Raw genomic sequence first — 288,358 nt, 5'->3', positions numbered from 1 at the left:
TTCACACATCCAGTTCACGAACTTTTTCTGCATATATTGATTGAAGATGTATTGTACTGTAACTGTATTGTAAAATTTGAATAAATGTTTTTTTAATGATGATGATGATGATGATGATGATGATGATGATGATGATGATAAATGAACTGAAGCCTCTGTTGGCCCACACCACAGCTGTTCATCAACTGATCTCACATTCCATTGCAACAGGACCATATGCCCTGCTAAATTGTTTATCGGATTGACAATGAAACCTTCCTCCCTTTGCCATCAACCCATAAATCCAATGACACTGAACAGCAACAAGGAAGTGATCTGGCTCAAGAACAAAAAACAAAAAAAAAAGGAAGAAAGCAGGAGGGACTCAGACCAGGTTAACAAAAAGGTACTTCCAACTGATGACCAAACTAGTATAAAAGCAGCAATTAAAATACAGAAGTATCCCAATCACAAAGAAAGAGTGATTCCGGGACTAATATTAACAGAAACGGGGGTTTATGGAAGAGAGACGCTGACCACCTCATCCACTGTCCTGGCTTATGTTCCCTAAGAAGAGATGATCAAGGAGGATGCTCACCTTTGAAATAAACCAGGCACCCTTGAGCAGCCCAGTCGATCAGAAGCCATGCCTGGGGACTTCATTCGCCCATTTTTACTGTTCAGGCCATAGGTGCCAAGTATAAAGGGCACTGGGGGCCTGGGCACCCTCTAAAAAAAAATAACATGATTAACGTGATGTCACAATGCCACATTATGTTGCAGGTGCCATTGGGCGCCCATAACCTGGGGCCCAAGTTGGTGCCCCTGTTTCAGGCATTCCAGTGACATCACCTTACAGCCCACAAATGGGAGAGCATTTAACGTTGTCTGTTGTTACACCTGTTGCTAAAATATGTTCAACTGTGATTTCATACTGGTTTTAAACTGTGCCACTTAGAGAACAATTATTATGAGAAATCCGTTAAACAGAGGACATAATTAAATAAGGCATGTAAAATTTTGTGCCACTCCTACCATGCACAGAAAATAGAGAGGGTATCTATGTACACCTAAGGAAGTTTCCCTCCCTCTGTTCAAGAAAACGTTGCTTTTGGTTTGTTCCTCCAATAGTTAGCTGGGAGGGGAGCTAACCTAAAGTAACCTGAAAATATCCTTTTTGTTCATCAACTGAAACTTGAAATAATTCACTTTAGCCAGCTAATTAAGCAATTAATTTAATAAAGTGGAACAGTTAATGAGCTAAAAACAGCAATCTTGAATCAGCCAGCACTATGAAACTATGAATTAAAGTGTCATTAGGTAACACACACACACACACACACACACACACACACACACACACACACACACGAGGCAGGAATTTTAAACAATGTGATTTTGGCCTGGTGGTGGTACCTGACATAAAGATGTTTCCTTCCATTTCCTGGCATGGGTGGAAGTGATGGGCACAAACAGGAGCTAATGAAGGATTGTGTTCAAAAAAGTCATTACTGCCTTGTACAGGCAAGGGAAATAACAGGCATCAGCTGAAAGCAACGTTTACAGGGATGCTTTGAAGACGGTTGGAATAGCATCCAGCTCTACAATTCTATGATTCTATGCTTTAGCTGAGCCTGTTTCTTACTCTAGCTTCTGCCAAATTCAACTCACTTTTGGTCCCACAGCTAGGGAGGGCATATCTGGCCCATTGGCAGAGGAAGAGGAGTGCGGGGGGAGCGCACCGCCCCCGGCAGCATGATCCTGGTAGGGTGCCATCGCAGCTGTCCCCCCGCCCACACTGGGCACCACGCCCCTGAGGGCAGAACACCACACCCCCAGGACACGCTCCACGCCCCTGCAGGCAGTGTGCCCCGCCCCAGGATGTATGCCAGGCCCGCCCCCACCTGCTCTCCGCCCCCCGGTGTCAGAATATGAAGCTCCGCCACTGATCTGGCCATTGCAGTTTCTCTCTGCTTCTCATTTTTCCAATCTTAAACGCAGTTCTCCACATTTCCATATCATGTTGCAAATTTAAACAACAGCAAAAATCCTCATGAAATTTCTTCAACATTTTAGTGCACATTTCTCCTAATATACACATTCAGTCTCGCTGTCTTAATTTTTCTGGGACAAGATCTGTTCCTCTTAAACTGAGGAATAACATTCGCATTTCAGTCAGAGAAGAATTTTGCTTTAAGTTTATTCATGTAAGCCAGTTAGAAAGATGTTCTGGTTTCACTGATCTTCCAAATCTCTGCTCGTATCTTGGTGTGTCCTAGTAGAAAAATATATAGAAAGCCACGTTTTCATTTTCACAGAACTGTTCTTCCTTCCGTGACAGTATTTAAATTTAATAATGCAGCAAAACAGAGCCCATAACTCAGGGCTTAAATAATAGCTTGAAAATGGCTTCCCTTAACACTACAGGCAGAGTGAAATATGTGGAGGTATAATCAAATCGTGCTCACTGATCCTACTGGTGTAATAGCTAGGACAGCAAAAGGATAGCGCTCCAATCTTTTTATATTGTTCTTGCTATTTTTACTTTAAACACACACACATTTTAAACTGTGTCAGTCACAGAACAAACTTCATTTATCTAGATGCCCCTAAAAAGAAAGACAGGGGGATCTTTAAACTGCTGGGTGATTAATGTAGTGCAAGTGGTGTCTATTCCCCCCCCCCTTTCTGTTTCAGACTGCTTTTGCTGTTTTGTTTTGAAGCATGTAGTATTTATTGATTTAGCAGTATTAACCTGATCCTATGTACGTATACTTAAGTGTTCTATATGGGACGTCCCCCTAAGTGTGGACAGGTTTGTCAACTTTGCTAATGCAATCCTGATTCACAATCATTGGGTTGTGTTCAACTAAGCCATGCTCAGAGTAGACCCGTTGAAATTGATGGAGATCACAAACTTAAGTCTACTGATTTTTATCGGGTCTGTTCTGATTATGACTTGTTGGATATAGCCTATTATTTTAGAAGAGAATGCTGTCATTGTGGATGCTATTTCAGAGCCAGCTGATGAGGATCATAATGTTTTATTGCTACATTAGCATAAAAGACACAAAATGATAAACATGCAAAACAGGGAAATTCTTCCTGAAAAGGCGAGGCATCACCAGTGAGGACATAAAACTTTTCCAGCCAAGGTTTCAAATGACCAGCCTAACCCGGCTACTTGTTATACCTGTTAGGAAGCAGACTTTTCACAGGTAGCCCTGGTGAATGGAGGAACTGCAGGTGAAAATGGGTTCTATGATATGTAGCACCACATGACAACTAGCCAATCATATGGTATGCTTGTGAAACATGGACCACTTATAAACACCATCTCCAACTCCTTGGAAAATTTCATCAACGGTGTCTCCGAAAAATTCTACATATCACTAGGGAAGACAGGTGAACTAATGCCCGTGTACTGGAAGAAGCAAAGATCACCAATGTTGAAGCAATGATTCTTCAACATCAACTTCGTTGGACTGGTCATGTTGTTTGGGTGCCTGATTATCGTCTTCCAAAGCAACTACTCTATTCCAAACTTAAAAATGGAAAGGCAAATCTTTAAAAATGTAGTATAAACACCCACAATTGGGAAACACTGGCCTGCGAGCGCTCCAATTGGAGAACAGCCTTTACCAAAGGTGTCATGAGCTTTGAAGACACTCAAACTCAGGACGCAAGGGAGAAACATGCTAAGAGGAGGGCATGCTTGACAAATCCACACCGTGATCAACTCCCACCCAGAAACCAATTTCCCCACGTAGAAGGATGTGTGGATCCAGAATTGGCCTCCACAGTCACTTACGGACTCATTGTTAAAACCATGTTTATGGAAGACGATCTTACTCAGCTACGAGTGATCGCCAAAGAAGAAGAAGAAAAAGACATCCATGTTAGAGAGAGAGAGAGAGAGAGAGAGAGAGATGCATGTTTCTTATCTGCATTCATGAGTGTGTGCACATGTCTGACTTCTCTGCTTCTTGTGTTTCTCTGCCATGCTTGTATGAAAGGCTACGTAACAGTTCTGGGTTAGGTGAGGAATACACCCATAAAATAATTAGATATTCCCATATAAGATTTAACTCTGTGGCCTGGTTCATTTTCCAGGATATTACCCTACAGGATATCAACTCAGGAAGTATGCAGAGTTCTCACTGCGGAAAGTTGGGGGGCACTTGCTGTTGTCCAGGAGGATTCTTCCTATGTTCTCTATAGCTAGTGGTATTATTATTATTATTATTATTATTATTATTATTATTATTATTACCCCATCAATCTGGCTGGGTTTCCCCAGCCACTCTGGGTGGCTTACAGCACTATTATTTTTGAATAGTGCTCATCCTGAAAGGACAAATCCTATCCCAACCTACTAAAACACTTGATGTTTTTATTAAACATCAAGCGTTTTAGTAGGTTGGGATAGGATTTGTCCTTTTCAGAATGAGCACTATTCAAAAATAATGTTTTATTCTTTCCGGTGTTTGTTTTAAACTTTTGTATTTAAACCTTTTTACTGCAAATTGTAAGTCACCTTTAGACATTTTACATCGCCGGCGACAGATAAATTTAATAAACAATAACTACGTTTACAGGTATGGACTCTGTTGAACAAGGCACAGTTTGGCATGCAGTCCAAATAGCATGTTGTTTCTGTTGTTGTGACAGAGCAGTTGGTGTGACAGTCACCGCGCCTCGTTCTTATTAGCTAGTACATTGATCTTGATGGTACATCCATTAACATTAACTGGGCAGGGAACAGCCCTGCGAAATGTTAACAGGATGACATTTCAGCTCTTGCTCAGCTCCTCAAGGCCTCAAGAAACTAAGTGAATCTTAATGCAGAGCAAATAAAATGATAGTTTTAAATCTCATGAGTGGGTGTGCATGTGGTGATATGAATGATTCCTGTTCGCTGCAGTGATCTGTCTTATCTGTCTCTAGAGGGGAAATGGGGGAAATTACAGCACGTATTGTGTTTCTAAACTGAGGTATGATTTATCTCCACTATATATTTATCAGGGAGACCCTGTGGTTTGGGTTGGGGTTTATTTTTTTTCCTTTTCCCAGGCAGTCATGTATCATTAACTAAAGGATTCACCTCATAGTTTTGAATGAACGGCCACTAATGTTTCCTTGTGAAGTCCTTCCCGTCTATCTGCTTAATAAATCATCCAGACACGTTCTCCATCATGGGCAGCACTCAGAACTGTGGGCAGAGCCAAAGAGCCTTAGTCTCTTGGCATACACAAGTTGAGAATTCAGGGCCTTTTTTCAGCCGGAACTTGCCGGAACTGAGTTCTGGCACATCTCAGGTAGATACCGTTGCCATTATAAGAGAACAAGGGAGTTCATGGTGAGTTCTGGCACCTCTTTTTCTAGAGAAATAGCACTGGTTGAGGCAATAAAGTTATACTATATTTAAGGACCATGGGCTGGCAGAGCACATGCCCCAGTCCAAATCCTTGCATCTCCAGGAAGGACTCCATTTTGAAAACCCAGAGAGCCACTGTGAGGCAGTGTAGATAGCACTGAGACGGATACGAAATAGTGGAATTATGATATTCACATCCTGGGTGAGATAGGCATTCAAGGCTGGGTTTCTCTATGGGGACACACTGGGCTGTGTCGCCCAGTACCCAACGTACTCCTAAGCTACAGTCTCACCCATCTAATTTGTACCATACTAATTTGTATCTAATTTGTAATTTGAGCCAGTGTGGTGTAGTGGTTAAGAGTGGTGGACTCGTAATCTGGTGAACTGGGTTCGCGTCTCCGTTCCTCCACATGTAGCTGCTGGGTGACCTTGGGCTAGTCACACTTCTTTGAAGTCTCTCAGCCCCACTCACCTCACAGAGTATAAACTCACTCCTGAGCAGAATGAAACAGGGATGCATTAATAACACAGCCATTCTGATAAAGCACATTGTTGAAATTATTTATAAGGCTTTGCTTCTGTTTCCCAAGCTACTGATAGCTGAGCAACATTTATTTCCCGTGTTAAGATAGGAGGCTTGCTTCATTCTCACACTGGGGAAGATTTATTTTTAATGGGTGTAAAGATAAAAACTACCTGCATTCCATGGAACTCGTGGGTCTGTGTTGAGGCACTATGCTGGGTGTGGCTCCTGTGTAGCAGAAGACAAGTCCAGTGAACAATGAATCACAGAACCGATAAAGGGTAATCTGCTGTTTGTGTGTCATGCTGATGATGGGTGGGACCAGAGTGTGACCATCTCCACTTCATTCTTTCATCTACCCCATGGGTAGGCAAACTAAGGCCTGGGGGCTGGATCCGGCCCAATCACCTTCTAAATCCGGCACACGGACGGTCCAGGAATCAGTGTGTTTTTACATGAGTAGAATGTGTCCTTTTATTTAAAATGCATCTCTGGGTTATTTGTGGGGAATAGGAATTTATTCATCCCCCCCCCCAAAAAAAATATAGTCCGGCCCACCACAAGGTCTGAGGGACAGTGGACCGGCCCCCTGCTGAAAAAGTTTGCTGATCCCTGACTACCCCATCACCTATCTATTATCTATCTATCATCTATCTATCTATCTATCTATCTATCTATCTATCTATCTATCTATCATCTATCTATCTATCATCTATCTATCTATCTATCTATCTATCTATCTATCTATCATCATCTATCTATCACCTATCTATCTATCATCTATCTATCTATCTATCTATCTATATCTATCTATCATCTATCTATCTATATCTATCTATCTATCATCTATCTCTATCATCTATCTATCTATCTATCTATCTATCTATCTATCTATCATCTATCTATCTATCATCTATCTATCTATCTATCTATCTATCTATCATCTATCTATCTGTCTATCTATCATCTATCTATCTATCATCTATCTATCATCTATCTATCTATCTATCTAATCTATCTATCATCTATCTATCTATCTATCATCTATCTATCATCTATCTATCTATCTATCTATCTATCTATCTATCTATCTATATCTATCATCTATCTATCTATCATCTATCTATCATCTATCTATCTATCTATCTATCTATCTATCTATCTATCTAGCTAGCTATCATCTATCTATATCTATCTATCTATCTATCTATCTATCTATCTATCTATCTATCTATCTATCATCTATCATCTATCTATCTATCTATCTATCATCTATCTATCTATCTATCTATCATCTATCTATCTATCTATCTATCTATCTATCATCTATCTATCTATCTATCTATCTATCATCTATCATCTATCATCTATCTATCTATCATCATCCCCCCTCTCCCTCTCCCTCTCTCATGCTGAACAAATTATAAGATTTCTTTCTCTTCTATCATTCTCGGTGGCTTTCCCTTTGCTTCTCTCCCCCTCCCCCAAATTAGCTTAGCTTGATCTCTAAGTCATGGCTTCCACTCTCCATGGTGCTCTTCAATCTTTTCTAACTTTTCAGTCTTGTTCCTCTTTTCATATGGGATCAACAGCTTACTGTCCTGTCTCTCCAGAAGCATAAATACAGTCCTCTCAAAACCGTTAGCAATTTTTTTATATATTAAAAAAGCAATTAATAAATATGTGTGGGCACCCCAGTTGACTTCGGGGCCACTGTGCACAAAACATTTCCATCTTGCATTAGCATCTTGGTGAATCCGGAGTGACAGTGGGCACGCTGTTAAAAATAATTATTATAATTAATGTTTTGTTTGATAGGAAAATTTGTGTGCACTTTTCACACGGTGCAACCCTGCACTTAGCTGCTGTAAAGTTAATATGCCTGAATTGCTTACTCTTCCAACATGGACGAAGTAAGGGGGCAATTGCTCTGTGACTCTTGCCTGGAGGGGAGGAAGAACGAAGAACAAAACTGAAGCTGCGCCATTGAACTTGAAGAAGAGGATTAAAATGAAAGCTGGCATTACAGGCTTTCGCTAAGACTGCGAAGAAACATGAAGCAAGTGCAGCTATCTTTTGTGTATGGTACAATTAGCTTAAGACATCACCTGATAACAATAGGATGGTTTGGGAGGAAATTAGATGCTAAGAGAAAAAACACACCATCATTACTCTTCAGAGGAAGTAGGAGCATTATCCCCCCCCAAAAAAGGGGCGGGCTTATCCAGTTCAGTGCTGTCTATATTGGCCAGCAACAGCAACCTGACACCTTTTGAATGAAAAGCATATGCATCCCTAAGGTATGCCCATCCTCAATGGATAGAATGAATTCTATTCATTCATCTTACTAAAGTAGATGTCTGCTAGGATGGTGTAGGATTGTTAGTATAAGGAGGAATGCCCCATTGGGTGTTGGGGGCAGTGCATTAGGCCTTAGCCCTAGCTCAGAGAGTCAGATACTGCACCACACGTCACTTACTCCAGCTTAACCTTCAACCCTGGCTTGCACCGCTGCAGGACCTTTGCTTGCTATTCCCTAGAGGGGCTCCAGCAGTCGGGCTGGAAGGTGGCAAATTGGATAGCAGGTGTGTTCTCCAACCACTGATCCTCAGTCCAAGCCTAGCCATTCCCAAGTATTTGCTGTAAGCAATACATTTGTGGCTTCTCTCCCCCCGCAAACCTAGTCTCCCAGTTGTCCTACTCCCAAGGGAAAAGCTCCTTTCTTCTTCTTCTTCTTCTTCTTCTTCTTCTTCTTCTTCTTCTTCTTCTTCTTCTTCAGAATTGGTAGGGCCTCCTATTGCTGACTCCAAGGAAAGGGAAGGTGTCATCTCCATAGTTGGCAGGTGTGCTTCATGTAACCATTTTGTATGTGCTACCCATGTAGTTGTGATGCACATGGGCTGCTCAGGTAGCATGCACCCCTGTTGCAATGTGTGGGAGATTTGCAGTTGTTACCAGTAACAGACTCATGACATTTGCACTGCTATATTTGTGCAACGTTACAATGTATGTATGCCACTGGCTCAATATGTTTCTATATTTTGAAGAAATGGTGGGATCAGTTAGACACCGCATGCTATTTGTGTAACTTTTTGTGTCATGGGGTATTGTCGATCCTGATGACTTAAATGTACATAGGAACCAGATTCCGTTCTGATAACTGTTGGAGATGCAATGAGGCTGAGGGTATGTTCTTTCATATGTGGTGGACCTGTATACGGTAAAAGAGTATTGGGAAATAATTTATAATGAATTGAAAAAAAATGTTTAAAAGTACTTTCCCAAAAAACCCAGAGTCCTTTTCGTTGGGGATAATTCAGATGGAAATTCGCAGGTGTCAAAAAAGGTTATTTATGTATGCCACTACTGCAGCCCATGTTTTGTTAGCCCACAAATGGAAAACGAGCGAGGTCCCGACTAAAGAAGAATGGCAACTTAAACTGATGGAATATGTTCAGCTTGCAGACCTAACATATAGAATAAGAGAACAAGAAGAACATGTAAACAAGTGTAAACAAGTTTTGATGGGTGTATTAATGGAATACTGAAATGTTTAATTTATGTAAAATATGCAGGGATTTATGATATGCAAATTGAACCATGGAAAGAGAAGAAGGGAAGTCATTGTCAGTTTAAGGTTGTTTAATGAATATTTTAAATTGTAAAATAGAAAACTTAATAAAAATTATACATAAAAAGTACATAGGAACCTGCCTTATACTGAGGCAAACCGTTGCTTTGTCTAGCTCAGTCTTCTGAACTGATTGCCAGAGGCTCTTCATGGTTCCCAATAAGGGTCTCTCCCAGTCCTACTTGCAGAAGCTGAGGAATGAATCTGGGGCAGATCCTGTACCACGGAGCAATCCACTTAAGCTATGAGCCTTCCAAAACTATATCCTTTTTCAAGAAAGAGAAAAGTCTCAATAAAGGCAGGATTATTATTATTTAACTTGCAAGTGTTCTCATGTTTAATAACTTCCACCATATGTGTTTTCTTCTGTAGGGAATATTATATCAGATTGGTACAGTCAATTTTTCTGTCACCAGAATATTTGAAAGCAAGTTGTTCAAGATCGCATGGAACCATCCCAGTTTCCAACTCATGCACATTTCGATACTGACTTGCCAAAATCTGTGCGTTCCTTCTGTTGGGGCCCCATGCCAGTTCAACTCTACTATGTAAATAGCATGCTTATTTATCTGAACTTTCAGCTTCTCTGGAGCGACTGATGCTCTTTCAAAATATTTAAACTCTAATCACACTGAAATCTGCCAACATTTTTATATAATCAGGCTGGGTGGGAGATGTAGGGACAGACCTCTCTAATAGGGTTTGAAACATTTTCATAAGGCCTTCTCCCTGGCAGAAACTACACATTGTGCCAATTTCCCATTGAGGAGTCTGAGACTGGAAGTCCCAGTCTTATCCCTGGAAGGCAAACGTATTAAACTGGAGCCTGTAAAATATTTGCCTTGCCTTGTTCTCCTCTGATCTGCCCCAAATGTAAGTTTATGGATACTTGGAACATGGGGGAGAAGGAGGGTCCTCCTTGACTTCCTAATCACCATTTCATTTCCCCCAGTATAAAACTCCATGTGCATTATCCCCTTTCACACAATTAAATATTGACCAGTTTTGAACTTCAGGCTTGCAAGGGAGGAAACTGCCATCTTGGGACCACCAAAAGATGTCAAGGGACAGCCATAGCTCAGACACTTTATATCTAAAGTGTCCATCCCTAGCATTTCTAGGTAGGGTTTAGGAATGTCCTCTGGTCTGAAATCCTGGAAAGCCACTCTCAGCCAATACTGAGCTAGGGGGACAAATGCTCTGCTGACTTGGTATAAGGCAATTTCCTGTACTCCTAGATCAGAGACAGCCCATGTGGTACCCAGATATTGTTGGACTCCCACCATCCTTGACCACTGGCCATTCTGGCTGGGGCTGATGGTCCTTGGAGTCCAATAGTACAGTGGTACCTCGGACTAAGTACTCAATTCCTTCCGGAGGTCCGTTCTTAACCTGAAACTGTTCTTAGCCTGAAGCACCACTTTAGCTAATGGGGCCTCCTGCTGCCACCACACCGCTGGAGCACGATTTCTGTTCTCGTCCTGAAGCAAGGTTATTAACCTGAGGTACTATTTCTGGGTTAGCAGAGTCTGTAACCTGAAGCGTGTGTAACCTGAAGCGTATGTAACCCGAGGTACCACTGTACCTGGAAAGCTAAAGTTCCCTGTCCGTAGAATATATGCTTCCTCAAGGCCCTTCTTGCTGAAAACAACCAAGTACTAGGGTTGCAGATGTGAAGGGTGTTCATGCCTTTTTTAGTGGTTGTATTATTATTTATTTTTCATGACATTCATATCCCATCACCTGCTAAACAGCAGCCTATTAAGGGAGAAGGGAGAGTGATTGCACCTGCAGCTGATCAGCCTTCAAGGACTCAAAGGAGAAAGCACTGATGAGAACAAGCTGGCTGCAGCCTTCTTAGGCAGAGCGTCCAGCAGCAGTCAGATGCTGGAAACAACGCTTGTAGTTCCCGGCCCTACCTGACTGCATCCTGCTCACTTGACCCTTGACGCCATGATCATTGGGTTCCCTAAGCCTTGGACCATCTGACAAATGCAGGTGGCTGTTTGCCCAGCCCTAGGACTGGATCTGACTTCAGATGCTGACTCTGCCTCCAGACAAGTACAGCTCAGAAACTCTTCTGCTTGGCTAGTCCCCATGCCACTGAGCTCTGCATGTTGTTGCTCAGCAACAAGACTACAACACCATATTTCCTCCAAGGATCTCAAGGTGTCATATGTGGTTCTCCCCTATTTCATCTTTACAGCAACCCTGTGATGTAGGTTAGGCTGAGAGATCCCAGGGCGGTTCACAATGGGTAGCTCACCCATTGTGAACCGCCCTGGGATCTTCGGATGAAATGCTGTATACAAATTCAATGAATGAATGAATGACATTTCCCAGCGAGGTTCATGGCAAAATGAAGAATTCAGCCTAAGTCTTCCTAGTCCATTCACACAACGTTGGGAGTTGGCATCATCATGTTCCTGGGGTTATATATATATTGGTGCAAAAGCTAGTCAGCCTGCTACTGTATCTGTATGATAAAACTCCCAAAAAACCAACCCTCTCCCTAGCCTAGGTTGAGAATTGCCTTGGTTCTGTTACAGTAGTCCTGTTAATCTCAACTTTTATTGTGAAAAAGAGAGGAAATGGGATCCCCGGAAACTACTTAATCCTTTGCAATTAAACCAGTTGGTGAATAGGCAGAAAGTGACAAAAAATAGCTTTCAAAGGGAACAGAGCAGGCTAAGTAATTGATTGTTTTAAGTTGTATTTCTTGCAGCCTAATATTGGATTTTCTTTCTGTCTTTAGAGAGGGCAAGAGTACACAAGTAAAGGAATGAGGTCATTCCACTCAATTCCAAGCTGTCTTTGTTCTTATTTAACTGGGATGACTGGTGTCAGGTGCCTTTTTGCCCTGGGTGCCATTTCAATTTAAAATGGAGAAGTTTTAAGACATGGTTCTTAGAGGGGTGGGGGTGTCTTTCCTTTAGAACAAGCATAGAAACACCACTGTGCCAGGAGATGTGTGACTACTTGGCGGTCGATGTCTGATTCCAGCTATCTAGTTGGAAGCTGAAGTTGCAGAACTTTGTCGCTTGTATCTTCTGGGCTCAAGAAGAGGTGAGCTACACAACCAGGAGATCTGGGGAATGGATTTTACAATAATGTGAACCCAATAACACCCACCAATACTAACATTCCAGTAATAATCTGCACTATCAAAGATATACAAGCTGGTATAGCGCACAGGACTAGCCAGGAAACAAAACAACAAAACCAGGAAGAAAGACTCACCTTTTGCTGTGGTTAGGTCTTGTAATTATAGGTATTGTAAAGGGACGCGGGTGGCGCTGTGGGTTAAAGCCTCAGCGCCTAGGACTTGCCGATCGAAAGGTCGGTGGTTCGAATCCCCGCGGCGGGGTGCGCTCCCGTTGCTCGGTCCCAGCGCCTGCCAACCTAGCAGTTCGAAAGCACCCCTGGGTGCAAGTAGATAAATAGGGACCGCTTACTAGCGGGAAGGTAAACGGCATCTGTGCTGCGCTGGCTCGCCAGATGCAGCTTGTCACGCTGGCCACGTGACCCGGAAGTGTCTGCGGACAGCGCTGGCCCCCGGCCTATAGAGTGAGATGGGCGCACAACCCTAGAGTCTGGCAAGACTGGCCCGTACGGGCAGGGGTACCTTTACCTTTTAATAATAATGCTGCCAGAGTAAACATGGAGTCAGAATTGCCGTCTTGGTCTGCTGCAGGTTCTGATGGATATGCCAAGATTTTTATGAGGCCTGTTCTTGCTAGTGAGTAGGTGTTTTAGGTTAAGAGGCTGTCTTTAACAAGCAGAAGCCTACAACCCAAGGGCCTTTCAATTAGAAGTACGTTCAGATGTGTAGTCCCATTCTGGCAGTAGCATACGCTCCAAGTGTCCCTATTTTCCAGGGACAGTCCCGGAATTGTGAAAGCCATCCTGGCTACTGATTTGATCCTGGAATGTCCTTATTTTCTCCTTTAGTGCTACCGCTGCTGAGCTTGCAGAGGAGGATGAGCTGCTATTTGTCCTGAGCGATGGCGGCAGCAGCAGTGGTGTCTGTGAGGGAGCATACCATGGCCTCTCCATGGCTGCCACTGCTGGCTTCCTCCCTTGTAACCAAACAAACCCCTGTGTTGCAAAGAGAACGGCAGTAATGTCTAGGCAACACGACCATGTACATATGCAATAGACAATCTTGTATAGAATTCCTTAAACCATAACAAGTCCAAAATGAAATCTTTAGTCTCAAAGTCTCTGAAAATCTTTAAATGAAGCGAGGTACCAGACTTTGTACGATGAAAGACAAGCTGTGAATCTTCGTGTATTCAGCAAATATTATGTCCAACACTAAACAGTGATTCCAGACTACTGTTTCGTAGATCAGTGGATCAGTGACTATATTATTACATGAGCACTGTTCCACAGCATTTGATATTTTCATTTACATACATTCATTCAAAATAAGATGGGTTTATGAAGCAATTCTATATCTTCCCACCATGCTGACAAAGAATTCTACGAAACAGTAGTCAATATCCGGATTTTCAGAGACTTTGAGACTAAAGATTTCATTTTGGACTTGTTATGGTTTGAAGGAATTCTATAAAAGTTTGTCTATTGCGCATGTACATGGTCATCGTGTTGCCTAGACATTGCTGGCTTCCTCCCTTAGGCAGCCCAAAGTGGCTGCGGGAGAAGAGGAGAGAAGGCTGATGATCAGCCTAGTGTGACACAAGGAGTCTTGATTATATACACAATCGTACCTTGGATCCCGAATGCCTTGCGACTCAAAATGTTATTAATGCATCCCTGTTTCATTCTGCTCAGGAGTGAGTTTATACCTGTCCCATGAAAGGTTATTCACTCTGGCATTTATCTAAGCATCTACCAACATTGCTAACAACTCAAGAATGAATGATCTGCAGAGCTGAAATATCATGTCTCACATATCAGGGAAAACAAAACTATTTGCCATGGGTAAAAATTGTGCAATTGGTTCACAAATACAATGTCTGTAAGGTTAATGCTTCCTGCTGCAGTTTTCCCTGGCAAATATTATGTTCAAGAAGTTCAGGCAGCTGCCTACCAGCAGAGCATTGAAAGTACATAATAAAAGGGGTTTAGCATCCAGCGGGTGGCGCTGTGGGTAAAAGCCTCAGCGCCTAGGACTTGCCGATCGAAAGGTCGGCGGTTCGAATCCCCGCGGCAGGGTGCGCTCCCGTCGCTCGGTCCCAGCGCCTGCCAACCTAGCAGTTTGAAAGCACCCCCGGGTGCAAGTAGATAAATAGGGACCGCTTACTAGCGGGAAGGTAAACGGCGTTCCGTGTGCTGCGCTGTCTCGCCAGATGCAGCTTGTCACACTGGCCACGTGACCCAGAAGTGTCTGCAGACAGCGCTGGCTCCCGGCCTCTAGAGTGAGATGAGCGCACAACCCTAGAGTCTGGCAAGACTGGCCCGTACGGGCATGGGTACCTTTACCTTTACCTTTTTTAGCATCCGTCTGTACAGCCAGTCAAATAGGACTCTCCCAAGTGCACTTGAAAAATCCTTCAAAATTCTTTCCACACTGTTGACAACTTTTGTCTTCTAGTCTAGCAAGATTTACAGTAATAGATCTTACCAGAAGGACCTCTTGGGAGCTTCTCAACACATTCACCCCATGACGTTTGGTACCCACCATGAACATTTGTTTAGCCATTTATCTCATGATAACCACTTCAAAAAATCTTTTGCAGTCTGGCATGTTTGCTTCCACCAGGCAATAGCCTTTCGCAAACTTTGGGTCATTGGCAGATCACATTTTAAATCACTATTTCCCCAGTGATCAGAAAATCAGGAGAACTGTCAAAATGGACAGTCATTCCACTTTGAGGTTCTGGAGAAGGGTCAGCAAGCATTTTCAGCAGGGGGCCGGTCCACTGTCCCTCAGACCTTGTGGGGGGCCGGACTATATTTGGGGGGGGGTGTGAACAAATTCCTATGCCCCACAAATAACCCAGAGATGCATTTTAAATAAAAGCACACATTCTACTCATGTAAAAACACCAGGCAGGCCCCACAAATAACCCAGAGATACATTTTAAATAAAAGGAAACATTCTACTCATGTAAAAACACGCTGATTCCCGGACTGTTCGTGGGCCGGATTTAGAAGGTGATTGGGCCAGATCCGCCACCCAGGCCTTAGTTTGTCTACCCATGTTCTGGAGAATTGCCGAGCAGAGCATTTTAAGAAATCATGTAAGAAATTGTTTGAAAGAAGGCACATTCTCAATGAGAAACCACCATAGCCACAGTGACGATACTGAAATGATTTTAATATTGTGTTTCGCCTTACCAGGCTGGCTTGCAGTCAGCTATGCCCAATGGGGGGAAATGCTATCTAGCCCAATAGTTGTGTATGTAGGAGAAGGATACAAAGGCATAGTTGGTCCATAAGAGAGAGTTGCCACTCTCAGATAGATCCATTTGGGTGGATGCATAGAATTCAAGATGGCAAGTTCGGTTGCACAGAAACCAGATCTACAACACAATTTAGCTGACTTACATTTAAACCGATTTACAGTGCAATGGATGTCAATAGTATTACTCATTATTTTCATATCCTGGCATTTAAAAAACCCCCAACAACTTCTGCTTTAGTCAGAGTACTGAAGTCATTATTGGGTCATGGCATTAGGGCCACATTCATAGAATAGAATCATAGAATCATAGAGTTGGAATAGACCACAAGGGCCATCTAGTCCAACCCCCTGCCAAGCAGGAAACACCATCAGAGCACTCCTGACATATGGTTGTCAAGCCTCTGCTTAAAGACCTCCAAAGAAGGAGACTCCACCACACTCCTTGGCAGCAAATTCCACTGTCGAACAGCTCTTACTGTCAGGAAGAATCTTCTTTCTTGTAGTTTGGATCCATTGCTCCGTGTCCGCTTCTCTGGAGCAGCAGAAAACAACCTTTCTCCCTCCTCTATATGACATCCTTTTATATATTTGAACATGGCTATCATATCACCCATTAACCTCCTCTTCTCCAGGCTAAACATGCCCAGCTCCCTTAGCCGTTCCTCATAAGGCATCGTTTCCAGGCCTTTGACCATTTTGGTTGCCCTCCTCTGGACACGTTCCAGTTTGTCAGTGTCCATTCATAACATATATTTAAAGCGCTGTGATCCCACTTTAAACAGCCATAGATCCCCCAAAGAATCTTGGGAACTATAGTCTGTTAAGGGTGCTGGGCATTGTTAGGAGGCCCCTACCTCCACACAGAGCTATGATTCCCAAAGTTCCCTGTGATTTATGATTAAAGCACTCTTGGAATTGCAGCTCTGTGAGGAATATGGGCCTCCTTACAACTCTCACAGAGGCGGTTTTAGGGTAGGACAACTGGTTTGCGCCGGGGGCAGGGGAGCACTCGGACACAGCACTTTAAAGTGTAGACCTATGCCTTGAAGGCTCAGGGCAAAAGATAAGTGTGGGTAAGCCTTACCGAAAATATTTAGTGGCATGCAAGAGCAGCGACAAATGGTGGAAGAAATGGTGTAGACAGAAAACAACTGCCTAATCCTTAGGCTTGGAAGCAGAGAATGCTATTGCTCTCACGTCTTAGCAGAGGGAAAGGTGTAGATTTCAATAAGTCAGCAGTGAGGAGACTTGTTTCTGAAAGATTAAAGTAGTATTTCAGGGCTACAGAGATTGGAAAAAAAACTGGCTTGAGCAGAAAGTTGTCTTAATGACAGATTACCTAATTGGGCAAAACCTCATTACGTTCCCGGACTTTATTTAGGCTGCACCTTTACAGATTAGAGAATGAACCCACTTGTCAATTCATGGGCATGGCACAATGCCCTGGAAAATGGAAACAGGCAGCCTGAGAAGTAAAATAAGACGTTGCATTCATTTGGGGATCTTTATTTTTAATGTTCTGTTTAATATACTTGGAGTGGGAAGTATAATGGAGCAATTATCCCAATACATTACAAGCAGCCTATTGTCTCTAGAACTGTGGGCAAAAGCTATAGGTATGTGGATCATTGTCTGCTCTGGTGGCTTCAGAGCCAGTGTGGTGTAGTGGTTAAGAGTGGTGGACTCATAATCTGGGGAACCGGGTTCGCTTCCCCGCTCCTCCACATGCAGCTGCTGGGTGACCTTGAGCTAGTCACACTTCTTTGAAGTCTCTCAGCCCCACTCACCTCACAGAGTGTTTGTTGTGGGGGAGGAAGGGAAAGGAGAATGTTAGCCGCTTTGAGACTCCTTAGGGTAGTGATATAAAGCGGGATATCAAATCCAAACTCTTCTTCTTCAGCCCTGGCCCACCTATGAGGCAAGGTGAGGTGACCACCTCAGGTGGCAGGATCTACTGGGGCAGAGCATATTTCTGGAACAATCTGCCCACCATATTGACACAAGATACCTACAGCACTGATGGGCATTCTGGGCTGGTGCTCTCGCACCTCCTGAAATTATCTATCAGCCAGAATTCCAATATTTTCTTAAACTTTTCAGCCAAAATCTAGAAATCTGCTGCATCTCTGCCTTTATAATGTAGCTATGTTTCTCATCTGCTCCAGGCAAGACTCTGGTGGGATTCCAGCAAGAGCACAATAAAATACGTTGCAATGCACTCTATAAAATGAGATTGAATCGATACATCCTAAAGTCTCATCCCCAATGTAAATGCCTGGTCACTCAGGCAGCAAAACATGCTTCTTTCTACAGACATTGCAATGATCAGGGGCAAAGTCCCCTCCAGGTAAGTGTCTTGTTTTCTTCCACAGAATCAAAAGGTCACATGTCTCTATATACATCTGAAACCTATTTGTGTCTTCAGGAGCAAGCCTTCAGAAAGAATGGATGACTGGGGAAATTAAACCAAAGATCAGGGGAACCTTTTTTCCGCTACAACCTTGACTCTATTCCTGCTGAAGGAAAGGCTGCTTGCAAACTGGGAAAGCTGGCTCAGAAGTTAATACAATTGCCAAATTATCAACAGCACATGTAAGGCCTTGGAGTTTAATATTAGGATGAGGAGGGAAGGTTTGGCAATCACTCAGGGGTGTGTCTTGCAGCGACCACACGATTTCTGGTTTGGACTTCAACTCAACACTTCAGAAAACAAGCTATCTTGGTCCCAAGAACTCTGTAGGCTGCTCACTTTGGCTTGGGATCTATCCAAGTCCATTTTGTCCTCCTAGTTTCACTAATGGGAAATAATAAAAAATAACCCTGGCTATAATTTCTCCACCCACAAAAAATAAATAAAAATAAAATGGATGAAGCCTGCCAAATTGCAGGCAAGTAAGTCTAGGACTGTTTGTGCTTGGCACCTTTAGCGTATTATTATTATTGGTTAAATTTATATCTCCAACCTCCTTCCCAAAGGAGGAAATAATTCACCTTCCTTCCCAGGGCAGCCATCTGATCCCCTCCTAAAAGCTCATTTGAAGGTAGAGGCCCTCCTGAACAATGAAGATGGGTTTTAGGTAGCTGCTGAGGGAGGGGGGCACCTGAATTCCTCCCCAGTAATGCCTAACACCCCAGCCCACATTGGTCAGAAGTATCTACCAGAGCCTCTGAAAAGGCTTTCCAGGGAGTGACTGCATGGGCAAGAGAGGTCACTAAATTTTCAAACTGTGAATTTCTCTAAGTATACAGTACTACCTTGGGTTACAGACGCTTTAGGTTACAGACACTACAGGTTACAGACTCTGCTAACCCATAAACAATACCTTGGGTTAAGAACCTTGCTTCAGTATGAGAACAGAAATCGTGCTGCAGCAGCATGGTGGCAGTGGGAGGCCCCATTAGATAAAGTGGTACCTCAGGTTAAGAACAGTTTCAGGTTAAGAACAGACCTCCAGAACAAATTAAGTTCTTAACCCGAGGTACCACTGTAAATCTAAGTACACACAAAAATTAATGGAGAGGGGGGATAAAATGGCTAAAGTAGACTGCATTAATTTATGTACATACAGTCATACCTTGGATCCCAAATGACTTGGTACTTTGACATTTTGGCTCCCAAATGCTGCAAACCCAGAAATGAGTGTTCCGGTTTGCGAATGTTCTTTGGAACCCAAATGTCCGACACACTTCTTGCAGCTAATCAGAAGCCGCACTTCGGTTTCTGAACATTTTGGAAGTCGAACGGACTTCCGGAATGGATTCCGTTCGACTTCCAAGCTACGACTGTATACAGATAGGGCTTCATCCAGCCCAAAGCTAAGCTCTTTTAAGTTCTATCAAAGTAAATGGGGGGAAACCAAATGCATACCTAACGCTCACACTGAAAATATGCTGAGCTTTGGTCGAATCATGGCCACAGTTTCTGAGCTTGACAAAATAAATGGTGTACCTCTGGAGAAGGAGGAAGCCACACAGTAAATTAATTATGTGTGAGAAATGTTAAATGCACCATACCTTGAGCAAAGACAGAAACATTTGTGTAGTTCAAGGAAGGATTTACTAACTCATCAGTTACTCAGTGGAAAAGGATTAATTGGTTTTCATTTTCTCCTACATATTATCAGCCTTTTTTGTTTTCCTCCTGGCTGTTCTGCACTCAAGTACCAATTTTCCCAGTTTTTGCAGCATTTGTTATGTGTCCTACCCATCAAAGATACATTTCTCAACTTCAAAATTGCAACATCACTCCACGAGCAAACTCCCAGCTAATTATTGCCGCTGCTGAACAACAGAGTCAACGACAACATATAATTGCTTCTTGTCCTTCAGAGAGGGTAAGTGGGATGAAACATTTTGCCTTGAGGCTATTTTGAATACTCATAAGGATTTGGTTGTTACCTTAACATTTCAGATGGTAATTTACTGGAGATTATATCAAGAAACTAAATTATTAGCATTATTTGGGGATGAATGATCTCAAGAAACTAAATTATTGTTATATAGGGGTGAGTGATCTCAAGAAATTAGATTGTTATTATTAATGTTTCTGCCTTTCTCCTGGAACTAGAACCCAAGGTGGCTCACAAAAATGAAAAGAAAATACACATAGCTAAAAACAGGTGGTTTTTCAGGGGGAACTCACAGGAACTCAGTTCTGGCACCTCTCAGGTGGGTATCATTGCCATTCTAAGAAGATATTCATGGTGAGTTCTGGCACCTCTTTTTCTATTAAAATAGCACTGTCTAAAAACATCTAAAAGGTGGTGTTTGTGATTGTTATACAGTTGTACTTCAGCTCCCAAACGTCTTGGGAGTTGAATGTTCTGCCTCCCAAACAATCGAAAACCAGAAGTGAGTATTCCGGTTTTTGAACGTTCTTTTGGAAGCCGAACGTCCGACGGGGCTTCCAAGGCTTCCAAGGCTTCCAATTGGCTGCAGGAGCCAACACGGATAGCCAACACAGCCCTTCCAGATGTGGTTGGAGTTCAACTCCCATCATGCATTGGTCCTGATGATGATGAGAGCACCAAAACATTCGGAGGGCACAGTGTTGGCTGTTCCTGTTCTAACACTACATAGCCAAGGGATGGGAGAAAGAATTTCTTTCTCCAGGCTGAACAGAGAGTGCTCCAACCCAAGTAAGATCCAAAATGGGCAGCAGCAACTTGGTAGAGCACCCTCCCAACATTTGCCAAGACCAGAATGATACTTAACAAGTGTAGCCCCTCACTTTCTTGGGGGAAGAATTGTTTTAAACTGCCCTGGGCAGTGCAGTCCACCTTTGATTTAGACCCAGGATAAGAATTTCTTGCTTGCCATATTGAAATAATTAACAAAGAAGCTGACTTTAAAGCAATTCATTTTTGCCTGAAAAGCAAGGGTCCTTTTATCACTTTAGGCATGATTTTAGCTGATTCTGAAAGGTTTAACGGGAACTGATGACTGCATGTCAGAATGAAACTAGGTTATTAACTATCTTCTCTGAATAAACAGATCTGTCTGGTCTCATCTAACTTCTGCTCTATCTGCGTTACTTCTTAATTTCATATAGCATTTCTCCCTTCCTTCATTTCCACCCCCCTTGAATATTTCATTTTATGCTTTCTCTGCTCCAGCGAAGCAGTAAAAACGTTAAGTCAGGAGATAAAAGCAGCCACACTAAATTCACGCGCGCTTTCTAAGTAACAAGGAAATTTACCCTCGCTTTTCCTTTTAACTGATAATATTAACACAATGTTATTTTCCACTGTACAAAGCCTCTTTGGTGAGGGGCTGGACTACGAAAGATAGCAGATGGTAGGTCAAGCTCTTCATCTGGATTACGAGAGGGAAAGAGGTGGCAAACTAGCGAAGCAGAAATACCTGGTAATTAACTCCCTACAAAGCTTCTTTCAAAACGGCAGCCATTTCAAAGTGAGCCAAAGTTCCTCAGGGTGGCAACATGCTGATTTTGACTGGCTCAAAAACTGGGGAGAGAAAGAAGAAGAAAAATAGTTGCCTCCAAACTGGGGATAGGTGCAAATATTCAAAAGAGAGTTGGAAATGTGAGGGCCCTCATGAACCTCACCTATCATCATCATCATCATCATCATCATCATTTTATTTATATGCTGCCATTTTATAGTTAAAACCAGTGTGCTTTTTTCAGCCAAAGTACCCTGGAGCAGAGTTTTGACACCTCTTAGGTGAGTGCCATTGTGAGCCTGTGCTCCCTCGCCTGCTTCATGCTTTTATGTACTTCTGAGAAGCCCAAAATGAACATTTCTTTTTTTATAATATTTTTTATAAATTTTAAGATATAAATTATAAAATGTACCACAAAGCTTATCACTTATACAATCTTTTTGGACTTCCATCAGCACCTCTGATGATCCACCGTTTTAACCCTTCTTATGCATTTCTTAATTTTATATTGCTTTTACATCTCTTAACAAATCATCCTCCCCCTTATCCATTTTTACAATACTTTTAATAATACTCCTCACAAAACTTCTTGCAACCCTACAAACGTTGTCTGTTCTTCACAATTACTTTTCAAATAGTCCATAAATTTACTCCAGTCTTCCATGAATTTCTGGTCTCGCCGGTTTCGAATCCTTCCTGTTAGTTTATCTAATTCTGCATAGTCCATTAACTTCATCCTCCATTCTTCAATCGACAGTAACTCTTCTTGCTTCCATTTTTGGGCCAATAATATTCTTGCTGCTGTTATTGCATATAAAATGAACATTTCAAGTCAAAAAGGAAGCTAGCCAGCATGTGCACATCTATACCTTTTTCTTCTTTTTTTTTAGATCTATGATTCTACCTAGCTCCTAACCGCTCCTAGCTGCAATTGGTCAAGCTACTAAGTGGGGCCAATTCATATTTCCTTTTCTTCAATCCATCTCTTGTGGAGCAGTGGCGGGTTTTAAGCTTTCTAGCCAGGCTTCTACTCATCTGTGCAAGGGCCCTTCAGAGATGCCCTAGGCATCCACTTGAATCTAAGAGAACAAGGGAGACAGGATCTGTATGGGAAATCTAGCCGGAAGCTATTTATATTTAGAGGAATTAGTGATGTGACATGGTTATCCTTCCTGCCCCCTGTGCCTTCCTTTTCCCTATCTTTTGTTAAGCTCTTTGATGGCTGAGGACGGCATTCAATGCCCTAATTGTGGAAGGAAGTGATAGTGTTCCGTACCTTCACCTTCTTTCATATTAGACATTGTTTTGGGGAACGTGAGGCATTGGGAGAGGTGGCTAACGGATAACTTGCACGTAGCCAGTCAAGCAAGCTATGCAGGCTAACAGGCTATCTATCTATAAATCAGATGGTGTTGGGCAGAGTCTAAGAAGCTCGTGCACGGACTGATGGCCATGGAGCCGTGCAAACTGAGCAAGTCACTTCGCCAGTTCTTGAGGGCTTCCAAGTGGCAGATTGAGGTGCTTGCTTGGTATTTATATATTGCTTGCTGTTTAGAATAAAATCTTTAATCTTCTCACTCACTTGTGTTCTGTATCACTTCTGAATCTCATTGAAAAGACCCACCTTGCATTTGACAGGAGCACATTTATTTGACCTGCACAAGAACCAAATCAGCTAGGGAGACAGCTTGCTGTAGTTTTTAGCACCTCTGCGGGCAGTGGTTGTGGCTGTTGTCAAACCTGCATCTGTTCAAGGTGTTAGGATCATCCTACTCTCGTGTAGGACCCTGGCAGAGACGCATGCCCGACTGGCATGTTCTCTCCCTCCTGGTCGATCGTTCGGGAGCTTCAAAAGCTTTCTTCTGCCCGAACATCACAGCAGTTCGCGTAGCAGACCTCAGCAACTCAGCATTTTGGCTAATCTACTTTATTTACATATAAAACACTCGTAGCATTCTGACTTAGCTCCTTCCTCTTTCTCATCAGACAGCAAAGAGAGAGAACAAAGGACAAGAGTCCCACTTCACGGAACACAGTAACACAAACATCCTGTCTCCGTCACTTCCCACTCTGTGGAATGAAAACATACACCGTCATGTGATAGAGAAAAATCCCATGACTGCAGACACAGGGAATGAATCTTCAACATGACTCTCCCAGCCACTTACTGTAACAACCTCAGGGTGAGTTCCAGCACCTAATTTTCTTGAAAAAAGCACTGGTTAAAACCATGCTCAAGCCAGCTTATGACATGAAAAGATTTACATAATCATGAACATAAGAAAAGTAGTCATTCAGAATAAATGGAACACATCAAAAAGTAAAGGTAAAGGTACCCCTGACTGTTAGGTCCAGTCACGGATGACTCTGGGGTTGCGGCGCTCATCTCGCTTTATTGGCCAAGGGAGCCGATGTACAGCTTCCGGGTCATGTGGCCAGCAAGACTAAGCCACTTCTGGCGAAGCAGAGCAGTGCACGGAAATGCCGTTTACCTTCCTGCCGGAGCGGTACTATTTATTTACTTGCACTTTGACGTGCTTTCGAACTGCTAGGTTGGCAGGAGCTGGGACTGAACAACGGGAGCTCACCCGTCGCGGGAATTCTAACTGCCAACCGTCTGATCGGCAAGCCCTAGGCTCTGTGGTTTAGACCACAGTGCCACCCGTGTCCCCACATCAAAAAGTACACAACCAAATTGAACAATCTCCACCTCATAATATCTAAAAACAAAGATACGAAAAATTAAAAACAACAGCACTTCCTTCTCCAGTTTTTCACCAACTGTAAGTCATATAGATGAAAAATTACTGTTTTTTTACCCCAGCCATAGATTGCTAACACATTTTACTAAGGAGGATAAACAGATGATAATAGTTTAACAATGAACCCGTAGTTATATTGAGTACTAAATTATTTGTCCTAAAATACTTCAGCTGGCTCTTTATTCTTGTCATTTCTTAGCCGTTCTGTGGCACAGCCATTAACGACCTACAATTAATTTAAAGGTGCTTCCGGATGACAACACAAAGGCTATTCTTATTTTATTCATCCCTCAGCTAAGACTATACTAGCACTAGCCAGATTCAGTGCTAATTATATAACACATAGTTCTCAAACAATGGATAATCTGCTCTAGAAGAGATAATTTCTTGGGGGAAACTTCACCATGCCCCTTTGCCCTTAATTCTGCTGCTGCTGCTGAAATGTAAATTGGCACTCTTTTCTATATAAAGAGTGCCCTCTGCAGCCATTGTTGTGGCTCCAGGGCAAGGCAAAGCACCTAGCTTCATTCCATTCTGTCTCCCATTGGTACCAAAGCAGATTTGCCTGAAAGACAGCTTTTGAGAGGCTTCCTTTTTTTTGTCTTCCCATGACTGTGACCAAGAGAAAAAGGGTTCAACTCCCCCATCCACATCCCAAGGCTTCTCTATGACTGTTAGGATGAAAAGGGGAACCACCTTAGAGGAGCAGTGGAATAAATGAAATATTCCATTTAGGAGTCAGGAGAGCTCTTGTGCACTTATGGTAAGTAAAGACTATCCCATTCTCTTCAATACCCAGGAGTTGAAGGGCATTTCTATACATGGAACACAAAATTAAAAGGCAGGAGGCCGTCACAACCTCCTGATCAGTACGACCCCAGGATCATACACATTTCTGCAAACCGCCATTCATTTAATTTCTGCAAAGTTTCATCAGTATGGAAATAAATCACTTTTTGCACAGACTGTTTCTCAACACGATTACAGTTGTACATGAGAGTGGGACTTGGCTCTTTGCTGGGATTCCGAAATACCACTACAGATTCAAAGTCATTAATAATTATAGCTGCATTACTCAACTTGTACAAAGAAAAAAAAATTAAACTCTCAGAGGTCTGCTGCTATGTAGAATTGTGGTTGCTTAACCTTCTGAAATCTCACTGGTTTGTGGAGCTAGACTAGCCTGCTGCGTCAAACCCATCAGAGCAATGTGATCCTCAACACAGTTTAAATTAATCAGTTCAAGGCATGCCCAATGCATGCTGGTGAAATTTAAGGGATGGCAGAAGCATTAATCCATTCACTTGGGGCTTGCCCACACTTCTGCTTGTCCCATGTCTAGAAAGCACGGATCTGAATGGTTTTCCCAGGGAAAACCTGCTCTTCAGCTTTAAATCAGAACAATCAGCAATTCATGGGAAACCTGAATTGCCATTTGCTCCTACTGAGCACTAAAGAGCAATTTTCCCCAGGGGGAAAGCAATGAGACAAGTGGAAGTGTGGCTCATAAGCCCTTAGTCTGAAACAGTACCAGATGAAACAACACATCAACTATGCCAAATGTGCCCAAACTGAGAAAATCTCTGTGGCTGTAGTCGCACCCTTTTAGGTATCGTTGTGTTCCTCTCCAGTGTTTCCCAAACTTGGGTCTCCAGCTGTTTTTGGACTACAGATCCCATCACCCCTAGCTAATAAGATGAGCTTTTATTCCTCTCTTAGGGCTAATTTTACAAATGATGCTACTGCTGTGGTGTCAAAGGGTGGGGAAGCTATTGTCCTCTAGATGTTGTTGGTCAACAGCAACAACAGAGTTTGTGTTCCCCTTAACAAAGTCATGAATCCTGTGCCAGTGTCCTGGACTGGTCAGATCAGGAGGAAGGAGCCTGAAGAACTTGAGTCCGCTGATTCTGGGGAAGGTGCCAGCAAGTTAGGACTGGCTTCATTAGACCCATCAAAAGCCTTGGAGGTGGTGGAGGAAGAGACCATGTGTCCCAAGGGTAGGGGGGTAGATCTTGGGGAGGGACCAAATGAGCTGCTGGGGAGGAGTCTAACTCCTGTGTCTTCTGACATTCCCAGTTCAGCCCCTCCTGTGTCTTGAACTGGTTTTGGGTGGCTCTGACAACAGGACTGGCTGTGAGATCAGAGGCCATATTGCTTGTCACTCTCCATTCTCTTCTGTTGCTGGCCAAGGTTTTAGAAAGGGCATTCATGTACAGTGGTACCTTGGGTTATATACGCTTCAGGTTACAGACTCCGCTAACCCAGAAATAGTACCTCGGGTTAAGAACTTTGCTTCAGGATGAGAACAGAAATCGTGGTCTGGCAGCGCGGTGGCATCAGGAGGCCCCATTAGCTACAGTGGTGCTTCAGGTTAAGAACAGTTTCAGGTTAAGAACAGACCTCCAGAACGAATTAAGTTCTTAACCTGAGGTACCACTGTATTGCCTTCGACGAGTGTACAGTCTGCAGGGCTGCACACAAACAGCCAATCCATACAAGGTGTGCACTCTTTCCCACAAATATTTATACACATAGGAGCCAACTCCTAGGGGCTGTGGTCACCTTGTCTTCCCCAATAAAATATTTGAGGCCCTCCCTCCAATTAACAGGCATTGCCATTCAAATGGTGTGCATGTGCCACATTTTTTGATTGATTATGTGGGGCGGAGCTTACCTGCTCCCCAATATTTTATTCAAGTTGGCACCCCTCCTTATACATGTGTGCAGATAGCTGATTCTATTGTTCAGTGTAACATATCAACAAAACAAGCCTAGACGCTTCCTTGTGATTTAAAAGTGGACAATTTTCAGGCTTTTTTTTTTTTTTTACACTCCCATTTTTTTATTCCATTTGATTAATAGCACAGCAAACCTGAACTGGAAACAAAGCCATAAAAAGTCCTATCTGTGGTAATGAAGCTACAAATCCTTAGCCCAGAACCTGGTTGGATGAATGCTGTTTTGCTGGTGAAAACAGGAAGGCTTAGCAGGCCACATCTCCAAGAGAGTGGCGGCTAATGAAGCACTGAGGAAAATGCTTCACCCTGTGCATTGCAGGAGAACTGAGATAAGAGCCATCAATGTTGCGTGACTCTGAGCTATAATTTTTAGGTGAACTTTGAGCACTTCTCTCTTTCTCTTGCATAACAAACACACACATCTGGCATGCGGTCTCTAATAATTAATTCCCACCGTGTCCACCACACGACATTCTGCCTTCCTTTGATGTCCAAGAAAGGTGATCAAATGGGAAGAAAAGCTTCCATTTCCTCATGCTATTCTATTCATGATTCTCTTCCCTTCTGTGTTGATGATCTAGTGCTATGTGTATGTGTTTGTTTGTTTGTTTGTTTGTTTGTTTGTTTGTTTGTGCATGAATGTGTGTGTGCCTATACACAGAGAGAGATTGTCACTGGATTTTTATTCCAGCAAGAAACAGTCACAAAACAAATCTCTCTTTTTCTGTCTGTCCCTCTCTCCTCCCCCAAGATAGACAACTTCACATGTTTGTTGTTGTTGTTTAGTCATTTAGTCGTGTCCGACTCTCCGTGACCCCATGGACCAGAGCACGCCAGGCACTCCTGTCTTCCACTGCCTCCCGCAGTTTGGTCAAATTCATGCTGGTAGCTTCGAGAACACTGTCCAACCATCTCGTCCTCGGTTGTCCCTTTCTCCTTGTGCCCTCAATCTTTCCCAACATCAGGGTCTTTTCCAGGGAGTCTTCTCTTCTCATGAGGTTGCCAAAATATTGGAGCCTCAGCTTCAGGATATGTCCTTCCAGTGAGCACTCAGGGCTGATTTCCTTAAGAATGGATAGGTTTGATCTTCTTGCAGTCCATGGGACTCTCAAGAGTCTCCTCCAGCACCATAATTCAAAAGCATCAATTCTTCGGTGACCAGCCTTCTTTATGGTCCAGCTCTCACTTCCATACATCACTACTGGGAAAACCATCGCTTTAACTATACGGACCTTACATGTTTACCATTATTAAAATAGCCATCCACAACAAGAAGTGGATCCAGGTGTGAATAGACTTTCCCATTTGGAAAGGGTGTCTGATGAGCATTACAATGTGAGTCGAGATACACCTGCATCCCTAGTGGGAAAGCGCATGGTAAGATGGGTGTCATGGTGTGGATCATAAGGACTCTGTCCAGCAAAAAGAAAAAGAAGCAGGAAACACACCATTCCAAAAATAAAAATAAAAACCAGTCTTTGGAATACTGTTACTCTGTATATATAAAGCAGCCTAGAGCTCTGTTGATTTCATTATTATTATTTTTTAAAAGAATTTTATTTATGGGGGAAGCTGGCTTAGAGTTCAGCCTGAACAAATGTATGAACCAGTTGTGGACTTGAAGCTTTTTCCTTTGGGGCTGGTGAGAAGCAAAGATATTTCACTTTTGAGCAGTATCTGATGTGTAATACACAAAATTGTAGTTAGTACACACTACAAAAAAACTCCAGAAACCAGGTATTCTCTCATTTATGTGTTGTTGTTTTTAAATAGATATAAATGAAGTGAAAGAATATGGAATCATTGCAAATGGAAACCACAGAACAACTATGCAGTGCATTCAACAAAATCATTGTGTGTTTTGTTAAGGCAGACAGAGGTTTTCAATGAAGGTTTGGCACAATACAAGCTTTTATAGCACCTGCAACTTGTATCTTGAAATGAGCAGGTGGAAAAGCTGTCACCTAAGTCATACCTGACTTTGTTTTCCTCCCATTATTTGTTCAACAAATTTAGCTTTGACTATTTTCTTTGCAAGGTTTTCTAAAAATGTGTTGTTTTAGCTGCCCTTTAAAACAACAACAGCAAAAAATCCAGTACATTGTTAATTTTGGGAACAGGTGTCATATGGATTCAGTATTTCTGAATTTCTTTTTCCGTTTTGGAGTAGAAAGTAGAAACCATGATACTTCAAAGAAATAACCTTCAGTTTCTCTCTCTGTCTCTTTCTCTCCCTCCCTCCACACACAGAGAGAATTCTTTGGGATCTGCAACATCTTTATTTAAAATATTAATATAAAATGTCACTGTTGTTTACATGGTTTTGGCAATAAAGTGTAATACAATACAGAAACACCCCCCTCAAAACAACAACAACAACGCAGCAAGCTTGGGGGGGGGGTCCCTGTTTTTACCAAGGAACCTCCTAGTGCCAGCACCAACATGGGGCAAGAGGAATGCAAAAACCCTGCACTTGGCTGGCCAACCATGACTGACTCACTTTACCCCATTAGAGCACTGGCTATGGGAAAAGGAGGTGCACTGGTGCCAACTCCAGGGGCCCTGGGAGTATGGGCACCCACAAATTTTTCATAGTTTGTGTCCGTCCTCCTCTGCCCCCTGCCTTACCTCTGACTCTCCAGAATTGCAATGACAACTAGGCCAGGGGCTCTGCCTACCCCACAGGGCCTCTGATGGGGCCTGCTGTGGACATACTTCCGGGATGCATTTGTGGCGGGCCCTAACAGAGGCCCCACTGTGGAGGCAAAGGCCCTGGTCCAGTTGCTGCCATGGCAGCAAAGAGGGCAGGGGGCGGAGGCCGAGCAATGCATGCGCACACGCAACATGACTGAACGTCATGCCTTCATGTCACGTTGGGCACCCACCGTCTGGGGCCCAAATCAGCACCTCTGAGGAGGTGAGCTCATTGTTGTGCTGGTTGGAAGGGGCTCTCATGTTCAGAGGGCACATGCTGCTGAAAACTGGTTGATGGGAAACAACAGGGAGGGACGGGTTGTTGCTTTCATGCCCTGTGAGAGGGCTTCCTGGAGATACTTGACTGGCCAATGTTGAGAGTCAGATTCAAGACCAAGTGGGCCTTCGGTTGATTCAGCAGGGGTCTGCTAATGTCCTAAAGACAAGCCTGTTTTACTCTTGTTCTTATACAGTGGTACCTCGGGTTTAGAACTTAATTCGTTCTGGAGGTCCGTTCTTAACCTGAAACTGTTCTTAACCTGAAGCACCACTTTAGCTAATGGGGCCTCCTGCTGCCGCCACGCCACCACCGACAATTTGTGTTCTCATCCTGAAGCACTATTTCTGGGTTAGCAGAGTCTGTAACCTGAAGCGTCTCTTAACCTGAAGCATCTGTAACCTGAGGTACCACTGTATTTATATGTTTAAGCCAGATATATAATCTGGCAACTCCATTATGAATGCTTCGTTACACAACTTTTCAAATGAAAACGATGTTTTTCAGGATAGTAAATTGGTCTCAGGTCGTAAGATGTCACTTGAACGTGGCCGAGTGGTACCATTTCTTTTCAGGAACACACACAAGATTATACAGGGGAATGAAGTTTGCTAACTCTGAAATGTCACCTTCAGGATTAGATTGCTGCTCATTGTTGAGATCTTTTTATGATTATGCACTATAGCTGACAATGGTTTTAAATTAGAGGTTGGGTTTGATTGAAACGAGCTAATTCGCTTCATAAATGCAGATTGCTGGAAAGAAATGGCTTTCTTCAGGTCCAAAAATGCATTTTAGTCTACCTTAATTAGGAGAATATGTAAAGTAAGCATAGAGAAAATCGCTTTCAATCTGCCATAAAACTTAACGCCACTAGTTTACAGGATTACTCTTAAAAACAAGAAACGGACCATTAAAGTCTATGATACATTGTTCAGCACATGAATATATTGTGTGTCTAATGCAAGTCTTCCAGGAAGTTGCTTTAGAGTGAGGCGTTCACTTTCAAATTAGGAACGGCCTCATTTTCAAGTTTTGTGGCCTGCCCTCCTTACCACGGATGCAGAGTAGACAAACAGAAGACTGCAAGCCTAACCCAGTTATCATAGAGGAAATGGAGCATTCAGGTGAATAAAAGGCAGATTAGGCCTATTGAAACATTCATTGCAAGCTTCACACAGCAAGCGTTTATCACTGCTGATGTTAATTATTATTTTTTTAAAAAAATGCTTAAACATTTCAACACACAAAGAAATAAGATTTAAAAATACAGTCTCTTAATCAAGCAGCCCTCTTCAACCACAACACAAATCAACACAGTAATTTTACTAGCAGGATTTTGTCTGAATACTGTATTCTATTCCAGAAGGTCAAGATTAAATTCCAGTTGCCTGTAAACAAACTTCTCTTCTCTGAATTCATTAAATAAGTAGCTTTTAGTAATGTGTTTTATCCTCTTCTAGCCGATCTTCACTAGGCAAAATATCTGATTTCCATTTAGAAGCTATTTCAACCCTGGCTTTTAGCAATAAATTAAACATATTTTCTTTTCTTCTCTCACTAGAATGATTTAATTCATTTAATGGAAGTCCTTGACCTAGTATCTCTTTTACATCATTCCAGAAGCAAACATTTATAGGACAATCCTACCAAGTATGCTAATAATTTTTATGTCCATATTTTCAGTAATTTGGTTTCTATATAAGCATAGCCTTCTCAATTTAATTCACACCATAACATCTATATATCATATTAAATATATATTAATTTAAATTAGTTGTTGTAGGGTTTTTAATTTCTTGAAATAACTGTCTACTTCCACAGATATATTGGCATAATAATTGACTGATCTGTGTGCATTTGCTAGGAGGAGGGAAGTCTTTTTCTCTCTGTTTTCCCTTTGCTGGGGAAAGTAGTAAAATATTGACCATGGCGAAGTCCTACACACTTATTCAAGTAGGGTGCTTGCAGTTCATAGATTACAGTGGGAACTCAATTTGCATGCCACACAAGTGTGCTTTCACATTGCAGTAAATTCACACACCCCTCAATTGCCCCAATTAAATCGGGACATCTCATTTTTGGGCACAGTGCTCTCATAATGACACCCCAAAATGCACAAGATTGCAGAGCCCTAAAATGCACATTTGGGGGGGGGGCATGCTGTCAGTTGAAACTTTTCCCATGACGGCAATTGGGAGCTGAAGACAAAATTTATTTTAGAATTATCCTCAATATTATTATTGTTGAGCACTGACAGTCCATTTTTTGTGCTTCGTAGGTTCATAGAGTTGGAAGGGACCCCACCCCGGGTCATCTAGTCCAAGCCCCTGAAATGCAGGACTCTCAACTAAAACATCCATGACAGGTGGCCATCTAACCTCTGCTTAAAACCCTCCAAGGAAGGAGAGCTCAGGAGTGCTCTGATGGTGTTTCCTGCTTGGCAGGGGGTTGGACTCAATGGCCCTTGTGGTCTATTCCAACTCTATGATTCTATTCTATGATTCATCATGTTCCGTTCTACTGTTGAACATCTCCTACTGCCAGAAAGTTCTTCCTGATGTTTAGTCTGAATCTCCTTTCTTGTAATAGCTTCTGTGGAAATTTGATCACTTTCAATCAGTGCTTTTATATATACAGTGGTATCCCGGGTTACATACACTTCAGGTTACATACGCTTCTGTTTACAGACTCCGCTAACCCAGAAATAGTACCTCGGGTTAAGAACTTTGCTTCAGGATAAGAACAGAAATCGGGCTCCGGTGGCGCGGCGGCAGCAGGAGGCCCCATTAGCTAAAGTGGTGCTTCAGGTTAAGAATAGTTTCAGGTTAAGAACGGACCTCCGGAACGAATTAAGTTCTTAATTTGTACCACTGTATATATAAAATGTTTAGGGGTACTCTCATTTTGACTCAAGAAAATCACCATTTTATAGTTCAAATCGGGGGAAATAAATACAGTAAATGGACAAAAGTACAAAGAACATGCATTGCCTCGTATTACGCAGCTGACAGCTCACAGTAACTTCCACACCGGCATGAGGTTGTGTGCACTAACATCTTCCTGAATTTCATCAGTAAAGCACCAGACATCTACTTTCCACACTGCTTCACACATTAAACGCTCACTTCCATCTGAGACTCAGTAAACACCGGGAAAGGAAAGGAAGCCACCATCAGGGGTAGCAACGGAACTGACGATTCACCGTGCTAGAGAAGAAACTTCTTTCTTTTTTCTTTAGTTTCCTCTCCTGTTAGTTTCACAAAATGTTTAGGGGTATGCATTCCCCTGCATCCCCCCCCCCCCAGAAAAAAGCACTGCTTTCAGTATAGAATGGGCTGAGAGAGTGACTATATTGGGACTGGATGCTGGGAGCAAGCCGAACAGGGGGGTGTGCAAACTGTGTTATCTTTTATATTAATCCCTTAAAAAAAAAAAAAACCACACACATAACTAATGCAGGAAAAAAGTATTAATACAATCGTGCTGTTGTTTTAAAAAGTATGCCACGAAACAAAAAAGTTTTGTATGGCTTCTGAAATCTTTTTATGAATGCAGCTTAAAAACAGAAAATGGGCATTTTGCTTAACAGGCTGCGGGTTCTCACAGGCAGGTCACTTAATCAGGTGCACACAGTATAGAAAGCACCACCCCTACAGCCAAACATTAAACTATTACAGGAGGCTCAATCTTAATGGGCTCCCCCTCTTAATTGTTCTTTAAAACACCTCAGATCATTTAAAACCAACTTTGAATTGTACAGTCTGAACAATCGGTTTCCTTTATTGATAGGTTTCCTGCCTTGGGATTGAATTAATAAGACACAGATACCAGCCACAGCATGTGAGGCAGCTATCTGCAAGGGCATACGTCTGGGAGAGGGAACAGAGCGGGAAAGGACTAAATCTCTGATCTGAAGTGGATGGCAATGTCCCTTGAAGTGGTTGGCAAGACACTAGCTTTTATTCAAGGAAGGTTCTCCAACACGTGTCCTCACACGTTCCCTTCTCACGCGTGATGCTTGAAGGACCTGCAATTCAGAGAGTGCTGCAGCCCAGTAAATCATGTCAAATGCATGTGCAGCAACATGTATTAGTTGGTTTGGACACTTTCTGAAATCATATCTTTTTGCCCAGACTTTCTCTGCCACATGAGACTGAATCATAGAAATGTGGAGTTGTGGTAATAGGGTCCAACCCCCCACAACCACAGCTAAATCAAAAACTGAAACCTGTTATTTCTGAATTCCTGTATTGGATTTGATATATGTTTAATTGCTGTTTCTTTATGGTTCTTCATCTTGAAAGCTGACTTGGGTCAGGTGTCCCTTCAAAGAGAGGACTGTCCTTTGTTAAGTAGCTATATGATTTGAATACTGAATATTCCAGACTCACACTTCCTTTCCTGAGTCATCTGTCACACCCAGTGCTTTTTTCCTATGGGGATGCAGGGGCACACATACTCCTAAACATTTTGTGAATCTAAGTTTGGTCTCATTGAGGGGCATTATTTCAGTATGAGTAGGATAATGGGAGTACAGTCGTATCTTGGTTGCCGAACACCTTGGAACTCATACGTTTCAGCTCCCAAATGATCGTAAACCGGAATTGAGTGTTCCAGTTTTTGAACGATTTTTGGAAGCTGAACGTCTGGTGTGGCTTCTGTGGCTTCTCATTGGCTGCAGGATACTCCTGCAGTCAATCGGAAGCCACGTCTTGGTTTTCAAACACTCAAACAGACTCCCAGAATGCATTCTGTTCAAGAACCAAGGTATGACTGTGCCGCTAAACATTTTTATTTTATTTTTTTAGAAAAAAGGCACTGGTCACACCAACTATTTTTCGAAAGATTATACACCCACAAACTACAAATGTAAATAAAAATACCAAAATATATTGAGTTTTTAAAACTGGGAACACTGGGGGAATAACACCTGTCAGACAAACTATCATCTTGTTTCTTTGTCATGATTTGCTACTATCTTCTTTTGTCATCACCTTTTAAAACTATGGTCACAGTCGCAGCATACATTGAAAGCACAGAGCTATAACTCCCAGCACCCTTAATCTACATTTCCCATGATTCTTTCAGCATGAGGGCCAGGAACTTGTAAATGCCAGGATCCCAGAAACAGCAAGCAGGATTTAAAAGTGACACCTTGTGAAGTTAAGCAGCTCATGTACTGAGTGCTGCCTATTGCACAATGCCAAATATTGAACTCTATCAGGAGCTTCTGCCATGTCAACAGTAAATCTTGAATTCTGTTCATCTTCTGTATATGCAACCCCGATAGCAGATAGTAATGAAACGTAACAAAGCCAGAAATGAACATGCAGCTAAATTGCACAAGTACAAATAATGTAAGGCCATAGCGAATCTTATCCCAGAAGATCCGTTCATGACAATTAAATGGAAAAGAAGCGAGAACGAAGCCTGCGTTGTCTGCATGACTGAAATAAGAGATGAGGGAGTCTGTGGCTGAGCAGCATTTATCTTCTGCCCATCTTGAATTATAACAAACTAATAATGTCAAGCCTAGTCTGCACAGATTGATTTGTAACTCGGAGGTGTGGGAGAAGGGCTGGGAAGATGTGCTTAAACTCTTGCCGCTCAGTTTAAGAAGAAAGTCTGCTTTCTCCTATTCTGCAGAAGAGGGGGAATAAAACAATGCCAGGTTCATAGATGCACATACAGTGGTACCTCGGGTTACATACGCTTCAGGTTACAGACACTTCAGGTTACAGACTCCGCTAACCCAGAAATAGTACCTCGAGTTAAGGACTTTGCTTCAGGATGAGAACAGAAATTGTGCCCCTGCAGTGCAGCAGCAGCAAGAGGCCCGCCCCATTAGCTAAAGTGGTACCTCAGGTTAAGAACAGTTTCAGGTTAAGAACGGACCTCCAGAACAAATTAAGTACTTAACCCGAGGTACCACTGTATATATATATATATATATATATAAAACAGTGGCTATCTTAGAGGCGGAATGATAAATAATTGTGTTAACCATGGCTAAGGCAATGGGATGTCTGTAAACAGCTCTTCTAAGATGTTTTGCTAAGAGAGATCTGCAAAATCATTTCATCCCTTTTTTCCAGGGCGTGCCTCCATGACCATGAACCTGAGCACGTGCAGAAACAGTTTTAGATCTGGCTAGTGGACACAGCTACAAATGCATAGACCTCCAATGGTCCAGCTTTGGTCATGAACAATGGAAGGGCTTGGCTCACCACCACCGTGGTTGGAGCCCCAGAATCCATAGACTCTCCCTCCCCTCCTTATTCCACACATCAGGCCCACAATGGAGGCAGGCAGATAGCGGTGCCTGAGTGAATGGGCAGGAATGTATTTGTTATGTGTGTGTGTAAATATGTATGCCAAACATTGATGAGTATCAGCTAGTATTTAGTTAAAGCAGAGTCCCTTGTTTGCCAAAGACTCCTTTTCCTGGAAAGAGGTGAAGAGGAAACAACAATACAGTGGTACTTCGGGTTAAGTACTTAATTCGTTCTGGAGGGCTGTTCTTAACCTGAAACTGTTCTTAACCTGAGGTACCACTTTAGCTAATGAGGCCTCCTGCTGCCGCTGCCACTGCACAATTTCTGTTCTCATTCTGAAGCAAAGTTCTTAACCCAAGGTACTATGCTGTAAACCTTCCTGTGACCTTCGGCCAAAGGATGGTATATAAATTTAATAATTAATAAATTTAAATTAATAAACAGGCCACACCTCCACCCCAGGCCACGCCCCTCACGAGCCTGCCTCCACAAACTCCTTGAATGCCTTCACCTGGGTGGCATGTGACCTTGAACTGCAGCCATGACTCTTGCTTGCCTGAGAGATGTGTAAGGGTGAAGGAACCTGCTGCTTGCGTGTGATTTCCTGATTTCCTCACAACTGGCTTAATTATCAAAAAGCACCTGAAAGCTAGGAATTAGGTAGTGATTTCCTCACCACTGGCTTAATTATCAAACGGCACCTGAAAGCTAGGAATTAGGTAGGTTAAAGTGTAAGCAGTGGCTCTATGGTCCTGTTCGGAGCAATCCTATAATTCTAGATGTCTTCACTCCTACAAGACATGCTTCACGGTGAAAGTAGTTTATGTATGTAGTTTATATTGCATTTTATAAGACATCTGGTTTTTTGGGTAGTGGAGTGGAGGGGTGGGGGAGTTTGCTTTTTAACACTGCTGTGGTGGAGAGTTTAACTCCTGCCAACAATGCCAGCATAATTGTTTTCCAATTGATTAAAACTAACTGTTCAGAAGATTCCATTCATTTCCCTGCCCCATTTTTTACTGTGTAATCCTCGGCTATAGATGTTAAGTTTCATCAGCCAGATGGTGCATTGAAAAAACAGAACAGAACACGCTACAACACTACAAGTTACGGAGCCAAAATAAAAATAAAAATAAATTACAGGAAGTTTATACACCACTGCAGAAAGGTATGTAGTTGCCGTTAGGATAATAAAGGCCGCTTTTGTTTTATCTTCTTTTTCACAATGAAGGTTCTTATAGAATTACAAGACATTTGGCAGGCAGTGAAAAGGACCATTTTTTTCCTGTCACGTCAGCAGTTCTAGGACTTTGGTTTCAACTCAATATGCCTCTTAAGGAGGTGCATGTAGGGACCATTCTGAACATCTAAAAACCAGATTAGCAATTAGAGCTACTGTAAGGCAAATCACAGCTGTATTCATTTAAAATCTGGCGCTTTCTGAGAACATTTTTGAAGCGGTTAAAAATAAATCCTAGTATGGATTGCAATGCACTGTACTCTGGCATGGATATCTATTTCCCACAGACACACAATGTAAATACAGAAAACGGCACTGGGTACAGAAATCTACATCCTGACCATTTCGACTTTCATTTCTTTTGGGGGGGGGGACCCGTTTAGTCTCTAAGGTTACACACAGAGAAAGGTTTGAAAGGTGTGTGGTCACTGCCTTGTAAAATCTCAGATGATTGGAAGGTGGCCATTTGCTCTTTCCATTCAGTGACTGGAACCAAGGTGTACGTTGCTGGCTTTGTAAAACGGGGGAGGTAAGATGTTTAGCAGGAAGAACCACAATGGCTTGGTTTTCAGATGAAACAAAAGAAAAAGATTCGTATGTATTGGAATGTATATGTGATTTTTTTTTGAAAATTTAATAAAATATAATTGGAAAAAAAGAAAAGAAAGAAAAGCCTCAACTGTGGACTCAGCAATACAGCCACAAACATAACGTTTTATTTTTATTTTTTTGAATTTTATTTATTAAAGTTCTTACGTTACATCGGTAAACATTAGCATATTACATCACAAGGCTTATTATACTATAATTTTCAACATGTATAGTACCTCAGGTTAAGTACTTAATTCGTTCCGAAAGTCCATACTTAACCTGAAACTGTTCTTAACCTGAAGCACCACTTTAGCTAATGGGGCCTCCTGCTGCCACCACACCGCCGGAACACAATTTCTGTTCTCATCCTGAAGCAAAGTTCTTAACCTGAAGCACTATTTCTGGGTTAGCAGAGTCTGTAACTTGAAGCATATGTAACCTGAAGCGTATGTAACCCGAGGTACCACTGTACAAAGTTTATATACTAAAAGGGAAAAAACATAACGTTTTAAGTGTGTTTTAAGTGCCTTATACAAAAGTGACACTAGATGGCGATGGTAAGCTAATGGGAAATTCCATATTAATCTTTTTTAAAAAAATTAAACAAAGCATTTTCACAGCGTTTTATTTTACATATATATATGTCTAGATTCAGCCTGTTACTGCAGAAAACCTCAAGGGAACTTAACTTCCAATACTGCTTGTCAGTTCCTGTGGTACACGACACCATGTTTAGGAGCGGTGCTTCCCCTTTCATTTTACACAACTCTCCCTTCTTCAGAAATACACAATCAATCCCTTTAAAGAAAGAAAGAAAGAAAGCTGCCTTGGATGGCTGCAGCCTCGCCAAATCCCTCACCGCTTCCCAGAACAGAGCTGCCATCCTAAAAACAGCAAAAGCATTAGCTGACAGGAACTTGACACTGATTAGCACCAGCACTGGGGCGGCGGCGGGAACATGACACACACAGCAGCTTTCAGAAAGAGAAATATATTTCGAAAAATAATAAATATTGAGAACTTTGCTCAAGCTATCCATCCACAGTGATGCACAGCTACAGACTTCCCATGACAGAGGTTGGCACAGAAAGCCTCTCAAGGGACACACACCTGGGAACATGCTGATGCCTGAGCGCTGACAACTGTCAGTCTCTATTTCTCCTGTGTTTGATCACTGACTGGGACCCACCATTGCGCAGGCCCCACACTCCCGGCTGCACTCGCTTGCATTTCTCATGCCGCACACCCTCAGCGGCCTAGATAAAAGTGTAAATAGTACACCAGAGCTGGAGGCAAGCAGGGAAGACACTAATCACTTCTGAAACGTCTAATTTCTCTGACAGTCATAGCCTGTTTCATGTGGGGGAACATGCAGTGACAATTCTAAAGGGGTGGCGTTGCTGAGGAGAAACCTGTCCACACATCATCCATCTCTCTCACACAAACACAGAAACACACACACTTACCTTTCTTATACAGTGGACGCTCAGGTTGCGAATGTGATCCATTCAGGATGCATGTCTGCGCACGCACGGGTTGCGTTTCGGCACTTCTGCACATGCGCAAAGCGCAATTTAGTGCTTCTGCGCATGTGCGACCGCCGAAACCCAGAAGTAACCCGTTCCGGTACTTAGGGTTTCGGCAGTCCGCAACCCGAAAAAACGCAACCTGAAGCATCTGTAACCCGAGGTATGACTGTAATCCCATAACTTTTCATGTGCTTAAGCAACATATCAAAGGACAGGCCTTGTCCAAGGTATTCCAGAAAGCATCACAAAACTAAGGCTTTTTATCAGCCGGAACTGAGTCCCGGCGCTTCTCGGTTGGGCACCATTGCCATTCTAAGAGAACAAGGGAGGCGTTCATGGTGAGATCCTGCACCTATTTCCCTAGAAAAATAGCACGGCACAAACCCCTGTGCTTCAGTTGAGATCCTCCTTTGTCAGACATTTAAAAAGATCAGGTATTCAGAACTGATGAGGCGCTGGTAATGTGGCAAGTGAGTGGGAAGAGACAGACAGACAAAATGAGATCCCAATATTGCCTTCTAAGAATGTAACACAGAAAGCAAGCAGGGGAGAAAATGTATTCTCGTTGTGGCTTGAAAATAAAACAAAACTCGGCTCCGGAAGACAAGATAAAGTTTCATTTGTCACTCTAAAGTGCTCGTGCATAATGGAAGGCAATATTATTAAATGGAGGCTAGGCCTAGCTCCTTACATACATTTAGGAATCTGGGCTTGAATGGGCAGAACTAGAAGTGAGTGAGTGAGTGAGTGAGTGAGTGAGTGAGTGAGTGAGTGAGATTTCAGACAGACAGATAGACACACATGCAACACACACACATATGTAAGAGTGAGTGAACATGTGAAAAAAAGCACCATTAACATTCCTCCCACTGGGAAAAAGAGCCAGCCCAATTATAAGGCTGGGTGAAGTGGTTGCCTGGGCAATTGTTGTTGATGGTCATGAAATGGTCACCAATTGTTACTTGTTTCCTAGGAAGGAAGAGAGAGAGACTCCTCAGGTGCCAAAATGACACATTGGCTGAGTTGGGTGTGCCATTTTGCTACCTAGGCAAGACAAGGAGCAAGACACTGTCTTGTTTTAATCTCCTCTCTCACCTGGGGCATTCAGCATAGCATCTAAATCAGCTCAGCTTTAAGGGTTTGGTGGGACTTAGGATGGACTGTGGAATGTGTGGGGAGCAGGGAGGGTGGGAAACTTGTCCAGATATTGTTGGACTTCCAACTCCCAGCAGCTCCAGCCATCATGGTCAATGATCAGTGGTGATGGAAGCTGTAGCCCACAAGTTCACAATCCTTGCCATAGAGGACTGGTCTTCAGCTGGGAGGTCAGCACCCAGTACAGTGGTACCTTGGGTTACATACGCTTCAGGTTACAGACTCTGCTAACCCAGAAATAGTACCTCGGGTTAAGAACTTTGCTTCAGGATGAGAACAGAAATCGTGTTCTGGCGGTGCGGAGGCAGCAGGAGGCCCCATTAGCTAAAGTGGTGCTTCAGTTTCAGGTTAAGTACGGACTTCCAGAACGAATTAAGTACTTAACCCGAGGTACCTCTGTACCAGGTCTTAGCCAGATCCAAGATAGATCTGCTACCATTCAAATATAAGAAATGGGTCTCCAAATATATGTTTGTGCTCAGTTTGTGACTGCACAGCAAACATTTCAACTTGCTTCCAAGAGAAACCGATTTGACTGCCCTGCGCATTCACTGTACTCCTCCCCAATGTCAGGAGCCAGGGAGACAATCCATTTTGAACCAAGCATTGGGAGGCCTAGTGGGCTCTGTCCACAGAAGTTTTATTTAAAGGGGTCTTTGTTGTTGTTATTGTTCCTCCAGCAGCAGTTGCAACTGCCGAGAGATTTTAAAACTCCCGAACCCACCTGAAAAGTTGCCTTTCCCCGCTAATTGCATTTTTACCGCCAGCTAGTGATCTGTTAATCGGAACTGAGAACAAAACAGATGGGGGCTGCAAAACTCTTGTCACCATGGAAACCAATTGCAGGTGTGTGGCCCAAGGAATAATAAAGCCTGGTTTGTGGTGCGTATACATGTTTAAAGAGGACGGTGTGAAACAAATCTTATTGAGGGCGGAAAGCACTCCTGGCACAGAACGGTTGTTCTAAATGTGCTGTTCCGGGATGTATCAAATGGGCACAGGAAAGGACATAAAAAGGTCTGTGGCAAATTGGTGGTGGAGCGGGGGGGTGGGGGGTGGAGGAGTCTTGAGGGAACTGGAAATAGGTGGGGGAAACCTTGTTTTGTCACAAGAAGGAACATCTTAATGCAACCATTCTGCACCCTTAATGTTAATAATGATTAGGGGTATGGATTTGATTCAGATTTGGATTAAGATTCAGAGAGATACGGGCCTCTTCTCAAGCAAAGTTTGAGAAGCCTGTACCCAGTCGGGACACCTCAGAGCTTTGGAGATCCCATAGACCTCAGATTTGTTGTCTCATTAAAATGGGCACATTTCCCCAAGCCCCAGATACTCCATATAAGTGCAGGAGGAAACAGAGGTGGGAGAAAAGGCAGCATAGTTATTTGATTGACTGCTTTGGCTTCCAACCATGGATAGCTGTTCTAATGTGGTTTTGTATGTATTTTTGAGCAAAGCTTTTTTTTTTTTTTTTTGCTCAAAAGAAGAAGAATTAATGATTTCTCCAGTTCTTGCCGTCGGTGTTGCCTATACAGAAAAGCCATTCGTAAAAACCATAATAGTTGTGAGTGAATGTCTACATGCAACCAATAAGCTAGGAATGCAAGCTCCTTTCACAAATTCCCTCCACCCCATAGGGAAAAATGCATAGAATGTTCCTGGTGTCTTCATTCCACTCTTTCGTCACCCCCGAAGGATTTGTCCCCAGATCTCCTACAGAGGGATCTGAAGTCTGAAAAGGGACACCCACGTTGTTATGTGCATCGGTGCTCTACAGAATTGGGAGCCATGTGTTATTGGAGAGATCATCTATGCACACAGAGAGGGCCTCCTCAGACCTTCAATTCTCTGCATGATGAAATAGGTCCAAGAAGGCCTGCAATGGAGGCTATGTGTGACTCATCCAGTTTGGGTAATCTGCAGGTTGAGCCATTGCATTGTTGAAAAACATAGAGCAAAATAGTAATTTTTTCTGAATCCAGCCACCCATTATTTCAATAGAATGTATTAGCAAGTATGTATACTAAAGACTTTAGGGAAGCGGGTGGCATTGTGGGTTAAACCACAGAGCCTAGGACTTGCCGATCAGAAGGTCAGCAGTTCGAATTCCTGCTATGGGGTGAGCTCCCATTGCTCGGTCCCAGCTCCTGCCAACCTAGCAGTTCGAAAGCACGTCAAAGTACAAGTAGATAAATAGGTACCACTCCGGCGGGAAGGTAAACGGCGTTTCCGTGCACTGCTCTGGTTTGCCAGAAGTGGCTTAGTCATGCTGGCCACATGACCCGGAAGCTGTACACCGGCTCCCAGGACCAGTAGAGCGAGATGAGCGCCGCAACCCCAGCGTCGTCTGCGACTGGACCTAATGGTCAGGGGTCCCGTTACCTTTATACTAAAGACTGAAGCTGTTGATATGCTATTAATATTCTGATCATTGATAACATATTGGAGATTCAGTGAATTCAGATAACATATTGGAGATTTAATAAACACAGTAAAATCATTAAAGTCGATTAGTTGTGGTTTTTTTTTTTAACTGACCAGCAAGGGGGTTGAAGATGTCACATTCTTTGTGATGTTAATTGTGGTTGTTCATGTTGCTGTTTCCAAATTCTTTCTTCATGGTTTGGACTCAACCAGCCGCACAACAATTTCTGCATGAAAAAGGGCTTGGTTAAGTTTACCCCCAAAAAGGGTGCTAAAACAAGACAATCCAATAAAACATATTGTTGTGTCTGTTTTTCTCTAAAAATGTTCACCCTGCAAGGTTGTCTGTCAGATACAGTTTTCCTGGGTATGAAGTCTTTTGGCTCATTCATAGCAAGCAGATTTTAACCAGGGAGCTTGTTAAGTCAGCACAGCAGGACTGCATTCTTGCACAATCTTACACAGTCAGTCGCTTCATGAATTTTCTTTATTTTTTAAAATTGATTTTAAAACTGCATAGAAACAGCAATACTGGGCAATGCATGCTGTCTATATAAAATAGTGTGGCACATACTTGTTATTTGCTACGATTCTGTATTAAATAAGGGGGGGGGAGCATTATTTTGGAAGTTAATTATGGGCAATTCTTCATCTCAGATATGATTTAAAAGGATGCAGTTGACTATATTGGAATAATTTAATTGTCCAGATTTAATTTTCATTATCTGCTTCTTCAAGCACACGTCTCCAACCTGCATAGTGTGCTCTGGACCTAAGAGGTTGATTTGCAGAATCTTGAAAAGATGTCTTGCAGAGAGCACATGCATCACAGTACATCTGCAGCCTAGAATGGGGGCAAGATCAGATCCAAAGAGACAGATTTCCCAAAGATAACACCTGCGTCTCCAGCAACTTTGACGGCGTACACATTCTCCATGGTTAACGTGAAGGGTGACCTGGCTATGAGCAGCACATCACAACAATTTCTGTGATAACACTGAAGAACTCATAAAATATTTGTTTTATTTTGCCTGCAGAGTTGGAAGCAGCCACAGTGGGAAGTGTTGAGACATTTGCAAATTCAGGGTCCAAAAAACCCCCTAAGGATATTCCAAGTTAAAGCACCTGCTTATCTTCCATGTCATATAATCAGCCCCACAGTCTCTCTTATTGTGCTTTGCTTACAACAGAATCCCCATGCAGCCCACACTTTCCCCCCTTGGTCCTACAGACCTGATCTTCATTTTCAGCAGGGTGGGGACAATGCAAAGTTTTGAATCAGGAAGGAAGGAGGAGAGTTTTTGGAGGACAAGTTGGTGCAGTTTGCTTTGGAGGGGACCAATACTGTTTTTTCAAACACTACAATTATATGTTTGGGTGCCTGAATGTGCCTCTAAGCTCAGGGTGTTCCTTTGTAAATTTAAAATGGCATATACCAAAGAAAAAGAAAAGAGGGAGGAGGAGGAGGAGGAGGAGGAGGAGGAGGAGGAGGAGGAGGAGGAGAAGGGCTAACATGTGGCCAAAATTCTCAAGCCCCAGCAAAATATTTCAGTCCCCACTGAGTTCCTGATCAGAGATGCTTAGAGCAGTGTTTCCCAACCTTGTGCCTCCAGATGTTTTTGGCCTACAACTCCCATCATCCCTGACTAGCAAGACCAGTGGCAAGGGATGATGGGAATTGTAGGCCAAAAACAGCTGGAGGCACAAGGTTGGGAAACACTGGCTTAGAGTTCTGTTTCTCTGTGATCTGTCCTTGGTCCTGAAATCTTAACTCTATCTCCAATGCTCTCAATCCCTAACCTCTGGCTGATCTGCTCAGATGCACCCCGGATTCCCATATTACATTAACAATGTTTAATGGCATTGGAGATCTTTGCAAATTGCCTTTTAGGATGCTTTGATTTACATTTTAAACTGCAGGTTTTTTATTGTTTCACCTTCTGTTTTAACTATTTGCTGGCATTTCTGTTTTTATTGTAAGCTGCTTTCTTGGGCTCCATGATCACTGCAGATGGTAACAGCAGTCACAAAATTAAAAGATGCCTGCTTCTTGGGAGAAAAGCAATGACAAACCTAGACAGCATCTTAAAAAGCAGAGACATCACCTTGCCAACAAAGGTCCATATAGTTAAAGCTATGGTTTTCCCAGTAGTGATGTATGGAAGTGAGAGCTGGACCATAAAGAAGGCTGATCACCGAAGAATTGATGCTTTTGAATTATGGTGCTGGAGGAGACTCTTGAGAGTTCCATGGACTGCAAGAAGATCAAACCTATCCATTCTTAAAGAAATCAGCCCTGAGTGCTCACTGGAAGGACAGATCCTGAAGGCTCCAATACTTTGGCCACCTCATGAGAAGAGAAGACTGCCTGGAAAAGACGCTGGTGTTGGGCAAGATTGAGGGCACAAGGAGAAGGGGACGACAGAGCATGAGATGGTTGGACAGTGTTCTCGAAGCTATGAACATGAGTTTGACCAAACTGCGGGAGGCAGTGGAAGACAGGAGTGCCTGACGTGCTCTGGTCCATGGGGTCATGAAGAGTCGGACACGACTAAACAACTAAACAACAACAGCCTAGAGACTATATTGAAAAGGGCAGGACAAAGGCAAAGCTTACAGATCAAAGGCAAAGGAATTGACAGGCTGGATGCTTTGAAATGGACTTTAAAGTGGAAGTATTATGCGTCTGACAGCACTGAGGTTTGAAAGGAAAGGCAAGTTTTCTAACTAATTTATTTTAGAGTGTGGAAACAATTTGGGAACCTCCTCCCCTGGTGGACTCTAAAGTTTAAGACCCAGCCTAGGGGTGGCAGGGGAAAAGAATGTCCTTTGCTGATACAATTTATAAAACAGATACATAGAGGCAATTTTGGACTACATAACTAAGTAACTGTATCTTGTGCCCTGAGAGGTGATACGTGTGGCAACTTTGGAAGGGCTCTGCCAGTGGGAAAAATTTTAAGGACTATTGGAAAGTTATTTAGCTGCAGGAGCGTTAATGGCGACTATAACTTTTTTCCTTTCTGAACTTCAACTGTACTCCCTCCAACTATACTCCCTCTAGTGGAGACTGGGATTTATAATTCCTTGGGAACTAACTTTGTTTTGTCTCTCCGCTGCTGTTATCTACACTGAGGCCTGTCCTTCCCTTGGAACTTTTGACAGTTTGACCTTGACTCATAGACAGGTGGGGAATGAGTGGCCAACCGTCAACAAGATCTAAAACGAAAGCAACAAAAGGCCAGCTGGTGCAAACAACCCTGACCTCTCAGTCACGTAGATCATCAGTTCCTGCTATACTGAAGGGAATTGAACTTCCAACAGTAGCTGAACTAAAAGGAACTGAGCCTTCAGCAACAGCTGAATTTAAGGGAGCTGAACAACCAGCAACTGAGGATATGGCTGCAGGTGGATCTGATGTACTTCTGAAGGAGATGTTACAACAATTTGCAATTTTAAATAAGAAGGTTGATGACCAAACAGCAAAAATTGACTTAGCCACATCCTCTATTACAAAGCTATCTGAACAAGTGGCTCAGCATTCACAAACAATTGGCAACCTAAAAGACGCTACGTCTGAGAACCGGAAACTGGCCGAAGCTGCGAACGAAAAAGCTGACCAAGCAATTCAAAAAGTGGATGAACTGAAAGGAGAGGTAAGGCCACTACACAAGCACATCAGTGACCAGCAGGCCTACCTGTCTATGGTGGAGTTGAGAAACAGGGAAAATAATTTAAGATTACGCTCTATCCCAGAGATTGAAAAAGAAGACTTGACTGGCTTTCTGACAGCAGAATTCTCCAAATTTTGGGGAATAAAGGAAGACGAAGATTTTAAAATAACAACGGCATTTAGACTGGGAAGTGTTACCAGAAAGGACAGACCCAGAGATTGCTTGATCATTTTAAAGACTAAACAGGAGAGAGACAAAATACTTGACCTTCATTTTAAGAAATCACTTGAGATCCAGGATAGAAGAGCGGAAATTTATAAGGATATACCAAAACAACTACTGGATCTCAGGGCCATCTACACTGACCTAGCAAGACTCTTGAGAGGCAACGGAATACCTTACAGGTGGGAGTTCCCACAAGGCTTATCATTTAAATACAAAGGAAAGAAGGTTAGAATTAAGTCAAAAGAGGACAACCAGAAGTTCCTGCACGACAACGGAGAAGATCTTCAGAAGGGAATAGCAGTTCCTTGGCCTCTGCCACAGCCTGGATTGGAACCAACACCATCCCCCTCGGATCCGGACAAAAAGGAGGACACCCCATAAAGAGCAACAACAGATAGATACAGGATGTCTCTGCAGCTGTACAGTTGGAACATTAATGGTGCAAATTCCCCGGAAAAACGAAAAAGGATCTTTCATATTTTGAAAAAGGAAAATCTAGATATAATCTGCTTGCAAGAAACGCATGTGACTAGGCTCCATAGGAAAGTACTAATTAACAAAAGACTAGGCCAAGAATTTATTTCATCAGACAAAGTAAAAAAGAGGGGCCTGGTGATCTACGCAAAGGAGAACCTAGCACCGAAATTTTTGTTTAAAGATGAGCAAGGGAGAATTTTGGCAATCGAAATACAATCTCAAGGAGAAAAAGTTTTGATATTAGGAATTTATGCACCAAATGAGGGGAAAGCTGAATTTTACAAGAAGCTACATGAGACACTACTGGACTATCTGGACTACTCGAACATCATTATGATGGGAGATATGAATGGGGTGGTTTCCACTTTGATGGATAAGTCACAAAATCAAACAACTAAGGACGGCAGACTACCGAAAACCTTTTTTGAACTGACTGACAATATGGATTTGATTGACATTTGGCGGACAAGGAACCCCCTAGGTAGAGAGGGAACATTCTTTTCTGAGGCCCACTCATCATGGACGAGAATCGACCAAATTTGGACAACTAGAGGGCTGGCACCGAAGACTACAAGAGTGGAGATCTGCCCAAAGACTTGCTCCGACCACAACGCCCTGAAAGTGGAATTAAGACTTACTTCAGCCGGTTCCTTCAGATGGAAAATGAATGACACCCTCTTTAGAGATCAAGAGATCGTAAAGAGGGCCCAAAAAACTTTAAAGGATTATTTTGAAATCAACTTGAATACTTCAGTGGAGAAAAGAACAATCTGGGACGCCAGTAAAGCTGTAATGAGGGGGTTTCTGATACAACAAAACTCAATTAAGAAAAAACTCTGGAATGGGAAAAAGGATAAAATATTGGAGAAGATAAGAGATGGAGAGAAAAGGTTGAGATCTAAACCAAAATCCAAAGAGATCTTGCGTGAAATTAAATTCCATCAGGCACAATATTTGAAGTTGATAAATCAAGAAGTGGAATGGAAAATTAAACAAATGAGACAAAGATCCTTTGAGTCAGCAAACAAATGTGGGAAACTGCTGGCATGGCAGTTGAAAAAAAGACAGAAACTTAATTACGTTACCAATCTAGAGGTGGAAGGGAAAAATATCCAGAAACCAGGTGAAATTAGAAAGTGTTTCCAGAAATACTTCAAAAAGTTGTATACACAAGGGCCTGAGGAAGTGTCTGAGATGGAACGATTTTTGAAACTCAATGGCTTACCAGAACTGTCTCAGGAGAAGAGATCAATCTTGGATTGCAAAATAACACAACAGGAAATGGAGGATGCCATTCAGAATATGCAGTTGGGCAAATCTCCAGGCCCAGATGGGCTTACCTCCAAATACTATAAGACATTAAAAGACTATTTGATTCTACCACTAATGGAGGTTTGCAATCAGATTATGGGGGGAGGAAGGGCACCGGAAACGTGGAAAGAAGCTTTCATCACATTGATACCCAAAGTGGAAACTGAAAAGACTCAACTTAGGAATTACCGTCCCATCTCACTCCTAAATGTGGATTATAAAATATTTGCAGACATTTTGGCAAGTAGACTGAAAAAGGTGTTAAATGAAGTAATTCATAAGGACCAAGCAGGCTTTCTTCCTGGCAGGCATTTGTTTGACAATACTCGGAATATTATCGATATTCTGGAACTTTTACAAACAAATATTAACACTAAAGCAGTGTTAATCTTTATTGATGCCGAGAAGGCCTTTGACAATATTTCTTGGAAATTTATGAAGAAAAACTTGGAAGGGATGGGAGTGGGACGAGGGTTTGAAAATGGTATAGAAGCAATTTATTCAGAACAAAAAGCTAAGTTGATAGTGAACAATGTGGTGACAGAGGAGTTTTATATTGAAAAAGGAACACGCCAGGGGTGCCCCTTATCCCCCCTATTATTTATATCAGTCCTGGAGGTTTTGCTGAACATGATCAGGAGGGACCGGCAAATACAGGGGATTACGGTCGGAGTGAAACAATATAAACTGAAAGCATTTGCAGATGACTTAGTAATAACATTACAGGAGCCAGAATCTAGTACAAAAAGAGTTCTGGAACTGATACAAGAATTTGGTCGGGTGGCAGGATTTAAGTTGAACAAACAAAAAACCAAAGTTTTGGGGAAAAACTTGACGCCTTTAGAAATAGAGGGGTTTCAGAAGGAAACAGAGTTAACTGTGGTTAAGAAAGTGAAATACCTGGGGGTAAACTTGACGCCTAGAAATTTGAATTTGTTTAAGGACAATTATGAGAAATGCTGGTCAGAAGTTAAGAAAGATTTGGAAACTTGGTCGAGACTGAAGCTTTCCTTGCTGGGCCGAATTGCTGCTGTCAAGATGAATGTTTTGCCAAAAATGTTGTTTTTATTTCAAACCTTGCAGGTCGTGGACAGAGTGGAATGTTTTGGAAAGTGGCAGAGGGATATCTCAAAGTTTGTCTGGCAGGGCAAAAAGCCCCGAATAAAGTTCAAAATACTAACTGATGCAAAAGAAAGAGGGGGGTTTGCCCTGCCAGACTTAAGGTTATACTATGAGGCGGCAGCCTTCTGCTGGTTGAAAGATTGGATTCTATTAGAGAATACAGATGTCCTAGACCTGGAAGGTTTTAACAACTCGTTAGGATGGCATGCTTATCTGTGGTACGGCAAGGCAAAAACACATGGAATGTTCAAAAACCATATTGTCAGGAAAGCAATTTTTATGGTCTGGCAGAAATACAAAGACTTACTTGAAAGTAAGACTCCGAGGTGGTTATCACCAGTGGAGGCTAAGGCGTGGAAAAAACCCAATATGGAGACCGGCTGGCCGAAATATTGGGAACTAATAGAAAAAGTAGGTGACAATTGGAGGTTGCGGAGCTTTGAAAATTTAAAAGATAAGGTGCGAGATTGGTTTCATTATGCCCAAATTAACGAGGTGGTTAAGTTGGACAAAAAAACAGGATTCCAGGTGGAAAAATCGAAACTTGAGACAGAATTGTTAGAACCAAAGACCAAGGTTTTATCGAGAATGTATAACTTGCTGCTTAAGTGGAACACCCAGGATGAGACAGTTAAATCAGCCATGATAAAGTGGGCTCAGGACATTGGTTACAATATCATGTTTGAAGACTGGGAAAGGTTATGGACCACCGGTATGAAATTTACGGCATGTAATGCCTTGAAAGAAAACATTATGAAAATGGTATACAGGTGGTACATGACCCCAGTCAAGCTTGCTAAGATATACCATTTGTCTGATAATAAATGTTGGAAGTGCAAAGAGGCTGAAGGAACATTCTTTCACCTTTGGTGGACTTGCCCAAGAGTGAAGGCCTTCTGGGAAATGATCTACAATGAGTTAAAAAAGGTGTTTAAGTACACCTTCCCTAAAAAACCGGAGGCCTTCCTCCTGGGTATTGTCGGCCAAAAGGTTTTAAAGAAGGATAGAACGTTTTTTATGTATGCTACCACTGCAGCAAGAATTTTGATCGCCAAACACTGGAAGACTCAAGATTTACCCACGCTGGAAGAGTGGCAAATGCAACTGATTGACTATATGGAATTGGCCGAAATGACTGCCAGAATCCGAGACCTGGGAGAAGAAGCAATGGAGGAGGACTGGAAAAAATTTAAGAATTACTTGCAAAAATTTTATAAGTTATATGAACTATAAAATGATGCATAATTTGAAATGCTAGCCCCAGCAATGAGAATGCAACATTTACGGAATTGGATAACATTATTGAAAGAATCAATGTTTAAATGTTAAAAATGATAATATATTCTGTTTTTAGAGTAAATGGACAACAAGGGATTTAAACTTAAACTGCAATTGAAAGTATAAAAGAAACACACGAAACAAGGTTATAATTTGCTGATAAATTTATTGTTAAGAATGCATTGTGCGGGAGATGCGGGGAAGCTCGATAGAAATAAGTTGTTGAAAGGTTATGATTCTTTGTATTTGCTTTTTGTTTTTTTTTCTTTCTTTTGTTTTTTTCTGCCTATGTCTGAAAAAATGCAATAAAAATTATTTAAAAAAAAAAAAAAAATGAAAAGGGCAGGACAGATACACCAACAGTATATAAATATGGCAGTCTTTCTATTATTTTGACTTGACTGGTATATTTCATGCTCCTATGTTGGGTAGCATTGGGTAGCAGCTTCTTGTGGGCTTCAGCTTCAAACAGGAGACTTGCTGAGTAAAACTGGGAAGGCATTTAAAATTTACTCTCCCATTTCCTCCTCAGTCTATCAACATTTCAAGGCATTTGCATCTAAACAGGCTTAATTCTATTACAGTAAAAAAAAGCTATCATGTGCTAATGATCATTTACCTAAGAGCAATGCATTTGAGAAGCATAGATTCACTGACTTGGCAACATGAGAACCAGCCAATGATTACATGTCCAGATAGCAGTTCCCCATGCTCTTGAATTGGCACTTGCACACCAAAACAGTTTTATAATAATAAATAATAATACATTTTGTTTATACCCCGCCCTCCCCAGTCAGAACCAGGCTCAGGGCAGCTAACACCAGTAAAATTACAGTAAAAACATAATAGGGAAACAAAACCAATTTAAAATACAGGTTAAAATGCAATTTAAAATGCAGCCTCGTTTTAAAAGTAGCCCATAGATCAAAACCATAAGGGGAGGGAAACATAAGGGTCAGACTGAGTCCAAACCAAAGACCAGGTGGAACAGCTCTGTCTTGCAGGTCCTGCAGAAATATGTCAAGTCCCGCAGGGCCCTAGTTTCTTGTGACAGAGCATTCCATCAAGTCAGGGCCAGTAGTGAAAAGGCCCTGGCCCTAGTTTATGGGCTTCCACTCGCATTACAACAACAACAAAAAGCATGTAACAGAGAACCAGCTCCACAGCACACTACTGGATTCAAACAGCATTCGGTGAAGACCTTCACTTTCAAAAACAGGAACACTGTCTTTAAATAAGAATATAAATTTATTGGCAGAACTGTTTAGCCAAGGGTGCAGCAAGCAAAAAACCAGGCAATTACTTCCTACAGGGATTATAGGGGACTCTGTGTCTGGTTGTAGTTGTGGAATCCTTATCGTCTTGAGCTGCAGGCTGAAAGATGGGGACAGAACAGCAACTACATTTGAAAAAGGGCTGTTGAACTGCAAACTTTGGTTCACATAACTGCAATCTGAAGTGGGGAGGGGAGAAAAAATTATGCACTTGAAGAAGCAGTACTGTACATATTATAGCTGCTCTAACACCAACCCCATGCCTCTGGGATTGCCTTGAGCGTTTTTAAAATGGGGAAAAATCAATCATGTTTTAAATTACATTTCTGCACATTATTTGAGCCAAGCTGTAACTCTGGAAAAGGAGTTTGAAGAAATGTACACACATTGCCAACAACAATAATAATAATACAAAATAATGTTTATATGTATGATTGGAGCAATGCAGAACAGTTTCTCCTATGGACTCAGATACAAAGACCTTGTGTTCTAAAAACAGCCCCAATGCTTGCAATAAAAGCACCCTGGAAGAGCTCCTTTGGACTGAAAATTATACGCATCATGCAGATTAATAGATATGCAATAAGTTACATAACATGTAGCAATAATTATATTGCAGAAATAATAATAAAAAACTCTCCAAACAATAAACAAGATGTCCTATGAGTCTACAAAGGATCCTTTCCTCGTACAGAAATATGCATTAAGATGAATGCAATTTCTAATTACCAGATTTGCATTTAGATAAATTGCTCATATATCACAGAGAGGGGGAAACGTATTCAAGCCGGTTGAGTAATGATTAGTACTTAAAGAGCACCAAATAATATTGTAAAACATCCAAGGTTAAGGAAGAGCAGAAGGCAAAACATTACATTTACAGCATATTACCAGAGGGAGTTGCTCCCCAGGAGTTTGTGCTCCAATAGCCTCTTGACCTTTTGAGAGGTTCTCAAAAGGAGGTTCCTTCTCATTCCTGCTGTGTTCGACTCTACGGATATTACGCACCCTGTATTCTTTGATGACAAGGTCAAATCCACTCCTGCAGAGACTCAGGTGATTACATTTACTAGAATAGTCCTTAGAATTTGTTCGGCTTGATTTTGATACAGAGGATTGACACAAACCACAAGACCATGTTGAACAATGACTGGAGAAACTCGAAATTTCATTGAATGCTTCAATGAAGCACAGAGACAGGAAGCTTGACTGTATTGATCTTTCTCTCCCACCTTGTACCTTGTCTCTTATTGAGACGAATTTCTGTCACATTAGGAGGTAACTGGTGACCGAGACTACTGGCCTTTCCAGTTCCCCAAAGAACTCTTTCTTAGTCCTTGCCCCCATCATTGCTGCTGAGCCCCAGTCCTTGCTACCTCGCTTCTTCATGTCCCAGGTTACTGTCAGCAATAAAAAAATATTGTTTTGATACCCTCAACTTCCATGCGATGTATTTTGCTTCCAAAGAACCCCATCGTTTATTCAGTTCACAATTTTACATGTGTGCTTGTGCACATGTGCTTGGAACAGTAACTTGCCTGCAATAACCCAATGATCAGAAAAGCCGCATTAATTGAAGTGTTTCAGTTCCAAGAACCACCTTTTATTCTGAAGAATATATTGGCTTTTAAAGCAACATTTTTTGCAGAAGGGCCTCTTGACTTTTAAAGCCGGCAGTTCGGAATCGACACGAATTACAGTCTTACCTTTTCTTTCCTCTTGCCAAGTACTCTGCAGATGGCACAATTGTATTCATTACAATCCCTCTCAGGTTTCATTCCCCGGTTCGTAGTCTCTCATTTATTCAACGTTCTTGCATTTATTTCTTTGCAGTGCTGCAGCTGTACTTTTAAACAGTATACATCTGTTCCACCCATAGCGACAAATAACATAGGTGCACAAGAGAGAGATAAAAAAGTCCACAAAGTGTGGTTTAAAGACCTTCATACACTTGCCCCCTCACTGTGGTTTGTAAACAGCTCCAAGGCTATTCAAAGTATCAAAGCTGCATATGGAATTGGGCTGTTGCCTTGGGAAGAGGGACACACCTGTGCCATTACAAAAGCACCAGAACCATACAGAATGCAGTTTGACCATTTTAGCTGCTAGCTAGCTAGTAGGAAGGGACGCGGGTGGCGCTATGGGTTAAACCACAGAGCCTAGGACTTGCCAATCAGAAGGTCGGTGGTTCGAATCCCCACGACGGGGTGAGCTCGCGTTGCTCGGTCCCTGCTCCTGCCAACCTAGCAGTTCGAAAGCATGTCAAAGTACAACTAGATAAATAGGTACCACTCTGGCGGGAAACGGCATTTCCGTGCGCTGCTCTAGTTCGCCAGAAGTGGCTCAGTCATGCTGGCCACATGACCCGGAAGCTGTATGCCGCCTCCCTCGGCCAATAAAGCAAGATGACCCCAGAGTCGTTCACGACTGGACCTAACGGTCAGGGGTCCCTTTACCTTTACCTAGCTAGTGAGATGGAATCCTTGAGATTCCAAGTGTCTTCTGTGTGGATGAATAGTGCATAGTCAGAATGCATGCTGGCATGATCTCTGGACATTTGAATGATAATGTCTGGAGCCCTTTGGATTCTGAATGCTATTGTTAGGAGTACTTTGTGGTGACTGAAATGCCTTTAGGGTGGCATCTGGTTGATGACTGTTGATCACACGTTGAGAATCTTGCATGAGGAATGGTGATTAATAAATTTTATAAATCTATAAGAAATCCACTTCCGCCTTGAGGAGGAGGTGGGGTTGCGGACTTCACAGCCCCTCCACGTGCACAGGGGGTGGGAGGCCAGCCCCTGCACGATTGGGGGATTCCCGACTGCATCACCCCCTAGCCGGCCAATCGGGTTGGTCCGGGGGTGTGGCCTGCCCCTTAAAGGCAGGACGCAGCTGGGGATCTCCCTTTGTCCATCCGCCAGCTGTTCCGGTTTTAGCTGCTCCTGTTTTCTCTGGTTCGTCGGATCAAGACCTTTCGTCAGTGAAGGATCTCGTCCGTGGATTTATTGACCCGTAGGTGAACTTGCCCAAGCCTTATGAAGAACGGTTGAGGGAGTTGGGCATTTTTGGCCTGGATAAGAGGAGATATGATAGCCATGTGGAGGTTGGAGCAAGGTTGTTTTCTGCTGCTCCAGAGGGTAGGACTCAAACCAATGGCTTCAAATGACAAGAAAGGAGATTCCGACTAAACATCAGGAAGACCTTTCTGACATTAAAAGCGGTTTGACACCGGAACAGACTCCCTCAAAAAGGGGTGGACTCTCCATAATTGGAGGTTTTTAAGCAGAGGTTGGGTGGCCATCTGTCAGGATGCTTCAGCTGTGTGGGATATAGCTATGAATGATAAATGGACATGTGCCATTAAGGTAAGATGGGGAATATGCAGGAGAAATGATTTTGAGGAGATATGGAGGTTGTCTGTAGAATTTGTGCTGTTAAAATGGAAAGGGGTCAAACCATCACAAGAGGTGTTGAAGTTTTGGGAGGTTGGACAGTTACAATGGAATGGTCTCGGGGGTGGGGTGCACATTGTCATTCTTATTTATGATTATTTATTTAAAAAAAGAAAAAAAAGAAAAGCAGGAGAATTGTTTTCAAATATAAGTGGAGGTATACAAAAATAAACATTATTTTCTATCTTACAAAAAAAAGGATGCTTCAGCTGAGATTCCTGCATAGCAGGGGGTTGGACTAGATGACCCTGGTGTCCCCTTCCAACTCTACAATGCTATTATCATGTTCCCCCTCCTCCTTAATTTGTGGTACACAACAGATTGCTGAAATGCTGTATTTGTGGTCAATAGTATCGCCCATTCTCCTCACAGCTTTTTAGGGTTGTTCCAGCATAAAACTGGTAGTATGGTCACTATTATTCCATGGCATACATTTAATTAATGATGGAGTGAGTCATAGGCACTCCATGGGGCAGGTGTTCCTATTATGTGTGCTGGCGCATTCAATAAAGGGGCTGCATATTCCTTTCTGGTGCTTACATTGGTGTGTGGATGTTACGAGCTTTTTACAGTAAAAAAAGCCTCTTAAACATTATGCTTGTCACACGGACCACATATGTGCATAATGGCAGCCTCATTATGCAGTCAAATGTTTAAAGTGGCCCTCAACTTTAGACCATTCCAATCTCCATTTATTTTTACATCGCCTTTCCCCCAAAATGCTCAGAATACCGTAAGTGCGATGCCCACATGCACTCTGCTGCTCAGTGTGCATAAAAAACAAATGTGCAGAAAGCTGATAATCTGAAATGGCTTCCCACACAATTCCAACAATTTCCCCCAATCCATTGCAATTCCCTCCTTTTTCTCCAGGCTGTGATTGCATGCTGGGAACAAAATGTTTTTTAAAAGGCCACTGACAGAAATGGCTTGCCAGGTGGGAGCAACCCCCAGGTCAGTTTTGGTTCCCAATTGCTTACTGCGCCACAGAGCGCTTGTGTGAATGGGCATCCCAAGTCACTTTTAGTTTAAAGGTCTGTAGGTTGGGGCTGTGTATGGAGAGAAAATGGATGGAGTTCTGCCTTCTGCCTGTCTACAAAAGTAGGTCTATTATTGCTCCCACAGCAAATGAAGAAATGCACTTCCCCCTTAAGAAATCAGAAATGCTTCAGTTACGTGCTCAATGATCACAACAGGTTTGATAATAGAGAGCAAGCCTTCTGAGAATGTACACAATCTAGCAGTAGAATCAATTTATCAGAAAGATGTTATATTTTCGGGGAAAGGAAGAAGCCACGTAACAAAAGCAGCTTGAGTTGGTTGAAAAGAAAGCCTTTAATTAACACAATGCATTGCAATTAAATTTAGAAATTAACTTCCAAACAGCTTAAAGTGCAAACTCTTAAGATGCCCTGAAGATTCTGCTCCCTTTGAAGTGAGGGGATTAGTCCTATTCAACTCCTTTAATTTATAACTATATGTTTATACTGGAGGTGAAGTTGTGGAGTATCGTTGCTGTCCGTTGTGGCACGAATTGGAAAACCTTTCTTTACCCAAATATAATTCTTGGGTTGCACTGAATACACTCCAACCTGCTGATGTAAGCTATAACTTAGAAAAAGAGCTAGGGATAGGACGGGTAACACTGCAAGGAAGTATGCACATTGTCAGGATTTTATGCAATGCAAAGGAGCAATGATTATTTTGAAGGATCGCCTTTCAAGCGATGTCTCTTTGGAAACATCTTTCCACCTGAAAAGCAGTATGTAGTTCAGGCACCAAGTATAACTTTAAAGGCGTAGCCATTTAAATCCACTGGCGAACAGCTGCGAGGGCCGCTCCAAAGGTCCGGAGTGCAGGATGCGTTCCTTTATATGCCATCAGAAGGGAACCCGCCTCTGCAACAAAACCTGCTCCTTGCAGCTGCTTCGCTATTTCTTCTATATCCCAGCGTCCTTCCTCTTGCTTGGCCAGCAAGTGATTAATCAGGTGAGGATAAAGGACAGTGGAGATGCAGTCTGCGACCAAGTTCTCATCCAGGAGCAAGGAAAGCAGTTCGGAGTCACAGTTGGAAGCATCAGCCTATACGGGAGGGCAAAAGAACACAACACAGAGCTAATCTTATCAAAAAGGACCAGTACAATTCTCCAGAACTTCATCATGCGAATATGCAGTTGGTGTTCATGCATATTTACCAGTCAGCCCACCCAAAAATACCCTTGCACAAGGGTCGGGACCCTTAAGATCAACCCCACAAGCTGTTGTGTTTGCAAGAGTGGCTCATGAGGTTGCGACCCTCAAGCTACCGCTGACTTCCAGATTAAAGGTAAAGGTACCCCTGCCCGTACGGGCCAGTCTTGCCAGACTCTAGGGTTGTGCGCCCATCTCACTCAAGAGGCCGGGGGCCAGCGCTGTCCGGAGACACTTCCGGGTCACGTGGCCAGCGTGACAAAGCTGCATCTGGAGAGCCAGCGCAGCACACGGAAACGCCGTTTACCTTCCCGCTAGTAAGCGGTCCCTATTTATCTACTTGCACCCGGGAGTGCTTTCGAACTGCTAGGTTGGCAGGCGCTGGGACCGAACAACAGGAGCGCACCCCGCTGCGGGGATTCGAACCGCCGACCTTTCAATCGGCAAGCCCTAGGCGCTGAGGCTTTTACCCACAGCGCCACCCGCATCCCGACTTCCAGATTAGTTGGTGGCAAAACTGGCTTCCAGCAGACTAAGCTAGTTTGAGTGCCAGTACAGCAAGCTTAAGTGATTTGTGAACAGCATGCCCTGTCCCTACAATTTATCCAAAACCTATTAGGTAAGGTGAATTGACAATAAAACTGGCCTCATGCTGATATGTGCATATCTGTATATCTTATGTAAAGGTTAGCTGATTTAGCAGGATGCTTTCACAGAATGCCACACTTGTTTTAAACAGAACAAAGCACACTTTCAACCTCCAGGTAAAAACGAATGAAGAAGCCATTAGAAGATGCACATAAAAAGCCAATCCACCCTCTAAGATGCTGCATAAAACCTCACTCATCCACAAGTGCAACTCCAGCAGATTAAACACTAATTATCCAACTATGTTTAGTAAGAGCGAATGCCTCTTTGTCTGGCATATGTTTTAAAAAGATATATAAACATATATTGTTGCTACTCAGTGTGTGGCCACTTTCTGTATTCTGATGACTGCCACAGCAGGAAGTATTATTATTATTTTTTTTTTTAATAAATTTTTATTGGTTTTCCATAAAACAAAACAAAAACATAAACATAAACAAACAAGAACACGACTTCCCCATACCACCCCTTTTCTGCATTCTTGTTTCAAGATTTTTCAGCAACCCTCTGATCATAACTTAAATATATTTCATATATTTAACTTCAGTTAGTTATTAATGCAACTGTAGTTCTTTATCTCTTATAACTCTGAGCCCCTAATTTTCCAAATTACAGCAGTTTTTAAGATAAACTTTAAATTTATTCCAATCTTCATCCACCGCCTCTTTCCCCCGGTCTCGAATTCTGCCAGTCATCTCTGCCAGTCCCATATAGTCGATCACCTTCGTCTGCCATTCTTCCAACGTGGGTAAATCTTGCGTCTTCCAATACTTTGCTAGAAGAATTCTTGCTGCTGTAGTGGCGTACATAAAAAATGTCCTATCCTTCTTTGGCACCATTTGGCCCACCATACCCAAGAGAAAGGCCTCTGGTTTTTTAACAAACGTTCTCTTCAGAACTTTTTTTATTTCATTATAGATCATTTCCCAGAAAGCCTTAATCTTCGGGCAGGTCCACCAAAGGTGATAGAAGGTTCCCTCCGTTTCACTACACTTCCAACACTTGTTGTTGGGCAAGTGATAGATCTTTGCTAACTTAGCAGGAGTCATGTACCACCTGTAGATCATTTTCATAATGTTTTCTTTTAAGGCATTACATGCCGTGAATTTAACACCAGTGGTCCATAACTGCTCCCAGTCAGCAAGCTCAATGTCATGCCCAATATCCTGTGCCCATTTAATCATATTAGATTTCACCATTTCATCTTGAGTATTCCATTTCAACAGCAAGTTGTACATTCTTGACAAATTTTTAGTATTGGGTTCTAACAGTTCTGTTTCTAATTTTGACTTTTCCACTTGGAAGCCTTTCTTTCTGTCCTGCTTGAATACTTCATTTATCTGTCGATAATGTAACCAATCTCTCACCTTAAACTTCAGTTTCTCAAAACTCTGCAATTTTACATTTTCACCATCTTGTTCTATAATTTCACAATATTTAGGCCAATTAGAATCCATATTCAATTTTTTCACCTCTTTTGCTTCCATTGGTGACAGCCACCTGGGGGTTCTACTTTCAAACAAGTCTTTATACTTAATCCAAACATTATACAGAGCTTTCCTCACGATATGGTTCTTAAAACCTTTATGCAATTTTACCTTGTCATACCATATATATGCATGCCAACCAAATCTGTTATCAAATCCTTCCAAATCCAAAATGTCTGTATTCTTGAGGAGCAGCCAATCTTTCAACCAGCAAAACGCTGCTGATTCGTAGTAGAGTCTTAAGTCCGGCAGGGCAAAACCCCCTCTATCTTTCGCATCTGTTAATGTCTTAAATTTTATCCTTGGCTTTTTGCCCTGCCAGACAAATTTCGATATGTCTTTCTGCCACCTCTTGAAACAGTCCATCTTATCTATTATTTGTAATGTCTGAAACAGAAATAACATTCTAGGCAATACATTCATTTTGATAACAGCAATTCTGCCTAACAAGGAAAGTTTCAGCCTTGACCATATGTCTAAATCTTTCTTAACTTCTGTCCAACATTTATCATAATTGTCTTTAAAAAGATTCACATTTTTCGATGTCAAATTTACCCCCAGGTACTTCACTTTTTTTGCTATCTCCAAACCTGTTTCATTCTGGAATGTCTCTTTTTCTTCATTTGTTAAGTTTTTTTCCAAGACTTTAGTTTTTTGTTTGTTCAACTTAAATCCTGCAACTTGACCAAATATCTCGATCAGTTCTAAAACTCTTTTTGTGCTAGTGATTGGCTGTTGCAAAGTCAAAACTAGGTCATCTGCAAATGCCCTTAATTTATACTCTCTCACTCCGACCTGAATTCCTTTAACCAACTGGTCCTTTCTAATCATGTTTAACAAAACCTCCAGAACCAGTATAAAAAGTAGAGGAGAAATAGGGCACCCCTGTCGTGTTCCTTTCTCTATAGCTATCTCTTCCGTTACCACATTATTTACAATTAGCTTTGCCTTCTGCTCAGAATAAATTGCACCTATACCGTTTTCAAAACCTTGGCCTACCCCCATCCCTTGGAGATTCTTTTTCATAAAACTCCAACTAATATTGTCAAAGGCTTTCTCCGCGTCCACAAAAATCAAAACCGCTTTTCTGTTAATGTTCATCTCCAACAGTTCCACAATGTCTATTATGTTCCTCACATTGTCAGACATGTGTCTTCCCGGGAGAAAGCCAGATTGGTCTTTATGAATCTCGCCTGTCAATACTTTCTTCAGTCTTTTTGCTAAAATGTCTGCAAAAATTTTGTAATCCACATTTAATAATGATATCGGGCGGTAGTTCTTAACCTGGTTCTTTTCAGTCTCGGTCTTTGGTATAAGTGAGATAAAGGCCTCTTTCCACGTTTCGGGTGCCTTTTTCCCCTCCAATATTTCATTACAAACTTCTTTCAGTGGTTGCACTAAACCTTCTCTCAAAGCTTTATAGTATCTAGCCGTCAGTCCATCTGGTCCTGGAGACTTTCCCAGTTGTGCCTTTTGAATGGCCTCCTCTATTTCCTGTTCTGTTATTTTCTCATTCAAAATCAACTTGCCCTGTTCTGGGATTTTCGGTAGTCCATAATTTTTAAGAAATTCTTCTATTTCTTGTTCGTTTACTGGCCCTTGTGTGTATAATTTCCTAAAGAAACTTTGAAAACAGTTACTTATCTCATTTGGCTTATGAACATTCTTTCCCTCTATCTCCAAACAAGTAACTGTATTCAATTTTTGCCTCTTTTTCAGTTGCCATGCAAGGAGCTTCCCACACTTGTCTGCAGACTCAAAAGTCCTTTGTCTCATTTGCTTAATTTTCCATTCTATCTCTTGATTTGTCAGTTCCATATATTGCGTCTGATAATATTTTATTTCTCTCAAAATTTCTTGAGACTTTGGTTTTGACCTCAGTTTCTTTTCTCCTTCCTTCATTTTTTCTAAAATTCTTTCTTTCCTTTCATTTTGCTTTTTCCTCTTGATTGAATTCTGTTGTATCAGGAAGCCTCTCATCACGGCTTTACTCGCGTCCCAAATTGTTCTTTTTTCCACATCTGTTCTCCAATTTATCTCAAAATAATCTTTCAATGTCTTTTGGGCCTTTATACAAAATTGTTCATCTCTAAATAGGGAGTCATTCATTCTCCATCTAAAGGATCCAGTTGTTGTCATTTTCATTTCCATCTTTACGGCATTATGGTCGGAGCAGGTTTTTGGGCAGATTTCTACTTTTTTAATCTTTGTAGCCATCACACTAGATACCCAAATTTGGTCGATTCTCGTCCATGTCATTTTAGATTCCGAGAAAAAAGTTCCCTCTCTCTCGAGAGGATTCTTTGTTCTCCAGATGTCAATCAAGTCCATGTTTTCCGTCATCTCGAAGAAAGTCTTTGGTAATCTTCCTTCTTTAGATATTGTCTGTCTTTGTGCCTTGTCCATATTTGTAGACACCACTCCATTCATGTCCCCCATCATTATTATTTTGCAGTCGAGATAATCTAGTAAGGTCTCATGCAACTTCTTAAAAAATTCTGCCTTCCCATCATTTGGTGCATATACTCCAATTATCAAATATTTTTCCCCCTGGATCTGTACTTCAATTGCCAAATATCTTCCTTCTTCATCCTTAAATTTTAATTTTGGGTCCAATTTTTCCTTTGCATAAATCACTACTCCTCTCTTTTTTACTTTATCGGAAGATATAAATTCTTGTCCCAATCTTTTGTTCACCAACAATTTCCTGTGCGCTCTAGTTATATGAGTTTCCTGTAGACATATCAGATCCAGTTGTTCCCTTTGCAGAATGTGGAAAACCTGTCGTTTTTTTCTGGGATGGTTCAAACCGTTGCAGTTCCAGCTTAGAAGTTGCAGAGACATTTTGTTTGTTAAATGTTTGATCCTCCGACTGCTCCAAGTTTTTCTTCCTCTTCAGTTGGCAGTTGTGGTAGTCCAAATGATAGATTTGCGATGTCTGTTAGCCCTCCTCCTTCTGATGTTAATCCTTGTCCTTCTATTCCCGGATCCACCGTACCTTTCTGTAGGTCCTCTAGGTTTCTCTCCAAAAAATATTCTTTCTCCTGTACTGTTCTTATTCTTACTTTCTTCCCTTTGTAGTTAAAGGACAACCCCTGTGGGAATTCCCACCTGAAGGGTATAAAATTCTTCCTCAGCAAATTGGCAAGATCTCTATAAAAAGTCCTCACTTCCAAGATGTATTTAGGGATGTCCTTAAAGATTTGGACTTGAATGTTTCCAATCACCAAAGCTTTTTGATAGTGAAGGTTCAATATCTTGTCTCTTTCCTCTTTGGTTCTAAAGGTGATCAGACAATCCCTTGACTTCTTGCTTTGCTTTCTACCAAGTCTGAAAGCAGTTGTTATCCCTACTTCATCTTCCTCCAGATCTCCTTGCCAATTTTCCAGAATTGCCTCTGTGAGAAATTCCGCCAGATTGTCCTCTTCTTTCTCTGGAACCTGTCTAAATTTCAGATTTCGTTCTTTCCGTTGTAATTCCAGTAAGGAGAGGGCCGCTTCATGCTCATTCACCTTTTTCTCAATCGGCACAAGTCTTTCCTGCGTCTCACCTGCAACAGATTTTGCACTTTCTGCAATTTTCCTTGTTTCTGAAGATTCCTGAATCAGTCTATTTATAGATTCTGTGTTTGTTGCCACTGATGTGGTATTCAGATCCAATCTTGCTGTAAGTTCTGTCAATTTCTTTGAGTTTTCTGTAGATTGCTTTGTTAAGGCCTCAAGGGATTGATTTATTTTAAGCAGTGCCTGTGTCATAGATTCCATTGATGCTGCTGTCGCACTGTCCGGTGCAGGCACTGTGTTGCCAGAGATTGAAGCTCTTTTCTTTTGTGTTAGTTTAGCTTTAGATCTGGTTCTTATCTCCTCTGCTGTGCCACTCATATCCCAAGGCCGTTCTCACAGGAAAAACTTGCAATGGAAAATCCCACTATTAGTCAGTTACTTTGCAATTTTTCCCTCTTAGCCCTCAAGAGGGAGCAGTTAAAAGTTTCCAAGTTAGAAACAACAAAGAGACAGAAAGCCGGATGTAGAAAATCTCAAATCCGCCATTAAAGTTGTAAAACTTTTTCTCCAATTTAAATTTAGTTAGTCCAATGTCAGTAACAAAGTCCCATTTAAATCCTAAATGTCTTAAGATTTTTTCACCATTTAAGGTATAGTCTATATCCACTTCAGAGCTATTTTAAAGAACAGTTTTCCCGGTGTTAAATCCTGGCAGGTCGTCCCGGGGATCAGAGCAGTGAAAAACTTTGTTTCCCTTTAAATTAAAAGTATCTTCACAAGACTGTCTTTTTTCCCCCTTCTCCTGCCAATCTGGAGGGGAGAGATACTTTTGACAGCTCAGGTTTGACAGTTCGCAACTAAGTTTCTAATAACTGCAGCGAGGTCTTTCGTTGCTTTAAATTCCTGCAGTCCGGGGGGGGCAGACTTCCTTATTTTTTGCCCTCCCGTTTTCAGCCAAATTTTCTATTTTTAAAGGTTCCTGATTTTTTTCCCTTCTTACTCACGGGAATCCAGTCCAGATTTTCTTTTCAGGAAGGAATCGGCGCTCTCCGCTAATGGCGACGCGGCTTCACTCCGCAGGCTGGGTAGCGACTCTCAGCACCGCGCTCACTCCCGATGCCGCTCCGGAGCCTTTAAAAAGGCTCTTTCACAGTACCGGGGGGCGCAAAGGTGCCCACCGAGTCTCCTTGCTCTCAGGCTTCCGCGCCTGAGATTTTAGGGGTCCCCCACTCGCCGTAGCGGGTAAGACCCGAACTTGCGGAGCAGTCCTTCTCCGGAGCTCGGAGGTAGGACCGCCATTAAGCGCTGGCACCGACCGGAAGTCCAGCAGGAAGTATTATTCAGGTGGCAGCAGCCGAAATGTCCTGTGATCCCCCACAGTTGCTAGAAATGCTTCAATGGTCCATGATGACTCCACAGTGAAAATTATTTAGAATTACAGCTTGCCTTATCTCAGTGGTTCAGTGTATAACACAGAGTGGTCTCCAGCCCAGCAGCCGGATGCCTGGGTAACACTTGCTCAGCAGGGAGGGCAGCCCCTGAATGGGAGGCAGGCAGCGCCAGTCTCCCCCTTTAGCTACTCCAAAATGGCCTGAATCTCATCCTTCAAACCACAGTCATCACCAAATCAGATGGACCTCAAGGGCTGTCCTATGGAAGAGGGAACAAGCTTGTTTTTTCCTGCTCTGGAGCCTAGGACTCTAACCAATGGCTTCAAGTTACAAGAAAGGAGATTCCGACTAAACATCAGGAAGAACTTTCTGATAGTAAGAGCTGTTGGACAGTGGAATGGTCTCCCTCGGGAAGTTGTGGACTCTCCTTCCTGAGAGGTTTTTAATAAGAAGTTGGATGGTCATCTCTCATGGATGCTTCAGCTGAGATTCTTGCAGTTCAGGGGTTGGATTAGATGACCATGGGGATCACTTCCAACTCTACAATTCTATGATTCTACAAGTAAGTAAGGTTGGGTACTTCATTAAGAATACTTTGTACAAAAGAAACAGGCTAATTCTATTTTAAGTACAGCATAGTAGCTGCATAGTTACACAGGTGGTGCTGTGGTCTAAACCACTGAACCTCTCGGACTTGTCCAATCAGAAGATTAGTGGTTTGAATCCCTGCAACGGAATGAGCTCCCATTGCTCTGTCCCGGCTCCTGCCAACTTAGCAGTTCAAAAGCATGCCAGTGCAAGTAGATAAATAGGTACCGTCGTGGTGGGGAGGCAAATGGTGTTTCTGTGTGCTCTGGCACTCGTCACGGTCCTCCATGCACCAGAAGTGGTTTAGTCATGCTGGCCACATGACCCAGAAAGCTGTCTGTGGACAAACTCCGGCTCCCTCAGCCTGAAGCGAGATGAGCACTGTACCCCATAGTGGCCTTTGACTGGACTTAGCTGTCCAGGGGTCATTTACCTTTTATTTAGCTTTTTAGTAGCTGCATAATGCCTACTGGTGCCATGGTGCCTGCAAAGTTCTTCATTGGCGCCCCCAGGCAGGGCCCCACACTCTGAGCTTTCATTTTTTTAAAGTCACATCAAAGCAAATCTCATTTTGTCCCCACTTATTTGTTTCTTGCAGTCTGAATGCCAAGGTTATTCCTTTGTTTCACTAACTTTTCATCCATTGAAAATCTGAAAGCTACATGATAGTGGAGGGGGCAGCGTTTCCCAGCTTTGCGAACTGTACCCACAAATGCTAACAGCACAAAGCTAACTACGTCTACTCAGAAGGAAGCCCTGTTGAACGCAGTGATGCTTACTCCTGAGTAAGTGGAGTTAGGAGTGCATTCAGATCCCTGAATACTGAATTTAAAAAATGAACAAATACAGACACTCTGAGAGAAGAGGTGCCAACGTATTTGCTTATTTGAAGGGATGATCCCACAAACCCCTACTATCACATGGAATTAGAGCTTTGTTTCAGAAAGGCGAAGAAAAGCAGGTGAATGACAATATACTGGAATCCTGGATTCATGTGCTGTCTGGGCTCTGATGTTTGATAATTCTGAAGCCTACACTAAAGACAGGTGGAGAAAACCAGAGGAGTTCTCAATTAAACATGCAGGCAAGAGGAGTGTCTGGCCAATTCACTATTGGTTTTTGCCCATTTCTCTCCCCAGTGGATAATTTCTGCTTATCCATCTCTCAACTCCTAGGGGAAGATTAACTGCCAAGGAGAGAGCGAAACAATAACAGACCAGCCAGAAGCTCCTCTTTCTCTCTCTGTGACTGCAGTCCTCTCCAGCTTCCTCTGCTTTTTGTCAGCAGGGGAGCCTAAAAAATTCTCAGCAGGCAAGAGGTGGGCTGATCTTGTCTGGCAAATGTAATGTGCAGCCTGCCTCTTGGTTGATGCAGCTACCAAAAGAAAACAAGCAAATAGCCCTTTAAGACAAGGGAAAAGAAGCTGATCTGGCTGGAGGGCTGGAAAAGAAGGACCTAAGGACCCCTAGTGTCTTGCTTAGCACCTGTCGAATTGGACTCTTTTTTCTGTCACCACAGAGCAACAAAAAAAAGGTGTCCAAGTAGAAACAAACATTGGATTCTACCAGTGGCTGGGAATGACGAATTGGGAGCAGACTTGTAGTGTGCTCATAATACTTCCTTTACCATTTGGCCCGGCACATTTACCAGTCCCACGCCTGATGTCATGTGACACCAGCTGATCAGCAGGTGGGTGTGGCTTGAGTCAAACCATGCTGCAGGTCAACCAGGGAAGAAATGCCCAGTTAAGCCCAAGAGCTAGAGGTTCCCCATTGCTGCAGAGGTAGGGAAGGCACACTGAACAGAAATGCAAAATAAGGGCCAAATACGCAAAGGTATTTTGCCAACCTAGCAGTTTGAAAGCACGTCAAAGTGCAAGTAGATAAACAGGTACCAGTCCGGCGGGAAGGTAAACGGTGTTTCCGTGCGCTGCTCTGGTTCGCCAGAAGCGGCTTAGTCATGCTGGCCACATGACCCAGAAAAACTGTCTGCAGACAAACGGCGGCTCCCTCGGCCAGTAAAGCGAGATGAGTTCCACAACCCCAGAGTCATTTGCGACTGGACTTAACTGTCTGGGGTGCTTCATCTTTTTATGCAAAGGTTGGCGGTTCGAATCCCCGCGGCGGGGTGCGCTCCCGCTGCTCGGTCCCAGCGCCTGCCAACCTAGCATTTCGAAAGCACCCCCGGGTGCAAGTAGATAAATAGGGACCGCTTACCAGCGGGAAGGTAAACGGCGTTCCGTGTGCTGCGCTGGCTCGCCAGATGCAGCTTTGTCACGCTGGCCATGTGACCCGGAAGTGTCTCCGGACAGCGCTGGCACCCGGCCTCTTGAGTGAGATGGGCACACAACCCCAGAGTCTGTCAAGACTGGCCCGTACGGGCAGGGGTACCTTTACCTTTACCTTTATTAGAACATTATGAGTCACATGGTATTTCCCCCACTTCTTTTCAACAGGTGTCTTGAGGGCCAATCTTTTAATACTTAACTTTTAAGATTATTAATAGGAAAGGTGCCACTCACCTTAAGTTTGATTTTATATACTTATACAATGCAAACGGTAAGGACTATAACAAGCTAAACAACAACAAAATCCCATTAAATGCTGGAAGCACACGATTGTGCCAGGGATCTGCAGTTTCAGGTGGCCTTGACCCAAGAGCACTGCACATATGGTGTGCCCACTGCAAGACCACGCGAGGTATGTTTCTGCACAGCAGGCAGGAAATGTTTTGGGCTATAATTGATGCTCATTTATTTAGCCAGGTGAATGTGAAAAACTCACACAGAGCAAAATCTGTTTCCGAAGCAGCGAAAAGGCGAGGCTTAAGGACAAAGGCATTATTGAAAAATTGAAAAGCTTCCCAAAGAAAGAACTGGGCTAAAGTTGTTTGCTCCGAAACCACTGCCCATGCAGGAGAAAAAGAATTAAGTTGGAGAACTATGTAATTGTTATTTAGCTTATTAACATAGGATCAGTATAAGAAATCCGCAGCTAAAGCTCATTTTCATTTTCCAAATGTTCTCCTTTAGTGTTTTATATTTATAAATTTGATTGGAAAACAAGCCAACTGTGTCAAACGTAACCTTCAATACTCTGGCAATGAATATAAAATACTATGAGAAGTGGCCCATTGCCAGCAATGATTCTTTGTTTTGTTTTTTTGTTAGCTTGAGATGAAAAAGGGTGTTTAAAAGTTTTGTTTTTCTTTCAGATCTTTTGTGTAGAAACAGCGCTCTGCAGAAGCTACAAAAGATGGGTGGAAGTAAGAGATAGTGCTTAATAAAGACGTAGGGCATGATCCAGCCTCCATTCACATCATCCCTCACCTCTCCTGTGTGAAATCGGCTCTGTGCATGGGGGTCTTCTGTTGCCAACCCTTCTGTGAGCAGAAAGCTCACCCCCATCTCCACCCCCATTGTTCAGCCTGGACAACTGAGGTCCAGCTCCGAGGGCCTTCTGGCAGTTCCCTCACTGCAAGAAGTGAAGCTATAGGGACCCAGGCAGAGGGCCTTTTTTGGTGGTGGTGCCTGCCTTGTGGAATGCCCTCCCATCAGATGTCAAGGAAATAAACAACTAGCTGACTTTTAGAAGACAACTGAAGGCAGCCCTGTTTAGGGAAGCTTTTAATGTTTGATCATATTTTTAATATTCTATTGGAAGCCACCCAGAGTGGCTGGGGAAACCCAGCCAGATGGGCAGGGAATGAATGAATGAATGAATGAATAAAATAATAATAATAATTATATCTCATGAGGTAAAGTTTAAGGTTCTCATTTTATTTGGGTCCAGGATACCATAAGGCACATCTGATACTTATATCCCTGCCGAATCTGTTAGATCACTGGGGGAGTCTCTGTTAGGGGTCCCCCACAGCACAGGAGCATTGCTGGTAACTACCAGAAGCTGAACATTTAGTATTGTGGGTCTGATTCGGTGAAATTTGCTCCCATTTGAGATTGGCTAGGCCTCCTCCCTATTAAACTGCAGGTGCTTGACGAAATTTCTATTACAGCAGGTATTTTAGGTAAGTTGTATCATGATGTTTATTGACTGAACTAAACGCTTCTATCTGTGGTTTTTGTTTGCTTTAAATATTATTTTGATAGACGGATTGTTTTATTAATTGTACTGTAAACTGCTTAGCGACCATCTATGGTGAAAATGATCTCATTTCCTATGAATATTAGAAACTGATAAATATTAGTAGTAGTAGTAGTAGTAGTGGTGGTGGTATTGGGACAAAATGAGAAAAGTAATACTTGTCTGAAGGGTTAAATATGTAATTTGGAAGCCACACAGCATTACTCAAAGAAATATTATCAATCTTAAAACTTTTCCCGCTCACACATCAAAGTTCAAAAAACAAAATAAAAAGGCAAAACCAGTATGCCTTTTCCTAGAGACAAACAATTCTTAAAAGCAAACATTAGATCCCACTACCACAAACCACTTAAACAGGCAACACTAGAGTTATTTCAATTATTCATTTGCAATATTCATTGTCGAAGAAGGCCTACTTATTTCTGATGAGGGGGAAAAGATGGAATTGGCAGTTTGCAGAAGTTTAGGCAACAACACAAGGATCCTGCAATTTCAGGCAAGCTTGGGAAAGGAGCTGGTCCTTTTATTGCAGGCAAAAGCTGTCGAATCCCCAGCATCAGCACTTTCCAGCATCATCCTTTTAAATGTAAACATCCATAAAGCTGTCAGCATCATGCAACGAATGGCTAAATAATACATTGGATCAGCAAGCGAGCACTGCATTTCCTCTCCCATAGCCGTGTTTGTAAGATGTGCTAGCTCTGTGTCGGGGAAATCAATAGGCTCTGATTTGCCTTTCCAGATGCTACTTACGATTCTCCTGTTTAATATAAAACAGGGGTTGAGTTTGCGAAAGAAAACCACAGTACTGTGAAACACAAGAATGAACAAACGCTTAAATCGGCATAAGGAACGCTCCCACTTTCTTCCTCCGTGGGAAGCAGAGAGGGTTCAGCTCACCTTTCCTAACAGCTGAGCTGCCATCAATTCTCGTCCTTCGCCGAGGCCGTTTAGGGCAGGGAATGTGGTAAGATCTCAGCCTCACAAGGTGGTGCAGGGCTCTGTGCCACTTGGTGAGGCTGGGATCATTCCAGCCTCGCAAAGTAGCTCAGGGATGGTGTTGCTCTATCGGCATTGGTGGGGAGATGGCGTGTAGTGGGCTCTGTTTGCCCTCCAGGGCCCACCCCCCAGCATGCACAAGTGTGCATCCTGGGCACCATGTAAACATACTACACCGCAGCGCTCAAGATTTGATGAATGATGACCTGTGCCACAAACTAGATATAATGGGCACTCGTACTGGAGTGTTCTGTAGACTGATATCTGTGATCTTATATATACTAGTCTTTTGCACCCTTTCACTCTTGTCTGATGTTCTTAACCCTTCTTTTAGGCTTTCTTAGCTTCTTTTGGATTCTTATGGACATATATATGTGTGATATTTTGTTATCTCAGAATTTTCATTTCAGACAGCAGTAGCATTAACATTTGCATTAGCCGAATACTTCTGCCACATCCACAGGGAACAACTACAGACAAAACCGCTATATATACACTTCAAAATATTCATGTTTATAGAGCGTTAATGGCTTACGCATAAAACAGCCAAGCAACCGAAGCATGAAGCAGCCACGGAGGTCTTTTGTTATTTTGCTATATAACTGGTTGGGCAGATAACATAAAATAATAATGATGGTGATGATGGTGATGATGATAAAAGATTGTTAGTTTTAATCACCTTGAGCACATAAAGAGAGCGGCCTAACCCTATGGTTCTGCAGATTGCAGACACAAAAGCTTTCGAAAGTCATAGTAACGGTAACAGACTCAAGGGGCCTGGTTTCCTGCATGAAGATAAAAGAGCTAATTTATTACCTGAAACGAGGAAGGATGGTTAATTCAGCTGTTCATACCTTAGCAATAGCCATTATCTGCTCCAGTGCCACAGAGTGAAGATCTTGATCTCTGCTTTCCAGAAGCAGCTTCAGGGACGGCAGCAGAAGGGACTGGTCGAGGAGCAGCAAACAGAGATCTTTTATGCACTGAAAAAAGCAAAGGAAATCTTGCGTAGTCAGGCATCAGAAGGGACCGGAACAAAGGGACACGACTCGAACTCGAGTTCAAGGCAACCTTGCGTCAAGCGTAAAATGAAAGTCAAACATTTTAAAACAAACTTGGGGGTGGGGGTGGGGGTGGGGGTGGGAAGAAAGGAGGAACACCCTCCAGTGGAAATTAAGCCTGAGACGTTTCAAGAATAAATCGAGTAAAAGAGATTGCCTGCTGCACTGTAGATAAAAAGCGAACTGGGGATTCCTATTATGTGATCTGCACAGAGAAGAATCAAATCACTTACACCGCCTGTGCACATCAAGAGAGGAGGCAGACAGACATTAAAGAGAGTTTCATACTTTTACTAAGGGCTTCTTCTTCTTGACTTGAGAGCACGTATATGCTACAGTCCAGGGTTGGGGAACTTTTGGCCTTCCAGATGTTGCTGAACTACAGCTCTCGCTTGCCCTAACAAGCATGGCCAATGGCTAAGGATGGTGGGAGTTGTAGTTCAGAAACTACAACTAGTCCCATATTCCCCTTCCGCAGCTAGTGGCTGGCCATTCTTTCGCTGCCACGTCCTCCTCCTGTTGGGAAACAAAGTACGCAGCAGCCTGAGATGTGAGGAGATTGTGCTGTTTCTATGTCAGGTAACTGGCTGCGGCATCCTTGCTTCCTCCCCTGCCCTGTCCCTCCCACTGAAGGCCTCCTCCCTTTCCGCTGGGAAAGAAAAGACCCTGAGGCTTTGAGCCTCAGCAGCACCTCCTCTGGACACCTTGCACTGCTTTGTCCCCCCAACAAGCCAAGGGATGGCCACTGGGCTGTTGTTGTTGTTTAGTTGTTTAGTCATGTCCGACTATTCATGACCGCATGGACCAGAGCACGCCAGGCACCCCTGTCCTCCACCGCCTCCCGCAGTTTGGGCTGTGACATATGCCAAAGTTTAATTCTTCGTTATGCTGTTGCAAAATGTCCTTTTATGTGCTGCTATATCTCATGGTTAATCTCTCTCTCCTCACAAGTCCAGGTCTTGACAATGCACTAACTTAAACCTTGGCTTAGCATAACATGGTGTGTATGTGTGTGTCTGGGGGGGGGGGGTAGGGAAAAAATAATAGGAAGAAGCAAAGTGGTTGGGACTCCTTTTCCCATACATTTGTGTCGTCCTGGTAAGCCATAGTTAGTATTACTGTGTTGTGTGAACAAGGCGATTGTTTTAGACACTTGCAGAAAGCTTTATTTTTATTTCAGCAAGTTTACCTACTTACGCATACTTGCTTTTAAAGTTCTGCTGCTTTTATCTGTGCTTTTACTGATAATTATCTATGGACACGTCTCATGATGAAGTGGTTTCTACATTTTTCTAGATAAAATAATAAAAAAGAAGTATTCATCATGCCCACTGTGTGCTTGGCTGGCTCTTGAAATGGGCAGTAGCTAAATCATGCAAATTTAGGATAATCACATTTCTTGGGTTAGCCTATATCACAGTTTAACAGCAGCCCAAACAATCTCAGCGGCTCAGCTATGAGTAAGCAGGAGGGGACTTTGCTCTGGGAAGGATGCTCCCATGTTTGGCTCCCTGTCTGTTAGCCACTGCTAAATGGGACACAGTGTTATGCCTCCACCAGTCTGTAAGTCACCACTGTTTTAGATGCATCGGTGAAACCGTTCTGAGTGTATTTCTTGTAGCTCTTTGCTACTGTGCTTTAGTTACCTATCCCCCCCCCCCATGCTGGCCAGGCTCTAGGAACTAGAATCTTCGGGGTTCTTTCGAAAGAAATTTCATTGTTCTGTCAAGCTTCTTATGATGATGCTTCCTCACTTAAGGTTTTGATGGGTCTGCAAATATAAAATGTTACTGATGCTATAAAACTGCTGCTTCACCCAGGCTTTGCATTCTAACAGCCATCAGCATTTATTTTTGCAAACATTGTGCCCATGGCAATAAATTGGACTTCCAAGAGACGCAGAAATTGCAGTTCCAAGACATGCATTGTGTGAAAATACAGATAATGCTCAGTGTTAGAGAAATACAATATTCACTGTTTCGTCCTGTGCTCTGTAACGCTTTCGTTGTTGCTTTTCACCAAAAATGAAGTGGGAAAGAGGCAACTTTGCAAAGACTAGAAAACTAAATTAAAATACTTTAAATTTGACTAGTACTTTCAGTCACCCTATTCACCTATTGTTCCAGTGCAGGTGTTCACCCAAGAGTACAGCTGGTGAATGAAAGATTTAGACCATTCATTTGATAAAGAAGCAACAAAACACTCATGGGACACGGACAGCCAAATCCCAGAACGCTGCAGCTCTGTTTTGCCTTCGCCACCTATGTTTGGCATAGGCTTGCTTAACTTGAAAATGGGTTGCTAAATACCTTCAGCATCACAGTAGGAGACGCCATGAACAACCCCTCCTTCTAACTGTAAACTCAAAATCCTTGTGCTGGGGGAAATAAGAGTCAAAACAGGGCCACCGAGGAACAAGAGGGAGGTATTAGCAAGCAGAAGCAGTACAAAAAGGAAATCTTAGAAAACCCAAAAATCTCAGTAAAGGAGCGACCTTGTTCTCTCAGACGGCCCATTGAGGCTTGAGTAGGCTCAGTAGACACCAGGAACTATGTGATACTGATTGTCAGTTGGGGTGGGGAAAACAATGGGAAGAAAATTCAGCTTATACTTTCCCAAAAGGATGTATAGCTGGCTGGCACGCACCCTGAAGGAGCTCCCTCTGTTAGTGAGTGGGTTGTGTAAGAAGGCTTGCACGAGGAGCAAAGCCCAGTGAAAACAAATGGGTGTTAGAAAGCAAAAATGCCTGATGAACGGAGGAAATAGTGCTTTGCCTGCATGGAAGGAGTTTGCCGTTAAGGCAAACTTATTTCAGTACTTGCTTACAAATGTATTCCTATGCTGGAGAAGGAAAAGAGCCCTGCTGGATCAGGTGCGCTCCCCACACTGGCCGAACAGATGCCTCTGTGATGTTCGCAAGCAGAATGTTGACAGCAAACACAGCCACCGATGAATTTGCTACGCATGCAAACAGGCTCATCTCTTGCTAGGACTCTTTTAAGAAAACAAACTCACCTCTGTGGAGAGTGCGTGCTTTGTCTCATATAAAGAGCGGCAGAATTTCAAAATTTCATTCCCTGCATTCTCCTTCTGGTCCTGCGGGCTTGTCGTGAGCATCATGGTTCCCAGTTTTACCCAAGGGTTATTACTAGGGCATGCTCTAAAATGCGAGAAAAAAGACATTTCTTGAAAGCAAACATGTACGTACCACAGACATCTGCTTAGCAATATAAACCGAGGAGCAAGGTATAACAGATCCAGAAGAAAAAGAATCAAGATCAAGTGGAAAGAATCCTTGCTTTGCAGCCATCAATGGGGCCAGTTGCCATGAGGGGAAGTCTCGCCTTCCAATCGAGGAAGGCAGACACCCAATGGGAAGAGAAATATATCTATTTGACCCCATAGGGTACCACCATATTTATATATCTCTCTCCCTCTTTCTCTCTAGAGCATCTGCTTTACATGCAAAATGTCCCAGGTTCGACCCCTGACATCTCCAGCAAGGGCTGGAAACGATCCCTCTCTGAAACCCTGGAGAGCTGCTGCCAGGTGTAGTTTAATCACAGAATCGTAGAGTTGGAAGGGACCCTGAGGATCATCTAGTCCAACCCCTGCAATTCAGGAATACGCAGCTGTCCCTTACGGGGATCAAACCTGCAACCTTGGTGTTATCAGCACCGCGCCTTAACCAACTGAGCTATCCACTGGCTCAGCAGAATGCAGCTTCCGGTGTCCCTCTGAAGGCTTGATCAAAAGCTCTGCGAGATCAGAATGAATAGCAATTACTGCTCTATTTTTCCAGCTAAAAGCAAAGTTTATAAACCGAGAACAAAGACTATGAATGAATGCGTGCACGCACAGGAAGAGGAAGATCTTTATATGCCACATAAAAAGTGGTGGCATTCGTAGAGGCAGATCGCTGCATTATGAAGACTGAATCACACACATCTGCTTTCCTTACAATGGCAAGATGTGCTGGCTTTGTGTCTACCGAGCCACATACAGGTGAAATGGGTCCATGTGGGATTACAATATGAAAAATGAACAACATAGAATTTTGTCTGGAATGGAAGGAGCAACTAAGGAGGTAAAGAGTTCTCCATCTCCAGCATCGAATCAATCGGCATCAATAAGCAATTTTTCCACAGGCAAATTACTGGTGAATGCACTCAACATAAAATGATTACTGAAGAGGAACACTTAAGTCCTCACAGAGATAAAACAACAGCTTTCCAGATTAGTTAGCTCTGAGTAAGGCACTTAGCACAGTGGTGTTGTACTATCTAAGATGCCAACTGCTGCAGGAATTAGTTTCTTGGGCCATTTTAGTACTGTAATACATACTATTTTTTAAAAAAAGAGGATTAATATTTAGCTCAGGGAAATTTGTGTGTGCCTGAATAGCTCAGTTGGGTTAGAGCATGGTGCTGGTAATGCCAAGGTTGCAGGTTTGATCCCCATATGGGACAACTGCATTGCAGGGGGTTGGACTAGAATCAGTGGTGGAGAACCTATGGCACGTGTGCCAGAGTGGGCACGCAGAGCCCACTCTCTGGGCGCACGCGCCATTGCCCCATCAGTGCCATTTCTGGATGACCCATGGGACCCCTTCCAATACCGCGACTCGCGGCCTGCTGACCTGGAGACCAGCATTCTCCTACTCGCAAGTAAAGCCCAGCAGCTGCGTGCTGAGGAAGGAGGGCCTGTCGGCAACCGGCCAGGAGCCTCTTCCCCACCCACTGCTGAAAGAGGGCGGGAGGCTTGTCCTCACCGCGCCCCGACCTACAAGGCAAGCAACGTCCATAACTCCTCCTCCTCCTGCCCAGCCCATGCTTCTGACCTTCCCCTCTGAGGCGAATTTCGTAAGAAGGGAGCCCAGGACTCCTTGGGGTTGGGCGACAGGGAAAGTTGAGGGATGAAGAGGCGGTGTGTTCTTTCTGTGGGGCCATGTCGTGGTGTGCAGCTGCTGCCGCTGATGAGTGCCTCTGCTGCGCTAGGACGGGCCTAGTCAGGCATCCGCTCTGGTTCGCGCCTTCCCAGCTGCAGGTCACCCTTGTCCAACCTCGAAGGGTTAGCGGTGGGGCCTGCAAGCCGGAACCTGTGGTGGGATAAACCAAAAGCGAAGGGCTGGCTAGCACCTGGGAAGACCCGGGTTCAGGTCATGAAGCTCACCTGGGTGACCACTGCCTCTCAGCTTCCCCTACCTCACAGGCTTGTTGTGGGAACTAAGGTAAAGGTAAAGGGACCCCTGACCATTAGGTCCAGTCGTGGCCGACTCTGGGGTTGCGACACTCATCTCGCTTTATTGGCCGAGGGAGCCGGCCTACAGCTTCCAGGTCATGTGGCCAGCATGACTAAGCCGCTTCTGGCAAACCAGAGGAGCGCACGGAAACGCCGTTTATCTTCCCGCTGGAGCAGTACCTATTTATCTACTTGCACTCTGACGTGCTTTTGAACTGCTAGGTTGGCAGGAGCAGGGACTTGAGCTACGGGAGCTCACCCCATTGCGGGGATTCGAACCGCCGGCCTAATAAACAACTGCTCCTTTTCCCTTATGGGGTACCCAAGAGCCTGTATCATTATTATCCCATATTTAATTGCCTTGTTAGCACTTTGCGGTAAATTAGTGGGTTTGGGGTTACAGTTTGGGCACTCGGTCTCTAAAAGGTTTGCCACCACTGGACTAGATGATCCTCAGGATCCCTTCCAACTCTACAATTCTAAGGTTCTGTGAGCAAATACTTACACATTTGCACTTTTCATAGGCGGCCAGGCTTGCAGGAGCATGACTAAATGCTGGAATTCTCCATGATCCTTACTAGATCCCAAAAGGTTGAGGAAAAGGCTGTACCTCTTTTCTTCATTTTCAATATCAGTTATTTCCACCTAAGGAATTGAGAGAATGAAGCACGTTAAGTGTAGGGTTTGTTGGGGTTCAGATTAATGAGCCGACTATTTTCAGCAATAAATATGATAATATTCCTGTATGGCACTGAAGTCACATTTGAAACAATACAGAAGCAGTCGACGGGATTTTCCTAGGAAACATTTTATTCGGTCTCATCTGCAATTATGTATGCTGAACACACAGAAACACAGAGATAATACGAAATTACTAGGAGTTATGGTCTCCAAACAACATTAAACCCGTGCAAGCAGATTAATGGAATAGTACAAATGATTCCCCTACCTCCTTGAATTCCCTAGACAAACAAAATTTATTATACTTTACCAATGCAGATTACTGTATATGAAATGGAACATTTGTACTGTAACATTATATCTTAAAAGATCTTATGCTTTGATACTGAAGTGCCATCTATCAGAATCAGAAGAATCTTTACTTGCATCAGCCACTAGCCATAGCAATAAAATAAAATAAAATGTACTGAAGACAGAGGTAAAAACTTAACTATAGAAAATACATTTTGGGGGTTTATGTCAATAATCAAATGGACAACAAAACGTTGGTGAAACAATTGACAATCAAGCCTTTTGCCCACTAGCTGTTTCTTCAAAATGTATAGTTAAAAAGAGGGCTACCAAAGGAATTTTTAAGTGTATAGATGCAGAGCTGCAAACTCAACCCCCCTTGGAATATGATATGGTGAGGGACAAACCAGAAAACTACAAGTTCCTGGCTGAGCTATTGGAAATTAGCTCCAAATGAAATAGGTAGTCCTCTCCCAAGAATCAAAAGGTATACTAATGTTCCCACTGATAAGAGGAATGGAAGCATTTTTTTAAAAAAGAAATTGGGTACCTGGACAAAGTGGAAGCGACAAGCACAGAGCCTTAAAGGAATTGGGGCTAAAACTGATGTCATGGAACATAGCAGGCTGGCGTTCAAAGCAGAATAATAAACAGCTGATGAACTATTTTGAGCAATTTGATATTATTCTGCTACAAGAAACATTGCAGAATAACTCTATAGTCCATTTATATAGAAACCCCCCCCAAAAGTCAAGTTGCACTAAATGAATATTAAAAAACAACAAGCCACCATCTTTAAAATAAATTGAAGTATATTTCAGTGCTAACTGTAAGACTCCTTAACTGAAGCAATCTTTTAAAAAGCAGTGCAGGGATGAGAAACTGGACACAAAATGAGATAAAACAGAAGATGGGGGAAAACTAGGTTCGAGTTTTGAAGGAATGGGAGTTCAAAGACATATTAATGCTACTGTTTCATAATAAAGTGCTATTTAAAAACTTATGCACCGTGCACTTTGAGAATAAATATTTTAGGTGTGCAATGACCCCAAGTTTCAGTATGGATTTCAATTTGGTGCTTCAGAAAATAGGCCACCTTTTCTCTGAGGCACTATATAGGTTACCAGACCAGTTTCTGGGGCTATCCAAAACCACTTTCTCTTTGTTTTCTTGCTCCCCTTCTCTATTTTTTTTAAAATATTTTTTATTGTGTTTCTTTTCTTAGGGTCATAAATACAAGATTGAAGTAAGAAAATACCAGAAACAAATACTAAGAAAAAATAATAAAAAGATTATTACAATCCAATTTTCAGTAGTTCTTTCAATATTCCAAATAGACTTCCCCACATCTTCCAGACTCTGCGTTCTTTGCAATAAAAGTTTCAGCAATTTGTTACCTTGTTTCTTAACTTACTGTATCTTTCAATTATTATGTTTCCAAGTTCACAATATTATATCCCAACTTTGTACATTGAAAGTTAACATAATAAAAATGTTTCATGTTACCACCTCTTTTTTCTTGTCTTAATTTTCAGTTTACCTAATCGAGTTGCTAAAGCAAAAATTTCTTAATCATGCGTATTTCTTAACATTCGTACAACTTATAGTGTTTTTGCAAATAGTCCTTAAATTTTTTCCAGTCCTCTTCCATTGTTTCCTCGCCCAAATCTCAGATTCTGCCAGTCATTTCAGCCAGTTCCATGTAGTCCATCAACTGCGTCTGCCACTCCTCCAGCGTGGGTAAATCTTGAGTCTTCCAGTGCTTTGCAATACCTCTCCCCTTCTCTATTGGGGAAACTAAAAATGGTTATAACTTCACTTCCCCTTCTTTGGCAAAAGTGGATGAAATTAACAGGCATGCTAGACCTTCTAGTGGAGATAAAGTCTGCCAAATTTGAGCCAAATAGATCCAGGGGATCTTGTCCTGGATAGCTCTAGAATGCAACATTTTCAAAAACTATTTCCTGGGGGAGAGGGGGACAGAATTAAATGGCATTTGTAGACAAGCTTGCTCCTTCTGAGAAGAAGAAGAGTTTGGATTTGATATCCCGCTTTATCACTAGGAGTCTCAAAGTGGCTAACATTCTTCTTTCCCTTCCTCCCCCACAACAAACACTCTGTGAGGTGAGTGGGGCTGAGAGACTTCAAAGAAGCGTGACTAGCCCAAGGTCACCCAGCAGCTGCATGTGGAGGAGCGGAAACGCGAACCCGGTTCACCAGATTACGAGTCCACCGCTCTTAACCACTACACCACACTGGCTCTCCACATGAGGGCATGAACTAGTTTCATGAGGGTGGCTGCACTGTTTTCCCCACAAGGGAAGGTGTCATAGTTTTAAGTGGATAGAAAAGGAGCCATTTATCCTTTCCCAGTTTGTGGAGAATTAGTCTGAAAACTGTGTCCCCAGGTAAGAAACCTGCCAAACTGCAGACAAATGACTCTGGTTTTTTGTGTGTGTGTGCACTAAGCACTGTTAAAAGTAGATTATTTGTGTGTGTTTGGAAATAACTAAATGGGATTCACTGTCTGGGTAAAATCATGAGAATTTAAGGGCAGTATATACATATTTTTAAATGAAATAAAGTCAATTAGTCACGTAATCAATGTAGTCACGTAATCAATAGATTCCTACCCATTATTAAGATTCTAATGGGAAGAGCTATCAGAATCTTTTGGAAAGGGCTGGAGCATCAAGGTAAGTGGAGGGGATAATATCATTACAATGTAAATTAAATTGAAATTATAACCCAAGAGGACAAACAAATATCAAAACTAGTAAAATACAGCAAACTAGTTTGATAATTAATTCAAATCAAGGAAAGACAGTGGGCTTTTAAAACAAATAAATAAACCATAAATCTAAATCGTTCCTGTGCCAAGGCAACTGAAATGGTTCAACTTGTCAGGTATTTTATGACTACTGCATATCAATGAATATATACATAATACAAGCATAGTGATTATATTCTGCACCAGGCAGAAGGGAATAAATGCAATACAAAAATTAACATTGCAAAATATTAATTAAACAAGTAAGCTGGCAATTAACCTTCATTTGCATGTTTTCCTTCATATGAAAATACAGTGTATATTCAGCACTATAGATTTCTGAACCCAACCCTCGTGGTTCAAGGTAACAAATAAGTCAGTTTCCTTAAAATGCAGGCTTACTAGGTAATTCATATGATGTGACTAACTTACCTGATAATCTGAAGCTAACCTCCATGTAAGCAACTCAGTAGAAAGGAGATGATTCAGTAAAGGTTCAAGATTCCTACCCCACCAAATTTAGCCTTGTTCACTAGCTCACAACAATCCATATACAAATGACGAAACTTTCTAAAAGAATTATTTTCATTAGAAGCACTGGCATTCTCAGGAATGGGCTGAAATGAGAGCTAAGAAATAATACTGATGTAGTCTAGGACTTGTAGGAACTGAGCATTTTCCTTTCATAGAATTACTGGATGTTTAGAGAAACTATGTTCCTTGGTCAAATGCTTGCAAAACTACCTGCCATTACTCACCCACAAAGTCTCAGAGCAGAAGATTTACTAATGCCCTAGCAAAATCCATGTTAATACATGCGGCACTGTGTACAAGTAAGTGTCTCACAAATATTCTGAGGCCCTTGACTGCAAACGTGAATGTGAATTAATATATCATTAAATGCAGAATGGCAAAGAAGGCACCTGAGAGTAGTCCCTTATTGCGACAATACATTCTCAGTCGCGGTGAAGCGCTGCTAAAAGGAAACGCCACATTCAGATTTATTTGCAGCGGAAGGGCTTTCAAAATAAATAAATAAAATTTGAAATGGGATATGCGCTTTACCTTAAGACGCTGTGCTGCAGTGACATGAAATAGGGATGTGAACTTGAATACAATCTCCCACTGATTCAATTACACCTCAGTCTCCACTCGTGGCTTTATTGAGCCATGTAGGCAATTATGTCGCGCATGGCAACATGAAGCTGTGGTGGAGGTTCCTTCCTCCAGAGGAGGTTAACTTCAAATGGAAGACGCTGATTGATAAATTATTATTCCAACTTCACTGAGAGGAAACGCGGTGTAGGTAAATTATGGGCTCGGCTCAGGTTCCTCTTTAGTATCTTAGATAAGTGCTAGATTTATGGAGAGGAATTAATTATTCCGAGTACCTCAGCTAGACCACAATCATTGCCCACTCAGAGACTTCAGCTTCTGCAGCGCACACAAAGTGACAATTTTTGTCCAGTGCCTATGGAATTACTTATACAACATTTGGTATCTATCAGTTTCAGAGCTTGCAATAAATACTAATGCGATTTTTGGATAGCGCCGATTTTTTTTTTTGCTGAATGTTCTGATACTATCAGGGCGCTGTGTAAGTTATTCAGTTGTGGTGTCCGTCCTGTCAAGTTTGCAGGTGCACCCTTTCATTCTAAAAAGCATTCGCTACTGGAAATTCAATCTGGAAATTACCACGGTAAATATATATATATATATCTGGCTATTTAGTTCAGGAAACTGGTGGAGCTCCTGGGTTCATTCAAATTTCCCTAAGGGAGTCAATTTTTATTTTTTTTGCAGAAAGCTATAATCTGCAAACCTGAGGACAGAAGAGTTGAGGTCAAAGAATAGGAAAGTGTTCCAAAGTCACTAGGAAGTTGAACTGCCGGCTGAATTAGATGCTATATTGTTATTTCACGGTTTATCTTTGCAGCACATCTGAAAAAAACAGCAATATATATTCTCCAACACTTTGCAGATGAAAACAGAGATGTTATTCTTGTTAAGTGAAAAATCATAGCCACCTTTTCCTCTCGCTACTACAACTTCTTAAGGGTTCTATTAGAAAGTGTGTTTGTTGGCAAGTTTACCATAACAAGTCTGTCTGTAGGTCTACATGCCCACATATTGATAGGCATAAAGGTAAAGTTATAATAAAATAACTCTGAAGAATGCTTTATCCCAGAATGGATCTGGTCCTACTTACTACAGAATGGCTACAAAGCCAGCCAATTCCAAGATTTAAGCTCTAGATCAGGGCGAGGAACCTGAGGCCCTCCAGATGTTGCCAAATACCATCTCCTATCAATCCTGGCCAGCCTGGTCAATGATCAGAGGTGGTGGGTGCTGCAGACATTCAGGCGAGGAGCTAAAGCAGAACATGTGCACACTATGAGTGTTTCCACCTTTCTCCCATTTGTATTCACTGCTATTGTTTTTTTCCTTTCCATTGCTACCTTTCTCAGAATTGTAGAGTTGGAAGGGACTATGAGGGTCATCTAGTCCAAGCGTCTGCAATGTGATGCTTGAAGCCGTGACCCTGAGATGACAAGTCTCATGCTCTACCAACTACACCACACCATCAGTGTGGTGTATTGGTTAAGAGCAGTAGTCTCGTAATCTGGGGAATCAGGTTCGCGTCTCCGCTCCTCCACATGCAGCTGCTGGGTGACCTTGGGCTAGTCACACTTCTCTGAAGTCTCTCAGCCCCACTCACCTCACAGAGTGTTTGTTGTGGGGGAGGAAGGGAAAGGAGAATGTTAGCTGCTTTGAAACTCCTTCGGGTAGTGATAGAGCGGGATATCAAATCCAAACTCCTCTTCTTCTTCTTTTTCACTTCTTCTTAGTTCAATGCCTTCTTCGCGGATCAGTCTGTCTTATGGATAACCCCAACTAGTCCAGTGCCACAGTGCACCATCACAGATCAATTAGATTTGGTTGCAAAACGACATTACTGGGGGTAAGTAAATCGGAGTGAAAACAACGCTTACTGGTTAGGTATGTCGCCCGGTTTTGAAACCGTGCTCTTAAAACCTCCAGAGAAGTGAGTGGGAGGGAGTGGTTTTGCTTCTGAGGGAAGTGCTTGTGAGAAATGCCCCATTTTCGGCTGACTCACAACCTCCTCTTTAATGCCTGACTTTCCCAGAATGCAAACTTTGAGCCCGAGAGTGTGCTTTAAATCATCTAGTCGGCAAAGAGCAACAGAGAAGTGCTGTGACAATGGCGGAAAAGGACCCATCGCACCCAGATATACTAAAGGAACAAAACAGCTCAGCTACATAGGTTTGTTCTGGAAAGAAAAGAGGGGAAATCTTCCAAACAGGCTATCCCCCCCCCCCCTTTAAGGAAAATGTCACCATTCTGAGGCACATTTTTAATGCTCCGTTTAACTAGAAAATTATAGACCCTGAAGACCTTAGATAAAACGCATCATGGGGATTACAAAACAATGCAACTCACCCTTGGACTCCCTAGTTACCCCTGTCCCCAAACACCATTTCCCCAGTGGGATGCCATTGGAATGTGCATTAAGGTCTCCCAAGCCTTTGAAAAATAGGGACATCTGGATTTCTTAATTTTGTTAACTAATCATTACAGAACTGGAAATAGCTGTGCTTCCGACTGTGAGATAGGTAGCTTCCTTCATAAAGCACATTTTTAATTCTGCACAAGCTGGCCTGCTTCCCAGCAGTACATTGATTTGTGGGACCACTAACTTATAGCACCTAAAGCATAATTAAATATTAAGTCCCACTTTGATGTATGCAAAGTCTGGCTAAGAGGATTACTTAGACACACCGAAGGTGGCTTTCACACACTTTCTGGTAATTGAACATTGCAATATCATTAAAATTATCTTTACACAATAAGAATCCACATCCATCACTGGCATTATCTAGAGTACCTTTAGGTGTTGGGAAGGAAATTGGGGAGGGGGGGGGAATACACTGTTAAAAAGGAATACCAAAAGAAGGCAAAGAGAAGGATGGAATAATTATTTAAATATGTGTAACAGACAATGGGAATGTGTAATTATGTTACAGGCGTTTCGCAAACCCAAAATAGAAAGTGCTGATTATAACAACATGCAAAGTTTTATGTTCACCCTCAAACTCCAAAGAGGTGTGAAATATTTTAATTCACATGGCAAAGGCTTTAGTATATGGATAAGTATTCCCCTCCCCACTCTGATATTTTATTGAATTTATATACTGCCCTATATCAAAATATAAAACCACAAAATACATAATCAAAATAATAACAACCCAATAGCTCCCCCTCCCAATATATATAGTTCTGATATCAACAGTAATAGTTTGTTTGCCTTTCCACTGGTGATCTTTGCAGTTAATGATAAGGGTTAAATATTTTTCATTGTTTTAAAATCAATCAGATTCCAGTATTTCTGAAAGAAATGTCCTCTATAATGCATTTCTTCAAAACCTCATAATAATTCATTATTACCACAAGACAAAGCTATATGCTGAATATCTAACTGTTGGATATTTCAGTAGAGCAATCCTTTAGTTTTCACTGACAAACAGTATAGAACAATGATTATCTGGGGGTGTTAAGCCATCAAATGTAAAATGAGGACATGACAATCTCTAGGCCCATGAGGCAGACTGAGAAAACCGGCAGCAGATTTTGTTAGTTTATTATTACTGCCTTTTTACTGCCAGGGAGAGGGGTTTGTGAGATTTTTCTGTCTCAGGTACCAGAATAAGTTGGCTGGCCTTGACTTGAAGATTATTTGCTCCTCTGCCTCAGGTAGCAAAATGCTTTGGACTGCTCCTGAAAATACCACTCCCATAATCTTCATAGTAGGATCAAAACAGACCCTGAAGGCAGGAGCGATACATACTTGAATATAAAGTACAAAGAAAAAGCAGCTGTGAGCTACAGAACCCAATTAGACTTGAAGGCTTCCAGCCCATACACCCCCAACTCCCACCAGTAATAATACGGTAGCCACAAAGACTCTCCTCCCCGAAGGGGAGGGGAGGGGTTGTGGTCGGGGCTCGAGCTCCGGCTAGCAGGGGGCGCGGCCCCCTGCTGCCCACTCACCTGGCTGGCGCTCACGCCCCCTCGGTGGCCATCCAACCGGGGGCCACGGTGGGGGCGTGTTCAGCAGCATTTTGCTGCAGCGCCAGCCTTCCCCCGGCCTCATTAGTCTGCTTACACTTCCTTTTGTTCTATGTTTATTCCCAGCTATGCCCGGAAGAAACGTGTGGATTTGCGGTCACAGCATTGTTCATTGGGCCCGCGTGCGAGCGGTGAGCTGCGGCCTGGCACCCAACCTTGGTCTGCCACGTGACGTTCGAGTTTCCTGGTTTTCGAGAAGAGGCATGCGTTGGGAAGAACTGATGCCTTTGCTGCGGGAGAAAATAGCCAAGCTCGGCTCTCCCGACATCCTGGTGATTCATTTAGGGGATAATGACCTTGGCAACAAAAGGAGTGTGGACTTGCTGTCGAGCATAAAAAGAGACTTGAATGCATTTGCAGCCCTGTGTCCCAGAACGACAGTGTGCTGGTCCTCCTTCTTGAAAAGAACTGTGTGGCACGGTGCGCAAGACTGTATGGCCATTGAAAGAACCAGGAAACTCGTAAATCGGGCGGTAGCCCGTTGGGTGCGCTTTATGGATGGCCGAGTGATTTACCATGACCGTATCCGGATTAGCGACAAAGCTTTATACCGGGATGACGGTGTCCACCTATCAGATCTTGGGAATGACTTCTGGTTAGCTAGTGTCATTAAAAACATCTGGGATTGGTTGCAGCTTTGAGGGTATTGGCGGCGAGCCTTTAGCTCGGGTGGTGGTTAGGCATTGGAATAATGTGTTGCGCTGTGTGGAAGTGCTAGGTGTGGCCATCGCCTATGCCTTCAATTTTTAGGGGTATTCCGTTAAAGGAATCTGGGGGTCGTGTATTCCGTCCGATGCCTGCTTGGCGGGAGGCCTTGGCACGACCCTCGGTGACAGCAGGGGTGAGCCTATAGTCGGATTGGCATCGACAGGCTCCACCTACTGGTGAAGAACCCACTTGTTTCGATCCAATGCCTAAGCCAATACCTTTTAAATGCTGTAACCAATAAAGTTGTGGCCTTTTCCTAGCCCATTAACCTTACATCACGTGTCCTTGTGTCTTCATTTCACTTCACCGGGGTCGGGTCCTCGAACCACAAAGACTCTCCTCCCCGAAGGGAAGGGGAGGGGTTGTGGTCGGGGCTCGAGCTCCGGCTAGCAGGGGGCGCGGCCCCCTGCTGCCCACTCACCTGGCTGGCGCTCACGCCCCCTCGGTGGCCATCCAACCGGGGGCCACGGTGGGGGCGTGTTCAGCAGCATTTTGCTGCAGCGCCAGCCTTCCCCCGGCCTCATTCTTCCTTCCTTCGCCCCTCGCGAGTCACCCACCCTCCACTCCCTTTAGTTAGGGCTCGGGTTTTTTCGGCCTTGCTATGGACCTTAGGTTGGTCGCCCTGGTTGGCTGGGGGGCCTGGTAGGAGTTTTTCCATTTGGCACTAGGCTAATTGGTTTTTTCGCCTACCTCGTAGCAATCGTCACAACTTTGGTGGTATTGGTGGGTAGGTTAGGCATTGGAATAATGTGTTGCGCTGTGTGGAAGTGCTAGGTGTGGCCATCGCCTATGCCTTCAATTTTTAGGGGTATTCCGTTAAAGGAATCTGGGGGTCGTGTATTCCGTCCGATGCCTGCTTGGCGGGAGGCCTTGGCACGACCCTCGGTGACAGCAGGGGTGAGCCTATAGTCGGATTGGCATCGACAGGCTCCACCTACTGGTGAAGAACCCACTTGTTTCGATCCAATGCCTAAGCCAATACCTTTTAAATGCTGTAACCAATAAAGTTGTGGCCTTTTCCTAGCCCATTAACCTTACATCACGTGTCCTTGTGTCTTCATTTCACTTCACCGGGGTCGGGTCCTCGAACCACAAATGGTTTTGAATATTACACAAAGCAGGGGAAGGGGATGTTCTAGTTTGGTTATTCTGAGACTTTTTGGATCTTGGGCTCTTCATCTAGACTTATTATGCAAAACACAATAGTAACGATCCACACCATATACACAACTTTTCATGATATATGACCCAGCTGCAGTTGTTCTTTCTAGTTTAATTCCCTCACCCCCATTTATAATGATTATGTTTCATTAAAATTACCAACAGTGCTGCTCGGGAACCCATTAGCAAATGAAAAAATCGCAACGTACACTGATCTGGAGGTTGGGAACAACATTAAGAAGCCAATGTTGTAAACTGAGACCTGCAGATACAATTTTAATTTTTTAAAAATAAAATAATCTTTGTCAAGAAAAGTATACTCATCCCCAGTACAGTGGTACCTCGGGTTACATATGCTTCAGGTTACATACGCTTCAGGTTACAGACTCCACTAACCCAGAAATAGTACCTCAGGTTAAGAACTTTGCTTCAGGATGAGAACAGAAATCGCGCGGCAGCGGTGCGGCAGCAGCAGGAGGCCCAATTAGCTAAAGTGGTGCTTCAGGTTAACAACAGTTTCAGGTTAAGAACGGACCTCCGGAACGAATTAAGTACGTAACCAGAGGTACCACTGTATTCTGAAACTGATTCACTGACAGCCAAAGTTAGCGCTAATTTCTATACATTAAATTGTTTCTCCTTTCTTTAAAGGCAACCCAGAGTCGTTTTAAAGCATCACCATTCAAGATGGCCTACCTGTGTCTGGGGCCAACAGGCCTTGAGAACAGCTTGAGTTCTGAAGAGCACGAGCAGCTTGCTGTCTTCGTCACTAAGGTGAAAGGCTTGCTCCAAAATCTGCAGGACTTTAATGCGGGGCTTCACGGGCAAAGAATCATCCCCACAAAATGGTCTAAGCCAAGCCAAGAGATCATCTGAAGACACTAGGTTCTCACTGCAATCAGATCAATAGTCACACGTGTTAAAAATTATTTTTATCCAATTTTATAACGCACGCATACGTGTTCTACAAGCAGTGTTGTTTTCCTAAAAAAATGTTTAGGGATACTCTCATATTGAAATACTGCCCCTCAGTGAGGCCAAATTTAGATTCACAAAATGTTTAGAGGTATGCGTGCCCCTGAGTCCACCCCCCCCCAAAAAAAAGCACTGTCTACAAGTAAGGACCTGGTTTGTTTTATACTCCTAAGAATTAAACTTTTGTTACATTGATGATGAATGTAACAGGAATATTTGTTATTAAAAATGAAGACTAGTAAAAATGAAGACATGCAAAAAAAATACATGTAAAAGGGCAGAGTTGACAATCACTGACGGCTACATTATTTTGTTCAAAAGTTCATCTTCTTAGAAATAGGTCTGGATGGCAGACAATGTTTCTGACACTCACAACATCTACAAAGATAATCCACAGTGGTTTGAAAGCGCTAAGCCAGAAAATTCCCAGGTATATCAAGAAATTAATCCATAAGCTCCATCATATGTGTTTCAATGTCTCTACAAAATGAGTAACCCCTCGAGGTGTGGAAGCAGATCTGCACACTCATCTGTGATAAAGGCAAGGGTTGTTGTTTTTTTAAGTTGATAAGATGGTTGTACTTAGACTTAGACTTAAGTGTAAAAAAACCCTCAGCTTTTCCATGCAGTAAATGTACAATTTATTGAGACTGGGTTCCAAATTAAATGTATTGGAACCATTCTGGGTACTTCATTACAACATTGCAAAAATGATTTGAAAACAAGGAACTGTCCAAAAGCAGTATGCAATATGATATGCGGTGTGGCGGAACCAAAGTCGTGTCTCTATACAGGTGACTTTCAACTTATGTGGGAGTTATGTTCCAGGGATGATGATGATGATGATGATGATGATACCTTGCAAGTATGTAAGTGTCCTGTTGGAGCTTTCTATGTCCAAAATAAAGGGATTTACATGGGTTATGTTTAAGGGTTCTTGAAACCCATCTTTGTCCCAGAATCTCCACAAAGATCTCTTTGGAGAGAATCTCACTGAGCACGTGAATCCTCTCATAATATCTTAATTTCTCAGCCCCTCGAGTGAATCTCAAAAGCTACATTTGTAGAAGGAGCATGCAGACAAGTGAAATTAATGTGCTTCACAGCACTTCGGGGGGGGGGGTGTTGCGCACAGATACATGAGGCATGTCGACAGCCACTTCTACAAAGAGACTGAAACTCAAGCTTCCATCAGCTCTCTAAAAACCAAAAAAGCCCTTTTAAGAAAGTCGCTTGTGACCAACGAACATGCAGAGATCAAACACTCAAATATTTGATCCAAACACTCTAATCAGCAAGCAAAGATACTGATGTCTAATTTTAAATTCTTCTTATTTCATACGTTAGAAGTCACAAGATCAATAGACAAAGAAAAACACACCAGAACTTCAATGACATAATATTTCCTTGTCTAGAAACCAACTATAATGCCCAGGAGCAAAATAGTGGGGGGAAATGATTTTTTTTTTATAAAAACATTTTCAACATTTCTCTTTTCCCTTTACTACTAAAGGCATCTGCATAAAGGCTTCCTTGCTTCTGTGTTAGCTTTGGAGGCTCTTGCACAAATTCCTCTGTGGCAGCAAGTAATTTTGACTTTTTTCCTTATTTGCATGAGAATGAACTGATGCAAAAGGTTCTCTTTGATGCACTTCTCTACTTCCCTAGGAAAGGTGCACTGGAAAAAGTGTCCCACAGCAACTAATTAGCACGGAACTTATTTTTTCTTTATAGGAAATGTTATGGCAACTTATCCGTTTCAGCACAAGTCTTTGCTCAACAGCGGTCAGCAAAATTAAATCCTGGTTGGCAAAGGAAAGATTATAGGTTTTGAGTTCATGTCACAATAAAAGGTAGAGGTACCCCTGCCCGTACAGGCCAGTCTTGACAGACTCTAGGGTTGTGCGCCCATCTCACTTAAGAGGCCAGCGCTGTCTGCAGACACTTCCAGGTCACGTGGCCAGCGTGACAAAGCTGCATCTAGCGAGCCAGCGCAGCACACGGAAACGCCGTTTACCTTCCCGCCAGTAAGTGGTCCCTATTTATCTACTTGCACCCGGGGGTGCTTTCGAACTGCTAGGTTGGCAGGTGCTGGAACCGAGCAACGGGAGCGCACCCTGCCACGGGGATTCGAACCACCGACCTTTCAATCGGCAAGCCCTAGGCGCTGAGGCTTTTACCCACAGCGCCACCCGCGTCCCCATGTCACAATACTTCTGCACAAAAATCAGCTACAGATCATCTAGCAGCAAAGCTATGGTGATCATGAAAGGCACACTCCTGGGGCATCTGGATCCTAGCCTAAGCACTCAGCTTTCTTTCTGGTCCTACCAAAGCCTAGTAAGCTGAGCATTCCACTTCCAGATGGTCAGTGGCGGGTCTCTGGGACATAATCAAGGCTTTAAGATCCTTCTAAGAATTTGCTGGTTCTTGGCTGAATACAGAGGTTCTGTTTCATAGAACCATAGAATCATGGAATCTTTTTGGAAGGGACTCCAAGGGGCATCTGGTCCAACCCCCTGCAATGCAGGAATCTCTGCTAAAGCATCCTTGACAGATGACCATCCAACCTCTGCTTAAAAACATCCAAGGTAGGAGAGTCCACAACCACCTAGGGAGACTGTTCCACTGTCGAACAGCTCTTTAACCACCATGAATTTGTTAATCCTTCTCGGTGTATAGGCCTACAAATAAATAAATAAATGATAATTATCTCTTCTTCTCTGCCCTCAACTACATTATCTTTGGTTCTGTGACAGGAGAAGCTGCCTCTTCTAAACATCTTTTAATTACCCTCAGAGGTGTGTTTGTACACACACACACACACACACACACACACACACACACACATATATAGTAAAGGTAAAGGGACCCCTGACCATTAGGTCCAGTCGTGTCCGACTATGGGGTTGCGGTGCTCATCTCGCTTTACTGGCCGAGGGAGCCGGCATACAGCTTTCTGGGTCATGTGGCCAGCATGACTAAGCTGCTTCTGGCGAACCAGAGCAACGCACAGAAATGTCGTTTACCTTCCCGCCGGAGTGGTACCTATTTATCTACTTGCACTTTGACGTGCTTTCGAACTGCTAGGTTGGCAGGAACTGGGACCGAGCAATGGGATCTCACCCCGTCGCGGGGATTCGAACCACCAACCTTCTGATCGGCAAGTCTTAGGCTCTGTGGTTTAAAAGTTGATTTGCAGCTCTTGTGCAACACCCACAGCGCCACCCGCATCCCATATATACCACTTAATCAGAAAATATCTCTAAGCAGTTTACACCCCAATGTAAAGTACCCCTGCCCGTACGGGCCAGTCGTGTCCGACTCTAGGGTTATGCGCCCATCTCACTTAAGAGGCCGGGGCCAGCGCTGTCCGGAGACACTTCCGGGTCACGTGGCCAGCGTGACGAAGCTGCTCTGGCGAGCCAGCACCAGCGCAGCACACGGAAACACCGTTTACCTTCCCACTATAAAGCGGTACCTATTTATCTACTTGCACTTAGGGGTGCTTTCGAACTGCTAGGTGGGCAGGAGCTGGGACCGAACGACGGGAGCACACCCCGCCGCGGGGATTCGAACCGCCGACCATGCGATCGGCAAGTCCTAGGCGCTGAGGTTTAACCCACAGCGCCACCCGCGTCCCACACCCCAATGTAAAATACTTTAAAAAATAAAAAGATTTTAAAAAGCAGACAATAATATTATCGATACCAGCAACTCCCCATTTACACGGGGGTTACATTCTGAGGCACCACACATCTAAGTGAGATTGCGTATATTTACTGTTTCAAACCCAGGTGCAACAGGAATCATAGAGTTGGAAGAGACCATGAGGATTGTCTAGACCAATGCAGGAATCTTTTGTCTAACATGGAGCCTGAACCCACAGCCCTGAGATGAACAATCTCTGACTCTACTGACTGAGCTAGGAGCAGTAAAGAGGAACTCATCTTAGACACTCCCCCCTCCAATTCCCTGTGCCTTTGTCCTTTTACGAGTTCCAAACGGCTATAAATAAATGCGTAAATAATGTTGTAGTATTCATTGGCGATATTTCAAACTGACACCGAGCTTTTCAAAGGAAAGAGGCTGCAGGTAGAATGTGATTTATATTGTAACTAACGGTTGCTATATTCATCCTAACAAGACAGATGGGAAAGTAATATCAGTCAGAAAACACCAATTCAACCTGTCTGGAAGTATTGAAATAATATGAGCTGACAGTTTAAGTTATCATTTTGCGAAAACTTCAAAAAAATTACTTGGCGCCTGCTATTCTCTTTATGCCCCATCTCTCGGAGAATTGGTTCTAAATTAGAAATGAGGCTACAGAGTGAGCAGCATTCAAAACGTAAATTAAAAAGTGGAAAAATTAAAAAGGAAACTGTGGAGACCCTGGTTTCAAAAGTTTCCCAGGCTCATTTTTCAAATGACAGCAACATCTGAAGGACGCAATTTATATTTGGTTCTCCACAATGAATGAAAGGCGGTGGAGGTAAATAACGTTTCATAAAATATCGATTTTGAGCATTGTCTGTTGCTATGCTGATATATCAAAGTAGAGCTAAGAGCTGCAAAAATAACAGGAAACTATTATAGTACTATTATTGTATTGTATTATTATTACTTGACCTTAAATAAGAGTTAACTTTTGCACTGTACCAATTTAGTTAATTTTGGACCCCCGCTGTAATTATCCGAGGGACGTTAGCCTGGTTACCTCTATACCTTACCCCTACAGTATATTAGGAAGATTTAAACTTAAATACACAAATGCCGAACGGTTCTAAGAAAGGGGTGGAAACACCAGCGGAAAGGAGGCCTTCAAGACAAGAAGAGGGGAAGGAGGCAAGAGAAATTAGAGATTATGATAGCTTGATGGCCGAAATAAGAAAGGAATTTAAAAATAATGAACAGTACATTGAGAGAAAATTGATAGAGGTTCAAGATACCCTAGATAAGAAACTGGAGAAAGTGGTGGGAGAATTGACAGGAAAGGTTAAGGACCTCTCGGTAAGAACTAAGGGCTTGGAGGATTCAGTGAAGAGGGTGCAAAAGGACACGAAAGACAGTAAGAAAGAGATGGACAGGATTAGACTAGAAGTTAAAGAGATAGGAGCAACACAGGAAGAGTTGTTGGACAACATGGCTATGACGCAGATGCGCCAGAATCAATCTAACCTAAAATTTAGAGGAATATCAGAGGATCTAAATGAGAATATCCGAGCTAAAGTGGTGAAAGAGCTGGCAATATGGTTAGATAGAAAAGAAGAAGAGATAAACCATGGTCTGGTAAACATATTCCGAATAAGAATAAAATCGGCAAAAGCCAGAGGGAAAAAATTGCCAGGAGATGTAATAGCCATGTTTAATTCATTGGAGATAAGAAATGAAATTTTGAAACAGAATTATGTTAAAAGGTTATATATTGGAGGAAACCCAATTATTATATATAAAGAGATTCCTTCGAGATTTCTTCGAAGGAGGGACCCATATAAAAAATTAACAAATCAATTGAAGAAAAATGGGATCCTGTACAGATGGGAGTTTCCGGAAGGTATTTCATTCTATTTCAAAGAAAAAAAGTTCAAACTGTCTACCATCTCAGAACTACAAAAATTTGCAAGGAGATATGAGAAGGACCTGGGGAAAATGATGGGGGAGGAGGAGGTGGGGAACCAGCAGGGGGAAGAAAATGGGGGGAGTGAGGAAGAAGAAAGAGAGGAGAGCTCAAAAGGAGAAGGAGAAGAACTAGAGAAAGGAGACAAAGAACAGTAGATTGCGCATAGGTTTGATAAGTTAACTTATATTACAGAACAGATGACGTTAAAAATACTAAACTGGAATGTGAATGGGTTGAACAATAAAAACAAAAGGAATCAGATTACGCATGTATTATTGAAAAAGAATTATGATTTAATATGTCTCCAAGAGACGCATATAATAAATAAGCATAAGAGACTATTATGTAATAAGAGACTGGGATTAGATTTTGTGACATCAGATAGAGTGAAGAAAAGAGGGGTGGTATTATATATTAAGGAAAAATATGAGCCACAATTATTATATAAAGATGATCAAGGGAGAGTAATCATTGTTCAGATGGTGTCTCAGGGAGAAAAAATAATTGTTGTTGGAATATATGCTCCAAATGATAAAAAATCTGCCTTCTATTCTGAATTAGGAGATAAATTGATGGAATGGATGGATCAAAAAATGATTTTAATGGGTGACTTTAATGGGGTGGTGTCTCCAAATTTAGATAAGTTAACAAAAAAACAAGAGAAGAAGGAAGGTAAATTACCGCGATCCTTTTTTGACATGGTAAATAATCTGGGATTAACTGATGCATGGAGACTCAAAAACCCCACTATAAAACAATATACTTTCTTCTCAAACCCAAATCAGAGCTGGGGGCGAATAGATAGCATTTGGATCTCGAAGGAATTAACTCAGAATTTAATTAAATCAGAAATTCTCCCAAGAATTATATCTGACCATAATGCGGTTTACATTGAGCTGAAAGGCAAGGATATTAAAACAACTAGATGGAGAATGAATGAATTTCTATTTAATGATCAGAAGATCGTAAATAAGGCAATAGAGACAATAGAAGATTACTTTAAATGGAATTTAAACGGGGAAACTGCTATAGAGACAGTGTGGGACGCAGGAAAGGCAGTTATGAGGGGCTTTTTAATACAGAAAAATAGTCAAGTAAGAAAAGAAAAAGAGTCAAAGAAGGAACAGATCCTAACACAGATTATGGAAAATGAAAAAAAAACAAAACCATTAACCCCAGTGAGGAGATTGCAAAGCAGAATATAAAGATATTACAAGCTAAACTTTCTACAATAATTGACCAAGAGGTAGAATGGAAAATTAAAATGATGAATCAGAGGACATTTGAATCTGCAAACAAGATAGGCAAATATTTGGCGTGGCAAATAAGAGAAAGAAGAAAACAAAACACGATCAGTAAGATAAGGGAAGGAGAAAGGATTGTGGAAGAGCCAAAAGAAATAAGGAAGATATTTCAAAAATATTATAAGGACTTATATAAAAGAGGAAAGGAAACAAAACAAGAAATAGAGCACTTTTTGCAAGAACATCATTTAAAACAAATCCCAAAAGAAGAAAAAGAGATACTAGACCAGAAAATTACTCAAGAAGAGATAAAGAAGGCTATTAAAAAGATGAAAAATGGGAAAGTGCCAGGTCCAGATGGCCTCTCGGCCAAATATTATAAAACACTAAGTAACCAAATATCCCCAGTGTTAGGAGAAGTGATGAACAATATATTAAAGGAAGGAAGGATCCCGAATACCTGGAAGGAAGCATATATTACTTTAATTCCCAAAAAAGAGGCAGATACCTTGGAAGTGAAAAACTATAGGCCAATTTCACTATTAAATAATGACTACAAGCTATTTGCAGATATAATGGCAGAAAGACTAAAAAAGGTTCTGAACAACAGAATACATAAAGATCAAATGGGCTTCCTCCCAGGGAGACAACTAAGGGACAATGTAAGGAACTTGATAGACATTATTGAATATTTGGATATGAGCATAGATAGACAAGCGGCCTTGGTATTCATAGATGCTGAAAAAGCGTTCGATAACATCTCGTGGGATTTCTTGAAGAAAAGTTTGGAAATGATGGGAATGGGAGAGAAATTTAGAAAAGGCATAGAAGCTATATACAAGGAACAGAAGGCAAAATTGGTAATAAACAACACCACAACAGAATATTTTAGTATATATAAAGGAACCAGACAGGGCTGCCCCCTGTCCCCTCTATTGTTTATAACAGTATTAGAAATACTAAACGAGAGACTGAGGGGGGCAACAGAAGTCACAGGAGTCAAGGTAGGAAAGAGGGAATACAAAATCAAGGCCTTTGCAGATGACATCGTATTAACCTTAGAAGACCCAAAAAATAGCGTAAAAGAAGCTTTACAAAAAATTGACGAATTTGGAGCCGTGGTAGGACTTAAGGTAAATAAAAATAAAACCAAAATGTTAGTTAAAAATTTAACAAAGGAAGAAATGATAGATCTAGAAAGAAGGACCGAAATTGCGGTAGCTAAGAAAGTGAAATATCTTGGGATCTGGGTTACAGCTAAGAACATAAATTTATACAAGGATAATTACGATGCCACCTGGAGGATTATAAAGAAAGACATGGAAATTTGGGGGAGGATGAAACTCTCCTTTTTGGGGAGGATAGCTGTTGTTAAAATGAACATTCTGCCCAGAATGTTATTTTTATTCCAAACCATCCCCATATTTAAAGGCCTAAAACAATGTAAAGAGTGGCAGAGAGCCTTGGCAAAGTATATTTGGCAGGGGAAAAGGCCACGGATAAAAATGAAAATTTTGATAGATAAAAAAGAAAGAGGGGGTTTTTCTCTCCCGGACCTAAGTTTATACTATGAAGCGGCTTGTATACTTTGGTTAAAAGATTGGATAAAACTGGAGAATAGAGAGCTACTGGACCTGGAAGGCTTTAATAATCGGTACGGATGGCATTCGTACCTTTGGTATGGGAAAGTGAAAGTCCACAAGAGTTTCTTAGACCATATTTTTAGGGGACCATTATATCAAGCATGGGAAAGGAACAAAAACCTCCTTGAAAGAAAGACCCCATGGTGGATTTCACCAATAGAGGCTTTAACGGTCAAGAAAATAAATATGGAGGAGATAAACGCCACCTATGAAGAAATGTTAAGAAAAACAGACCAAGGGCCCAAACTTAGACCTTATGAAGAAATAAAAAATTTATTCACTGGTTGGCTGCAATACCACCAGGTGAATGATTTGTTAAAAGAGGATAAGAGGAAGGTGGGTTTTGATGATAAAAAATCAAAATTTAATATAGAAGTAATAGAAGGCAAAAACAAAACCCTGTCCAGAATTTATGATATACTATTAGAGTGGTACACAAAGGACGAGGAGGTGAAGGAGGCAATGATTAAATGGGCAATTGACTTTGGTTATAATATTGATTTCGAAAGGTGGATAGAAGTTTGGAATTGTAACATAAAGTTCACAGCATGTATGGCACTGAGAGAAAATATCTGGAAGATGCTATATAGATGGTACCACACCCCTGTGAAACTGGCCAAAATGTATAGATTAAAGGACAAGAGATGCTGGAAATGTGGTGAGGTGGAGGGTGACCTATATCATTTATGGTGGACATGTAAAAAGGTGAAAGGCTTTTGGGAATCAATTTATAATGAACTTAAAAAAATATTTAAGTATACCTTTCCCAAGAGGCCTGAAGCCTTCTTGTTGGGAATGATGGATAAAGAAATTAAAAAGGAAGATAGGACGATATTCCTCTACGCCACCACAGCAGCGAGAATTATGTTGGCACAATATTGGAAAGAGGAAACTATCCCCAACATAAAGGACTGGCAGATTAGAATGGTAAACTATGCTGAGCTTGACAAATTAACAGGTAAAATAAGAGATCAGGATGAACAGAAATTTCTGAAAAATTGGAGCAAATTTTGGAAATATATTGGAATAAATGTTTAAAGTGAACTGACGGGGTTAGAACAATACGACCAGCGAGTGAATTTAAGACTATAGATTGAAAATCAAATACGTAATGGAAGGAGATATTTGATACTTATCAAAAGGATGGAAGGAAGTTCAGATTGTGTGTTTTTCTTTTTTCGGATGAGTGTTTTTTCTTTTTTTTTCTTTTCTCTTTTCTTTGTAATTTTCTCTTTGTATTTTCTTATATGTCTGTTTTTGTGTATAACTTCAATAAAAATGCATTTAAAAAAAAAATAACAGGAAACAAAAAAACAAAAATAGGAATCTCTGAACAATGTTACAGGGTTACCACAGAAACAGTGGTCAACAGTAGGAGACCTTAATGCTCATTTAACCAGACTTCTGAATGAGTGAACTAATAATAATAATAATAATAATAATAATAATAATAATAATAATTTATTATTTATACCCTGCCCATCTGGCTGCATTTCCCTAGCTACTCTGGGCAGCTCCCAGAAGAATATTATTATTAATATTAATAATAATAATAATAAGTGATAAAACATCAAACATTAAAAGCTTCCCTAAACAGGGCAGCCTTCAGATGTCTTCTAAAAGTCAGATGGTTGTTTATTTCCTTGACATCTGATGGGAAGGCGTTCCACAGGCTGGGCGCCACTACCAAGAATGCCCTCTGCCTGGTTCCCTGTAACTTCGCTTCTCGCAGTGAGGGAACCACCAAAAAGCCTTCAGAGCTGGACCTCAGTGGGAGGGTACCACTACCGAAAAGGTCCTCTGCCTTTTAGTGGAACTCACATGCTTGGCATGACTTTGCAACTGGAGGAGTCAAGTGAAAGGTGTCAGAGGCATTCGTGAATTTCAGGTTAAATATGAGTAGACCTGCAGGACTGGTGGATGGGTATGGGTCTGTGTGTGTGTGTGTGTGTGTGTGTGTGTTTGGGTTTTCACTCATGTCCCTATCACTATCTGCATTTTGAGCATAGTGGGGACTATACAAATTCCTCGGGGGGCGGGCGGAATCAGCACCACAGTGCTTCCACTCTAACATCCAGGACAACTATAGTTTACAAAGGATTAAGAAGTGTAGTTCTGTTTGCGATGCACCTGCAAAGCTCTTACCCGTTTTCAGCACTCGCGTGGACCGCAGACACAATACTTTCTAATATCTGGAAAGGATCTTTTTTGAAAGGAGACTGGCCACCGCTTTCACTATTGAGGGAAAGAAACGAAAGCAAGGTTGTAGAAACACACGCTTCAGAAAGAAACATTTCAGAATCCTTAATGCTTAAGAGTGTGTAATTCTATGCTATTTATCCAGCAGCAAATCACGGCAAATGGCACATTTTCCTACGCGGATGTTGCCTTTTATCACTGTCACAACAAATAAAAAAGGAAATATGAAGCTATAATGCCAGACCCCCAATTATGCCAAAGGGAGAAAGACTGGAATAATTTGTTGCCAGAGTTTTACTGCCGTAAGTCACCATAAAACTCACGGGTGAAGTCAGACTCTCATACCACTTTTGCTGAATGGCTTGTGTGTTGAGAAGCAGAATCTAGCGCATGAACCGGGGGCTAGCAAACTGCTCATGAATGCTTGAGCCCCCACCAGAAATTTCACTCCCTTCTATTCCTTTGCCATGTTGCAAAAAACTTATCTTCAGGCTAGGGTAGGGTTGCCATACATTCAGGAAATCCCAGACATGTCTCTTTTGGGGGGCCCAACATGTTCATCTGGGGGGATTCTCACAATTTAGAGCTATTGTCCAGGTTTTCAGAAAAAAAAATTGTATGTGGCTCTGGTTCAGGTTCGGCTTCAGTCTTGGGCGGCCTGGGCTCTGGCTTGGTCTTGGGCTCAGCAGTGGCTCGGGCTCAACAACTTTTTGTGTCCCGCTTTTTACCTCATAAATATGGCAACCCTAGGCTAGGGAGAAGGTGGCAGCAGTGGAAATGGCAGGGGGTACCCAAGCGTGTTTCCACGCCCGGGACAAAACTACTGGTCTCATTATCCCTGGTGGAAAATTGTCAGCCTGCACATCTCTCCCACATTTGGTTTTTCTTCATCAGGCTATGAAACTAGGTACTTGGATCAGGGGACAGGGGGAAGCAGTGAGTGGGCAGAATGAAGGTGAGCAGCACCTGGTTCACCCTTTCCACAGCAGGCCCAGGAAATGCCTTGATACTTTTTTGTGCACATTTGAACTGGGGTACTGAAGTAATAGGGATGTGGGTGGCGCCGTGGGTTATACCATAGAGCCTAGGACTTGCCGATCAGAAGGTTGGCGGTTCGAATCCCCATGACGGGGTGAGCTCCCGTTGCTTGGTCCCTGCTCCTGCCAACCTAGCAGTTTGAAAGCACGTCAAACTGCAAGTAGATAAATAGGTACCACTCCGGCAGGAAGGTAAACGGCGTTTCCGTGCGCTGCTCTGGTTCGCCAGAAGCGGCTTAGTCATGCTGGCCACATGACCCAGAGGCTGTACGCCAGCTCCCTCGGCCAATAAAGCGAGATGAGCGCCGCAACCCCAGAGTCGGCCACAACTGGACCTAATGGTCAGGGGTCCCTTTACCTTTACTAAAGTAATGTTGATTGTGGTTTAGGGGAGATCAAGTTGGAGAGCCTTCTCTGTCTTTGACTCCAGAGTGTCAAACCTAGAAATGACTGCCATTCCCAGGCCAATACATGACAATTTAGGCAGGTGGTTCCTGATTAGTTTATAGGTGGGCTCCCCCCCCCCTTTGTTGGATTAAATACAGGAAATATATTTCAGAGCTTTTCATTAATGGAATGTGGGTTAGGTGGGCCTCATGTAAAACCTAAGCATTCAATTAAATTTAAGAATACGCTTTCAAGGGTCTGTGGGAGTGCAAATGTAACTTACCTTAAAGCACCCACCACTTTATTTACCGCTGTCCTTACTATATCGCTAGGCGAGAGTCCCAGATCTCCAACAGCAACATCCAATAGTTTCTGTATCATATCCAGGGGCTGACCATCTATACACATAGTTACAGCTTGCTCATTGATTTTCTCTTTTTCTGACCGGGATAAATCATACTGGTGCCCATATTCTCTTAGTATATCCTGGAGAGAGAGAGGTATTTTAAATGCACATGAAGCAGTCAGCTTTTCCTTTGCGGGATTTATGCTCAATAGGTCAAGCTTAATTAAAACTTCAGATTCCGCTGCTCACTGAAGACACAAGAAAAGACCTTCCCAAAACACTCGAAAAAGAAAGCTCTAGACTGCACACCAATAAATTACAACAGGAGTTATTACTTCCATCACTGCACAAAGCAATTTTGGGAACTAATCAGATAGGACTAGAAACTCATCATGCTGTTTTAAAAATTTCCATGCTTACGTATTTCTGTGTAAGTTTTTACTGCTTTTAGTATAAGAGGGCTTTACAGCACCCTGAAACTGGATTTGATGTGATAAGCTGTGTCCAAAGGATGTTACTGCATAGTTGGCTACCATAATATAATACAAGTATTAAGTGGCCGTGGGTTAGACTCAGAATTATAGAGTTCTGAGTCTCCTGTAATGCTCCAAACTTCTGTAATGCTGGAATTCTGCCCACAGCCATCCCTGAGTGGGCTTGAACCTCCAACCATCTGGTTAACAGTCAGATGTACTGACCCACAGCACCACTGGAGGGATTGTATCCAATGCTCCCAGTCCGATAGTGCAAGGGCCTTTAAGGTAGTGGGGGTTCATTTCTCCAAGTTGCACAGCAGAGACACTACTTTTTTTACTTTCCTATCCTCTACAAATTGAACATAGAAATGCAAACTTTCCACCTGTGGAACCTCTTGCCCAAGCGGATCTCCTTTTGCAAGATGCTAGCAATATAACCTCATCATCAATTCTTTATGACAATGCTATGCTGGATACAACCCCATAAAATATTAACTCAACACTGCCAACATTATTTAATTGGAGGTCAGATGGGTCAAAACAGAGTCAAGGAACTCCAACTGCGGCTAAGTTCTCGTGAAGTTTCAGGAGGTTATCAGCTAACTTCTTCCAGAAACTTTCATGGAGAAAGGATTCCAGTTGTCTCCAGTGGTGGCTTTGCCTTAGCAGAAAGTGCTTCCCCTCACATAAGTCAAGGCACCTGATTTTCATAGAACCCCACCCTCAATTCAGGCCTCTACACCATATCCCGTTCTGTTTCAGAAGACCCCATAGCCATCAGGAACAGTGCAGGTGGTGTGCTGTTAAGTGGGTAGGAGAGAGTAAATCAAACCCAGTCACCATCAGATACAACCCTGTTAATCGAAAGAGCCATGTCAAAAAACATCCATTTCAAAAATGTACCTGCCATAGGTATCTCATGTATTCAAAGAATGAAACTTTAAAGGTACATTGAAAGTTAAGGCTCTCATCCCTGAGCCCCTGTGCTGTATTTTTGAGGAACTTTTTAAAGGGGTAAGGGAATGGGGGATCAGTTTTTTGATAAAATCCAGAAACACCAAGTCCAGTAAAACAACATGAATGAGACAGAACAGCTGGAGGTGGGAACGAAACAGCCACCAAGTGTTAAATTAAATAATAAAAATGGGAAATGGGTAACAAGTACATACATATAATGCACATCCATCTATGACTTTTTTCTTCTGGGTTTCTTGGGTTTCTGGGGTTTTTCCACAGCTACAATAAACCTACCATTAAAATTATGGACTGGTCATTTCTTCGTCAGAGGGCAAACTTAGCAGGGGATCAAATACTTTCCCCCCCTCATTGTATAGGCAGATGACTTATCAACCATGCAGGTATGTTACCAATTTATTTGGGCTGGGGAGTAGACTGCTAAACATTAAGTAGTATCAAGGTGGCTTGCAACAAGAAACATACAATATATAAGATATCTAAAAACTGATCCCCAAAATGATACTGCCAGTGAGCCAACCCATTCTTCTGAAAAAGCCTATAGAAATGTGCATGTGTGTGTGTGTGTGTGTGTGTGTTCAGCATCACAAATAATTATTATGTGTAACACTGATTTGGTCAGTTTTTTTCATTAAAAAAATCATTTACCTGGTCACTGTTTTTTAGGGAAGAAATAAAGCTATGGCTAAGTGTTTCCAGGTGTGCGAGAGATTGCTGTAGGTGACTCAAAGCATCTTCATAAGTGATTTGCCTGCCAGGCATGTCTTCTGCATGGTCTCCCTCAGAGGACCTTTTCCCAGCTTTTTCGGCGATGTGTTTCACTGACTTAATAGCCTTCCTCGTCATCTCTACCCGGGAATCAACCGACAGCTGAGAAAAGATAATGCACGTTTCATCATAAATTGTCACATGCAATGCAAGGTGTATCTGGATACAAATGAGTAGCTGAGCAAAACATAAACACTGATTAAGGTAATTGTCTTTCCTTCTAAAGGACAAGAACGTGTTAAACATAACAGAAAATGTGAAAGAGAGCGGCTTTGTTACTTAAAAAGAGCCATTCCTTTCAAGTTTCTAATCCCATGTTAGCTCGTTCTTTTGTCACGCCTACATCTTCTTGAGCGATTCCATTATCTAACTTTAAAAGTCTTCGTTTTTTAAAAAAGAACCAACACAAATAACTTCCTCTCCTAAAGCATTATAGTCTGTAACAATCTTGAGGCATAACTTTGTATATGCTTTAAATGGTTTCAAAAATTCATTTGAAGCTACCAGCTGGAAGTTTTCCACTCTCATTGGAAGATGATTTTTGTTTTTTTTTAAAAAAATATTCATGTTAAATATTCATGTCAAAAAGGGTGACTAAGCAGAGAGGCAGCAGAAGGCCTGTACAATTCCATTTTCTTCTTCTAATGAATCTACCTCAAAGGCGCTCAGTGGTTTCCAGCCAATTACACAATGCGGCTTTCATTATATTCCTAGGATTGGATGCACCACCTCACAAAACCATATTGTTTCAGGTGAGGTGATGGACTGCAGCGCGCCACAGGTATGTGTCCGTCGACTGTGAGCGAGAAATTGTTGCCCCAGAAAGGCACCAACATATTAAATAACATTTCTCAGCTACGACGTCAGTCCTGAACCATAAACTACCCTCAACAGCAGGGCAAGCTACTCTTGAGTATACCTTCTACAAGGTGAGCTATTTTTAATTCATTCGCAATGTGTCCACTGGCCTGAAGAAAGAGAAATTGAGTTTTTATCCCGCTGGGCCATTTATCCTCAGGCTTTATAGTTCTTGAATGCCCAATATCCATGATAAATTCCAGTTCATGTACTTCATTGGGCTGTCTTCATCTTTTATGTGGTGTTTTTAGCACGCGGAGTGCTGTAACGTGCCTTCCATAAGCTAATGCATAACTATTTATTTAGCTTGCAAATAACTTGACTCGTTCCAAAGGCCAAGGCCAAGGAACAATGCTCGTATAACAAAGGGTCTGCAAAACACATGGAACGTGTTTATGTTTCATTCGTTCATCACCTCGTACCAAAACATTATCACAGTAACTTAATTCGCAGAGCAGAGTATACAGTACAAATGGAGCAGTTACATAAAAAATTAAAGCACAACTGTTACTGTATTCCTTTCGAAGTCTGCTAAAAGAATTCTTCTTTAGACAAGCTTACGCAGGTGCTTCGGAAGTTGGCTTGAATTTTAATCTGTTTTAGTATTTTAAGTTTTTGTACGTTTTAACATTCATCGTTTTATCTTTTCGTAGACACCTTTGAGGGCTCCCCCCTTCTTATAATCAAGCGGTGTATAATTGTTATAAAGTAAACAAACAAATAAAAACGATCATACATTAATTATCCCAAATCAAGAACCACCCCCTGCCCTGCTGCATATTCTCATAAAAACCCACCAAGCAGCAGAAAGTTAAGAATAAAATGTCTGGGAGAAGTGGGAAAAGGTTACTGTCAGTTCCAGGCAAGACTCCTAACCAGGGTGGACACTACATAAAAGGTCCTCACTCTTATTTCTACTGTCCACGCTTCTGCTGGAAAAGGCACGCTTACTTGGGAGCAAGCCCCCTTTAAGCTCAGTGGGGCGCGTATGTTTTGAGTAGACACATATACAATTGCACTGCCCGTGTACGGACGCTTACAGACAAGCTCTCAAAAGTGCAGGAGCCATGGGAACACTTCTTGGGGACATCTTCAACATGAGTAGGCAAACTAAGGCCCGTGGGCTGAATCAGGCCCAATTGCCTTCTGGATCCGGCCCGCGGACGGTCCGAGAATCACTGCGTGGATCGCCAGCATGCACGTTCTTTCCCTCTCCCTCCCTCACATGGCAGCGGCGCCGGCGCCTCCGCTCTCCTTCCTCCTGGCTTCTCCCCGCCCTGCCTAGAGGAGGAAGGGGGCGGGGCTTTGTTGGTGCCAGCAGCAGCAGCAGTGCTCGAGCGGCCTCCATTTTAAGCAGCCCCTTTCGTGCGCTGCAAGACACAGGTAGGCAGCCCAAAAAAATATACTCCGGCCCCGACAAGGTCTGAGGGACAGTGGACTGGCCCCCTACTGAAAAAGTTTGCTGACCCCAGATCTTCAGGATAAGGTGCACAGATGTAGTCAAGAAGGCATTCTTGTTCCCTGGGTTCACACATGCACAGTCAACCACTTGATAAATGCATTAAGTGGCACTGCTCAAAATCAAGCGTTGGGCTTAATACCACTCTACGGAAATGTACATAGGAACCAACCCCTCGTCAATGCCCCAGTTTGGATAGCAGGTGCTAGGTTGCGTGTTGCCCTTTAAAAGACCACACCAGCTGCTATTTTGTACTGAACACCATTTATGTGGAGGAGAAAACAGCTTTCCTGGAGTTAACATGACCTGCACGGAGATTATGGAAAAGAGGCTTCCTTTACTTCATAGAAGGAGCTGATTTCGAGGGGGAATTCCCACTGTAGGAAATGGAACAGGGCTCTCTCTCTTTTTTTGCCAGTCTCCCTTTTCACCTGCAGCCCCCAAAGCAGCTCCCATGCTGTTCCAGTGGGTCAGCCCATTCTCTGGAAGAGCTTTCAAGAGACAAAAGGGGTAGGGGAAACTGTGGGAAAATCATCCCCTTTCCTTTAGTGGGAGCTCTTCAGGAGCAGAATTCCAATTATGGGAACTCTGGTTTCCAGCCCTAAAAATCCTTATTATACTTCAAGCATAAGAAAGCAGATTTGGCGCTTACATATTATGCAAAATATCTTTTATTAACATATCCATTATTTTTTAAGGAGAACCGTTCCCAACCCTTCCCTTGTCTTCTCTGTGCATTAAAATGCTCAAAATCTGGGTAAAGTGACGCAGACTGCCGCATTATGCACACAGTTGGATTGTTCTGTTGGATGCTGAAGAACAGCGAAAGTGTTTGCCATGCTCTGAAGCCACAATGATCTTGAAAGCAGAGATTAGTCCATTTAAAAGAAGAATTCTAGGGCTTTAATTGTACATTCATTTCTGCCTAGTGATAATACGTTTTGATAGTGCTACAGTTCATCATTGCCTGCATTTTGCAAAATATGTGAAAAGCAATTTCCTTTTTTGAAAGGGTTTTGATTTTTTTTTTGAGGGGAGTAAAGGATATCTGCTCCCACTACCCAAACTGAATAAAAAGGGTCATATGCAGCCTTCTTTTACATGAGCAGGAGGCAACTGATTTGAAACATAAATGAAATTTCACTCCTAAACTTTATTATCAGGAACAAGCTACCAGCTTGCACACTCTTATCAACTGCATTCAATCGGGTTCTATACTGTAGCTGAAAATGGTGCTCTTGCACAAAGGCTGTGTTTTAGATATCATACTAAGCCATAGTTTAGAATGATAAGAACAAGCCATAGTGAGACTTAGGCTCATATTCTCCCCTCCCCTCCTTCCTTCAGTGTGGCCTTCTGGCGGTTCCCTCACTGCAAGAAGTTAGGTTACCGGGAACCAAGCAGAGGGCCTTCTCTGTAGTGGCGCTGGCCCTGTGGAACACCTTCCCATCAGATGTCAAGGAAATAAACAACCAGCTGACTTTTAGAAGACATCTGAAGGCAGCCCTGTTTAGGGAAGTTTTTAATGTTTGATGTTTCATTGTGTTTTTAATATTCTGTTGAGAGCTGCCCAGAGTGGCTAGGGAGACCCAGCCAGGTGGGCAGGGTATAAGTAATTAAATTATTATGAAGAGAAACTCAGAAGCTTTTGCTTCCAGTTACCACCGAAACCCTAAACTTCATCTTATCTGAACTGTGTTTTTTCTATTATTAGCAAACCATCTTCATAAACCATGGTTTCAAACATACAATAGATAGATTAATCACTATTAGTTAAGATAATAACAAGCTGCTGCTAATCTAATTAGGAATCTTCTAAACTGCTTCTTGCTGCTGCTCCCTAGAGGAGGAACAGGAAGCACACAAGTGAGAAGTTTATTCGAATTCTTGCTTGAAAAACAAGACAAAGCCCCCTCATAGGCGCCGACTCCATGGGGCTTGAGGGGGCCCGAGCCCCCTCAAAAATTCGTTTGGGGGGGCTCCGCCCCCCCAATAATCTCCGGCACCCCTCCAGCAGAGCGCCATCGCCGCCCCTCCCCCAGCCCAAAATGCACAGGGAGGGGCGGGCTGCATGCCTCCTGCCCTCCCTCCCGAGCAAAAGCTCCACCCAATTTCCTTTGGAGCTGATTAATAGGCGCAGCACGCTCTCCCCTATTCGCTCACGAGGAGGCGGCGCCACTTTATTTGCATATTCATGAGCTTATTTATTATTCATGAGCTTTCCCGGGCCCCCCCAATATTTTTTATAAGTCCGCGTCCCTGAGCCCCCTTGGCTATTTGCATAATCCTTTAGCTTCTCAACTAACATTATGGGCTGTTAGAAATCCTCTGTGACTAATCCAAGATAGATGTTTCTATGTTATTCTGAAAGTCCAACTGAAAAATCATCTTTGAGGGGTCATAGCTGCATAATGAATTGAATGCTATTATTTAGGTTTTCGGAAGGGCTCCTGATCCCTCTGCTGACATAAGGGGAGTGATTTTATCCAATTCCTCCTTCTTCCTGCATCCAATGAAACTCTGCCACTGAGGATTGGGGGACCTCACTCTCACCCACCACCATGAAAGTTAGTGTGGGGGATTCTTACATTAATGGATGGGTGCAATTGCATACAACCCAATATTCCAGGCATCCAGACTACATAGCATATGATAAAAAATATTTAGAACCAGCAGAAATCTGCATGAACCTGGAGTTTGGGACGTGCCAATACATTACTTCTGTTTACCACACACACACACACACACACACACACACACAAAATACATTACTTCTGTTTACCATATATATATATACCACACACACACACACACACACACACACACACACACATAGCCCTGTAATTTAAGTTATTAGCAAATATTCCAATTAAAAAGTTGAACTTCATACATATCCCAGTGAGAAGCAAAGCTTTTGAATGCTTCAGATGAAATATCTGAATTTACACAATGCAGCTGTAAACGTGTACTTACCTTGGTGACAGCCTTTGAGGAAAAAGTAATTTCATCTATGAAATTGATAATATCTCCTGGGTGGAGTCTATCAAAGTACTTGGCACAGATATCATATGAATGCAACCATTCAGCCATGGTTTCTGGAGCTCTTTTAATAAGATGGGGGTCCCCATCCCAGAAGAGTTTTTTGATCCAGATGGCATAGACAGAGCTTGTGGAAAGCATCCTTCCATCTTTTTCTGGGATTTTAGGAGCAAGCTTGGAAATGGATAAAATGTTTTGACTTGTGAGGACAGGATCCAAAGCTTCCAGGGGACTCACATTGTCTTCCGTAAGCTTTTTGTAATTGAGACCTAACAGCGGAAAGAGAAGTCCTTAAGTTAGATCGTTAAATAAAAGCATCGCAACTAGCAAACTCTAATAACATAAGAACCGCTATCTATGGGTGACAGAGACCTACTAGCAGTGCAGGAAGATCCCTCCTTGCTAGCACTAACTCCCAGCATCTGGCAATGAAAACCTGTGTTATGCAAGGGCCACTTAAAGAACAAAACATGCATTAAAAAGGAGGAGGCAGGAATGCCCAAAGACTCACGAGAATCAGCTTGATCGCTACCAACGTTTACACGGAAATAAGTCCCACCATGTTCAATGGGTAAGCATGCACAGGACTGCAGCCTCAGGGTTTTGCTTTTTTGCATATGGTTTTGGTTGGAGTTTATGGGGCGGGGAGTGTAAGAGAAGGCAGGGGAATGCTAGCAAAACCATCAATTTGATTCTAGAGCTAGTGAAGGGCAGGTAAGAAATATAACAACTATGTTACTCGCATCTAGGTCCCTCCCTACCCTTCCAAACTTGCATATATGTAACATGTCCTCACACAGAGATAGATAGATAGATAGATAGATAGATAGATAGATAGATAGATAGATAGATGATAGATAGATAGATAGATAGATAGATAGATAGATATAGCTTCTTCTTTTTTAATGGTGAACTTTCACAAATTCAGAAAATCCCCCAGGTTGTATCCAGTGGCGGCTTTGCCTTAGCAGAAAGTGATTTGCTTGTGCAAAGGATAGCACACAGTTTTCTCAAACGCCCCTGCACTCCTTCATGTCATATCTCACTTCGCTCCAGAAGGTCCACAACTTTCAGGAACAGATTTCTGGAGGGGACAAAGTAGGAGCAATTGGCAAAAAATGGGTGTCCTAATTTGAACGAGCAGAAATTCTCTCCTTTAAGGCAAATCTGATTCCAATTTAGTCTTTATTGGTGTTATCAATTCACAGTTTCCATCCAGGCTACCAATTTACAACTATTTTACGCGCTTCCACAAAGCAAAAGCCTAACATTGTTTTAGATAGGTTCAGTTTTTGTTTTGTACTAATAGTAAGAGAAGAATCTTTGAATCCGTTTTCATATTTATTTTTTACACATATGTTGTCTAATAGCACATATATGTCAAAATATAAAGCCTAGTTTGACGCAAACAATAGCAATAAATGTTTCTTGTTACAAAATTAAGTATTTAAAAAGGAGTCCATTCTCCAGCTCCAAAATCTCACCAGATCTATTTCAAAACGACCAACAAGCAGGTAACATATGACATTTGCCTCCATGAAAGCATATTGATACAGTTTCTTATAATTTTATCACTCCACTGCCCCATAAATTTGATGCACATTAAAATATACAAAGGAGGCTGACACCTACTTACTAAGCATTATCCATAAACATCCTACACAAAAGCAAGGGAATGCAAATATTTTTTTCTGGGTAAGTTTGAAATTTATTCCTCTGGTTTATGTAGATGAAGAAAAGCAAGTTTTAATTCAGTTTAAGCATAATACTGATATAGCAAGTTTCATGTGTTTGCACATTCCCGACAAATAAATGTTACAACTGCTATAAAATACCATATTCAACATATACTAGATGCATGAACATCCATTTTAACATCACATTTTGCTGTTGCAACAGAGCGCCCCTCCCTCTTGCAATGAGGTGAGGACCAATATCACATTTTGCGAATGAGAAAAAAGGAATGAGCCTAGCAGATGCAAATGTAAAAGGCAAAATGTCAACTTTGCGTACCTGGTGCAACTGCCTTGAATTTTTTCAGCAGGCGTATGTGCGTTTCGGGCTTGATAGCTAATTTCCCATGTTCAGGACAGGCACAATTTTCAAGGAGTGTGAAATAATACAGCAAACGTTGATGATCTCTGCCTTCAATAGTCGGGTATACATATTTGGCCATATGTTCATGAAAGGCTTCAGGAATTGTGTTCAAAGTCTCAAACAGGCCAAGACTTTGGGCTCGTTCTTCTATAGCAGTTGTGGATAAACTGTGTAGGGTAATGGAACAAATTTAGTGATTGCAAAGATCAGGGCTCAAGTTCCTGTGTCTCCCACCTTAAGTCAATAGCTATCATGCAAATTCCACATTCTAACGTTGTAGTAGAGGCTGAGACATCAAGATTATGCATGGCAGGGTTTTCATGAAGGGTGTTACTTTGTACTGCCAGCAAAATTGCAGACTGTTGTCTACAAAGGAAGAGGTACTAAATTATGAACAGGTTTTCCCACTGACAGTTATAACAAGTATTAGTCTTAAGAGTATGTTTTTTAGTGACAAAAGCTCAAGTTTAAGTTGCTTGCTCATAATTACATTTTACCAAATCTCTCATCGAGGTGGGTATTCAAGTTCTTTCCCTGACATGATTTTTTAAGGGAAAAAATCAAGCTTTCAAGCTAACTCATAATTTGCTGATGTTTTGCAGCCTTCTGAAATTATATATCACGCAAACGCATCTTTCCGCACACACCCTTTTAATAGTTACTCTGGCAAGTAAACCAATTTGGAACAAAAGCACCGGGAGAATAAGCACAAAACAGAAAGAGAAATCCAAAATGGAGCAGGAAAACATTCTTTAGAAATATGCATTACACAAAAACTGAAACAAACAAACAACAACACATTTTCTTAGGTGAATAGTTTTTTGCATCAAAGAGCTGTAATTTCTCAAAATTAGCAGGGAGTTGATCCCCCCCCCCTTAACAAATATGGGCTCAGTCATTTGGATGCTTTCACAGTTCCCACTCGGTTGTGTCTCCTTACTCTGCTTTCAGCTATCCTTCCTTAAGCCCCCTCCTCCCTCTAGGCTTCATCTGCTGGCTGGCTGCTATCTGCCACCATCCCCTAGGCCCTTGCCACCTCCATCACCATTCTGCGTGTCCCCTGCTTCCTCCTCCTCTTGTGGGGGTGACCACCTGGTACTGCTTCAGCTTCCCTTCCCTTCCTCACCAACTGCTCCCATCTTTTGTTCCTTAGGTCGCCTGCTTTGCCCAATAGGGATTTTGTTTGTGCTACGGGCATAACAGGCTTCTGCTCCAAGGTTTTAAATATCCATCCTATTGTCAATACTTCTGGACAAAGTTTCATTACTGCTGCAAAATTCACTCTAATACCGAGTAAACACGTTGGGTGGTTGGTGTGTGGGTGTGTTTAATTAAACCATGTGGTCACTGGGCAATTTGTTGACTCTGCTAACTTGCCCACGTACTGCTGAAATCTTATTTAATAGGGATAGAATTGGCTGGTGGTGTCAAAAAGGAAATGAAGCCTACATAGCCCAACCAGTTTGTCTGTAGCTTTCTACTCCATGCTTCAAGTGGGACAACAAGACATTTGAAGAGATTTCAGTGAGGTGTGGACCGAGGAAGGACCAATGGAACCTGTTCACGCCCTACTCTTTTTGATGACACCTCTTCTGCCTGGGCTATCAAATAGGTTCCAGTGGAAAAAGGCAGACAGAGGTGCTGAAAAGCTCATAAATCTTGAACATTACATAGACAGGTACTGGATGATGGGTGATGAATATTTTTGCCAAAAGGCAAAACAACAGTCAAGGTGGCTTGCAACAGAAGAATAAACTAATACAACCCCATCACAACCCAAAACAAACTATAACACAACGTCTAAGAACACACTAAAATAGATTAGAACAACAGACTAAAACAAAGGTGGTATCAGAAGTTAATCCTCATTCAGGATATCATATATATAGACTGCCAGTTATGCTTTAGCGAACAAAACACCATCAGATACTGCTTAATACAATCAAGCCTAGCTAAACCCATGTTGATTACCACCAAGCCAATATTCTACTTCAGGGTTTCTCAAATTTGGGTCTCCAGTTGTTTTTGGACTACAATTTCCATAATCCCTGACCACTGGTCCTGCTAGCTAGGGATGGTGGGAGTTGTAGTTCAAAAACAGGTGGAGACCCAAGTTTGGGAAACGTTATCCTAGACTTTTAACCAAATGCTAAATAGCATTTTAGAATTCAACATGGAGAATGCCAGCACCCACTTTTGATGCAAATACATTGTTTTTAACCAGCCACTAAATAGTACCTTCTATTCAAGCAAGGGCTACAGGTATTTATGATATTCACTGTCAACAACCAAATTCAATACTCAGCTGGCTCAAGAGTGTGACTTTGTATTGGCTCGAAGTAGAGAAAATATTTTTAAAACCATGCATAGGCGGTATTTGATGCTACAAAGATGCCATAAGATTAATGCGCAGGCCTCACTGTTAGGCTGGAGGGGTTGCATATATATTGGGATTATGTGCCAGATATGGTGGATCTCTGGTGCTGGTTGCACATTTTGGACTGCAGTACTTCAGGAAACAAGTTTGATCATGAAGGAGATTGCATAATGCACTCCACAATTAGCTTTATTAACGATCTTCAAGGATGAAATAAAGAACCTTCAACACAAATAAATGATCACATTTCTGCTGGTTGCAGCTTGACAACTGATTGCTCAAAACTGGAAAGGTTTGGATAATTTACACTTGACTGTTTGGAAACAGAAGGTTTGGACAATTATTCTTAGGGAAAAGCTCACCAAACAAAAGCACTAAATCGACAGCGACAGAAAATGACTTTATGGAAATGCGGTACGCTTTAATAACATATGGACTTAATGATTTCGGTATTGCATCCTCGGATAACATATGCCCAACTATGTCAGGGTAGGTTTGGTTAGCCTCTGTATGTTATTTTCATGGTGGGAGGGAAGGATTTATTCATGTCTGCTGTGGGCGTTTTCTATTTTGTTACACTGTTATTTATTTTTGAATTCTGCCTCGGCTAAATCCCGCTTGGGCTCTCAGCAATAATGGTAAGCAAAGTAGAATGAGTTGCTGGACTTACCCGCTGTCACTGAAAAGGAATTCCAGATGTGTCATGTAAACTTCCCAGAGCGGGACATTGTACCGTTGTGCTAAGGAAAGAGCTATCCTATACACATTTTCTTCAAGGGTTCTGTTAAGGAGAAACAATAAAATACATTATGGGGGGGAAACCTGTTTGATTAGGCTTCTAGGATATAATCAAAAGGAGAACTGTTTAAGGAAGAAAACTGATCACTTTTCGGCACGTCTTATTTCCCTAAGCAAGGCCCAACAGCAATAATTTCACCATCTTTCATTTCTCCCCAAAGTATAATATATTAGAAAGTGATGAATTCACAGAGAGAGAGGTTTCAAAAACAATAAAAGGGAAAAAGCAACACTCACTTTTCATCAATTTCTTTATTAAGAGTAAAGGAGGTTGCTGTTTGGAACCATAGGGCATTATTTATGTAGTTGAGCATGAAAACTTCATCAGTTTAATACAGAAGAATCATGAAATTGCAACGTGAACTATTAACTGTTATCAAAGTCCCTCCAGGGCATAAACACTCATATTCCTTTCCCCAACTGACAATTTCTCTTACTGAGCATGTGATGTCAAGGAATACCAAGCAACATGGGAGGTATCAAGTTTGACCAAGCCCCTAGACAGCCAAGCCTTTTTCAGCGGGTTTGGTGGCCTTGCTGCTAACCATTTTGTGAATAACTAAAGCTATATCAGAACATTCCCCTGCTCAAAGCTGAAAACAACATGAGAACGGGCCTTTTCTGTAGTGGCTCCCCATTTGTGGGATGCTCTCCCTAGGGAGGTTCGACTGGTGCCTACATTATACACCTTTAGGCACCAGGCAAGACTGTTCCTCTTTAACCAGGCCTACGGCTGATTAATATTCTACATTCTTTTAAATGTATCTTTTTATCTTCTATTTTATTCTGTTAATTGCCCTGAGATTTTTTGATGAAGGGTGGTATACATGTTTAAATCATCATCATCATCATCATCAAACAAGGAAAACTATCTTTGGACTCTCTACAGTGGAACGTCGGTTTTTGAAAGTAACCTGTTCTGGAAGACCGTTCGACTTCTGAAATGTTCGAAAACCGAAGATCAATGGGTGGTTGGCAAAGTCCATTGAAAAAAATGGAAAAACATACAGCAGAAGCTGTTCCACTTCTGAGGTGCATTCGAAAACGGAAGCAATGACTTCCGGGTTTTCGGCGTTCAGGTTCCGAATCACTCATCAATGGAGACATTCGAGAACTGAGGTTCCACTGTATCAGAGTTGTGACCAGAAGTAGCTACCTATCTCTGAAGGGAAAACAAAAGCTTCCTGGACTTGAGACTGCAGCACAAGAAAAATAGGTGAGAACAGGAGTAGCCGCCCAGATGTTGTGGACCCACAACTTCCATCACCTCTGATCATTTGCCCTGTTAGTTGGGGGTAGTGGGAACTGCAGTCCTAAGCATCTAGAAGGCACCACTTTGACTAACACTGAATTAAAAAAATGAGTAAGGATTCACAAGCACTGTAGGTTCTGAAACCAGAGCTTAAGGGACGTCAGGAGTTGATTCATCCTGAGCTCCTCCATCCCCCACCCCAACTCACTCTCTGTAAAAACATGTTTTTGCACACAAAGCTCCTGGATACACATGGCAATCCATGCTAAGAAGAAGTCACCTAGAGAAGTAGTTTTTACAGCCTCTATAAAATATATTCAGCAGATGAAGACAACACTACGCAAGGCAAGGAAGCAGGAAGCCATGGAATGTGGCAGCTGTTTTATCAATATTATGTGTCTTTGGGTGGTCACCAAGCTTGGGCGATATCCAGTTTCCAACATCGTAATATATCACCAGCTGAACATCACGATATACCGATATATCATGATGTCTGAAATAAGGATGGAGCTACGTAGAGGCATTGGCTGGCTTCACGGGTTTCCCGCATCATGACTTTTTGCTGCTGCCTGCTCTTGTGATTTTCTGCCCCTGCAGGAGGCAATGGAGATCTGAGCCAGCAGAGTTAACAGGAGCTGTAGGAATCGAGAGAAGCATTGGCTGGCTTCATGGGTTTTCCCACATTGTGATATTTGCATAGCATGCATGCAGACACGCGCGCACACACACCTCATGATTCGAGGCATATTTCCCAGTCAAAAATTATGAAACTGGTATTACTATATGGCCTGTTGTCTTTCTCCATGGATGCTTTTGAATTATGGTGCTGGAGAAGACTCTTGAGAGTCCCATGGACTGCAAGAAGATCAAACCTATCCATTCTTAAGGAAATCAGCCCTGAGTGCTCACTGGAAGGACAGGTTGTGAAGCTGAGGCTCCAATACTTTGGCCACCTCATGAGAAGAGAAGACTCCCTGGAAAAGACCCTGATGTTGGGAAAGATGGAGGGCACAAGGAGAAGGGGACGACGGAGGACAAGATGGTTGGACAGAGTTCTCAAAGCTACCAGCATGAGTTTGACCAAACTGCAGGAGGCAGTGGAAGACAGGAGTGCCTGGCGTGCTCTGGTCCATGTGGCCACGAAGAGTCGGACACGACTAAACGACTAAACAACAACATTACTATATGGACTTCAAACCAGTTTTGGATGATATAGTGATATATCGCCCAGCCCCAGTGGTCACCCGGCAATGAGATCTGCATGGGATTCCAATTCTGACGACACAATGAGCATTCATTTGGCTATCCAGTTACCATGAGTTAAGGAAGCCCAGTTTTTGCATATTAAACATGAAACAATCTCAAGGCAACCTGATGCAAGATGGAGACGGTCACAAGGTATGTTACATGTAGACCCTCAACTTAAAAGTTACATTCTTAAACCCTGGCTTAATTTGAAATGCACAGACATTTCAGTTCTACATGCCTTTCAAGCTACTTGGCTTCTAGTTTAATAAAGAAGCTAAAACCCATGTAGGGAAAGCCACAGGGGGACTGAAACAAACATGTAACAGAATAACCAATATATTCCTATGATATTTCCCTTGTGCCTTACGATTTTAAGCCTCTTGGGAGTCTCTCAATCTTCGTAAAGTGCTACATGCATAAATAACAATATATAAATAATATGAATGATAAGAGACACTCAAGTGAATTTACATTAATAAGACACAAGATACACACACATTTGAAGTGTGTGTGTGGGGGGGGAGTTCAAAACGTGTTCTTGGCCAAAGGTCCCATGGGCTACTAGAGCCCATGAAAGAGGGTAAAGAGGAACAATACTCTGTTATTTATTTATCCACGCAGCTGGACAAAACATGACTATGGGTGGGGGGGGGGGGGGTTGAGGAATCCCATTGAAAAACAACCTTGCAAACTGAGCGTTATGACGAATAAGGCTTTCTAAAGGTCAGTGCCGCTGAAAGTTCACTCTCCCGATTTGCAATTTAAATATGTCACGTTAAAATAAATAAATGGACGAGCAGATTGTACTTACTCAGCCAGACCTAAAATGGTTTCCCTCTTGTACTGACCATCTGCTGTAAACCTCTGCACATCCACCCCTTTGCCGAGGCCTTGAAGAATCTGAGCCTGAGTGAAGTCCAAGAGCCGCTCGTTGTAATACTGCAGGTGTTTAATCAGAGTGGCTATTTCCTCGGGCCAGTCTGCACGGCTGCGCTGGGTAACGTGTTCCGTGACCATCTCAATTAATTCTCTGGGGTCAGCCTGCGGAATCGGTTGAAACAAAACACATGCTGGTATTTGGAATCGTCAAACCAAGCTCATCAAATAAGCTTCATCCCGTGACATTTTCCAGTGGCCTGGTGAAAGAATCTGGGAAATATCACCAAGCTTTAGTTCAGGACTTAGGAATTCATACGCACATCATTTCTACTCGCTAGCGAGCGGCGTGTTCCTTTTTTTTTTTTGCCCCACTTTCCACTCCAGCAGGTAGAGATGAAAACCTCCCTCTCTCTACCAGGAATGGAGGAATTTCTGACTCTCCAGATGTTGCTGGACTACAACTACCATAGCCGCCACCCACTTGTTTGGTGGTATTTTAGGAGGAGAAGAAGGGTTTGGATTTGATATCCCACTTTATCACTACCCGAAGGAGTCTCAAAGCGGCTAACATTCTCCTTTCCCTTCCTCCCTGACAACAAACACTCTGTGAGGTGAGTGAGGCTGAGAGACTTCAGAGAAGTGTGACTAGTCCAAGGTCACCCAGCATCTGCATGTGGAGGAGCGGAGACGCAAACCCGGTTCCCCAGATTACGAGTCCACTGCTCTTAACCACTACACCACACTGGCTCTCCAAGGTCCAAGGTCCAACATTCACATTACTCCACTGTGATGCAGGCAGAGGCACCGAGTTCCATGCACCAATGGGGAGGCTCACTGCATTGCATGCACATTGAGAGGAGGCTGTGAGGCCCTACGGGGCCCTCCACCACCATGGGGAGGTCCGGTGAGGTATGGACCCTCAAGACTGGGGGTCCACATACTTGGGGGGAATGGCGTATATGTGCTCAAGCCACATGTACACAGAAATGCCCCCTCTTTTTAAAGCAGTAGAACAGTAATTCCTAAACTGCGTTGCAGGGTACCCTACAGTGCTTAGAAGAGGGGGAAGCAATTAAAGGCTCTTGTGAGGCAAATCTCCATGGAGAGATGATGAACTATTCCTCTGCACGATTTACTGTCCTGCCCTGCCTCTTCTCCCTCTGCCAGAAGTGGCTAATCTTGGTGCATCTCTGCATTGAGAACAATTGGAATTTTCATTCATTCACAGTGCAGGTCTGCCCAGGCAGCTCTTCTCAGGGAGAATATAGCTGACTTTTACTCATGCTGGGAAAGATGGAGGGCACAAGGAGAAGGGGGCGACAGAGGACGAGATGGCTGGATAGTGTTTTCGAGGTTACCAGCTTGAGTTTGACCAAACTGCGGGAAGTAGTGGAGGACAGAGGTGCCTGGCGTGCTCTGGTCCATGGGGTCACGAAGAGTCGGACACGACTAAACGACTAAACAACAACAACAACAAAAATTGACAAAAGGTCCTGTCCTGCTAGGGAGCTCAGTTGTGGTTGGCTGAATGGTGTGGGGCTGGTAGGTGGGTGAGACCCTTGCATGCCCTCCAACATTTCTCCGATAAAAATAAGGACATCCTATTCAATAATAATAATAATAATAATAATAATAATAATAATAATAATAATAATTTTACTATTTATACCCCAACCATCTGATTGGGTTGCCCCAGCCACTCTGGGTGGCTTCCAACATGGATAAAAACATACTAAAACATTAAAAAAAACCTTCCCTATGCAAGGCTGTCTTCAGATGGCTCAGGGGCTGGATAACTCCACACTCTCCAAAATAGGGACACCCTAAGTGGGACATTCCGGGGTCAAATTAGAAACCAGGACGGCTTCTGTAAATCTGGGGCTGTCCCTGGAACATAGGAACACCTGGAGAGTCTGCACTTGTGGGCTACAACCAAGCAACAGTCTGCCTTGGGGGCTGAGTCTATAAATAATATAATAATAATAATAATAATTTATTATTTGTACCCCGCCCATCTGGCTGGGTTTCCCCAGCCACTCTGGGCGGCTTCCAACAAAGATGAAAAATACACTAAAATGTCACATATTAAAAACTTCCCTGAACAGGGCTGCCTTCAGATGTCTTCTGAATGTCAGGTAGTTGTTTATCGCTTTGACATCTGATGGTAGGGCGTTCCCTGTAACTTGGCCTCTCGCAGTGAGGGAACCGCCAGAAGGCCCTCGGAGCTGGACCTCAGTGTCCGGGCAGAACGATGGGGGGGGGGGAGACGCTCCTTCAGGTATACTGGGCCGAGGCCGTTTAGGGCTTTAAAGGTCAGCACCAACACTTTGAATTGTGCTCGGAAACGTACTGGGAGCCATTGTAGGTCTTTCAAGACCGGTGTTATATGGTCTCTGCGGCCGCCCCCAGTCACCAGTCTAGCTGTCTAGACATGGCAGAGCCCAGGCTTCACTGTGGAAGCCAACCTACTGGCTGCTTGGTGGTCTGGGGGCTTGGCTTGGGAGTGAGAACACCTCTTCCCTCTGGTTTGCTCTTAGGCTATAAAAGAGTGTCTTAGATTGGGCTCTAGGATTCCTTTTACATATGTTAAAAGAAGGCCCATTTATGTGTGTAAGCATGTCGTGTTTCCAATTTTTAAAAAGTGTGCATCAGCCAGCAGAAGGCGTGGCAAGCCCTGCAGGAGAATATTGGAAGGGTAAACATTTAATCACAAACGGTGTTGCAAGATAACAAGTTTATACAACAGAGGCTAATCAAATCAGGGCACCAATGCAATATCTACTTGCGCTGAAAGATATTTGTCAACATTAACAAACGGCAACATATTTCTTCATTATTAGCAAAAGTAGTTTAGGTGAACATTTGCTTTGCATTGCACATTTTGATAGAAAGTAAAGAGATTAACAGATCCCCAAGGTAACTGTTAAAAATGGAGAGATTGCTAATTTGTGATCAGGTATTCCCTACTTTATATTCTAAATAGATAGGTAAGGAAGAACTCAAATATTAGTGTGCTTCCTTCCACTCCCTCTAAATAACGTCTGGAGGTGTCTTGTTTTTTCTCAGGGGCAACTTGTAACTTAATTGCTTTGAGTTTTGAAAAATCCATTGTGGGCAATTGAAGAAAAATAAATGGCAAGGACAAGTAAGATATACATATTGCAGCAAGATGGAGAAAGGAAAGTAATTACCTAGCCATGTACTAAATTAGTTCCTTTGGAAATAAGTGCTTTAAAAATTTACTTACTTTGCAACAATATACCTGTCTACTCAGAAGTAAGTTTCATTAGAACAAAATTGCTGTCTTACCCATGGTCTAAACCTCCTGCAGGAATAGACTGTGTAATTTCCATTTTTTTAAAAAATTAAGTGACTATTTTTAAAAACAGGAACTTCTTTTTGGTCTTCCTAACACTTGCTCCTATTTCTAAAAAAAGTCTTCCCCAAAGCATTTATAGCAGTGCACCATAGTTCAATGTTATGCGCCCAACTTTCCTTTCAAGGGAGACAGGAAAATGGCACACACAAACCAACACAATGACTGCATTCAGATGATCATATCTAAACTTAATAAACCAAGATAGGATGAAAAATGAAGCTGACTTAGACCATGGCTCATTATCCTGGCTTCTTCCAAAAGTGGCAACCGTAGTTCCCAGGTTCAGATGAAACAGGAAACAATATTTAATGGGAGACACCTTGGTTTGTTTACTAGCTCATGCTCTGCATACGCATGCCTACAAGACCAAAAGGCTCATTCACATCTTGATTTATTAAGCCAAGACGCTATAATCTAAATTCTCCTAATCAATTTATTATATAATCTTGTCTTAACAACTGGGGGTGAGAATGCTCTGCTTCCAGTCGAATGTTGAGATCGAAAAGCATAGCACTCTCTCTGCTCTTCTCTTCTGAAGAGCAGACAGAGTGGGAGTTCCCACAGCTCTTCAGAGTTTCTTTCTCCATTGTAGCGCAGCATTAGGAAGAGGGGAAGATATCTTCCTAGGGCACCGTGTGATGGGAAGGAACATCCACTGTTTACAAAAGCACCACTCTTCCCTCTTGCATCCTGCCACTGCTGGGAAGTTGGAGAACTTGAGAACAAGAAGGAATGCTTTTTCCTGTGCATTATGAGCATGGCAGCAGTGTGGGAGAGGGAGGAGGGGTGCCTTTGCAAGAGGAAGAGGCACTTTTGATTTTGCCAGGGACTGGAGGGCAGTTTCAGAAGGTCTGAGCGCTCGCCGGCCTTAAATGTGATGTCAGCAGACCCACGTTTTAGAACGCAGGTCACTAGTCACTGATCAGGCATATAAAGCAGGGGCGTATTGCAAAGTCCTTCCCCATGCCATGCTTTCTTCTCCAAACACCCACCCCAGAGCTGCAAATCTACCATATTTTTCGCTCTATAGGACGCACTTTTCCCCTCCAAAAATTAAGGGGAAATGTGTGTGCGTCCTATGGAGCAAATGCAGGCTCCTTGGCTTCAGCGATAGCAACGCGAAGCTTTCGAAGCGCAGAGGGAGCGCTCTCTCCACGCTCCAGAGGCTTCGGCGTTGCTTTCGCTGAAGCCTGGAGAGAGAGGGGTCGGTGCGCGAGTTCCCGCTGCGCTCCGGAGGCTTCAGGTTCCTTTCGCTGAAGCCAGGAGAGCAAGACTCTCCTGGCTTCAGCAGAGAGGGAGAGCTGCGCAGTGCTCCTTCTGCCAAGCAGGAGGAGAAATGGAAGGGCAACCGTTTCTCCTGCCGCTTTGCTGAAGGGGTGCTGAGCAGAGAGGGGGAGAATTTTTTTCCCTTGTTCTCCCCCTCTAAAGCAAGGTGCGTCCTATGGTCCGGTGCATCCTATAGAGCGAAAAATACGGTAAATGTTATATGGGCTGTACTACATATTTCTAGAGTAATATTTTGTTAATGTATAAGGAGGCTTGTGCACGCAGAGAAAAAGGATAAGAAAGGATTAATTTGGGCATGCTGTTTAATTTGGGTGTGTTTTGTCCTGAACCTGCAGCTAATTAAGCATGTGAGAATGAGTCAGGGAGCATGTGAGAATGACTCAGCACAATCTACAATTTAAATGCTATTGTGTTTAAGGCAAGTTTGTCCTTGGGCCCTGCCCTGGGCCAGAACATACTCTGTAAGAAGACTGCATGCTGCTGGAAAGGCTGTATCTACAACTTAATGTAACTGAAACTGCATTAGACAGTGGTACCTCGGTTTAAGAACAGCCCTGTTTACGAACTATTCGGTTTATGAACTCCGCAAAACCGGAAGGACTGTCCCGGTTTGCGAACTTTACCTCAGTCTAAGAACAGAAGCCGAACGGTGGAAGGGCACCGGCGGCGAGAGGCCTCATTAGGGAAAGCACGCCTCGGTTTAAGAATGGTTTTGGTTTAAGAACAGACTTCTGGATTAAGTTTGTAAACCAAGGTACCACTGTACAGTCCAAATACAGCAACTGACACTTCCTAGCTCTATTTGGTGTTTCTCTGTTCTTTTGGCACACTCCGATGTGCAGGAGGATGGGCACTCTGCATATGCCCCAAAGTATTTCATTTATGGGAGTATGCTTATGTTTTGCTTATGTTGCAGTTCACAAAATTCCTAAGAGAGAACAAGCAACCCAAAAGCCAGCTCTTCTCGTGAGCTCAGTATAGAATCAAGTGTTGAGCAAAACGCTTTTACCCTTTCGTTGGTAAGAAAGTGCGCCATCTCCTTAATCCAGTTTAGCTGTTCTCTTCTGTATTCTCTTGTTCTAGTTGGGTACCATTCTGTTTTGAAATGGGGCTTTCAGAACTGCACACAGTTGCTGAATGCAATACACAAATGTGCTGATCCTTCGCCATCAAGGTTTGTGCTCCTACACCCGTAACAATTCCAGCTTTACTCATTCTCTTACCAATTTCCAGGAAACTGGAAGCTACTATTATTTATTAGATTTCTTTTTTCCCCAAAGGAGCCCAGGGTAGCAAAAGTAGGTTGACAAGACTGCGATTTCCTGGATTGTCTCTGGTAATTTTCTGAGAATAGATACTCTGACTACATTCCAATCCACAGGTTAAAAGGTTGATTTTAAAACATTGCATAGTAAAGTAATGTATCGCTCATGATCATCCTTTTTTTAAAAATATAACTGCTAGGTAATATTAATTAAGAAGCACATAACCCATTCTGGCAAACATTGTATTAAGCAGTTCTGTGTTTATAGAACACTAGCTAAAATGGCGATAGGCAACTTGGCTGGAATAAAACAGGTCTGATCCTGATCTGGGCTTGACTTATAGATTTATAGCACATTTAAAAAATATATTGTATGCTAATGGGCAAAAGAAATTCCTGAAAACTGACCCTGTAGAGGGGATGGCACTTGTCCCTGAAACATGGTGCCAAATGAGCGTAGATCTGCAGGCTGTAGTAATAACTTGCCAGCTGGAGAGATAAAGCAGAAGGAGATTGCTTTTCAAAGCACTTGTTGGCATCCACCACCTGGGAAGGAAAAAAAGGAGAGAGTTAACTTGGCTAAAACAACATCACAATGGCAAGCTCAACAAACTCTTTAGTAGTTGCTCTTCAATGCTCAGCCGGTAGAGCATGTGACTCTTAATTTCAGGGTTGTGGGTTCGAGCCACACGTTGGGCAAAAGATTCCTGCATTGCAGGGGGCTGGACTGGATAACCCTCATGGTCCCTTCCAACTCTACCATTCTATGTTTTTATGAATGATGAGATAGAGACACCAGTGTCAAAGAAGGTACTCTGGGAAGAAGAGAAGGGGATGTGGCATGTCAAGTTGTTATTTTTTAAGCATCCATTTAGAAGACCAGATATATATATATATATATATATATATATATATATATATATATATATATATATATATATTTCCCTTCAAAGAGCCCCAGGGGTTTCTCCTCATCTCCACCCCAACTTCTCCATGTCTGGGAAGGCTTCCCTGAACAAAGGCGTTTTTAGCAGGTGTGGAAAAGAATATAGTGAACTGAGAGCTCTCAAGCAGAACCAACCGCAGACGGCATTGCATTTGGCACCAAGGAATAACTGGGAGCGCATTTTATGGCTCCTGATCACAACCTTTGCAGCTGTGTCTTTACTTGGTAAATTTTGAATGTGCAGTGGGTGGCAGGGCTTTGGGAAAGCTGCCTAACAGGCCAAATTGGGGTCCCTGCCAGGTCTAACTGGGGGGAGGGGGGGAACCAAAGGTACTTCACCACTTTCAAAGTGTTTTATAGGGTATAAATTTTATAAGGTATAAATAAAGCAACAACAACAATAATAATAATGAAATAGGATGCCCCTAGTTTCATTGGAGGAATGTTGGAGGGTATGAACTTCTGGATTCAGACTGAAGCCAAGCAAATATGTGAAATATTAGAGCCGTCAAGTTTGACTGTAAGACTGAAGACATCTCAGCTGTGAACATACCTGAGGTAATGCAAGTAAGTATGCAAGGGATAGGGTCATGTCATTTGGCAAAGCTTCACTGGCCAGCTGCAACAGCACTGCAACAGAGGAAAATAAAAAATAAAACCTTTCAACTACTGATCCCACTCTGCGCTTCCCACATACCAAGATTGGAAATTTCCTCACTTGCTATATTTCTGAAGATTCTAGATTTGTGTTTTAGTTACAGGTTGGTAGCCGTGTTGGTCTGCCATAGTCAAAACAAAATAAAAAAATTCCTTCCAGTAGCACCTTAGAGACCAACTAAGTTTGTTCTTGGTATGAGCTTTCGCGTGCATGCACACTTTTCATGTGCATGCACACTTCTTCAGATACTTCTTCGTATCTGAAGAAGTGTGCATGCACACGAAGGCTCATACCAAGAACAAACTTAGTTGGTCTCTAAGGTGCTACTGGAAGGAATTTTTTTATTTTGTCTAGATTCATGTGTCCTGCATGCATTCAATTAAGCACTGATCAGTGGGGCCAAAAACAGATAATGTGTAATTAAAACTGCAAGCCCGCTTTAGCTTAACTCCCAGCCAAAGTGTTTACGCGTTATCAGAACAAGATGAAATAGTGCCGTGGCAGATGTTAAAACAGAATGGCTGGAACATCTCTCATGCTGATTTACAGCACCAAAATCGGCTGGCTGTAAAACCACAGCCACAACGTAAGTTATGAACGTTTAGGAAAACAGGCAGCAGAATAGCGTGAAATATGTTGTTTCCTACAGCCTGAACATCTGTATTTCTTATCACCTGCTTTTTATGTGCCACGAGACTCAATTATTAATCAACTTTTTATCACGAGGAAGAAAGCAGCAAGCATTTTGCCGTTTTACAAATCATTACAATGGAAGAGTTATGGGTGTACCTGGAAATATATGGTTATACACAGCAGCAGGCTGGGATGCTAAATATTCCTAAACTAATGAAAGGAATTAAGTAGCATCGACAACTATTCCTAAGCCATGCTGATCACAGGAAGCTGACTTATACTAAGCCAGATCACTGGTCCCTCTAGTTCAGGGGTGGCAATGTGAGGCCTCCGAGATGCTGTTGGACTACACCAAAGACCTCAATTCAAATATAATATTGTATCTATTCATAACCAAGGGTGCAATCTTATGCATCTCAATCTTAAGTCTTACTGTGTGGTTATGATTGCAGGCTAAATTTCTCTGGTACTCAAACTAGATCCTATATTCCTGACAGTATCTGAAGGTAACAAACATCTTAAAAGCAACAAACATCTCAATTTTCTAACATCCTAAACTTCTTTGGAAATCGGTACAGAGCACTGCAAAGTGATATTTGGCGCAGGAAAGGAGGCCATCCTTAGAACAGCATCCATTGCAGAAGACAGAAAGGAACTGCAGATATCAAGTCCTTAACTATAGCAACAGAGCTGCAGAGACACCCATCCCCCACCCCCAATTTTGGAAATTAACCTCCCACTCCTACTGCCCTGTGTTGTGAGAATGGTTAAGAAGGGAACACCATTTTGCAGAATCCACATTGATGCAAGCAATTAGGAAATAGACACAGACAAGAATACCTGGGGAATAATCTATCTATCTATCTATCTATCTATCTATCTATCTATCTGATCTATCTCAAACTCACACTCTCACTTAAACTGCACTAAAGTGGCTTGGCAATATGGCCAGACCAATACAGTGGAACCTTGGTTTTCGAGCATCTCAAAAGCCGAACGATTCGGAACCCGAATGCCGAAAACCTGGAAGTGAATGCTTCCATTTTTGAATGCACCTTGGAAGTTGAACGGCTTCCGAGGTGCGTTTCTCCATTTTCCCCATTGAAATTGCTGACCGCTCATTGCGCCTCGGTTGTCGAACATTTCAGAAGTTGAACAGTCTTCCGGAACGGATTACGTTCGACAACCAAGGTTCCACTGTGTAGCTCAAGTTGGTGCAACACTGTGGCAGAAGATACAGATCATAGGCTTCATGTTGCCCTGGGTTTCAAAGAGTGATGTGGATTTACTCTAAAACAAATAATAAATGTTCATGTCCTTCACAAAAACTGCATAAGAAACTCTAGATTTTTGTCAGGTTTTTCCTGTTTTCTTTGATCCACTAAGCGCTCTTTTTTTCTTATTAAAAAGCAATGCTAGTTGTCTCCAGATCAGAATTTAGTAACACAATTCAAGACTTCCATGACAGAATTATTCTGTCATGTTTCTGTGGTTATCCAAAGGCCTCCATGGATACCATAATGATAGGGAAATGGAGTTTCTCTCTCATAAGGCTTTTGCAATACTTCATCTGCAGAACTTTTCTTAAGAATAGCCATTACATTATTTCTTCTGTACAGTACAGAATTGATTTCTGGATTGGGCCCTTTTCTGGTGAATTATTGCACTCAATGGATCACACAATGGCATCTTATACACATAAATACACCAGTTTGCTCGTGTGCTTTGTCAATGGTGATTGATTTTCCTGGAGAGCCAATGCTCTCAGAACTGCAAGTAGCATTTATCTGCACGACATCAAGTCAGTTATAAATGAGTGGCTTATATAAATGTCCATACAGGTACAATTGTGTTTAGCAGAATTAATTGGTGTGATTTTTCTCTTTTAGTAACCATGGCGGAATAAACACCCTTTTGAAAATTGCTCGCCAGTACAACTGAAGTGAGTGTTTTTTGTTTGTTTCAATTATGTCATCATATTTCCAAGTTTTATTAGGATGTTCTGGATCTACTGAATCCTGAATACTTTTTTCTCATACTCCTCCTAAGATCCATGGACATCTCAATCAACTTAGACAGGATTATTAAGCTGTGTTAAAAAAACTAGTTTTTGTGGGGTGGAGTTAATTTCTCATAATCAAGCTGTCCTCATTTTTCATGGCAAAACTTCCACGGCAAGTAGCATTGGAATATTTCCAATTTGGATGCACATAGTTCAGCTTCTGAAGATGAGGGATGCATACCACAACTGAAGACTTCCTCGGTTAGTTGGCCATAGTTTCCCTTTACAGTCAAACCAGGAAACTATGATTACCACATTGGGAATAAGCTAGGATCTAAACCCAACCTATGACTATGATTCCCTATCCCGATTTGTTCAGCTAATGGTAATCATTGTTTCCCAGTTTGGATGTAGTGAGAAATATGGAAAATGAATCCAAGAAGAGAGGAGGAGACAGGCAATATGAAGACAGAACAGGCAAACATAAGTCTCGTGCATATTTCACCTTCTTGAGACAATACGAGCATCCAAACTGAGGCATCCTTTTTCAAAGGATACTTACAAAACACAAATACTTGTAACAGTTTAATTTTCAACTGGGAAAGAAGGTCGTTAAGAGCCCCCTCTCCACTTCCTCCCTCCCACTCAATGAAGCACAAAGGAGAACAGTGTTCGTTTTATGAATCACCAAGTGCAATCTTCATATAAAATACTTACTCAATTGTAATGAAAAGATCTATGCATTAAAAAAAAGTGTGAATGCGAGGAGTGAATCTGAAGTCAAGTCAATTATAATTTTGGCAAGAAAAAGAAAGGAATAGTCAATATGGGTTGTGATTGCAAAAGTGGACTGTTCTCTGCTGAGAGAGAGCAACAGCAAAATTACACATCACTGCTCATCAAGCTGAGGCTGTGTATCACATAACTTAAAAGAAAGCACCAAGAATATCAAGTTCCAAGCATGACTGCATTATTAGGAATGCATCTCACTCACTCAACTCTCGCTCATTCACACATACAAAGTTGCCAAGGCACATGTCAAGCTATCAAATTAATAACGGAAGTAGATTTATTTGCCCATATTACCTGTATACTGAATAAGGAGGATGCTTGGATGAGCAACCTGTATCACATAGCCACAGTTCTCCGACAAGTCAGTAAAATTAATGAACATGTGTCTTCGAACAATCAGAGCACCATCAAACATTTGGGATTCTCCCTGGGTTGCAGAACATTCTCTCCAAAAGTCCCTGATTTCTGATCTCCATTGTTAATTATTCAAAGACCACAAAGACCCATTGAAAACAGACATTGCGACAAAACAGATATTGCAATGCAAGTCACGTCGGATGAAGAAGCAAGGGGGTGGAGAGGGATGTTCAATCAGCACTGACAATGCAAGCAATAATCTAGAAGAATTCCTCCCCCAGAAAACTGTGCTCTGAAGAATGCGGGGGTCCCATAGAAGCTTACAAGGGATTCCTCAAATGAGAAACGCAATAATGGTGGAGCAGCTTCTTAAAACTGCTGGCCACACCAATTTTCTCCCATAACCTTTGGGAGGGTGGTTTCTGTGTTCATTTACAATTCAAACAGTATGGGTGTGAAACTCAATGTGACTGCCCAATGCCCATCATCCTATGTGACCCCCACACTGGATTTTCTTGGCAGATATGCAAGGCTCCCTCACTGGACCAGCTCTTACAGTTTCAAGGTACAGTGGTGCCTCACAAGACGAAATTAATTCGTTCTGTGAGTTTTTTCGTCTTGCAAATTTTTTGTCTTGCGAAGCACCACTGTACAGCAACATGAGTTGCTATGAGTTAACACCGCAAACTTGCTAGACGTTTTCGTCTTGCAAAGGAAGCCCATAGGGAAATTCGTCTTGCGAAGCAACTCAAAAAACCAAAAACCCTTTCGTCAAGTGAGTTTTTCGTCTTGCGAGGCATTCGTCTTGCGAGGTACCACTGTAGAAATTTCAAAGATAAGTGATCTAGACATAAGTTAGAACACCACCCTGTGACAAATATATACCACCCACCTACCCATGAAGAAAGCAAATAAGCACACACTGTACCTTCTGTGGCAGGAAAGAGGTACTGCCCTTCACTTTTAGTCTCCGCAAGCTTCCCAGTTCTCAGCAATACTTCTGCAAAACTTTCCAAAGGATTGTGCTGATACGTGGTATAAGTAACTTCATTCTACAGAACACAAATTTTAAGCACAAATTATAACCAGCGTTCGCTGCGTGTTTGATTTCTCTACTCTTTCCCATTATTGCAATTAGGTGCCGTTTACACCAACCACTCTCTCGCCCTTGATGCTAATCAGATCTGATTGACTGACTAGCCAGTAATTTATTTATTTTTTATCCACGGGTCTCAAGTCTAAACACTCAGACTCGAAGTGTTTCATTGCCATTTGGTGAGGGGGCTTTGCATGCCCTCTCAACATGCTGAAAGAGGGCGTGAAGGGGGTTGTGCATAAATTCTGCCCTCTGCCTGTCCTCTTCTGACATTTGTGCATTCAAACTCTATCAGAAGAAGGACTTTCGTACCAATGTATCCAGCTAGGGCTTCTCCACGCAAGGTGGGAAGCTTGCTGTAACAGTCCTCTCTGCACCTCCTTTTAATACGTGGAGGGTGGGTCGTGTGGATAGGCATTTATTTATTTATTTACCAACTATTTTACAGGTCGTAAACTTACATCTGCAAGGTATGGATCATCTATCAGAGATTCATAAAATGGATGGCAGCCTTGCTTTTCTACTGCTTTATTTGCTCCAGTGCTGCCTTTTAATGCATCTCCAAACTCTTGACCCTGTTTAGGGGAGGGAAAGAAGACGGAGAAGCCCAAATATTAAGACATCGTAAGCTCTTACCTGGAAAAGTCCTCACATTTCAACAAATGTTAAAAGACAAGATATCCTAACAGATGAGTGCACATGTTTAAGTAGTGATGATAAAAGCCTCTTACAGCCGTACCTTGGATCCTCAACGCCTTGAGACTAAAACGTTTTGGCTCCCGAACGCAGCAAACCCAGAAGTGAGTGTTCCGGTTTGAGAGTGTTCTTTGGAACCCGAACGTCCGACGTGCCTTCCACGGCCTCCAATTGGCTGCAGGAGCTTACTGCAGCCAATCAGAAGCCGAGCTTTGGTTTCCGAATGTTTTGGAAGCCAAACTGACTTCCGGAACGGATTCCGTTCGACTTCCTAGGAACCACTGTATTTGCAACACTCAAATTAAAATGCATGTCTAGGACCAGGGCTTTTTGCAGCTGGAACTCACTGGAATTCAGTTTTGGCACCTCTCAGGTGGGCGCCATTGCCATTCTAAGAGAATGAGGGAAGTGTTCATGGTGAGTTCTGGCACCTCTTTTTCTAGAAAAACAGCACTGTCTAGGGTCCACATGAATAACATGTCTTTGTACTTCTAATTCCTCTACCCAGGTCCCTTTAAGTAAATTAGTGTTAAGGGTAGCAGTAGAAAGCTAAACGTGAAGAATGAAGCAACAGTAATTTGCCATGGTCAAACAGCTGAAAGATAAGGGTAGGGTTACTTCTTACATGTAATGGCCGAAGATAGGTCAGTGACTTCTTCCACCACTGTCGATCACTGACGGCATGCAGCATAGCTTTTGTGGTCAGAGTTGTATTAGAAAGGACCTTCATGGTTTTAGCTGTGGTCCACTGCAGTAGGTCAGCAGACTGACCAGAGGAAATGCTGGTGCCAACCTATGAGTTTATGCAACACACAATCCTTAGTACAAAGCTGCCAAACAGGTTACTTTTTTATTATAACTGGTGCAAAAACATGCATCAAAAGTCTTTCAAAGGTTGTAGCTGGGGCAATTTCAACCACCACACTCCTAGTAAGTGGCAGGATTTGATATAACACAAGCGCAGTAAACACACAGACACTGAATTTAGTACTGGAAGTATTTTTAGCACTGCATTTTCTACTCTTGAATAATAATAATAATAATAATAATAATAATAATAATAATAGCCTTGCAGTTAATAGCCATTTATGTTTCACACTGTTATGAAAGTTTGTTCAGATTGTGCACTAGTGCTAGAAGATAGCAAACCGCTGATTACAACAGACTAATGAAACCAGCAACAGATGACATTATGGGCGCTTTGCCCAGTTACCAGTGATTGGGGAAAAGAGTGAGGACATAAAACAGCAGATTGCTCAGAGCAGAAATGTTTCGTTCTCAACTCCTTGAGTTTATTGCAGCTATAGAGTCCAAAGAGGTTCAGCAGTAAATCAGGTGGACTGAAGTTTCACTCAAAGGTTTATAGAAAATGGCATACTTGTCTATACAAAAGGCAATACTTTCCAGTCACTTTGAAAAAGGATATTTGAGTACTTCATGAAAGGCGGGATGCCACTCTGGAATGAGGACATTTTCCCCAATGGCAGGTTGAGTAGTACACTGAATATGTTTCTGGTTACTTAAGAATAATATATTCTGAGGAAGTAAATTAATAATAAGGATACTACTTGTAAGTGTACGTAAAGTATGCCACTTCTTTGAGAACCCTTTGTCATTCTCCTCTTCAAACACACGCTTGCCAATGTGTGCCACTTTTTTGGGCAGAGAAACGCCTCAACAGCACCTCCAAAAGTATATCAGCCAAATCAGCACACCCTCAGCAAATAAAGATCAAGGAAAAGGCCAGTGGGGGGCTTGGCCCCTCGCCCCCCAGTGGCACCCCTGACAGAACCCACGCACCCATATTCCTCCTGCACATATTGGCCAGATTGGGATGCAAATCAAGATTATGTTGAATGGAAGATCATGTGAGGAGGAGGAGGAGGGAGGAAGGAAAGTCTCTGGAAAGCACAGAAATACACCTATTGGTACCAACTAAGTATATATTAAATGACATCTCCTGGGAAGTAAATGCATGAACATCATATCACATTTCAGCTAGCATTCTATCTTAATTCCACTAATTTGGATGGAAAAGTTATGTGTTAAATGCTAAAATGTGTTAAATTTTTTTAAAAAACCCATAATTGTGATGATGATTTGAAAAGCTGAAAGTATAGGGTAAAAAAAGATATCAAAAGAAGTATTGTGGTGAGGGTTTTTTTAAGGGGGGGCTGGGGAGAGAATAACATTTCTATATGCAACAGAATGCCTAAGTGTGAAGCTTTCCATTATTAATAGTGGTAAAAAGATATAAAGAGGAGGCCTCCTGCCAACCACTGAATAATCAGTTGGAATTTTCAGTTCTTGCTTCTCTAACTGAAGGGACCCCATGCTGAGCAAAATATGGCAAAAATTCCACTCTGCTTAGAAAATAAATGGCAAAAGATGCACTGAGCTGTATTTAAAGACAGAACACAGAAGCTACCCCTTGGAGCTAATTTTATACACTTTTTTAAAAAAAGGGTGAGAAAATGAACAGTTGCTAAAGAGGAAATCTATGATCTTCTGCTGGACTTTAGACTGCTTGACCACCAAGGCAGGGAGGGGGGCGGAATGCAAACAGTAATATCTGCTGGGTCAAAAAAGTCCTCTTTAATTCGTCATTTGGCTTTCTGTAGCCCTCTTTTTTCCAATCGAGATCAAAGAACTTTCAACTTAGCTCTGAAAAGAGGAGGCAGAGGGCATAAGCAGTTGTCCCTTAGGAAGAGAGCTGGGCGACAAACCACGCTTGCAACTGGCGTGATATTCAGCAGGCTGCCCTTGTGAACGACCATGCTGCGTAAGTCAAGTCTTTGTAGTGTTCCTGCAGTTTTAGGTCTTTCTGTTTTTCTAGAGCATAGCTTTCCAAACTGTGTGTCGCGACACATTAGCATGTCAGCTGCAGCGTATAGGTGTGTCATGTGAATGCTCATCACGCTCCTCCCGGGGCTGGAAAGGGGTTAGTTTAACCTCCGGTTTGCTGGTAAAACTGCGTCACAAAATGATGCACGTCTAAAAAGTGTGCTGCCAACATGAGAAGTTTGGAAAGCTCTGTTCTAGAGTGACGCTTTCCTGATTGACAAGGAGGAGTATTCAAATTTGAGAGGAATCAAATGACTCAACTTATATATATACATGCATCCATAAACACTTCTGATGCATATAACACAATAGTTTGGAACCTTTAACACCTGTCTTTATAAAGATGCACTTGAGCCACTATAAACCCACGAGACTACGGACCAAAACAATAAATTTAAAAAATCCATGCATACTCCTTCTCCATCACCAACCACCCCCCCAGTTATTTATCCACACGTGAATAATTCCATTTGTAGCTCTATCATTACAGATGAATTCCTAAAGAAAGCAAGTTGCAATTTTTACAAGTATTTGCAGTGAAGCATTTATAAAAAGCAAATAAAACGGCATTTAAGGGCTGGAGCAATACACGGCCACTTGTAAGCACCTTCCCGTGTTAATAAGACCATGCTCAGTAATTATACTTTCATATTACCATGACATATAAATAAAATACTTGTCTCTACAAAAAGATACATTAGTATTAAGTGGCTTATGTGTAAAGTTGCCCCCCATTTACTTGTCGTGATTTACTGTAATTGTTACTTTAACCATTAATGACTAACACACACCATTTTACGGCTAAACACCATCTTTTAAATAATCCTGTAATGGTGGCTATAATATTCTAAAATACTTTTGACTAATCAAGGCCTTAAACTGCTTATAATGAGGGTTATTTTTGGTTTTGTCTGAGTACTTCTAAAGTAGACGAAGAAATTATTTCCATGTGTAACTGCAGCTGAAGGTAAAAGGAAGAAAAGAGGCAATTACAGAGGCGTTCTCTGTATCTTGCTGAAATATCTCTTCAAAACGAAGTCTTAAATACATGACAAACCACACAGCAAAGACAGCATACCCATTTTCCCATTTTCCCAGTTGCGCATGGTCACACAGAAGGCTTATCTCTCTTAATTTTGTAACCCGAGTGTAATGAAATGGGTGATTTAGCCATCTCAGTCTAACTTCAGCAAATATTTGGGTAAAATCCTATCCAAACAATAATAAATCAGGTTAGGTGACATAGATCCTCATGATGCAGCTCCTCTGTTCAAAGCAGAGCCATTTAGAAAATAAAAATAAAAATACATAGGCACATATAAGGATTTCAAGTTGGCTCCAACCTAAGGAAGCTGGCCTTTTCACTGCACAGGACTTAGCTGCCATTATGAAGCCAACAAGGAGCTTGTCTACACAAGCGCACACACACACCTGTCAGCTTCTCTTTTATCTCTCTTCCAGGACAACAGATTTGCCTCAAATTTGCCACCCCAGCCAACCGCCCCATTTGTCCTCCCGTAAATACGACTCTGGTTATAGTTACTGTGTGGTCTAAACAGAAGAAAATATGATTATATATTTTACACAGTGGCATACCCAATCCTCACCACCCCATTTTATCCTTACAATAACCCTGTGAGGTAGCTTAGGCTGGGACACAGCAACTTGGCCCAAGGTTACCCGGTGAGATTCATGGCTGAGTGGGGATTCAAACCCTGGTCTCCCAGGTCATAGTCCAGAATTCTAACCACTACACCACGCTGGCGCTCTCAATTGAGTACCGGAATGCATTTAGTACATTTAGAATGCACTCCGATTTAGCATTGAATGCATTTTACGAACAAGCTCTTTGGCTCTTGTCTGCCCCAAAAGTTTAGTTGTGTGTCCCCCACCCACCCACATAAACACGCTAACCACTGCGAGTGGCAAACTGGCATTTTTATTTTTGTCAGTTTGGATCGAATTTCTGCCTGAAGGCAGCCCTGTTTAGGGAAGTTTTAAATGTTTGATGTTTTATTATGTTTTTCATCTGTTGGGAGCTGCCCAGAGTGGCTGGGGAAACCCAGCCGGATGGGTGGGCTATAAATATTATTATTATTATTATTATTATTATTATTATTATTATTATCCATCCCAATTGCAGCTGTGTGACCCCAAAGCCCCAAGCAGTGCTGAGGACAACATAGGTTGTGAGCCAAGGTGGGGAGACTCTACATAATTGTGATGCCCATTGGCTATAAACAATATTGACTGATTGACTCTGCATAAAAGGGCTTTGAAGACAGAAAAGCTAAAGGGACAGGGACTGCAGAAGGTCAATGAAATGCAGATATAAAGCTGGTAATGTGCTGAGAAACAAAAAACTGAAAAACAAGGGAAAGAGGCAAAGGCCTGATGAAAGGGGAACAGAGGAAAGAAACCAGGAGCTTCTAAGCTCACCTTGTTTCCATCGCTAGACCAGTGATCAGGCTAAAAGATCCAAATGAATTTTAAAAATCCACAGTGCTTTAAAAAACAAACACACACACACAATTTACCTCTACAGAAGACTCTGTTTTCATTCCACTTGCAGGTCTGGAGGTATTTATGTTTTCCCATTTTTCTGGAGGCCGGATCTGGTAGTTGACTGTGTGATAAAGAATCTAAGGCAAAACAAATAACCTATCTGTTAAATTGTTTACTATAATTTATAAGTTATAAAGTGTGGTGAGCCACTTCCCTTCTGAAGATTGCTTATTTAAAGCCCAGCCAGCTCTGTCTTATGTGCAGAGGGTGGTGTACCCCAGGGTTTTGCGTGTGTGTGTGCATACACAAACACAGTATCAAGTTCCAAACAAAATTTTAAAAAGAGCCAGATTTCTGATCCCGGAGGATCCACAAACCTCATCTACCTGTTCATCTAAATCTACATAAAGATGTAGCATTGGCTGTCCCTAAATAGATGACAAGTCAGATATCAAACAGCGCTTACAATGATGAATAAATAAATGAAAGAACCTGGCTGGGATGGGTGAAGGTACACTGTTAAACGCATTTTATGTATTTCAGGAGAATAGTGGCAAAGTATGACATCGTCATAGAACTAGTAATAATATACCATGAAGGATTATGATGGATGTGATTCTTGATAGCAAGAAACTTGGGGCCCCACCTGGAGGAAACATTTAAATTGGTAGCTAAACCACTTTATGCAGTCATGGCTTCTTGCAAAGGATCCTGGGAATTGTAGTTTGTGAACCATGGTGGGAGTTGTTAAAGGTAAAGGTAAAGGTACCCCTGACCATTAGGTCCAGTCGTGACCGACTCTGGGGTTGCGGCGCTCATCTTGTTTTACTGGCCGAGGGAGCCGGCGTACAGCTTCCGGGTCATGTGGCCAGCATGACTAAGCCGCTTCTGGAGAACCCGAGCAGTGCACAGAAACGCCGTTTACCTTCCCGCCGGAGCGGTCCCTATTTATCTACTTGCACTTTGATGTGCTTTCGAACTGCTAGGTTGGCAGGAGCAGGGACCGAGCAACAGGAGCTCACCCTGTCACAGGGATTCGAACCGCCAACCTTCTGATCAGCAAGTCCTAGGCTCTGTGGTTTAACCCACAGCGCCACCCGCGTCCCTTGGTGGGAGTTGTTAGCAGGCCCCTATTCCCCTCACAGAATGGCAGTTCCCATTCCTCTGGGAGAAGAGTGATGGGCTGTTAAACCACTCTGGCAATTGTCTAACCCTGCCAGGATGCCTCCAAGGGTCTAATGGTACTTAAGCTGCTCCCCTGATGCTAATCCGTTGGGTCCCGATAAGGAGGCTTCTTGAAACAAATCCCGTTGTCCCAGAGAGAAAGAAACGCCTGTGAGGGCATACCTTTCACTGACACCTGACACACAGAGAGCCTACTTACAAGGCTTGTTTGATAACAGCTACGGTATAAATTAAAATGAGCTCGAAACTCCTGTTTTACATTTTTCAATGGGCGCAGGCTCACTCTGACCAGCGTTGTAACTCAAGGACTTGGGACTCTAGGACTAACACCCATTTTGAGAAAGAACTGTGGAAGCCACATGTTGAAAATGGAACTTCATTCAAAACCAAAACCATATACCATATTTTTCCGTCTACAAGATGCCCCCATGTATAAAATGCCTCCTATTTTGGGGGACTCCGATTTAAGAAAATGGGGGGAGATGTAGCTGTGTATAAGATGCCCCCAAATTTTTGACATTATTTTTTAGGGGGAAACCTAGCCTTATACACAGAATAATACAGTATATATAAAAAACAAGATTTCAACCCAGGTATTTGCTAAAAGCAGTATTTCAGTCCAGTAGTAACAAAGCGTAGGAGATATGACTTCAGAACAGATTTATTTTTGTTTCGTTGTGCATTTTAAACAAGGCTTTTAGAGAATCTAGACAGACCTCAGTTTGCAGAGCACTGCTCGCTGCCAGAAGCGGTTCAATGGCACTTGGGGGACAATGTGTCAAAGCATAGGCTATGAGCTCCTGTCGGACGGCCATGTCTTGGTAACCTTCGGCTTGTCCTAACTGGCTGCAAACCTCCCAACTGTTAGAGTACCCTGATACGGATGAAACAAAACAAAACAATTACAAAACTGAAATTAAGATCAAAGATTGAGAAAACTCAAATTAAGGACTGAGATTACAATCAATCAATCAATCAATCAGAAATTGAAATTACACCAGCATTTCAAATTTGAAGAGTACCACAATTCAGTTTTCAATGGAATGGTTATGAAAGCCTGACCTCATTCCATATCAGATACACTGATTCTGTACCCTGCATATGAATTTTAACAGCTCAGAAACATGATCATGTCTATACATTAGCTATCAGAGACACCATCCTGCCTTCAATTTATTCTTTCTGTATAGAACCCAACTACATTTCATTACTACACAACTTCCATCACCCTGCAGCAGACATCACCATGAAATGCTTCAAAAAATAGAACAAAAAGAGGAACCTCATGTATCCAACTTTGAGGCTGATGCATTCAAAAAACAGTAATTTGCCAGCTTGCATAAGGATAAAGAGTTTTATTCATCCAATTTATATTCTACAGTTAATGCGCTGAAATAGACTGTTTAAATTAATCGTTTCTCAAGTCCCTTGGATTCAGTGGCTCTACTCTGATAATGACTTCATCAGGCTCCTCTCAAAATATTTGCCATTTTATACAATGCCAGAAAATCCACAAGATAATTTTTTTTTGGGGGGGGGGGGAGGTTGGGGAGGGGGGGGAGAAGAGGAAATTCATTCCCACCTGAAGCCATAAGCTCCTGGCAATGCATATTTGCTGCTTTGTAATCCTGAAATTGAAGAGCTTGTTCAACTAACAGAATCAAAACTTGTCCTTTTCTCTCCATCTGGTCATCACCTACAAAAGTTAGCAGAATTATTGTTAAACGATTAGAAAATCAACATCGGATTAGTAATAATAAATAAGTAACGAAGAATGTGACGGGCAGCCCACACAATTATGTGTGAACACAATGCAAAGGATGGCGATAGCAGGAAGAGGAAGAGGTGCCACCAAGCAAATCGACCAAAATAGTTCATTTTAAAGCTCCAAACCAGAGCCTATTCAGACCCTGAATCTCCCACTACAGTGGTACCTCGGGATGCGAACGGGATCCGTTCTGGAGCCCCGTTCGCATCCTGAAGCGAACACAACCCGCGTCCCGCCGTTTCCACGCACGCACGTGACGTCATTTTGACCGTTACTTCTGGGTCGCCACGGAGTGCAACCTGAAAATACTTAGCTTGAAGCACATTTACTTTTGTGTCTTCACAAAAATGCGAGCCTTAGGCCACACTCCAAGACTGTTATATACAAGTATAGTACATTCTAGAGCAGAGTTTCCCAAACTTGGGTCTCCAGCTGCTTTTGGACTATAACTCCCTTTATCCCTAGCTAGCAGGGCCAGTGGTCAGGGATTATGGAAACTGTAGTCCCAAAACAGCTGGAGACCCAAGTTCAGGAAACTGTTCTAGAAGGTGAGGAACCTGTGGCCTTCCATGTGTTGCTGACTTGAATGCCTGACCATTGGCCATGTTGGCTGGAGCTGGCAGTCCTAGGCTGCACACACATTAGACATTTAAAGCACATTCATCCTACAAATAATCCCGGGAACTGTAGTTTGCCCCTCACAATGCTGCAATTCACAGCATCCTGAACAAATCACAGCTCCCAGGATTCTTTGGGGTAGTGGGGTGTGTTTTAAATGTGTGGTGTACAACATCTGGTGCACCGCAGGTTCCCCGTTCTAAAATAAGGGATAACTTCAAAATTAGGACTATCTAGCAATTGTGACCTTTAAAACCATTGCAGCTGAGGTGAAATGCATGTGGCTTCCATGGGGTCCTACACTTTTCCTAATAGATTTAAAACCCAACTGGGAGACGAGCCTCTCAACTGCCATGAGAGAATGGAAGGAGCCATAGCCCAATGTGAGTGCTTAATGTAAGTTTCTTAAATTGTTCCTCAGGTATTGCTAAGGCAATAAATAAAGAATGATTTGTTTCTGTTTGAAAGGAACGTAGACGTACTTAGATGTGGGGGAGAAATTACTTTTCCTTAATGGAGCCTGAGCGGTTTGCCGAAGCGAAGTTAGCAGCAACGACAACTGTAGCCTCTTTCTTGCTCCACGTATTTTTACAAGAGTTATCAAAAATGCAGGCATTATCCTGTGACAGTCTCCTTTTCCCTGACAGTTTCCTCTCGTTTCTGCTCCTTGCTGGTACAGTGGTACCTCAGGTTACAGATGCTTCAGGTTATAGACTCTGCTAACCCAGGAATAGTACCTCAGGTTAAGAACTTTGCTTCAGGATGAGAACAGAAATCATGCGGCAGCAGCGGGAGGCCCCATTAGCTAAAGTGGTACCTCAGGTTAAGAATGGACCTCCGGAATGAATTAAGTTCTTAACCCGAGGTACCACTGTATACTAAAAGCATCATGACTGGAGCTCCTGAAACATGCAGTTTGAATTGTTCAATTTAATTTAATGAGCTTTTCATGCAGGCTTCAGAATGGCGTCGCTTGAAGCCATACCCCGCTGAAGATTTTTCAAGTATCTCCCTTTCATTCTTCCAATCAAACCAGCCCTGTGACAGCCTCATGGAATCCTGCATTGGAAAGTGTGCGTATGTACATATCGTTAAGGACTATAAAAGCAAAATTGTTTCCTAATGACAGTTTTATGCTTGAACGCCTGACAGGTACAATTTAAAAAGTCAAACTGCCACTTTAAAAGGACGCAATGAGGCCTTAACAATCTTCTCCCTCCTGAATCGCCTTTGCTGTTTAAACACTGATCAAGTGCTATGTCTTAAGACATGGAACATCCAGAACCGGGCAGGTGGTCCTGTCTGCTGTTCTGAAGAAGACTGCATGCATCTGCGGGAAGAGTTTAAATAATTTGCAAAGGACACACAAAGACTCCCTGGTTTCTCAAATGATAACATAGGAAAAACACTAAAACAGAAACAGGAGTCTATTTTTCCCCACAAGATTTTTTTTATTCATTTTATAACACAAATAAAAAACACAGACAGAAAAGACAAACAATACGAACAAATTCTTGTCATACCCTTATTTTCCTAAACATTGTTAAGTTGGCTTCCCCAAGTCCCACCTATCTGATTTTCATTTTATTTCATCTTTAGCAGTTTACATATATCATAATTTTTAACCATCATTTTTTAAATCATACAGTGGTGCCTCGCAAGACGAAATTAATTCGTTCCGCGAGTTTTTTCGTCTTGCGATTTTTTCGTCTTGCGAAGCACGGTTTCGGAAAAGTTTTGGAAAAGCTTCAAAAATCACCAAAGTCTTTAAAAACCTCAAAAAAGGCTACCACACCGCATGCTATGAGTTGCTCCTCGAAGTCAAGTCGCAACTGTATTAACGGTTTTAAGAAAAAGGAAACAAACTTGCAAGTCGTTTCCGTCTTGCGAAGCAAGCCCATAGGGAAAATCGTCTTGCGAAGCAACTCAAAAAACCAAAAACCCTTTCGTCTTGCGAGTTTTCCGTCTTGCGAGGCATTCGTCTTGCGAGGTACCACTGTACTTAAAATAACTTCACATTTTATCACTTACAAATAATACTATTTTGAAATACCCTATCTTCTACTTCTAACCCTACAGCCCATATCCACTTCCCAAGCTATTCTAGGGTTTAAATATTAGCATATTTTTTCAAATATTCCTTAAACTTCTTCCAGTCTTCCACCATTTCTTCTCTCTGGTCTCGGAGTCTCCCGGTCAATTCGGCAAGTTCCATATAGTCCTTCATCTTCAGAAACAGGAGTCTAAGGGAAGAATTCCCCTCTGGACCATATTTCAATGGTGGGTGAGGCGAAAGTGGATGGAGCAATGCATGCAAATTTTACCTTTTCACAGTAGGGTAGTTTGCACGTGTGCACACACGCGCACACACAATCTTCCATCCGGGAAAGAAAGAGGCATTATCAGAGTGTGAGGACACATGACAGCCAGGCAAAAAAACACACACTCAAAGATGGCAAGAGGCAGGGCCAGGATGGTCAATGAAGAGGTGTGGCTGCAGACACTTCCTTTTCTTTTTTTTAAAAATGAAATGTTTAAGCTTTTTTAGAATAATACAGTAAAAATGAAAAAGAAAATAGAAAAATACAAAATAAAAACAGTTAAAAACACACATATTTTCTGTTACTTATTTTCCTTTAACTTATTTCCCGGACCTCCTCATACCTCCCTTTTTTGTATTCTGCTTCAATTTATTGGTTCAGCAAATCCTTACCATTAAATTTTAACCCATTTATAACACTTTTTTCATATTCTCTTAGAGCATTACAGCTGGAAACCCCTTAATTGCTATCCAACATCATTCTATCATTCATTAATTTTACAATATTTCTGCAGATAGTCTTTAAATTTCTTCCAATCTTCTTCCACCGACTCTTCTCCCTGGTCTCGGATTCTGCCAGTCATTTCTGCCAATGGCTGCAGACACTTCCAAGGGCCAGATCGGTAAGTTTGGAGGGCCACATTCCCCTCCCCTGGGCCTGTCCACCTCTCCTTTATTAGAACACTTGAACACTTTATTAGAACACTTGGACACTGCAAGACTATGCACTGGGCATCCAGAAAGACATTTCAAGCATCGTTTCCCCTCAAACAACAACAACATCATTCCACGTGAAGGGAAATCTGGTACGGCCAACAAATATTAAGAGCATCTCCCTTCAAACAAACCATGTGGGTTTTAGTCATTTGCATGAGTAAAACAACAGTGAGTATTTCCTTTGTTGTTTACGTGATGCGCCCATATGTTATAGAAATCATCAGCTAAATCATCTTAGAATACGCATTCCTCCTTGTGTGTGAAAGCGGAGGGATGCTTCTTAAAATGGCGGTTGCCATCTGCAAGTTTTTAGTATGTAGTTCTATTCAAAACAATACACTTTGAAAAATTGGATGCCCTGTGAATTTACTGCCTTGAAAAACACACACACACACACACACACACACACACACTTTTGATCAGCTAATCAACCAATCTAACTGATTAAATGATGAAGTCTACTTGGAGTGGTTATGGGATAGGGAACTCTTGTATGGCAGGATTTGCCTGCTGAGGAGAGGCTAAGTCACACTGCAGATGATACCAGAGGGAAGGACTTCATCTCATGCTGAGCCCAGAGCTTGGAACAGTCATAAACTACGAATGCAAAAAAGAAAAAGAAAAACCCATACCACTCCATAAAGGAGGCTCCAATTGGTAAAATTACAACTGTGACCTGTTAAAGAACAACTACCACCATGGATCAGCTACCACACCTGGCACGTGTGGGTTCACGAGTAATATATAATCCTAATTACTGTCTGAATAGACCACCCCACCCCACCCCAAACAGCTGAGAATGGAAATTTATAACAGTCTTGTTTCCCACTGGTTCAAGTGAAGGACATTCTTAACTGATAATATCTGGGAAAGAGTGGAAAATGGAAAACATCCCTAGGGCAGGATTTCTGCTAAGCTACTACCACCTGCAGAGTTCATATACCAAATGCCGAATCTGCAAGCCAGTGCAATAGGGCCTTAGGTCCAAACAAATTTCTATGTAGCAGCATGATTGATTTGCTCGGCTGAGGGACAGCTCTAGTAGGCAGTAAAAGCTTGCTGCCCAGCATTACGCATGGGCTGCAATGCCCCTCGTTGGGAAAAACCTTTGCACATCTGAAATTGCTTCTGAGCTAGGCCATTCTAAAGGAATTCGAGATTGACCTGTCTAGAATATTTTATTGCAGAAATGTAGAGCTGATGCCTTTGGTGATTTTTAAAATATGAGTCTACCAACTGCTCAACACCAGAACCACTGGAGAACAGTGGGAGGTTCCTGCAGTTGTATTCCCCATACTAACCACCAAAATTGTTGCCAGAAAAATCACTTTCCACACAACAGAAGAGCTCGGAAGAGGGGGGGGGGGACCTGGATGTACAATCCTTGTACCAAAACCAAAACCCAATCATCATCTATAAAGACTTTGGAGGGAACAGATATCTGTCGGTAATAAAGGTTGCATCTTTACTTATTGCTCAGAATGTAACAATTTCTCTTCAGATTCGGGGGCAGAAAACCTCCTTTAATCACCAGTGCCAGAGCTGGCATTAGCTTGCTAAACTAATTTCATTCCCATGAATGTCACTGTCATTTTGAAGCAAAAATTAATTAGAAAAGATTTCTGAAATTAATGACTCAAATAGCAATTCTTGCAGCTTGTGGCAGCCCTGAATAACATTTGTGCCAGGTCTTTTTAACGTTATGAGGCAATAAACAAACAGTAATTAAGAATCACTGCTGAAGATTGCTTTGTCAAAAGATAAGTGGTCCTAGATTCCCTGCACCTTTGAAATTGCCCTCCAAATGCATATATGTTACAGAATTTATCCGTTAAAAGTAGATGTTTGAGGAAAATATAGGCCCTGGGAGCAGAAGGCCTCTTTTCATTCCTGGAGGAGACTGGCATCCAGCAGCAGCTCTCAACTGGTGTATGGGCAGGGGGACATTTGCATGCTCCTCGTGCTGTTCCAGAGGGTCCTCCAAACCACTGGAGCAGATTTTCAAGGAGCAAAGAAACTGGTGCTAAATGCTGACCCTGTTCTGTGACACGGGAATGCCTTTAGCCGAACTCTGCCTATGGAATGCTCCCACCAGATAACCTTTAGCAAAGATCTAAGCTAGTGTTTCCCAAACTTGGTTCTCCAGCTGCTTTGGGAGTCCAACCAGCTCCAAGAAAAGATCTTGGGGGTGGTTTTAGAAGGCCTCAATTGACAGACAGAGATGGGAAGGTAGTCACAAAGATCTCAGATATGATGTCTGAAATTCCTGGAGGGCAAGGAATGCTAAAGGGAATGCCAGAAGATCAACAGGATTCCTGATGTTTATGCTTAATGCTATGGGAGATAGCAATGGCGCAAGGGACTGGCAGGAGACTGGTGTGTGTGAACTAGGGGAAGGGGGGCTGATCTGAGAGAGGGGGGCGGTGGTCTATACCCACCAGGAGGCAAACATCAGGGGCAGGGGAAACTTCAGAGATGGAGGAAGAGGCAGGGTAGGTAAGTGGTGGTTTAGGTGCTTCCCCACACTAAATGCACCACTGTCTCCCGGAACCAGGAGAGAACTGAAATGGGAAAAGCAGAGGCAGCTTGCATCCAGGCATAGTCTCCGGCTACGTGAGTACAGCCTGTTTGGAGAAGTTACATAAATTAGGGGAGGGGTAGGGTTCCTCAGTTGCAGCAACTGCTCTATAGACGGCGGACCTGGGAATAGCTGCCTAGACGCTAGATTGGTGTGCGTAGGTCTCCAGAGCTGTAAAAGCAACTGTGTTCTTTGACAACGAAAGTGTTAATTCTGGTGTGTGCTTTCCTTTGGGCTGGAAAGCACCCTTGGCAGATGGGCAGGGGAAGTCAAGGCATTCTGCCATCTGATTTAGTGCCCCAGCCAGATTTCCAATGGAGCAAATTTCATCAGGACTACAGAAGAAGAAACTCCTTCCTTCCCACTTTCTAAAATTCCAATAATTATCTTCTTTAAAAAATAATAATTAAATGTTAAGTGAAGAGACACATTTAACATTATGCTCTGTTTGGATATCCAGTAATGCTTGGAATCAGGGATGGTTGCATGGGATAACTTGCCCCCACCTATCAAATGTGGGATTCTTCCCCACCTATGTTCAGTGTTACAGGTGAGATAGCAGACCTATAAACACACACTTCTATATACTGTATGATATGTGGGTCTTGCTGTCTCTGCTGAATTTCAGAATTCTGGATCTGCCAGTAGTTATCATGGTCCCTATGTGTTAGTTGTTCCCCTTTATATAGATGTTTCAGAGGGTATATTGCCCAACTGTTATCTGTGCCACTCTAAAAACTGTATTTTGTACTGTGTTTTTTTGCATTTTACTTTTATTTGTGATATTTTTTAGGATGTTGCAAACCATATAGAGGTACAGTCGTACCCTGGATCCCGAACGCCTTCCTACTCAGACGGTTTGGTTCCCGGACTCTGTAAAACCAGAAGTGACTGTTCCGGTTTGCAAATATTTTTTGGAACCAGAACGTTCCACAACTTCCGATTGGCTGCAGGAGCTTAGGTTCACTTTAACCAGAGTTTGCTTCTATGTGTGTTTTTTTGTTTAGTTTGTTAATTGTTGTTAAAATTTTAGTTTGTTAATTGCTGTTACAATTTTCTTTATTTTGTAAACTTATGTTTTCTTTTTTGTAAAATTTGAATAAATATCTTTTTAAAAAAACAAAAACAAACAAACAAACAGAAAACCCAAAGCAGTGCCCCAACCCCTTGAACATCCAACTTACTAGCAACAATCACACACAATGCCAGAAATGAGGTAAGGTCAGGAAACCTTGGTTTTAAGTATGCCCAAGCCATGCTGTAATAGCTCCCTTTTGCTACTCTTATTCTTATAGCACAGAACACTACAGGTTATATGGAACGCTCTTGGTTATATGGAACAGCACCTTCCGCCCTCATATAATAAAGAACAAATAAGTGTAATCTTGATTTTTACATTTTAATTTATGGCCATGGCTTATAGGTGCCATTAAGTTTTATTGGAGGCAACATTCACATAATATAGTAAAAGCTTTGTCAGCGTTTCCATTAGAGGCCATGCACTGCAAGAGTTTATTAACCAATTTAGGGAGTTGCACTCTTGAAAGCTGAATATGGATGCTTTATATCCAGCATAAGAGTATTAGAGGAAGAACAGTGCTAGTTGTATTGGTATGAAAAAGGAGGGGGGGAACCTTCCAGCATCAGCTTTAGTTTTTCAGGCTATTTCTTGGGAATTTTAAAATTACCGTATTTTTCCGTGTATAAGACTATATTTTTTCCTAATTTTTTGAAGTTTAAAATAAGGGGTCGTCTTATACACGGATAGTGCATTTTCTTAATTTTGGGTTAAAAAAAAAATAGGGGTCGTCATAAATAGGTCGTCTTATACACAGAAAAATACGGTAAGCTGCTTCTTTTAAAATTAAGCTAAACCACTGTAAATCTCAAACGTTCTGTGCTGTTAGGAACAAAGTTCACATTTATTAATATATATATTTATACACACACACACACACACACACATATATATGCATGCGCTTATCCTTAGGAGTGCTTCGGATGCAACAACATTTGAGGCAAATACTGCTTTACTGGACGAAGTTCTTTGAAAATAAAATTCTTCAAGTTTGTCTGACAACCAGTTTCCGACAGCAATTGTCTGAAATCAATCGCTGCTGCCACTCTTGCGATTTGTTGACACATTCTGCAGCAATTTGGCATTTTTCTTTAAGCCAAAGTACAGGAGTCAAAAAGATGAGGTTCACATTTCAGCTGTAAGCCTTTACAAGCTGTTATTCTAAAGACCCAAGACCATCGTTCATGCTTGGCTACCACAATCTGGCCGTACTGGCAATCCTGTCTTCCCTAAATCTTCTGCTGATTTTCCCGCCTGGGGAAAGGAAGAAGTGGTTAAAGTGAATTTGCTAGGCTCCCCTTTGGGGGAGAGGGGAGAGCACAATCGGAAGAGCTGGTTTTGATCTATAAAACCCGTACAGTGCAATTTTATATATGTCCAGTGAGAAGTAAGTCCCATCAAGCTTAATAGGACTTTTCCATAGGTGTGTGTATAGGACTGCAGCCTTAAAGATTTGAGGCGACCATTGTACCTAGCTATCAAGTGCCCCCTCCGAGAACATGTAGGTCACCAAGAAAGGCATTCCTCACAATGAATAAGGAGAGCCAAGGTTCAAACACCTGGAGAAGGCAGGTCTGTTTGCAGTTATACCTGCCGTGGTGGTCACATCCATTTTCCCTTTCTACAATGTGCTCTAAGTGGGATTGCTCATGGAAAGAACTCAGAAGCTTTAGCTGGTGCAAAATGCTGGGGCAGCTTTCCGAAGTATATTGCTCCAGCAGGCTGCAGAGCTTCCAGACAGGAGCAATTTGCATGTATTTGCATGTATTAACCCATGAATGCATGCTGGTTTGCATGAGTTAACCCATGAACGGCTTGGTACCTGCCATTCTGACTTTGTAGGTGTAATGTCACTCTTCCAATTCATTGCGACCAGAATCCTGACTGCAGATGTTGCGTACATAAAGAGTAAGGTGAAAAGAGCAGGTAAAAATGGCAGAATACATCCAATGGCCAATAATGACGGGGAGAGTCAGAGGGTACTCAATGCAAAGGGTGAATAAAGAATGGATAGTATTTAAAGAATATTAGAAAAACTACTATGATAGCAAAAATCTCCTGGCAGACCTTGAATGATTCTTGTAATGTATAGATAATAAACTAAAGAATTTTTCTCTGAAGGAAATTAAGGAAACAAAGTACAATAACATGATACTGTGTGAGAAATAACAAATGAGATTCAGTTTTTTTAGAACAATCGCAAGTTTATTTTATATTTCTTATCTTTATTCTTTCTTATCTTTATTCTTTCTTTTCTTTTTTCTTCTCCTCTATTTTTTGTTGTATTTTTCTTTTTTCCATGTAGTGTATGTGCATAAATTGTAACACGGTAAACTGTTGTGTAAAGATGTGTTGAAAATTTAATACAGATTTAAAAAATAATAATAAATGAATGGCTTGGTACCAGGACCAACTATTCCCCCCTTAGAGTCTGGTTTCACCATTAATCATTGGAGGCTTTGAACATCGTCTCTTTGCCTTCAGAGGAACCAAGACCAGGAAAGCCTGGTCTAGTTCACCTAGTCGGCTCCCTCTCTGACAGTGTGCGAAATTCCCCTTGCTCTAGGCGCATTTTGGGATTCCTTAGCGCGAGCAGTTTCTGAGCTCACCTAAGACTTCAGATTAAAACTGCAGAGTGGAAGGAAAGGAGGACCTTTTTCTGCCTCCCCAATTCCAGCTACTCTCCGAAGACTGGAGAAGAGACCCTCTTAAGAATATTAGGGGGCGGGCGGGCAGCGGAAAGACTAGACCAGGCATAGGCAAACTCCAGCCATCCAGATGTTTGGGACTACAATTCCCATCATCTCTGACCCTGGTCCTGTTAGCTAGGGGGTGATGGGAATTGTAGTCCCACACATCTGGAGGGCTGGAGTTTGCCTATGCCTGGACTAGACCATGTGAAAAACCAACGTAAGATTTTAGCTGCAGTTCATTCGCTTTTGGCTTTGTATTCTTGTTGTAAAAAGGGCAAGTCTAGACATTCTGTTGTTGCGCCCGCAACCTAGGTTTAAGGTGCCATTTAGCTCCTGGCTTTCATATCTCAGTTTCTAATGCTGCTCTTTGAGGAACTAGTTGTTTCAATCGTTCTCCTGCTGCTGAGGTTTGTTTTGCTGTTTCTCTCATTTCTTTTAGCTATCTGTAATTAATTACATTTCACTATCCCAATTTTATTGTGCATTGGGGGCGGGGGTTGTTGTAAGCTGCCTTGCTGTTAAACTGCAGGGGATACTATTTCCAAAAAAGAGAGAGAAAGAAATCATAAATGTGTTTTGGAAATACTGTTAAGACTATTCTATCTCTCTCTTTCTGAAAGACTGGGGAATGGTGGTAGTAGAGACCCAGACAGCAAGTGGTGGCCCTTGGCCAAGTAGCCATCTTGTGTTCTCTCTCTCTCACACACACAACACTGCAAACCCAGAGGGGAGAGAGAAAAAGTGTAAGGAGTGGTTGCTGTAGATTTGTGACTAACTAGCTGGGCAGGGCTGCACGTTCCTTCCTCAAAGTAGACCTCCAGCAGCAATAAGAGAGGGTTCAAGATGTTTTCGTCTTTGATGGTTTAAGAGGATATATTTATGCTGCTTTTATATTAAAACGCTATTATTACTTCAGGAGGAAGGCAGTCTATAATTAAAATAAATGTTCTAACAAGCCACCAAGAACAGAATGCAAGGAACACCTAGGTTTTCCTGAGTATTTGCAAGCTGCTGTAGACTTTAATGTGAAGGGCAAGAACATATCCAGCATAGCATAATTTAAAGAGCAGAAGCCTAATTAAAGTCTTTGATAGTTATCTAAAGTTTGCAGTGTGCTTCAAACTAACGATCTATTACACTCTCAAGTATCCTGTGTGGGAGGTAGGAAGGTATACAAAATAGCTGGATAAGAAATTACACAGAGTTATAGCTGCCCCTCAGGGAGATGCAGTCTTCTAAATGAATTTGTGTAACAAAGAAATACATGGATTCAAAGAATCTGAGAACTGAGGCCCATGGTGGTGCATTTTTTACTCATGTCAAAAGTGAACAGATTCAGACGCTGCTGTGATAAACATTAATGACAAAAAATGTGATTATTCCTACTTATATTATGAAACCAGCATGACTGATGAACAATGACTCCATGAGGATATGTTTAAAGGCAAAAACACTGCCTACTATAACCAAAATAAAGTCACTAAGTGATTTGTTTTCTTTTTTTTTAGATACAGAATTCAACCAGGATTATTATTACTTAACTCATTCAAGTGAACCCATGGCTTAAGCTTACTCCGAATGATATTTTTTTAAAAAACTAAACCACCCTCCAGCATCCTTAAATCCACCTCACAGATACCTGAGGTAAAAGTCACATTTTCACTGAGGTTTTTGAAAAGGAAATAAACAGTAAGCGTGTCTCCTGGGCACTAGGATCAGGGCAATATCTGGTTTTCAACACTGTGATATATCACCAGCTAAACATCGTGCTATATCACAATGTCTGAAATATGGATGGAGCTATGTAGAGGCACTGGTGGGCTTCACGGTTTTTCCTGCATCGTGATTTTTGCACGCACGCACAGACAAGACATCATGATTCACAATTTATCGCCAGGCTCAAAATTATGAAACTGATATCGCAATATCGACTTCAAACGATGCATACCACCCAGCCACACTGACCACTGAGACTTACTCCCAATCAACACCCTGTGTTGATTTTACTCACATGAGCAAGGCAGCACAGGGGCAGACTGACAACCACTGGATTTAGAGACCTGATTTCCCAGGGCTGCAAAAGCAGAGGATGCTCCCCGCTTCAGCAAGCTGTCCTTTGAATCATGGAGGGTTGTAAAGATTGGCAAAGGAGATGTGCTGATGTGTGATGGCAATCACACGGGCCAGCTTTCCCCAACCTGGTGCCCTCCAGATGTTTTGGACTACAACTCCCATAAGCCGCAGCCAGCATGGCCAATGATGAGAAATAGCTGAAGCTGCAGTTCAGAACAGCTGGAGGTTAGGGAAGACTGCCAAAGAGAAACCACATGGATTCTCTGTGTCACCTGTTTTAAGCAGCTGGAGTCATGCTGGCCACATGACCCGGAAAACTGTCTGTGGACAAACGCCGGTTCCCTCAGCCTGAAAGATGTTCCCTCAGCCTGAGATGAACGCCGCAACCCCAGAGTCGCATTTGACTGGATTTAACCATCCAGGGGTCCTTTACCTTTACAGTGGTACCTCTGGTTACAAACTTAATTCGTTCTGGAGGTCCATTCTTAACCTGAAACTGTTCTTAACCTGAGGTACCACTTTAGCTAATGGGGCCTCCCCGCTGCTACTGTGCCACCGGCACACGATTTCTGTTCTCATCCTGGGACAAAGTTCTTAACCCAAGGTACTACTTCCAGGATAGCGGAGCCTGTAACCCAAGGTGTTTGTGCCATTTACTAGTCCAAGACAACAAACACAGTGTGAGCTCCACTGTACAGGAACTTGTGTTTTGCTTAAATTACTTGGCAAGGCTCTGTGTACGGTGATAGCAGGGTATCAACAACATTATTATGTAATAAAATAACGGCTTGGCTCTGGAGTTAAGCTGGCCCATGCTGATTTCCCTGCTCTTTATCTTCACAGCAGCTGTCCCCCCTTCTCTCCTGAGCTTCACAAGCTGCAGTCTACCCACTTCAAAACATGGCCCCAAACCTCAGTGCAACATTTTCAGGGGACTAGAAAGCTGTCATGGGAAGGAATGTATGGGACTGCTTGCTTCTGGCAGCCCTAATGCACACACTTAACTCTGGATCTGACCCATGTAATTTTTCAATTCGTATTTGATATGATGATGTGAAAGAACAAGGAAGCGGAAGATATAGTCAAATCACCCACATCCGATTTCTCCAAGTGAAAGTTTGAGCAAATATTTACCTTTGCTAGCCAACAAAACAAAATAAAAAACGTAATTTGATTTGATCCAGCATCAGAACCATTGCACAGTGAAGTTGTGGGCAGGATTTGAAATATAAGCAGTGAATTACTGAAAGAACTAATGAGAGTGAAGTTTACATAATAAAAACAGATGTATTGCAAAACAGCTAAAAAACAAACATCAAGAAAGGAGGGGTGGAAAGTCAAGAAGAAATAATAATAAATTATTATTATTGTGTTTGGGGAAAACTGTATATGATGATAAATGTCTTGGAATTTTTTTTGAGATTTAACAACAATGATACATATATTTAAAAAGAAGCTTTACACAGTATAGCATCAGTTCACTAATATGATGCAACAGGATCAAAGGACTGCAAGTAAAACCTACGTTTTTATAGGATATAGAATACATTTTGTTTGCACAGAAAGGATATCTGTTTTTCATATTTGACACGGGTTAAAGTGGGATTTAATACTAACATCTGACTAGGTGGCAACTGTACTCTCGCTGGTGTGTATTCTACTTGTGTTGGAAGGGCTGTGTGTGAAATCCCAAATGATATCTAAATTGAAATCAATCAATCTGTATTTATCTAGAAAGGAAGGTTGCAATGATGCAATATATGAAGCTTCACTGAAGACAGGAACTTTGAGTAAAGTCCTTGAAGAAATCCCCCATAAAGCTGGACACCTTCAACATAAAACATGGGTAAATTTCATTACAGCTTTTATTTTACCTGCAACCTTCAGCAAATTTGCAAGTCCCAAGAGCTTGGCAGATTGCTTGTAGCTTGTTGGCAGCTGCAGGAGACATTCCTTGATAAGGCTGAGTCGATCAGAGCACAGGCGCACTAGTAAGAAAATACATTACAGTATATTAAGTGGCAATGTCACAAATGACAGTGCATTTTTTTATGAAGGCAGGAAAAAGTTAAGTGCACATGCAAGCTACATACACAAATATTACGAACTTCCCGGAAGGGGTGATATCTGGGTTTAAAAGTCCACTGCAACTGAATGCATTCACTCATTGGGGCGGGAGGGAGAGATGTTTTAAACAATATCTCCAGTGCTTAAGTTTCTTCAATCAATGGACTGACAATATGAAAACACTCGCAACTCATGACATAGGCTTTATTTGGATAAATATGACAACATTTGGAATGTTTATACAGAATGTAGTAGGCTTTTAATAGCATCTTTAATAAAAACATTTTTTTAAAAAGCCTATGTGTCAGGGGTTCAGGGACAGAGGCACAGGTGAGGGAGGAGGCGGAGAGCGAGGGGGAAGAATCCCAGGGCAGCGAGGAAGAGGATGACGATGACTTGAGGGATTCCATGAGTCTTTCAAGTGAATCGGAGGATTCCCAGAAGGGGGCTCCTGTGGTCAGGCCAAGGGGAGTCACAGGGGGGACTCGTCAGGAGCAGGGGACCAGCGGGGGAACCCAAAGTGGGAGCTGGGAGTCGGGACCGGCTTCTCCACCAGAGCGGAGTGAAGGGGGTGGAGATTCCAGAGTGACAGGGGAAGCAGGTCCCAAAGCAGAGAGGGAGGGGAGATCGGAGCAAGACATCCTCCCGGAAGGGGAGGGGAGTAGTGCAGGGAGTAGTGTAACTGTCAAGAGGAAGGTTAGAGGTTGCGAACGCGCGCCAAGTTCAAATGTGGAGGCGCGCGGAAGAACAGGGAGCCCGGAGGAGGAGCCAGGTCCCAAAGCACGCAGGAGGGGGGAAGAGCTGTCTGGGGATTCCGCGTCAGGGGAATCCAGGAGGGGCGAAACCCCAGGGGGCAGGAAGACCCTGCGGAAAAGGAAAGAAAGGAAGAGGTGGAGCAGCACAAGCCTCTTAAAGTGGTGCAGAGGCGGGACTGACTCAGAGGGGACTTCAGCGGTCTAAGCGTAACAGACGTGGGGCTGCGCGCCTCGGCTGTGGAGTGTACAATGGACTTCAATAAACATTGTTGTATATAAACTGGACTTGGCGTTGGTCTCTTGTGAGCTGGGACCTGAGGCAGCCCTGACACTATGTATTAGGTTAGGATAATAACATCATATATATTTATATAATAATGTATGGGACTTATTACACTGCTTTTTTGTATACTGTTTCTTTCTGCACACTTTTGTTCTTTTTTCTTTTCGTTTCTTTGTTACACTTTATTTTATAATAGAAATTCTTTCAATAAAATATTAATACACTTTGAAAGTGCTTTGTTTCTTATGCTGCAGATATGCCCCAAGAAATATTTTAGCGGGGAAATCTCAATTTAATTAGTTTTTATTAAGGTTGTGTGTGTGTGTGTGTGTGTGTGTGTGTGTGTGTTACAAAGCAAACAGAGAATCTCCATTTAGTTAGAGGACATCATCACTGATGTGCAAAGGCTGGTCATTTAACAAGATGGAGAACATTCAAACCTGTGCATGCCTCCACTCTGGGGTGGTACAGCCCAGACACAGGTCTACCACCCCACTGAGAAAGAGGCCTCTGTGTCTGGGAAGGGAAATCTGGTTCCTTTACCTCCCCTTAGTTCAGATGACTACAAATTCAAATGCAAGAAGCAGCACAAATTATTCTGTGCACTCTACGAAGAACAGCTCATGCTTAAAAGTGGCTTTCCAAGTCAAGAAAGTTTTAGCTTAAAGCATTAGGAACCCACAGGCAGCTTTTTCGCCCATTTTAACTCCTGCGTGGTAGTCTTTAAAGTGTCCAAAACATAATGGATGCAATTATTTGAGAATCAGACCCTGTCCCCTTTTCGGGACCCACTTCAGCCGTTATATAGCCATGTGCTTGTGTGCACATTCATGACATAAAAGGTACTTTTTCTGAAATAAATTGCAGCATTAGTCGGTCTCAGGTGACAGAAGGATCACGAAGTAACTTGACAGTGCACTTTAATGTCTCAAGGGGGGGAAAAATAGACCGCAGAAAGCAGTACCAGCACTGAAGTATTCACAGTTGACTGGCATGGTGTGGCAAAGACAAAATGGCAGGTTGCAGGGAATGAACTATGAAGCAGGAAATCTAAGCTTGAAAATGGCAAAGTGGAACCAACCCTGATACACCCTCAAGCAAGCATTTAGGATAGCAGTTGTCTGTAATCCATGGACAACATCCAAAATGTAATTTGGCTAATGGAAGAGGCTTGAATTAATTTGAAAGGGGAGGAAGTTCACAGTTTTTGGATCTCATTCATATATATATATATATATATATATATATATATATATATGTGTCACAGAATTGCCACATGACCATTAATTGAAGATTTGCTGGTATTGTCTTCACTCTTTCAGTCCTGCTTATGAGCTTTGGCTCTACTAACCTCATGATTTAACTGTACCTCATGCCACTGAATGGCAAACACACAGAAATACTGAAGCTTTTCGGCCGAGGTAAAACCCCAGCAATGAGAGCCAAACAAGAAACTAATAAGCCATCAAACATCATTTGTATGCCACTTTCCCACAAAATTGTGCCCAAAGTGGCTCACAACATCTCATGTGATCAATTAAGTAAAACGGTTTTTTAAAAAATGCATATTAGAAACAATTAGAAAGAATAATATAAATCAATTAAAAGATTTAAGTAATAATCCATGCACGTTTTATTTGAATGCATAATTCAATTTCACACTGTCCCTGGCTGCCCTCAGTGCTCAAGAAGCTGTATATGAGACAGGGTTGCTGTGTTCTGGCGAAATATCCCAGTACCAATGGTTTGGAAAGAGCACAAACTTGCAGTGCGTCATCTTCTATATATTTGATTAGGGTTAAGGCTTTTCTGTGAAGGATTAATCAGAACTGTGTGAGGAACACATGCCTCAGGGAGAATCCAGGTTTCAAATGAAAGACCTGATCCATGAAGGCTTTTACTAAAGTGTCTTGCTGAAGGGCATCAGATCAGGGGTGAAGCTATTGCACATAATAGCTGTCAAATTGAGCATATTAACTCACTGGGTGGTTTTACCTAGTTTTACTTACTTATTTACTTACTAAGTTTTACTTAGAGTAGCCCCACTGAAATTAATGCACATAACTTAGTCATGTTCATTAACTTCAATGAGTCTACTTTGTGTAAAACTTAGCTGGAGACCAATCACTGTGTTCTATTTCTTATTCAAGCCTGTTTACAATGTTTGCTTCCAGCGGGCAGAATTAAATATCTAAAAACAGGTTGACTTGAAATAGGTGCACATTCAAAACCGAATAAGAGAAAACTTTTAAGAAACACCAGACTCAAAATTCAGCACTCGATTCTAGTCCTTTACTTGCATATTCTGAACATGGTTTGGACTTTTAAAGGGTAGACGTAAAATACCACAAAAGCTTTATGTAATACATAACTGTGTTGTTTTTTTAAAAAAAAATAAAAAATGTGTGGACTATTCATCCAGTTTCTAGCAGTACAAATCCATTAACACAACAGTGAAGACAGGAGGGTCACAGGAGTTGAATGCAGGATAGCACCTGTAAAATATGTCAGTTGTCATAAGGCTGTTATGATTTATAAAATAAAAATAGAGTTTTATTGGGCACTAAAGCATGGGAATAAAAGAGATCAATAAAAGCCCAAGTTCTGGAGGCACCTTCAAACAGCAGTAAAAGCCTCCTTCCAAACATAACTAAATTGTTACTGCAAAGCCGTGATGTGCAATGGACGTCTTACGGGTTATGATAACTATTTTGAGTTAATCTTCTTGGCACATGTGCTTTGACAAAATAATAAAATAGAAAGGCCCATTTGTCCACTCCCTAGGCCTAGACTCAAGATGAAGATCAATAAACCTCCCAACCAGGCTATTGCCAGAATGACCAAGCGTTTCAAAGCACTGATGCAGAGATTACTAGTAAAGAGATTATGTTAATCATAATAGCACAACAGCAGCACAAGCAGGGGATGAGTGAAGAAACTATACATTAAGTGTGCATGTGTGTATTTAAAAGGGAAGCAATTGTGGGTGCAAGCCAACCAAAATGATTTAAACAGGAAAAATTGATGCATAACTCTTTAATAAAATCCAATGAGGCTTTAAAATGTTTCTCTTGAACTGGATTATACCCGATGCAAGCAATTTCTTAAAAAATGCTGTAAGGAAAATTGATGATAGAAGATGTTGTATATGTAGAGCTTTTTATAAGCCAGAACTTTCCGGAACTCAGTTCTGGCACCTCTCAGGTGGGCGCCGTTGTCATTTTAAGAGAACAAAGGAGGTGTTCATGGTGAGTTCCGACACCCTTTTTTCTAGAAAAACAGTATTGTGTACATGGTACATATAAATGTGAAGATTTGAAACTATATAACTAGCATTCAAGACATTTCAACAAACCCTATCACACCCTACCTTGTAATGGCAAGATTTTCACACCAAATTCTTCAAGATAGCTAAGAGCACGGATAAGATCCAACTCCTCTTGGACAACAGGTGGGCAGTCTGTAATAAGCTGTAAGCAGGATCTTAGAAGAAGAAAAAATAAATGTTTAAGGATTTCAAACAGCTTTCCCAATTAGTCAAAAAGAAGCATCTTCATTATATAAGGCCAGTGTGATAAACATGCAACACTAAACTATGGTTTGTTGCTATGCACAGAAACCTCAAGAGCATGCACTGGTGAAGCAATACAATGGGTCCAAAGTGGTGGGTCTATTATAAAGGCTTAAAAATTTGCCACTTGATATAATGTGATCCCCTTTATAACCCATATTTCTTTGCGGATGCATTTTTTTTATTGTAAATAATATCAATTTATCAATGGCCAAAGCTAAGCACTTTACATGCCAAAAGAAAGAAGCTTTGTACTTAGCAAGCAATTACTTTGTACATGAATGAAGTAGGAGGAAAAATAAAATTCATTTGGCATAGGTTCATAATTTCCCCCCCTCCAAGTGAAACTCTAGTGGAATTGCATGACTGCACAGTTCAGCAAATGTAACTCTTCTGCTATAAAGGCAAGAAACATACTAATATTAAGAAAGTGAAGGTTGCTATTAACAGCTGAACTGTAACACCTAAATTATTCAATTAAAATTGTTTAGGTGCTTTAGATATCTTTCTGGGGTTGATGTGGGGATGTGCTAACTTTTAAAATGTTAAAAATTAATCCTTAAATTTTCTACTCCCAGATTTGATTTAATTTTTAAATACACCTTGTAATTGTGTTCCGATCTTATCAATGAGAAGAAACCATTCTGAAATGATTGCCACTTAAATGAAAGCATCACTAGAAAATTGTTAATGCTAGATAATGAAGCAGAGAGTTTTCATCTGAGCTAAGGTGGTAACTGTCCCTCCTAACAACAAAAAACATCAACAGTGAATAACAATTATTTCAATTAAAGCAGCTTTCTCATAGAATCTATGATGGACAGTGAAGGCACAAGAAAGGTTTGCACAGACACTCCAAACAGGATTCAATACCCTGACCATCAGCTATCAATTGTGCTTTCATGCATCCACGTCTCGGCCAACTGCACACCTCAGAGGTGGGTATGATTTTGAGGGGAAAGTCTGTTGAGTAAAACGAGGAGGCCTGGCAGACAAAACTTAGCACATAAGCCAAAGGTCCCTGCTGCCTCCTTCAACAAAACAAATGCAGTCGTACCTTGGAAGTCGAACGGAATCCGTTCCAGAAGTCCGTTCGACTTCCAGAACGTTCGGAAACCAAAGTGCGGCTTCTGATTGCCTGCAGGGAGCTCCTGCAGCCAATCAGAAGCCGCAGAAGCCCCATCGGACGTTCGGCTTCCAAAAATAGTCCGCAAACCGGAACAGTCACTTTTGGGTTTACGGCGTTCGGGAGCCAAAACGTTTGAGCACTAAGCTGTTCTAAAACCAAGGTACGACTGTATTCATTTTCGTCCCTTGAACTTCTACGGGCCTTACAGCAAACATCTTGGTTTTTCATAGCTGCAATGGTTACATACGTAGAATAATAATTTCCACTTCCAAAACCATTCTTTAGTATTTGCAGATTGGTGCTGGTGCCTGCATTTCATGATGAGCCAAGCATAATCTAGGCAAAAGACGTATTACCTCATTCTAATTGCACCAGGGACTAATTAGTAAGAACAAGTTGCCTTAGAAATGCTTGAGCATCGAAGGAAAGCACTCAAGTATGCAAAAGAGTACAAAATCATAAAAGATCTGCCTTTCTAAGCAAATACCAAAGGCTACAAGATTTTTTTGGGGGGCGGGGGATAAAATGTACCTGGCCAGATCCATGCATGTATCAGTTAGACTGGTTGAAGAATTGAAGTATTCTCTGCTAGCAGCCAGAACCAATTCAATGCTTTTCTCATAGCAAACTCTGTACTGTGGTTTTCCTTTAGAAGCAACACTGACAGGGGGATCTATTGACCAAACACTGCAGTGCATCATTTGCCCAGCTAAATGGATGTTCTCCAGTCGACTTGAACACAGAAGACTTTCTGTAAAGATCTTTAGAACGACAAGAGCAGATGTCATACAAGCAAATTTTTTATTTGATAAATACCTGAGTATGGCTATCTGCTTGGGGAAGGGAGGATATTTGGAACAGCATTCATCTAAATCTAGACCGATATCAATTAGATTTCGACAAATCATGTGCTGAAATGGAAATGCAATCTAATTGGCTGCCCTCAAGAAACCCTTTCCATTAATCTGACTACCAAGGCAGCGCTAGAGAGCTGACAGTGGAAACTCTGCAGGAAACTCTGAGACATATCTGGGGAGCCACTCTTTATGCCGGGGATTATTCAGGATGATGGGGCAAATGGAGTTGTGCGGTGAACATACACACAGCTTAAAAGACCACACAAACATCTGAACAGAAGTATCCTTCGTGAAAATTATCTATCAGTTTTGGACAAGCCAAAAAGCAATACCACCCAATAAGTCAAAATCTTCATCCTTTAGAAGCATCACGAATGCAAGAAAGGGGGACCCATCACCGCCCCCCAGATGTTGATGGCCTCCAAATTCCATCAGCCCCAGCCAACATGGTCAATTTTAGGGATGACAGAGGCTGCAGCTCAACAACATCTGGAAGGCATCAAATTCCCTACCCCTATACTATTGCATTGCCAAGCTACTCTGATAGGTTGCTAATATTAAAGTCTATTCATCGCTCCAGTCAAATCTAATATCTTGAAGTAAGATCTATAATTATATCACATTTTCCCTGACATGATGTATGTACGTATTGCTATTCATTTTTTTTTAAGCAGCACGTTTCAAAGTTAGATTTAAATCCCAGATGCCATTTTCTTTTTGCAATTTCTTCAGAAGTGTACTGATTTGCTCTCAAAATCTCTCAGGAGTCATAGAAATTAGCAGCCATAAGCAATAAAGTCTACATGCTATAACAAAAGAAGACTGACAATAATTTGAAATGTTTAAAAGATGTCAAATTTTTGAAGGTAAATTATACAACATGAAGGCTCACTCAAGTACTACACTATGAAACAGAAAAGTGCACTTTCAAGTAAACTGCACATATTCAAACACACAGAGCTTCATTGTAATTCACAAATCTTAATAACTAGGTTGCCTCGAATGCAGATTATTTTCTGCAGAAACCGAACTTTGCATTTCACTTTAAATGCAAACAGGAAAACATCTATCAAAGTTCTATATGCACCCTGAGTGACGTTATTAAAAATGAACTTTCAGCTCAGTGAACCATTTAATAAACATAACAGTGAAGCGGCGAGCCATTTGTCTTCCCAATGTTTAGTTAGCAATTTTATGTCAAGAGTTTCTGTGTATTAAGAAAGTCAAGCTTCCCATCTATACATCTCATGTCTTCTGTAATTCTGCCATAGTTCATAACAGCTCTGTTTGAATGCACAGAATTCTGAGTGTTTTTTAAAAAAAGTATAACAGGACAAACCCTAGGAATTTGCTTCCCACCGCTCCTGATCTTCAGTGAGCAATAGGATAAGCAGGACCTTTGCCATTGTTTCCAGCCCCACTGGCAATCCTATATCTTGGAGTTGGCTAGGGAGAGGGACCAGAGTAGGTCATCTTTGTCTTCCCTGACCAATCTGGCTGGGAACGTTTGATTAATGTGACATATTCCCTTCCTCCCGACAACAGCATCCCTGAGTGCGGTTAGAGAATCTATGCCTTCCCTTCTTGACAATAGCACCCCAGCTGCATAACACCCTTCTTCCTGGCACCCACTCTTGTTATATTTTTACATTATTTGAATATTTTCCCCATCCTGCCTTATGCAAGGAAATTCCCCTGCCTTCTAAGGATTTTATGTACATAGCTGCCTAATCACAGGGGACAGCTGAATAGGTTGTGTTGGTTTGCATTGGGTAATTTGAGCGGTATATTTTCAGTCTTTGTGTTTTTCCTGAATAAGGCCAGCATATAAATCTCATAAATAATGTAATTTAATGTCATTAATAATGTCATTAAAAAACAACAACAAACTACCAAAACAATTTACAACAGTTATATAGGTAAAGGTACAGGGACCCCTGACCATTAAGTCCAGTCGTGACCAACTCTGGGGTTGCGGCGCTCATCTCGCTTTATTGGCTGAGGGAGCCGGCATACAGCTTCCTGTTCATGTGGCCAGTATGACTAAGCCGCTTCTGAACCAGAGCAGCGCACGGAAACGCCGTTTACCTTCCCGCCGGAGCGCTACCTATTTTTCTACTTGCACTTTGACATGCTTTCGAACTGCTAGGTTGGCAGGAGCAGGAACTGAGGAATGGGAGCTCACCCCGTTGTGGGGATTCGAACCACCGACCTTCTGATTGGCAAGTCCTAGGCTCTGTGGTTTAACCCACAGCGCCACCCGCGTCCCTTACAACAGTTATATACTTTGGGTCATATTCAACTAATCTGATAAGATGTCCTTGCAGGGATTCCCACTAGTGCAAGAGGCTTTTGTTTCCCCCTCAGCCACTTGTGCACACCCTAAGTCATCTCTGAATCTGGCCTGGACAGTTGAGAGTTTCCCCAGAACAGATTTAGTGTGCACGTGGGGGTATGAGAGGGGAGAAGTTTCCTTTGTGCAAGGAAAATCCCTAGGATGATGGAACCTTAGAGTTATGCTGAATATAAGCCATCATCATCATCATCATCATTATTATTAATCACCAGTTAATTATTACAGAAATATTTCTACTTAATTTCCTGCACAGCCCTGGCACCATAAATAAGTTTTTGGCAAACATTTAAAAATTACAACAGAAGATACCTGTTTCCTCCTCCCCCCGATATGGCCTCTACTCTCTACACTAGGAGTAACAGGAACTGGTCATTGGTTTGGCCGCAATTTATCAGAAGGTAATGTTCCTTTTCTTTAAAGGAGTAAAGTTGGTAACCTGAGTTTGATTCTTATCTAGAAGTGAGCACCAGTCCCGAAGTATGAAGGACTAGAGAGAATTATTTCTATGAAACCCAACTATGGAAATCCTTAGAATTTAGGTGTCTTGAAACAAAACCGGGCCACTCACCATCAATGGGATTTCTGGATCTCATAGAAACTACCACTGTTGTCAATAAAGCATGATAGCAGCATGATTTGCATGTTCAAGGAAAGGAAAACTCAGCATATATTTAAACACTTAAACTAGGATTGTACATCTGCTTGTACAGATTCTGAATAATGCAAAATCCTGGTATGAAATTGAACTGCCTAGAATTCCACCCACTGCAACTGTATTCAAAAACATACTGAAAAGCAGCAAGATTCACCTCATAGCAAGTGTCCGGTTGTATGCATGTGTAGACATTCTGCTGCATTTCCAGGATATCTTGCAACAATCCCATCCAGTGTGTCTCATTAACAGGGGGCTGCCTGTAATACACAAAGAACCGAACATTTACAAGCAGGTTCCAAGAAGTGTGATTACCAGAATTAAATGTTTCCATCTTAAAACTCTTAAAATATCACCCCAAAGGTTAAGAGCACATTCATGTGTAGAAAAACAACACTGGTGCTTATAACATCTAGACACACAGTAGCTCAGCAGTCCTTATAACATTCTAGCAAGACAGAGAAGAATGATTATCCCCATTTGAAAGATGGAGGACTGAGCTTGAGAGAGCAGGTTGCTTAGTGAGACCGTGACCAAAGGGAGTTTTCATCCAGGAACTTAGTGGCTCACAGTTACGTCTCTTATTCAACAGTTTTGCACACCTTCCCCCAGCCCCAAAGCTTTCAGACCAAACCCTCCAGTCACACATACTGGGTGGGATTCAGCTAACTTGTTGCATGCATGGAACAAGGTCCACTAACACAACAGGACTTTCCCCCTCAAAAAAACACACACAAAAAAACCACAACTGTAGTGGAAACCCCAGAACCAGGGGCACTGACTTGCTCCCACAATGAGGGGGCATGGTCATGTGACATGTCACATGACACCACTGCTGTGCACCAGACTGGGACAAACAATCATAGAGATTGCCCTCTGCGATTGTCTCAGACGCCGCCTGGCTCCTGGGTTGCTGGTTGGAGGTTAGGGCTGGGGTGCCCGGCGGCGGCAGGGGGTGGTGGTCCCCTCAACATTGGGGGGCTGCCCCCTGCTAAAAAATACTGGGGGATCTGAAGCCCCCTCCGGCCCATATAACTTGCCCAGAACAGGTTGGGTGGCATGCGGGAGGAAAGAAAGGTCATGTTTTACAAGCAGACATTTTCCCATGCACATATTCCACTTAGCGCTACCTAGAATTCTACCCTTTGGGAGATCATCTAACCCAAGGCCTACATTCTGAAAGGATTAAATTGCTTTGCCATGCCTCCATCAAGAGAGTGGTACCATTCTGCTCTGCACACCACGGGCAATGGATCCTTGACAATGGGGCAATATTTGTGTTTTGATGAATCATGGAGCCAAAGCAGAAGACATGCTCTGGAATCTGCCACTTTTGCTTGTGTCATGAGCAATTATTTTATGTTTGACGAAGGGCATCAAAGGTAATTTTACCACCACTAAACCATCTTCCTTGTGAAGCAAACAACTGAGTTGCCTCCTGAGGAGCTAAAGACATGTTTACAAAGAAATCTGTCCTTTGAATTGTCTGTCTTTCCTGCTTGAGACCACAGCTTCAGCTGTTCATGTTCTGACCTGGAAAAGCCACGCGGAACATTTCATCTGTGAAGGTACCAAACAACCATTAAAGCTCATAATTTCGTGTGCCACCATCTGTTACTCACTTGCGGCCTGTGTGCCTGGTCAATCGAATCATCAGCTTCCGTGCTTCTTCCGGGCTGTCCTGTGTGTCTTTTACAAAGGATACAGGCTTTTGGAGTCCATGCTTCTCCAAGATTTCTGATACGCTGAAATAACAGTAGTCATAAAAGCACCATCAGCCATTCAGCCAAATCTTAAATCCTGCCTGTGGCCATTGTGGCAAATTATTGTTTATGTGTAAAATCTGAATAAATATATATATAAGACTGAAACCGAAACCAAGAGGGATGGTGATGTTTATTCACTGAACAATGATGACTTGTAGTTATACAAAAAATACATATCCAGCCACACATACCATTTGAGAAGTCATTTTGTTTGCAATATTTAGCACCATATCATTATATTCCATAAATTGTATTCCATGCTTGGACTACTGCAACACGCTCTACGTGGGGCTACCTTTGAAGGTGACCCGGAAACTGCAATTAATCCAGAATGCGGCAGCTAGACTGGTGACTGGGAGTGGCCGCTGGGACCACATAACACCGGTTCTGAGAGATCTGCATTGGCTCCCAGTACGTTTCCGAGCACGATTCAAAGTGTTGGTGCTGACCTTTAAAGCCCTAAACGGCCTCGGTCCTGTATACCTGAAGGAGCGTCTCCACCCCCATCGTTCAGCCCGGACACTGAGATCCAGCGCCGAGGGCCTTCTGGCGGTTCCCTCATTGCGAGAAGTGAGGCTACAGGGAACCAGACAGAGGGCCTTCTCGGTAGTGGCGCCCGCCCTGTGGAACGCCCTCCCATCAGATGTCAAAGAGATAAATAATTACCTGACATTCAGAAGACATCTTAAGGCAGCCCTGTTCAGGGAAGTTTTTAATATGTAACGCTGTACTGTTTTTAACACTGATTGGGAGCCGCCCAGAGTGGCTGGGGAAACTCAGCCAGATGGGTGGGGTATAAATAAATTATTATTATTATTATTATTATTATTATTATTATTATTATTATTATAAAAAATATAAAACTTGATCCACGCCCCGCCCCCTGAAACCTTATAAGGAGATGCTCCGGGAGGTAGGGGAGTACAATGAAACAGCCTATATAGCTGAGCATTAAAAAAAAATTAGATGAAGGGCCTTTTCTTTTTCATTCTTCGTGTTAACTATATTGTCACAATGCTACATTACCCTTCACAATGTTACAGGTTGGGAGGGGGGGAACCCCTTTGGATATAAACATGTGTTTATGGAAAGGTCAAGGTCCAAAAAGTAATTTCCACTAAGCCTGCAGTAATATTTGACCTACAAGCTCTCTTTTGTAATAATCCTGGCATTTTGAACTGTAAAACCTAGCGCTAGTTTAATAAAGAAAACGTACTGGAAGAGATGAATGAAGAAAGGCGCATTTCTTACCTAAGAATTTGTTCCAATTCATCAACTTTGTCGTGAAGGTTATTTGTAATGTCTGTTTCAGGACTGAAAGGATGTATCAAAACAAAAAAATAAATTTGTATATTCTGCATACTATGAAAAAAAATGCAATACAAACCAACACTGAGTAATATCCCAAATACCGTGTTTTTGTGTGTATAACACGCCTCCGTATATAAGATGCCCCCTTTGGGGGGGACTAAAAATTGAGAAAATGGGGCGGGGGGAGATTGCCCTTGTGTAAGATGACTCCAATTATTTCATATTATTTTATCGTAAAATAACCTAGTCTTATACTCGGAAAAGGATGGTATGTCATATTCAGAGTAGATCCACTGAAATCAATGAACATTCACTGATTTCAATTAGTCTTTTCTGAGTATGACTTATGTGGAGATCACCCATTACACCCTTTCCAATCTACCCTCAGTGAAGGTGGGAGTGATCCTCAGATTGCATGCTTCCTCCTCACCCAATTCCATTAGTCCCGTTCCATGACCAGTGGATGGGGCTACAGAGACAGGCTGTGTAGCCAAGATTTCTTCTTCCCACAAGGGAAGAGTAGCCCAGTTATGAGGGGCAATACAACTTGCTTAAACTTTGAGGGCACCCAGAGGGAACTTGACACACGAGCAGTTCAGCAGGATGGAGTGACCAAGGTACCAAACTATTTTAAAAAAGGATATGGCATTGCATTCCCTGTTTTATCAACCTGATTGAAATTTAAGTTCTTATCCAGGCTTTCTACATGTGGGGAGCATTGCAGCACATAGTAATCTCAGCTGCAGACTGAAGCATGAGGGTCGGGGGGGGGGCAGCAATTACCACTAGATCGTACGGATTGTGTAAATTAGTGCACATCATTCTTTGAATACTGATTGGCATTTTAATTGTTTAAAAGCAGCATTTGTAAAGGATTTCTATTAGCTCAACATTTTTTATTTTTTATTTGAAAAAACAAAACCAATGGGACATGTCAATACTCACCCATAACCTCTCTGGGGGAGACATTCTAAGATATCATAGCAATGAGAAAGCTGGTCATCACGTTGGCAGCTGTAGATGCAGTCTAACGCAATCGTCATCAACAAGTCTTGATCCGAAATTATTTTTTGCTGACACTGGGAGAACAAGAAAACGCTATATTCATTGCTGTACAGTAGAGTACGGTCTGTGAGTATGTATGCGTCCCCCAGCCCAAAATTTGGAGTTGTTTTCTTCCATATCTCTGTGTGACAGAAAACCGGCTCTTGAACAGCACAATTACAACCATAAAGGCAATTTAGTGATTTCTGTTAATTGCAGAGGCCTTCCTGGTTCTTTAATAATTCTCCGTTGAATATCTTTCATAATTACAGAACTGGCAATGGAAGCTCATTTGAAACCAGTGATCACAGCAGCCGGTTGGAACAGCAAGGTATTTCTAGTTTCGTTTAAAAACACGCACCCACACACAAATCACAATATTTTTCATCAGACAATTTATTAAAATAAAAATGCAATTCTAAAGCCGCTCTCTCTCTCTACCACCCCAGCTGCATTATGCCATTTCCTTCATTTGCACATAAATAACTTCAATATGCACCAGAACGCTAGCTTCCCATGACTCGTTGTTTACAGCCAATCTACTTCTGTACACAGCCGGAAAAGTAAAGAATTAATGAACATCCTATCAAGATGCTATTAGAATGCTGGAATGTGAATTTAGTCTGGATCCGTAGCTATAATACAATGCCCCCGAGAAGATGAAAGTTACTACAAATTTATGTAAAGACCAAGTTAATCTCCCTCAAAAAAGCTCCTTCTCCTCTGCCTTTCAACAATGACATCAAGAGCAAATGGCTTGTGTAAAATAAATGAGACAATCCAACTCTATACATGTCGACTCAGAAGTAAGCCCCAGCGAGCTCAACAGGGCTTACTCTCGGGTAAATGGAACGTGACTGTAGCCTGACTTTCTCAACAGATTCCATTGTGCTCTTTAGGAATCAACCGCGAGTTCCCAGTTAACACCAACTGCTGGACCAAGACACGGACATAGGCAAAAAACAACATTGAGTACCTAGATGTGTACTCAATTTCCCAAATATGTGAAAGGAAAACCAGGCACCTTCAGTGCTTCGTTCTCATTTGCGCCTCAGTTTGTTCTTCCCCCAAGCGCTACCCTCCCATTACGGGACAGGTGTGAAGTTCAGGGGGGTTTTTTGGGAGGGGGATTTACGAATGATTTTAAAAGGGACCAAAGGACACTTAGGTTGTATCCACACAAACAATGTCCACTGCATCTCATTTCAGTTCTCTCTCTCTTCAGGTTATTATTGTTCCCCTGCTGCTCGACACAAGAGGAACAGGGATGCATTGAGTAGCCCCAGCCAGCAGAATCCACAGCACCACTGAAACTGTCTGCAGTGATGGGAGCCAATCACACAGGGTTCCAGGGTGGAATGGAAGCCTCTGCATTTATGGCTGTATGTATGGGCACTGGAGAGCAGGCCCACATGGCAGGTCCCCACTCCCTGCTCCTATGTTGCACAACATGGGAGCAACAAAAAGGTAAAGGTAAATGGCCTTTCCGTGTGCTGCTCTGGTTTCGCCAGAAACAGCTTAGTCATGCTGGCCACATGACCAGGAAAAAACTGTCTGCAGATAAACGTCAGCTCTCTTGGTCAGTAAAGCAAGATGAGCGCCGCAACCCCAGAGTCGTTTGTGATTGGACTGAACTGTCAGGGGTCATTTTTTTTTAAGGTAAAGGACCCCTGGGCGGTTAAGTCCAGTCAAAGGGAACTATGAGGTTGCAGCACTCATCTCACTTTCACAGACAGCTTTCTGGGTCATGTGGCCAGCATGACTAAACCGCTACTGGGGCACGGAGGACCATGACGAGTGCCAGAGCGCACAGAAACACCGTTCACTTTTCCGCTGCAGTGGTACCTATTTATCTACTTGCACTGGCATGCTTTTGAACTGCTAGGTTGGCAGGAGCTAGGGCAGAGCAACAGGAGCTCACTCTGTTTCAAGGATTCAAACTGCCAACCTTCCAATCAGCAAGCCCAAGAGGCTCAGTGGTTTAGACCACAGCGCCACCAGCGTCCCTATAGGAGCAATAATGCCTTAAAGAGAGTTTGTGTCCCTTACTCTTCCAGTGCCAGGTTTTGCATGTGTCCTGAGCAAAGGCGCTTCCTTCTACAGAACGATAGGGCCAGATTCAACTAATGAATCCTGCTAGTGGAAGCCTGTGCAACATGGCTCTCCCCCTCTCTCCCCAGTGCCACTCCACTGTAGAGGCAGGATCATTCCCTCTAGCAAGCTGAAACGCTTGCGCTGGGGGAACAATTGCTATAATGCTACATTGAATTCCTCCCACAGGCCCCCAATAAAATTTATGGATCTCCCCCACCACAATTCAAGAGAGGAAAAAGCTCATAAAGATACTTAGCAGGGACTTATTAAGGTGCAGGATGAAACACAGAGCTGCTGCATGGTTGGGCAAAGGTATGGAAGATATATTTAGATCACAACAGAGAAGAACAGTGGCTTTCAGGGGAGAGTCTCCCCCTGCTAAAATACCCACTCTGCTGGATAAATGCAGAAATGATTAATGATTAAAGCTACATTCTGACATCCCAATACAGATTAGCCGTGTATTAGAAATTCCACTTTAACCTTGTCTGGAGAACAAATGTTTGTATCGACAAGACAAATGTTCAGTTCTGCCAAGCTGTACAGTGACAGCCATCTCCCAAACTGATCAGCGAAACAAGGTGCACTATTAAGTTTACTTGCAAATGCAATTCAGGCGGGGTGGAGGAGAGATAAACTTTCAGGTACATGCAAATACACAACTAATCATCTGAATTTACCGCCGGCTTTGAATGTTCAAAGATCTTCAGAGGAAATGTCAGGTCTTCTTTCGCCAGTGTTACCAAATACTCTTTCAAAAGCTCATTAGCGATGCCTGGAGATTCATTTTCACAGCGGTGTAGAAATGGGACCATCCATTGATAGGCATTCTTCACATACCTTTCTCCCGATGACTGAAATGGCAAAGGTTTTAAATTAAAGAAAAATATGAATGCACATTAAGAGAAGAGCGAAATGCAAACTAAAACTACAAAGCAGTTAAAGGAATAGCAATATATTTTTCCTCTGATCTCCCCAATGCTTTTCAAAAGGTTGGTATCATAAATAGCGAGCATAAAGTTATGAACTGTGCTAATGCAAATTTCTCTACGAGAAACAAACTAACAAACAGGCTCATCAGTGTGAACCAGTTTCATTCTATTTTATCCAGAAAGGGCTGTCAGGCCACAATCCCACACAAGAATTAAGGCACACTTAAGCTCACCGAAATAAATTAGGATAAAGGCACTTATTGCATTGTAACATTGTAGCACCCTGAACCAGCATCTGGGGACTTTTTTTTTTTGGAGTGCAGACAGGTGCAAATCCAAGCAAGACTGAGCTATTTATTGAAGACACATTGTAAACAAATTAAAGCATTAGGGGGACTGATATAAACACGTGCAGCAAGAGACAAGGGGAAGATAAGGGAAAATTAAGATAAAGGAAAATTAAGATAAAGATAAGGGTAAATATATTTGAATCAGATATGCAGTAATAAAAATATATGAAATAAATAACTGCAAAAAGGAGGGGAGGGGAGTCAAGGGGAAGGTAAATTAGATTTGTTTTTCTTGTCAAAATATTTGTAAAATCTGAAAATGAAAAATAAAATTATTATTTTTAAAAAAGCAAAAGAGAAGAAGAGAAAAGGCTGAGCTGAAGGACATTGGGCAAACAGCTTCATCCTGCTCAGGGTGAGATTTTATGCAGCAGAAAAGCCCCCTTCCCAATCCATTCCATCCCACTGTGACATAAAAAAGAGCACATACATTTAACATCAGGAGTCTTAGTTTCTCAATATCCTTCATCTGCTGCAGCTCTTTCAAGTTCAGAGTGATGTCACATCCAGTCTCATAAACCAACGTCTCCAGTGTAACCAGATTGTCACAAAGTGAGTGCAGACCAGGAATATTCCTCTCCATGCCCAGTCGAACCAAGGACAAAGCACAATCCACCTATTATTATTTTTTAAGAGAGAAAAGAAAAATGCACAGCTTGTTACCATTTGCAATTGGTTTTATTCTGGTTAAACTTGGAAGGAGAAGAGATATGGTTTGACCACCGGCTCAGCAACTTATAACTGGTCCAAATACATTTTATACAGAATGACTAATACAGAATCTTATAACTGCAGCATAACTTCTATAAAATGAACACATGGTATTTAATTTGACAGATATATATACGGTATATATATATTTATATATTTAGCATGCAATTTGCATTAAGTAATGCCCCTGTCTCCAGAACCCTGTCAGCCATATATGACAAATGAACGGACAGAATTATTTTTAGACCCCAGTTATCCTTTCTACATCAACTAGCATAGCAGGAATTTAATTTTAGCTCATTGGAGATATTTCTATATTTTTTGTCTCTCCTCGCAGTGAATAGCAGGAAGTGTGAATGCAAATATATATATAATCTGTGATGGAACCACATGGTTACCCCATATATGAGAGAGGGTGTTCCAGACCTATCCAGAATATGCTGGATCCAGAATGAAGTGTAACCCCACCAAATGGTCCACCAAGGAACAAGGATCACTGCTGAAAGAGGTGGGTACCCCCCAAATTAAGTGGAGCCAATTCAATGAAAAGAGATCCTGCTCACACAGATTGCTTTCAGGGGGAGATGGGGGGGTAGACCTTTCCTCCTCAACCTCCCTTGGCATTCAACCCCAAATCTCAGCAGAGCATTTTGGAAGGCAGCAAGAAAGCCACCTTCTCCAACACTGTGACAAGTCTTCAATTCTGGATCTAACTCACAGATCATCAACCACCTTGTCCTATGTGTAAAAAAGGTAAAAGGTAAAGGACCCCTGGGGGATGCGGGTGGCACTGTGGGTTAAACCACAGAGCCTAGGACTTGCCGATCAGAAAGTAGGCGGTTCGAATCCCGGCGACGGGTGAGCTCCCGTTGCTCGGTCCCTGCTCCTGCCAACCTAGCAGTTCGAAAGCACGTCAAAGTGCAAGTAGATAAATAGGTACCGCTCTGGTGGGAAGGTAAACGGCGTTTCCGTGCGCTGCTCTGGTTTGCCAGAAGCTGTACGTCGGCTCCCTCAGCCAATAAAGCGAGATGAGAGCCGCAACCCCAGAGTTGGCCACGACTGGACCTAATTGTCAGGGGTCCCTTTACCTTTTAAAGGACCCCTGGACAGTTAAGTCCAGTCAAAGGCGATGATAGGGTGTGGCACTCATCTCGCTTTGCAGGCCGAGGGAGCCGGTGTTTGTCCGCAGACAGCTTTCTGGGTCCTGAGGCCAGCATGACTAAGCCGCTGCTTGAGCAACGGGACATCGTGACGGAAGCCAGAGCGCATGGAAACACCATTTACTTAGGTGTATCTAGGTGCCATTTACTGTTGTCCTACGTGTCAAGGCCACTTTGCTGAAGGCAACTAACTTCCAAGTTCTCATAGAACTGTATTGTAAAATGATGAAAACGCCTTCTTCCCGTGAGGAAAATCTTAAGTGCTTGAGGAGTTTCGGAAGAAAAGGGTGACTAAGGGGGAGTGGCGACAGAGAGTCATAAAGGAACATGAGGAAACGGGGGTTTCTTTCTTCTCCTACTCAGTACTAGAAGGGAGGACACCCACTGAGCTGATGACTGACAAAAGAAAATACTTCTTCATACATTCATCAGCTAACAGGCACCAAGGATGTGGTGCTGCCCACTACTTTAAATCGGCTTTTAAAAAGGTTTAGATCTACTCACAACGCAAAACAGGAGCTAGACACTTTTCTTCTGTGTACCTAAAAGAGTTTGACTCAAAGATGATGGGACACAGAAAGCTGAACTTGACAGACTTGGGTCTTCTCTAGCAACCCAGTTCTTAAGTCCTTATTTTCACTTTCACTGAGATAAGGTTCCTTGATAAAAGAATCCAGGGAAGAAATGATGTGCTTTTGGATCTCCCTTTGGCCAAATGTCTCACTTTTCATAACTTAGAACCTTCTGAGGAACACTTTAAAGTCATACAGTCGTACTACGGAAGTCGAACACCTTGCAGGACGAATGTTTTGGCTCCCGAATGCCGCAAACCCAGAAGTGATTGTTCTAGTTTGCAAATGTTCTTTGGAACCTGAACATCCACCGCAGCTTCTGATTGGCTGCTGGAGCTTCCTGCAGCCAATTGGAAGCCGCACCTTGGTTCCCAAACGTTTCGGAAGCCAAACGGACTTCTGGAACAAATTCCATTCAACTTCCAAGGTACGACTGTAATTTCAATTAGCTAATTTTGGGCTGAAAAAAGTAAGCCGCTGTGGATTATATGCAACTCCCAGGCCTTTATTCCTTTGAAAGAAACAGTTTGTAGGGGCTGAGGCATAAAATAAATGCTGGAAACTAGAATGTTGCCAATGCCAGAACACTTTCTCCTGCTTCTCCATCCTCCACTCCAATGGTTATCTGGGGGGAAATAGTCTCTCTAAGATTGAAGGAGATAGAAAAGAGAGCTTCTACTTATTGAAGCATGCATTCTTATTCAGTTCCTCATTTGTGTATTTAGAGTTTGATTCTATTTCAAGGATAAAAAAGAAACACGGTACAAACTTGGGGGAAAATAATGGATTTCTCTCTCCCTGTCCTCCAATCTCTTCCAAGTTCTGGTTCAACTAAGCAGATTTCTCGCAACCACCTTTTGGGTTAAGGTTCAATTTGATTTCCTGCTCGATACCAAATGTCCATAGCACCAACATCAATTTTAGGCAGTCAACCAACTCAGTGCCTGGGATTTTCCAACTAGTTATCCACAATTTTAATGGCAGACACAACAGATAGTAGTAGCCTGTTTCATATGTAATGCTATGTCATGGCTCAGTTCAGGCATAGGCAAACTCGGCCCTCCAGATGTTTTGGGACTACAACTCCCATCATCCCTGACCACTGGTCCCGTTAGCTAGGGATGATTGGAGTTGTAGTCCCAAAACATCTGGAGGGCTGAGTTTGGGGATGCCTGGCTTAGTTAACCACAGTTAGCTGGCCATCCAAATGACTGTGATTTAACTATGGTTTATAAACCATGGTTAAAATTAATTAACCTAGTTTTGTTTGGGGTTTATAAGCCTAAGTTATCATTAACCATAGCTTAGCGTTATCTTCAAACCCGGACTTCCTCCTCCACTGTGGTTAAGGAGCCATGGAAGAGATCTATTATTGTTCCATGAAAAATGAGGGGAAATAATGCTGTACCTCTTCTTTTATAAAAGACAAGAGAACATCACGTTTGCCCCACTATAATTAACAGTCAAATTAAGGCTGTCTCCTGATTAAAGAAATCTTAGTCAATTAATCACAGTTTTATTCAATTAAATTTGCATGCATCTGCATAATAAAGCAATTTCCCTTTTCTTTTTTGCTTTAGATGGTGTATGCGTGCCCTGCAGCAGGTGTCATCTTGGACGTGGCAGTTCCTCCTGTGTGAGGGAGTAGGGGGGGGAATCACTTTTTTAAAAGAGGATGCTTTTACATATATACTTGAATTGAAAACATATGTTCTTTAAAATTACTGCCTAATTAATTATGGCACCCTCTGAGCCGTTCAATTTTTTTAAATTAAAAAAATAGGTTAATATAAAGGGCTGCATTTTGCAGTCTTAGTGTAAGTGCCTCACAAGCAGCAAATTAATTTTTATCCACATGTCAAAGTTATAAATTCATTTGTGGAAGCAAACAGATGTAGGCAAATACCAATTCTGCCCTTCTCAGCTACCTCCTGGTGACAGTGCAAAGGTAGAGTGAAACAACATGAATGAAGCTCAAAAGTAAAACCAGCGATAGCAGAGGATGTTGAAGAAAGAACAGGAAGTGTGGGATATCAGAGAGGAGTATGAATATAGAGGAAAGGCAAAAACAGCAGGCCCAGTATCTGCTCTGTAGGAAACAATCTTAATAAAGCGCACTATTTCTATTAAGTCGCAAGTTGCTCCTTTGATTACACAGCATCACATGAAACACAGAGTACCTTTATAATCAATATTATGTAGGAGTAGAAGCCCTGGCTGTGAGTGAACATATTTATACAATATAGTCGACGTACTGTAAGGCAAAAACACAAAATAAATAAATAAATCCTTCATAGAGCTTCTACATGCTCCTGGCAGTCTCTCCACCAGAGGTTGCCAGCTCTGCCACTAAGAGAAGACCTTACATTGCGTACAGTTCTTTTTGTCTAAACTAGCATCAGAAGATGAAATGTCCGGTCACATTAGTCCACTTAAGCACGATAAGGCACAATATAAGATCCCTCCAGAACTCATTTCTGACTCTCGAGTTGCAACTGCATGACTTGACATTTAACGACATTCGGCGAGGCCAGCTGACAGACACATTCTGAATTCTAATCAACTCAACTTCAGAATTTTAGATGCAGGTAGGTAGCAGTTTGTTCCTGTATCTGAAGAAGTGTACATGCACACGAAAGCTTATACCAAGAACAAACTTTGTTGCTCTCTAAGGTAGTAAAGGTAAAGGCACCCCTGACCATTAGGTCCAGTCATGGCCGACTCTGGGGTTGTGGCGCTCATCTCGCTTTACTGGCCGAGGGAGCCAGCGTACAGCTTCCGGGTCATGTGGCCAACATGACTAAGCTGCTTCTGGCGAACCAGAGCAGCGCACGGAAACGCCGTTTACCTTCCCGCTATAAAGCGGTACCTATTTATCTACTTGCACTTAGAAGTGCTTTCGAACTGCTAGGTTGGCAGGAGCAGGGACCGAGCAACGGGAGCTCACCCCGTCATGGGGATTCGAACCGCCAACCTTCTGATAGGGAAGTCCTAGGCTCTGTGGTTTAACCCACAGCGCCACCCGCGTCCCTGGTCTCTAAGGTGCTACTGGACAATTTTTTAATTTTTTTATATATTCAGAATTTTAGTTTAGGTTAGGCCTACTCAACTACTGACACACATGCACAGCCCCCCATCAAGCTCAATGCACAAAACCAGTCATGTGATATGGTGGTGGTCCTTCATAAAGCTTGTGGAATTCTATTCTGCATCTTGCTTCAAGGGTGGCCCACTAAGCACCAAGATGAGTTCAGTTTAGCAAACCACAATTTTTGCACACCTCGTTTTGATGGAGATTTAGAAGAGGGACCATGAAAAGCTGTGAAAATCTACAGAAGAAACTGTCTGTATAGACCTCTTTCTGAGGAAACATACATGTTCCCAAATGCAAGGGGTGCACTACCCAACCGCTGAACTTTACATCAATATCAAGATCCCAGAACAGATAACTAAGCAGTTGGCCTGTAAGCACTTAGAAAAGGATGCTGTGATTACTAAAACCCAACGTGGGTTTCTCAAAAATAAGTCATGCCAGACAAATCTCGCTTCTTTTTTTCTTTTTTGCTTGGTGGATCACAGGAACGCTGTAGACATAGAGTTACAACATTGGTGGACGTAGTGTATCTTGATTTCAGTAAGGCTTTTGACAAAGTCCTCCATGACATTCTTGTGGAGAAGCTGGTAAAATATGGGCTGGATGAGATAACTTGTGATGGCCTGGGATTCGGACTCAGATGCTGAACCTGAGGAATCCCAGCCTGCACAGGAGTCCCCGCCTCCAGAACCAGCTGAGCCGGGGCTGGGGCCTGAGCCCAAAGGGTCCTCACCTGTGCTGGATCCTCAAGTACAGGCACCAGCTGAGTCTGCCCTGGCTCCTGAGGTGAGGGTGTTGGGATACTGCCAGGGAGACAAAGTCCATCATGGCCCCACGTCGCCTCCGGACGTCCATCAATCTCCCGTAGACACGCAGTATCAGCAATTAGCGACACAAGCTCCAGAAATAGCTTGCCACATTCCAGAGCTGATGCACGCTCTTATCAGCAGATAATGCACAGCGAAAGATGCACGCAGGAGAGCATTATTTATAAGTTTATTCTGCGTTAGTCAGAACAGAGAAAAACATGACTGCCTGCTTCAGTGTTTCAGGCAGAGAGAGAAACGAAAGCAAAGACAAACATAAACTTCCTGTGAACAGGAAATACGCAGACTCTGACTCACAAAGCCTGCTCCCTTTTAAGGTGGAACGGAAATATCCTAACAGAGGGAGGACCCATTGCCTGCAGGTGCTCCACTCTCAGCCCCATCAGAGGAAGCTGAGGTTGCCTCTGGGTCCAGTAACCCTCCAGCCTCTCCTGAGCTGCAGAGGCTCAGGGCAGAGAGGCGAAGGGAACTAAGTTCCTGCAGGAGGAGTGCTCGCCTCCAGGCCAGGAGAGGTGAGTCACCTGAGGATCGGGGCTGCCCTATGCCTCGGGGCAGATAAAAGCCAGTCGCGTCCCCCCCAGTCCCAGGTTACTTGGTAGGTTGCCAATTCCTGCCTGAACCCTGCCCTGCGTTCCCGCCTGCACTCCTGACCTCACCTGACTCCCTGCCCTGCCCTGCGGCCAGCTTCAGCTTCTACGGACTGCCTCCATACTGCACCTTCGACCACGGACTGGACTCGGACCTCGCCTCTCGGTTAACCCACGGGACCAGCACTTTAACTGTTAGGTGGTTGTTAATGGCTGGTTGACAGACCAAACCCAAAGAGTGCTCACTAACGATTCTTCATTATCCTGGGGAAAAAGTGACAAGTGGGGTGCCACAGGTTTCTGTCCTGGGCCCACTATTGTTCAACATTTTTATAAACGACTTGGACAAAGGAATTGATGTGATGGTCGCCAAATTTGCAGATGACACCAAACTGGGAGCCAGTGCTGCTGAAGACAGAATCGGGATTCAAGATGACCATAACAGGTTGGAGAACTGTCAATATTAATGAAATGAATTTCAGTTGGGACAAATGTAAGGTTCTGTGCCTAAGCGGAAAGAATCAGCTTCACAAACATTAGATGGGGAACACCTAGCTTGCCAGTAGTACACGTGAAAAGGATCTAGGAGTCTTTGTAGACCACAAGTTGAACATGAGTCAACAGTGTGATGCAGCAGCAGCAAAAAAAAGCTAATGCTATTCTAGGCTGCATTAACAGAAGTATGGTGTCCCGATCAAGGGAAGTAATATTTCCACTGTAGTTTGCTTTAGTCAGATCACATCTGGAGTACAGTGTCCAGTTCTGGGCACCATAATTTAAAAAGGATATTGACAAGCTGGGATGTGTACAGAGGAGGGTGACCATGATGATCAAGGGTCTGGAAACCAAGTCTTATAAGGAACAGTTGAGGGAACTGGGTACGTTTAGCCTGGTAAAGAGGAGACAGGGAGGAGATATGATAGCCATCTTCTGTTTTCTCCTGCTCTAGAGGCTAGGACCCACAACAATGGCTTCAAGTGACAAGAAAGGAGGTTCTAACTAAACATCAGGAAGAACCTTCTAACAGTAAGAGCTGTATGGCAGTAGAACAGTCCCCCTCGGGAGGTTGTGGACTCTCCTTCATTGGAGATTTTTAAGCAGAGTTTGGGTGGCGGCCTGTCATGGTTGATCTAGCTGAGATTCCTGCATTGCAAAAAGTTGGACTAGATGCCCCTCAGGGTCCCTTCCAACTCTATGATTCTACGATTATTTCAGCAGGGCTGTTCGAATAACTGAACTTGATCCATTGCCAACAGAAATAGAAATACCATGGTAACAGAAACAGCTGGAGACAGCCAGAATAGAGTAGCTGAAAGGTAACTTCAAGCGTGGATAATGAAAAGCCAGCTCAAGAGATGCCTCATTATAGGCTTGGATTTCCAACCCTAATGATATTAGGAAGTAATTCACATAGATTAAAAAAGAGTATGTATGCTTAAAATGAAAGACAGGTCACATGACAAATATGCAATACCTTTATCACAGAGCTACCAACACAGAACAGTTCAATTATCTCAGAGAATATCAATAAAGTAATGTCACAAAACCTCAGCAGCATATTCTATTCCTATTCCATAAGAACAACTTATCACAGTACAATAAAGGTAAAGGTAAAGGGACCCCTGACGGACGACTCTGGGGTTGCGGCGCTCATCTCGCTTTATTGGCCAAGGGAGCTGGTGTACAGCTTCCAGGTCATGTGGCCAGCATGATGAAGCCATTTCTGGCGAAACCAGAGCAGCGAACGGAAACGCCATTTACCTTCCCGCCGGAGCGGTACCTATTTATCTACTTGCACCAGCATGCTTTTGAACTGCTAGGTTGGCAGGAGCAGGGACTGAGCAATGGGAGCTCATCCTGTCGTGGGGATTCGAACCGCTGACGTTCTGGTCGGCAAGCCCTAGGCTCTGTGGTTTAACCCACAGCGCCACCCGCGTACCTCAATATAGGATAATTAATGGTGGAGAAACTGACTGTCCAAAACCAATCAAAATTTGTGTTTGTTCTTTCATAGGACAACTATGATATCATTTAACCACTGGCAATTTTCAGCGATATTATGCACAGAGTAGCTTGAAATAGCCAAAGTAAAGAACAACTGAGTCCTGTCCCTCCATTAATTATTTTTATATTCAAGTCTGAGAGCTTCAGAATGGCCAATTCAGCTCTAAAGAAACTCTGTTATTAGGTCTTAAAAATTAATGGAGTTTGATTTCAACCATCCATTGACTCTTTATTTCTAGTCCCTTATTTTTTCTCTCTCTGTGTACTTCTCTGCAAAACTCAGGACTAGAACTTTACACACACACAAAGACCCCTAATTATTTCTGAATTTGGATATCATTTATGGTGCCAATTTTGCCTGCCTGAATTTACATGATTACAAAGCAACAAAAATTGAATCCAATCATATTCTGACATGACACTTACTTCCAAGTTAAATGTACCCCTAATAATTACCTAAGGAATTAAAAACAGCCTGTAAATTAAGTTTACAATGATGAAAAAGCTTCAGTAAGCTGGAGAGTTATTTTCATATAAGATTGATTTGCCCGATTGTTAAACATAAGAATGTTGGAAATAAGTAATTAACACACCTGGCCAAATACTAGTCAACAAATATTTCAGAAAATCTTTTAATAATTCTGTTACATTAGCTGAAAGGTCATCTGGAGAAAAAAAATCCAATTATATTAGAAACATTTAATGGCAAGTCTATTAATGGCAGCAGAAGTTATGACAACATGCCACTGGGAAAAGTACTACACAAAAACCAGAAGTACACATTCCCAGTTGGCTCCTAATTTTTACCAGGCTCAGATAAGCCTAAGCATTAGTGAACGTAATTGTTTCTGTCACTCAAAGTGGCAATCCTGCTGAATCTCTGGTTAACCTCTGGAATTGGGAAATGACTAGGCAGTTGATGCAATGGCTCTTGAACGCCAGCTGCCCTCATGCGGAGCAAAGCTAAGTCACTGGTGGTCCCAAGAGTTGGCAGCACTGAAAATGAAAAGGCTGCTGACTAGATTGATGGAGGTGGAAGACTCGTGACAATAGCTTCCGCTTCCTCTTACCATACCCATCCCACGATGGACGGCCTTGTTCCTCCAATCAAAACCAACACATTTACTCCTCCCATTTCACATCCTATAATGAAAAACCATCACCATTCGCTCTTGTTTTCTCTCTGTCTCTCTTTTGAATCATAACCGCTTTTTTCAAAGCTGTTGGCACTCCATCTTCTCCTTGTTATGGTTGTATCTGAATACATGCCTATCATCACGTGGTTTATTTTGTACACTTCAACAGTAGCCTGGCAAGCAGGCACCATCCCAAAACTGGAGCCATCTAGCAGCAAGAGAACATCAACTGACAAAAGAACATTAACTCAGACATAACTTTACACAGAAATGTATTCTTCTACATATTGCATGCAAATAAAACCCAGTGCAGAATATATAATGGTATGCATACACCTGTCTTCTCCAACCTGGTGCCCTTTGAATGTGTTTTGGACTACAACTCCCAACAGCCCCAGGCAGCTGTCAGGGCTGGCTCAGATGCAGGTCAGCATTCAAACCCAGAGACAAGCGAGAAGCTTAGGTCTTGATTCAAGAAAGCAGCAAACAATGCAGAGAAGCCTCAAGGCAGGACCAGCTTCCATAGCACAGTTGCCAGGACTGACAGTTCCTGCTTCCCCCTAAGACATCTCCTTCTTCTAGAGGCTGTCCACAAAGACATAAACTACAGTGGGAGGGATCTCTTGCTTGCTGTTCAGCCATATATGCATAGCTCTTTGTGTCCTTGGAGACAAGGGGGAGCGGAACTTAACACAGTAGGACAGGCAAGCTCCTTGGAAGCTGCATGGGCTGAGTCTGAACTGCTTTCTGCCCTTGGCTCTTCTCTCTCACTCACACCCGTTGCCTCCCCACCACCTTCATCTTCTGAGCTGTCCTCAGTGTCCCACCACCATTCCCCGTGCTCTGAACCTTCATTCTCTGAGGCTTCCTTAGCTGGTGCCTCCCACCACTCCTTGTCATCTAGCCAGTTCCTGACAGCAGCACAGCCAATGATCAATGATTATGGAACCCATAGAATTGCAGAGTTGGGACTGTGAAGGTCGTCTAATCCAATCCCTGCAATGCAGGAATCTTTCACCCAACACGAGACTTGAACCCACGACCCTAAGATTAAGAATCTCGTGCTCTACCGACTGAGCTATATCATCATCCAACAAAATCTAGAGGATACCAGGTTGTGGAAGGCTGGGCATACACACACTCAAATAGGTCTGCATAACCGATTCACTTTATAGGACATATATTTGAAGTCATGTCAATACACATATGGTAGAATATTGCATTTACCTGCATAGAGTAGTTTTCTATCTCTTCTGCTCGTTTCCAATACCAGTCCGTGACCAGTTTTATGGAAAGCTCAGTGGTTCTGTACTTCAGCAACTCAGGTTGAGACTCATATAAAAATTCGCCTTCATCTTGAAGAGCTGGTTCAACCATCAGCCTGAGCATCACAGATAAATGGCCATTAAATGTAGAAACCCAGGACTTTAAAATGATGCTAACCTGGGAACTGTAGTTTGTTAAATGTTCTGAGAACTGGAGGAGACCCCTCACAGAGCTACAATTCCTAGGATTCTTAAACTACAGGTCCCAGAATTCTTTGTGGGAAGCCATGGCTGTTGAAGCGGTATAAGAATTATTTCAATGTATGGCATGGATGTTAACCTATGTCTTAGGCAGACTCATTAGGATTAATTATCTTTTGAAAAATCATGTTAAATGGTAACTAGTTCTGTTCTGAAAAACTAGCGCCTATAAATAAATATTTTTTAAAAAAAATAAATCTAATTTTGGAGGTCACCACTGTTATTTACATAATGGGCATTTGACCTTTATGCAAAAGCCTACGCAGAGAAAACTTATTTACCCCTACTGAATTTCCAGCTATTCCTGGTAATTAACCTTATCACTACATCAACAGGTGTTTACATAATAGAGGCAATTTACTACAGTGCTCCAAATGAGTTGACAAGCTTGCCTATTTAAGCAGAAGCAATACTTTAATGTGCAAAAGCCGTTGCAGGCATGAAAACCTGTTGCCACATACAGAAAGGGCACTGTTAACACGCTGAGCCTGTAAGTTATTATTGGCTGTCAGGATTTTACCCAAGCAAGAACAGGAGCCACACGGTTCAGCTGTTCACTTCTTTCTACTCACGGTGATGGGAGCAGGAGAAAGATCCTGTGTGCTTGGGGCCCAATTCTGATCTCACTATGATTAAAATCCTGTGGCTCAAGTGAGGAGGCTTGCTAAGTAAAGAATCATTCAAATCACTGCGAAGGCCATAAAGGGAAGTGTGCATCACTCCACGGCGCCATGCACATAGCAATTCTTCTCTGTACTTATACAGGCTTCACCTCATACAGCATGATCAAAGCTTGGGATTGTATCATGGGACCACAGCCCAGAGCCCTGCGCATTTTGGGACTTCCTGTTTCCTCCAGAAAAAAAGGGAGGAAGTAATCCACATGCGTTTTCCTCTCCAATAAGGAAACAGGGTAGCTCCTACACTTGAGTCTTCAAAGATAGTAAGGCCTGATGGGATAGTTGCTTAATTGCAACTGACTGGTGCAAATGTAAAAATGGATTGATATATTGCACACACAGAAACCAATTTCATACACCTACTTGCACGGTGCCCTCTCGCACCAGTCTTCCTCCCTGTGCTTCTGTTCATTCCAGGGAAGAATTTTCAGTGCTCCGTCTCTGCGGCTGTTAGAAAACAAAACAAAAATATCAATGGTGTGTTGAAAACCAGTCTACTAATTAAATGCACAGTAACAGGAATTGGGGCGAGGAATAAATACTGTGAAAGGCAGAAACAGCACTTTATGCTATATTAATATATCCACTAACTGTGTCCTTTTATTTAAAATGCATCTCTGGGTTATTTGTGGGGCATAGGAATTCGTTCATCCCCCCCCCCCCAAAAAAAAATTATATATAGTCCGGCCCCCCACAAGGTCTGAGGGACAGTGAACCAGCCCCCTGCTGAAAAAGTTTGCTGACCCCTGCTGTAAACTGTTGTTGTTATTGTTATTATTATCATCATTGTTATCATTATTGTTGTTGTTGTTATCCTATTGTATAGGATATTATGGTTTTTTAATGTATGATGCTTTGTTGCGTTTTTAAATATGCTGTAAGCTGCCCAGAGTGGCTGGAGAAACCCAGCCAGATTGAAGGGATATAATTATTATTATTATTATTAGCCTTAGCCTTAGCCTTAGCCTTAGTATTAAAATACAGCACACACAAAGATGGCACTGTATATGGTTATCTCAGCTTGAAGCTCAAGCACAGGCAATTTACGCCACCAAACCCATCTTTAAAAAGGCCAGCAGGGGCACTAAGAAATAGTTCCAATTGAAAGAATAGAAAGACGGCAGGTTTGTGAGGACACAGAGACCGCTGTCAGTTGCCCATCCTTGGTCTTTGCCACAAGTGAACAGCAAATTGCATGGCCGTACCAGAGCTAATTTGACATGTGTTGCATCACATGTTTCTTACATGTATACAACCTCTTCACTTAGAAATAGATGGCTTTCTCTTGCTTCCACAGCAGGGTCTCAACCTCACTACTGCAAATCTTTTAAATTAATAGCGAGAGAGAAAATGACATCTGTGGATTCTTTGAAGTAATAGGATTTTGTACCAACTTCTGAGCAAATTATTCTCCTGAGCCAAGATATCCCTGCTGTATTGATTTTCTCAATTAAGTCAGATGTGGCTCTCTTGCTATAGGCATCTAGGGTGAAATATTTCCTGTGGTAATAAAAAACATCTACAAACAGAATGGGTGCTTGCCAACAAAGATAAAGATTAACAACAAAAAGAGTTATTACCAGACCAATCCGTTATGGTTTTAAAAGCATCATTGCCGTGGCATTTCCAGGACTCTCAAAAGCCATAAAAACAACTTGTTAAGAGACAAAACGTAATGAAAAAGACAAAACGTAATGAAAGGGAAACAGAAAACAAAGCTCCACCATTTTAGCAAGTCTCCGTTTGAGCAATGGCCATTCTGTTTCTCATTAGCCCAACCATTCTGCTATACTATTGATTCCGCCACATATTCCAGAAAGAAAAAATTGTGCCACACGGAAGCCATGATATATCCTACAACTTAAGCAGAGCTTGTCGGACATCAGGGCAGACTCTAAAACATGTTTGCAATCCAGGACTCGTTTCTGGAGCAGTGGCATTGTTACCTACAAACTATGGGGCCTACATATGGGAAGTTGCAATGGGGTGGGTGTGAGGAGGTAATGTAATCAGGGGAGGCGTGCAGAAGGATTTAACACGTTACTCCCCTTATTGCAGTCCTGATGAAAAATCCTCAGTATTTTATTTGGTTTGGAAGGAAATCCTCCATTGGAAATTCCCCCACCCACTTTGCTCTCGTGCCATCAATTACCACCACAATCCAGCTAATGCAATTTGTATTTTAAAAAACAACAACAATCGCATGCTAAATACAAAGACACATGTAGTTTGGCTCTGACAAGGGGAACTTTTTAAAAATTAACTTTTTCTATTGGTTTTACAATATTTTATAAATTTTAACTTTAACCATTTCAAACATTAAAAGGTTCTATTGAACCTTCAGACCTACTTCCCTCCCTCCATGAGTTCCATATTCAAGATAAAATTTTCTGCATATTTCCCCTTTATCCATCTGTTAAATATCTCTAGTTACCATACTTAATTGACAAGAGGAACTTTCAAGCCAGCAAGTGCAGCTTCCAGGGAGATCTGATCTTTGCCGCTATCCCAACAGCAGTCCAGAATGCTTGCTCCACATTTTAATCCAACGAATATACCTTGCATTTAAAATGTGTCTCAACTCCCTCTGCAGCACGGTACACAGTTAGCTGCGACTAGACCCATTCAAATCAAAAGGGATCTAAATCTGCTCAGCTTTTTATACCCTTGATTTATACTGTTTATTCTTGGGGCTTTGGAATCCTTCTGTGCTTATTATGCACAAGATGCCTGCAGAGCTGTAGTCTGTTCTCAATTATTTATTGTTGGGCTTTTCAGCCGCTCTTTCGCCAAAGCTGCTACACACTGCTGACAGTACTTGAAAACAGAACAATTAAAAAGAACAGCTATTCTCCCATTTGGAGAACTCCGAGACAAATCTCTAGGTCGTGTATGATCTAATGATGCCTCGGTGAATTTTGGTTGAATGGCACAGCTATTTCAGAGCAGTACATAAACTTCATGTTGCCAACTGAACTCGTTTCTGCAACTGATGAATTCCAACATAAATATGTAATACCGTCCGCCCAGTTAATCCTAGTCGTGCAGTCGTAGGAAGAGTTTTAATCCCTTCTACAAATTTGTTGTTTTGCACTTATTTTTGGACAGCACTGCCTGACTACAAGAGATAGCAGCAGGCAGTACTTTTAATATCAGCCAGCTAAAAGAATAGTGTTAAGTGCTTGTCGAAGACTATTATAGAACTGCTCAAGCTGAACAAATCCACTTTGGCTTTTAGAAATTTAAGTTGGCACATCTTCTTTCACTCTTAATATACAAACAAATGAGCAGACCTAAGGCTGCTTTCTCAGTGTGAACCTTCACAGTAGGCATAAGAGAAATCAATCTAGTCCCAAGCATGTATCATTACAGTTTTAAAATGTCAATGGATACTTGCTGGCAAAGTTCCTTTCTTCTAATATTGTGGGAAGTCTAACAAATCCATGCATGCCGACACAAAGGCGTGCCAATATGCAAGGATGCACGCTGTTTCAATACAGAAAAATCATTGTAGAGAACTCAATATTGTCACCTTGTGGCTGGATGCTGCACCACTCCCACACACCCCCACCGCGAAAAGGAAAAACAAACAAAAGCAAAATTATTTCTCTCTTGCACGTTGCTATCCTAAAAATGAAAGGTGCCTCATTGTAGGAAGAGTCAAGCAAAGCAAACCTACTAGAAACTAGACATCGAGACACGTCACAGCTACCACAGTAGAGATTGCAAAGGGGCGTCAATGGGAGACACACTCAAGCATATGGCACTACTGGCCAGCATCCACTGTAGGCTAAGATCCACTGTGTTTTAGGAATATGAGCTCTTCTTGATGTCCAATGACTAGATTGTGTCGCTGTTTCAACAGCAACAGTGCCACACAGCAGGCCTTTTGACAGGAAGGCCTTGGTTGCTTCTTGGGAGCCAGTGTGGTATAGTGGTTAAGAGTGGTGGACTCATAATCTGGTGAACCGGGTTTGCTTCCCTGCTCCTCCACATGCAGCTGCTGGGTGACCTTGGGCTAGTCACACTTCTCTGAAGTCTCTCAGCCCCACTCACCTCACAGAGTGTTTGTTGTGGGGGAGGAAGGGAAAGGAAATTGTTAGCCGCTTTGAGACTCCTTAGGGTAGTGATAAAGCGGGATATCAAATCCAAACTCTTCTTCTTCTTCTCGTGCATTTTTTCTTAAGTTGAAAATTCAGACTGCTGCTACGTTTTAAGTGTTATTATAACATCACTCTTTAGAATAATTGATCGGTGCTTTGTTCTTCTCATCGGTTACTGCTTATTTACTGCTTGTTTATTGATGGGGCTCATCCACCTTGGAAGGTAGCCCATCTAGGAGATGGGTCCTAAACCTCCACTGCCTTGCGGGACATCTTCGGGAGAAGAAAAAGGCGTAAAAGAGTAAACCCGAAACAAATCCAGAGTGGAGTCCCTAAGGCGGTTGGATGGCGCCTTCCAGCAACCCCTGCAGCCAAGCTGGTGCCAAACAAATTGCTCTGCTTTCCTTCAGACCACATCAGCGAGGCTGAGAAAGGGGTCTTGTCGACTGGGCAGCCCAGGACCTCCATACACACTGCCCAGGCTTGCACCCCAGGTGTTCCTAACGCCACAGTTTAACTCCACTCCCGGAGGCGCACTCCATTGTCTCTCAAGGCAACAGGAACTGTATCTTTATGGTTTTGCCGTCAAGTCAGCTTGAGTGTTTTATGATAGAAGAGGATGAGAAATCAATGGCTGAATGAATGAAGTGGGACAGCAAAATAACAGGTATCGACTTGCATTCTAATTTTCCTTCAACAGTTCATGGAGGGAAAGAGACTGGGGTAGGGTAGGTTCCCATATCCTTTTCCCCACTGCAGCCCCCTCTGCCCCAGGGACTGAGGGACCCTTGATAATGGCAATGGCAAAGTGCTCCATAGGTACTGTAGGCCTGGAGACAGCAGCTGCTCACCAGCAGCCCATATCTTCCAGCCAGTGTTAGAAACTCAGATATATAAGTTAGGTGCCAAGTGGCTCCTTAAACCAGGGTTGCTGTCACCAAAACGGAATGCCACATTGCCATTTTGGGGCCAGACAACTTGAAAGTTGACTTTTTCTATTTTTCTTTTTTATACATTTTTATTGGTGTTTTTTACATATCATTTCCAACAATCATTTAACATAACTTATCTTATACAGTATTTTAGACTTCCGTCAACAATCTCTGATGATTTTCCGTTCTTTATTACTTATTCTGCATTTCTTAGTTTCTCTATTACTCTTAATTATCATTAACTAATAAGTCCCTTCGTAGTCTTTCTTGCCATATTTCAAATAGTCCTCCTTACAGAACTTCTTGCAGTCCTACTAGCATAATCTGTTCATTACAATTGTTTTTCAAACAGTTCAAATATTTACTCCAGTCTTCTAAGAATCTCTGGTCCCACAGGTTTCAAATCCTTCCTGTTAATTTATCTAATTCTGCACGATCCATTAATTTCATCCGCCACTCTTCTTTCGAAAGTCGCCTTTTTCAATATGACTTTTTGGTTCCTGAAATTCATTCTGATTGTGCAGATAAAATATAATGGGTAGAATTCTACAGGATGTGTTGCTGGTGTGTGAAAACAGTCAAAATCCAAGGATCCCCAGGCATGCTCCTACAGGCGGTGGAAATGTCAGGCACTATCCTGGCACCCGGACATCTTCACTTGGTCTCAAGCGGCCAATAGTCAGGAAGAAAACGCACCTGGCGAATTTCAAACGCTGATCTTCCCTAAAGGGGAAAGGATGGGGGAGGGAAGGGGCAAAGTCTCCCAAATTGCCTTGCAAGCCAATGGCTTTAAAAATGTTGCATTTTCCATACAGGAAAGCATGGGAGACAAAGCAGCTGCTGTAACCCAGGAAATCTCACCAAAAGCCCCTGCTGGGCTAGACAGGGTTCCCCTGCTGATGTGTAGCTGGCACTGAAGGTCATAACTAAAGGTTTATTTTTACCAAAAAGAAATAAAAGAACTGAGCAAAAACAAATAAAATTGTTTAATTGATGTAGCCAAAAGAAATAGTTGGCTTGTACATTTTCCTGAGGTTGCAATGCCTAATTGAAAGTTGAGCAAGTCCTTAGCCTTCGCAATTATAATCTCAACCTTCTGAATGTTTCAAGGAAACTAGAAAGTCTAACTCATTTCTGAGCCCACTTGAACAATGTGCATTATCCCTTTTAAGTTCCTAGCTAGTTGCCCTTTCTGTAGTCTTTAGAATGAAGCTGTTAAAGAGTTAGCTTATCTTTTAATGAAGGCAAGGAACCACCAAGCCAAACTGCACCCATAACGTAGCAGCATATCACATTTATAAGCCATCGAAGGCCTGGCTCCCGTCTCAACACCAGTAACCCAAGTTCTTTAAAAATGAGCCATTTATAACATTTCTCCTTGTAAATAGATTATTTTATCGTCTGTCCTTGAGGGGTTTGAAGCTTCAAATCACCAAGGATTCATATCAGTGCTCTGCTAGAAAAAAGAAAATTATGCTGCCTAAAATTAAGCACAATATTCCAAAGTGCCAGCTAGGGAGCATATCAAAGTGTAGATTAAATGCACCTCAGGCACTTGAAAGCCAGAAAAAGTCTGTCAAACAGCAAAACATCCTTCATCATGACTATTTATTTATTGTTTCCATTAGGTGCTTTGCAAGTCAAAGAAAAATGGCACTGCTGCGCTACTAAACTCGCAGGAATTGGGTATCAAATGTTTATAAAGCTGGCTCCCAGGAACTGAAAATATTTTCACCCTAGTGTGCAGACTTCCAAGATGAAATGGTAGCACTGGGGTATGTGCAATCATTTTTGAGCCCTGAACACACCAGACAAAGCAGTGTCTACTATGATTACCAGTTTATACAGAGATCTTTCTTTTTTAAAAAAACAAAACAAAACCAGGCACCACAATTTTCAAATTCGGTGTTCTGTACCTATGCATGAAATGACATGCACACACGTTTTCCATACACCTCGCAACAGATATGGAATGGACAATTCCTTCCACACACATTTTTTCCTTTGTGTAACCTGGCAAGTGGCTTTGTAAACTACCCAGTTGGGAATCAAAGAAACCCAACTCCAATAGATCTGTTCTTATTCAAACAGCAAATCAAAATGCACCCTGCCTCTCTGAGGATATTTTAGTAAACAAACAAATAATTTAAATAAGTAAATTACTGAGGATGGTAGCTTATGGCTCACAATTTTAATTCAAAACAACAATATCTTGCAGAGGTAATGGCTTGGATCCAAACAACCTTGAGCGTTCGGAGAAAAACATGCCAATTCACTTTAGGTTGTGTCAAAAAGACAAAATGCTTCCACCTCTGTGTGTGACACGAAGATAACAGCAATTGTCCACATACATAAAAGAGGTTTTCCAGTATTAGTACACAAGTCGAGCTGCAGATTTTGAAAAGCTGGGGTGGGGGTGGGGACACCCTGAAACGCTTACGACAAAGTTCCCCCTCTCCCTACTTTTGCTCTTTGCATTGCAGTACTGATATGAAAATTAACTTATGGTGCTCTGCAAAATAAATGCCGGGGTAAACTGAACCGTCATGGCCGAGCATACCCATTTCTCCCTCTACAGCAGGCATGGCCAAACTTGGCCCTCCAGCTGTTTTGGTCAGGGATGATGAGAATTGTAGCCCAAAACATCTGGAGGGCAAAAGGTTGGGAATGCCTGTCCAAAAGCATGAAACAAGAGCTGGAAAACAAACCCAGCTTTGGAGAGACAAGCCATGGTTTGTTTCATCACCTGTGGAATGTGCATAAGCCTGTTAAACAAACCATAGCTTACCCCATCCCTGAACTAAACAGAGCCATGTCCAATGTTGTCAGTACTGTTGGAATCCCATGGTAGCGCAGGAGTTTCTAATATTAAGTAACCCTTCTGACAAAACCACAGCAGTTTGTCTTGGTTAACAGGAAGCTCAGCGTATTCCTACCCACCCGTGACACAAATCAATAGCAATCTGGGGTGGTTGTGGGGGGAGGACAAGCCACAATCAATTGAACAGGATAGGATTCTAGCCACAAAGCTTTAGAATTTCTGTTTACTTGGACAAATATGTAAAACTAAGCAGAAGAATTCTATGTTGTGGTTAATTTCCAGCAAGCCCCTTTCAAACTGTGGTTTCTGAAGCTGGCTTGCTGGATATAGCCTTAACCACAGTTCCTAGATCTGGATGAGATGGTTAACAAAAAGAAAGAAGTCTGAACTCTCCCCAGCCACATGGGAAGAAGAGTGTGAGCCTAAAGCTTGCTGCAGCGCGTCCACATGATGCTAAAAGCATGCTAAACAATGGTTTAGTGTGGCATGAAAATTCAGCACCTGTCTTCCAAAATGCCTAGGTCATTTTCAAGAGAAATATCAGGTGTGTGCAAGTACCTGGACCATTCCATAACATTTGGTTTCAGGCCTTTTTCCAGCCTGCTCTAAGGTTAATGCATTATTTAACTCAACTAAAAATAAAAATTACCTATTTCCTTTCATTTTTTAAATAAAGCAAAGACTTGCAGCTGTCAGCTTTGGCAGCTACTTTCCAAAAAGCCCCGCTATGCAAAACTTTCAAGGCAGGCCCTTTCCGCTTTCAGGGAAAGAGATATACAAAAGCTAATATACAGTCAAATATGGCATTTAAGAAGAAAGACATCTTTTAATTATAGGGCTGAAGCACTGAACACTTAGAACACCAACAGAGTGGGGGAGTAACAAACACACTCAGCTGAACAGAATGGGATTCTGGTCACAGGAATTAGAATTTCATTTCATTTGCATAGACGTGTAAATTTCTATACTGGCCACATTTACCCGTAACCCTAAGCTAAAGCATGGCTAGTGCAAAAACGCTGGATCCCAGAAATGAGATTGTAGCCTCTAACTGGACTTAACAGAACCAAGTCACTGTAAAGATAAAGAGATATGAAAATGTGAAAGAGTGGCTTGCGATATCCATCTCCACTGGATTTCATGCAGATTTAACAAAGGAATCACTATCAGGACTGAGATGAAGGCAGTGGAGGCTGTTCCATTTGGCAAACTAGGGCAATGCCCCACCAAGCTGCTTTGGTTCCGCCAACCCCAGCTGCCCTACTTACAACCTTGGCATGGCCTTGGATATCCCTTGTAGAACCCAGCAGGAGGAGGGTGGGGACAATTCCAGAATTAGCTGGCCCCGCCTGTCATCTGTTCAATATCCTGCCTTCCACCCAATGGGCACCAGCCGCTATTGGACAAAACATGAAATGCTTCCGCCTAAGAGGAAAATCTGATAAAGTTTCACTGAAGACAAACGACCACGTGCATGGATTTCTGCTTTAAAGTAGCGTTCCTTCCTTTTTTTCTTTTTTTACTGCAGCCATAATATGCTCTTCAGCAAAGTTACAGCTGTTAAGGGAGTCGTTTATTTGAATTTCCTGACTTTGGTGATACTAATATGTTGACTATAGCACAGCAATATTGTAGTCTAATGCATTACAAACAAAAACAGGAAATTGCAAGGCTTTGGCTATGTGCATTTATAATGCTGGGGAAGGCCATTATTTTCCAGACGGATTACCTCTTAAATTCAAATGGCAATGATTCTCACAATAAACCAAGACTTCCAACTGTCTAATTTTAAAGGAAAATTGAAAAAAGAATCTCTCCTGTCTACGCAGCTAAACATTATACACCAATTTTGCCAGCAGATAGATAGATAGACAGACAGACAGACAGACAGACAGACAGACAGACAGACACAGATAGACAGACTATCATCTAACAAAACAAAGTTTAAATTCTCATAGCAAAATGTTTCAACTTCCGCCTTCATTAATTGTTCTGATAAAAATTAAGCCGTTTCCATGGTGACAGGTACAGAGCTTTGAGGATAGAGGCTCAAAGTTCTGTATCTACCGCCTCAGAAACAGCACCATTTTTATCATAGCAACTGAAGGCGGAAGCCGAATCATTTTGCTATAATAATTTAAAATTTCTGTTTTGTTAGTCATGGTAATAAATTTATGCTTTCAGTGATCAGCTGCATCCCACCAAGATTGAAAACAAACTTGTCCGAAGTTGATGCTTTCATTATTCTGTCTCCCCGTGTCTGTGTGCGTTTAAAGGAGGGAATGGAAAAGGGAGAAGAGAGAAGAGGGAGGGCGAGATAAAGAGTTTTAGGGGGAAGGAAGGAATATCGCCATTTAGCTAGATAACAAATTCTGCCTTCTGGCAATGCCAAATAGCTCACAAATATGACTATTATCAGGATGAAAGCGAAGAGGGAGAGAAGGTGACAACAGTCTGACAGCCAAGAATATAGCTGGACGAGATGTTGCTGGAAATATAGGCTGACCCTGAACTCACATTAAGAGGAAAATACATTTTCAAAATGTTAGTGCTTCATCCACCGTCGGCCCTTTTTTCCTGTCCTCCCACTCTCACCTTTGTGATTCTGCAGTGCTGCTCTGTATTATCAGGAAGAAACTTGTCCTCTGTCAAACCTCCTCGTAAAACACATTCTTTAAAGATACTTTCGCCAAACTGGCAGAAATTTTGGGCCACAGCTCCCATCAGCCCCAGCCAGCAGTGGTTGGAGGTGATGAGTAGGGCTTGCTAACAGTTTGTGAACCAGTGGACACATTTCAAATTTTGAGAGTGCTAGGGCCACCAGTCACAAAATTGTTGGATATTTTCTCTCTGTGTGTGAGAATCATTTGTTCCAGAAACAGGGAAGAAGTTTCAGGTAGCAGTAGAAGGCTGAGATTGTGTTGTCTATGCAAGGATGTTTTCTGTGGGAACTGTTTTTTGGACATGCACAGTGTGACAGGAAGTACCAATAACGGTTCTGTGAAACTTGTTGTCTCTTGCTTGCGCCTTGCTTTTAGAGAAGCAGAGAGAGAGAGAGTCTTGGACTCTTGTTGGACTCTAAGCATGCCTTTACCATGGCAGCAGTGAATGTCTGTATATATTTGCTACCAATTTGCTTTTATGCCTGTCAAGTAAACTTCTATACTTGACTGAATCTTTATGGTGTCCATGAGTGTCTATTGCCTACTGTGTGTACCTTCAACCCCAAAGATGCTTCCAAGGGAGGAGCTGCGTTGAAATGTGACTCTGCTGAGTATGGATCGTGCACACACGATCAGCAAAAGTGATGTCGGACCCAATCCTTCTAAATCATCCATAGAGGTTGATGGATTGATCCAACAAAAATGGCTGCAATGGCACCTGCAATAATACAAAATGGCTGGCATGGAGGGTGTAGCCTAACATATAATCAGAGAAACAACCACCCCTAACAGCTTTATGATTATCATAGGAAGCCAGCAATGTTCAGCTGGTCCTGACGGCAAAGGTAACACAATATTGATTACACACACATGCTGATGCTGTCTAATAACAACAGTACCAGGAAAAATATACAAGCTGGCCACATCAAACTCGCTCTCATTTCACGTAAATCATTTAGAAGGTACCTGCACACTTTACTCCATGACTTACTTTCTAGAAGGGCTGGAGTAGGATGATATACCACCCGGAAGTCCATATCATGATATCGGTTTCATAGTTTTTGAGCTAGCAATATATCGCATATCATGATGTGTGTGTGCGCTATGCAAAAATCACAATGTGGGGGAAAAAGTGAAGCCAGCCAATGCCTCTACCTATCTCCATCCTTCAATCAATCAATCAATCAATCAATCAATCAATCTCAATTACAGTCCAGAGACCCAACAAATCATTACAAATCAACACACAATTCATACAGCCTACCTCCAGGTTAATCAAGCATTTTGTTTAGAATATAGGGCTCATTTGTTCTTGCAGCCACCGATAAAAATTTTGCCACTGCTAACGTTCTAGCATTTGTCTGGTCTTCCAGTAGGAACCTGACATAGTGAGCCTCTGATTTTCCCGGGAAAGGTACCAGCAAGGGTAGTATCAGTTCAGCCCTGGCCTGCTCATATTTTGCACAATGCAACAAAATATGTAAAAACAAAAAAAATTCCTTCCAGTAGCACCTTAAAGACCAACTAAGTTAGTTCTTGGTATGAGCTTTTGTGTGCATGCACACTTCTTCAGATACCACACAAAAGCTCATACCAAGAACTAACTTAGTTGGTCTTTAAGGTGCTACTGGAAGGAATTTTTTTTGTTTTGACTATGGCAGACCAACACGGCTACCTATCTGTAACTGCAACAAAATATGATTTATGGAATCGATGTCTTGAGCACACGAGCAAACTCTGTCCTGGTAGGGAACTCCTCTCAACCTGCCATCCAACACTGCAGAGGGAAAGACATTTAGTCTGGCTTTGGTGAAAAGCCTTCGGTAGTTTGGTACTGTCAGGTTTTTGATGTAAGATGTTAACTTAAAGACATACCCATATTGAACTCCTACTGCCAGCGGACTACAGACTGTGTGTATCTCCATCCTTATTTCAGACATTGTGATATCGCAGTATATTGTGATGTTTAGCTAGTGATATATCACAATGTTGAAACCCAGATATCGCCCAGCATTAGGCTGGAGACTGACTTTTCGTTTGGTTTTATCCAATGATTCGCAAGCAAAAGGCAGCTTTAAAACCTTCCCAGAGAAATGCCACACAGGTGTGGCTGAAATGAGGAATTGTCTAAATTCAAACGGAGGGTTTTTGTGCTGCAAGGTCCGCAAATTCTCCTCTCCCACTGCAACCCCATAAGAGTAAGACAGCCCACAAAGTTCTGTAGGTCACCCCGATCCTCCAGAGAGATTTTTAAGGTGAAATGCAACAGCTGCGGGTGTTGGGGGAAAGGAAGTGGAAACATGCAGCTGTGCAAGCTGCCTTCTGCTTGGCAATACAGTGGTACCTCAGGTTAAGTACTTAATTTGTTAAAGAGGTCCGTACTTAACCTGAAACTGTTCTTAACCTGAAGCACCACTTTAGCTAATGGGGCCTCTTGCTGCCGCCGCGCTGCCAGAGCACGATTTCTGTTCTCATCCTGAAGCAAAGTTCTTAACCCAAGGTACTATTTCTGAGTTAGCGGAGTCTGTAACCTGAAGTGTATGTAACCTGAAGCATATGTAACCTGAGGTACCACTGTATTGAATATATAGTAGGAGCACTTCACCACTACAGATCAAAGTTTGGGGGTGGCGTCATTAAAAGAAAATGCAGTAAAAGAGAGAACAAAACTGCCACCGAAGTACAAAGCCAAGCGTGTTTTATCTCTGGTGCTACTTTAAAAGCTTCCGAGGAGCAAACCACACATTCATGAGTTAGATTTTGATTAGGTTGTCTAATCGGCTTTTCACTTTTATAGGGAAAAAAGGAAATCACATTATGCGTTTCGCAAGAGTGACAAAGCCGGATGTAGCGCTGTAATCTTATTTCTCTATCCACTACGCAGCACACCAGTGCTCTCACATGTGACAATCCTGTCTGCAAGATCTAAAAATACGCTGTTAAAAAGTCCCATAAACTTACTTTAAAAGACTCCAACACAATAGAAGGAAGAAGCTATCATGGCCTGAATTAGGTAATATAAAATCTAATAAAAATCCTATAATTTAGACTAGCAAATGCCATTTTCCCCAGAAGGTTAATAATCCTTTAAAGTGTGTTACCTTTTAAAGACTTCACATTCTTTTGAGGAACTGAGCAAGGAAGTGAGTAGGGGAATAAAGGTTTGGAAGTCAGGGTTTTATTTTGAGCTATCAAATGCAATAGAATTATAACACATTCTATCTACACCAGATATATCATTATGAGTGCATTCCTCTGGTTTAAGAGAGACAGACTGCTTAAGACAGTGTCTAAACTTAGAGCCAATCTAAAAAAATCATTTTTGTCTTTTTCATTCATTCTGAGTTTTGCTCTCAGTTACAAAAATGTGAACTGTTGTTTTTAAGGAACTTCCCGAACTAGTTTGTTAAGGCCTATTTAGAGACTCTATGGCCCCAAACAAAAAAATATCAAAATTTTCAAGGGAGCAATGGGAGGAAACTAGTGGGATTTCATAAAATAAAATAAAAAGAGGGGACATATACTTGGCAAAGAACACAGATTAAACTGTGAAAGCAGTTTTGGCTCAGCTCCTTTGTGAACAGTAGAGATGGTTGGATTTGTGCCAATTCTGGACATGTTCATTCGTAAGTCCACACGGGGTGAACTAGGTCCATTCACATTAAAATGCAGAAGAAATGAAGTCTTCCTCCATCCTTGCTCCCTGGTACTCTCACCTAGAGCTGTGCTCATTACTTTATTTTAACGTTACAAGATAGCCAAGAATTTCTCCCCTTTTTTTGCTTGAAGCAGCAGCAGTAGCCGCAGGCCATTCAAAGTAGTGGACTACTCTCTTCTCCAACCTATCCTCTTTCACTCCTGACCAATAGGATCTCATTGCCATTAAGCCCTGAACTGAAACCGCCCTGAGACCTCCGGGTATAGGGAGGTATAAAAACACAATTTTTAAAAAAATTGGGATGGGATGGGGTGGTGAGGTCCCCCTATTCCAAACACCAATCATATCACTGCCAAGAACAACTCGTATCACACCATGTACCTCCTTCCCCCATGGGAAGACTTAAGAATACTCACTTTCCCAAATGCTTATAGGCTTTGCTCAACACAAGATTTTTGCCCTCCATTACAGCAAGTAGAGTGGGGTGACGTTCCCACCTTGGCTTAGCTGAACTCTTATTTACACTGCTGGTAAACAGTAATGCTTTGTTTGCGGGGGGGGGGGGGGGTTGTACAAAAAAAATTACACAAATCAAGATTAGGACTGAGCAGTTATCACCATTCTCAAGTGGTTCCCAAACCCATAAGAACTTCCTGGGCTCCTTTTGGAGGAAGGATGGGACAAAATACACAGCTGCCTCTTTCTCAGTGAGAAGAGTACATTTATTTTTCATACAAAAGGTCTTGGGTTCCAGGTAGGGTCAGGAACTGTCCTGTCTGAGAACCTTAAAACCCACCTCCACTCAATGTAGATTAAGAATGGAGAACCTGTGGTCTTCTATATGTTGACGACCTCCAGCTTCCATTACATCCAGCCAACATGGCCCATGATCGGAGATTATGGGAGTTGTGGTACAACAACATCTGGGAGGCCACACGTTATCTATCCCCAATATTGCCAATACTAAGCTAGGTGTACTAAGGCATGGGTAGGCAAACTAAGGCCCGGGGGTCAGATCCAGCCCAATCGCCTTCTCTACCCGGCCCATGGACGGTCTGGGAATCAGCGTGCTTTTACATGAGTAGAATGTGTCCTTTTATTTGAAATGCATCTCTGGGTTATTTGTGGGGCACAGGAATTCGTTCATTTTTATTTATTTTTTTCAAAATATAGTCCGGGCCCCCACAAGGTCTGAGGGACAGTGGACCGGCCCCCTGCTGGAAAAGTTTGCTGACCCCTGGACTAAGGGCTTGACTCAGTATCAAGCAGTTTCCTATGTTCCTATACCATAGCCAATGGGGTGTCCTCTAGGTGTTGTTGGACTACAAAGCCTATCGTCTCTGACCTTTCACCATACTGGCTGGGGATGACAGGAGTTGCAGATGAACAGCAACTGCAGGGCAGCACCACAACAGCTATCTCAGTCCGATAGATGATAGATAGATGATAGATAGATAGATAGATAGATAGATAGATAGATAGATAGATAGATGATAGATACATAGATAGATGATAGAGATATAGGTACATAAATATATAGATACACACACATACACACACAGATATACATACGCGTAACTAAAGATGTATGGGATGCATGAAGTGCTCTCAAACCTTTAAAAAAACACAGAGCAGCCCCTTGTATAGAACCATAAACACACTTAAGAGTCCCATGGTGTTTTCGGCTGCGTCTCCTGCCTTTTAATTTAGGTTCCAGGAAATCTACCCAACATGTCATTTGCTTTCAGTGGAACACATTGTACTAGTAAAATAATTAGGCACCACCAGGTGTTGAATTTGGGACGACTGAACCAGGTCACATTGAGAGGTGACCCTTCTCATTAGAGATATCTCCCATAGCTACTGTTGTGTAGTCTGATAGTGCATTATGCTTTCGTGTCAGACACCGCAAGCATATTAGTTCTTCGCACTAATCTACAATTAGGAGTGGTCCGTGCAATAACAAGCCTTCTTTCAACCAAACTGTGCTAATGCAACCATAATCCCTTTTTTTAAAAAAAGAAAGGAAGGAAGGAAGTGGGAAGGGAATCACTTCGTGGAATCTGCGAGTATCACATTAGTGTTGCACCTCCAGATCATGATGGATACCAAACTGTGACAGGTGGAACAAATAAGGCCAATCAGTGCATTATTCCACCAAAAGAACCCCAAAAGCAGACAAAAACTACCATCTCATAAGTCTATTGAGGAAGGGCTGTAACCTAGCAGTTGAGCACATGCTCTGCAAGCAGCAAATCCCGGTTCCTGGCATCTCCAGAAAAGTTTCAGAAAACCCTTGAGCCCCTCTGCCAGTCTAGTCAATGCCAAATGAGATGGGCTAATGGCCTGATTTGGTCTGAATCAGACTCCTACAGCCCATTTGTCTGGTTCAGACACATACAGTGGTACCTTGGTTTAAGAACAGCTTAGTTTATGAACAACTTGGATTAAGAACCCAGAAGTAGGTGTTTTGGTTTGTGAACTTTGCCTTGGAAGCAGAAAATGTTCCTCTTCCTGTTGAGTGTGTTCCATTTGTAAATTGAGTCCCCCGCTGCTATGGGAAAGCAGGCCTTGGTTTAAGAACACACTTCCGGAATGGATTAAGTTTGTAAACCAAGGTACCACTGTAATTGGAAGGCAACAGGCTGTGCATGGTGAAGTAGGGGGCCATGCCTTGTTCCCTCAAGGAAGAAGGAGAAGAATGAACAAGTCATTTGGGTGGCGCTGCTACATCACACACTTCCATAAGAAAGGGGAGAACACCATGCCTGCTCCTTCAGCCACTCGCCAGCATAGTAGCTGAAGCAGGCCACTTTCATGAGAACATGTAGTTCTTCACACGGTGCATAATTAATTTATGCAATTCTCTTCCACAAGATATAGCTTGGAGGTGTAGAAGTACATTATGGCTACTAGTCAGAATGGCTGCAGAGAAGCCCAAGGTGCAAAGCCACAATATGACTCTTCTTGTGGCCAGTTGCTTGAAAGCAGCAAGGAATATGGCTGTTGGTTTCGTGCCCAGGCCTTCCTGGAAGCATGTGGTTCGCTACTTTGGGATGCTGGCATAGATGGACCTCTGATGCGATCCAGAAAGGCTCTTCTTTTAATAACTGAATGCAGAGCTGGAAATGTTTCTGAAGGTTCTACTTCAGCAACTCAGCATGGCTAAACAAGGAAGTCCCTTTTCAGTTTAGAAATCTGCTTTCTTGATAAACTGCAACAATGGTGTAGCAGAAACTTCAGAGACCTGGGCTGTTCCTTCACAAACCCCCTCCTTAAATTTCTAGACCACCTGCCCAACAGTCCTAGGCCACCTGTACGTTTTCATCCTTCACAGAACTCCCAATGAACCATCAAAGAATTTTCACCTTCCATTTAAAGAAGGCAGAAACTCTTGTGGGGAAAATGATCTCAGAAAAAGGAACATTTCTAAATTGTTGCTATAATATGGTTTGAAACACAGAAATAACTCTAAATAATTAGTTTGGATGGGGGAAGGATTGCTTGTTGCCATAACAGTCTTGCCTCTGGTGGGATCTTTGCCAATATCAAGCCAACTTTAATTAGAGACGCACTCAAAGAGCTCTTGCCTTCCTTGGCTCCGTTTCAACCAATTCAAGCATGTTAAGCCTGCTCAACACTTCAAATCCTTCAGCGTAATGCATGAAATGCTTTCACAGCACTGGATAACCTTTAAGGGCATAGCCATCCCTTGACTGGCAGGTGTTTTAATCCATCCTAGCGTGGCTGACTCTTGAATCAGCTACTGCAGCTATTATGAAAACCTCTGCCTGGTGATTTCCACTTATCAAACCTATGTTTGCCTGCGTTTTTCACCTAGTCAGTTGACAACCCTTACTCACTTTCCCTGGGATTGACCCACTGACCCCCCAAAAAATGCAAATTAAAGACAGGTGCTTATGTAACACATAATTTAGGGCTTGTTTTGATAAAAGGCCCTCATCTTAGAAGACAAGCTTCCTAGTCTATGCTCTGTCACACTCATGGGGGAACCATCTGAGGATGAGGAGTGGAAAAGGAAAGGGCAGTGTTTTTCTTTCGCATCCCTGAACGGCACCCACCTTCTGACAGGTGACTGCTGTTTCTCATTATGCCCTGGCCATAAATACTTCCAGGTCAGACCTTTGCCTGAGCTACAGCCAGACACTGACCTTTTTGTGTAGCTCCAAACAGGAGACTTCAACCTTCCTGGGACGATCAGTGCATTTGCAAACTGGATCAATCACTGTGGGCACCACACATAGCACAAAAAAGGCCTTTGTAGACTCATAGGTGGCTGTGGCACAAAGCAGAAAGTACTATAATTCAGCTTCAATACAAAAGCTGCCAAGGTTGGAAGGGTGTTTTTTTTATCTAAAAGATGCAAAACTACAAGAGGACTTCACATTTGCCTCATAACCATTTTTAAAAGGATAAGAATATCACATTTAGTGATAAGGCAGAAATCTTTGCAATCTATTCAGTTCTGATTCTCACACTTCCAGCAATGTGTGTCAAGTTCACTTCTGTTAACTAATATGTCCAACAGGAAACAGCTTCAGATAAAAAGATAGGGTAATTATAGATCATTTCATGGAAAGAATTCTGTAAATTCTTGAAGGTGCAATCCTACATCAAGTTACCTGGGAGTAAGCCCCAATGAACCCAACAGTGGCTGAACTTATGAATACACAATAAACTTAACTTCTGAGGATAGTATTTTGCTATAAATATTGCAATGGAGTATTTCAGACTGTAGTTCAAAAGGCAGATTTGCCAAGAGATTTATTATTTTATTTTATTGCTAAGTCAACAAGGTCTACCAGACAGCATTGGCAAGTGCCAAAGTCACAGCATTTCATAAGAATACATCATCACCGAACAAACAGGAAACAGAAATTCTCAGGAGACAAACGAAATCTGAACCTATGCACTTCAAAGATACACATGGAAGACAGATCTAAAATATACAATGTGTGGGTAATGCAGAAAGGGGATATGGCACAAACTACCATTCAAATGCTCACTGGAAGAACAGATCCTGAAGCTTAGGCTTCAATATTTTGGCCACCTCATGAGAAGAGAAGACTCCCTGGAAAAGACCCTGATGTTGGGAAAGATGGAGGGCACAAGGAGAAGGGGACGACAGAGGACGAGATGGCTGGACAGTGTTCTCGAAGCTACCAGCATGAATTTGACCAAGCTGCAGGAGGCAGTGGAAGACAGGAGTACCTGGCATGCTCTGGTCCATGGGGTCACAAAGAGTCGGACACGACTAAATGACTAAACAACAACAACCACCATTCAAATGCATTTCAGCCTTCACACAAGGGAATGGGTAAAATGTAGCTCATCAATGGCCTTTGCAAGCATTAAAGCTTCACAGGATTAACAAACTCTTTATTACTTAAGTGCTGGAAAGGTTGCAAGAAACAGGGTTGACAGGCTACTATATATCTGCTGGACAGCTGAATGATATTAGGAACTAATTTTTGAAAGTGCCATCAAAAGCAATCCTGCCTTAAATACTCCAAAACTAAGTTTATATCATATTTTTAAGGGCAACCTATCCTGCATTCCCACAGAAATCTTGTAAGCGCTCACCATGCTAGCTGCAGAGCCACAATATGGCAGACATCAGTCAATGGTGTCAAAGGCAGTGGAAGTTTTAACAGACAAGCTTACAGAATGAAATTGACTAGGCAAATGAGGGCAGATAATTTCACTGAAAACTGGTATCCATTCTAAGCTTATGTCATGAAGTAGCCAAGGTTACTATTTAATGAGGATATGAACCCAACATTAAACAACAATTTCATGTCCTGGCTAATGCACAATGTATCTGTTAGCTGCTATTAAGGTGTGGGGAGGGGAAAATACAGTGGTACCTCGGGTTAAGTACTTAATTTGTTCCGGAGGTCGGTTCTTTACCTGAAACTGTTCTTAACCTGAAGCACCACTTTAGCTAATGGGGCCTCCTGCTGCCGCCGCAGCACAATTTCTGTTCTCATCCTGAAGCAAAGTTCTTAACCCGAGGTAATATTTCTGGGTTAGCGGAGTCTGTAACCTGAAGCGTATGTAGTAACCTGAAGTGCATGTAACCCAAGGTACCACTGTATGTTCTTAAGAGAAGAAGGGGTTGAGGGAAGGAGCATGAAGTCTTGAGACTGCTGTCCAATTCCGGGAGATAGCAACAAACAGAGCATGTCTGGCTGAAAATATATTCATTGGGTTTCCCTCTCTCTTCTCAGCTGCATATGCAGCTTTTAGTATAACTTTTAAAATAAGGAATACTAATTGTTGTTTTCAATATTAAATAAATAAAGGTGCAGCTTCGCATTGATATTCAGCACGTATGCACTTACCAAGCTTCAGGTAACAAAAAGGAATATTCATGTGGAGAGGTGGTCTCTGGAAAATTAGAGAGAATTGCCAGCCGATGCGGAAGGAGGTCTGACCCATGGTATGTGAACAAAATCTCCAGGGCTCTTACATTGCTTTCCTGCACCAATAATTCAGTTTTAGTATTCATGAGACAGCTTATGGACCAGTCTGTTTAAGAAGTATACACACACACACACACACACACACACACACACACCTCAAATTATGGGAGATGGCATAATTCTCATATAAAAAACCCACAGGCCAGAGTATTAGCTATGCATTCCCTTCTGCCCTGATCATTTTCTTGTGCTGTTCAGAAACTAAACATATTTCATGAATGCTCTGAAAGAAAAAATGCCATTGGTTGTTTTATTGGACTAAGGACACAGCTACCATATAGTGGCTGAGGACAGGAAATTTACCAATGTCGAAGGAGGAAGCATTGCTTTTTGGGGGAGGGGGGATTACAGGAGAAGACAGCAACCAAGTGGACTGAGTGGGAAATCTAGGACAGATGAAAAGAAAACAAACAGCTGGGACAGGGGCAGCCAGACTGCCAGAATGAGAGGAAAGCAGGAGTAGGGTAAATACAAAAGGGACTCTTAATTTTTTTTACTCCCAAAGGCAAGAAGAGACGACTGGATAAATGAAGGTAAAGTAGGAGATGGAAGAAAACACCAATGACGCGCTCGAAGAAAAAACAGAGCAGCTACACCAGAGGTATCCATCCTGGATAAGGACAGGAAATGGACTGCGGCCAATGGCAATGAAGCTACTATTTCAGTTTTGGTGAATTCCCTTTCTTCAGCCACTAGATGACAGATGTCTCCCACTTGGTTCCCTCGCTGCAAGAAGCCAAGTTACAGGGAACCAGGCAGAGGGCCTTCTCGGTAGTGACACCCGCCCTGTGGAACGCCCTCCCACCAGATGTCAAAGAGAAGAACAACTGCCAGACTTTTAGAAGACATCTGAAGGCAGCCCTGTTTAGGGAAGCTTTTAATGTTTAATAGACCACTGTATTTTAATATTCTGTTGGAAGCCGCCCAGAGTGTCTGGGGAAACCCAGCCAGATGGGCAGGGTATAAATAATTAAATTATTATAATAATATTGCTATTGTTATTTTATTTGATGGCCTTTCATCCAAGGAATATATCCATTACTCAAAGGTGGGCAGGGGGACTAATCCCAATCCCTGCTCCAAAGTGTTGTGTTCCAAGTCAGTCCTACTGCATCAGTTGATGCCACTGGGCCAACAACTGGACACAATAACTATGCCAGTCCCTTGCTAGCGTAACCTGAGCAGGCTTTTTCCGTCCCCCACCCACAGCAACAGAGGTGGATGTAGCTCCACTTGGCACCCAGCTAGGACTGGATTGCTTTGCCCATTGCCGAAAGGGTCTCATATATTACCACTGGCAATAAGTATGGGTGCAAATGGCCTCACTGACAACTTTCCCATGTTTCTTCAGACATGACATCTGTCGCCTGGGATAAAACCGTGGGGAAAGTAACCTAGAGAGGCCCTATTATTCCCTCTTATCAGAGATAAACTACAAAAAGCATTACCTCTATTAATTACGGTCTGTCCTAAATGCAACCCATTTTTTTCTGACAGACACGCATTGTACAAATAGAAAGGCAAGTCACATCTCAAAATTTTGCTGTGAAATAATTTATACCCGAGCATATGTTCTTGCAGAAAGAACAATATTCTGATTCCGGAACTTCTTGAAGAACTCTGCGTCATATCTCTGTTCGGCAACGTGTGGCCCACCAAGAATTTCCTGAAGGAAAAATCATCGGAAACATTTTACAAGGCTGATTAGTTCCTCAACAGAACATGACACAGTGAACTTCCTGAAACTTTGTTGGCACGTGTGGTCCTCTGGAAAGCGAGAAAGATTTACTAGAAATGGGAGGGGAACACTGGGCTTGGGTTGGAGGAGAGCTCCTGGCTCCCATTATACATGCCCCTGCCTTCTGCTGGTTATCTGTAATTTTAACAACCCAAAGGTCGACTGTCCTGCTGCACTCTTACACTCTTAAGCAATGATGCAGTGGTCTGAGCAACTGGGTGCACCACAGACTGGTAAGTTGGTTGCATATTTTCACTACAGCTCTCACACACATGCAATGCGCTAAAAACAGAAGGACAGGTTTTAAATACCGGGGCCTTAAGTATAGTTTGCTAGGAGAAAGAAGACAGGATGGGGAGGAGAGAGAGAAAGAGAGACAGAATGTGCTGCAATGCAAATTATGCAACATAACGTATGAGAAGAATATGTTGGAGTGCAATAATGGTGTTGCCTGCCTCGTTATTTAGAACCACCGAAAATCAGAGCTGAAAACATGAAAGCTAAACTATCAGAGTAAAAGGTCCTGAGGGCGCTATATAGTGAGTTGCAGATAACAAATGCAATCCACAATTTTCCAAACCTCGTATGTTGCTAGCCGATCCAAATACGTTAGCAGTTTCAATCTGCTCCGGCAAAGTTCTTTCTGTTCCAATGTTAACCTGTTTTAAAAGGGGGAGGAGAGAGAGAAAGGCAATATATAAAGAAATACAGAATCGGCAGCACTGAGTATTTGGGGTTGGTTTTTTTTTGGGGGGGGGCGGGGGAGGTGTACGATTTTATACAAGCAAGCCCCTACTTGTAAAAAAAAAACTTGATCATTTACTGTGGCAGCACCTACAATTTGAAACTCCCTGCCTTTTGCTATCGAGCAGGTACTTCCACTGTACTCTTTTTGGTGCCTGGTAAAAACATAATTGTTTGGCCAAATTTGTGAATTTTAATTTTAACTTTTCGTATCCTTTGATGCATTGCACATTTTTCCTGATCTTACTGTTTCATCTCTTTGTAAATTGCTTTGAGGCTTTTCACCATCAAGCGATGGATAAATTTTATGATGAATGAATGTATATACAATGCAATCAGATTCAATTGGTTCAGAGATGCCCTCAAAGGCATAAGCAGGAATGCACACAGAGTTGTGTATTCATATGTCAGTATCGTCTGTCTGCACTGCCATGACTTGCCAATGGATGTGAATTCAGACACTCATCTGAATCCAGAGCAACCAGCTGCAATGAAGGCTGGATCAGGCCCTTTGCCTGCATGCAATGAGAGCTGCATAGTGGAATCCTTCTCCATTTTTTAAATCTGAATGGGAAATTCAGAAAGATGAGCTATTTTCAAAATACACTGCCAATTAAAAATGTATAGCTTGATCCAATTAGAAGTGAAATGTATTTTAAAATGTCCTCTCTTTGGGAGGGATTTTTGCATATATTTCTAGCAATATAGCAAGAGGACACCCAGCCTGACATTTACTTGGAGAAGTTTACTGATTGAAGAAGTTCTTGACGCTTCATGGCTTCTCGCTCCTTCCTACTCTCTGCTTCTTCCTCAGGAGTTAAAAACTCTTCAAAAAGCAGTTCATCAATGTCCACATCACCTGGCAAGATAAACCTAGGAACGAAAATCAATGAATGGGGAACTGGTTATTTGATCAAGAAAAGTTTGGGGTTTTTTAAAGAGCTTTCTATCTTCTAGATTACAATTGATTTTTTTATATATTAAAAAATATATATCCTGAAATAGCACCCAACTAAAAAAAGGACAGCTCTCACAAGTCAAAATGTACAGGTCTTTTCATCCCTTCAAAACAAGCAGGCAAAAGGAAACATCTACAAATATGAAACATCCCCCCCAAAAAGTATGAAAGGAAAAAAGAATTTGTGGCGTTTGTGAATGGGAACTTAGCTATGACAGTCAGGCCTGCACCCTTAGCGATTCTGTTCCCAATCTTATCAGATCTAAGAAGATTTAGAGATACTGGAGGGGCTTGTGTATGCACCGTAAAATAACTAGTATGACCTTCTCTCATCAGTAGGACTTGACCTGTGGCACAATGATCAAGAGTAGCCATATTTAGTTTAAAAGCTCCATGAACTCCCTGTGACATTTACTTAGGTTCCAAAGAGAGTGTCCCTATAGAATTTTTCACACTTAGAATGGTACTTCTGGGAGGGGGGTGGAATTGCTTTGCATTCATCCAACTCTTCCCCCAACCTATCAATTTACTAATTTGGAAGTTTACAGGTTTGTAAAGAGACAGAGAGACATACATGCCAACCTTGTTTTCACAGGAGATTCTGGCATGCAAAAAAAGGGGAAGCTTCATTTAGTATTGATCCATCACAGTTTATCGCTTAATAAAACAATAATTTAATAAACAATAAACAACCATTGTTACGCTCTTTGCTGAATCTGGTTAGCGACCCAAGTGAGCAGAGCTGATAATCTGCTTCCACAAACCTGCCGCCATCTTCTCCTTTCCCGATGGCTATGAGCGCCTCCAGGTCTGTTCCTTTTAAGCCGTATTGCAACAACTCTTTAGCAGCATCCACATTCTCAGGAACTCTTTCCAAGCACTCATGAAGGACCCAAGAACGCTTATTGATTTTGCTCTGATGCCATCAAAGACAAACAAACAAAAAAACCGAGGGGTGGGGGGAGACACAAATGATTCATTAGAGTAGACTGATAGCAAGGGTGTATACGATCCTGAGAGCACATTGAATAAGGCAGCTTTCTGTGCTTAACAGATACAAACTCTTCAGTCTGTCTGGCTGAATATAATCTTCAATGACTGACAACCACTCTATGGGTTTTCAGAGAAGGGTCTCACCTAACCCTACACATCAGGGTTCAAACCTGGGATTTTCTACATTCAAAGTATTTGCTGTACCATTTAGCCTTTCCTGCAGATGTCACACCAGTGTTTCCCAAACTTGGGTCTCCAGCTGTTTTCAGACTACAATTCCCACCATCCCTGACCACTGGTCTTGCTAGCTAGGGATGATGGGAGTTATAGTCCAAAAATAGCTGGAGATCCACCTTTGGGAAAAGCTGTGTTACACTAACAATTACCTTTTTTTACCTCCCACTCATCCCTAATTGTGATTTGGAGATCAAATCAACTGGACTACAGAGAACACATCAGTAGACATTTATAAAGGATGATATTATTATTATTATTATTATTATTATTATTATTATTTCTTAAATTTGTATACTGCACTTCACCTGTAGATCTCACGGCAGCTCACAACATAAAATTACAGTGGTACCTCAGGTTAAGTACTTAATTCATTCCGGAGGTCTGTTCTTAACATGGCTGGGGGAGGGGGAAGTCCTGTTGCACAAGTGGAAGTTTCTGCTGACAAAGGCATGTTAGGTGAATCCCACCCAATGAGCATTGTAGTGCAAAACATCTGCAGTGCAGGGCATGAGCTTCAGAAAGGCTAGCATAAAAACTACCTTCCCCTAAGAGAACATACCAGATAATCCTGAATAGAAGCAATGCTAACAGCCGATTTCCTCCATTGCCTCTGATAAACAAGGTCAGAATCAAGGTCGTATGTTTGAGCCAGCGACAAAGCTTCTCCGTATTCTTCATTATCAATCTACAAACAAAGCATAATGAAATCAAAGCAATCACTGCAGGCTCCATTACAAGAGAGTCAACTTTCTATAAGAAAAGCAGCATGTACAACAGGTTTAGCATTATTCAGAGAATCAGGAAGATCATTTCCCAACCCAGAATACCCTTTTGCCAGTCAAAAACAATTGTGCAGTGTCTGATCCACTAGACAATGGGTTTCATTACAATCCATATATAGCAGGTGCCCATGACCCTTCATTTTACACAGCAGTCTCAAATCAAAGGCTGCACAATCTTAAGAGGAAGGGATTCATTTCATCCAGGAACAATATAATATGCTTCAAATGCTCAGGGGAAGAAATGTGAGATCCCCACAGCAGAAATTGTATCTTGAGGAAAAAGCATTTGCAACAAACGAGTAACACCTGCACATTTATTGATTGGGAGGGGGGAAATGAACGAGAAAGACCTTACAGGAACTATGCTGCTTCAGCATCATGACTAGAAAGTACCTCCTGCTTTTCACTGTACGTTAAACCAAGGTTCAAATCCCCACACAGTCATGAAGCTTGCTGGCTGTCCTTGGGTCAGTCACTGACTCTCAGCCTAACCCGCCTCACATGGATGTTGTGGGGATTAAATGAAAAACAGGAGAATGATGTGCACCACCTTAAGTTCCTTGGAGAAAAGGTGGAATATAAAGAAGAGAAGAAGAAGAGTTTGGATTTGATATCCCACTTTATCACTACCCGAAGGAGTCTCAAAGCGGCTAACATTCTCCTTTCCCTTCCTCCCCCACAACAAACACTCTGTGAGGTGAGTGGGGCTGAGAGACTTCAAGAAGTGTGACTGGCCCAAGGTCACCCAGCAGCTGCATGTGGAGGAGCAGGGAATTGAACTCGGTTCACCAGATTACAAGTCTACTGTTCTTAACCACTACACCACACTGACAAACACCACACTGACAAACAACCCCAGTACTCTTCGAAATACGAATGCAATGACAAACTAATTAAGACACATCAAAATAGCTTGGAAGATAGTTCTGTTTAAACCAATGTTACCCAATCTTGGGTCTCCAGCTGTTTTCAGACTACAATTCCTATCAACCCTGACCCTTGCTAGCTAGGGATGATGGGAGCTGTAGTCCAAAAACACCTGGAGACCCAAGTTTGGGAAACCCTGGTTTAAACCAATGCTACCGAAACATGTCCAGCTGAACTAAGACCCAAGTGCCCTGTGGTAAGAAAATTAATGATCACGTGAGAAAAGGGAGGGCAGAATGTCTCACTCTCACCTTTCTTTGGTACAGCTCCTCAGGAGTCGTGGACCTCAGGTTTACGAGGCGGTAATTCTTTATGATAGTGCGCGGACGTTTCCGCGGAGGAGCAAAGCGCTCCATTTCGGTCACAAAGTACAAGCCTTGCTTAAGGTAGCCAAAATACCGGGCCTTGGCAGAAGTTTCGTCGTCCGAATCGGAGTCATCTTCTCCTTCGTCTTCATCACCGGGCCTGCTATCCAAGCGCGATCTCTTTGGAGCCAGCTTCACCTCGCACTACGAGGAAAGCAATTCTTACTAAACAGCACAATGTATCACACTTAAGTCTGTCAGGCTTCAGCACACAGAGAGGCAATAAGCCACCACCACAATTCTCAAAGCTTCTGGGACCAAAAAGAAACCAGCTCCAGAAAATGAATTTCCTTCTCAAGCATCCAGCAGTGGCTACATACAGAGCAAAGTTATTAGAAGGAAGGGCCATTAGCACAACCCCAGTGCTAAGTACATTCATAAGGACTAGGACATGCTTAATAAATACATTTTGTAAGAATTAGTAGGTCTCCTTGGAATGCCCTATTGCCTTTGATATTAAAAGTAAGACAAGCACTGTCATTGCATTATTTTTGGTACCAGGTTTTCCTTTGCCCAGGCCCATTTTTTTGAAGAAAAAAAGAGAAATCTGTATTGTATTAGTTGGCTGAATAGTAGTTGTGTTTTCTAGTTTATTATTTATTAGGTTATGGTTTTGTTTTGTTTTTTACTGGTTGCTTTAATAGTGTATTTATATTTTTTATGTAAACTGCCATAGAATTCGCATTTTGGGTTAGGGTTTAAACATTCTGAAAGGAAAGAAGTTCCATTTCTTGTTATAAATATATAGATATCACTGTATCGTCTAATCACAAGGTCACATAGGAAGCATATGATACTGAAATATCTGAAACTGAATACAAGTTTTAAAGCAAGATTATGAAGCGGAAAGATCTATCATTACATGTAATTGAGTTGCAGCAGTATATCTGAATGAACAACAATGAAAAAGGCACATGAAGCTTTGCACTTTTGCCTCAAACCTTGCTTCAAAACTACACAGTGCCATGTATGATTATAGCTTCAGCAATGCAGGTAGCCAGACGTTGCCCAGCAGTTTTACATTCTAATGAGGGAGGGAGGGATAAAAATAGGATAACACTAAAAACAACTGAGCATAGACTACCTCGGACAAATGAACCTTCAAGCATCTGAGGGAGAGGGAGAGAGAGAATGAGAACAAGTACATTTATATAGGCCGCTAAAGAGTTCATGAAGAAAAAAGCCCCGAAAGAAGCAAGGACGAATGAGAATACTAGAACGAAATCAAATGAATAATAAGGGGAAAGCTAGAGAAAGCAGGTGGGCAGCAGAACACAATATAGGAGCAAGTGGCTTAGACAGAAAAGGGATGGCTAGAGAACATTCCTATTCGTCAATTCAAAAGTAAGCCTCAGTGAGCTTAATGGTACCTACTCCCAGGTAAGAGAGTACAAAATTGCAACCCCCAAAAAACCCCCACAACAATACAGTGGTACCTCGGGTTAAGTACTTAATTCGTTCCAGAGGTCTGTTCTTAACCTGAAACTGTTCTTAACCTGAAGCACCACTTTAGCTAATGGGGCCTCCTGCTGCCGCCAGAGCATGATTTCTGTTCTCATCCTGAAGCAAAGTTCTTAACCTGAAGCACTATTTTTGGGTTAGCGGAAGCATGTGTAACCTGAAGCATGTGTAACCTGAAGCGTCTGTAACCCGAGGTACCACTGTAATTAAGACATTATTTAATAAGGGAATGGAGCATGGGCAGAAAAAAAGGGAATTTAGCATTATCTGACAACTTGAAAACGAGACTTAGATCATCGTGAAAAGGATGGCACCAAGATCTTTAGTTTTAAGAGAAATAGTGGCACTGCTGATACACAAAGAAACATAAGAAACAGGAATAAAAGAACTAGAGGGGAAATAATTTTTTTAAAAAAAACACCTCAGTATTTGAAAGGCAGACAGCCCTGAGGAAATTACAAGATGACAAGGTAAAGGATTAACAAAAGGAGACACATCAGATGCATACAAACGTCATATGCACAGACATTATGTTTAATATAAAGGGAACAAAAGTCTCGCTCAACAACGGCAACTATTCAGAAGAAGACAGGCTAGCTAATTGAAGGCATTTTTAAAATATCCACTAAATTGCTGAGTGAAAGATGTGACACTACTGACTCTTGATTTAACTCTCCAATGCTCAGCTGGTGCTAAAAAGGAGAATTAAAAATTATGTTCCAATGATGTATGCTTCATTTTTGATGTTCCAGAAGTATATAAATATAAGGGTGTTAGGATAGAACTCTAGGGGGGGGGGAAGAGTTAAATTAAACAAATTAATTTAGTCTCATTGGCTGGGGGGAGGGCAGAAAGAGCTAAAGTTTGATACTGTAGATGAGATTTATTAACTATGGATAACTTAGAGCTTGTTACTCATACCATCCGAAGTTTTGAGTTCAACAAAAAGAACCCACAATATGTAATCAGAATTAACTTTTCCATAGTTGTGTGTCACTTTACTATAGATTAAATTAATTTATTTTTTGCCAGTAAATTAAAGTCAGCCAGCTACTTTGGAATGTCACAATAAACCATGGTTTATCCTAACAGGGATAAGCCACAGTTAGCCTTGATCTCACACACTCCCCAACTGTGCATGGCTGTGAGGAGATTGGAATGTCCTGTGTCTGTTTTTTATTAAGGCCAGTTTGCCATTTCATCGAAATCCAACAGAATGCAGTAAATCTTATATATGGCTTGTTAAGAACAAGCTAACCACAGTCAAGCTAAAGTGGTCATTTGTCAGTTTAACAAGTTAACAAATGATCCTTGTAGTTCCATCACAGACACTTTGTTTGTCCCTTTTCATGAGCTGGAAAACACCAGACTAACTACAGTTTCCTGTTGAGTCTTAATTGTGAAATTATGATTTACATCCTCAGAATAAGCCAGGGTGTTAAGCCAACTTCAAAGCATGGCTTGTTCCAAAGCCATTAGCTATAGTTCCTGGGCAGGTATTCAACTAAGTTTCACTCGGAGTGGAGCCACTGGAATTAACAGACTTAATTTATCCATGTTCCTTAATTCCAATGAGTTACTGAGTGAAACTTGGTTGAGTACCCACCTGGTTCAGATGTAGCTTGCTTGCTCACTCATGAAGTAAAATGGCTGTGTGTGGAGGCACAGATGAAGCAGAGATAGGGTTATTTTAACGTGGTTCACAGATTATGAAGCTGGCTTGTTTCAGACAGAGCATAGGTAAGATTTACAAGAGTTTGCCAGGTTTCGACATAAAGTGTCCAGGTCAGGAATATTCGGTGTTATGTTATGTTATGTTGGAGGGATGCCAGAAAATGGGGCATTATGTTCACATGTAGTGGAGGTATAAATATGTATTAATTTTTTGGCAAAGGGTGTTTAAGGAGATAACAGAAATCACTGGGTTAAAGCTGACCAAAAGTTCAGAGGTAGCATAATTATCAATTTATGATGGGATGGAAGGTTCACAGGCTATGAAGGACTTGCTCACAAATTTATCGACAGCTGCACAAGTTATGATAGCTAGGAAGTGGAAGGGGCAAGCAGAATATAAAATGGCAGAATGGTATAAAGTGGTGTGGGGTATAGCTATTAATGATAAGTTGACATGTGCCATTAAGGTAAGATGGGGAATACAGAGGAGAAATGATTTTGAGGAGTTATGGAAGGTGTTTGTAGAATTTGTACTATTAAAACGGGAAGGGGTCAAACCATCTCAAGAGGTGTTGAAGTTTTGGGAGGTTGGATAGTTACAATGGAATGGTCTTGGTGGTGGGGTGCACATTTTTATTCTTATTTATTTACGATTATTACTTTGTCAAAATAAAATTTATTTTAAAAATATAAAGCGTCCAGGTCAACTTCTCGCAGCCACACCAGAGAAGGCTGGAGGCTCTCTGCAGCTACTTCACCTTGGAAAAAGCCATGGTTCTCTGTGACATCCCAGTCAGAACTACCCCAGTCTGTATTTATATTGGATTTGAAATTGGTTTTACATATGAAATTGTTTGTACACATGGAATTGTTTTTATTCTCAATGTTGCCACTGTGAAATTGCTTTGAGATAATATTACGGAAAAAACATTTCATAAACACAATGAAATAATAATAAAAAAATTGAATAGGGACATTATCAAATGCATCTCAGTCCTGAAGTCCATCTAAAATGCTTTACACACACACACACACACACACACACACACACACACACGTATAGGAGACTTACACATGAAGGCGATGACATTCCACACATAGAAATATGACATTTCTGCCAGTGTTCCCTACCTCCAAACTTAGAAATCCACCATCATGAGCAGAGGTGACCTGAGGGGAACTTTCAAACCATTCACAGGATTTGCCCAACAGGTTTTTCAAGGTCTTCACTGATGACACTGTCAAAGCACCTGAACAGCGAGCCAGGATGACTGCATTCTCTGACCACCAGTTGATGTCTATCATTGGGTAAAAAGATTCCTTGTCTTGGAGGTGGGGGAAAGTAGAAAAAAAAGCTTTAAAACAGGAACTAGAACAGCTTCAATTATTTAATAAAAAAATCATCTGAGAGAGTCTAACTTTAATGACAATATACTGTATCAGCATTGCGTAGAGCTTCGCTTCGCTACGTTTTTACGGTAGTATTTTAATTAAAGTTATCTCTGGATTAACTAAAGCAAAACTGAATAATTAAAGATTCTGACAGACTTCTTCATGTAATATTTTAAAAATAATGCAGCTAAGTGTGTTAGGCAGATCTGCTCACACAAAGCAGGGTGAAACTTTAAAAATTAATAGATAGATATGGACTTATGGCTCCTCAGGCCAACTGCGCAACAATCTCTCTGGCAAATGCTCAGAACATTATTCATGGAATCTCGATGAAGCTATATCAAGCAGAAACCATCTGGGAAAGGTGTCACAACCAAGGGAGGAAGGGAGGAGGGAGAATCTATATGGCTTCTCCCAAAGGGAATGAAATATCCATAAAGGGGCTGAGTTAAAGAGATTTCTACTGTGTTATGCTGCTTATTATGTTGCTATGTTGTAGAATTACGCTGCTTGAAAAATATTTGCCAGTGTGAAGAATCACTGTCTTCTGGGTCCTAGCTCTGACATAATATCTTAGGGAAGATTGTATTTTTCACATGAACCAATCTATTTTATTTTAATTTTATTTTTGGTGTTGGCATTCAGATACACAGATAGACCTGAAGGAGAGTCTCCATCCCCATCATCCAGCCCAGACACTGGGCCTTCTGGTGGTTCCCTCACTGCGAGATGTGAGGTTACAGGGAACCAGGCAGGGGCCTTCTCGGTAGTGGTCCCCACCCTGTGGAATGTTCTCCCATCAGTTGTCAAGGAGATGCATAACTATGTAACCTTTAGAAGACATCTGAAGGCAGCCCTGTAGAGGGAAGCCTTTTAAAGTTTAATGTTTTATGATGTTTTTATAGACGTTGGAAGCTGCCCAGAGTGGCTGGGGCAACCCAGTCAGATGGGCAGGGTACAAATAATAAAATTGTTTGTGTATTTTATTTTATTTTTATTGTTGTTATTATTATTATTGTGTCTCACCTGAGGCCCAGTTGTTAGTTACAAGTGTCAGGGCCTTTCAAGTAGCTGCATTATCAAATACTTTGCCCTAGGATGAATGTACATAGCCTAGCCATCTTTTGCTGGCTGGTAAAACACATTTTTATTGCAGCAGATTTTCCCCCTGCTAAGGACCTGCTTTTTCATTTCAAGGTTATATTTTGTTTTGTTTTCTGCCTTTAATTTATTTTGCAGTATTTATGATTACACAGGAGTTCTTAATTTATAAGATGCTAAATTTAAATTGCTATGAGCCACCCTGCATAGGCAAATGAAGAATGGGAGAGACACTTAATATCAGTTTGGAAGTGAAATGGGATCTTCCACAAAAAGGTAGCAACTTGTACACTCTTGAAGGCATCCTTTGTAAACAAAACATTGTGAATTAAACTGGCATCGTAAATAGACGACAATGACACACGCAAAACTGCACTATTTCTGAGATTATTTACACTCCACTTTTCAAGATATAAAACCTTACAACGCAGCCTAAAAGTAACAGTAAAGTTCATCTTAGAAATACAGAGAACACAATTTCACATAATGAGAAGCCATCAAGATAGTGACAGAATGTGTATTGTGGGGTGGGGTGGGGGTAAAATTGTCTTGCTGGAGCTGTCCTCTGGGGATCTCTGTTGGGGGCAAGGAGGGAAAATGCAGCTGGGGCAGAACCTAGCAAGAATGATGAAAGCCGTTGATCCTTTTGAAAGAAAGGTGTTGGGTCTAGAACACAAGCTGTACAGTGGTACCTCGGGTTAAAACTTAATTCGTTCTGGAGATACCACTTTAGCTAATGGGGCCTCCCGCTGCCGCCGCGCCACCAGAGCACGATTTCTGTTCTCATCCTGAAGCAAAGTTCTTAACCTGAGGTACTATTTCTGGGTTAGCGGAGTCTGTAACCTGAAGCGTCTGTAACCTGAGGTACCACTGTACAGAAATCCTATTCCAGGCTGCCTGGCACCATGGACAGCTCCTCACAGATTCCAACTGGGTGAAGAATATCTTCACATTTTACACATGGCTCATAAAAATGGAAAGGAATGGAAAGAGGATGTGCCTGTCACTCACACATTCTCAAATACTGCTTCCTCAGAATGGACATGTAATCTAGCATTTTGGAAGGCAGCATTGTAACGTTAGCCCTTATGATATCTTAAACACATAACGATGGGTTAACATTCTCCTGCTCACTCAGGTCTTTCTCTCTCTCTCTCACACACACACAGACACACACACACAAACACGCACACACACACACGAAACTACACTATGCCTCCAACCTTTGATTTTCTTCCGTTTCTCAAGAGAGAGTCGCCATTCCGGTTTGATTTCATCATAGCCCGGCTAAAAGAAAAAGAAAACCTCCAATTAAGTTTTATACATATTCATATGTACACTATAAACAAAACTACCAACAAGCAGTGTGTTATGACTTCTGAACAAGTGGAGCCATCGTTTTGAAAACTTTCCTTGTATTGGATTGAACATTAAGAAGGTGCCGCGGAAGCAAGTGGGGTGGTAAGGGAGAAAGACAGAACGGAATATCACTCAAGCTAGCAAGGCCATCAGGCCCCATTTTCAAATTATTACTTCTGCATGATTAGAACACATGACAATTTCCGATCTCAAGCAATTCACACTGTCAGAAAGATGACCGAAGTGTAATACATGAACTGGGATCCAATTTCATTGGAAGTTAAAAGCCAGGATTCTTCTATTACTTTAAATAGTCAGTCCTGGATTCCACAAACTGCTTGTTCTTTTTTTAAAAAAATATATATTTATGGTTTTCAATTTTATACATTTCAATAATTCTACAATCATTTTAACATTTTGAAACTCAACTTCCTTCCCCCTCTTTCTGCAGTTCCTTAAATTTATTTTTTATATTTTCTCCATATTCCAAATTAACTTACTCATTTATTCATCTACTTTAAATATATACTCCTATAAAACTGCAGGTTATTACAGTAATTCTGTCAATGTTCTTATCTGTTTAGAGGTTTTTTTGTAAACCATTTCCATTCTTTTATAAAAAGTTTGTTATCTTGATTTCTTATTTTTCCAGTAAGTTCCACCATTTCTGCATATTCCATAAGTTTTTGTATCCGTTCTTTTTGCAGTGGGACTTCTTCATTCCATTTTTTGGCAAGTAACATTCTTACCGCTGTAGTTGCATACATGAAAAAAATTCTATACAGTTTGGGTAGCTGTCCCCATAATTCCCAAAACTGTTTGTTCTTGAACCACCATTTCAATCAAAACACTGGTACAATGCAATAAATATATACAATGAAGGAAGCCTTTAAAAAAATGAAGGAAGCTTCTACCACTGCCAACAAAATTTCTACTGTAGTCTGAATCATCTATTACAACAACACTAAATATGAAATAGAGCTCCCTTTTTACTTCAGCTAGGATTCCCACCCACCCCAGTCACTTAACAAGACGATGCCATCTAACTTTTTTTTTAGCTGCAATATGCATTCAGCGGTCTGTGTACAGTGATACCTCTGGTTAAGAACGTAATTCGTTCTGGAGGTCCGTTCTTAACCTGAAACTGTTCTTAACCTGAAGCACCACTTTAGCTAATGGGGCCTCCTGCTGCTGCCGCGCCGCCGGAACACGATTTCTGTTCTCACCCTGAAGCAAAGTTCTTAACCCGAGGTACTATTTCTGGGTTAGTGGAGTCTGTAACCTGAAGCGTATGTAACCCGAGGTGCCACTGTATTATTGGGAACCAATTCCAAAGCTTTAATGACTGCAAATTTCTATCTTGCTATGACAAGATATATATGCAAGGACAGGGGTCAGCAAACTTTTTCAGCAGGGGGCCGGTCCACTGTCCCTTAGACCTTGTGGGGGGGGTCGGACTATTATTATTTGGGGGGGGGTAAACAAATTCCTATGCCCCGCAAATAACCCAGAGATGCATTTTAAATAAAAGGACACGTTCTACTCGTGTAAAAACACGCTGATTCCAGGACCGTCTGCGGGCCGGATTCTGAAGACGACTGGGCTGGCTCCAACCCCCGGGCCTTAGTTTGCCTACCCATGGAGATTTGGAAAAAAAAACCTAACCCCACATACAGACACAAACACAGAGAGGGAAGTACTGCTGAGCTGAGCACAAAGGCAGAGAACACTTCCTCCAAACCGTGTGTGTGCACATATTAATATTAAAACTACATCTCTATAAATCAGATTAAATTATTTCAATTTTAAAATATTATATAGAGTATATGGGACACAACTGAGCATTGTTTTTTGGGGGGGACAATAAACCACGAAGTAACGAGAAGCAAAACAAGGAATGAATCATATGTTCCGATACTCCAAGAAGTGTTTCTGGGGAAGAAGTGATTAAACAAATAATACTGATTCGAACCTTGGTCTACATTCCTGTGTGCATCTCTCTTTTGTCTTTCCAGGTATACAACAAACGGATTTGAATACAATCATCTTAAGATTAATGATGTTACCATGTTGTAAGATATACCAGGCTGTAAATTCAGCTCAGCTGCAAATATTTTTTGCCAATATTAATCTTTACGCATTGTAGCACATAGCTCAAATGACCCTAGCAGCTGCATAATGTAGATAGATGATTATAAAAAATAGCAACTGTAGTGGGTATGTTATCCAATTAAAGAAATTTTAGTTAATTGATCAAGTGAGTTTTAAGCGAACCTAGACACACTTAGCTGTGAGTAATGGGTCTTATTCCAGAGTAGGCATGTGTAGGATTGTCTACAATTGATTCAGTTTCCATATGGATAACCATTCCAATGGCTAAAAAGCACCATTTCTTGATAATGAACAAATATGTTGTGCATATAAAAAGGCATATAAGTCTTTTAGCATTTTGGGCATGCTAAAAAAAATAAATGCCACCATTTAAAAAGCAGAAAAAAGGAGGTGACAAGAAATGTCATACAAGTTTCATTTAAGCTATCTATAGCTACAAATACATTCCAGTATTTAGAAACTGTTAATCATCACATACCTGGTCGCTCTGCTCCCATTCTCCTTGTTGTCTTAGAGAAGGGATTCCCCAGATAGTCAATTTTCCACTAAAGTGAATAGCTGCTAGGCGAGTCCCATCTGGAGAAAGGCTCATCTTGAAAACACCATCCTGCGCAAGATTTTGATCAGTGGTTAAAAGCAAATGCATTTCGAAGAAGCATTAAGCTCGTAGCCCTCATCCCCCCCCCCCATTTTCAATGTATCTTCCCTTTGCACACTTCCCAGATCTTATAAAACATGAAGTGCTCCTTAGAATTTGTACAACAGATGCATAGAAGCATCAAGTAAGAACCACAATTCCTGAAACCAGTAGGGCAGTTGTATGAATGGGTATTACTTCCAGGTAAGTGTGTATAACAAGTGTGGCTAACTCCTAGTTTGAGGGCCTGATTTGACATCCCAAGATCCCACCATTTTTGAGTCTGGGAGTCCTTAAAGGGTTGGCCATGGATGAATGCAGTCCTTAAGCTGTAAAGGACCTTCAAGATGTAGCCCAGCCTTTCCCAACCTGATGCTCTCCAGATATTTTGGACCACAAACCATGGTCCCAGAAACCATGGTCAATGGTTTGGGGTGCTGGGAGTTGAAGCCCAAGACATTTAGAGGATGATAAATTTGGGGGTCATAAACTGTGATGCAGTTAAGTGGATAACAGAGTGGCGCTTGAATCCTAAATACAGTTTCTTGGAAGTTCCATTCAATCACCCATCAGCTGGGACAGGATAGACGTGAAGTAGCAGGACACTCAGGGGAATGTAAGGTTGTTGGCTAAGGGGGGGGGGGGGAGTCTGTGGGCAACACGTCAAATCTGTGTCATGCAAACAATGGACAAAATATAAACCAATCAGAACTCACAGTGGCTTTTAATGATAAGTCATGTCTTCTTATTGCTAGAAACTACTTGGATGAAATACTGAGAGGGAAAGATCCACATAATTTTAAAAACTAGGCTATAAGACATTTTTAAAATAATATAAAAGAGTTGCAAATGCTGTCAAATGTATTTATGAGTAAGAAATGGGAAAGAGATGAGTGAATCATTCCAAAGAGTAATGGACTCCTGCCATTAATTTCTAGAATATAAAATACTAGGCTGACTAAAATGTAAGAAACTGAGGGTGTTTTAGCACGGTGCCAAATGTTTTCAGGCAAACATTTTCAGCACACAGTGAAGCTATTCACCCACTATTCCCTGCCCCATTTGGCTGCTGTTTCAGCGCTGTTTTTTGTTTTCCACTAGGCTTCTTCCTCACAACATAATACAGCCAATAGAGAATGAAATGTGTTGCAGGAATACAGCTCCCATCATTCCTGATCGTTGGCCAAGTTGGCTAGAGCTGATGGGAGCTGGAGTCCAAAGGCCTCAGGAAGGCCACAGGTTCCCTGCCCCTGCAAAGGAGGATCTCATGACATCATGTTGCCTAATATCCAATCAGATTTGACACTGTGACATCACTGAGGGAAGCACACAGCCAATTCAGAGCAAGGGCAATGCTTCCTGTATTGCATTGACCTCACTCTGGATGGTCACAGGAGGAAATGCAGCTGCCACCATGAGCAGCTATCACCACACAGACAAACAAGTTGGGAGAGAAAGGAGACAAATGTCACCACACACCTTATGATAGGTGCTTCCAGAAGGAGATGCTATATCACAAGTAAGTCTTTCAGATATTTTTTTCTATGTACACATTTGGCACGTGACGTTCTTCACATTCCCATTTTTTTTAGTCATTATATTAATTACCACTCTGCCGCTTGCCATCCACATCTGAGCTGCGTTTTCCCATCATTTCCTGCAAACACTCACCCATCCTCAACAACCTTTATTTTCATTTTGGGTATGCGCACAGGAATTTCTGTACCTGAGTTCACACATACACACTTTTTTAAAAAAGCTGAGGAAGTGTGCAAGAGTACAAGCCTTACCCAGCCACAAGGAGCAAAGTGAGGGACGGGGAGGCAATAGCCATTTTCATTCACGATTCTTTTGAAAATGTGGGTTTTGTGCAAAAGGGCAAAGGCAACAAAATCTTCTGTTATTACTGTTATTTATGAATGTCCAATATATGTACTGTAATTACAACCTCCCAAGGAATTCCCTACAATTACTGTGTGGAGATCTGGAGAGAACGGATCATGTTTAATTAAATTTTAAGTCAGAGCAGAGCCACTGAAATGAAGTTCAGTTTGCCACGACCATTAATTTCAATTGGTCTACTCTGAGTAGGACTCTGTTGGCTTCAATCCAGCACCTCCACCCAACCAGGCATGTGACAATCGGTGGAAACAGCTTTCTTTTCTACCACTGGGGGCTGCTGGAAACAGAATTATTTGGTTGTGCTCAGATATGGAACAAACAGAGGTAGAGGTGCAGGTTTTAGAGGTCACCACCACAGACAAACCACATATTGACAAATAAATATTGGCCATTGGCCATGCTGGCTGGGAGTTGGGAGTCCCAATAAAATCTTGAGTGCTGCAGAACTGCCACCTCTGACGCAAAAGTTGCCTTTGACATGTGTCTCACAAAAGCATAATGTACTGATATATATATATATATATATACATCCTCTGTTACCTGTTCTCTTCCTTGTCTACTGTAAAAGTTGAGAGACCTAATCTTGAACAATGACCTTCTCTTGGCCTGTTAAAAAAAAGGAACCATATCAAATTAACCTCATGTATGTATGTATGTATGTGTTTATAACACACACACACACTCATGTGTGTGCAAGTGTTTTCTTTGTCAGAAGCTAAAGCAAATCATGGAAGCAACAAATAATACAGTAACATTCCTCTAAAATAGGGGGAAACGAGTCTTTTTTCAGCCAGAACTCAGTTCCACCACCTCTCAGGTGGGCACCATTGCCATTATAAGAGAACAAGGGAAGCGTTCATGGTGAGGGGTCCAGCACCTCTTTTTCTAGAAAAGTAGCTCTGGGTGCAAATATTTCAAAAAGATTCTGAATGATATAAGCTAGAACAGGGGTTCTGGGTATTTGTTGCCTAGAGCGTTTTAACCAACCAGTTGTCAAGAATAAACCTGAGATCAGGAAGGCAGCGAAAACCACAGCTTCACATTTGACCACCAGGTACACAAGGTGTACTTCATTTATGCCACATAAATGGGGGTGGGGGGATGTTTTTTTTCCAGCCGCAGACGGGGCAAGGTAGGCAACAGAAACAGAAATTCTCCCAGCAACACAATTCTGTGCATGCCTCCTGAAAAGTAAATACCCTTTGTGTTCAGTGGAGCTCACTACTAGATGTGTGTATACAAGGGTGTAGCCCAATATACAAAATATACAATATACAAAAGCAATAGGGCCATACAATGAAACCAGTCTCTTGTGCAGACTGTTGGTGGGTGTGGAATTTGAAGGCTAGCTCTTTCCCCTATGTTTGATAAAAATAGGTGAGGAGGAAGAATTCAGAATTTCAGTTCCCCCATGAAGTAACAGCAACATTCTGTGAGCTTGCTGATGATACATGTCAGCTTTTTCAACATCTGGAAATGTTAGAACGAGGAAGAAGCATTGTCTGGTCTGCCTTTATATTAAAACGGAAGGCGACACATGTGAAACCTTTGCTAATGCAAAGAATAAAAATGAGATCTGCAGCTTTAGGGCCAATAGACGTATGCTCAAATGATCCTATGAGATGATAGCAGTGCTACTCACGGTCCCGATATCATCTTCGTAACTCGTAACCGGCTTGTAATAGGGGGATCCTGAAAGAACTCTCCACGCCGACAGACCACAGCTACTTGCTTTGGACACGCCGGATCCCTCGCCATCCATTTCGCAGCCACCGACGATCAAAAGCCTATCGCAAGCAAGAGGAATTGAATCTTGAGTTTGGCATGCTCCAACTCTGTTCTGAGCAATGAGCAATCGCTTTACAATGAATTGCAGCAAGTTTCTTTCTTTTAAGATTACCATGTCTATTATATTATATGTAATGGGCAGGTTTCAATGCAGCGCTAAGGGGACTGCTTAGGGTTTCAAAAAGTAAAAATAGGAAGACCCCAAAGTTGTTGAGCTTTTCTTAAGGAAACCACCAAAATTGTTGAGTTGCGTTTTTGTTTTTTTACACCCCACAATTTTTTGATTGATTTTTCCAAAGTTGCGGGACGCAGCGACACCTTTTGCTAATTCACCCTGTACGTCAATTGCGCCTTTAAAATCCAGGTACTGTCTGGGACATATGACAGCCCTAGGATTGTTCAATCAGCACAAGGATTTCTCCTTGACCACCAGAGGGAATCTCCCCTCTCTTGGGCCCCCTTGCTGTTCTGGGTTTTTTTTCTCTACCCTCCAGGGTGGATTTGGGGAAGGAACAAAGGGGGAGAGGAAGTTCCACTGCACTAGCGGGAGTCACAGGGTCACAGAATCAGAGTTGGGAGGCTCCGTCAAGATCCAAGCCCCTGCAATACAGGAATATGCAGCAGCCACAAACAGGGACCGAACCTGCAACCTTGGAGTTATCAGCACCACGCTCTAATCCACTGAGCTATCTAGCCCTTGTGTTAACTTTCCACTAGCAGAGCAGGGATGTTGTATTTGCCCATATATATATATTTGTTGAGAAGCAGTTTGCAATTTCTGAAATAAATAAATGAAAACAGGCACTTGCCATCTGCGATGACCTGACAACTGCTGAAATATTTATAGCAATAATTCCACACTTGGGCGTATCAGTCATAACATTTACTACTTCAAACCGCTACTCAGAGCAAGGGGAAGAAAAATCATGTGGATTTAAAAATATTTTTAAACCTCCAAGGCCGCAATCCTGTAAACACCTACCTGGGAGTAAGTCTCCGTGAACTAACACTATGGGACTTACACTATGCACAGGATTGCACTGTGAATTCACCTAGCGGGATATATTTCAAAGTAATTGCCTGCTTTAATTCTTTTTTCTTCTTCCAGAAATCCTCTTCAGATAAAAACAAATGTGAAATAGGGGTGTATGAGCATTATTTTACCCAAATAAAATCTTTAAATAAAAAGCCAGATTACGCATATTTTATTTCAGTTGGCAAAATATCACCATCTAGTGGTGAAATTATATATAGAAGTTTGTAAAGAAATGGTTTTACCCACCCCCCACCCCCAAATACTCATAACTATTATAGATCAACAACAACAAAAACGGATTCAGTAATTGCAAAGTGTCATGCTTTGTTTTAGCAGCTCAAGTTTCTGCAGCAGACACTGCCATAAAAAGAAACTAAATTATTTTGGGGAACAAATAACTGTTCAAGGAAAAAGCTAAGAGGTGTTAAACGAATCCTTTTGTTAGAGAAGAAATGGGCAACAAGCTGGTCTTGAGAGATTTCATTTGCTGTGTGAAAGAAACAGATGCACATGATGCTAACCTGTATTTATAGTTAACTATAAAATACGGGTTAGCTTTAATGCTACATCCAAAACTTGAAAGAAATCAGGTACAGAACTGGTCTGAGCTAGCAGCATAAAGCATTCCATCTTGACAAGTCTTAAGTAAAGGTTACCATGGAATTATTTTTGGAGATTCCAAAATGCAGAAATTGAAGATAATATTTAATTGTGGTGCATGCATTATCTACATCTTATTGGAAAGACGTGAGAGAAGCAATTTATAGCTGATTTTATTCTACTCTTAGATCCTTTAGTGTTTCTTTTATGGTACTGAGTAAAAGTCATAACAGGTTCACAAAAACAGTAGTTAACTTAATGGCAATGGTTAAGAAGAGAAACAGTCCAAACCAAAATTGGTAGGGGAACTAATAAAGAGAAATGAATGGTGTAATATGAACATCAATTCCTACATTTAGTAGGGTTTAAAGTTTTACTCTTCTTGCTGATTATACTAGGAGATCCTGTGAACTCAACTCCTCTAATGGGCAGTTTGCACTGATGGAAAGGGAGTGGATGTGATTTTCACTAATTCCTCTTTCCCTCTACAGTTCCCTGCTCCCAAATCCTACCAGCCCCAGTCAATATGCCAATCATCAGGGGTGGCAGTAGTCCAGCAAGAACTAGAGGACCGCCCATTCTCAATTTAAGCATGCCACCAATGGTCAAGGGCAAACTCTAGCAAGAGGACAAAGTCCAACAGTTAAAGAGCCAGTGTGAACTTACTCCCATTAGCAATAAATGGTGACAGCAAACCATTCAACCCTGCCACAAGTTCTGCCTCCCTTGAGATTGCCCCAAATCACCATCGCCACAAATCTCCTAGACACTTAGGGATATTCAATGCATATGTCAGTGATTCCCAAACTGGAAGGCACTGGGGATTAGCGCAAGGCTTTTGACGAGAGGGAGATATACTGCAGAGGTGTTGTCCTTCTAGCAGCAAAGATTTGACATCTGGAGGCTTTACATGGGCCGGAAACTGTAAGCAACACCTCCAAACAGTAGGAGTGTTATTCCATACTTCCAGCGCTTAGTTAGGTTTCAGTGCCGCTTCTTAGAGGAAGTTCCCGAGAAAGGTCAAATCTACTTTAGAAGTCTGTGCTGTTGGTTTAACTTGCAAAGTTCCTTCTGCCAACTTGTGGCAGCAGCTCAAAGTTGGAAAAAGCCTTACTGATGGAGAAGAAATTGACCATGACAATGAGCATATGGGGCTTTCCCCCCTTCTGCCTTCCCTTCCCGTCTGGCAGGCTTCAGAAGGGAGTCCAAGATGCTATCTCCTTGTTCTTTTCTAACCCCAAGTGTTGGTTTAGCTCTCCAATCCACACACAGCGGCCATATGGAAGCGTCCTGTGCATTTGCCTGCTGCTGCTGGGTTGAGGAGCTCAGGTGGGTAAAGATTAGAAAAAGGCCCAAGCTGAATTCATTCGAGTTCATAACGCTAGCAGACACCACAATATCATTTATAATTTAAGCGTCTTGTCTCAGGATGGGAGAGATTTAATGAAAGCTGGAGTAAAGATGCCATATCAGGTTAGACAAAAACCCTGTTCCCACAGAACAAAAGAAGACATATGTATCATTGCAGCACATGCTTAAAATTTTAAACAACTCTTCACAGAGCAGGCGAGGTGCAGCACAAAGCAGATGGGAGCTATATTAAGAGAACAAGACGCAGAGCTTTCAAATGAACCTTAGAGCTCCATTGAGGGCCACAAAAGGAGGTCTGAGCTCACTTATGAATTATTAACTTTTTAAAGGACTGGACAAGAGAGTCAATAATACCAAAAAAAAGAATAACCAAACAAGTTGACAGATAGCCTGAGGCCATCAAGTGACCAGATACTTCGAGTTGGTTGAGCTTGGATTCCTGCACCATGAATGACCTTTAATTTAGTAGCCAATGGAACTGAGGGAATGAAAGGATCATGGATGCAACACCTACTTGCTCTCTCCCTCTTTCTTTTGTGGAGAGCAGGCAAGCAACTTTTCTACTCAAACAGCTGTTCAAGCTCTACTTTTCCTTACTGAACTTCTAAGATAGGCTAGCCAAGTTTGTCCCCTTGATACGTTTCAGGCCCCAAAAGTAGCTCCAGGCAGCATGCTCAATAGTAAGGGGTGATGGGATATCTGGAGGGCACCATGTTGGTAACCCTATATTGAGAGATGAGAATAATATCAAGTTGGAGAAACAGTACAGTGGTACCTCAGGTTAAGAACTTAACCCATTCTGGAGGTCCGTCTTAACCTGAAACTGTTCTTAACCTGAAGCACCACTTTAGCTAATGGGGCCTCCTGCTGCCGCCGCGCAGCTGCTGCACAATTTCTGTTCTCATCCTGAAGCAAAGTTCTTAACCCGAGGTACTATTTCTGGATTAGCGGAGTCTGTAACCTGAAGCATCTGTAACCCGAGGTACCACTGTATTATAGACCCCGTTCTGGCGTAAGTTAATAAATGTGCCGGTAAGACAAGTCAGAATCTTAAACTAACTTCATACCTCGGTTTAAGATCCTGGTTTGTCCATTACAGTCATACAGTGGTACCTTAGTTTACAACCATGATCCATTCCGGAGGTCCGGTTGTAGACCAAAACAGGTTGTAACCCAAGGTGCGCTTTCGCCAATGGGGCCTCCACACAAAAATTGGTTGTAATCCAAAAAAAGGGACACGCACTTCCGGGTTTGATGTGGTTGTAATCCAAAGCGGTTGCAAACCAAGGTACCACTACACCTAGGTTCTCGAACTCCTTGGTACGCACACGTTTTGGCTCCTGAACACCGCAAACCCAGAAGTAAGTGTTTGCAAACATTCTTTGGAAGCTGAACATATGACGCAGTTTCTGCAGCTTCCGGTTGAGTGCAGGAAGCTATTGCAGCCAATCAGAAGCTGTGCCTTGGTTTCTGAACGTTTTTGGAAGTTGAACAGACTTCGTGAATGGATTCCTTCAAGAACCAAGGTACAACTGTACTGCTAAACATAGTTTTCCACATTGGGTGTAAGGAAAACTCTGTTTAGCTAAATGTTTCCTCAGTTAAACATGGCAGGCAAGGAAGGTAATTGACCACACAGAGGATGCAGGTGGAAGCTTCATGCATACCTCATCTTATGAACTCATGGTATCTTCATCCAAATGGGGCCATTTTAAGTTATTGAGATATATACAGTGATATCCCTCAATTCACAGAAGAGTCTTTGACCTAATGGTCAAAGTTCCGGATCTCGTGCCAAAATAGTTTGAGAAAGAAGATGGAGGAGAAGTTTCATTGCGGAGGTGAAATGACTTCTACTCGCACAAGGACTTTGCTGGACACAAACCAGTGTCCTGGATGAAAGCGAACAATATTCTAACACTGAAATGTGACAAAAATGTCTCAGCAATAGACTCACACAGGAATACAGCACTGATGAATACCAATTATAAAATGTTAAGAATTCTAGCAGGAAGATTTAATCTAACGTTAGATTATTATAGTCAGGGAGAGTGTTCTCAGGTTTTTTAAAAGAAAACAATTGAGAGAGCATAGAAGGGAAATGATCCATATCAATTACAGAGCAAAAACACCTGCAGTGCCGTTCTTTGCTGGGACCAGAAAGGCATTTGGACACATACAGTGAACGCTCTTTTATGAAAATGGCACTAAAAGCAATGAGATTTTAGGTAAATGTTTTAAGACAGTCAAATTTCTCATTTGGTTCATCAACTAGAAAGAAAGAAAGAAAGAAAGAAAGAAAGAAAGAAAGAAAGAAAGAAAACAAACCATCATCAATGGGCATATCTCAAAATCTCTTGTACCATGGGGAGGGATGTCAGGCAAGATTGCTGCCTTTCAACACTGATTTTCAATTTTGGGTACAAAAATGTTAGCAACTGCAATAAGGGAAGAAAATACCATAGCAAGTATTTTCCCACAAAATATAGTGGCGTAGGAGAGCTGAAAATAATGCCAATATATCTCACATCTGGCAACCAATGCACCCCTTTTCAGATAGTACATGGGTAAAGGTAAAGGTAAAGGTACCCCTGCCCGTACGGGCCAGTCTTGACAGACTCTGGGGTTGTGCGCCCATCTCACTTAAGAGGCCGGGGGCCAGCGCTGTCCGGAGACACTTCCGGGTCACGTGGCCAGCGTGACAAAGCTGCATCTGGCGAGCCAGAGCCGCACACGGAAACGCCGTTTACCTTCCCGCCAGTAAGCGGTCCCTATTTATCTACTTGCACCCGGGGGTGCTTTCGAACTGCTAGGTTGGCAGGCGCTGGGACCGAACAACAGGAGCGCACCCCGCCGCGGGGATTCGAACCGCCGACCTTTCGATCGGCAAGTCCTAGGCGCTGAGGCTTTTACCCACAGCGCCACCCGCGCCCAGGACACAAACTTTCAGTCCTCTAGCAGATATGATGACTCATTAACCAGATGTCATGTATTTAGCGTTAACTCTGGAAGTGTATCCTTGATTCTGACCAAACTAAGCCTCCTAGAGCAAAATATAACTCAGGAGGCTTTGTTTTGTCAGAATCAAGTACAGTTGTACCTTGGATCTCGAACAACTTGCGAGTTGAACATTTTGGGTCCCAAACGCCGCAAGCCCAGAAATGATTGTTCTGGTTTGCAAATGTTATTTGGAACCTGAATGTCTGCCACGACTTCCACAGCTTCCGATTGGCTGGTGGAGCTTCCTGCAGCCAATCGGAAGCCACACCTTGGTTTCCAAACTGTTTTGGAAGTCGAACAGACTTCCGGAACGGATTCCGTTCAACTTCCAAGGTACAACTGTATACACTTTCATAGTTAACGTGAAATACATCACTTCTGGGAAAGGAGCCACCATAGCCACTGGAGGGTCGTGAAAATTTGTGTCCCAGGTTTTTTAGACTCATCTACAGAGCCTAGGACTTGCCGATCAGAAGGTCGGCGGTTCGAATCCCCGCGACGGGGTGAGCTCCTGTCGCTCGGTCCCTGCTCCTGCCAACCTAGCAGTTTGAAAGCACGTCAAAAGTGCAAGTAGATAAATAGGTACCGCTCTGGCGGGAAGGTAAACGGCATTTCTGTGCGCTGCTCTAGTTCACCAGAAGCGGCTTAGTCATGCTGGCCACATGACCCGGAAGCTGTATGCTGGCTCCCTCGGCCAATAAAGCGAGATGAGCGCCGCAACCCCAGAGTCGGTCACGACTGGACCTAATGGTCAGGGGTCCCTTTACCTTTACCCATGCACTATCTGAAACCAAAGGGGGCACAGTGGTTGCTAGATGTGATTTGTTTTTCAGCTCTCCTACCCCAGTTGTAATGCTGCAATCCTAAACCCCCACTTACTTGGGTATAAGTCCCATGGAATTCAACAGGACTTTACTTCTGAGTACATATACTCTATGATGATCACATCTTACACACATTTAACTTGAACGATTTCAACCATACGCCGCTGAAGGTGTGCCAGAGTGTGACTTACCTCAGGGTTTTTTTGTATGTCTTCACTCTCCGTTGAGAGACGTATAAAAACGAGGCCACGAAATGCACAACAGCCTCAGACAGCGTGAAAAAGAATTTGACTGCAAAATTGTGAATCGCAGCTCAAATCCCCACAGCTGCCTCCCTCCTTTTCACACTTTACTGGGGAAGGTAGGTGTCTTCTCTGGGGGACTCTAAAGATTATTGCAACACACGAGGGAAGGGGGCAGAACAGAACAATATCAATTCTGCAAGATGAAGAAATAATCTGCACTCCCTGGGAAAATAGATTAAGCTGTCAATCTGCTGTCAGCTGCCATCATCACAGAAATCTATGGGGAAAGGCAGTCTTGGTGGAAAGGAATTGAATGAGGGTAATATTTGTAAGCATAAGGTAAGAAGAGCCTGCTGGATAGGTCTAGTTGTCTGTTTTCACAGCAGAAAACCAGATGCAGAGGGTAAAACCAGAAGGGCCTAAGCACACGAGCAATCTGCCCTCCATGGATTTCCAGCAACCCATGTTCAGAAGCATCACTGCCTCCAACCACAGAGGCAGAGCATAGCCACTGACGCTAGTTATCGGAAGCAGAGTTCCAAACATACAGAAACAAAGGAGAACGGCGAAAGGCAGATCACGTCCCACCACTGAGCAGTATAGTCGTAATGAGCTTGCCTTTCATATTTGCTATCTTAGCCAGGCATATTACAAAGAAAAGAAGAAGAGCAGAAAGCTCTGGTTATCGAAGTCAGGCAGCTCTGTTTGCATAATGGGGAAAATTCCAAAATCCACAACCGAGCTGGGCTGAAAAATAAATCCGTGTCGAAACCAGACAAAAACACACTGGTGATATTCAAATCCGTAAATGTAGTTGCAAAAACTTTGAAGACCAGACAGACACACAACCAAAGGGGGAGCGCATGATGATTCTGTGCTCAGGAAAAAAAGCTATCATTTGGAGGCTGAGGATTTCTGCCAGCAGCTCCTGTAGGTATTCAAAAGTCATTTTTATCCATTTTAACAGCATGGATTATCTCACTAGTAAGAAATGTTTTTAGTGAGAAGAGCTAATGTTTCTGGATCCTTTGGAAGCTCCTCTGTTATCTTTGCAACAACAGCCCTTCTATTTGTTTGAGAAGGCCCATAACTTAGAGTAGAGCATCTGCTTTGCATCTAGAAAGTCCAGTTTCAATCTCTGACATCTCCAGGTGCGGCCAGACAGTAGACGGGCCAATAGCTTAACACAGTATAGAGCAGCTTCCTATATCCTGTATTCCAGCTTCAATTATTGTACCCAGCAAGTCAGTTAACTGCTACACAGGAACTATAATGTAAGGGTAGAGGAAAGGGGATTGATACTGTGGAGTGGACTGTACTGCCAAGCTTAGGTATTGTAATGGGATGATGAGCTGCTTGTGCGTAAAATGCAAGTCCCTCAGAGTTTGGTTAAGTCCTCAAACCTCTGCCTACGGCGGAGCCCCTCCAGCATGGCTCCGTCAGTCGCTAGCAGAATCCGAAAGTGGTCTCTTATGGAATCTCTTCCAGCATAAAAGCTCCTTAACGGAAACACGTCTTCTGGACTCTCGGCGTGACAGTTTCCGGCGAGGAGTGGGTGTCCCTATAGGAGGTCTTGAAACCTCCCCACTGTTTTCGCTGGAAGTGTCTCTGAGCCATCCCTCCGACTCACTTTCCCCTGGAGCCCCTCCTCTCCCCCTGCTGGTTCCCTCTTCAGCTGCTAAGTCTGTCTCAACCTCAGGGAGCCCTTCCACCTCCTGTCCTTCCGATGGCAGTTCCCTGACAGGTATGTTCCCCTCACCTTGAAGGAACCAGGTAATCAAGCCTTTGTTCTCCCCCAGACTATCTGAAAAGCTCAGCCGCATAGCTCTCACAAGTCACTCTTCCAAACTTGAGTCTTCAGCTGTTTTTGGACTACACTTCCCATCATCCCTGACCACTGGTCCTGCTAGCTAGGGATGATAGGAGTTGTAGTCCAAGAACAGCTGGCAACCCAAGTCCTATACCAATAATCTAGGAACTTTCACCATTTTGAAACAAAGCTAAGTTGTACTGCCTGTGCAGCGATTCTGAAGCACATGAATCTGACCTCCAGAGAGTTTGTAAGTAAACCATATTTATACTTACCAAACATGTGGTCTTTTTCCTAGGGAAAACTTTGGGACTCACTTTAAAGGGCACATTTTAAAGGGCTAACAGCCTATATTTCCACATCTACTTTGCTGTATATTTGGTGAACTTAAATCTCTGCCAGGGTTGTCTCACCAAAGAGTACTTGCCCCCAACTTGGATCTTGGCACCAACCAAATAAGGCTAACATCTGCCAGTGATAGGGTGCAAAACAATGGATTTGAACATTAAGAGAAGAGATCCATAAAGAAATGGAACAACTTGTCTTGTGGAGCATCACCTCCTTGAAGGTTTTGAAATAAGCCAAACAGATCTTTCTGAAATACCTTAGTTTTTAGACTCTGCCATTTCAGAATAGCAATCAGACGTAAATTACTAACAGTTCCAGCCTATGCCTGTTCACTCAGAAGGAACAATGTATTCAGTTATGCCTACTCTCAGGTAAGTGTGGAATGGGATTGTGGCTTAGGCTGCATTTCTCCTTGATTTTAAAATAGCTGTAGGAATTGGAAGGCAAATCGAAAGAACCCTGAAGCTTTATCAGCACACCTGATGGGACAAACAAATACCTTCCGCTGGTCTGCCCACACAAACCCAACAATTTCGGGAGGATCAGTTTTCCAGGTATTTCTAGGTCCCCTGGCATGCCTGGAACAGACTGAACTATGCTAATCTTTCCGCCACCCAAACAAAAAATGAAACAGAATTTCACCACTTTCTAAAAATGCCAGCAAACTCTTATCTTCCACCAGCAAACCATTTGCAACTTTTAAGATGTGGGGTGGGGGGATTTATGGCCTTTTCCAAAATGCAACCAAATAACATAAACTACATCACAACACAGACACACTCACACACTCTCTCTCTCTCTCTCTATATATATAATAGACTAACATACTTACCGGTGTGCAGGATGATAAATTACTGCAGTTATTCCATGGACATAATGGCTGCTGAAGCTGAAACTGTGGCTTTCTTGGAAGCTCTGATTCGTTCCAACACTGGACAAAAGTAAAGGCATTTATTGACTTATTTGTTGCATTTATATATTGCCCATCCACGGTTAAGTCCTCAGGGCGGTTTGCAAAATAGTTAAAAATGAAACAAATAAAATTATTCAAAAAAATGTTAAAACAACAATATGCGGTGGAAATCATCATTTAAGAAGGCCTTCTTATAGACAGCATGGAGGCAGCAACAAGAAATCATTTCAAGACCAGCATTAAACCAGGAAGGGTAAAAGAAATTGGTGCAAGAAATTTAAGAGCAAAAGTGACTGTATGTACTTGTTGGAAAATAAATGGCCTGGGGTTGGGGATAGGTCTTTGCCTATTTTGGGGCAGGTGCAAATCAACAATGTGAGAACGAGGCATTGCATAATTGAGGAGCCAGTGCCAAAAAGTCTCTCTCCCAGGTAACCACTTGCCTCCCTTTGTTAAGTGAATAAACCTAAATAAGGACCTCTGAGGGGGATCTCAAGGATAAAGCAGAGAGAAGACAATCCCTTTGGTCAACCTGGTCTCATTCCCAAGCCATTTAGGGCTTTAAATGTTGAGTTTGAGTTGGGCCCATAAACAGACTGCAAGCCAGTGCAGATAACAAAGCGCAGGCATGATGTGATCACAATTGCAACTCCCCTGCTAAATGCCCTATTCTGGACTGGGGGGGGGGGCAGGGACACGGGTGGCGCTGTGGTCTAAACCACTGAGCCTCTTGGGCTTGCTGATCAGAAGATTGGTGGTTCGAGTCCCTGCAACGGAGTGAGCTCCTGTTGCTCTGTCCCAGCTCCTACCAACCTAGCAGTTCGAAAGCACACCAGTGCAAGTAGATAAATAGGTACTGCTGTGGCGGGAAGGTAAACAGCGTTTCTGTGTGCTCTGGCTTCCGTCACAGCATCCCGTTGTGCCAGAGGCAGTTTAGTCATGCTAGTCACATGACCCGGAAAGCTGTCTGTGGACAAACGCCAGCTCCCTCAGCCGCATGAAAGCGAGATGAGTGCCGCAACCTCACAGTCGCCTTTGACTAGACTTAACTGCCCAAGGGTCCTTTATCTGTTCTGGACCAGCTGAAATGTGCGAGGCTTCCTCGCACATAATTTATTTTTTTATATTCCACTTATGAATCACTGCCCAAAATGTATCCCAAAGTGATTTTAAAGCAGAAAATATAATGCACTGCAATAACGCATTCGATGCATGGTTTGTTTCACTAAAGTAAGTTAATCCCAGTTAATACTGTTGGCTGCTGCAGAGGCATCAACCGAGCGCTTACCTGACAAGGTAGCTCTTCAGTTCACCACGGTAATTGATGACCAGCAGCTCAGCTGACCATTGGGCGCTCGCTTTGTATTCCAGAAAAATCAATCCAGCAATAGCATAGGTCATGTCTCCCGGGAAGCTAGTGCCCTGTACCAAAATAAAACATTTCTTAAAAACAAATTTCAAAACAATTTTATTTGGCAAGGGAGTTAAAAAACAATTCCAGGAATGAGAGAATTGTTTCTACACTAAACCAAACAAATAAAAACGAACGCCATTGTTGTTTGGTGGAAACACTGGGAATGCTAGGGTTCAAATTCCCTCCTGGGTGACCTGGCACCAGTTGCTATCTGTCACCTTAACTACCTCGCGATGTTGTTGTGAAGATAAAATACTGAGGGGAGAAACCAGGTAGGCCACTGGCAGCTGCTTAGAGGCAAATTGGGTTATAAATATAGAAAAGATGGCAGCTAGAATATTATATGCACAGAAATGGAAAGAGGAGCAGGTCCCAATGAAGGAAGAGTGGCTTTTGAAATGGCACAGAAATGACAAAGCTGACAGAAATTAAGAGATCTGAATTACGAACTTTTCATAGAAGAATGGAGGCCTTTTTTGGAATATTTTTTAAAATACTACAGTCGAATGAAATCACTGGCAGGATTTGAGATAAAAGCAGCAGAAGAAAAATGATAAAGTAACTGCAATAGAGAGACTTTTTTCTAAAAGATATAACGCAGTGGAAAAGGTCTGAGCAAAAATACTGCAGAAATGAGGGTGGGAAGTGAATTCATAAAACAATGTAACTATTCGATATGATGGAAACCATTAAAACGTTTGAAAAAATTCATAGAAAAATGTGTTAAACAAAAAGTATATAGAAAATAAAATAAATGTGCTAGCGCTATTTGCGCTAGAACCTAGCTTAGGACTAGTGCGATGGGATTGTTGCCTCCTCTTCTCCCCCTATCCATGCCCTGTGCTGCCCTCAAATCTGCTCTGAAAGGTTATGGGGGAATGCCAAACAGGTTTAGGAAGAGTTTGGATTTGATATCCCACTTTATCACTACCCGGAGGAGTCTCAAAGCAGCTAACATTCTCCTTTCCCTTCCTCCCCCACAACAAACACTCTGTGAGGTGAGTGAGGCTGAGAGACTTCAAAGAAGTGTCACTGGCCCAAGGTCACCCAGCAGCTGCATGTGGAGGAGCGGAGAAGCGAACCTGGTTCCCCAGATTACGAGACTACCGCTCTTAACCACTACACCACACTGGCTCTCGGGGGTGCATATGGAGGCATGTTCTGTTGTGCAAGGAGAAAGGTCCAAGATCATGAGAGCTGGAGTCCAATAATATCTGGAAGACCACACATTTCCCAACCCATTTTAGAACATATCCCTTCTTAAAGCTTTCAAGCGGTTACAATGCTGCAATCACCTGCCTATTAGAAAGCTAAATAGTAGGTTTAGGATTAAATAAAAGAAAAGGGTGAAAGCTGCCACAGCAAGCAGTATTTTTGACAATACAGGAAGCAGCAGACTAGTTCAGATGTTAAACCGCATCCCCTTGGAACAGCTATTTTCGGAGGGTCACAACAAAAGCAATTCCACCCTAAAGCACCGACAGCTTTGCTGTCACAAATAAAAATTAATGTACTTCTGTTTGGCTACGTGAAAGGCTGAATGGAAATTCACCAATAAACATGCAAAGCGACCATTCAACAAAATGAGCCATAAAGCGCTCACAATGCAAGCTCTCTCCGCATAAGTACGTCACATTAAAACCGTAATAGCTAAAAAGCTTCCATTTGCATGCAAATTGGACTTGTAAAATCCGGAAAAGAAAAGTAAATACCGGTGAAATGACCAAGAGTTCACTGCCGACCAAATCAAACACTCGCACGGTCCCTGTGCTTTCGCCGTAGGCGAGCAAAGTGCAGTCGTGACTCCATGCTACACGTCTCCATTGCGGGTTGGGATCCTTCGGGACTATGGGGGCAGAAAGAGACATGTTCATAAATGCAGAACAAAAGGTGTATATAGTCAGTGGTGCTACTTTTACTTGCAGTAGGCTGTGGAGGGGGCAGTCTCAGCTGCAATATGAACTGATCCACACAAATAGGGCTGCCAACAATTTTAGGGTCTTCCTAAAGAAAGCTCAACAACTTTTGGTGTGTCCTGGCTTTTACTTTTTGAAATATGGCCACCCTACACACAAACAGCACAAAAAAGCTACCACATGGCAGCCGTATCATCACTATCACAAACCCTAATAAAATATCCATTCACCGAGAAAGGTATAGGCAGGCTTTGGGTAACCCTGAAATTTGCAGAAGTAAATAAATAAGATTAAACCTAATGCAATTGTGTATGTGAAAAACAGCCCAACGATAGCAGGCATGTTATTTGGACACGATATGCTGGAATAAAAACTGAGGATTGGGGCAAGTGTGGCTGGGGCTGGAGGGTAAGAGAAAGGAATTTTGTTAAAGGTCTCCCTTGTTAATTGCTACTTTTCATAGTTTGCTTGGGTTTGAAAAGCCACATACCTTGACATTTCCCAATGACAGACCCAAACTCATCCTTCGCAGACCTGTAGGATTTGAATTTCATATATAAAACTTGATGCAATGTAAATTTGTCAGGATTCGTGGCTGTGTCGCTAATCCTCTTGTCTAAAGCAGAAATGGGGCTCCTGCGACCCTCCAAATGTTGTTGGACTCGAACTCCCATGAGCCCTGAGAGTCAAGGATGATGGGAGATGTAGTCCAACATGTTCCCCATCCCTGGCTTAAAGAAAATGAACATGCACAAACAGATTCTGGTGCATTAATAGCAAACTGAATTGTGCCAAGTATATATGAATACTCCAGTTCCCATCAGTTCGAGGAAGTCTGCTCAACAGTCAGGGACAATAAGAGTGCTAGTCCAACAAAATTTAGAGGGCACCACATTGGCCACCTCTGCTGTAAACACAACACAAACTTCACAATGAATCTGACATAAATAAGCTGTTTCTGTAATAATAAGATAACTTCGTTATGATTTTAGCACATTATTTCACGTGTAGGGGCTATCTAATTCAGTAACATGTATCAGATATTAAAGCTCTTTAGATTAAATATCAAAACTAAAGGACAGACGTTTTAGACCAGTTTTCCCCCCATTCTCTGACTTGGAATTTAACTAAATACTGGCTGTCTTCACATGATCAGATGCAGCCGTTTCATTCCTTCCTTGACACAAGCAGCAAAAGGAACCAGGAACCAACAGCGAGCTCTCTAGAATCATAGAATCATAGAGTTGGAAGAGACCACAAGGGCCATCGAGTCCAACCCCCTGCCAAGCAGGAAACACCATCAGAGCACTCCTGACATATGGTTGTCAAGCCTCTGCTTAAAGACCTCCAAAGAAGGAGACTCCACCACACTCCTTGGCAGCAAATTCCACTGTCGAACAGCTCTCACTGTCAGGAAGTTCTTCCTAATGTTCTATTACTTCCATATTGGAAAACTATACTTAAGGCCTCCAAACAAACCAGGATATGAAGCCACAAATTAAAGTTGGCTTCCAAGTCCTGGCATGTTTGGAAGCCATTATCCATAGTTGCCAGTTTGGACATAACTTGAAGCTATGATTCCATGTGATTTCACTGCTAAACACCCAGGAAAGAACAAGGATGCACAAAGTTTGTGTGTGTCACAAGATTTGTTTACGTGAAACCTCCAGACTAGCAATATGGCTACTGTGTTATAAGACATCGCACACTCCGACTGGCAAGACAAAATTACTAAAATAGGTATGCACATTGTGTTATACTTATACTGTGATCCTATTCACTTGCCTGGGAGCAAGCCACAATGGGGCTCACTTATGAATAGACATCCATATGATTCTACTGTTATTCATCTTACCTTATTTCTATGCACTGGTCTTGAACAGCTGCTAACAATTTCCCATTGCTAAAAGAGAAAAGCTTTGAATGAAAAAAATCCCACATAATAATTACTGCTTTCAAAAGATGTCAGGAATCATTTTATATCCTCCAAGTCTTAAACCTAAAAGGTAAGCTACTGTTCTTTTGGAACCTGAATTGGATCATATAAAGTATCAGAATTCCCTAATTCCAAATGCCATCGCTCTCCAATAACCAGCATGCGTCACAGATCAGACAGTGGTCTGGTCTGCATGTCATGTTAAGCCAAACCATGGCTTAGCACAAATGCACAAGCTCTGAGAAGGGAGTTCAGGGCTGCTTCACGCCTCCCAACTGTTTTGCTGCTGCACTGTGCTGAGCTAAACCATAGATTGATGTGGCTCCCTCAGAAGACCGTGAGGGCTCCTCACAAAATAACTCCACCACCTCATTTGCTACGCCACTTTCAGTCACAGTGCATTAAGGCCCTATATAGCATAAGTTACATCCTTATTCCCTTTTCCCAACCAATTAACTCCTCACAATTATCTTTTTCTGGAGTCATCCCTGTGCAGCAGGCAGGGGAACAGGACATGAGAAAAGCTCTGAGGCAGAACACTCTCTGTGTCTCAGCATTTGTCTTCAAAATTACAATGATTACAACAAACTAAGTGGCTTTTGGAAATAGATTATCACACAAAATGAAAGGAAACTCGAGGCAAAACGGCCTCCTGGATATGTTTTGAGTTCTTTTCATTAAATGGTTTTTGACAAGTTTTCCGGAATATTCTTCCCTGTAGGCCTGCCCAATACCAACTGTCATTACTCCGTTTGAATCCCAAGCCTATGGGAAATAAAAGCCTCCAACATACACTCACACAGAGATTTAGTGATGGAAACCTTTAAACCAATTCATACTCCCATTTCAGTTGCCTCAGAGGACAAACCCCCACCAAAAGTCATTTCGTCGTAACTTGACTTGAATGACAGAACTTGCCTTCCGCTTCAGAGCAGTAAATTCCAATGAAATATTGTTTAGGAGGAAACTTGTTATTTCCCTGCCAAGATGCACACTGCTACTTTGAAACTATGAAATACCTCTCCAGAATATAGAACTGTGGGTGTTTATTAAAATAATGTATGCTGTGACATCTATGCAGACAAGCCTTCACAGAGTTAAGGAAAGAAGGGCCTTGAGGAAAATGTACTTCTGTACAGGATACACAATAGTAATAGATACATTATATGAGCAATAGTTTATAAATAAAACACAGAACAAAGGACTTCTGAACAATTTAGGCCATATCCACACCATACATTAAAAGCCCTTTTATGCCACTTTAATGGTCATGGCTTTCCACAAAGAATAATGGAAAGTGTCGTCTCTTAAGGCTGCTGGGAACTGTAGTTCTGTGAGGGGTTTCCTGACAACTCCCAGCACCCTTCGCAAACTAGTAGAGATGTGAAGCAGAGTCAACAGAAGTCTTCTTCTTCTTTGGTGAGCATTCGTGGCTGAGTAAGATTGTCTTCCATGAACACGGTCTTAACGGTGAGTCCGTGACTGTGGAGGCCCATTCTGGATCCACACGTCCTTCCACAGTGGAGGCATAGATTTCCAGTTGATCACAGTGCGGGTTTGCCAAACGTGCCTTCCTCTTAGGACATTTCTCACTTTCAAGCTGAGTTCAAGCATTTTCAAAGCATTTTCAAAGGCTGTTCTCCAGTTGGAGCACTTGCAGGCCAGTGTTTCCCTGTTGTTGTTGTTGTTGTTGTTGTTGTTGTTGTTGTTGTTTATGCTACATTTTTTTAGATTTGCCTTCAGAGAGTCTTTAAACCTCTTTTGTTGACCACCAGCATGACGCTTTCCATTTTTAAGTTTGGAATAAAGTAATTGCTTTGGAAGACGATAATCAACCATCCAAACAACATGACCAGTCCAATGAAGTCAATTACTCTAGCCACAACCCTATGCTGCCTCTCGCTAGCTTATACTGCTTTGGGTCCGATGTAAAATTATACTAACATATTTAACAAGCTCAACTACACTAGCATAAGTCACAGTGAGAATAAGTGATTTTTCCCAGTATTAAGATATCTTAAGAATATTGAATGGTTTATATAATAGATGTGTTGCATTATATGATATGCTTACAAATGTCTGTGCAGACATTTAGTTTGCATGGCAACTGTAATGTCTATTCATTAAACACAATATTTATATTTTTAAAAGCCACCGTAAGATGGGAATTGCCTTCTGATAATATCACCTGAGTATAATCTCCCATCAGCAATTTCAAGTGACACCCCCCACACCCCCACACACTTGGAAAGGAAAAGCAAAGCCACTTACCTTGCGAGAACTAAGTGCCAATTGATCTGTTTACTGACCAGGCGGACAAGCCCAACAGGGAGAGAAAATTTTGCAGGGCTGGAAATAGATAAGTGCTAATGTTGGAGTGTGCAAGGCTCAAACATACAAAAACACTGTCAGCATCATATAACTTCCCAGATCAGAGCTATATTCCCAAAGAGTTATTATACAAAACACCCTAAAAACTGGCAGCAATCCCATATCCCTGGGATACATGCACAATATACATCCATGCCCTTTCTATTCAGCAAAAGTTATTTGCAAATATTAATGCTTCGGGAAAAGATATTCCCTACAGCAACCAACTACTTTATGCTCACCAGGTGGGCGGCACAATACTTTGCAGATGTCCTGCAGTAAGCTCACAACTTACGTGCATCTAACTTGTGCACGTTCAGCTTTATGAACTTTGGGGGGAAAAAATTAAGGGGGTGGAAAAGGGGGGAAAAGACATCCAGAGGAAAAGACTTTGGAAATCCCACCCACCATTGCACCCAATGTGTTTTGACTAGACACAATTTTAGCTTCAGGCGCTATCCCCAGAAAGTAAGCCACGTGTAAATTGTGGTCTTAACCTGTGCATCCTTTCGAACTAACTTAACACAGGGTTTGGGTTAGCTTCTGTTTAATAAAGAACAAAGAAACTTACCTGTACCACAAATACCGGAGCAAAAATAAGGCAGGGCCTATAAAAGAAAAAGTTTGAATTCAGAAGGCCCTGTTCAAATCTTTGAAAGAGAGAGACTGGCAAAAAAAAGGCTACTTTTCTATAGCTTTTTGTACATTTCTTCTACATTTTTCGAGGTCAACTCAGACATATTGAATGGGACCTCCTTACCTTCTTCCTCTTACTCCCGAATCCCATCTCTGCCAATCTTACCTTTCAACACTCATTTCCATTACGCATTCTGACACTCAAGCAAATACAAAAATGTTTTATCACCTTAAACAATACTATTCCTTGTTTTGATTCATTGCAGCATACGTTGCTGATGTGTAACAGTTTATCCTTGGGCAGCTTAACACTGGACAGCTACAGTCTTAAGGCCTGGCTCCAACAACGCAAACCCTGTGCAGATCTACGCTGAAGTAAGCCCCACTGAATACACAGGAGCTTGGTGCCAGCTGTATCGATGACTATATCTAAGGAGCAACCTTAAAAGCCTCTTTCTCACTACTCCACTTGCAACCCTGACAAGAGTTGGGTTCTCATGCTGGCAAATGCTAGAACTCCAGGCATTCTATCACAGATCCAGAGAAGTGAAAACAACAGGTGCCTCTTACTGCAATAGATACCAATAAATAACTGAATCAATGCCCACTTATATTAATTGCAGCTGGAGTTGGGTACAGTAGGCAGGAGGAGGAGCTTTGACAAGAAAGATGACTTTACCTCTTCAGTACCAGTGGAGTCTATAATGTCACATTGTTCTGGTGCTACAAAACACTACTTTTAGCTGCCTTGCGGATCCAGTGGTATATCAATGCAAAATACAAGCATCAAAGGCAATTACATGATAAATCCAGCTATCAGTGATTAAACAGTATCAGACTATCAGTTTTTTATAATGTACACTGGCCATGTTTGGATGTCACATAGTTTAGCAAGAGATCACAAAGTTCAGCAAGCCTCAGGGTAGCTGGAAGGTTTTCTTCCCGATTTCCATTAAATGGACCATCCAAATGCTGAACTGCACATAACTGTAATGGCAGTTTCTTTAAACAAGGCAGCACCATCACCCATTACTTGAAGTCAACTATGGTTTGTCTAAAACAAGGTAAGATTAACCATGGTTTGCAAGGCTTCTACAACATGCAAAAGCTGACCTCTCCCTTGCAGCTGTGCTAGAGGAGGAGGAGGACAGAGCACATGGTTAAACGGAATATCCAAACAGGGATTAAGTGTTTGCAGTAAACCTTTCCTAAGAGATCTCAAAAGATCTGACTTATGCCTATACAGCTGTACCTTGGAAGTTGAATGGAATCAGTTCCAGAAGTCCATTCAGCTTCCAAAATGTTCAGAAACCAAAGTGTGGCTTCTGATTGGCTGCAGGAAGCCGCGGAAGTACGTTGGAGTACCAAAGCATTCGGGATCCAAGGTACAACTGTATGTGTATAAATGAATGCCAATGAGACACAATCGTTGTAGAAAGGGCAAGCAGCAGGCAGTTAGGAGAGGGAAGAAAGAGAGAAAAGAAACGAAGGGCATTAAGAGGAAGAATACTTTCCCCAGTAATTGTTATGCAATACATGTTGCCCAAAACAATAGGTATACGGCAATATCAGATAACACACTTTATAAACAAATCCAATGAATTCACACCCCATTCATTTCCTCCACATAAGATTCACTAAACAATCCATCAGGGCAAGGCATGCATATTTACCTGTAATTGCTCTAGTGATGATAAATGATGCGCCATGCTTCCGGTTGCCTCTTGGCTGAAATTACAAGAAAAGAATTAGTCTACAACAACTGAACCCTTTACTCACCAACCTACTAAGAAAATGAAGTTTATGAATTACCTGCTGGGCTGTGCAACTATTTAAAATTCTTTTTTGGCTCCAAGGGCACTTTGCTGGCAAGCCATTCAACATGCTTGTCACTCCCAAATCACCTGAGATTGCTACCAACCCCTTTGCGGATGGCCACCAGTTCAAAACAAGTGGAAGGATAGACACAATTAGGTAATAATATAAATATGCAGGTAATATAATGCACCCCTGCTTTAGCAGTTAGAACCTCTTCCTTGGGATACTGCCCCACCCCAATTTTGAGCTACAGTCACTGGAATCTCAATACTCTCTTTAATGGCACAGGCCAGAGACGAAGTCTTCAGTATGAAGATAAATATAAATTTAAAAAGAATTATTTGGGCTGGCCCCTGTTTAGAAAGCAGCCGCGGTGCTGGTGTACTAGATTACACTGACAAAACAGCTGCTGGAGTTTATTACAGTGACTAATATACAAATATACTTATATGACAATCCCGGCCCGACTGCACCAGCTGCCAGTTAGTTTCCAGGCCTAATTCAAAATGCTGGTTTTGACCCATCAGGAGTGCAATACCTCAAGGACCGCCTCTCTCCATATGAACCGACCTGGACCCTGTGATCATCATCTGAGGCCCTTCTTTGTGTGTCTCCTCCATGAGAGGTCCGGAGGGTGGCAACACAAGAATGGCTCCCTGTTTGTGGAATGCTCTCCCCATGGGGGCTCATCTGACGCCATCATTATATACCTTTAGGCGCCAGGAAGAAATTTTCCTCTATAACCAGGTCTTTGGCTTTTAACTATCAGTTAACTTTTAGAAGTGAGTGGGATGTTTTTAATGTGTTTCTCTTTCCTCTTGATTTTAATGTATCTATGTGTGGTTTAGGGACGCGGGTGGCGCTGTGGGTAAAAGCCTCAGCGCCTAGGGCTTGCCGATCGAAAGGTCGGCGGTTCGAATCCCCGCGGCGGGGTGCGCTCCCGTCGTTCGGTCCCAGCGCCTGTCAACCTAGCAGTTCGAAAGCACTCCCGGGTGCAAGTAGATAAATAGGGACCACTTACTAGCAGGAAGGTAAACGGTATTTCCGTGTGCGGCTCTGGCTTGCCGGAGCAGCTTCGTCACGCTGGCCACATGACCCGGACGTGTCTCCAGACAGCGCTGGCCCCCGGCCTCTTGAGTGAGATGGGTGCACAACCCTAGAGTCTGTCAAGACTGTCCCGTACAGGCAGGGGTACCTTTACCTTTTATGTGTGGTTTATTGTCTATTTGTTTGGTTATACAGTAATTTGTTTTGGGTTATCCCTGGCAGGATAAAGCAACTAACAAATTTAATAAAATAAAGAAAGAAAGATTATTAAAGATCCACTGGGCTATGCACTCCCTCCTACCTAAGGTCATTGCAAATAAACTCTGTTGCAATTATTGGTTTGTTTGTTTATGTGCCAAAGCCTAAGTTGTCCTGTGGAAATAGTATTTTGAACAAGGATAATAATATTTTTGAACAAGGAGGTTACAACACATGTTGTTTACCACCCTATAGAATTGCTTCTATAGAATTGTTTTAGTAGACACATTTGGGGAATTACAAAATAGAAGGAAACAAAGCAGTTCTTTCTCTTTTAAGTCTTAGACCTGATCAAAGAGCAGAAGGAACCATTCAATGGATTTGCTCCCAGATAAATGGGAATAGGATTGAGACTTACAGTGCAATCCTATGCTACCTGGGAACAAGTCTCAATGAACACAGATGGGCCTAAGGTAAAGGTAAAGGTACCCCTGCCCGTACGGGACAGTCTTGCCAGACTCTAGGGTTGTGCGCTCATCTCACTCTATAAGCCGGGAGCCAGCGCTGTCCGCAGACACTTCCGGGTCACGTGGCCAGCGTGACAAGCTGCATCTGGCGAGCCAGCGCAGCACACGGAAACGCCGTTTACCTTCCTGCTGGTAAGCGGTCCCTATTTATCTACTTGCACCTGAAGGTGCTTTCGAACTGCTAGGTTGGCAGGCGCTGGGACCGAACGACGGGAGCGCACCCCGCCGCGGGGATTCGAACCGCCGACCTTTCGATCGGCAAGTCCTAGGCGCTGAGGCTTTAACCCACAGCGCCACCCGCGTCCCAATGGGCCTACTTCTGAGTAAAAATGTAGAAAAATGTAGAAGACTGCATTGTAAAGCTGAAGTCAACTGCCTGGTTCATACAACACACCAAGCTGAACTTTGGCTTAGTGATACTCCGTGTGCCCCCAGAAAGAAGTGCTCCTACCCAGTCGTTTTTGCTGCTACATTTGGCTTAGTGTTGTCTGAACCGGGGCTGATGGTTCAGCTCTCGTCTCACCAACTTCAAATTGTAGCTAAGGTTTGTCCTCAACCATGAGCCCCAGTTTGGGTGGAATTTGGCTTAGCTCTGCTGGTGTGGCAGCAAAAAGAACCAGGGAGGAGCAAAGCAGCAACGTCGTAAATCTCATTATACTCAAATTAGAGCAACTAGGTTGTACAGAATATAGGACTCCTCTAACAACAAAGAAACACACATCATCTAAATACAAATCCTGTACAGATGCTCAATTAAATGTAAAACAGAATGTACAGAGGTGAGACCACTAGCCCCGGCAACCTTTAATACTCCATTTGCACAGGTGCATATCCAAAAGACTCTCTATGAACACATTTTGAATTAGCTGTTTATTGAACTGTTTGAGGTTTTCTACTAACCAGCTTGTTTTACATACTGCTTTGTCATTTCTATGGCTGTTTGATGCTATATTTTATTTGTTGTTAGCCACCTTGGGCACCTTTGTGCGAAAGGGGGGTATTAATTCAAATAATAAAGAAATCATAGTGCTGCGTATTAAAATCGTTTTGATAAAATTTGGTGTGTATCTTCCAAGTGGTGGTCTATGTTTCAAGTTCCAAACCTAGCTTGAATCTTACAGCACACTTCAGCTGGAACCAGGAAAAGCAGAAATACACAACGCAATGTGAGTATCTCCTTAGAAGACCAAAACATCAGAATGATGGCTAGTGTCCATATTCAAGAAAACATTCTATATTTCACATTCACATCCTCAGAATGCTTGCTGACCACACATCCTTTTGCAAGAGGCCAGGAACAAGCAAAGCCAACACAGATGTGAGACTCACACCAGTCTTGAAAATGGAAAGCACTTTCCAATGGTAGGTAGCAACCACAGGACGTACTAATCCCAGCAGAGGCTGGGAATTCAAAATATATTTTGGTTCTATAATTAATATAATTTAGCTTTGCTTGATAAGTGGGAATGCATAGAAATCGTTAAAAACAACGGCCAAGTACTTGTGGTTATAATATTATATTAATTATTAAGCATTTCCTGCCGTTTTCAGAAAGTAAAATTGAAATCCCTCAATTTTCCTAAAGCGGTTTATGCACTTCTTCATGAAAAGTAGACTTACCAACTTAAATAATACTAATAATAATAACAATAACAGTATTTTTTTTATTTATACCCTGCCCATCTGACTGGGTTGCCCCTGCTATTCTGGGCGGCTTACAAAGCATATAAAAACAACCACCAATGCTAATAGCAACCATATATTAAAAAGTCACCATTAACTTTAAAACAAACCACTTATATCAAATAAAGCAATATTCCACAATCCATTAGAATCTAATAGCAAACAGTAATCTTAATAGTAAATGTTTACCTCACCCCCAGAAATATATGGTTAAAACCCATGGCTGAAGCAATTTGCAAAAATTAAGCTTAAAAAATAAGAACAACAATTTATTATTTATACCCCACCCATTTGGCTGGGTTTTCCCAGCCACTCTGGGCAGCTTACAGCATATCTAAAAACTAGTTTCTGCTAGTGGTCCCCATTGGTTTCAGATGCATGGCTCATATTGGGCTACGCATTTAGGATTCTGAGTCCACTTCTGTAGAACTCCCTCCCTGCTGACTTCAGATAGGCCCCGGTTATATATATATATTATAAAATCTATGCACCAGTTGATTGCAAAAAAATAACAATAACAACAAAACAAAAACAAGCCACCAGTACTTTTAGCAAGCGTTGTAAGTAAGCTTTTCTGTTGTTGTGTTTCATTTTATCTTTATTGTATCTTTTGCAACCTTCTTGTACACCATTTACAGATGACAGTATTAACTGGCCAGAAACACATGTTTAATCATAGCTGTCAACTTTTCCCTTTTCTTGCGATGAATCCTATTTAGAATAAGGGAATTTCCCTTTTTTTAAAAAAGGGAAACGTTGACAGCTGTGTGTTTAATACCCATAAACCTGCAAAAATTAAGCTTCAAAACAGAATAATGACTCCTTTTGAATTGATGTGTTTCTGAGTAACTCTTTGCAAAGCAATGCAATACAATTCAAAACAAAACAAAGACGAATAGGAAATGTTTATGGTAAAAAGCTAATTTAATAATAATAATAATAATAATAATAATAATAATAATAATACGATAATAAGAATTAATAAGAAGAAAAGGCCATGCCCCAAAGGACACGTCTGCTCAGGAGTAAGAGCCCCACTGGTTTGATAGGCAGCTTGTCGCCCGCCCCGCTTCCCTTCTCCTCCTACGTGGCTGGGCAGCGGAGCCCCGGGGGCCGCCGGGCAGGTGCCTGCCTGCCTGCCTGCCTGCCTGCGGGGGACAGGGAGACCCACCTGCACCTCCGTCTCCGGCGGCCACTCGGTGTTGACCAGCAAGTCGTAGAGGATATTCTCCTCTTCACTTTCTTCTGCTTCTATTGCCGCCTCCGAGCTGCCTCTGCCTGTCTCCGCTTCGCCTCTTCGCACAGCAGCCATGATCATCGGCGGCCCCGGCTGCAGCTGCTACGGCGGCTCGCAGCGGACAAAACTCTCTCTCAAGATAGAGGCGTTCGGTTTTTAACCCCTTACGATCCCCCACCGAATCGCTTCTAGGTAACGCGAGCCAGGTGTGTGTTTGTGGTGAAGGCTGCAGACGTCCTGTGCTACCCGACATAGGAATAAATCCCGCCGAGATCAACTCACATTGTTATTATACAATATATTCTATATTAACATATTATGTGTGAATAAATCCTGCTGAGCTCTGTTGATACACTGTTTTAATCTCTTATTATATCAGCATATCATATCATATTGTTATAATACCATCTATATTAATAGATTATGTGTGAATAAATCCCACTGAGCTTGTATACATATACTATTTTTAATTTATTATATTGTATTATATTATATTGTTATGCAATATATTATATAAACATATTAAATAATGTGAATGAATCCTGCTAAGCTTTTTATATATTTATATTTCTATACACACACACATATATATACAAATCTATAGATTTAAGTCTATAATAATATATAATATATATTTATACACTTTTAAAATCTTAAAACAGTGCAATGATACATTTTTAAATGTATCATCAAAGCACATATAATCACATATTTGATCTATGATTATCAAATATATGATTATGAAAGGTGTTTTTCATAGGATCATATAATTGTAGAGTTGGAAGGAATCCGAGGGTCATCAAGTCCAACCCCCTGCAATGCAGGAATCTCAGCGAAAACATCCCTGGCAGAAGGCCATCCAATCTCTGCTTGAAAACCTCCTTTCCTTTCCCGCAACTTAAATCCAAGTTGCAAGTTATGTTACTTACTGGTGGTTTGGACAGGTCAGAAATTGGCCTTGCACAGCCAACCCTTGCTCTCTTTCCCAAACGGGTTCTGGGCATGAATAAGCTAAGAAAAGGGTAAAAGTGGAATGATTTCGGCTTGTTCGGGCATTTTTCTCAAGGGTCCACGCAGCCCTGTACTCTGGGACTCAGCTGCACAGCTGCAAACAAAACATTTTAAATGTGTTGCAAAGTGCAATATACAAACGTGACACCAGATGACGGTAGGGAGCTATGCAAACTCCATTGTATTTTTCAAAACGTTAAAAAAAAAAAAGAATTTCACATATGTGTGGAATCTACCCTGGGATTCATTTCATTTATAAGTCCCTAAAAGGCATATCCAGTGGGCGATGCATTGGTTCCTTCCAAATGCCATCCAGTTTCCTCCTTGTCATTCCTCGCAAGGGGAAGCAAAAGAAAGCACGCTGGCGAACAGGCCAGTTACCGAGGAAGCAGGGCAGGCAAAACGGCTTGGGCCACCTTCGTCTTAAAAACAGCGCCCGCTCCTCAGTAAACGGGTTTTGTAATGAAGGCGTTTGTACGCGCAGCTTCCAGGGCTTGCTGCCTCGAGCGGAACCTCGGCTGAGCGGCCGGCGTTGCGGACCGGAGGACTAAAGTGGTGGGCACAGGGATGGGGAGTGCGCAGGCGCCGTGAGCCCAGTGACGCGTCCTGCCCTTTACTGCTGCCCAGGCGTTGCCGGCAGACACGCGAACATGGCGGCCTTTTCAGGTACGTGGAGAAGCTTTTGGGGGAAATGGGGAGGCGGGAGGAAGAACGGCAGCTTGGGGGGGGGGGGGCGAGTTGCCTGCCTCTGGGTTCCGCTTGGACTCCAAAGCCCCCCCCCCCCCGGATTCCGGGGAGCCCCTTCATTCCTGTAAGAGCCAGGCCTCTTTCGACCCAGAAAGGTTGGGATCCAGCTAGATCCCAAATGGAAAGGAACACCTGTCTTGGCCTGGGTGGAAAGGATCCAGGGGTCTTCGTAGACACTGCAAGCTGGACGTGAGCAAAACTGTGGTGATGCTACAGCAAAAGAAAATAAAAGCTAAGACTATATATATATATATTTATTAAATTTTCTATTTTACAATTTAATATATAATTTTTTAATTTTCCATTTAGTATTATACATTGACATCATCATTATCGACTTTACCGCTTTGGCTCTTTAGAGCCTATCAACTTCCTTCCCTCCTGCCTCAAAATTAACCTTTATATCACTGCATTTTGAACGTTTTCCAATTCTAATTACACTCATTACAAATTAGCTCAAAATTTAAATAAAAATAGAAAGATAGAAAATTTCTCATGACAAGTCTTCAGACGACCCTGCTAGTGATGTTAATTGCTTAAATCATCTTTCGTATAAATTTACTCCAGTCCTTTTGGAATACTTGATCATGCTGGTTTCGGATTTTACAATTTAAAGTACTTGTTTATATATCCTTAAGATATCAGTGACTTCCCTGCTTCTCTTTCCATGGTTCATTTTACATATAATAAATCCCTGCATATTTTACAAAAACTATACCGTTCAGTATTCCAGTATTACATCCATCAACACTTATTTACACTGTTGAATTAATCTTAATGCTGCCAGCATGAAAACACTGAAAAGGCTAAGGCTATTCTAGGCAGCATCAACAGAAGACTAGTGCCCAGGTCAAAGGAAAGGAATAGTCCTGCTCGATTCTGCCTTGGCCAGACCACACCTGGAATACTGTGTCCAAAAGAGTACCATCCCTGCCAATTCTGATTCAGCCCAAATTTTAAAGCACACTTAATAAAATAAGCAAACCGCATCGACAGTGTGATGCAGCAACAAAACAAAGCTAAGGCTATTCTAGGCTGCATCAACAAAAGTCTAGTGTCCAGGTCAAAGGGAAGTAATAGTCCAGCTCGATTCTGCCTTGGCCAGACCACACCTGGAGTGCCGTGTCCAGTTCTGGGCACCACAGTTTAAGAAGGGTGTTGACAAGCTGGAATGTGTGCAGAGGGCGGCGACCAAGAGGATCAAGGGTCTGGAAACCAAGCCTTATGAGGAACAGTTGAGGGAGCTGGATATATTTAGCATGGAAAAGAGGAGATATGATAGCCATTGTCAAACATCTCAAAGGCTGTCGCATGAAAGATGGAGTAAGCTTGTTTTCTCCTGCACCGGAGGGTAGGACCCAAAGCAATGAATTCAAGTTACAAGGAAATAGTTCTGCCTGGTGTTTAGTCAGAATCTTTCTGGCTATAAGAGCTGCGTGACAGTGGAGCAAACACCCATGAGAGGTGGGGGACTCTCCCGCCTTAGAGGTTTTTAAGCAGAGGTTGGGTGACCATCTGTCTTGAGTTCTTTAGTGGAGATTGCTACATTTCAGGGGATTGGACTAGACAAGCCTCAGGGTCCCTTACAACTCTATGATTCTATGCATGTTAAATAGGAGTAAGTCTCACTGCATATAATTCTTTCTTTTCAGTATACATACTTAGGATTTGCTGTGTTTCTTCTTCTTTTCGTTATTGCATTTATATAGTGTGACTTTTCCTTCAAGAAGCTCAAGGTGGCATACATGGTTCTCCTACCTGTTTTCCCCCTCGTAACATGGGACTGCTAACACTTCTCTTTGTTTAATTTTCTTGCAGAGATGGGTGTGATGCCAGAAATTGCTCAAGCTGTGGAAGAGATGGACTGGTTGTAAGTATGACACACACACACACTCATTTATGTGTAGCCTTCCAGGGTTGTAATCAATAATACTGCAAATGGTTCTTCTGGAAATCTTGCCATGTTTCAATGGAAATTACTTATGATAGTGAAGTTACCATGCTTGTGTGGTGAATACCTGTGAATAGCTTCTGCTGAAAAACTGGTGTTTGAATCAAGCACCAACTATACAAAAACAAGTAATCTGATTCAGATTGTAAAATGCATGTACAAAGCTAATTTTAGTATTGCAGACAGAGTTCTTGTATCGCAGCACTGTGCAAATCAAGAGCAGGGGTTTCCCCTGCAACATTCTTGTTTTTCTTTTATGAACATCCTGATAAATGCCAGATTGTTACAGCTTGGGCATTGTTATCCTTTACTTGTAGGCTTCCTACAGATATCCAAGCAGAGTCCATCCCGTTAATTTTAGGAGGTGGTGATGTACTTATGGTATGTATATTTGTAAACACAGAAGCCATTCTGACTTGTATGCAGTATATAAATTAAAATAAAATAATATTGCCACAGTCTGTCTTATAGATAGTAATGTTCTGTCTGTCTTATAGATAGCATTGTTCCCTATGATCCTCATTATTTGTGCAGCACTATGATAATCATGCTTACTCAGAAGTAATGAGCACATGGAGAAGGAAGGTTGCTAGAAGACAGTGCATAAAATCAAATCCCTTTTGAAATTACTGCTCTTCATTCTGTATGTATGTGACACATTATGCCTTAGCTGCTACTCTTGATACCCACATAGAACAGACTGTATGTTTGAGTATTATTTTATTATTCAATAAATATGGGGGAGAGTTCTCCCAGTATTTTAATAACACAAAGGGATTAAACTTGTGATTTAATTGCTGTACATGTAACCATTGTATCTTAATTTTCTTATCAAATCTCATTTCTACACAGGCTGCAGAAACTGGGAGTGGAAAAACTGGTGTAAGTGAAATTTACGTTCTTAACTATAAAACAATTTTTGGATATACGTTCAGGTTGTGGACAGTTTTATCTTAAGTTTAAAGCACTCCATAAAATAGCAATAGATCCTGAAAGTTTTGTTAGCATGGTGACCTAGTACTCAGAAACTGAACATTTGTTTTTCTTTTGTTTAATCATAAGCACTTTGAAACCAGAGTCTAGAAGAAAACAATTGGTTCAGATTGTATAATTTAAATAAGCAACTTCATATTTCAGGCATTCAGCATCCCAGTTATTCAGATTGTTTATGAAACTCTTAAGGACCAACAGGAAGGCAAAAAAGGAAAAACCACTATAAAAACTGGTGGAGGAGGTAAGCCTTTTTCTAAAACATTCACTGTCCCAATACCTGAAACCTGATGCAAGTTGAATTTTACAATCATAGTTTGCTTGTATATTTGAAACTGTGCCAATGGTAGGCAAGTTGAATGCATAATCTACAAAAATAGCTGTATTTTTGAACTAATTATCATTTTTGGAAACTTCTGCTATGTTGATTGCTTCCTATATTCCTTCCCTGTTTTAGCTTGATGTGATAGTCACTCAGTTAAAGAGGATAACTGGCAACTTTAATTCTAAATAAAAATAATACAGTAATCAATAAATAGAATTGCAGTCAGTGGAATTAATATTTTTAATATCACAATTTTATTTCCATTGTGATATCAGTAATCTGTGTAGTATGTAAATCCCAGTGGTTTGAATCTAGGGATGTTTTATATGAAGACACCTGCCATGCTGTAATTGTTCAACAAATAGAATTGTGGTGTCTTACCACTTCATAGTACTATATGGCATAGCTGTTTTTTCTTCTTCTTCTCAACAGTGCTCAACAAATGGCAAATGAATCCATATGACAGAGGATCTGCTTTTGGTAAGTTTGATACTAACTTTTCTAGCAATGAAACAGTAACTAGCTGAAAAACAAGCCCAAAACTTAGGTACGTTTCACCACTATGGCTTGGGTCTGAGTTAAGATGATCTGAAAATCCTCTGTTTGTCTTTCTGATCTTTAGAGGAATGACAGCACATATAACCAAATTAAATTTCCCCCATTGATGTCACTAGAGAAACTCAACTATTGTTTTATTATTATTATTATTATTATTATTATTATTATTATTATTATTATTAGAATTCCAACAGTATGTATAAGCATAGCAGATTGGACATGGGGTACATATTCCTATAGGTCTTAGCACTTACACAAAAAAGAGGAGATCTTCATGTGATATGAAGATGCCATTGCAGATTTTAAAACTGTTCAAAGATCATGAGAGGGTGATAGGTTGAGTCTTTGGAGTTGTAATTTGCTTAATGTCTACAAAATGTTACCATGCGAGTTTTTTTGAGGGGGGTTGAAAGTGAGTGTAGTAGTAGTTGCTGTTTTTAAACTTCTTTGCTACAGTTTTTACTTCTGAGCTACTTTCAGTGCAAACAAAACATTTGATAGAACAGCTTTGAAGGATGTATTTGATTCTTGTCAGATGATGCTTTAACTTCGTCAACACAAGGACATAATTACACATCTCCATAGCTTCGTTGTTTTTCTCACGAGAGTTTGTACACAGCTATTTTTTGCAAGGTTTGCTGTATTTACATAAAGCTGGTATTTTGTATCTGCGACTGTAAGAGGTCTTTGGGGTTTTCAGATGTGTCCTTTCTGTTGTTCAGCTATTGGGTCTGATGGTCTGTGCTGCCAAAGCAGAGAGATCAAAGAATGGCATGGATGCCGATCAACAAAAGGCGTGACTAAAGGTACCAAAAACTACATCAGTGTTTGTGTGCATATGTAAAGTTCATTTTTGAAATAAGAATGCCCTGAATAAACATTTACTTTCTTGTCTGCCTTTAGAATACTGACTACAGATTTAGGCAAACAGGCATTTTTTCATGGTAGCCAACATCACCCAGTTGGCTACTTCATTTTGAGAATAAAAGAACTTTTTGTTTGTGCCAGTTGAAATGATTATTTTTAATATTAAGTCAAATATATCTCTTCTTTATCGAAAAGTTAGCGAAGCTGAAATTAGTTACATGTAAATGTTTCTAAAATGTTCTAGGGAAATATTATTATGAAGTATCCTGTCGTGACCAGGGTTTATGCCGAGTCGGGTGGTCCTCTATGCAAGCGTCATTAGATTTGGGTGAGTATTTACATAAGGAACTATGCTGAAATCTAGGTTACCTACTAGCAGTCACTGATTCTTGCTCATTAAGGGCATCCCTTCGTATTGCAACGAAATATCTACAATGCTGCGGTGGGGGATTCTCTGCTCAAGCTTAGAAATCAGGCTAAAGGACATAAGATTTCATTAAAAAAATATTGTTATGTTCATTCCATAAAATAATCTAAAACTGATCATCTGCAGAGCTGCACCAAATTTTGACATTCAAATATTTAGGGGACACGGAATATGCTTTCCTATGCAGGCATACTACCTTAATAATATTGCCTGCCATTTTTGCAGATCTGATATGTGGCTGCTTTAGTACCATTCATCCTTTGTTTTACTTATGTGACCATCCGATCAGGGATCAGTAATAACTGTGGCAACATCACAGCAACTTCAGTCAGATTTTAATACCTGATCTAACAGAGTAAGCAAAGCCTGCTCGTCGTTCTTACTCTGAATTGCAGCTTTTCTTGTATCTCAGCACTTCATGGCAAGATTTTTTGCTTTGCATTACTTATGCATCACTAGTTGTGGCAGAATGTGGGTGTGCATCCCCATCCACACTCTTCTGCAAGTAGTCAACTGTGTAGCACTGGACCGGTGAGAGACTGGCAGTCTTGTTGCCCTTTTGCCAGGGATCTGTTCCTCACTTCTCTCCAGCAGAAGAGGTGCAGAATATTACTGGGGAAAGAGGTTGCTTTTATGGAGGGTTCAGAAACCTCTCCCAATTTCAGCGTGATGCTAATCAGTAGTGCACAGTTTAAAGAAATTTTGCTGTCCTTTTCTCAAAGGGTTTTTTTTTTAAAGAGGAAAGCAAATTTCTAGTGTGACAGCAATCCAAAAAGTATATGGTCTGCTGCCTTATAGCATGATCACTGCTGTGCTATGAACCCTTTAAATTTTTTTAAATTTTTTTACTTATCTTTCAAAAGTATAGTTAAGAGATAGTGGAGAACTGTTTGATTCTAATATTTAAAGAAATACTTTATATTTGTGATTTATTATTATTATTATTATTATTATTAGGTACTGACAAGTTTGGCTTTGGCTATGGTGGAACTGGAAAGAAATCTCATAACAAACAGTTTGATAGTTATGGGGAGGTATGTTTTTCTTTTTCCATTTTACCAAAGAATAGAATGATTAAATGTTGTAGTGAACCAACAATGAAATACATAAATGTAGGTTAAATTCATGTAGCTCTCAAAGGGAGGAAAGTACACATGCTTTTAACAGAAATGTGCATGGTGATGTTTGGTTCAATGAGCATTAATTTTCTGTGGAGTATAACTGTTGGACTTTAGCTAACTTGGACAGGGCATGTGGTAGTCAGGAGAATAGCCTACCCATTGTAATTGTTAGCGACAACACCCTGAATTGGGTTGGTTGTATGCATTCAGTTCTGACATTACAGTGGAAATGTTACATTTGGAGTGTTTGCAGTGATAAGCTGAAATGGAAATCCTTGCTATGGCATCATATGCTCATGTTTGTTTCATTGGAGAAGCCACTGAGTGTCAGCTGCAGCAGTGAGACTTTTCTGGTGGCTACTAGTTGCCCAAATAGTCGTGTATGGTTTTGCTTCCCCTGAAAGTCCATCATTCCCAACTAATTTACACAAACTATCTAGAGATCTTCAGCAGTTGCGTTATCCATCTTAAACCTCCTCCGTGGTGTGGGTTGGAAGCTGGCGGGTACTGGTATTCTGCAAGTTTATTTTACACCTCCAACAAAATTCAGTATTGATAATTAGAGATGCTTTATTTCACTTTATATCCACCTTCTAAAATGTTAAGGTGGCCAACAATAATTAAAACAAGCATGCCTGAGGGTGGAACTAATAGCTTTGATGGCAGTAGCAGTTCTGTCTTCATTACAATATAACTGATAAAATTTGTTCCATTGAGTTGATTTTTTAATATTTATATATAATACTTTTGTGTGATCCATAACTCTTTGCAAAAGGCTTGGATCCAGTGAAGTGCTGTTGGAAGGGAGTTGGTGGAAGGAGACTTTCCTGTTCCTCTTACCCAGGAGCACACCCCCCTCAAAACAAAAACACTTCTCCTGAGAATTGGGGGAGCATCCTGAATGGAATGAGCTGTGGTGATGCAGAATGAGGTCTGCTGAAAATAGGGCAGAGGCACCTTCAGTGAGCAGAGGGGAGCTCCTGCTCACAGAATGTGCCTCCACTCAATTTTCAGTGACCTTCACCTCTTCTGGGCACAGTCTTTCTTTTCAGGATATAGATATAGGGAGGAGGCTGGCCGAGGGACCAGAAGCAGGAAAATCTCCTCCTACCAATGCACTCCTTCACTTTCCAGTATCCAAGCCAAAACTATTTAAGCCATTGTGATAAGTAACGTGCTCCATACAACTGCTGATGCTTTATATTCCTGTGAAACATACTACTTTCAATCAACCTCCTTAATTTTATTATCATTATTATTTCTTTTGGTAGGAATTCACTATGCATGACACAATCGGCTGTTATGTAGATGTTGATAAAGGGCAAATCATGTTCTCCAAAAATGGTAAGCGGTCTACTTCCCTCCCCCCATTTAAGTAATGGGTTAGATTCATAAAAAAAATCAACATAATGCTTTATTTCCCCCCAGGCAAGGACCTTGGACTTGCGTTTGAAATCCCACAGCACTTAAAGAACCAAGCACTCTTTGCAGCCTGTGTCCTCAAGGTAATTTCTGACTTTTTCCAAAGCACACGAGACTCATTCTAACCGATTAGAAAAAGATGCATACTCTGCTTCTATCATGCTGGATCCTCCTTCCGTTTTATCAAGCGTTGCTTATGGAACATCAAGAAGTTCCATGTGGCAAAATGAGAAAGGTGCTGCTGGAAAGTTCAGGTCCTAAGCTTTCATGGAACTAGCGACAGAGCTTTTTTGGATCCAGGGCCTTGGGTAATGTCAGCGTGCTGGCAAAAAATACTTTTCTATTTCAAGTAGGCTGTCAGTGTTTAAAGATGAAACCTGCCTTACTGATGCTGTAAACAGGTGAACTGCTTTTCCTTAAAGAGCTAGTTTTAACACCTCACCTTTAACTTGCAGCAAACATCACATGACTTTTCTATAAATTCCCACTGACAATCTTTACGCAAGCTTTTATGATGTGTGTATTCTTTTAGAATGCTGAATTGAAATTCAACTTCGGCGAAGAAGACTTTAAATTTCCACCCAAAGATGGCTTCGTTGCTCTTGATAAGGCTCCCGAGGGCAACTCTGTGAAATCCCAGCATGCAGGTACGCTTGGGGGATGCTCAGGTGTAGGAGCTGCCATAAGAAAAATGTCATATCACATAAAGTTAAAAGCTAAAAAAAATGTGTCCAGTCGTCAGCTCAGTACTAAGGGAACTTTCTCAACATTTCCTATTTCAGGAAGTGCACAAGTAGCACAAACAAAGAATCAGCCGAATGCTCCCAAAGCTTTGATTGTGGAGCCTTCCAGGGAACTGGCAGAGCAGACTCTGAACAACGTGAAACAATTCAAAAAATACGTGGATAATCCTAAATTAAGGTACAATCAAATTGGGATGGGGAGAGTCATAGGGTGCCGCTGAAATCCCCATGATTCCTTACACAATCATTCTCTTCTCGTACTCTGGTTGGATAAGCATGAGATGTAATCTAATGTATGTTGCTTTCAGGGAACTCCTAATTATTGGTGGAGTTGCTGCAAGAGAACAACTTTCCGTATTGGAGCAAGGGGTAAGTTTTAATTGCTCTTAGTTTGCATTATATCTACAAACATATCTATCTCTTTTTTTAAAAAAACAAAGGGTGCACAGATGAACTCTAGTGAGAGTGTATTTAAAAAATAATAATGAATGGCCTTTCCATTGCACGATGTCTATGGAAACACAAAAGCTTGTGTTTTGGTATTATTTTGATTGGTGAATTGTTTATTGAAGTGGAAAGTGCTTTGTGACTGTGTGTGGTGCAAAGCAGTCTATAATTTTTGGGAGTAAATAAAAGCAACATAAAACTGCTTTAAAGCAGTTAAGAGTCTGGAAGGCTCTATGTACAGTTAATGCCTCTCTTGCAATATTTGTATGGACCTTTAAAAAGACCATAAAAGTTTTATCTAAGCAATAATTTCAGTGTGTACACAGTGTGTTTCAGACATACTCTAAAATGGTTGAAAGAGAAATACTTCTTTAGGCTATGTTTCAAATGTTAGTGTTTTCATATTTTGGCATGAACACAGTGTACTATTACACTGTTTACATTTTACAGGTAGACATAGTTGTGGGAACTCCTGGAAGACTAGACGATCTCGTGTCAACCGGAAAACTGACTTTATCGCAAGTTAGGTTCCTGGTTCTTGATGAGGCTGTAAGTGTATAGAACTTCTTTTTTGAATAGCATATTTGAAAAAGTTATATACAACACTGATGAATTACCCCTCTTTCTGGTAGCCTTCTCCCAAAATATGTGAGGCCTGTTGGCCTTCCAGGGAACAGCAGTGTTGAGGAATTGTCGAAAATTCCTTCCCTGACAGAAGGGAAGAGACATCAGTTGGATGCCAACCCTGAGCCAGCGCTGTGGCTTATGCTTGGGACTCTGGTCTATGTGAATTGTTGGCAAATGCATGGGGCAGACAAGCTCTTGAAAGTTGGGACCCTGCGTGTCCTTACAAGATCCCGTGACTCAAAATAGCCTAGTGTGCCTCCAACTACCATTGGTTTTCTGAGCCCCTTCTAATCTGACTCTCAAAATAAAAAAATTCCTTCCGGTAGCACCTTAGAGACCAACTAAGTTTGTTATTGGTATGAGCTTTTGTGTGCATGTACACTTCTTCAGATTCTTGGTATCTGAAGAAGTGTGCATGCACACAAAAGCTCTTACCAATAACAAATTTAGTTGGTCTTTTTGGTGCTACTGGAAGGAATTTTTTTATTTTGTTTCAACTGCCGCTGACCAACACAGCGACCTACCTGTAACTGACTCTCAAAGTGAGTGCAGAACAAATAAGAGAATTGCAACTGGTCAGCGGATGACTTCCATCTGCCCCTGTTCACATTTTCATCTGTCAAAATACCTTCATAGCCATTCTAACCAGAGGAGGAGTTGATGGGTTTAGCGAACCCCTGTAATTAGTCAGGAGGACTGTTCGTTGAATAGTTGGATCTACTACATACTTTTATTTCAGCTTTAAAACACGTGGGTAAAATACCTTATTGTGACTGTGTAATACTCTTTTTGTACAGGATGGCCTTCTCAGCCAGGGGTATTCCGATTTCATAAACAGAATTCATTCTCAGATTCCTCAGATAACATCAGATGGGAAGAGGCTGCAGGTAAGAGGTTTGCTTTAAGGTTTCCTAGTTGACCTTTCCCCAAAACTTAGCATAGCTGTTGTATGTACCAAATGTTGTTTGCTCAAGCTTCACCATCTCTAAGGAAACCTAATAACACTGCACAACGTTTTCTGAGCCACTAGGAACTTGCACAATTTAGTTTCTATTGCTCTAGCTGAAATAATATATTTCATAATAAAATAGTGTGCAGGGTCAACAAAAACTGAGAACACTTCTAAGTGTCTACTCAAATTGATGGTGTCCTCCGGTTCCTGCTGTTTGGCAGTGCATGAAAAGCAAAAGCAAGGAAAGTAACGCTAGCAAGAAATTGATCCATACTTCCGGAAAAAATAGGATTGTTGAGAAGCCTTGCTGGCTTCTTCCTTCTCTCTCTTTTCTTTCTGTCTCATACTCAAGCGCCACAAGGCTAACCTTTATGGATGGAAGACTTTACACACACCGTATGCAATAACAAGATTTTGCATTTACTCATTTATTTGTCTGCATTTCAGTGGAGCATAATACATCAATGTCCCAGTGTTGTGCTTAAGCATCCATGTACCTTACAATGACTTGTCTAGGCATTCTGCCAAATGCCTGAGTTCTTAATGTGAAGATTTCCCATACGTCACTCCCAGTTCACCAGATATAAATGGCTGAGTAGCTGATGCTTCTGCCAGTACTTGTCTTGACTAAAAGAGATTTATTTTGTAAATTTTACAGATTGACAGAAGTAGAGAACTGTAAGCACAGAGGGGCTTGTGACATGTGCAAGCAACAGTAAAGGTCTTTGCCCTTTTCATCTCTGCTTGTTTGTTGTTGTTTCTAGGTGATTGTGTGTTCTGCAACTCTGCATTCGTTTGATGTGAAGAAATTATCTGAAAAGATCATGCACTTCCCCACTTGGGTAGATTTGAAAGGAGAGGATTCTGTCCCAGATACAGTGCACCATGTTGTTGTCCCTGTAAATCCCAAAAATGACAAATACTGGGAAAAGATTGGTAAAAATCACATCAGGGTAAGTAGTACAAAATATATTGGAATAGACAGAATTTTTAAAGATTCCGGAATATGGTTTCAAGGTGCACACAAACATTTAAGTTGGAATTGTGGAATGAAGGGCAAAAGAAATGGGATTCCATAACTCAGATTATGAATGTTAAGAACATTGTTGTGAAATGCCTGTTTCAGCTTGAAATGTAGTTCAGGAACTTAAAACTCATTGGACATATTGTAGGATGTGTGGTGGGCCTTGCAACCTTTTTATTTTACTGTAATAATGTCCTATTTCCTTACTGAGGTTGGGAGGTTTGGTATGGACTCCTCTCACATCCAAATCTCCCTGTGGCTGATCCTCAAATAAAATGTGTTGGAGGGGATTATTGGGTTGTTCTTGTTTTTATTATGTATTTTGTGGGGGGGGGGGGGGTGTGAACAATTCTGAGACCTGGATGCCTGTGTTTGGCTGCATCATTTCGATCTCAACCTTAAGATTGGGCTACAAAGCCATGTGGCTGCAGATAACTGTTTTGCAGGATTACTTAACAGTGAAATATAAATGACTGTGTGCTTTCTGCAGCCCTGCATTCTTTTGCATTAGCTCTGAATGCCTTTGGTCACTTTTAACATTTCAAATTTTACTTTTCAGACTGATGAGGTGCATGCAAAGGACAATACAAGACCTGGTACTAATTCTGCAGGTAACCAATCATTTGGTACACACATAGCTCATTTGGTTAGAGCGTGATGCTGATAACACCAAGATTGCAGGTTCGATCCCCATAAGGGAAAGCTGCATATTCCTGCTTTGCAGGGGGTTGGACTAGATGATCATCAGGGTCCCTTCCAACTCTGATGCTTTTGTATTTGTAGAAGCCAATGGCTTTAGCAGAGTTCTTCAGTAAAGGAGAAGCTGCATGAATCAATAAAGCAACATCATTTTATTTCAGTACTAAGATCTTGTTACAGTTAACCAAAGCAAGGGGCTGAATCTTTGTATAGTAAAATAATAAAATTCTCACAAGATAAGACTCACCAAATGGAAAATTTTAATACCTTTTAACTAGCATTTCTTAATTAAGTTTTAGAACATAGATGAAATCTATGGCTATCATTCTAGAAGGATGAGTTGCCTCAATTCAATGTTGTACACGGTGTCAGAATAAACGGTCATTTTTCAGTGTATGCATGCTTAATACACTGTGTAGGAATAATTTATCTTCTTCTTTAGAAATGTGGTCAGAAGCGATTAAGATTTTAAAAGGAGAATACACTGTCCGGGCCATTAAGGAACACAAGATGGATCAAGCAATAATCTTCTGCAGAACCAAGATAGATTGTGATAACATGGAGCAATACTTCATGCAGCAAGGAGGAGGTAGTAATTTCATGCCTGTTAGTCTTCATTTTGTCTATTTGCAAGGTGGTACCAGTTTGCAGATCTTTCCTCCAGGTTTGATTGATTGGTTCCAAATGGTAGTTTTTCATCCTGGATATTTTCCATAATGGTTAGATTTCCTCCTGTTTCTGCTGTGTACATGTAACGCCTTCTCAAAGAAATAGAGGTGGTTGGTGGTATAGCTCAGTTACAGCCCTGTAAAAAAAAAACTCCCTCACAGCAATGAACTACCTTGAAGATACTTTTTTAAAGTTTTCCTTAATTAAGCTAACTTGCCCATAAAATCTCCGTACGTGGTTAGTCTCCTCTGTTAATTTGCATGGCAGTGGAGGAAGTCTGCAGTTAGAATTGTTGCACGTTCCTTTGGATGGCAGCTTAGTTTGGTCAGCTATTTATAAATTTGTTCAGTTTCCTATTTTCTGTTTTTCTATTTTATTTCATATTGCCCACTTCACACAACACAGTGTGACAAACTTTGACTTGCAGATGCGCTGCTTTTCTGATCCTTTTTGCTGCCAAGTTTGGCTTAGTGTGTCATACAAAGCCATCATAAAAACTGCCATCTAATACAAAGGTTGTATAAAGATTTTTTTAAAAGACTAAAACAAAGAAAGAAATTCCACCTGTCCCCCAGTGCAAGCTGTCTTTTTTAAATCTGGTGCCACATCACGTTTGCTTTAAGATAAAGCTCTCTTTCATACTTCTTCCTAACTAGCATAACTAGCAATGAGAGTCCTAATATACTGGTTTTGTTTGGTTTTAAGGTCCAGATAGGAAAGGACATCAGTTCTCATGTGTCTGCTTGCATGGTGACAGAAAGCCTCATGAAAGAAAACAGAATTTGGAGCGCTTTAAGGTAATGGTTAGGGCTGGCTAACCCAGTAAAGTATTATTTGTTCAAGGGGGGATTTTAAATGGTGAGGCTATGAGATACAGCTTTTTATTAGGGAAAAGAAAGGAAAGATATCCTTCTAAGCACAAATAGTAGTTGTGTTACTTCCTATTACATTGTAACTTGAACTTCTTTCAGTCATTATTATTATTGTTGTTGTTGTTGTTGTTGTTATTCAGTCTTTTAAAATGGCATCTTATTTAAGGGTTATATGCCAATCTATTTCAGTTCATTTGGTAAAAAGGAAGTAATCAGCTAGAAAAAGGGTGAACAGGTCTAGTAATTACATGTAACCTTAGATCCTTTATTATTTATTTATTTTATACAGCAGCATAAACAATACAGTCATCGTAATTGGGAAAATACAAAAATCTCAATAATGCATGGTTCGTTCATTCTTAGTTCGTTTAGCTTCAGAGCTAATGAAAAGAGAGCAAAAACAAACAGCAAATGATACAAATCAGTCATCATTATTGGGAAAACCCAAAATCAGTAATCATGGCTAATTAGTTCTGGGGATCCTTAAAGAAAAGAGGGAGCCAAAAACAGAGACAGGAGATGTAAAGATAAAGGAAGAGGAGAGAACAAATAGATTACTGTTCAAATTGTTCCTAGGATTGCATGTGGCTGAACTGTTACCTAAGATTTTATACCCTATTTTTCTTTTCCTCTTTCCCTTTTGGTAAAGCTGCAGCAAAGTTTTGGGCTTCATTAAAAACCCATATCCACTGACACATCCACTCAATAATACTAGTATACTTTACAATCAATGCAGACAGTGAAGCCCCATTGAATCCTAAGCAGTGAGCCTGAAGCATCTGTGTATTATCTACCAAGACTACTGTGGTTGGTCTGAGCAGTCACCATTACTTCTGTTCAGGAACTGCAAACCCACAGGGGCCCATATTGCTCCCATATCTGGTCATAGTCCGGTGGCAGCTTCTGCAGTAGGCTAAACATTAGGATTCCTGGTACAAAAAGATAAGGACAGTGTTGTCAGTAGTGTGGTTTGGGGAGAGTGGGTTATCTTCTATGATTCCATGAGCAGAACTCTACACAGGGAAAGGGTGGTCCTGGTATTGTCAATAGGAGGAAATTTTTACTTATTTTCACTAGTTTGCCATCTCCCTGCTTCCCAACCCCCCAAAGAAATCTCCAGAGGGCAAGGGGACACTCGGGAATTGGATTGGAAGTGGTGTGTGTGTGTGTGTGAGAGAGAGAGAGAGAGACCAACCAACCATTCAACAAACAAACAAACCAGCTCCCCTGTTAACAATCCCATTTGGTCAAAGGTCCTTCCATTCATAGAAGCACTAAATTTGTGCACAGACAGGCACCTCTTTTTCCGACCCCATGTCTTTCATTTGAATGTGTCTTTTAGTTGTAGGTGATGCCTTGCCTTTAAACTGAAATAGTTATATGTGAATGAACTTAAAATACATGGCTGTTTAACGAACTTCTCTGTTTAGAAAGGAGATGTCAGATTCTTGATCTGCACTGACGTTGCCGCTAGAGGAATTGATATCTCTGGTGTTCCTTATGGTAAGAACTGAAAACACTCACTAGCAAGTAGCTATTTGTTGATGGCAAATCTGAACACCTATTTATTCCTTTCTCTTTGGTGTCATGTAAAAAAAAGGGGGGGGCTCAAACCCATTTTCAGGTAAACATTCACAAATCCCATAGAATTCAGTGGGAGAGTTGGGCACAGGCTGATTCTCTCACATTAAAATCAGCAAAACTTAAAAAGGGCTTGGAAGAAGGGCTGTATTTCAATGATAGAGAACCTGTTTTTCCTGAAAAGGGTACTAGGTTTAATCACAGGATCTCTAGATAGAGCTGGAGAAAACTTTTCTGAAGTCCTGAGGGGCTGCTTCCAGTCAACAGATGTAGATGAATTCGCTGTCTGATGCTCTTAGCCCTTCCTGGGTTACATTACACATATAAGGTGGGGTAGGTAATAGAAAATCGTAATATGGGAAATGTATGGAGTTTTCCTTAATTTATCATTTCACCTAAATAAATTGTGTACAAACGGGGTTTTTTTAACAACTCAGCGTCTACTCTTTCTCCTTGATCAGTTATCAACGTCACACTTCCAGATGAAAAACAGAACTACGTTCATCGGATTGGCAGAGTGGGAAGAGCTGAACGGTATGCTTTCAAACCTTTCTTATCCCATTTTGTTCCTTTTATACTTGAGTCTATTAACTAAAATGTGTGTGTGTTTCAGGATGGGTCTGGCTATTTCTCTTGTGGCAACAGAAAAAGAAAAGGTAAGTTCTGCTTTCCCAAGAGGGAAATAGGGAATATACAGCAAATAAGATCTTTTCGTCTTTTTACTGTCTTAATTTTGTGCACCTATATGCAATGTATATATCTAACCTTTCAGATCCAAAGTTGCCCCACAGTGGCTGATAAAATCACAAAGAACAGTCCTCATAGCCATTAAGAATTTAGGCTTTCAATAGTACTTAACTCAAAGTCAAGTCAGAAATTTTGATACTGCTACCATTTTATTGGATGTTTTAAGGGGGGGTTTCCTTAATAATGCTTAAACGCTCGTGGGTTTTGCCTCCTAACATGTTGTTCAAACTTCTTACCTAGGTTTGGTATCACTCATGCCCCAGTCGAGGAAAAGGTTGCTATAACACTCGACTGAAGGATGAGGGTGGTTGCACCATTTGGTACAATGAGATGCAGGTAACTTTTTTCACTAGTACCGCTAAAAGCCCTTCTTTCTTCCTTTGCATTTCTAAAATCAGGCCAACTTGGGTTCATGGTAGATCTTTAAACTCCGGCCATTGGAATACTAGGCTCCCCAAGCTGTTTTAAGGTTTTAAATGCTAGTACTAACACCCGTGTACAACTTTTGCTAGCCTTTAATATTGCATGCAGTGGCAGAAGGTTGTGTTAAGACTATGTTTCTATTTGAGTGTGCCATCCTTAACTCCTAAAAGCTGGGGATGATCTTGCTTAAGTTTGAATTTTTTAATTATTATTTTTATTTGGTTTTACAAATTCATTCACTCTCAAAATCACAAATAATAATAAAATAAAAAACACAAGATTCTTTCGAATCTCTGGATTTCCCTCCTCCCCTCCATGGGTTCTTTAGTTAACCTTTTCATCCGCATACTATAAGTCCTCCTAATTTTTCAGTTCTCCATCATATCCAAAGTCTGTGTAATGCTACAGGAGTTATTTAAGACCTGCTAAAGAATTCAAATGATTACAGTGGTCTGTTAAGATATTGTGTGAATTTCTCCCATTCTTTACTGAAGTTTTGATCTTCCTGGTTTCTGATTTTCCCAGTGATTATCACCATTCTCGGCATAGTCTTAATAGTTTAGTCTGCCAGTCCACTCTGGTAGGGACCTTAAGTTTGAATTCCCATTGGGTAGCATCCAATTGTGTCTTCTCCTTCCCACTGCAGTCTCTCCCCTGTGCCCCCACCCCTCACCCCATTCTGCTGCAGAGGGAGTGGGCAGAATTTCCCTCGTTCAGCTTTATTGATTGATTGATTGATTGATTGATTGATTGATTGAATTTATATACCACCCTATACCCGGAGGACATTGGATATCGCCCATTGATTTCAGCAGAGCTTACGTTCTTAGCCTCTTGACCGGATCATGCTTGGCATGAATAAAATGGTGTGCATCACCCAACCATCTTAATCACATGGCCAGGTTTCTTAATGGAATTACATTCAGCAGCATTGCTTTTAGAGGCTAACATTGGATCATTAGTGGACTTCAAATGTGCATTTGCTTCCATGAAGAATCAAGAACCATCTTTGTGTTTTGTTTTTCTTTGTATTCTCTTCCCTTAGCTGCTGGGCGAGGTAGAAGAGCATCTGAATTGTACCATTTCGCAGGTTGAGCCAGATATAAAAGTCCCAGTAGATGATTTTGATGGTAAAGTCACCTATGGGAAAAGGAGAGCTGCTGGAGGTAAGTGAAGAATTATTGAACAGAAATCTTGCTGCAGGTTGGAATAGGGAACTGGGTTTTCTGGTCGGTTGGAATCTATTCTTGCTTTTTTACTTTCCATTTTCTGTGGGTTATTATTCTGTGCACCCAGAATACTGCACACCCAGTGGAGCAGCAAGCTTGTTTTGAAACTTCGGATCTCCTAATGTGATTTGATAGCAGCATGTGGATTTACTATTTCAGAAACATTGCTGACCACCACACGATCCTAAATTAGTTCTCTAGATTACATCCATCAGGGGGCAAAGGGTCTTTTTTAACAAATAAGTATGATGGGAATAATCAATATTCTCTTGTAGCTCGACTGCAAGTAGGCAGGACAAGTGTAATTTAGACTTTGGTTCTTTTGGCAGGTGGATCCTATAAAGGCCATGTGGATATTCTGGCACCTACAGTACAAGAGTTGGCATCCCTTGAAAAGGAGGCACAGACCTCTTTCCTGCACCTTGGTTACCTTCCCAATCAACTGTTTAGAACATTTTGATTTGGCGGCGAGGTGAGAGTTGGGTGTTAGGCTTCTAGCCTGGAAATACGAAAATCCCTGTAGCAGTAGGACTCCGTTTGCATATACAAACCTTGCATGCCGAGCAGTCTCTGAAAAATGTAAACCCTGATGAATTAGCTATTAGTATTGATCTAATAAAAACGGAACTCTTTAGAACTATATATTTGCGTGTTAATTGTTGTTGTTTTTCCTACCCTACCAAGATACATGCTTAGAATACCTGACATACAGTGGTGCCTCGCAAGACGAAAATAATCTGTTCCGCGAGTCTCTTTGTCTAGCGGTTTTTTCATCTTGCGAAGCAACCCTATTAGCGGATTAGCGCTATTAGCGGCTTAGCGGCTATTAAAGGCTTAGTGGCTAAAAGGCTATTAGCAGCTATTAAAGGCTTAGCGGCTAAAAGGCTATTAGCGGATTAGCGGCTTAGAAAAGGGGGGGGGGAGCGAAAAAAATCGCAAGACTCGCAAGACGTTTCCGTCTTGCGAAGCAAGCCCATAGGGAAAATCGTCTTGCGAAGCGCATCAAAAAACGGAAGACCCTTTCGTCTAGCGGGTTTTTCGTCTTGCGAGGCATTCGTCTTGCGGGGCACCACTGTAAATGCAAGATCGCTATTGATATATGTCAGATGTTGTTGGACTGCAACTCCCAGCATTCTTGACCATTGGTCATGCTGAAGGGAGATGCATTCCAACCATGTCTGATTTGCATACAGTGGTACTTTGGGTTACATACGCTTCAGGTTACATACGCTTCAGGTTACACATTCCGCTAACCCAGAAATAGTGCTTCAGGTTAAGAACTTTGCTTCAGGATGAGAACAGAAATCGTGCAGCAGCAGCAGGAGGCCCCATTAGCTAAAGTGGTACCTCAGGTTAAGAACTGTTTCAGGTTAAGAACGGACCTCTGGAACGAATTAAGTACTTAACATGAGGTACCACTGTATATAGTGATTCTCTAAATCTTGAGATTTAAAATTGTCGTCTGTAGCCCTTATTTTGTTTCCATAAATTTGCTGAAATCTTAAATCCTGCCATCTTGTAAATGGTTTTTTGTTTTTTTTTTTTTTTGTTTTTTTTTTGCCCAGCAAAAGTGCTGTGAATTATCAGATGCACTGATGTGGAAGTGGTTGCTTTACTTTAAAAATCTATCTCAAAGGATTTCATTTAAATGCCATTGCTAGCTTAAGCTGAGAGCAGGGGTGCCAAAAAGGAGGATCTTAATGGAAGCACATACTGAAATTGAATTTTGAACAGTGCTCTTCAGATAAATAAGAGAAATGAATGGAGCAAGTTGTGGCTACAATGAATCTATCATTTTAAGTGTTTCTCCAATGAGAACTTCAAGCAATATCTTACTTAGCTCACTGGGAGCCTATGTCTACCTCTTTAAAACTTAGGTAGGGTTCTTAGAACTTTCTGCTTCACAGTTTCTTCCACACAAATGCGAAGAAGTGTGAGCTTCAGCACTGACTTGTGTGTGAAGCACTTCAAGATAAAGACAGACTGTACCTGTGTTTCATTTTGTTGTTTCAAGTGAATATGCCATTTTTTTCTGAGAGAAGACTCATTTCGCCCTCTGCTGCACATGACTTAAGTTCTACACTTGTGCTAAATTCATTTTTTTTTTAATCTGGCCCGAAAGCTGCACCAATAATTGATCCCTCTTAAAGTTGTACTTGGCTGGGCCAAAAATGGGACTCCAAAACATTCTTCTTCTACAGATTGAAAACTAAGCCTGTGAGAAACCGTGTGGCCCTTACAGAAGTGGATCTTGAACTCCAGTCTTTCCCAGGCCAAAGTTAAGGCTTCTGTTTAAACCATAGGTGGGGAAATGGTGGCCCAACAGCCCCAACAGCATTGCCAGTGGTCAGGAAAGATGGCAGTTGTAGTCCAATGACTTGGGGATTCCCCAGCTTGATCTAGACTCTAGGGGACCATCCAGAAACGAAAGAATGATTCAAACTTACAGACTTCATTCTGGTCACCAAATCAGGGTTTTGTGATTTATTTTTTTAATGACCTTTTAGTACCTACATTAAGAAGTTTCAGTCTGAAAGAGTGGTATTCGACTAAGTTTTACTTAGAGAAGTTCCAGTGAAATTAATGAACATGAGTAAGTTAGGTCCAAATATTTCAAAGGGTCCAGTCTTGGTAAAATTTAATTGAATACCACACCAGAAGTCTATTTAAAGTAACTTCTCTGAATTCCCCCTTGAACCCTCCCAAAACCATTCCAGTGGTTTGGAAGGCCCTTCAGAACAGAATGGGAGGTGGTCTGGGGGCTGCAGGGGGGTGGGCGAATATGAACAACTTGTCTTCCCCTCCCTTTCAGCCACCAGGATCCTTCTACTGAATCCTAAACTTTTGATGGACAGAAGGAGCCATTCTGTTCACGGATGATGAGTTTAAGGGTGGGGGGGACAACAAGAATGGAAATGTCATTTAAAGAAGCATGGTCAATTGTAGAATAAGTGTACACTTCAGTTGAACTTCAGAAAGAAAGATGGCGGAGAGTCATATTAGCAAAAAGAAAATCCATGCAAAGCCCCCAAACTGCACTGCTTTAAAACAAAAAGCATAATTTATTAGAATGCAGTTCATCTGTCATTTTTTTGCTGGTTGCTAGGGTAGAATTGGACTTTATAAATATATAAAGAGATCCAGGCATTCCGGCTTGTTGATTGGAGCCTGTTTTCCAGGGCTACCTAATAAAAAAAAATCATTTCCTTCTCTCTCTTGCAATCTGTCAGCTGCCTCTTGATGGCACTAATGTTTCATTTTTTCCTCAGAGTAAAAACACAGCCTCAGATAGTTTACTCATGCTTGGTAACAGTTCTACATTTCATGCTAACGCGTATAATAAAATCGGTAGCTCCGAGCTATTTTCTTAATTAAAGAGCTTGTATGTATGGAGCGAAGATCTGCAATGTTAAGAATAAAATTCTGGCTTAATAACTGACTTGTTGAATCATGTTGTAGCTGCTTGCAATTTAATCTAGTAAACTGTTTTATCTACCTCCCTCAAACACTGCTTAAGCTGCTAACTGAGAAAACCTGCACCTTAATTTGTTTCCTTTCTGATGTTTTCGTAGCTACATTTACATACTTGCATTTGCCAGCTGCTGAGAATTAGGCCTGAGCATGTTCAGAGGGTCCACAAGCCGTGGAATGTTGAGTCATTTGGGGGGAAAGCTAAATGCGAGGAAAAGAATCGGCATTCTTCAGTGCCTAACTTCTTCCGGTATTCTGATGGAAGACAGGAGTGTTGGCAGGAGCCCTGGACTGCAGCCCTCCTGCTGGGTGTTGCACTGCCACACATTGTCATATGTCCTGCTGGTTTTTTTCCCCAACATGATCCTAAGTTTTTGAGCCAGTTATCTACCATAATTGTCAATTTTCCCATAGGGGTTGGTTTGCATCAGTCTGAGCTTATTCAAGAAATGGCAGCCTGTTTTGGACTATTGGAATGAGTACATTTGCAAGGGGCCTCCCTTGAGCAGAGCGGGACAAACCTCTGAGTAAAGTTAGGAGCACAGTGGTACCTTGGTTCTCGAACTTAATCCGTTCCGGGAATCCGTTCAACTCCCGAAAACGTTCGAAAACTAAGGTGCGGCTTCCGATTGGCTGCAGGAGTTTTCTGCACTCAATTGGAAGCTGCAGAAGCCATGTCGGAAGTTCAGCTTCCGAAAAACGTTTGCAAACCAGAACACTCACTTCTGGGTTTGTGGCGTTCGGGAGCAGATTTGTTCGGGAGCCAAGCCGTTTGAGTACCAAGGTACCACTGTATGCTGTCACTGTACTTAGCGTAAGAACCACAGGGCTAAGAAGAAGTGGAAAGGTCCTTGTTTTCCTCTCCCAGAACAGATTCCAGCAGCGGCTATTCCACCTTGCTGCTGCCAGAAACACAGGGAAAGACTCCGGTACAATTTCCACCAGCCTTTTTGGAGCAGTATCCCCTTCAGATCCTGGTCCCACTTAGTTTACAGCTATAAAATACTCTCCATGTCAAAAACTAGGTAGCGTACATTCTCTGGGGACTTTCTTCCGGCAAAATGCTGCCAGAAAAAAAGGACTTTAGACGGAGCGTTCTCCCCAAGTCAGCTAAACAACTTGGGAGTACTGCAGTTCAAGGTGATGGACCTCATACCTGTGTATTAACTAGCACTGCTTTTGGGTCATCCTGTGGGAATGTTGAGAAAGGTAGGAGAGGGTATATTGATTAAATATTATCTCTCTGCACTCACGCTAGTGAAAAAGCAGCAGAGCACATTCCCTTGCAGATTGCTGGAAGCAAGTTGATGGATTTGTTAGAAGCCTTAAGCAATCCAGTCTGGATTGTTCCCCGTACGTTTCCCCTTTATTTCCCTCTTAGAATAACAATAACACGACAGTCTTCTTTAAAAGTAAGAGTAAAGTTTACTGACATTCAGTTCACAGCAGTAATCTGAAGGCAGGCTTTATCTTGTGGTTACAGTTACATTTGTAGAGAAAAGAAGTCTGAGCTAGGCCTCAGACTTCGTACCTTGTGGCTTCCATCCTCTAAGGGTGAGCCATGTGCTGGCTCAGAGCCAGAAGAGGAGGTCCAAGAGAGAAGTCTGAAAAGAGAAAAGGGGGAAGATGACTGCATGGCTAGCCCCTTTACAGGGTCTGTTGGTCACACCCATCTACCTGGTAACACACAAGGGGAGGAGGCTCCAGAACAGGTATGACAGGAAGCCGTCCCTGTCTGCAGCCACATTCCCCTGTGTGTCCACTCTAGGCAACAGGAAAACGTACTTGACTGCTTCAGTAAGGATACATCCCACACATCCTAGCAACCAAAGTAGCCAATCTGGTGCCCTCCAAATGTGGACCACAGCTCCCATTATCCCAGACCATTCGCTGATATGGGTTGGACTCCCAACACATTGGCTACCCCTGTCCTAACAGATATGAAGAGTCTATCTTTGCCAGACATATCTGCACTATTGCTTTCCCACTGCTCAGCTGGAGCAAATGGCAATTCGGGTTTCCCCCAGATTGCCATTGGTTTTGATCGATCACTAAAGAATGGGTTTTCCCTTGGGAAGGAGTGGGGCAATGGGGAAACAGCATGGCGCAGGTGGACATGCAGCCGAGCCCTTAGTGTGGCTGTGAGGTAAGAAAAGTTGCTGCGCCGAGAGCAGAGAAGCAGAGCGAGCGAGAACTTGTTGGAGACACTGCAGTTCCCCTTGCCACAAACTTCCTGGTGTGCACAGCCTGTTACCCAAGCTCCCGTCCTGACGGTAACTCCCAACTCCCATGAACCCCAGCTAGCATAGTAAAATGATAGGTGTTTGAGGGCTACAAGTATCTATAAGATTCCAACTCATTATATCACCTGCTGAGAGAGGGAAGGATGTGTGTGTTGAAACACGCTGTAGCAACTGGGGAATAAGCAGGGCAGAATATCACTGGTCTTTAGGAAAATTGGAGGGAGAGGCGGCAAAAGTGATTAGAGAGCTTCATTTGCTCCTCCCACCCACTTAGATTTCCAGCATTAAAGGTTGTTAGGGAGTAAAACTTCCTAGCATCATTAATCTTGTTTATACTGTGAGCTCCCTACTGAGGTGGAAGAGGCAGGCTCTATAAACGATTATATAAATGAACTGAAATTTCACCGATCTCCTAAATAAGAGAATATACCTGGCATATCAGAAAGGGAACAGAACAGAACACGACCTGTGAGCTATGTGTGCGATGCCGACCACATCCTTTAAGCCGAATTTCATAGGTCTCCATACCTGTCTCAACTGTTTACCTATCCTCATCCTGTTTCAAGCAAAATGAATGGAAAACAATTCTGCGTTTTTTGCTTTTTCCCTTTCCTTTTCCTTTTTATATTGTGTCTTTCTTTTATATCTACAAACCATTCTGGTAAGGATGTCTGTCTGTCCGTAAGCGTCCTAAGCGGGGTTTTATTACAATTGATGGTGGTTATAATGGTGATAAATACAACAAAGAAATGTGCAGGGCTCTTTCCGCTGAAGTCAAGGGAAAGGCAAAAGTAGAGAAACGAATATGGTAAAGATCTCAGCCAATTAACAGAGCAGAACTGTTCCGATTGGTGATGAACTGCCCAGTCGGGTAGTTAGACAACTACCAGTAGCTTTTCCCTTTTTTAAGTGGAAAACAAAGGCTGCCTTTATGAACGGGAAGAGGATACAGATGGTGCTTGTGACTCAGTATCCAAAAGTGGGGGGGGGGGGTGCTTTTAGCAACTCCCAGAGTAAGAGTTCAGTGCTCCCTTTCCCACTTTCAAGTATGGTTTGTTTTACTACTATGAAAAAAAGAGAGAGGGGAGGAATTGAGGTTTTGCTTCTGGCAATACCGCACATTGCTTCGATGTTCTCATGTTCGTGGAATCTTAACATGCAAATAGATGTGCCGGCTGAACTTCAAAGTGCAATCTTAGTTCAGGCCGCTTCCCCAGTCTGTGGATTTATTTCCGGCAAAGGGCTCTCTAGCTGGCCTAACTCTGCTTGCATGTCTCAAGGCCCATCGTCGAAAGAAGTTGCAATTCATACCTGTGCAACTTAAACAGGACAGGAAATAATGCTGCGTTGACAACCAGAATAGTTTGCAGTCTGTGCAGTGCCAGATTTATGTATAAGGTAAATAAGCTGTAGCTTAGGGGCCCCCTGTCTTGGGGGGGCCCCAAAAAAAATAAAGGAAAAAAACTGGATGTACATTTCCAAAATATAAGATAAAAAACAAATAAAATAAGACCTACATACAGCAACCGTGTTTTGTGTTGTGTAGGCTCCTATGATGCAAGTAATGGGTCCTGCCTGCTAGCCTGCTCCCTAAAATATCACTAGTTTGCTCATTAAAGGTCCATATAGTTAAAGCTATGGTTTCCCCAGTAGTGATGTATGGAAGTGAGAGCTGGACTATAAAGAAGGCTGGTCACCGAAGAATTGATGCTTTTGAATTATGGTGCTGGAGGAGACTCTTGAGAGTCCCATGGACTGCAAGAAGATCAAACCTCTCCATTCTGAAGGAAATCAGCCCTGAGTGCTCACTAGAAGGACAGATCCTGAAGTTGAGGCTCCAATACTTTGGCCACCTCATGAGAAGAGAAGACTCCCTGGAAAAGACCCTGATGTTGGGAAAGATTGAGGGCACAAGGAGAAGGGGACGACAGAGGATGAGATGGTTGGACAGTGTTCTCGAAGCTACCAGCATGAGTTTGACCAAACTGTGGGAGGCAGTGGAAGACAGGAGTGCCTGACATGCTCTGGTCCATGGGGTCACAAAGAGCCGGACACGACTAAACAACTAAACAACAACAACATATATAGTTGCTGTTCTTCATGGACTGGTTGCATGGCAATATGTAGCATGCAGCTGCAGACTGCAGTGCAGCACAGTTGAATGCAGGTCAAGCTCTTGTACCTGTTATCTAATATGAAAGTGCTTGTAGATTGATGATCAGGCAGCATAGACTAAGGATATGAGTCTTATGCCTACTGATTGATTTCATGTAATACACAATTTATTTATTTTGAACCTATTATGGCTTTAGATACCTATTAGGTCCATAAATTACCATATGGCATATATTCAACACAAAAAACAGTCACAATTTGTTGTTGACAAAGGACAGCTGGACATATAAAGGGCCCCATTACCTTCAGTAGCCTAGGGCCTCATCAAACCTAAATCCAGCCCTGACTCTGTGCGGAAACAATGTACGGACTCTGAAAGAAAGACTCACTTTTCCTCGTACCCCCCTTTCTTTCTTTCTTTCTTTCTTTCTTTCTTTCTTTCTTTCTTTCTTTCTTTTTTTTTAAAAAAAATGGATAGAAATCAAGTGATGGTGCTGTTTGTTTTTGTTTTGAAACCCATGTTGTTTCATGTGTGACAGCACCCCCTTAGGAATGCACGATTAGCCCTCTGCGTTCGCCAGAAAGGTCAGCACTCAAGGAAGAAGGAAGAAGGCAGGGAAGTTTTCGATGAATGATTAATAACAATTGTGTTGGCAGCATAGGCAGCGTTTTCATGCAATCCTTTCAGGAGGATTGCATTAAGAAATAGAAATTGTCAGAGTTGCTTCAAGATCCTAGCTCACAGAGGGTCACGCTAGCCAACGGTCATTAAGTAAAAGTCTTTATTGAGTTACAGTTTCCATTCTCAAGCTGCTGCGTGCAACTCTACGTCTAGTAGCTAGATCGGCGAAGCTCCGTCTGAATCTCCGCCCCTTGTACACCAACTTAATATCCTAGCCCTGCTCCACCTTTTCCGCCTGACTGTTCTTCTCTGGGTCCCTCTGCCCCCCTGGGTCTCTTCCTTCCGGGATTCTTCTGACGCTGACCCCCCGGACCCTCCTGTCTCCTTGCGCCGGGCTTTAGGACCCGGCTCCCTTTCCGGGCTGCCTACTGCGCCGCCTTCCTGTGCATTTGAACTTGGCGCGCGCGCCCAACCTTCCACCTTCCGTCTAACCGTCTCTTCGCTCCCAGATGGAGGTGTGGCCACCCCTGACTCGTGCCCTCCCTCCTGTTGTGAGCTGCCAGCGCTTGCCCCCTGGCTCCCTTCCTCTTCCCTGTTCTCTGGCGGTGACGCTGGTCCCGATCTCCAACTGCTCTCCTCTGAGTCCCCTCTGGCTCTATCTTCCTGGGGTGCCCCCCTAAACTCCCCCCTTGCCTTGGCCACTGGTGCTCCTTTCTGTGAATCCTCCGATTCACTGGAAAGACTCGGAGATCTCGGGTCGTCGTCATCACTCATCTTTTCTTCTGCCTCCTCCCCTTCGCTCTCTGTTTCCTCCCTTGCCCTTGCCTCTGCTCCTGAACCCCTGACATCCATCCCCCCCTCGAAGCCCCCCACTCCCCCTTCCCCTCCTTCCGGTGCTGGAGCTGGGTGCTGCTGTGTCAAGGGGACGAATGTCGGGTATCGTTCGCTTCCCGTAGCGGGCCTCCATCCGAAGTCTTCCGGTTCTTCCTCCCTGCTCTCGTCGACGACGGTCACCTCTGCTTCCATCTCTGTGCCGCCGTGCTCGAAACCTGGGTCGTCCCCGAAAACGTCCATGTCCGTCTCTCCCTCACTTCCTCCTGGCGGCGTTGCTCGTCCTGGACCTTCTTGCCACTTCCTGCGCCACTGCTCCTCTGGTCTGTCGTCCCACCAATACGAGGGTTCTGAGGCAGATCCCGAGGGTGACCCCTCCGGGGAACGGACGTCTCGTGTCGGGTCCTCGTCCGAGTCGAACCCCCGGAACGTGCTGGCCGAAAGCGTGGGCGTGAAAAGCCAGTCGTCGAAAAAGTCTGCTGGCATCGGTCTATGTGGGAAGAGGGCATGAAACTCGTCTTTGAGCAGAGGTTCGTCCAAGGCGTAGCCCGGCACCCAGCTGTTCGCGCTGGCCGGGGTGCCCTCCTTGGCGAGAAAGTATTCTACCCCTTCTTCCCCCCATCTGGAGTCCAAAATTTCTGTGACTTCGTTGATGCGCTCCTTCTGTGCCACTCCTGCGTGCCCTGTTCTGTCTCTGACCGGACTCGGCGCCGTTCCGGGTTCCTGAAACCTGTGCGGTGCCCTGTAGGGAGTGAGCACCGATCTGTGGAACACCGGATGCATTCTGGAACCCTCTGGAAGCGCCAGCCTGAAAGCCACCGGGTTGACCTGCTCTTCGACTTGATAGGGCCCCAGTTGCTTATGCCCTAGTTTCTTCTTGGCCAACGACCTGGCTGGCACTGCGTGGGCTGCTAACCAGACCCAGTCTCCCACGTGGAGCTCTTCGCCAACCCTTCTGCGTTTGTCCGCTTGTACCTTGTATGCGTGCTTGGCCAGCTCCAGGTGGCGCCTCAGCTGATCGTGGACTTCCTGCAGTTCCGACGCGAACGCATCTGCCGTCTGCGGCTCCCCCTCCCCCAGCCTTTCCAGTCCCGGGAAGGTTCTGGGGTGCCTCCCGTTGTTGGCGAAGAACGGTGTGACCCCCGTGGACACGTGCTTCGTGTTGTTGTAGGCGAACTCGGCGAGCGGCAGGTAATCCACCCACGTCGCAGGCTGTTGATTTGCATAACACCTCAAGTACTGCTGCATGATGGCATTGACCCGCTCCGCTTGCCCGTTGGTCTGCGGGTGTCTCGCCGACGCCAGGTTGATCTTGACGTTCAGGAAGCCCATCAGCCTCTGCCAGAAATTCGAGATGAACTGCCGCCCCCGGTCGGACAGAATAGACCGTGGCAGACCGTGAACCTTGAACACGTGGTCTATGAACAGTTTGGCGGTTTGTTCCGCCGTGGCCACCTTCGCACACGGAATGAAATGTGCCATCTTGGAGAACAAGGCCACCACCACCAGCACTGCCGTCTTGCCCCTCGAGCTGGGCAGATCCGTGACAAAGTCCAGGGCCACTCTCTCCCAAGGTTCGACCGGAGTTTGCAGCGGTTCCAACAGTCCGGCCGGCGGTCTAAGCACTGGCTTCGCCCTCTGGCAGGTGTCGCACCTCGCCACGTAGTCCGCGACCTCCCCTCTCATTCCAGGCCACCAGAAATCCCTGGCGACTAATTCCACCGTCTTCTCCTTGCCGAAGTGCCCTGCAGTGGGCGCGTCGTGCAGCTGCTGCAGCACCTTGGCGCGAAGTTCGTCTCCCGGCACGTAGATGGCCCCTTTACGGATGAGCAATCCATCTCTTAGCTGGAAACCGTCGGCCGCTGCCTTGCCCCTTTGCACCTCTGCCATCTTTGCTTGCGCGAAGGAGTCCCCCTGCAACGCTCGTCGCACCGCCTCCAGATCCACGGTTGCCGCGGCGCACGCCCACACTGTTGGTGCGAAGATGTGCATGGCGGCCGCTGGCGTTGCGTCCTCCAGATACTGTGGCTTGCGAGAGAGAGCGTCCGCCATGATGTTGGTGTCCCCCGGGACATACTCTATTCGGAAGTCGAAGTTCGCAAAGAACTCAGCCCAACGTATCTGCCTTTGGTTCAGGAACTGTGCCGTGCGCCAGTGCTCTAGGTTCTTGTGGTCCGTGCAAACCTGCACCGTGTGCTTGGCGCCGATCAGAAAGTGCCTCCACGCCTTGAACGCTGCATGAATGGCCAGCAACTCCCTGTCCCATATGGTGTAGTTCTGCTCGGACTTGCTGAGCTTCCTGGAGTAAAACGCTCCCGGTCGCCACACCCCCTGCGGGTCTTTCTGCAGCAGGACCGCCCCCACGGCTCTGTCCGAGGCGTCTGTCTCCACCCTCATCGGCTTGCTGGGGTTGACATGAAGCAGCTGCTCTTCCGACGCGAAGAGACGCTTGAGTGCCTGAAAGGACTGTTCCGCCTGCTGTGTCCAAATGAACTTCTTTTTCTTGGAGCTAAGCGTGTCAGTGATGGCCGCCGTCTGCATAGCGAAGCCCTTGATAAACTTGCGATAGAAGTTCGCAAAGCCGACAAACCGTTGGACCGCCTTCCGGTTGCGCGGGCTCTTCCAATCCAACACCGCTCGAACCTTGGCGCTGTCCATGGCGAGCCCCTTGTCAGACAGCTTGTAGCCCAGAAAATCCACCTCCGTCACGTCAAATTGGCACTTCTCCAGCTTGGCGTAGAGCCTATGTTGCTTTAGCCTGTTCAGCACTTCCTTGACGTGTTTGTCATGCTCCTGTTGCGACTCCGAAAAGATCAGGATGTCATCTAAGAAACAGACGCACGTCTTGTAGAGAAGTCCCGCCAACACGTGATGCATGAATGCTTGAAAAACGTGGGAGCCATTTTGCAATCCAAAAGGCATAACTCTATATTCGTAGGTCCCCAGTGGCGTGAACATGGCTGTTTTCCACTCATCTCCCTCCCGCATGCGAATGAGGTTGTACGCCCCTCGCAGGTCCAACTTGGTGAACACTCTGCCCTTCCGCACCTTTGCGAGGAGGTCGTCAATTCGGGGCATGGGGAAGTCCGACGGCTTAGTCACACTGTTCAAGATCCTGTAATCCACTACAAGTCTCTTTTGGGGCGTATCCCGCTTCTTAACGAAGAACACCGGGCTGCCTCCCGCCGCCTCAGACTCTCGGATGAAACCGCGCTCCAAATTATGATCTATGAACTCTTTGAGTTCTTGCAGTTCGTCCTCTGACATGGAATACAGTCTCCCCTTAGGCAGCGCCGCCCCTGGCAGCAGGTCAATCTTGCAGTCATATGGCCTGTGAGGGGGTAGCCTGTCTGCCTCCTTCTCGCAGAAAACTTCCAAAAAGTCTGCGTACTTGTGGGGAATCGCTTGCAGCGTGCCTAGCAGCAGCTGTGACTCTTCTTCCTCTCCTTCCTGCCTGGGCACGATGCAGTGTTCAGCACAAAAGGAAGAGCCGAAGGTCAGCTGCCTCTGGTACCAAGCCAGCGTTGGGCTGTGCTTGTCCAGCCAACTCATGCCCAACACAATGGGCGTGTCCGACAATTGAGTGACGTTGAAGCTGATGACTTCTTTGTGATTCCCAAGTCGCATCACCATTGGTGGCGTCTGCTGCACCACTTGCCCCCCTAGCAGCTCCCTGCCATCCACCGTGACAACCTGCAGGGGCAGTGTGGCCGGCAGCAACTGTATAGCATGCTTGTTGACAAAGTCCTGCCCTATAAAGTCCGCATTGCTGCCTGAGTCAATGGTGATTGGGACGTCCATGGTGATGCCATTGGGCAGCTGGAGCGATGCGGTGAGCCTCACCACTGGTTTGGGCGGGAGGGGGTTCACGGGCTGTAAAATCTCTGGGGACTGCATCATTAATACGTCTGGCTGGGCCCCAGTGCCTCTTCCTCCAGCCAGACTGCGTCGTTTCCCTGCTGTGGTTCTCCTTGCTGCGTTGCTGCAGTCGCCATTGCTGAGGCTGCAGTGAGCTTGCGGAGCCTCTGGGGACACTCTTTCGCCATATGCCCTGGCTCCTCACAGACGTAACACTTCCTGTCCCCTCTAGGAGGCTTCGCTTTCACTGCTGCTGGTGCTAGGGCTCTGATTGCTGACTGAGCCCTGGCACCTCCAACCTCCATCGGTTCAGCTCCTCCTCCTGGCGGAGGCGTGGATTGCGTACGTGCTGCTTCTCTGGGAAAGAAGGAGGAGCCCCTGGCTGGTTCGCGCCCTCCACGCCCTTCGTCCCTGCTCCACGGACGTCCTTCCAGCCGTACCCCCACTGCCAGCGCCCTCTGCACGACCTCCTGGGTGGTCCGGGGTCTCTCCCCCCTCGCAATTTCATCTTTCACAGAGCTGTTTAATCCCTCCCAGAACAGGTCTCTTACAGGAGTCGCATCTCTGTCCCATTCTAGGGCACTGGCCAAGGCGAAAAAGCGGGCATGGTACTGCCGTACGCTGGCCCTTCCCTGCTTCAGTCCATGAATCTGTTGCCGAGCAAGATCCACGTCAATGCTTGATAAAAAACACCCATCCATCGCTTTAATAAAGGCATTCGCATTTTGGAGCGCCGGATCGTTATCCCTCCACAAATTGCGCAGCCATGCCCTGGCATCCCCATGCAAATAGGACATGATGAATCCCACTTTCTCCTGCTCATCTCTAAAATCTTTATTCAGCAGTTGCAGTGCACACAGCACGTCTGCTCTAAAATTGGGATACTGTTGCAGGTTCCCATCGAAGTGAGAGACCAGACCGCCTGTGCGTCTCCCCAAACCAATCCCCTCTGGTTTGGGTGTCTGTTGCCCTTGCTTCGTAAGCACTTCCAACCTGACCTGGAGATCCCTGTAGGCGGCAGCTGCGTCCTCCTCTCTCTTCCTGGATGCGAGAGCCTCGGCATTCAGCTGTGACACTGCTTCTCTGAGTTCCGCTATTTGCTGTTCAGCCGTCATGTCGGCTGCCGTTCGTGAGCTCGCTAGTGGGCACCTGCTTCTCTCCTCTCCTCGAGGCTGTATATGCCCACAATTCTTGGAGACGGAGCTTACTGTCAGAGTTGCTTCAAGATCCTAGCTCACAGAGGATCACGCTAGCCAACGGTCATTAAGTAAAAGTCTTTATTGAGTTACAGTTTCCATTCTCAAGCTGCTGCGTGCAACTCTACGTCTAGTAGCTAGATCGGCGAAGCTCCGTCTGAATCTCCGCCCCTTGTACACCAACTTAATATCCTAGCCCTGCTCCACCTTTTCCGCCTGACTGTTCTTCTCTGGGTCCCTCTGCCCCCCTGGGTCTCTTCCTTCCGGGATTCTTCTGACGCTGACCCCCCGGACCCTCCTGTCTCCTTGCGCCGGGCTTTAGGACCCGGCTCCCTTTCCGGGCTGCCTACTGCGCCGCCTTCCTGTGCATTTGAACTTGGCGCGCGCGCCCAACCTTCCACCTTCCGTCTAACCGTCTCTTCGCTCCCAGATGGAGGTGTGGCCACCCCTGACTCGTGCCCTCCCTCCTGTTGTGAGCTGCCAGCGCTTGCCCCCTGGCTCCCTTCCTCTTCCCTGTTCTCTGGCGGTGACGCTGGTCCCGATCTCCAACTGCTCTCCTCTGAGTCCCCTCTGGCTCTATCTTCCTGGGGTGCCCCCCTAAACTCCCCCCTTGCCTTGGCCACTGGTGCTCCTTTCTGTGAATCCTCCGATTCACTGGAAAGACTCGGAGATCTCGGGTCGTCGTCATCACTCATCTTTTCTTCTGCCTCCTCCCCTTCGCTCTCTGTTTCCTCCCTTGCCCTTGCCTCTGCTCCTGAACCCCTGACAGAAATGTTGCCGCAAAGGTTAGAGAGAAGGGAAACCCCATCAGGCAGGGACCTGGCTTATCCTACCAACGTGTGCCTCACTCGGTTTCTAGTAAATTGGATGCACTGGGGCTCTGACTATATGATATGTGGAGTTCGTGATTTATCTATTTATTTTTTAAATCATTTTTATTTGGCTTTCACAATACGAAATTACAGCAGATTCAATTACATATCCATATAAAGAGATTCCTCCAAATCTCAGGACTACCCCCCCCCCTCCCTGGAGTCCCATTTTACTCATTTAAAACAGCATATTCTCCAAACGCGGGTGGCGCTGTGGGTAAAAGCCTCAGCGCCTAGGGCTTGCCGATCGTCAGGTCAGCGGTTCGAATCCCCGCGGCGGGGTGCGCTCCCGTTGCTCGGTCCCAGCGCCTGCCAACCTAGCAGTTTGAAAGCACCCCCGGGTGCAAGTAGATAAATAGGGACCGCTTACTGGCGGGAAGGTAAACGGCGTTTCCGTGTGCTGCGCTGGCTCGCCAGATGCAGCTTTGTCATGCTGGCCACGTGACCCGGAAGTGTCTCCGGACAGCGCTGGCTCCCGGCCTATAGAGTGAGATGAGCGCACAACCCTAGAGTCTGTCAAGACTGGCCCGTACGGGCAGGGGTACCTTTACCTTTATTCTCCAAACTCTAGGTATTATGTCAATCCATATTTTCCATGATAATTGTTACACTACAAGTGAACTCAAAATCCTGCCAGTGTTGCCATCTGCTTACAGCGGTCTCTTAGCTAACTTATAAATTTTTCCCATTCTTTTATAAAGTCTTTGTCTTCTTGGCTCCTGAGTTTCCCAGTCAGCTTTGCCATTTCAGCATCGTCTATCAGCTTGGTTTGCTGTTCTTCTCTGGTAGGGACTGTATCTTCCTTCCAACTCTGGGCTAGAAGCATCTAGGCAGCTGTTGTTCCATACATGAAAAGTCTTTTCTGGTCTTTTGGAATCTCTGTACCTGTAATTCCTAATAAGAAAGCTTCTGGTTTTTTTCTTTGGTTTTTTTCATTTCATTATATATCATCTCCCAGAACTCTTTTAAATGTGGAATTCGTGATTGATCCTTTGGCTGGTTTTTAACTCCGTGCATACTGGACAGGCTACATACCTGGATGGAAGAAAAACACAAGGAGAGAGGTTACTAGACCCTTTCCCTCCCTTCCCTTTAAAACTCAAATCACTTCTCCCCAAGTTGTTTTTCTTTTCTTTTCCACTGTGGTTGTTTGGAACTGGGGTCCAGCACCACATCAGCCACTCCTGCTCTAACAGAAGGAAGAAAATAACTGGGAAAGTAAATACTTCCAATGCTCAGAAGTTAAATATTTTATAATGTGTACAGACTGATTTCTTGGCAAATGTGGTTGTTTCTATGTGTTTTTATGTTCCCATTGCAAAGTAGTAAATAAAACTGGCATGAAGAAGAAGAAGAAGAAGAGTTTGGATTTGATATCCCGCCTTTCACTCCCTTTAAGGAGTCTCAAAGCGGCTAACAATCTCCTTTCCCTTCCTCTCCCACAACAAACACTCTGTGAGGTGAGTGGGGCTGAGAGACTTCACAGAAGTTTGACTGGCCCAAGGTCACCCAGCAGCTGCATGTGGAGGAGCGGAGACACGAACCCGGTTACCCAGATTATGTGACTACCGCTCTTAACCACTACACCACACTGGCTTACAGCGGTCTCTTAGATAACTTATAAATTTAGTTGCACTCAAATGTCTGAATCTAACCTGGAGGATGAGAGTGATCTGGATTTCCTCTTGGCTCCTCACCGTAAGATCCTAGGGCGAGTTACAAAAATGCATTATTAAAATCTGTTAAAGCAATTTACAGCCAGAGGAATATGACTAGTCCTATAAGATATATCTTGGGTGTTGGCACTTCTCTGAAGATGCCTCAAAATCTTTGGTCTATGGATTTACAGTTCGAAAAAATAATTGATAGTAACACTGTAGGATTCTGCACTCAATATCCCTGGATTCTTCACAATACGCTACTTCTAACATGATCCATCCCCAATTATATGCAAAGCTTTATAAACTGTGTGCCTAGAAAGAGAATCTCCTACAACTCAGTTGGTCCTTTTCACTCCACTCTCACCAAGATGTATTTGCCTATCATTTCCAGAGATAAAACTGACCTATGAGGCGATTCATGCTTTCTTGGTACCCCCCCCCCCAAAAAAAACCCTGTCTCAAATAACTGCAGAATTTGTAGAGTTGGAAGGGATCCTGTGGATCACCAAGTCGAACCCCTTGCAATGCAGGAATAAAAAGGTAAAGGAGCCCTGGACGGTTAAGTCCAGTCAAAGGCAATTATGGGGTGTGGCGTTTGTCCACAGACAGCTTTCCAGATCATGTGGCCAGCATGACTAAACCACTTCTGGTGCAACAGAACACTGTGACGGAAACCAGAGTGCACGGAAATGCTGTTTACCTTCCCGCCACAGCGGTACGTATTTATCTACTTGCACTGACATGCTTTCGAACTGCTAGGTTGGCAGGAACCGGGACAGAGCAACAGGAGGTCACCCTGTTGTGGGGATTCAAACCACTGACCTTCTGACCACAGCTGTCCCATATGGGGATTGAATCTGCAACCTTGGCGTTATCCCCATGCTTGCAATTAATTCTCTGTGGTTGCTCTCCATTTGTTTCCTGGTGCCTTTTGTTTATCAATCTTTAGGACAAAGATCCATCCCTTTGGGCTGTGCGTGTGAGAGACAGAGAGAGAAAAGTTGCCCACATTGAGCCTATAGGGTTAAGAGTGGCTGCTTTTAATGTGTAGGCCGACAAATTCCCAACACTGGAAACAATGCGCTATAAAATGTACTTTTGCGTCAGTCACAGAATATTAGCCCAGCTCTTAAAACCTATTAACAGCTCAAAAGAACAAGGTCAGGAGCAACTGTGCTCCAATCCAGAGGAAAGAAACCTGATCAGTCTGAATTTTGTTCTTGAGAGCATTACAGCCTGGGTAAACCTATCCCTGCCACTTTCTGGCTGCTGGTTTCCTTCTTTTCTTTTCACACTCCGTGTTGGTCCTGAGCTCAAAGCAAACAGCTGAGGGTGGAATGCACCAGAGGTTTTTCGTTTTATGGATGAGGTGCAAGAAGAACAGTCCCCATTGGGCTGCGCTAGGGTCACGCTTCACGCCGAATAAAAACCTCCCAGACGTTTTATAAGGGGTGAAATTGAAAGAATGTTGATCTTAATTAACTCAAATGCATACTGATATGTCCTTAAAGGGCATGGGGTGGGAGGTGTCTGTTTGTACGGCCACCCAGACCCTCAGGTAGATTATGGGGTTGACTGTTACCAGATGCTCAGCGGAGGATGACATTACAGCCTAGCCAAGCTGGCCCTGAGAAACAGAACAACAATTTGTTCTAAATAACATTGTCTGGGGAGATCATTATACAAAGTGGCGCGGTCAGAGGCAGCATGTGCTCATATGGGTAGCTAAATAAACATTAAATACAAAGAAAAGCTGTTTTTATTACGTGCATCAAAAATATATATTAATCCATGCATGTTGAAATAAAGTCAATACATTTCCTAACTGATAAATAAATAGCATTTTAGCAGCATCACTGTGGCAAACCAATATTTATGATGGACGGGCAGTTGACAGGCATGATTAAGAATGCATATCAATCACATTGATATACAAGGTCAGCAGACAGGAAGCGGGCAACCTGTGGCCCTCCAGATGTTGATGGACTCCAACTCCCATCATTCCTGACTATGTTGGCAGGGCTGATGGGACTTGGAGTCCAGCAATGCTTAGATGGACACAGTCTCCCCAGCCCTGACATAGGCAATACCAAGAGGATATGGATCCGATCAGCTGCAACCCAGCTGCTCCAAACTTACTAATAAAGAGAAAATGTGGGATGTGTTCACCTATCTCATGCCACATTTCAGCGTGATCAGGAACCCAGGAAGGGAATATCCAGAAGGCTTGATTCTTCATAGCTCAGATCATCAGAAGAAAGAGGAAAGGGCAGCACCAGGCATACCACTACCTGTACATACCCTCCAACATGTCTCCAATGAAAATAGGGACGTCCTATTCCGTTATTGTTGTTGCTGTTGCTGTTGTTGTTGTTGTTTTCCCAGCCACTCTGGGTGACTTCCAACATATATAAAAACATAATAAAACATTAAACATTTTTTTAAAAAACACTTCCCTATACAGGGCTACCTTTGAATGTCTTCTAAAGGTTGTCTAGTTACTTATCTCCTTGGCTCAATGGTTGCATAACTCCATAACCTCCAACATTTCTCCAGTTAAAATAGAGACATCCTAAGGAAAAGGGACATGGGTGGTGCTGTGGGTTAAACCACAGAACCTAGGACTTGCCGATCAGAAGGTTGGCGGTTCGAATCCCCGTGACGGGGTGAGCTCCCGTCCCTGCTCCTGCCAACCTAGCAGTTCGAAAGCACATCAAAGTGCAAGTAGATAAATAGGTATATAAATAGGCGGGAAGGTAAACGGCGTTTCTGTGCACTGCTCTGGTTCTCCAGAAGCGGCTTAGTCATGCTAGCCACATGACCCGGAAGCTGTACGCCGGCTCCCTCGGCCAATAAAGCGAGATGAGCGCCGCAACTCCAGAGTCGGCCACGACTGGACCTAATGGTCAGGGGTCCATTTACCTTAAGGAAAAGCAGGACATTCCGGGATCAAATCAGAAACAGGGACTGCTTCTGTAACTCAAGAACTGTCCCTGGTAAATGGGGTCACTTGCAGAGTCTGGATTAGGGATCCATGAGCTATTTTAGCATTTTTTTTACTAGGTCCCAAATTACATGCTACTTGCAAGTCAGTGTCAACAGCTACTCAACAGATGCTTTTGATAAGGAAAAGTCATTCCTTGCCTGCTGCTTTCCCACTCCACAACATCCTTTTTTATACTACTGGGTTTTAAATGCCAGAAATAAGCAGGTACACCCTAACTTGGGCTGAAAACTGCTTGGGGCGTCTGTGTGATTTGGAGCAAGGAAAGGGCAGTCAGGGTGAAGGGGTTAAATGCCCTCATCTCCCTCCCACCCCCAAATATCCCCACTCCTAATCTTGTGGCCCTTTTTACATTGAAAGTGTCTGTTA

General features: G+C 42.4%; 2 protein-coding genes across 3 annotated transcripts; one reads left to right on the top strand and one right to left on the bottom strand.

Moving 5' to 3' along the window:
• Window positions 1–57,615: 57,615 nt before the first annotated feature.
• On the bottom strand, window positions 57,616–248,797 carry NBAS (NBAS subunit of NRZ tethering complex). 2 transcript variants are annotated; one of them, XM_028722567.2, is made up of 52 exons: window positions 248,619–248,797; window positions 243,848–243,902; window positions 242,110–242,146; window positions 241,440–241,517; window positions 239,088–239,135; window positions 237,723–237,766; window positions 237,029–237,162; window positions 235,191–235,324; window positions 233,822–233,920; window positions 223,610–223,754; window positions 222,508–222,573; window positions 219,907–220,035; window positions 217,181–217,244; window positions 214,596–214,789; window positions 210,216–210,473; window positions 208,815–208,940; window positions 207,790–207,941; window positions 206,803–206,940; window positions 205,904–205,982; window positions 205,147–205,251; window positions 203,445–203,581; window positions 183,266–183,349; window positions 181,924–182,077; window positions 171,036–171,221; window positions 170,004–170,177; window positions 167,131–167,264; window positions 166,126–166,188; window positions 164,731–164,853; window positions 163,266–163,368; window positions 159,775–160,004; window positions 157,914–158,026; window positions 153,313–153,426; window positions 139,176–139,289; window positions 138,310–138,467; window positions 136,441–136,545; window positions 131,685–131,852; window positions 130,825–130,938; window positions 130,196–130,319; window positions 125,379–125,455; window positions 124,288–124,425; window positions 117,882–118,111; window positions 114,443–114,553; window positions 111,312–111,562; window positions 109,233–109,567; window positions 103,823–104,044; window positions 101,661–101,863; window positions 99,900–99,989; window positions 88,966–89,161; window positions 78,016–78,155; window positions 75,285–75,429; window positions 72,063–72,191; window positions 57,616–58,381 (listed from the first exon to the last, which is right to left on the bottom strand). In XM_028722567.2, exons 1-52 carry the CDS (start codon window positions 248,763–248,765, stop codon window positions 58,106–58,108), a joined length of 7,173 nt encoding a protein of 2,390 aa, XP_028578400.2. In that variant the 5' UTR covers window positions 248,766–248,797; the 3' UTR covers window positions 57,616–58,105. The 2 variants fall into 2 exon arrangements, with proteins under 2 accessions (XP_028578400.2, XP_028578401.2); XM_028722568.2 differs by lacking the exon at window positions 131,685–131,852.
• A 1,452-nt stretch (window positions 248,798–250,249) lies between these two features.
• Window positions 250,250–268,758, top strand: DDX1 (DEAD-box helicase 1). Its single transcript, XM_028722569.2, has 26 exons — window positions 250,250–250,361; window positions 252,261–252,312; window positions 252,711–252,774; window positions 253,246–253,275; window positions 253,531–253,627; window positions 254,141–254,188; window positions 254,989–255,072; window positions 255,378–255,461; window positions 256,518–256,594; window positions 257,953–258,025; window positions 258,110–258,186; window positions 258,636–258,750; window positions 258,886–259,024; window positions 259,155–259,215; window positions 259,744–259,842; window positions 260,718–260,807; window positions 261,637–261,825; window positions 262,456–262,507; window positions 263,038–263,184; window positions 263,970–264,061; window positions 265,567–265,639; window positions 266,179–266,251; window positions 266,331–266,373; window positions 266,705–266,800; window positions 267,933–268,053; window positions 268,446–268,758. The coding sequence occupies exons 1-26, from the start codon at window positions 250,346–250,348 to the stop codon at window positions 268,574–268,576; spliced, it is 2,223 nt and encodes a 740-aa protein (XP_028578402.1). The 5' UTR covers window positions 250,250–250,345; the 3' UTR covers window positions 268,577–268,758.
• Window positions 268,759–288,358: the final 19,600 nt, after the last annotated feature.

Source organism: Podarcis muralis, chromosome 3, assembly GCF_964188315.1.
Source record: "Podarcis muralis chromosome 3, rPodMur119.hap1.1, whole genome shotgun sequence".
Lineage (NCBI taxonomy): Eukaryota > Metazoa > Chordata > Lepidosauria > Squamata > Lacertidae > Podarcis > Podarcis muralis.
The sequence above is the reverse complement of the archived record's forward strand: the minus strand, read 5'-3'. Positions and strand labels throughout refer to the sequence as shown.

Bases quoted from the DNA above. Each gene is read 5' to 3' on its own strand.
- NBAS (XM_028722567.2), bottom strand. From the start codon at position 248,765: ATGATCATGGCTGCTGTGCGAAGAGGCGAAGCGGAGACAGGCAGAGGC. The intron at 136,546-138,309 runs GTCTGTCTAGAT...GTTTTGCCTTAG, and splicing joins GCAGTGCTCTGCAAACTGAG to ATTCTTTATCACACAGTCAA. The intron at 75,430-78,015 runs GTAAGTATTTGC...CTCGCATTTTAG, and splicing joins CCTATGAAAAGTGCAAATGT to AGCATGCCCTAGTAATAACC.
- DDX1 (XM_028722569.2), top strand. The intron at 253,628-254,140 runs GTAAGCCTTTTT...TCTTCTCAACAG, and splicing joins TATAAAAACTGGTGGAGGAG to TGCTCAACAAATGGCAAATG. The intron at 266,374-266,704 runs GTAAGTTCTGCT...CTTCTTACCTAG, and splicing joins TGGCAACAGAAAAAGAAAAG to GTTTGGTATCACTCATGCCC.